A 243,793-nucleotide genomic window follows, 5' to 3' on the forward strand; every position below is an offset into this window, starting at 1 on the left:
TGGACGAATTCCCTTACATTAAAGTTTTTGAACAAAGATGGCGAAGTCTTGGTAGCCATTATATTTCATCGCATTGGCTCCATGTGCTATCAATCATGTCTTTAAACTACTAGTTTAATTAAAGCGGAAATCGCACCAAGCTACCAAAAAAAAAAACAATACCATGTCAAGATTAAATCAGTACTGCCAATTTATTCTCAAAATAATACTTATCTTTTCGAGAGCTCTCTGCAAACACTACACGCTGTGTAGCTCTCTAGCCAAAAGTTTTAGTAGATAGGGTCAGATAGCCAAAATTGTAAACACAACTCAGAGAATAATTGCAATGCTGAAACAAACCTTGATATATATAAAGATAAGGAAGTCATTTTGCCTCTTTACAAGGTCTTGATAAGATTTCACTTGGACTATTGCATACTGGTCTGGTTTCTGTAGCAATTGTGATAGAGTGGAGAGAATGCAAAGGAGTGTGTCAAAAATGATATCAGGACTGTGGAATGCTGATTATGGATTGAGAATTTGTAGGCTGCAGACACTAGCAAACAGTAGAGGGAGAATGATATGATGGAGACTTAGAAAATTCTGAAAGTGTCATACAGAATATCATTAGATGGAATTTTTCATTTTATGGAGAGAGGAAGGGTTGAGAGGGCATTCTTAGAAGCTGAGAATGAATGCTATTCAGAAGAGTGGGAACTAGATTTTTCTCTCTGAGTTGTCTGTGATTGGAATTGACTGCCATTGGATGTCATGTGTGTGCAAGTAGCATGAATAAATTCAAGAACGGTATGACAGCTGGTGTGAGTATGGCCTTCCTCGATTTCTTGACTCCTTGAAGGTCTCTCTTAATAATAATCTTCTTCTTCTTCCTAACATGGAATATAGGCCATGTGGCCTGTTCCGGTCTCATGCCATCTCTTTCTTGGTCTTCCGATTCTTCTTTTTCCACTTATTTTGTATCTGTATAATATTTTTGGTAGTCTGCTGTTGTCCATTCGATTTAAATGTTCTAGCCATTTTTGTTTATACTGTCTTATGTAGTAATTAATTGGTTTGATTTTTAGGAATTGTAAGATTTCTTCATTTGTTTTGTGGTCCCACTTGGTATATCCAGCTGTTTTTCTGAGGAACTTCATTTCTGCTGTTTGAATTCGTTTTTCATCTTTCCTTTTCATGGTCCATGTTTCGCTTCCGTATAGTAGAGTTGGTTTTGACAAGACATTATATAGTCTGATTCTAGTATGTTTTTGTACCAGGGATGGCTTAAATATACTGTTTATTATGCCATTTACTTTGACAAAGTTTGATATTTTAGTGTCTATGTCTTTTTCTTCTTCGTATGATAGATCACGTCCCAAGTATCTGAAAATGTTTACTTGTTCTAGTATTTTATTATCTATCACTATTTTACTTCTTATTGGGTTTTCTCCTTTGAATGCCATTATTTTTGTTTTTTCTTTGGATATTGTCATATTATATTGCTTTGAGATATCATTTAATGATTTTAATGATCTTTGTAAGTCATCTTCTGATGTAGCTAATACTATTTGATCATCTGCAAATAGTAGTGTATCTATCTTCATTTGCGGGGTCATTTGTATACCAAATGGGTTATGCTGTTTCCAGATTGTTAATATTTCATTTATATATATATTGAAAAGCAGAGGTGAGAGGGTACATCCTTGTCGTACTCCTCTTGATATATCTTTCCATTCTGAGGTGTGTTCTAATTTAACTGCTATTTTATTTCCTGTATATATTTCTTGAATAGATTGTAAAAGTTGGTTTGGTATGTTTAAATTGGTTAATATTTTAAACAATTTTTGTCGACTAATTTTGTCAAAAGCTTTTTCATAATCAATAAACGCCACATGTGTTTCTTTTTGAAATTCTCTTCTCTTTTCTATTAATAATTTTAAAGTAAAAATTGAATCTATGCAGGATCGGCCTTTTCGGAAGCCATTTTGTTCTTCTAGTAATTTGTTTTCTACAATGCTGCTTAGTTTCTCTTTTAATATTCCTGCATATATTTTATATCCTGTATTCAGCAGGCTAATTCCCCTATAATTATTGCAATTGTCTTTATTTCCTTTTTTATAGATTGGGATGACCAGTGCTTTTTTCCAAAAGTTAGGGGTTTTTCCGGACATCCAAACCATATTAAAAAATTTCAAAAGTCTTTCATTAAATTTTTCACCTGCATTTTTGTAGAGTTCTATATTTATATTGTCTTTTCCTGGCGTTTTCCTATTTTTCATCTTCTTTATTATATTTTTCAGTTCTAACATTGTGATATTTTCTATTAGGTCATTCTTTGTCTTATAAAATTTTAATTCATTGTTCTCATCTGTCCAGAGATTTTGGAAATAGGTCACCCATTTTTCTAAATCTATTGTTTGGATTTTTATCTTTTCTTTTATTTCTTTATTCATGTATTTTATTACTTTATAGGTTTTGGGTTGTGGCTTAAATAAATCCTTTTCTAGTTCTGTTACGAAATTGTTCCATCTTTCTCTATGTTTTTTCCTTACTTCTCGTTTTGCAATTGCACTATTTCTTTTATACTCTATTTCTGCTTCTATTGTTTTGGAATTTAGCCATTTCTGGTAACTGTCCTTTTTGGTTTTTATTATATTTTCTATTTCTTTGTTCCAGTGGAAAATTTTAGGGGGATATTCATTAGTTTTCTGATAATGCAAAATGGGGGGGGGGGAGGATAGTTGATAAAGGTGAACAGCATACAGGATGATATAAATAAATTCTTGCAACATTAAATTTATTAAATGTTGCAAAATGTGGTGTTAGGGATGAAAATATTACATATTTTATATTATTTTGATGGTACTGGATTACAGGAAATTAAATTAGGCTATAGATCTGGGGATGATGGTGGATATAGATTTAAAGTTCAGAGGATATATTGCAAGGGTACAAAATAGCTCAGAGGTTAACTTGGATGTTGAAGAGCATATTGACAAATAAAAAAAAAAGTTATTTTCCCTTTTTGTAGGCCTTTATGTTTCAGCTACGTCTTGAGTAAGTACTGTGCACAGATTTCATCACCTGGTTTTCTTGGAGATCAGGAGATGGTGATGAGGAGTGTCCAAGCTGGTGATAGGTCTGTGGAATGCTTCTTATGAGGAGAAATTGAGGATGTGTGGGTTGCAGGCTTTGGTTGGCTGGCAGAGGAGAGGGGGGACTTGATAGTCTTATAAGTTACTAAAGGGATTCTGTAAGATTGACTCAAAAATTAGTAGGATGAGCACAAGAGATCACCCCTTGAGGTTGTGTAAGTGTGTAGACAAGTGTGTGTGTGTGCTTGGAGAATGGTGAGTGGAATGGATTACCTGAGGTGAGATACTTGAGTACCCCCAACAGTGAACAAGTTTTAAGAGAGGTGTGATAAGTATTGTGTGAATAACAGTTATTATGGGTCTCCCACAATGAGTCTTTTGACTCCAAGGAGACATCTGTGTAATAATAATATAAATGATTTGATTAATTCCATTTTGCAGTTGTACAAATCAAAATTTTTGCTAATTTGAAGTCAGGCCTGTGTAGCTCAGTGGAAGTAACATTTACCTTCATGGTGCTAGGCTGCCTGAAGAAAGACTCATTTAATTCTAGTTACAGATTAAAACTTTTTTTGAAGCCTGTAAGCAGTAATAGAACCAAAAAAAAAAAATGTGCAACACCTTTTATTTTCCTATAGGGAGTAGGCGAAGCAGTTTTAGCCCTACTGAATTATGGAGACTGGAGAGAAAGTTCAGCCTCCAGAGAGAGAGCTGATCCCAGACTATCACAAACTATAAATGCTGTCCTGTGAAGAAAGGCAGCTGATAAGTGCCACCATCTTTTGTCACTAAACCTCACACTATATTGCCTGAAATAGAGTGGGTTCTATGGTCAATTTTCTTGCGTATATGGGACAAAAATCCCACTTATCTGTGCCAGAGATCAACTAATTCCATAACGGTCAATGAAAGGCTTCAAAAAAATTCCTCTACTCAGTAACTAGAATTGAACTTAGGTGTTTCTTTAGGCAGCTTAGTGCTGTCGATGCAAATGTCACTTCCACTGAGTTGCACAGTCCCGTCTAAACACTAACATGGCTCTATAAATTCACTACTTATGTCTCTTTTTATTAAGAGGAAACACAGACAGTAATCTTCCATACTTAAGGAGGGCATGTTTTTGTTAGCAACTGATTGCTTTTAGGTTGGAATCCTTGAAGACCTTTTGCTTTCAGTACACTTCTTCATCCAGTCTATGTAGACCATTGGAGCACTAGAAAGGTGACAGTCCCAACATGCTCTCTCTCTCCAAATGTTTCTGTCTTAGGATCTCTTTAACAAAGTGGAGAACAAAGAATTAGTCCACTTTCTAATATCTATCCAAGTGATTCTAGGTTGTTCCTGATGTTTTGCTAGAAGTTGAGCCTTCTAGTGCTAATTTAGGCAAGCTATCTGATATAACTATGTGACCCAGCCACCAGATTCCTGTCAGATGTATTTTAGTGATATTTTCTTGTGTTCTAGCAATGGTGTGGGTTTTCTTTCTAACATCATTTGTTATGTGTGCTGTATATGGTATCTTCAAAAGTTTTTCTGTAGCACTTCATCTTCATCTCAAAGGCCAATAATCTTTTCTCATCTTTCTTTAGCAATATCCAACTATCACATCCATATAGTAAGACAGAGTTAACAAATGCATCTATGAGGTAGAGGCTTATAACTAGCTGTATTTTATTGTCCTTGCAAAGTGACTGTAATCTCTGAAGGGCAACAGTTGCTTTAGCAATGAGTGTTTTGATGTTATGTCAGTGGAGGCTTTGGAAAGCTGTGATACTAATGATTTTGAAAGCATATGGTGTGAGGTGGAGGTGGGCAAGACAGGATACTTAGTGGGGTGTTGCTACAGACCAAGGAGCACAGAGGGTGGGGACCACTAGATGTTGAAACAGTTGAGCGTGGCAAGTGCAAGAAGAATGATTGTTATGGGAGATTTTAATTACAGCAGTATAAATTGGAGAGAGGAAGATGCATGTAGCAATAAGGGAATGGAATTTCTAGAATTCTTGAGGGACAAATGTCTTAGGTAACATTTGAACCTCTTGTAACAGAGGGAACAAGAGGTTCAAGAGTTTTGGATTTGGTTATAGTATCAGAAAAGTTGATAACTGAGATGACATCTCTCCTACCAGTTGAAGAGAGTGACCATATGGTTTTGACTTGGAAAATGAATAGACATGCAGGAATATCAAAGAGACGGGAACGTATGTGGAATTATAAAGCAGGTGATTATAATAGTCTTAGACGTCAACTTGGTGAAGTTTCGTGGAGAGAGGGATTGGAAGGCTGGGATATCATTAGTGCTTGGGAAATTGTGAAGGAATATTTGTTAGCAGCAATGGTAAGCTGTATTCCACGAGTGAAGAAGAGGACACAATTTGGAGTAAAGCGGATGACAAACAATATTAAACAGGAACTGCATGCGAAAAAAAGGCTATGGGAGAGATATAAGGAGACAGGTGAAGAGAAGATGCATGAAGAATATAAGAGACAGACCAGGAGAGTGAAGTGACTAGTATGGTAAGGAAGGCAAAACTGGAATATGAGAAAAGATTGGCTCTTAGATCCAAGGAAAATCCTAGGGAATTTTTTAGCTATGTGGCCAGTAGGAGGAGAAATGACTGTGGAAGAATGACATTGTAGGATAAAAATGGGAATAGGGTGACTGATGCAGAGGACATAGTGAATTTGTTCAATGAACATTTTATTGGAGTATTTCATCCTGGAGGAATCAATTTGAATACTAGAGGGATAGGGCAGGTTCGAGGTTTAGAGGTGCAGGAGGCAAGTGTGTTCCACATACTGAATACTCTGGATGTTGGTAAAGTGGTGGGACTGGATGGTATTTCACCACAAATTTTGAGAGAATGTGCTAAGGAACTGACAGCGCCTTTGACCTGTCTTTTCAATGAAAGTCTGGCTGCAGGAAAGGTGCCCATGGAATGGAAGGAAGGTAAGACAGTGCGATTGCATAAGGGTGGTAGCAGACTAGAAGTGTCTAATTATAGACCAGTTTGTGTGTCATTAGTAGTTAGTAAGATCTTGGAGAAAGTAGTGAGGGACCATATACAGCATTGGGCAGATGAGGGTAATGTTATCTGTGAGAGTCAACATGGATTTGTGAAGGGGCGATCTTGTTTTAGCAATATGGTAGCCTTTTATGATAAAGTCAAGAGCATTAGATGTGGGAAGGGCATATACTGCCATTTTCCTAGACTTAGCAAAGGCTTTGACAGGGTGCCACATGATAAGCTGATATTCAAGTTGCAGCACATGGGTCTGGATGTCAGATTGGTCAACTGGATTCAGGATTGGCTGTCTGATAGGTATCAGAGAGTTGTGTATGTTGGAGCAGTATCAAAGAGGCAGAGGGTTACAAGTGGTGTTCCACAGGGCTAAATGCTGGGACGTATATTGTTTAACCTTTATATCAATGACATTGTCCATGGATTGCAAGGGGATATTCAGTTCTTTGTGGATGATGTGAAGCTGGGAAGGGTTATTAGTAATAGTGCAGATGTGGTAGCCCTGCAAGAGGATTTGAATAAGCTAGACGGATGGGCAAATGAATGTGGGTGTCAGTTTAATGCAGCAAAATGGAAGGTCTTGAGGTTTGGGACACATCGATGGGACGCTGCATACTCTATGGGAGAAGTTAAACTGGAGGAAGTAGGGGGAGACAAGGAATCTGGGGTTGATGATTGATAGAGAACTGAAATTTAGGGGACATATTGCAAAGGTAGTGATGGTAACACAGAGGATTGCTGCAGTAATGTGAAGGACACTGACCTGCAGAGATAAAATGGTTATCATTTCATTGTATAAGACTCTGATCAGACCACACTTAGACTATTGTTCTCAGATCTGGTCCCCAGGATTAGAAGGGGATAAATTAACTGTGGAAAGGGTACAAAGGCAGATAACAAAGATGGTGTCAGGACTGTACAATGTTAGTTATGAGGATCGGCTGAGAGAGTGTGGACTACAGAGTTTGATGGATAGAAGAAGGAAAAGCGATATGATAGAGACTTTTAAACTGTTGAGAGGTGGTTACGAGGTTGACACTGGGGAGTTCCTTCGCTTGGTTGAACAGCGGGAAGGAGTCATGACAAGGGGCCATCCCTAGAAGTTACGAAAGGAAACTGTGAGAAAGAGGGTGAGGAGTGGTTTCTTTGCATGGAGGGTGGTTGAACCATGGAAGGCATTGCCTGATGGAGTGGTGAGATCGAGAACGGTCAATGCGTGTAAGGAGTGGTATGATAGACTTTATGTTTCGTAGGAGGGACCTCCCTCGATGAGTCTTAATAGACTTGTGTTTCTTAGAAAGGACCTCCCACGATGAGTCTTTTGACTCCATGGAGACCTGAATAATAATGTTTAGACTGGCCATCTCTGTGTTGTATGCTTCCTAAGTAGGTGAATCTTTCTTCTACTTCTAATTTTTCATCATCAACTAAAATTTTCATAGGGCTATTGTCTGAAGATGATCATTTTTGATTTGTGAATGCTGATATTTGATCATAATCACTAAGTGCTTCAGAAACTTAATTCTTGTAACTGATATTCATTCAGTACACTAGTTGCATATATAAAAAAAAGTTCCTATAATGTGTGCTCTAATTTTCTTCAGATATTTGTATCAAGTAATTTCTAATTGCTTTCATTGGGAGAGTAAAATAAACAGAGCACGGTATTGTAATTTACAGTAAAATTTCAAATTGCTCTCTTTCCACATCAGGGGATTATAATTGTTTATGGTCATGACAAAATTGCCATTATTATTTTTATTATACAGGCACCTCCATTGAGTCCAAAGACTCATTGCAGGAGACCCAATCTATCGTACCTCTCCTTGAACCCTTAACAAAGCATCGTAACTGACTCTGGCAACCCATTCCACTGATTCACCACTCTCCAAACAAAAAATCTAGTCCTCACACCTCTACCAATCACACCTTTATTTAACTTCCAGGGATGACTCCTTGCTGTGGGCCCTCTAGCCAAGTGCTGAAACATTTTTCCTGCATCTATCCTATAAAACGCTTTAAGCAACTTAAATGTTTCTATCATATCCCCTCTTTTTCTCCTATCAACCAACTTCTGCAATCCACACACCTTCAATCTATCCTCATAAGGAATATTCCATGGATCACTCACCTCTGAATCCTCTCCACCACTTCCTCACCCACAAGAAATCCAGGGGACCAGAGTTGAGCACAATAATCTAGTTGTGGGCATGTCGAGGCCTTATAAAGAGGAATGACAACTTTCGTATCTCTACTCGTTAATGTGTTCTTCAATAGCCAAGTAGTCTTATGGGCCACCTTAGCAATATTCCTCTAAATGTTAACTCTCTATCACCACCACCCTTAAATCTCTAGCTTCATCTATTTCCTGGAGTACAGTGCCATCAATGTGATAGCTTGTAATCTATTTATCCCAAAATGCATAACTTTACATTTCTCAACATTAAACTGATACCCATTAACTTTTGCCCATAATGTTCTCCACATTGCCTTGATTAACTATTACCCTAATTTTGCATCATCAGCAAACAACTGAATAATTCCTTTCAGGTTATTTCCTATATTATTGATGTACAAATTAAACTGCAATGGTCCCAGCACCGAACCTTCTGTCACACCACTAGTCACCTGTTTTTGCCTTGGTTCCACCCCTTCATATACCACTTTTTGATATCTGTTCAGCAGCCACCCTCTTATCCACTTAACCAGTATCATATCCATCCCCATTTGTTCTAATTTTCATAACAGAGTTCTATGTGGTATTCTGTCAAATGCCTTTGCAAAATCACACAGCCATTTCCTTTATCCAACTCAGCTGTTACTCTATTATAAAAAGTTAGTAAATTATTAAGGCATGACAGTCCTTCACAAAGTCATGTTTGCCCTCATACAGTATCATGGTTTTATCTACCCATCCTTGTTTTCTTTTTTTTAACAATTTTTCTAGTACTTTTACCACCACGCCTGAGATAATGATTGGTCTATAATTTTCTAATGTAGTCTTAAAACTGCCCTTATGCAAAGGAATTATTTTTGCTTTCTTTCCACACCCTTGGAACTCTACCAGGGCTGAGACTTAAAATAAACAGACTAGTCAGAAGCATTGCCAGTTCCCTTGCACATTCTCACAAAATCCTAGCTGTTATCCCATCTAATCCCACAGCTGTATTTACATTAAGACTCTGCAAAAACCTAAGAACCTCCAATTCAACCACCTCTATTCCCACATTAGTGGCTGTCACATAGGTTAAAGCAGTAACCTCACTAAGCTGATATATCCCTGCAAAGTGGTCACTTAGTAAATCAACTATTTTATCTGATTCTGTCTCCTCGTAACATCACTCATTAAGGTTAATCTTCCTCTTACTTGCCACATAACGAAAGAACGCTTTGGGATTTCCTTTGGCCTGCTTAGCTAAATTCTTCTCATAATCTGATTTTGCCTTCCTTACCATGTTGGTCGCCTTTCTCTTTATATACCCTCCATAGCATTTTCTTCTTTTGCAGCTCGTGCTTAATGATATTACTTATCCATCTAACTCCTACCCGATTAGCCCTTCTTACCCTAGGTATACAATTTCAGACTGCTTCCTGTAGATGACCCTTAACTATATCCCATGCACTACTACTACTATCCTTACCTTGCAGTGTTTTGTGCCATGGTACAGATTTAAGCTTCTTCCTAAGCATGTCATAATCACCTGCCTTGTAGTTCCACATATACCCCTTCTTCATAGATATTTCTCATGTTTTACAATCTCCCAAATCAAGACCGCATGGGCACTTTCACCAGTCAGAGGCAATGCGGTTACGTTGGTTATGGATAGCTCTTCCTATGACCAGTTCCAATACTCTTCCATCCCTAGTTCCATCCATCACATGCTGCCTTAAGTAATTATCTCTCAGCAGGTGTATACATTTTATTTCCTTCTTGCCATGTGATCTTTCTTCCCTCCAGTCTCTATCTCCATAGTTGAAGTCCCCCATAATAATCACTCAACCTGTACTCATTATACTAATTTAGTAATCTATGTCTTCCAGATCATCCATGGAACCCCCTGGTCTATAGCAACAACCAACTAACCAGCTGTATATTTTGTCTTACTGGCCTTAATCTTACACCAGATTGTTTCAAATGAACAGCCACCCTCCCACCTGTCTCCTATTCTTTTTTTTTGGTTGCAGTTCATCTGCTGCTGGTGAACAACTTTCTCCAAACACCTAACACCAAAACAATTTAGATTCAGTCCATCAGCATTGTACAAATCCTTGTTTGAAACAGAAACCACAAATTCTACATCATTCCTTTTGCATAATCTATATAGATTCATTGGCTATTAAAGCCCTTTTCCTCCTCAGTTTGCCTCTATCATAGCGTGGTAGGTGACTTACAATCTTCACCTTCTTGCTCTTCAGTTTTGTCTCTTCTAATAACTCCTTTACATCCTCATAGAATAATTCTTGCCTCTCAAATCATGAGCTGTTATTAATTTTGATAAAATTCTGATATAGAATTACTGTTTCTGTACTACTTATGTTACTTTTTTTTACATAACATTTACATTTATATATATATTTTTTTCCAACAAAATCTATACTGATTATCGCATTACATCTTGATGTGTACTCGACTGTGCCACAGTATGAATCTAAGGGATCAAATGATCTGTCTAAGATGTGTGTGTGTGTGTGTGTATATACACACTTTGAGTAGACAGTGGCTTTTCTTGATCAGTCATTTGAAGATGTCTGTTAGAAAGGGATATGTATGGAATTATACGGCTGGTAATTATGAAAAACTCAGCAATAAATTGTAAAGATGAACTGGATGGAAAGGATATCAATATTGCATTGTTCTACTCAAGAAATATTTGGTGGAGGCAATATTAGAATGTATTCCACAGGTTTGAGGATAAACAGAGGAGGTGTGAAATGGATGAATCAAGAGGTAATGTATCCAATCCTGAAGAAGAAGGTGTTATGGAAGATGCACAAGATTAGAGGCAGGGCCATCGCCAGATCGTGCCATGAGACAAACAATTAAATAGCACCCCCTGATGGATTATAAGACAAAAATATAAGAAAATCTCCAATTGCTATTTTGTTTTTATTACAAGAGAAACATTAATGCAAAACAATTACATAATAATATTAAATGTTTGCTCTATAGGGATATTGCACAATAAAACTGTTATAAGCTCTTCTAAATTTAAATTATAAGCTTTGTCTGCCTCTATCGATATAGTTGCTAGACCAGCCAATCTTTCTTGGGCCATTGCTGTTCACAAATAATTTTTAATCAGTTTAAGCTTGGGAAAAACTTCTTTCCGATATTGCGACAGGGCCTACCACAATATGGCTGAATGAGTGCCCTTATTAAGTCTCACCGTGAGGCAGGCTGCCTCTATGCTGCACCCTGTCAACGGTACTGATTAGAGGTTATAACAACCAGTTGCATGAGAAGTACAAAGAGCAGACAAGGAAGATGACTCGCTTGATAAGAGTAGCTAATGTGGCTGAAAAATATCCTAGGGAATTTTTTCGATATGTGGCCAGTAGAAGAAAGAATGATAATGGAAAGATGCTGTTGACTGCTGAAAATGGAGGAATGATAACTGCTGCAGAAGATATAGTTGAGGTATTTAATGAGCAATTTTATTTATAAAGGTATTTTATTCTTGTGAATGTGACATCATGCAGACTTTGAATATATTGGGAAAGGAGGAGGTATATGAGAAATTGAATAAACGTGATGTAAATAAGGCTGCAGGACTTGATACTAGATCACCACGTGTTTTAAGAAAATGTTCTGTGGAGTTAACAACAGCTTTAACATATCTTTTTAACATGAGTCTTGTTAAAAAGATATGTAACACTGGGCCAAGTTCCAAAGGAATGTTAAGAAAGTAAAATTATTTGAATTCATAAGGGAGATGATAAGACTAGGGTTTTGACTTATAGGCCACTGTATGTTTCTGGAGTCGTGATAAAAGTATTAGAGAAGTTAGGACCAATTGGGTTAACAACAGAAAATTATTCTTTGGTGGCCAGCATGGGTTTGTTAAAGGAAGATTGTGTTTTAGCAATCTACTTATTATAACAGGGTGGCAAATGCATTGGATACGGATGATGGATACACAGTGGTATATTTATATTTGGAAAGGCCTTTTGTTCGATTTCCACATGACAAGCTGGTAATTAAATTGGAATGGATGGGGCTGAACAGTAGATTAGTTCGCTGGATTGGAGATTAACTGTCTGATAGGTATCAGCAAGTTGTCTATGGAGCAGTATCCCAGAAGAGGAAAGTTACTAGTGGTGTACCCACAGGGTAGTACTTACACTTTTCCTGATGAGTTATATTGCTCTGCGCCCCTTAACTTTCCCCCAATTTGCCCCCCCCCCCTCCCCCAGCTAGCGCCTCGTACCTGTGCATAAGTATGCCCTATGTACCCCCAAGGGTGTGTTTTGGGTCCATTGCTGTTTCATTTGTATGTGGAAAGTGATATGCAAATAATGCAAAGTTGAGGAGAGATCAGGAGTAGAACAAATGCTGTGGTTTTGCAATACACTATTTGAATGGGTAAATGAGTGGGATGTCAATTGAATGTTGCAAAGTGTAAGGTGTTGAAATTTTGTAAGCAGAGATGAAATGTAGAGTACACAATCGAAATATCTTGTAAGAGGTAGAGCAGATGAGAGATATGGGAATGATTGTGGACAAGGTCCTAAAATTTCAGGGATATATTGCTAAAATTGTGAGGGCAGCACAGCATATAATTGGAACGATGCAGAGGGCACTGATTTGTAGAAGTAAGGATGTTATGGTTCCCTTGTATAAAGGAACATGGATTACTGTGCACAGCTTTGGCCATCTCGTTTTCAAAAAGATGAAGATGTATTGGAAAAGGTCCAGAGATGATTGACTAAGATGGTTTCTGGTCTCTGGAATGTTGAATATGAAGACAGATTGAGAAAATGCAATTTGCAGAAATTGGTGGATAGAAGGAGAAGAGGAGATATGATTGAGACTTATAAGCTGTTAAGAGTTTATTACCAGATTAATGTTGGGGAGGTTTTGCATAGGATGGGTGAAGATAGGGAGAGAACGAGCTGGAAGTTCCACACACTCCTTCATCCCTGGAAGCTGTATAAGGAGAGTGTGTGGTGCAGATTTTTTGCATGGAGAGTGGTGCATGATTAGAATGCATTACCCAAAAGTATGATAAGCACGGAGACAGTGAACATATTTAAAACGCGGTATGATAAACTGTGAGTGTAACAGTGGGACCTCCTACAATGAGTCTTTTCACTCCATGGAGGTTTTAATAATAATAACAGTTTAATGATAAAAACCTCATAATTATTATGATCTTTAAGGTTCCCTTAAAATTCCATTGAATAGAGGCTAGAAATAAAAGTCCTAGAACTGAGTCCTGAGGAACTCCAGTTTGATGAGCTAGTATTCACTCTTGGTGCCATTCATCTGAACTGCTTGCCATAAAAAAAAAAAAATCAGCTAAAGCCTTTGTATTCCCGTATATACAAGGAGTAGGCGAGGCCGTTTTTAGCCCTAGCCATCTGTTTTCTAAATAAGTTTGAAACCATAAGTGACATTGCCCTCTAATTCTGACAATATGCAATTTTTTTTTTAAAATAGTATACCAATCGAAAATGGCTACTTTTTTTTTTTAACTGTTGTTAATGCTCTTATATAAGTTCAGAAATTTTCAGGAAAGCTTGTTCAGTGTTATGTTTTTCAAATAATCCATACTGATTGTTACTGAAGAAGTTTATTGAATTGAAAAAGTAATTCTTTTTTTTCAATTGCGAGTTCAAGGATTTTAGAGAGAATTGGTCTGTAGTTTGTGTATATGTATTTGCTCTGCTTTTTTTAGGTCTGTTATGAATTCACCAGTTGAGAAGGATTTGTTTATGATATGAAGGAGAAATCTTGTGTGGTATTTAGTAAAAGTTTGTATAATTTTTACAGTCATTTCATTATATCCTACAGCCTTGTTTAGTCTGCTTAGCAGTCTTTTTTTTTTTTTTTTTTTTCAGCCGGAACGGTCCGAAACGCGTTCCGGTAAACTTTTAGGACTTTAATGGTCCCTAAACGCACATTTTATAAGTATTTCAAAACTTGGACTGCCTCCATTTTAAATTCTCAGTTATGGTCGTTGACAATAAATGAAAAGTCATCTTTGGTTCATTCAATCTAGTGTTGCCATCTTGTGTTGTTGACACTGAACTTCGAAGATCGAAGTTTTCGATTAGAATCGATAGTCAGCCGGAAGTTACGGTACTTACCGGAAGCGGAACTTCTATGTGAACAAGCATACAAGTAGGCTCGCACTTTTAGAACGTGGGTGAGGGAGGTTAACGTGTTTCATGGAAGTTTCACCAGTTTTACGCGGCAAATAGTAAAATACACAATTTTTCTCTTCCGTTCCCGCAACTAAAAAGTTAAAGCTCGAGAACAGTAAGTGTAGTGATAGCGATGGGGCAAAAACAGACCCGATGGATAGTGATATAAAAACTGAAGGGATAAAACACGTGGTTGTTACAATGACGAGTAAAGACGCACAAGAAGATCTGCCAGACTGTTGGACTTTAGACCAAAAAACTGATTTTTGCAACAAAAATGAATGGCTGTTGGTGGAGAATAAAAATATGTAAGGAAGTCGCAAGTTTGGGAGTAGAAAGGAATAAGCAAGGTATGAATATTTCAAAAGCCATGGGAAAATATTCAAATTTCTCATTATGGCAGGAATAAAAAAGAGCAAATGACTTCACTACGTAAAAAAAAATTCACGATCATAAGAACAGTTCAGCTCACATTACTGCCGCTAAAATTATAGAATCTGCAAAAGAACGAAAACTGGAGGTAGTTTATTCAAAAGCATTTGAACATGAGAAAGAAGTTACTTGTAGAATCTTCAGAACAGCATATAAAGTTGCAAAGAAAACCCAGGCTTTCAATGACTTTGAATCAGAAATTGACCTCCAAGAATTGAATGGCAGTGACATGGGTTGAATTCTGCAAATGCATGTATGAATATCTTCTATTGTGCTATCTTCTATCGAAGGTCAGCGACCATCTTGGCGAACAAACTGCGCTCTTGTGCTAATCTGAGCAGTTGTGCACTGCTCTTTCCTGTCCACGTCTTGATGTTGTCAAACCATGATATTCTTTTTCTTCCTCTAGTTCCTTTGCCATCAATTCTTCCTACCAAAATAGTTTGTAGAAGTTGGTATTTGCTGTTTCTCATGATGTGTTGTCCAAGATATGTTTTTCGTTTCTTGATTATTTGTACAAGATGTTTAGCTTTGCCAATGGATTTTAAGACATCTTCATTGGTAATTTTTTCTGTCCATGATATCTTTAGCATTCTTCTGTATAGCCACATCTCAAAGGCTTCGATTTTCTTGATGGTTGTCGCCTTCAGTGTCCATGTTTCAACTCCATAGAGCAGAATAGACCACACGTAACATTTCAGCATTCAGCATCTGACTTCCATGTTTAGGTCTTTATTGCAGAATAGTATTCTCATTTTCATGAAGGACTGCCGTGCAACTTCAATCCTTGTCTTTATATCTATTTCTGAATCCCACCGTTCATTAAGCCAGCAACCAAGATATTTATATCTTGACACTTGATCAATATTTTTCCATTGAGTGTCAGTTTCATTGATGAGGCTGGATGTTTGCTGATGATCATGTATTTTGTCTTGTTGATGTTTATATTTATTCCCATTCTTTGGCTTTCTATGTATACTCTGTCAACGAGTTTTTGGAGATCCATAATGTTATCTGCAATTAGCACGGTGTCATCTGCATATCGTAGGTTGTTAACAATCTTTCCATTTATTGTGATTCCCTCTGGACATTCTTCCAATGCTTTTTTAAAGATTACCTCTGCATATATGTTGAACAGGAGTGGTGAGAGCACACATCCTTGTCTCACTCCTCTTTTGATGTTAATATCACTGGTGGTAATGTTGTCTAATTGAACGGTAGCTGACTGATTCCAATACAGATTTGTTATTAGTCTTATGTCTTGTTCGTCTAGCCTTATTTGTTGAAGGATTTCTATTAAGTTGGTGTGTCTGACTTTGTCGAATGCTTTTTCAAAATCTATGAAACACATAAAGACAGATTTCTGTTTTTCTATGCACTTTTGTATCAATATTTGGGTACAGAAAAGGGCCTCTCTAGTACCAAAACCATTCCGAAAGCCAAATTGTGTTTCACTTAGAGTTTCTTCACTTTTTCTATAAATGCGATTCTGAATTTGTATGAATATAACAAACCATATTGGAACAGACATGAAAAAATCCTTTTTAAAAAAATAATAGTCAAACTGAGATTTCCGTGTTGATTGACAAAAGCACCACTATATTAGCCAGTTATCATTAATAATAATATATGTACGCACAATGTTACCTGATGTGGAGCAACACACAAATATTTTTATTGACATTGTCGAGTTAGAAAATGTACCCGCACAAGGTATTTTTCATGATGATTATTTGAAGAAAAATCTTGTTGCCATTGCCTGTGATGGAGCAGCTGTGATGTTGGGTATTAAAAAAGGAGTAGTGGCTTTGATTATGGAACGTTATTCTCACATTTTGGTTTGGCATTGTGCCAACCATAGACTCAAGCTCTCTGTTGGTGATGTAAAAAAAAAAAGACTTCCCAGAACAAATCAACCACTTCAAGTCATTTCCTAACAAACTTTACTGTCTCTATCACCAGTCACCCAAGAATGTCAGAGAACTAGGCAAAGTAGCTGAAGATCTTGACAAGGAAATCTTCAAAATTGAAAGAGTTTTTAAGTACACGTTGAGTTTTAGAAGTGTTTCCACGGTGTGGAAAGATTATGAAGTACTTGTGGCTCATTTTACAGCAGCAAAACAAGATGAAAACAGAGACAAGTCTGAAAGAGTAATGCATGAAGGCCTTTAGAAGAAAATAACAAATGGTGATTTTGTTTTGGATCTTGGATTGATGTGTGATGCTCTCCAAGAATTGTCAGAGCTTAGTGTTGAACTGGAAGCAAGGGATATTACACTCTACAAAGCTCATAGCAGTATATCAAGGCAGATTCAGCTCATGGCGAGCGTTTTTATCGCGAAGCTGTACAAGCAGTTGAAAATCTGAACTTTAAAAGAGTGGCTTTGGAGAAGAGGGTAGCCAGTCGATCAACAAATGTGAATCATTCTCTTGATCCTACAAAATTTTTGACTGCTTAAAATAACGAATGGAAAATCGACTATCTGCAGAAGAGATGCAAATTCCAGAACGGACAAAAGTTTGTATCCCGAATGTTGGCCAGACGGTGCTGAAAGAAATGTTACTTTCGGTGAGACTGAAGTGGAGAGTTTGTGTAAGAGGCTAAGAATTCCAGAACGACAGGTTGTCAGAGGTTTTCTTGAATTAAATTAAATCTTGAAGAAAATGCCTGCTGCATTATTGCAGTTAATAAACACTATCAGCATCGCCCATTTCTACTGCTGAATGTGAGCGTGGCTTTTCCCAGATGAATCTAATTATCACACCGACAAGAGCTTCTCTACAAATGAAGACTGTGAGTACACTGATGTTCATCAAGCTGGTTGGGCCTCTCTGCATGTTTTTCAACCTTTATCATACGCCAATTCCTGGTTCCTGAAAGGCAGGCATCTAGCAACAGACACAAAGAGTAAGAAACGAACTCTTAAAGATGGCAACACCAGTGTGATGAGCCCAATTTGGAAGCTGTTGTGAAAATAAGGTTTTTTTAAACTTCTTTCACCTTTTCTTTAATATTTAATGTTTTATTTCCATTTGATATATATAATATCCATTTTTCAAAATCAAAAGAACGAGAGCTTCAAAAGCCTGGTATTATGTTTCGATTTTCTTGTGTTATGAAATGAGATGGTAGAGTTCTGGTAAACTTATATTTAGAAAAAAGCCCTGCAGCTTACCATTAGTTGTAGTTCATGTTCCGAGATTTCTGACAGGAATATGGAAGTTACACCTTCTTTATAGCCTGCTGTCAAAGTTTGAGAGCTATTCATTTGAGTCTTCTGCAACATGCGCACCGCTATTTATAAAGAACGAGTTCTCATTTACTGTAGTATTCAGATTATTATTATTATTATTCGTGACACCTCCAAGGAGTCCGAAGACTCATCGCGGGAGGACACCTACTATACAACACTTCGTCTCCACTACTACACCGAACCTCTACTACCAATCACCTACATCAATGCCATCTACTGCCCACAACCACCACAGCTAGTATTTTTGTCCGAAAATTTCATTTTCTCTGCTTACCCAGAAATGAATTCAAACATCTCAATTTGCTTTCTTGGATCGTTAACGCATTTCGTGCATTCAGTATTGAAGAATATTTCCTTTGCCTTTTTAATTTCGTTCTTCACAAGCTTGTTAAATGATCTATATTTAATTTCAATCTCTGCATTTGCGAGATTCGTTTTATGTTTCTGTACAGTATTTCTTTTTTTTTGTTTATTAAATGTTATGTAAACCTTTAGTTAACCTTTTTTTCCCCCTTTCTGTCTATTTTTTAGCACTTTTTTTTTGGAGGGATGATCTCGGAAATCAGCTCCCTATAGAGCTCATTAACGTTCATTTGTTCATATGAGGAAAAATTGTGTATGGGAATCAACTGATTTGCTACTGCCTTCATCTTAATGCTATTGAAGCTGCCTGTTCACTCTCGTAATTTTTCTCAGACTAGTGCAGTGTTTCTCAACAGGTTCAATATCACCCTTGGATGAAAAATTAGTTTTTGGTACAAAAAATATTAGAAACCACATCAGCCAGCAAGATAACGCTGTCGGACAAAAAAATAATTGATATTTATAACACATGAGCTAATATATACACTTAATTTTAAAATCATGAATAAATAACAGAATATCCCTTTAAGGCATATAGAATGATTCACAGACAATAAATTCATTGCATTAACACGCCTCCAAAAGTGTAATTGGAAGAACAATGGACACTGTCCCCAAGATTCGATTGACGGTGAGTTAGCCGATCTCATATGGAAGCAGCAAGGTTTTTTCTCTTCATAAACTCGGATTTTTCATCCTGCTTACAAGCAAATCGGCCATGAGAACACAGGCAGTTCATAGACAAAAAGCGAAAAGTGGGCGAGTTCTGAAATGGTGTGTCCTCCCATGATGAATCCATAGAGTTTATAATATAATAATAATAAAAATCTATTTTAAAAAAAAATCTCAGTAGTTCATATAGGTCATTCAATATGAACAAGATAATTTCCACCTTTGTAAAGACTGAACTGCCCACTCAGTCTCGAAAAGCCAGATATGGTTAAAATAGGCTTTGCCTATTCCTCTATAAGAGAATAAAAGGCATTAGTGGATTTATTTTTTTAGAGTCTTCCTTTACATAGATATACAGCAATTTCCTCCTCCCTTTGAGTGCAGTAAACCTTTATGCAAATAATTTATAGGAAATTAGAGGGGATGATTAGAAAAAAAAAATTGATTAAAGTCCTTTAGAGTAGTGGGGAGATTATTAAAGAAAGAGTGAGAAACACCAGTCTAGTATTTGATCAACTGCTTTATTTCTAACCCAGCTCTCAGGTTAATAAGTAAAAACTGTTGGAACACTGTCTTGTATACTGCTAGTGCTTGCCCAATTTCTTTCTTATTCAATATAAATTTATTCATTTTAATTGTACATAAATGCTGAAATATTTTCAGTGTTCTATAGGTTCTTCATTGAAAATGTAGTTGAAGTTTAACATGTCCCTCCCTATGATCACAGTTTTGATCTTTTTTTTATTGCTGATTTTCATACCAATTTTTGTAAAAAAAAAAAAAAAATAAATAAATAAAAATCAGTTAATGCTTTTTATTTCCATGTAGGGAGTAGGCGAGGTTGTTTTAGCCCTATCTAACTCTTTGGAGACTGATTGGCAGTTCAATCTCCACTGGTAGCCAATCAGAGATATAGCTGGCCCAAGGCTATCACTAATTAATCTGTACACAGTGAAGAAGGTGGCAAGCAAGTGCCGCCATCTCATGGTCTGTAACACAATATGTATTTAATGTCTGAAACAGTGTGGGCTCCACGGTCGATTTTCTTGAGTTTAAGGGACGAAAAACTCTTGCCTGATTGACTAACTCAGGAACCGATCGAAAAAAGGCTTAGTAAATGTTCCTCTAGCCAGCGACTAGACTTCAACTCGAAGTCTACTTTCGGGAGGTTTAGCACTGAGTGCAAACACCACTTCCACTGAGCTACACGTTGTTACAACAGTTATTCAATTTAAAGAATTCTTGCATTGGATTTGTTCAGCAGAGTAGGATCTGCATAAAGTAAGGAGATAAGTTTATCTCTGATATCAGGTTTAATGGCACTTTCTTGCACGATGTCATCCATATAGATGATAAGAATGGATATAATGTGCACCCTTGTCTCAAAACTTCATCTTACTTCCTTCCTGTACCTCTCTAATTGCTGACTTACAACTAAAATATATCTGTTGATTGATTGATACAATGCCCACTTTACATCACTCAATCGTAGTCTTTTCAGAAGTATTTCTCTTGGTACCTTGTCACATGCTTTTTTAGATGTACAAAACTTACGTACAAATTCTTATATTCCCATGATTTTTCAACAATTTGTCATACTAGAACACAGTAGAAAAATTCTAAATTTCACAATCATTTTTATTTTCCTTTCTATAAATGGCAACTAAGGCCTGTGCAGCCCTGTGGAAGGGGTATTTGCATCCCCCATAGTGCTAGTTTGCCCAAAGAAAGTCATTATTAGTTCGAATCCAGTCGCCAACTAGAGGAATTTTTCTAAGCGTTTCTTCGAACCATTTCTGAGTTAGTCTAGGACATAGGCAAGATTTTTCTCGAAGAAACTCAAGAAAAGTGATTGTAAAACCCACACTATTTCAGACAAATACTGCGTTAGGGTTAGAAACCACGAGATAGCAATACTTCTCTATTTATTTCGAAACGAATCACAGAATTTGAGAATACAATCATCAGTATTGGAGTTGCCTTTCTTCATCGGATGCTGTTTATAATTAATGTCTTAGATAGCTATCTATGATTGGCTAGTGGTGGAGATTGAACTGTCCCTCTTCAGTTTCCAAAAGATAGGGTAAAATGGCCTTGCCTACTCCCTATAGAGAATAAAAAGCATTAGTAAATGCTAATGGGAACTGTAGTCAGGGCCTGTGCCTTAGAGTAATGATGAAATGGAAACTATGGCATATTTCCTCCGATCATGCAGCTAAGCTAATGTAAAACGTTTATACCACCATATTTAAGCATTTCTGATCAAATATTGTACTTGAGCTGCATTTCTTTATTTCAGGTTTCTAATAGTATGGCAAATATCTTGGCTCTAAGCATATAGAGTCAAACCCACACCCCTCAAAAGTATTTTTATTAAAATTTTATTCTAATACAATGGAACCAGAATCCCCTTACTGCAAGTCAGTATCCTCTGCATCATTGCCAGAATTCAGTGTTGTCTTCACAATTTTAGAAACTGTGTTCTCTGAATTTGGGTTTCCTATACACCATCATACCCAGATCTGTTATTTCCTCCACATCTTCAATATATCCCCACCAAGTGTATACTCTAAAATCTCATCTTCACACTTTCCAAATTTTAAAATCTTACAATTTACAATATTGAACTGGCACCTTCACTCCTGTGAACTTCACGCCACCATTCACACAGTCTATTAAGTGCTCTTGTAAAGCTACATCAGCTCTACTTTTTCATAGTTCTTCCCAACAAAACTGAATATCCTCATTTAAAGCTTCCCCGATATTATTAACATGGAGATTAAAAGCAATGGGCCGAAACAGACATGTGAGGTACACCACTAGTGACTTTCCTCTTCTGAGATATTGTTTTACCATACACAAACTGCTGATACCTATCAGACAGCCAATCTCTAATCCCCTCCATTCTAGTTTAACTATCAACTTACCATATCTATCAAAAGCCTTTGCAAAATCTATGTCCATCTTTCTTGTCCGATAAACTTATCTTATTGCAATAAGCAAGCAGATTACTTAAACATGACCTTCCTTTAGCAAATCCATGCTGTCCACCAAAGAAAATGCTACTCTTGTCAACTTAATTCTGGATCTCACTAACCTCTTCAACACTTGAACCACAACACCTGACACTCACAGACTGGCCTATGATCTGATGCTTGATTTCTGTCACTAATAAAAGGTGAACATAGCGAATCCTGCACAAAGTTTGTATCTTAAGTAATGTAATACTAAGGCAACTCTGATGCCAAAGGCTGTGTTTTCTTATAAGTTCTCATCAGCTTCAAAATATTTAACTAGAAAGGAATAAGTGATTTTGTAGCATTATTACATGATTATATTAATTTTGATTACAAACTGGATCAATATATGTCAAGATTCATTTATTATAATTAAATAAATGCATTTTGAATTAGTGCTACTCTGAATATTTTAAGAGAAAAGTCCACTTATGTGCCATTTCAGCTACCCTGCATTTTATACCAGCAAAACTCACCTGGGAATGTACTTGCATTCATTCATTATGATATTTATGTATTCCTACTCCATAATCAATGCATATACATAAACATGATTGAATCTTATTTTATTACTAAGAATTATTGCTAAATTAACATTTTCCACAACAGTAAGATTACAAAACTTGTTCTGCTATTATAACAGATCAAAATAAAAATATTGCTAGTAATAAGTAATAAGTAAATCGCAATTCTTGAAGTAAATAATTTGTTCCAGCTGATTTACTGAAGGGCACAGGCTAAAACTACCCTATTTAAATATAGAATGCCACCTTCTCCAGTTATATTGTCTCGATATTTGTTCAGTAATGTGTATAAATATAAATCCCTTTTATACATGCTTCTGATGATTAACAAATAATTTAAAAGTTGGTATTGTAAATGTTTTTAGATTATGTCATGTTTATCAAAACTCAAACATAACTGAGAACTAGGTCATTCGTCATGAAAATCCTTAACACACGACCTTAGCTATTTTAAGCAGTTATGCTCATAATTGAGGATTTTGGATGCAGTTTGTTTTTCGAATGGCGACTCATGGATGTGAGACTTGGAACCTAAAGTAGTTTGAGATGCTTTTCAGATGTGGTGTTACAGAAGGCTGTTGAGGATCTTATATACTGAAAGGCATACAAATGAATGGGTTCTAGAAAAGATCAGTAGAACTTTAAGACTCTTAAAGATAGTGACAGAAGAAAGTTAAAATATTTTGAACACACGGAAAGGATGGAAGGAAGACTTCTCAGAACAGTAATAGAAGGTAAAGTTCCTGGAAAAAGAAGAAGGGGTAGACTGTCAATGAGATGGATGGATGCATGTGTGGAGAGACTGGTCTTCAGAGAGTTGAAGCCTCCAGAAAACCATGCAACAGGACTACATAGCGAGGCCTGGTGTGGCACATCACTGAGCATTGGAGTGACCATACAGCATCTGTGGATGCCCAATGAACATATAGATGCTCATAATTAGTTAAATATATATATATATTTTTAAATGAAATTAATGAACTTGGTCACTTTTATTATCAGTTACTGACAATAAATTAGTTCACCATGATCATAATTATATCCAGTTGTCTACTACCTTTTCAGGCACAAAAGATAGACTGGAAACAAAAATGTGATCATGTCATCCATATCCAAAATTGGCAAGGGTGGAGACAAAGCAAACTGATAATAAAATGCATACAGATATAAAAAATACAAGAATCTTAGATCTGTTAAAATATTCTATTAAAAAAAAAATCATCAAAATTTAGATTTGTAGCAATTACTTATTGTGTTATAAATAATACACATATCAATGGAACGTTTAGGGAATGTATATTTGTGATGATTCTGGTGGATTCCTAAGATGACACACCAATTTATAATTAACAATAATACTGATCATCAATCCTTTTTCCTTTTTTTTTGTATTGGTTCAACTTCATACAAGAAGTTTACTTGCAAATTCAAGCTGACAATGCAGGTGAAATTAGAAACAGAAGTGACAATTCAATGACTAGATGATTCACGTATCATACTATATACAAATTGATGTCTAACATTTCTGTGATTTCGCAAATGTTCAATTTGACTTCTGGTATGGAGACCATATTTGTTAATGGGAATTAAATTTATCAAACTGAAAAAAGTTTCATGAGTCATTGAACTTACACCATCAGGGTATATGACTTGTATAAACAAAAAAAAAAAACTAAAAACTACTCAAACCAATTACACATGACAGACTGCTTAATAACCAACAGTCATACACATAACAAAAACAAGAAACGCACTGGATTAAATAATGTGCAAATATTTGGACAAGAAATTATTTTACAAGAAAATTTAAAGAAACCTCAGAAATGCTCAGTATCCCTACACAGTGCCAAGGTTTAATCCTACATTGAGGTTGGTTTGAATGAGCAGATTAAAATTAATTATACATGATTCTTAAGTTGTTGTATTTCCTTTTACAATTACAGTAATTAATCTCTACATATATTTGTTAAATTTCTAAAAACTAACCCTGAGTGTGTAAATTCACAACCTCTAAAGCATTTATTTCATGTTTTATATATATTATTATGAGTTTTTTCATTTGCAACAGCATATATATATTCGATGTAATATGCTGATTCTCTCTATAACTAATTTTCAAGAACCAAAGAAACAATTTTATTATAGTATAAAGTTTACTATTAATTTTCTTTAATACACTGGTGTCCAAAACCTAAGGACAAACACTATTTCTGAAGATTATAACCACAAATTCAGACAAATCAGCTTGTAGCAATTTATATAACTAACAATTTTGAGTAGAATGTAGGTACACCTCAAAATTTTTTTAGAAAGGCTGCACTAAACGAACTGTGTTGGAATAAAATTGCAAACTTGGATGTCTTGTAATGTCTCATCAAATCATCATCTACATGATTTCATGCAGGGAAGATTTCCTGAAGAAGGCTGCAGAATTACTGATTGCCAGAGAGTTTGGAACCTCACATAGCATTGTATCCAGGCTCTAGGCAGCATTTCAAACCAATGGGATGTATTCCAGACATTTGCTAAAGAAGTCGCTCTCGCTCTACCAAGGAACATGAAGACAGATTTTTGGTTATAACAGCAAAACATAATCGACGCACTATAGCAGATCAGCTTACAAGTCGACTCCATTCAAGAACATGTACGTAGATATTTCGACAAACTGTGGCAAGATGTCTGCAACAATTAGGCATATACACCTGAAGGCATGTAATCTGCATCCCTTTGTCCACAGCTCATCGTAGAGCATGTTTTCGGTGGTGTTGTAGCCATAAAAATTGGACAAGACACCAATGGACTAATGTACTCTTCACAGATGAGAGTCTTTTTAGTTTTTCTTCTGATTCTAGACAACACTTTATCTGGTGTGAAAGTAGTACTGCTTACCATCACGAGAATGTTTTTGAAAGGAATAGATACAGCAGTGTTGGGGTCATTGTGTGGAGAGGCATTATGCTTAATGGACGCACCAAGGTACAAGTGCTAAAAAGGGATATGACTGGTGAATGATATTGCAATGAAGTTCTTCACTGTCATGCTCCATTGTTCCATGGTGCTGTAGGAAAAGAATTCATTTTTATGGATGACAATGCCATACCACATTGTACATGAGAAGTGGAGATACTTTTGGAGACCAAGGATATTAATTGAATCAAGTGGCTTGCATGCGCCCCAGATCTCCATCCCATAGAACACATTTGGAACACAATAGGGAATGCATTATTGCTCAAAGTTCCCCTCCAGAAAACAAACAAGGCCTTATCCTTGCTCTGAAGGTGTAGGCCAGTTTGCCTAAAGAACTCCTGAATAACTTGGTGCTAAGCATGGAATGCGCAGTTGTGAGAGCTGCATTGCAGTTCAGGATGGACATATTCCATACTGAAATGTCTCTCTACATAGTTTTCTGTATACATTAATTCCTTAACTATGTCCTTAGGAAATTAATGTATACAGAAAACTGTAGCGTATTGCCAAAAAGGTATTGCAATTTAATTGGTACGAAATTTATAACACATTTTTTGTGTAATATAATTTATTAATGTAAGTTGGCAATAAATTTATATCCATGTTTGCAAGGGCATGGCAGTAGTGTCCGGCACCTGTGTGAAAAACTTTACTTGATACCCCTATACCCAGTAGCATGCCAGTAGTGTCCAGCACCTGTGTGCAAAACTTTAGTTGGCGCCCCTACATCTCCCCCCCCTCCAATAAAAAAATCACTTTAAAAAAACGTTTTTTTTTTAAGTAGTTCCTCCTCTTTGGCACCTGTGTGCATTGCACACATTGCACATATGGCCGGCACACCCCTACGTTTGGCTGGAGTCATGAAAATGTTTTCATATACAGGTAAAAATGTAGTTCATCCTTAGTTTTGGACAACAGTATATATTGGTATTGTGGTCGTCTGTGATAGTAAATGAGTTTGATATATTCACTATATGTTGTCATAAATCTTTTTCAGTGGATTTATGGCATTTATGCTATCTGATCAAAATTATCCGAACATCCCTTCATAACAGTGGATATGGCTATATACATCAGAACCATGGCTCATGCAGGTAATAAAGGAAGCACATGGTCTTGCAACATTCATAGATAAACATTAACAGTAAAATGGGCCATACTGAAGTAACTTTCAACATGTCCCTGATTAACCATAACAGATATTACTGGAGTAACAACTGTGACCTGATAGGCCACATAAAATCACATAGTAGGATCGCAAAGTGCTTAAGTGTGTGGTGTAAAAAAAAAAAAAAAAAAGATGCCTGTCCTTGCTTAAATCACTCAATGCCAACACCATAACTGTTTGTCGGTAGCTGAAAAAACATGGATTCACTGCTGCACACAAGCCTAACATCAACAAGGACAGTGCTGTCGATTGGTGTAAAGCTTGTTGCCATTAGACTCTGGAAGAGTGGAAACATGTTCTCTAGAGTGCTGAATCACGCTTCATCATCTGGTAGTTCAATGGATGAGTGTGGGGTTTGGCAGATGCCAGGAGAATGCTATGTGCCTGAATGTGTTGTGCCAACCATGAAGTCAGGTGGAGGAGGCATCATGGTTTGGAACTGTTTTTCATAGTTCGAGAGGGGCACTCTAGTTCCAGTGATGATCTTAATGCTGTGGCCTGTAATGACATCAGTGAAAGCCCTTTTCTGTATCAACACAACAATATCCCTGTCTGCAAAGTAAGGTTTGATAGCTTGATTAGATGGATGTTGAACTACTTCACTGCCCCACACAGAATCCTGATCCCAAACCCCATCAAACACCTATGGAATGAACTGGAATGCTGATTACAAGTCAGGCTAAATCACCTGAAACAATGACCAACCTCACTAATGTTTTCTGGAAAAATGGAAGGAATCACTGCTGCAACTTACCAAAATATTGTGGAAAGCCTTCCCAGGGAGATTTGGGATGAGTAGGCATCCAGATAGTTTTGATCAGATAGTGTGAAGGAATGATATACACTTAAAAAAAATACAATTATGCATATAGCTCTAAGATAATTCTAGACTCCATCCTCCTTGACCATCCAAATGAAGAATTACAGTGTGGTATTTTCGAAGACTAGAGCGATGGCCTATGCTGACTAAAGTAATTCCTAAAATTTGGCAATGCCGATAAAGCTTTTCTTCCATATCTTGTCCAATTGTACTTGTAGCTTCATCAAGAAAAGCCAGCAGTGGACGATGATAGAAAAGTCTCAAAAAAGCTAGTCTCTGTGCTTCTCCTGGAGAAAGTACATCATACCAATTCCACTCCACATGTGAATCTAATCCATGTGTTTTTTCTAAAAGATGGCTCAAATGTGCAAAATGTAGAGCACTGAAATTAAAAAAAAAAAAATTAAAAATATATAAAGTTTTGTGCAAAAAGAGTATTAATTCTTATCTCATATTAAAATAACTAGTTCACACTAGCTTGCCAGACTTGCTACTTAAAAACATGCATCCATGCTTTTTACATGGAAAAATGGTCAGGGTTGATAAGTCATCAGTGTTTATTGACAAATGGTGCACGAAAGTTTTATAAATTATGAGTGAATGATAAATACTCTATTTTAAAATTACTATATTTTGTCTATTTCTCGTCTAAATTTTAATGAAACAAAATTACTTCATTAACTATTTGAAACAGCATATGATCACCATAGTGAACGTTTTAAAGAAGTTGTAAGTCATGATCAATTTTGTTTTACACTTATACATTTTTTTAATAATAAAAATTTATAACAATAAAGGAATGTTTCTTCACTAAAAAAGAAACAATTCCATTTCCGATTGAGTCCATAAACTCTTGAGGAAAAGATAGAGCCTCATATTTCAGAGTTTCACAGCACAGTAATTACACGATAATTGGTATCTGCACATAATACATGAAATTTTGAATATATAGGTCTCAACAAAAATTTTTGTCATCTTTTTATTTTGCATCAGTGTTATTTCTGTAAACTGGGTGATCTTTATAGCAGGCATTCTCAATATTTATTATGGACTACTTGTATTGTAGAAATTTAAATAATATTGAACTTCAAATCATGAACTTACATGGGGACTGCCAATAATGTACTTTATTTATTATTATCATTTTTCCCTTTCTTCTTCTTATTATGTGATACCTCTGGGGAGTTCAAAGACTCATCAAGGGAGGGCACCTACTCTACAACTCTGTCTCCACCACTCAATTCACCAACTACAATGAACTGCAATTACACCAACAGCATCTACTGCCAACCACTACCACTAGTAGTTCACAGACAATCACAAACATTCATGCCCATGGTGGGATTCAAACCCACAGCCAAAAGGATGTGGGTTTGAATCCCGCCATGGGCATGGATGATACGCTAACCACTCGGCCAACCAGGCTTTATATATCAATGCCATACATGAGGTCCCCACAGCTATAACATAACAGTACTGTGCATGTTAAATGATTAGGAAGAAAGAAGGAACTCTGTTAATGTGATACTTGAAGAGCTGGAGGGAAAGCAGTATGGGAAAGGCTATTTTAAAGAACAGAAGTAGATGAAAGAGGAGACATTTATTCATTAAGTTTGAAGCTGAAATGTGTATGGCTGTTAATGAGCAGCTGCTTGTGTTTTTCCATTTTTAAAAGAAAGTGGATGAATGGTGATGGAGCACCACCCATGAAAATAAAAGAAGAGAGCATCTCAGAGAAAGTGAATGGGGAGAATTTGAGTGAAAGAGGATCTATAAAGCAGAATTCTCTCTTCTAAGTAACATCAAGCATTCTTAGAGAGATTTTAGTGCATCACCCCAAATATGAAAACAGTATTCTAAAATTAGATTGATCTGGGATTTATACTATAAAGTGTTGTCCAGATGAGAAGCTGTGTTTTGAATGAAAGAAGACATCAAGTTTATTTGTAGACTGAAGAGGCCATGGATGTGATGTTGCTGCTATGCCAAGAAAAGCTAGATATGAAAGTCAACTCAAAGAGAGAAAGATGATCTTCACTAAAAATTAGAATATTATCAAAAACATGAGGAAGTAAAGTCCAGTAGAGAAAGGTAAGTTTCTTCTTCTGAGATGAAAGACAGGACTGTGTTTTGGTAGCATTAAATTCACTACATCTTATTCTCATCCAACTGGAGAATGGTTAAGAGATCAGTGTTTAAGATACTGGTTATGGAAGATCTTGAAACTTAATTCGCTTGAGCAACAAAGTCTGTGGAATGAAGAACACAGCTGTATTGTCATTAACAAAATTATGGGAAAAATTTGAGATTAGTGAGAGGATGTCATTAATCAATTAATGTAGAGATGATTTGATAACCAAATTAACTTCAGAGAACTGAAGTTAATTTGGTTATCAACAGAGAAATCTAATAAGAGGAAAACTTCCACCATAACATGCAATGAACAATCAGAAAGGAAACTGGCAAAATTACAAAAGGCAGAAACAGACATACAATGATAGCCTGGAAGAAAACTATGTAAAATGTAAAAGTAAAGAGTGATCACAAGTTTCTCTAAACTTTTCTTTGACTTGTGTCCAAAGGTGAATAAAGTTGGCTAAGAGATCTGTTATGGAACAAGAATGGTGAAATCCATACTGGTGATTGTGTTATTAATTGGTGGGTCTCCAGGTAGGTGGTTGTTAATGACTTTCATTATTTTCAAGAGGGATGAACTGAAGGCAATGGGATAATGGCTAGGATAGGCTGGATAAAGAATTGCTTCCATGCTGGTAAACAACAGATGAGTAGGACAGCTTGTATAGATATAGTACAGGATGGGTGTTAATCGTGTAGCAGAAAATTTTTGCACCACTGGAGGTGTTTTATTCTTTTGTTATAATGTATTAATCTGGTCATGGATTAAGCCAGTTAACATTAATATCATCTCCTTTTAATTAAACACAGGGTTCTTTGCCCATGTCTATGTATTTGGTGCTTCACTATGACACACTTAAAACTTAATGTTAAGTTTTTAGCATCTTGTTATTATAGTGTATATATATATATTATATACACACGCACACAAATTATATATTCTTCTTCTTCAAGTGTCATCTCCTAGAAGGAGGTTGGCAACCATGTCACGGAACCTTTTTCTTTCTTTGGCTGCTCTGGAACATTTTTGGTAATTCAAGCCAGTCCAGTCCTCAATGTCTTCGAACCACATTCTTCTGGGTCTACCTCTCCTTCTTTTTCCATCCAATTTCCCTTCTAATATTAATTTCTGAATGCCTTCTTGTCTGGTTAGATGTCCAAAATATTTAAGTTTTCGCTCTTTAATTATTTTAATTAATGTTCTTTTCATTTTTGCTTTCTTTAAAACATCTTCGTTTTTCATTTTCTCTGTCCACGGTATTTTCAACATTCTTCTGATGGTCCACATTTCGAAAGCTTCTAATTTTTTCTCTGCTTCTTTATTTAGAGTCCAAGTTTCACTGTTGTAGAGAAGGCTTGACCAGATATAGCATTTTATTAATCTTTTTCTTGTGTCTATATTAATGTCTCTGGATGTTAGAACAGTTTTCATATCAGCAAAGGCTTTTCTTGCTATCTGTATTCTTTTTATTTCTTTAAGGGAATTTCCTCTGTCTGTAAACATTTGTTCCAAATATATAAAAGACTAAACCTGTTCAGTTTTCTTTTTGTTAACAGTTATGTTCAGTTTCTTATTTATTGGTTCTTTTGATATAATCATGCACTTTGTTTTCTTTAGGTTAATAATTAGTCCCATGTCTAAGCTTCTGTTGTAAATTTCTGTGATTAAGTTTTGAAGATCATCTTCAGATTCAGCTATAAGAACTGTGTCATCTGCATACCTGAAGTTGTTGAAGTTCCTACCTCCGACTTTTACACCCTTCAGTTCTGAAATATTTTTAAAAACTTGCTCACTATATATATGGTACAGTAAGGGTGATAAGACACATCTTTGCCTTACTCCTTTTGTGATTTCAAAGTTGCCAGAATATGTATTTTTATATCTTATTGAGGCCATTTGATTCCAGTATATATTTGCAATTATACGTAGATCTTTTCCTTTTAACCCATTATTCTGTAGGATATGTATTAATTTCTTGTGATCTATTGAATCAAATGCTTTGGTGTAATCAATAAAACAAAGATAATGCTTTTCTGGTTGTCAAGGCTTCTTTCACATAATGTTTTCAAATTGAAGATTCCTTCTCTTGTACCTTTGTCTTTTTGAAAACCTGATTGAGTGTCTTCTACTTCTACTGACAAAGTGCCTTTTATTCTTTCTAGGATTATTCTCAGTAGTAATTTTGTAACATGGCTTTTTAAACTTATTAGTCTACAGGGTGTTCAGGATAAATTTGACATATTTATAATTAATTATATTTTTCCGTAAGTTACATGTATTAACACACACTTCTCTTCATTTAAAAGTTTGGACCCTTCTTCATTCATATACAAGATGTCAGAAAGGATGGATAGCTGGAACCCACCTGAATCATGGAAGAGAATAACTTGTATCATGATGATTCGTGCCCGCCATCAAAATAAGGATATTACGACTGCTGCCCAATGCTCCCTGAATACAGTAAAAACAATCAGGCATGAACTAGAGACTTGCAATGGTGACTACGAGGATGTAGCAAGAAGAAAGATCCCTAGCAGACGATCTGATTGCGTTCGTACAGCAGAATTCCTCGCAAATCTGCAGGAACAGGTGTTGAAGAACCCTGGCATTGGAATTCGGGCTTTGTTCGTGGAGTTGCTAACTGTAGTCAAGCCCTGGATAACAAGGGTAGCCAATGGTAGGCCGTATGTATGGCAGCAGGATTCGGCCCCTTGCCACACCTCTGGGAAAAGTCAAAAATGGTTGTCTGAAAATTTCTACGACTTCACCAGTCCAAATGTTTGGCCTCCAAACTCCCCAGACCTTAACCCCATGGATTATTTTGTATGGGGCGCAGTTGAAAAAGACACCAATCGCACTTCCAGTAATACAAAAGCCCAGTTAATGGATAAAATTAAAACAGTTTTTGCGGCCCTTCCCAGGGAGACTGTAGCATCAGCTTGTTCGAGGTTCCGAAGCAGAATTGAAGCTGTGATCGATGCTAATGGTGGTTATTTTGAGTAAATCTTGTTGATAGTATTGTAATTAACTCTGCCTGTAATGTTTTTTTGTCAATTCATTAAATTTAATAGATACAAAGAAGATTTTCTTTTTCCTTACGAAACTGTCAAATTTATCCCGAACACCCTGTATATTCTGTACATTCAAAAGTTCTTGGAATTTTGGGAATAGTGACAAAGATGGATTTCCTTAGATCATCATAGATGTTATTAAGAATAAGCTTTAGGTCATTAAGTGTGTTTTCATTTACTTTCTTTAATAATTCAATAGGGATCTGATCAGGGCCTGGCGTTTTATCTGTTTTCATTTGGCTTAGAGCATATTCTATTTCTTCATATGTAATTGGTTCACCATCTATATTTTGTATATCTGGTGAGTCTGTGCGATCAGAGTCAAACAGTTCTTTTCCATATTCTTTCCATCTTTTTATGATATCTTGTGTCTCTAGTAGCATTTTTCCATTTTGATCTTTTATACAAGGATTATGGTTGAAATTTTTCTTTTTATTTGTCAGGGCTTGGATTGATTTATGCATTTCTTTACTATTATGTTTCTTGTCCAATTCCTCTATTTCTTTACATTTTGCATTTAGCCGCTTGTCTTTAGCCTTCCTGCATTCATTTTTTATAATTTTACTGAGTATTCTATACTGTTGTGTACTTTTCTTTTTTCGTCTTTCATTCATAAGTTCTAGTATTGATTCAGTCATCCAGAGTTTTTTCTTATTGTATTTAATTTTTGGGATAACCTCGTTAGCTGTCTTATATATTGCACTTCTAAAATTTGACCACCTGTTTTCAATTTCCTCTGTGTTACAAAATATATTGTCTTTAGATTTTATATCCTACATGATCTAATTTCTTCCTAATTTCTGAGTTAAACACCATTATGTTGTCAGGTATATTCAGAGCTGTGAAGTCAAGTCTTTCAGTATGATTGTTTTTAGAAATGTTGTTTAGTTTAATTTTTAAAGTGGACACAACAGGGTTAGGGTCTGAACCTATATCAGCACCTGGGTATGTTTTTATGTTGGTTATATTATTTTTGTATCTATTATTTATCATTATGAAATCTATTTGGTTTCTTATACAGCTTTCTTATACAAATACAGTTATCCAAGTATACAGTCTGCGCTTTGGATGTTGAAAGAAAGTATTCATTATGCGCAAGTTGTTTTGAATGCAGAATTGTATCAATCTCTCACCTCTTTCATTTCTGTCACCTAGTCCAAATTTTCCAACAACTGGAATTTCTTCCCCTTCTCCAACTTTTGCATTCAAGTCACCCATCACTATGAGTATCTCATTTGATTTTACATATTCTATAGATTTTTGTTAGTTATTATAAAAATCTTCTATTTCTTCATCATTGTGATTCATCGTAGGGGCATAAACCTGGATAATTATGATGTTAAAAAGCTTTGCGGCTAATTTAATAAGTATTATTCTTTCGTTTATGGGCCACAGCCCCATTACACATTTAAAGATGTCTTTCTTAATCATGAAACCCACTCCATATTCATGCTTCTCTCCACCAGAATATACAAATGTAAATCCATCTTTCTCTAGTTTTCCCATGTTAGGCCATCTTGTTTCACTAATTCCCATCACATTAACTTTAAGTCTTTTTATTTCCTGTATAAGGTTGTCAAAATTCCCTAGTTTATATAATGTTCTCACATTACAAGTTCCAATTTTCAAGACTCTGTTTCTTGTTTTCAAATGAGGAATATCAGATACCAACCTTCCTTTCAGATTTAAGTTGACATCATCATAGAGTGCACTTGCAGCGCTCGTTTTAAGTGCACTCTATGATGATTTATATGAAACAAAGATTCCCTTTTACTCATTCATTAATAAACATGCATTAAAATTATTGTCAGAGCTTAAAAAAGACTCATCTTTGTCTGTAATGAGTGAGAATTTCTAGTTCACATGTAAAAAAAAAAAAAAACAGAAGAGCAGTTCAGTTTAATTGTCAATTTTTTAGGAGGCATGCTGGCCCTTATGAATGCCTCTTTTATTGATTATCGCTAATTTTGTCAAAGTGGAATGAAAATAAGAGGATAGAATGTGCGCACTTCATTTTATCTTTGGAGAGCACCCAGTTTACCTAAGTAACCACCTAATCATGATATGGAAACCTACAATAAATGCATAGCAGACAGTGGTAATTGGCATATTACTCCCAATGATGAAATATGCAGAATTTGAAACATTAATAGTGGTTATTAATGGAAACATGAAATAAGTATCATGGTTTTTTATTTTTTCAAATTATATAATTTCTTTATACTGATTCTAAAAATATAACCTAAATATTATTTGATTGTTTTCTGAGCTGCTCCTGCATTATATAACATTCACTGGCAATGTCTATCTAACAATGTTTCTGAGCCAAAAAAAACCTACTAATGTAATTAATGTATGAAGACAAATTTAAGGGTTTTATTTTGAGAGTGTTTATGATTTCAAATATTTTTACCTTCAATGTTTGTTCATAATGGCAGAGAAGAAACTAGCTCTTTTTACATAAAAGTGAATTAAGACATACTGTAAATATTAGAACTGAAAATGTGTGTGAAAAATGATCATGTATTAGTAATAAATAATGATAAATGATCAAGTATCACTAATAAAATATTAGTTTTTTTTCCCTCCATGTTTCACAGACTAATAAATACACTAATACATAAGTAGTCATATTTTGCTTCCACACTATAGTTACCCAGGGTAAAAATAACTCATAGCATTAACAAAAGCTTATAAATTGATCAAGTCTATAACTGAACACACAATTATGATATACAGTAATACCTTGCATTGTGACACTTTGCTCTCATTATCCACTCATATGTCGCTTTTCAATTATGATCAATTTATATGATGCTGAATTCACTCATACGATAGTTTTAGCAACATGATGCTCTCATAAATCAACCAACGTGCAGTTCTTGTGAACTGTTTGTTTGCAATGTCGTTGCTTGCTACATCTCTTTGTATTTTGCTGTGAATTATAAGCTGCTTATTATTTTATTGTTGCTAATAATGGTAGACAAAATTCAAAGTAAGGGTACTGTTAATTCCAGTGAAAAGAAGATGCATGAACCTAGTACATTAGATACAAAGGTTTTTAGTGACGATGATGTATTACACACTGAGATAGGCACAGGCTAAACTTACCTTGCACTGCTGTTATTACAAACAAAGATAAAGTTCTCAGTGAAGTGAAAAATGCTACAGAAGTTAATGAAAATGAAATGGAAAAACTTTTAATATAAGTTATAATTTTTTAAATAAATATCTCTGCATGCTATTTTACTTTTAGTTTGGTTTGAAGTATAATCTGAGCTGTTTTCTAGAGATGGGACTGTGAGTATAAGATACCAAAATTGTGAGATAAGGGACAAAGGAAGACTCAGTGGGATCAACAGAGTTAAATTACTGGAATGATGGGATAAGTGATTGTGGGAAGGAAAGGGGAACGGGGAAAGCTACATGTTTATATACCAATGCAAGGAGTATTAGGAATAAATCATTGGTGTCAGTGAAACATATTGTAGTTAACAGAGGATGACATGCTTATGGAAATAGAATGTGATGGCTATAGCATTTTTCAAAAAGACAGAAAAGATATAAAAGGAGGCGGGGTATTACTGATGATTTCAGAATAGTTATACCTTCTCAATGTGGAACATGAAGAAAGCAATAATGATAGTGACTTTGAGGCCATTTGGTGTGAAGTTGAGGTTAGCACAAATTTTAGATATTTAGTGGGATGTTGCTACAGGCCAGGGAATGTAGAGGAAGAAGATTCTGAAATGTACAGACATTTCTAGAAGCAGAAAATATATGTGAGTAAGGAGATAGAGTTACTTGAGCTGTTCAGGGATAATTATCTTATGCAGCATGTAGTTGAGGCAACATGCAGGACTCAAGTGTTAGATTTAATGATATCTCATATGGTAATGATAGAGCAACTTCTCATATCATGTGGTTTGATGTGGGAAGTGGCGAGCCAGGTACAAGCTTCAAGGAACAAGTGAGGAATTACAAAGCAGGGGACTACAATAAAGTAAGGAAACAGACTGGTGATGTGCATTGGCTTGATCAGTTGAAAGGAAGAGAAATCAGTAGTGCCTGGGATTTGGTCTGGAATAAATTTTTGAGAACAATGTTAGATTGTACTCCTAAGGTTCAGAGGATAAATAAACTAGGAATGAAATGGATGAATCATGGAATTATGCAGTAACTTCTGAGAAAGAGGATGTTATAGAGGAGGTATAAAGAACAAGGTACTCATCACCAGCATGAGAAGTATAAGGCGCAAGCTAGAAAAGAGACAAGAGTAATAAGGAAAGAGAAATTGGCATATGAAAAGAGATTGGCTGAAGCAGCAAAGCCCTAGAGAATTTTGTTATGTTGCTAGCAGAAGAAAGAGTGAATATGGAAGGCTGACTTTAGTTGCAGTAAATGGAACAAGAGTCACATCTGCTGAAGATATGGTGGAAATGTTTAATGAGTATTTTATTATTGTATTTCATGTAGGGGGGGGACTAAGAGTAGTGTTGAACAGCAATATGAAGAGGACAGACAACTGATAGTATAAGAACGGGAAGTGTTTAGAATTTTAAGTAACACTGATGTTAATAAAGCAGTGGGATTGGATGGGAAATCACCATGTATATTAAGGGAATGCCCAAAAGAGCTGACTGTACCCTGGACTTCATTGTTCAACAGAAGTCTGGCAGCAATCCCAGAAGAGTGGAAAGAAGAAAAAATAGTGCCACTGCATAAGGGAGAATCCAAATCAGCAGCGTCAAACTATAGGCCAGTGTTAGAGAAGCTGGTTAGAGACAATACAAATGTGGATTGATGACAGCATGGGTTTTTTAGGGGAAGGTCATGCTTTAGTGACTTCGTTACATTTTATAATAGGATGACTAGTGTACTGGATGGGGGAAATGCTTATACAGTGATTTATTTAAATTTTACTAAGGCATTTGACATCTGACTAGCAAAATATTTGCTTGTCTGGTGATCTGGTGAGTCAGTACAAAATTTTTCAAACCCTGATTAAGGATCAATGCTTTTCTAATATTTTTAAATTATCTGTAGGGGAAAAAAGTTGACATATTCGATCTATGAATCAAACACACACACAAAATGTCAACTGATTAATCTGGTCCTTAAATTTTAAAATGCTTCAATGCAATTCCTGAGCAATCTAATCCCGGAGAATATTCTCAAGAGGAAGATAAAATAGCAGCAACAAATAATTCTTCCACGTAGTCATGCCTAAAAGAAAATAATGATAATCCATACCTGTATTTTATTGTAGATACATTTAGTGTCTATTTAGGCAGAAATCAAATGTATTAATAATCAACAATAACACAACTACTTTGGAACATTCCTTTTCTACTTGACAGTTATTATTTCCATAAACACATTGTATGGTTTTTCCTTTCATCTCCATAACATAACATGATTACTAAAAGTAAATTAATTTTTCAATACGAACTTAAATGATAAGAAAAACAATGACCCCTTTCACTCTTAGCGTTATTTTTATTTCAGAAGAGAATCATTAACAATGCACCTTTTTCTTTTTCACAATGCTGTTCCTTTTAATTTTCCTTAACATGTCCATCACCTGTTCTATTCATATATATACCCTGTATTCTCAATCACTGCAACTGTGTGATTGACATCATGACACCCAGGTGTCACAAACAGTAACGAGCAGTTCAATCATGGGAGACAGTAACTAATTTAATATAAACCATGATAATTAACCATGTTTTAACCTTCATATTAAGGTCAACATCCCTGGAGCAAACATATCAAGACACTAGCTATATTAACGATACACAGTTTGTTATGTCAGTTGACATCAAATTATTTATATGGAGAGTGACATCAAATCTAGAGTCCTATTTATATGGCTAAAGATCACAGACAGTTAAAAAAAAAAAAAAAAAAAAAAAACACATTAGTAGTGATCAAATGAGTATTTGAAATAAGAGTTGAAGTGATCTAGAAAAACCAAACAGGAGATTGCTGGAGAACCTGAAACGGAAGTTATGTAAATTGAATGTGTGCCATCCATTATACTTTAGATTTGTAGGCTATCATTGCTATTGAAATTAGGGTGGTTGATTAAAATTTCACAGGCTTCTTTAAATTTGCTTTCATACCAAGTTTTTGTATGATGTAAGGAAAAGGTGCTTTTCCAATCAATTTTGTATCCAGAGTGTGATCAGAAGGTCATAATTTAGCATAATTATTAAATTTGATGTGTCATTGGTGTTCTTATCCAGATTGGAATTGTGCATTCTGTTTCACCTACATATGACAAGTTATAGGTGTTTGGATTTGGTACACTCCACAGTGAGCTGGGGAAGGAAGGGGGGGGGATGCTTAGAGTAGTCAAGTTCAATTTTGCAGGGGATGTAAAGGCGGTAATTAAAGTTATATTTATGTACCATTCTGTTTATTTTCTCTGATATTCCTTTAAGAAAACTGAATATCATATTAAAAAGAAAAAATAAGGATAGAATATTAAAAAAAAAATGAGTAAGTTTCAAAAATGAATTGTAAACTCAAATATACAAATATTACTGAAAAAAAAATGAAAGAGTTTGTAAACAGAAACCAAACCTTGGAGTTTCAGTGGCAAACTCTGAAGAAAATGTTGATTGATTTGGCAAGAGAAACATATGGGAAAGTTGTTTGTAAGTTCATAAAAATCCAAACTTCATGGTGCATACAGGGTGATAGTCCTGAAAAGGAATAAAACATGACAAAAATGTCTACCAAGTTAGTCAGAAGCCATGAGAGAGTAAAGAGAAAATGTAAGACGGTTATGTGTAAAGTAGCTAAACAAGTCATGGGAAGACTTTGGTAAGAATATGGAATAAAAATACCGTGAATGTGGCAAAAATGTTCTATATGTTATCGAAAAAATTTAGAAATGGAGGAAAGATTAAAAGGAATCCAAAATGATAAAATAACATGAAAACTGAAAATAAAGATATTCTGGATGTCTGAAGTAATAACTGAAAGAATGAAATGAAATAAGAAGCAACAGAATGGTAATAGAAAATATTCAAGAGGAATACATATCAATATTTGAACTATCAGATACTTGAAATGTGAACACAACTGGATTAGATGACATATAACCATAAGTACTCAAATATGAAGGTATGAATTTCATACCAAGTCACAGCAACATTCAGATTGAATGACACAAGGTCTAATTCCCAGTGATTCAAGTAGAGATCTCAGTTCCAATCTATAAAAAGAGAAATAAAACCGAATATGAAAATTAAAGAGAAATTTCTATACTGTGTATTCCAGATAAGATTCTGACTTGCTTAAAGATAGCCCTTAGAAAAATTAAGAAAGTAGAAAATTGGATTTAGGCAAATAGAGACTTTCAGGATTAGATTTTTACTTTTACAATACAGTTGAGAAATCATAGGAATAGAACAGGGATCTGTACTTAAGTTTTGTAGATCTGGAGGGAGAAAATACATGTGGTTACATGTATATTCCTTTAGAACTTGTACAATATTTCCGATATTTAGACACAATGTGGTTTTGATATGCTCTATACTGAAGATGATTTAATACATAAACAGCAATATCTTCATTTTAACAGTTTAATTTTATTAAAACATCTTTAGTGTGGTTACATGTATATTCCTTTCTAAATTGTTTAGGCACAATTTTTAGTGAATAAGCAAATTAGGAAGAGATGGAATGATACAGAGCCATACAAATTTATATGGAATAAGCACAAAATTAGTAAAACATTAAACTAATGGTATATAATTCCCCCCCCCACTTCTCTTCCACCGTTCTCTGTTTAAAGCAAGCTCTTTCATATGTCAACAGCTTTGAAAGTCCAATGCAGTTCTAAGGACTTTATGCCATGTTAATCTTGGTCTTTCCCTAGGTCTTGTACTCCATAGTAGCCTCAAATACCAGACGAGGAAGTATGTCACAAGGTTTGGTCACAAAATTTTATATTGAAGATCATGCTAAATAGGATGGAGGCCAAAGTTGAGGCAGAGATGCCTGAGGAAAAAGAGTGGTTTTAGGAAAGCTAAGGGCACCAGAGATCAGATTCCTTGCCTTAGACAGATCATAAAAAAAATAAAGAATTTAGACTCCTTCTGGTAATGTGTTTCTTAGACTACTCTAAAGCATTTGACTGTGTTCAGCATGTGAAACTGTGGGACGTAATGAAAAGAATGGGTTTTCCTCAACACACTATCAGGTTGACAGCCAACTTGTACAGGGAGCAAGAAACTGAAGCAAGAACAGGTGTTGGATTAATTAATTGGCTTCAGGTTGAAAAAGGAGTTAGGCAAGGATGTTTACTTTCTCCTCACTTGTTTAGCATATATGCGGAGGACATCATGCGTGAAGCATTGCATAAGCTCAAGACAGGAATTAGGATAGGTGGTAGATTGGTCAGTAATCTGAGGTATACTGATGATACTGTATTCCTCTGTAATGACAAGGAAGAACTAGGACAAATTCTTGATAAAGTTAACAAGATCAGTAATAACAGAGGACTTCAACTCAATCCTAGCAAGACAAAGATCATGGTACTCAAAGGAAATACAAACAGGGAAGCTCCTGAGAAACAAGTGTACCTAATGGAGAAAGAATTGAAGTCAGCAAGTTTGAACACCTGGGATCCATTATTGATGTAAAGAATTGCTGTTCAGAAGACGTCAGAAGAAGATTAGGAATGGCTAAAGCAACAGTCAGAGACTTGTCTAAAATCGGGAAAGATGGATAGGAACAAAGTTGAGGATTTTGGATGCAGTTGTTTTTCCAACAGCTACTTATGGATGTGAGACTTGGAATCTAAAGAAGTCAGATAAGAAAAGGATAGCTGCTTTTGAGACGTGGTGTTACAGAAGGCTGTTGAGGATATCATATACTGAAAGGTGTACAAATGAATGGGGTGTTAGAAAAGATAAATAGAATTTTAAGGCTCCTTAAGGATATTGACATAAGAAAGTTAAAACATTTTGGACACATTGAAAGGACTTCTCAGAACAGTAATAGAAGGTAAAGTTCCTAGAAAAAGTTCCATCAATGAGGTATGTGTGTGTGTGTGTGTAGTGACTGATCTTCAGAGAGTTGAAGCCTCCAGATATAACAGGACTACAAGACAAGGCCAGGTGTGGCACATCGCCGAAAAAGAGAGAAATTAGTCAAACTACTAAAGCAGTAATATATGACAGTGTCTGAAGCAATTTTACTTTATGGATCCGAGAGGAAATAAAACAGATGATCAAAGAGTAGATACCACAGATATGAGAAAAATGAGTTCTGAGAAAAATTAGTGGAGGGAACAGATGGCATCAATAACACCATCATCATATATATATATATATATATATATATATATAAAAAGAACTTGATATTGTTAGCATTCAAGAATGTGTGATCAGAGCTAACCTAAGGGTGCAATCACAAAACAGAATGCAAGAGAAAATGTTAGTAAGACAGGTATTTGATGCCAAGATAGCAGGAAAAAGATTATGAGAAAGACTAAGTTCAGAGGTGATTGATGCAGTCAAGTGTTCCTAGAAGAAAGAAATACAAGATCTGATAATACTGCAGTGCTGACAAGTGATAGACAAATTTGGAGAGAAACTGTTGAGAGGAGATTAGTAATAATGTACACTTAATTGGATAGTACTGTAATAGTATCCTTATATTGTTTTATAGAAATATTTATAGAAACTTTCACAACTGTAAAAAAATAGAATTTTATTCAAAAACTGATATATATCATCCAATTTAACATGGACATCATTAGGAAGACAGACCAGTAGCTACATTCAAAACATGAATCAAAAAAATTAGTCATTAAGCAAGTGCCTCGGTCACAGTTGAGGTGATAGGATTACACTATTAGAGTTCAAAGGAAGAATTGTAAAAGTTGTGCAGATATAAAAATAAAATAAATAAAAATAAAAAACATTATGAACAATTAATAATAATAGTTTCCCAAAACTTAGAGATTGACATACAGTCAAAGTGGTTAAGGTTTGTACTAGTTCATAGCATCCCATATTTCAAGGAAAAGATCATCAATATGAACCTGCTGGAATGAAGAATTTTTGGTTCCAAAGAACTCTGTGCCTAGTGTCAACAGCATGAGCAGTAAGGCTGGACTTGTCAGATTCCATAAATGCAATATAGTCTTGCATTCTAATCACAGCAGAGTGGCCAGAATGTTCAAAATAGAAAAGATGACATGAGCAGGGTATGTGATATACACTTAGTTAGGAGAGAGAGGTAGTAATGTATCCTTTATAGATGGTAAGAAAGAAGACAGTTTCCAAGCTGGTTTGAAGGAATCATATTGATTGAATTTGTGAAGAATACATACTATTTATGCTATTTGTTCGGAGGTTCCTTTAAGGTAGGAAATTGAAATTTTTTTCACATCAGATTGTAGTCTGGTAGACGGATAATTATAAATAATTTTTTTAATGATAGTTTTGTTGTATCCATTAGACATCAGATTGCTTTTAATTTTATTTAGTTCATCTAACAAAAAGGATTCAGAAGAGCAGATCATATGAGTTCTTGATAATACCTATCTTCTATGATGAATGAGCTCTTGATAATACCTATCTTCTATGAAGTAATGTATCTGCCAATAAAGGCTGGTTTGCAATAAATTGAAAATGCAACATGACCTGTATGATTTTGAATTGTTAATTATATATCCAAGAAGGGAAGATGATTATTGGATTTACATTCAATAAGGGAGTTAACTTGATAAGGGAGTACAAAGAGTTTATTTTTTCCAGAAACTGAAGTAATTCTGACTCCGAGTGAGACCAGACTGCAAATATATCATACAAAACGTAACCACATACGGTTAAGGTTAAGGAAAAACAGGAAAGAGGTTATTTTCTAGGGATGAATACAAGAATTCTGTTATTGAGTGCCTTACGTAAGATCTATATATACATATTTGTAAAAGATGCTAAAAAAAATTGCCCAAGAGAAACCTGGGGAAAAGCAAGGCTTGGTTAAGAAAATAAAGGTTGTCACATTACCTTAAGAAAAATGATGAAAAAATACAATATAAGAATCTGAATTTAAGTTTTGAAGATCTCAAAAAGGCTTATGATAAGGTACAAAGGGGGGGGGGCTCTCAAAACCCTAAAACTGCATAATATAAAGGTCAGCTTATATAGAGTAATATACAGCTGGGCATAATTGAAGAATGGATCACATTACTATGGAAAGAGAAATTAAACCTATTATCAGAATGAGAGAGATATAAATGGTGTAGGAATTGTGGTGTGTGGCAGAATGAAGGGTGAAGTACTGGACGTGGGTAGAAGGAACGACAGGATCATGCGAATGAAATTGGGTCTTGGAGAAGAGCGGGTGGTCGTATTATGTGTATATGCCCCGCAAGTTGGTTGTACAGCAGAGGAAAAAGATGAGTTCTGGAACGTGTTAGATGAAGAAATGAGGGAATTGGAAGAAAATGAGATGGTGATTGTCGGAGGAGACTTGAACGGGCACATAGGAAGACAGAATAGAGACTGTGAAAGGGTGCATGGTGGCCACGGAGTGGGAATGATGAACCAGGAAGGAGAGAGGGTTGTGGACTTTGCAGTAGCGTTTGATCTGGCAATTGTGAACTCGTTTTTCTTCAAGAGGGAAGAACATTTGATAACATTTAGAAGTGGTAACAACAGCTCACAAATTGACTACATTTTGACTAGAAGAAAACATCTTAAGGTTGTGAAAAATTGTAAGGTAATTCCAACAGATCAGGTAGCACAACAACACCGACTGCTGTGCGCAGACTTTAAATTAAGATCGAAGATAAGAACTTCTGGTTGCCATGGGATGAAGACAATTAAGTGGTTTCGCTTAAAAGAAGAGAGTGTGAGGAATCATTTTAGGGAGAGAGTGTTAGAGAGGATTTCGGATGGACTGGAAAGTGTACAAGATTGGTGGAAACATAATTCAAAAGTAATCCTGAGCTGTGCAATCGAGGTGCTTGGTGAGACATCTGGAAAGATTAGAGAGCAGAAGGAGGGTTGGTGGTGGAATAATGATGTACAAGTGGCAGTGACAGCTAAGAGGAAGGCAAAGCAGAAGTGGGATGAGTCAAGAGTGGAAGAGGACAGAGAGGTGTACAAAGAGAGAAAGCAAGAAGCCAAGAGAGTTGTGGCACAGGCGAAGGTCATGGCATATCAAGATCTGTATGATCAATTAGAAACAAAGGAAGGACAGAGAAAAATTTACCAACTAGCAAAATGTAGAAATAAAGCAGCTAAGGACATCTTACATGTGAGGCAGATCAAAGATGCTGAAGGAAGAGTATTATAGAGGGATGTGGACATAAGAAACAGATGGAAAATATACTTTGAGGGACTTCTGAATGAGGAAAATGCAAGGACTCACAGAGTAGATGGGCAGCCTTCTGAGGGGATGGTGCAGAACATCAGTAGAATGGAAGTGACGGAGGCCATGAAGAGGATGAGGAATGGAAAAGCGGTGGGCCCCGACAAAATTCCAGTGGAGGCATGGAAGGCACTGGGGGAAGAGGGAATTGACCTGCTGTGGGACCTGTTCATGAAAGTTTGCCAACAGGAAAATATACCCGAGGAATGGAGGGAGAATATTCTTGTTCCCATCTACAAGGGTAAAGGGGATGCACAAGACTGTAAAAATTACAGAGGAATAAAGTTGATGTCCCACATAATGAAGATCCTAGAAAGGGTTCTTGATGGTAGATTGAGGGAGGAGGTGGAGATTGCAAAGGAACAATTTGGCTTCATGCCTGGAAGATCAACAACAGATGCTATCTTTGGGTTACGACAGATGATGGAAAAATATCGAGAGAAACAAAGGGAGCTACATCTGGTATTTATTGATCTGGAGAAAGCATACGATAGAGTGCCAAGGCAAGAAGTCTGGAGGTGTCTGAGGGAGAAGAAGGTGCCGGAGAAATATGTCAGGTTGGTGCAGGAAATGTACAGAAATGTGAAGACAAGTGTTCGGACCTGTTTGGGACAGACAGAAAGTTTTCAAGTAACAGTTGGCTTGCATCAAGGGTCAGCATTAAGTCCGTTTCTGTTTAATATTGTGATGGAGGTGGTAACAGAGGAGGTGAGAGAAGATGCACCTTGGACAATGTTGTATGCAGATGACATCTTGCTGTGTGTAGATTCAAGAGAAGAAGCGGAAACTAAACTGGAAAGATGGAGAAAAGTACTGGAAGAGAGAGGTATGAGACTGAGCAGAAGTAAGACAGAGTATATGTGTTGCGCAGCGGGCGGTGGCCAGGAGACAGACCTGGAGCTGGAAGGAAATGTCATCAGGAAGGTGAGAGACTTTAGATACTTAGGTTCGACAGTGGAAGAAGATGGAGGAGGTGAGAAGGAAGTGGGATGCAGGATACAAGCAGGTTGGAGGAACTGGAGGGAGATGGCTGGAGTGTTATGTGATAAGAGGGTGCCGATCAATCTGAAAGGCAAAATTTATAGGACAGTAGTGAGGCCAGCTATGACATATGCTATAGAAACTGTGGCCCTGAGGAAAAATAACATTAGCAGGATGGAAGTAGCAGAGATGAGAATGCTTAGGTGGATGTGCGGTGTGACCAGAAAGGATCATCTGAGAAATGACTATGTCAGGGGAACAGTGAAAGTTACGAACTTAGGAGCGAAAATACAGGAGGCAAGGTTGAGATGGTTTGGTCATGTGATGAGGAGGGAGGACGAATATGTGGGAAGAAGGGTCATGCAGATGGATGTGCAAGGAAGGCGGAAGCGTGGGCGGCCAAAGAAGAGATGGAGGGAGCTGGTAGAAGAGGACTTGAAGATGAAGAACTTGGATGTGGTGACAGCCCAAGACAGGAAGGTGTGGAGGAGACTCATAATAAACAGTGACCCCACTTAAGTGGGAGAAGCTGCTGAAGAAGAAGAAGAATCAGAATGAGAGATATTATGCTCAGTTCTTTATTCCACTTAAATAATGTTATCTTCTTGAATAAATCTTTCATAAAAATCCAAATTCAAGGCTCTTTAACTAAACAAAACCTGCTGTAACAAATTTTAAATGAAAATTGGCACTGAAAAGATGAATACTAATATAGCAGGAAAATATCTAATGTTTTCTTAGTAAATCATTTCACTTATTATATACGATTGCTAATGAAACTGCAGAATAAAATATTAACAGTTATCCAGGTATTATGGGAAGCCAGCTCAATGGAACAAGAGAGAGAGAGAGAGAGAGAGAGAGAGCACAAAATTAGCAGTACACAAGTTTGAGAAAATCAATTTAAAAAAATCTGAGAGTTGGGTTAGAAACTCATGTTTGCATTTCTTTTTCTTTATACAGTGGACATTCACTATGGCAAACAACACTATAACTACTAAAAAAAAAAGTTTCAATCATATTAAAATGAAGATGTTAGAAGGAATGTGATGTTAGCATTCAGGAACGTTACCAGAGATATCAACTGATAGAGGTCACAAACAGAATGAGAAAGGTTAGCAAAACAGGCATTTTATGCCAGGATGCCATGAAAAAGACACAGGGCAAGACCACAATCTAGGTGGCTTGATACAAATAGAAGTGCTTTAGACAATGAAATGTCAGATCTAATGGTACTGGTGTCCTGGTCAGATAACAGACTAACTGGGAGGAAAACTGTCAGTAGAAAGTTAGCAATAATTTAAACTCTTTATGTACTACTGTCATAGTATTCTGTATGCCACGTGAGGGTAAATATCAGGAATTTGATTATGATAAAGTCCCAAACTAAAGGAATAATGCTATGCTAATAGAAATTCATCGTTAACAAACTATCCATTATCCTCTCTATGGACTTACATTCTTCCTAACTAGAGGCTCTGTTGAGACTGTTTATAATTTTAATATCCAATTTTCCATTTTTAAATTCACCCACATCACTCTGCTTAAAACTATCTTCAAGTTTAGCTGAATACTAAAACTACCTCCCCCCCCCCCAATTCCTAGTTTCTTAATAAATCATCTTTTATTTCTTATTTAGAAGAATCTCACTTGCTTTGGTCCTCTTACTATCGGTAACACCAATTATGCATGCAGACATGATATTTCTGTAATTCCTCTATCAACTTCACCTCTTTTCCACTGATGTTTCTCATGTTAATGGCATGCATTCTGAGATTAAGATTGTTCTAGTACATGCATTTCACTGTTTGCAATGATTTATTACTAAAACCAACATGAACCTTGAATAACTGGGCTATATTCCAGCCAGCTTTATATCTGATTATGTTGTACCATTAAAATGGATAGGGAGGTGTGGTTTCAGAGCAAACTGCTATTCCGTGCTCCAAGTTCCAAATTACTAGCACATACTTGCTCATTTAGATGAAACTGGATGGCAGGTTTTTTAAACCTCACATAGTAATCAAACCTATTAATTATTATTATAATCATCATTTCAATTTTTACATTCATGTATGTTTAAAATAGCTGCAATTAATCTCTTTGCTTTTCGGTTCTTTTCACGTTTCTATTTCTGTAGAAACGTGAAATTCAATACAAATTAACAGGAGTTAATCAACTCTCTTACACCAATAGGGTTGTGTAAAATTAAAGATGATAAGAAATGATATTCTTGTTTAATTATTTATTCAAATGCATGTTAAGTATCTTCACAACTAGGCTACTTGTATGTAGAGGCTAGTGACCTCAACATTAACCGCCTCAGTATCTCATAATGCAAAGCACATGTCCTTTTAGTGAATTATGAGAAGGTCACTACTCAGACCAGTTCCAACCTTTATTAAGATATGTTAAAGTGTGGAAATACCTCTCTAAAAACTCTGAGTGATCTACAAGATTACTCTAAATTTCATCTTAAAGGATCACTACTAAACTCATCACTCCAGGACAGGAAACTCAGCAGTGGCACAACTCATGACAAGCAAAAACCTGCCACCAAGCAGAGCCTCTCTACTCCCCAGGAAGCAAGCAAACACAAAGACAAACATTATTACTTTTCAAGGGCAGGCTTTCTCCAAAAACTCAGATAATCCCTCAGATCACCCCAATCAATGAGCAACCCAAAGGATCATTTAACTCATTACTCAGCAGTGGCCCACTCGGTCGTACCACCAAGAAGAACCATGCTCACTGAGCAACCCAAAGGATCACCAAATTTATCACTTCTGACATGGGCAACTCCAGGAGTTTTTTCAGCTCCACTCAATGGGTTCCTTATCCTTATAAGGACTGGTTTAAAGGGGCGAAGCAAGAATGCTTTTCATATTCCCCGTTATCTGTAGAGGACAGCGTAGGGATAAGGTGTTATTGAGCAATTAAAGCTCTGATCATGGCAGGAGGGTAACAGCAATAGCCGAGCCTCAGTTAGAACCTCATTGGCTACAGCATTGCCATCCATTACCCTCCAAGGGTATTGGATTGAATGAATCAATCACCGCATCTCACGGTCGATTGATTCTTCTCACCACTCAATGGGTTTGAACTTGAACTTAATTGGTTGATGGACTGAGTCCTTGACTCTTTATCCCTTCATCTGGATTTTATATTGTGGGTGATGAGATTATTGTGGGTAATTTACCCGCTCATTGTGAGCATTGAGGCTGTATCAGCTTTCTCTTGCGATGGAGGATTTCGGTTTTTTATGTTTGAAACGATCTGAGGGCTTGTAGTCCGCTGCCTGTCGAACTAACTGATTTGGGTGATTATCCGTGATTGTGAAGAATTTCTCTGCAATGTTTGTCATGTAGGTCTTAATATCTGGAAGATTGGCTTCTTGATGTAACTGGATGTTTCTGATGAACCATGGGGCATTAAATGCCATTCTTAGGCATTTATTCTGTATTATCTGAAGTCTGTTGATGTTGCTTTTAGTCGTGTGACCCCAGGTTGGAGAGGCATAAGTTAGTTGCGGTCTGATTACCGATTTGAAAAGTAAGATTTTGTTGCTTATGCTTAGGAAGCTGTTCCTGTTCAAAAGTGGATATAGCTGTGCTATAGTCTGACTTGCCTTAGTGGTAACACTATCCATATGTGACTTGAAGTTTAGACGTCTATCAAGATGAATTCCCAGATATTTGGTAGAATTGCGCCAAGGGATGATTTTACCAAACATTTGTATGCTTGTATTCGGTTCTGCCTTACGTCTGGTGAAAAGTACTGCAGAGCTTTTGTTTGGATTAATTGCGATACGCCACTTGGTATACCAATCCTCCAATTCATTGACTGCTCTCTGCAGCTTGATTGTGGCCAGGTGTGGACGGAGAGATCTGGCTATAATGATTGTATCGTCGGCATACAGAGCAGTGATAGCTGGAGACAGTTTGGGGAGATCTGCCATGTATATGGAGAAGAGTAGGGGAGATAGTAGAGAGCCTTGAGGCACTCCGGCAGTGATTCTCCTCTCCGTGGATCTGATACCGTTGAGTTTTATTTTAAATTTTCTGTTGTGTAGATATGATTTGATAAGTAGCACTAGTGGCAATGGAATACCAACTTCGTGTAGTTTAAAAATTAGTCCATGATGCCATACTCTATCAAATGCTTGAGTGATGTCTAGAAAAACTGCGCCAGTGTGTTGGTGCCATTCATACCCTTGGGTTATATGTTCGATAACTCTATAAATTTGTAGCGTTGTGGAGTGATATTTCCTAAAGCCGAATTGTTCATCTTGAATTATATGGTTGATATCTGTTGCCTCTTGAAGTCGTGTGAGAATAGCACGTTCGGCTATCTTACCTATGCATGAAAGAAGGCTGATTGGTCTGTAATTTACAGGGAACTGTGTATTTTTCCCAGGTTTGGGAATTAGGAAAACGTCGGCAATTTTCCATCGTTGTGGGAAATAATTTAGCCGGAAGATGGCATTAATGATGGCTACTAGATGCATAACCCCTTTGCGAGGAAGTAACTTGAGTACCTTATTTGTTATTCCATCTGGACCTGGAGCCTTTTTGTTATTTAGTTTTCTTAAAATCTCATATACTTCTGTTGGTGATACGGATTTGTTATTGGATTGGAATGAGGCATTTTGAGTTATTTTACGCACTTGGGTGTGAATTTTACTTATGAAATTTATATCTGTATTGATATAATTGGGGCTGCATTGTTTTTCTAAACTGTCAGCAAATGCTTCAGCTTTTTCCTCGTCGTTGTAGACAACATTAGATTCACCTTGGATTGGAGGAAATGTAAAACGCTTTGAACGGAGTGATTTCATCATTTTCCATATTGATTGATCCTCTGTGTTTAATTGGAGAATTTTGTTATTCCAGAGTTGGTTACGGTGGTCCTTTAGGGCATATCGAACCTGGTTTGTTGCTCTATTGACTGCTTGTTTATCCGCTGGGTCCATTGTTCTCTGATATTGTCTTCTTAATCTGTTTTTCTCTTGGATAAGACGTTTTATATCCTGTGGAAGTTTATTTGATGGTGTACATTTGGTTATATTTGTTACCTGCGTTATAGCTGTCAGCAGTTGTTTTTCAAGAGTCTTCACTGCTTTTTCTACATCTTCAGCAGATGTTATATGCGGTATTGGACCAAGGTTTTCCTGGAAGGCTGAGGGAAGTTGTTTCCAATTTATAAATGCGGTGGTGTTTTCTGTTATATCTTGTATGGTGCCTAGTTGTAATATGATGGGGTTATGATCAGAACTTAAGTCGTTGATTGCTTGTATCTGATAGCTGTGCGCTATGTTTTTTAATATAGCTATATCTAGTACATCAGGACGACCGGTAGCTCCATAATGTGTGGGTTCAGTGGGTCCTATTACTGTTATATTTCTTGAAGTGGTGTAAGAGTTGAGTATTCTTCCATTAATATTTGAGTTTCTGCTATTCCAGACTGAGTGTTTGGCATTAAGATCTCCGGCTATAATCACTGCTCTGCCTGTATTTAGTATCACCTCTAAGTCAGATTCAAGGAGTTTTTTATTTGGGGGGTTGTAGGCTGCATATATCGTAATGCTGCTTGTATTTTCCATATGTATTTCTATTCCTGTAGTTTCCATGTGTTCTGTTTGGGGTTCTGCTATTGAATTATGTTTTATGTTACTTTTCACAAAGATGGCAGTGCCTCCACCTCTAGCAAAGCATCTGTCTGTTCGGTAAGTGCTATAACTATTGATTCTGATTTTGTCACTTGGACGAAGATGTGTTTCATTTATGAGGATGATGTCTGCTTGAGTTTCTGCTGAAAACTCCTGCAGCTCCTGTAATTTGATAGATAAACCATTTGCATTCCATGAAACAATTTGTAATGATTTCGGTTTTCTTTTAGATTTATCCATTAAGAATTTCCATAAAGAGTGATTGTGTATGCCTTAAGATGATATCTTTGGCTTCTTGAGTTGGGTTGGTTTGTTGGAGTTCAGCAAGCATTTCACCTAAGTGGCTTGTTATGTTCAGTAGGATAGGTTTGTTGGTTTGCTGTGACTGCTTTGGTTTTGGGTCTTTTTGGAAGGTTGATCTTGTAACTTCAGCATACGATCTTCCATCCGTTGTGGAGACTATGGTTTGATGGGAAGACGCTTGTTCTTGAAGAGGTTTACTGGTTTTGAGTTGTAATTTTTGGTTTTGAGGAAATGCTATACAGCCCCTATAGTTTGCAGGGTGTGGTCCTCCGCAGTTTGCACACTTTGCTGGAAGTGTACGAGGTTTATGGCATTCATTTGATGCATGTTTGCCACCACATTTAACGCAACGAAATTCAGCCTTGCAGCATCGTTGGGCATGCCCAATCTTCTGGCATCTATGGCACTGGGTTGTAGTTGATTTGTGTTTCAATGCCTCAACTTTTATGACTAGATCACAGATGGTTTGGAGATTGTATATATGATTTTGGTCTTTGCTTATTTCCACTAGAATTAGACGATAGGGTGTTTTATCAGCCCTCCGCATTCGGCTGACTTTAATTGGGCTAAATCCCTTAAGTTGGAGGTCTGCAGTGAGGTCTTCTATTTGTAATGTTTCAGTTACTCCCCTTAACACTACTTTTAAATTTTTTTCACTGTTGAGTGCAAAAGTGTGATATGGCAAGTTGTTGTCGTCTAGAAATTTGGTCATTTTTCTGTAATCTGATGATGTTTTAGGTTGTATGCGAATCCCTTCTTCTGTGTTTGTGGCTTTAATGAAGGTGATATCTGAAGATTTCAGTGTGGATGCAACGGACGTCCAGTGCTCCTTGGCCCTTAGGACGACTGGGGGTACCCTTTCTTTAATTACATTATCTGGTTCTATCTCCACTGTTTTGGGTGTATCTGCAGTAGAGGAGATTTTCCTTTTCTTTTTGACTGTTTGAAATTCTGTGTTGGTTTTCACAAACTGCGGAGTATTCTCCTGAGATGCAGCATTCTCTGTATTCGTGGAGTGACTTGATTCTGGTTCAGTCAACATACTTCCTTCATTAGAATCATCCATCCTATCTTCTGTGACTGCTGTAGGGGGGAATGTATCTAAGAGCTTTACTTTCCCTGGCCAGTTGTCGCTCAAAAGTTTTCCTAATCTTAGGAATTCTTTGTAAACTTCTTCAAATATGCCTTCATTGAGAGGTTTTGTCATGATTAACAGAAGGCAACAACTCTATTAAAATAAAGTTTGAGAAGTGGGACCTAGAGCCCAATGTAAATATCCCGTAGATCAAGTCGATCTACCAGCAAAGGTAGTAAATGTTTCACAGAATGAAGAACACTTACCTCTATATATAAATATCCCGTAGATCAAATCGATCTACCAGCATCAGTAGCAAATATTTTACAAAATAAACTTTTCTTTAGAAAATCATAACAACTATTTAAATCACTGATCACATATATAAACACTTGGCAATAACCACTCAATGGGTTGAAGCAATGCAGAATTTATATATTTCCCATATACAAGTAGTGAAAAGGTGTCACACCTTATTATTAAAATACTCTGGCTTTCAACTATTTGTTGAAAGATTTTTCACTTTGTTATAAATTAAATTAAAGATGGCAAGAAATTATATACTTGCTTAATCCTTTATTCAAGTGTAAACAAACAAAGTTTTTACACATCTAGTATATTCGTGACTAGGCTACTTGTATACAGAGCCTAGTGACTTCATTAATGAATACATTAAATGCCTTAGTACCCCATAATACAAAGCACACATCCTTTACTTTTGCATTACTTCAACCTTAGTATCTCTTCTGAATTCAGCTCCCACTGATGAGATCTCAATAAAAGGTCTGGGTAGTGGCCTCCCCACTACCAAGACCAGATCCTACACATTCTAAAGGATGTGTGCTTGTGCTTTGTGTTATGGGTATCTTTATTGTAATCTTTATTGGTATCTTTAATTTAATTTATAACCAAGTGAAAAAACTTTCAACAATAAGGTTGTGTATTGGTTGAGTCTCGATCAGAGAATGAATCTCAATAGATTGCAGTATGGTGGCTGTTCTTCTAAGCACGACACCCAAATCAGTACTTAGGTCATCTGCAGATGATTTGGTGCCACACACATCACACCTGAATGATAAGGTGTAAGAAACAGCAGCATAGTCTCAACAGCTGCCTTGATGCTTCTGTTCTAGTGGCCTCATCACCACCAGAGTGATGACACCATAACAGTACAAAAGCAACTCCAGCTAGCAATGCCTTTCAATGTGCGAGATACGAACGTATCATTACGGTGGCTAGACGGGATTCTGACTTAGAGGGATTCAGTCATCACCCCACATCAAGAACCTAATAGCATTCCATTCTCAATGGATGTGAAGTATGACTTGGTCATGCATCTTACCATCTATGGCCTCTGATGTATAATTTCAGCCATATGTATGCAGCAATGGCGTCCAACATCTTACTAACACTAAATCGGGGCTGCTACATATTTGGCCGGTTGAACCTAAACCTCTTTCTGATCATTGATTAATTTGCCAAGCACATGATTTTTTCATCCCTTCTTAACCTAGCTTATTCTAACTTACATACCACTTTACGTTATTATTATTACAGGTATCTCCATGGAGTCAGTAGACTCATTGCAGGAGACCCAAACTAACAAAACAATATCTGTCATATCTCTTCTTGAATTCCTTTACAGACAAAGAGCTCACAACTAAGTCAGGCAATGAATTCCACTCGTTCTCCACCCTCCAGACAAAAAATCCTTGTTATCACACCCTTGTTAACCACACTCTTCTTTAATTTCCAGGGATGACCTCTTGTTCTTCCATCACTATCATACAGCTGAAACATTTCCCTCGCATCAATCCAATAAAAACCTTTCAGTAATTTAAATGTTTCTATCATATCCCCTCTTTTCTGCCTATCAACCAACCTCTGCAATCCACAAGCTCTCAATCTATTAATGTAGGGAGCATTTTTTACATCACTCACCAACTTAGTCACTCTTCTCTGAACCCTCTCCACACAGTGGCGCACCCAAGGGGGGGGGGGGGGGCAAGGGCCCCGGGCATCCCCCAAAGAAAAGGAAAAAACACTAGAAAAATTTCCAAAAATCTTTTCCTAATTAAAATTCTTTTTTTTTATTTATGTTGTGTGCTACTTATGAATTAGCGATCACTGCAGATGCTCAGTTATAGGTCGTATGCGATGTGTAGTGTATTCGCAAAACGTCTACTCAACTCGGCCCCCTCCAAGATTAAATCCTGAGTGCGCCACTATCTCCACAGTCTCTTCATCTCCATGGAATCCAGGTGACCAGACCTCAGCACAGTAATCCAAATGTGGAAGTATCAACACTTTATAAAGGGGCATAATAACCTCTTTATCTCTGGATGTCAGTGTGTTCCTCAACAACCAAGTAATCCTATGTGCAATCTTGGACACCTTAGCAATGTGTCCCTTGAACTTCATCTCCCTATCTACCAACACCCCTAAGTCCCTAGCCTCATCAATCTCTTGGAGTACTGTTCCATCAATGTAGCACACAGCTGGTAAGCTTTTAATCCCAAAATGCATGACTTTACACTTTTCCACATTGAACTGACATCCATTACCTTTTGCCCATTCTACCAGCTTATTTAAATCATCCTGCAAACTTTCAACATCAGCTTGATTTTTTATTGCACTACCCAACTTTGCATCATCAGCAAACAACTGAATAACTCCCTGTAAACCATTTCCTATATCATTTATATACAAATTAAACAACAATGGCCCAAGCACAGAGCCCTGAGGCACACCACTGGTCACCTGCCTCATCCTGGACTCGGCTCCTCCATACACCACCTTCTGGTATCTCTCCACGAGCCATTCTCCTATCCATATCACCAATTTAGTATCCATTCCCATCTGCTCCAATTTGCGTAACAGTGTTCCATGGGGTATCATGTCAAAAGCCTTAGCAAAATCCAGAAGTACCACTGTGTAGCCAGTTCCTTTGTCTAACTCAGATGTCATTCTATTATGAAAAGTTAATAGATTGCTAAGGCAGGATCTATCTTTAACAAAACCATGTTGGCCTCTATAGAGTATCATATCCTGATCCACCCATTCTTGAATTTTGTCTTTAACCAACTTTTCCAATACGTTTACCACCACTCCTGAGATGGTGATTTGGTGATTCTAACTTAAACTTCCTTCCACTTATTTCCTGCTATCATTATTAAAACCAACCAATCACATTCGGCTGAAAAGTTTTAAAATATTCTTCTTGTTCTAGATAAGATTCAAATCCAAGTCTTTTCAACCAAATGGCTAATGTCATTTGCGTGTTACACAGGCACTATATCTACACTATGAGTAGATATAGGCACTATATCTAATCATAGATAACAAAATTATCTATGAGTAACAAAAAAAAAAAGCCTGTGTAACAAAATCTGAATGATCACACTGTGAATGAAGCATGTTTATAAAAATGCTGCTAGTCTAAAATAGATTTTAGAGTACAAACCACTGACCTGGAGAGCTTAAATGACATTTCTTCTAATCAGGAAACATGCTTATTCAGTTGCAATATACAAATATATGCAGGTTTCTTTATGTGAACAGAATATTCTCCAGTTAATTCATATTCAATTTAACAATGTTGTGTTTGATGATTATGAAAATTATTTCTTACTTTATTATTGCATTATCTTCCTCTTCATCAAATTCCTTGCCAGGAGAGACTTCTAATGGATAAACTATTTGCTGTCTCAGACTGCCATCAGCTAACACTGGTTTTTGGGATAAAATAAAGAAACTAGATGGAATATTTGGGAGCCCTATATGTATTTCACCAGAAAGAGAAGACCAAAGCTGTTTAATTACTCTCAAAAGAGATGTCTTGCCACTTCCACTACTTCCTGTTACTAGCAAGTTGGTACCTTTAGAAATATGAAGGCAAATCTGAGATACAAGGGGCAAGCTCTGTCCAGGAACACTATATGTTAGGTTGGTAAGTTCCAGGAGTATGTCACCATCTATAAAGAATAATAAGAGTGGAGTTAAATTCTTCATAAGTAACTTAAATATTATTATTAATGAAATACAACAAATATAGCAGTCTTGTGATAAAATACATTACAACAGAAAATCTATTTCTCTTTTGGTTGTCTGATTTCTGTGGTGATAAGGAAACTCTGAATTCATTCATTCCAGCAATGAATGACTAAAGTAATATCAGGTAATATCAAGACTCTGGATGTTAATGGTGAGGAGACGAAATGACAACTGTAGAAATTAAGTAGTATAAGTAAAAGAGAGGTGATATCATTAACACATTTAAGTTAATGAAAGAATTTTACCAGATTAGTACAGAGAGGAAGAAAGAGACTACACTATTACTTTCATCCAGTTCACTATACTATTACTATAGTGAACAAAGGAGTATGGAACAATTTTTTATTTGGAAAGTATTTGGTCAGTGGAATGCATCACAAGAAGGGACTATGAACATCAAGAACAATATGACAAATAAGATACATTAACTGTTGAATGCAAATGTCCACAATAAATAAATTCATGACATCATCAAATGATAATTCCTTTGTAATCATCAATTATGAAATAGGCTGTGTTGTTGACAGGAAGTTTCAATGGCATATCTAGATATAAAACTTTAAGACTTAAAGGTAAGTTTAAGTATATTTTTAAAAAAAGTACTTCAAGGTTCCCATCTATGAACAACCATGGCTCAAAGCCTCTCATTCATACAGCATAAATAATAACTTGCTCAGGTTAATTCTTACCAAATAAGTTCAACCAAGCAATACTTCCTGGACTGGTGTATCATTAAAGTACACTTACGTATTTCAATCTTTTACAACTTTTACAGTTACTAATCATAACCATTCCTCAGGAAATAGTTCCTCTATCATGCATTTTTATGGTAATGCTTATTAATATTATTATTTCTTCTGGACCTCCAGGGAGTCACAACACTAGTCAATACAAAGTCTACTGTATCACTCTTAAACTCATCCACCATTTGGGAGAACTGCTGCATGAAAAATCTCCTCAGTATTAATATGATAATTCTTCAATAACTTAATCTCAATCACATCCCCCCCTTTGTCTTATATCCATGAAACTCTGCAATCTGCATGTCCTCAGTCTATCCTCATAATCAACACTGTACAGTCCAGATATCATTTTTGTTTTCTGTCTTTACACCCTCTCCAAGGGTGCAAAGTTACTTTCATCTACTTCAAATCCCAGTGACTAGATCTAAGCACAGAAATCCAGATGTAGTTAGATCGGCTTTGAGACAACCACACTTTTATTGCTCATGGTCAATGTCCTCCTCAATATTGCAGCAATTCTCAGAGATGTCTTCACAAGCTTTGCAATATGTCCTCTGTATTTCAAATTGCTATTTACAATCAAACTAAGATCCCTTGCTTCTTCTGGCATAACTTTACCAAGTGAGTAGGAAGCATCCCATTTGTGGATCCCAAATTTCAAAATCAATCTTGCATTCAGTTGCATTAAACTGATATTCGCATTCATTTGTCCACCTTTCCAGCTTATTCAAATCTTCTTGAAGGGTCAAAACATCAGCACTAATACTAATAATTCTCCCAAGCTTCACATCATCTGCAAACAAATGAATATCTCCCTGTGACAATAATCATTAACATAAAGAGACTGAACAGTAATAGTCCTGGTAGCAATGCTGTGGAACTTCACTTGTAACCTTCCTACTCCCTGATACTGTTTCCTCATATAAAACTCTCCGATATCTATCAGAAAGCCAGTTACCTAAACTGCTAACCTGATATCCAAATCCATGTGTTTGTAACTTAAAAACCAACCTGTCATGTGGCACTTTGTCAAATGCCTTTGGAAAAAAAAATGAGTATATGCCTTACCCTTATCCACTGCTCTTGTCACTATTGTAAAAGGTAACCAGATTATTAAAACAAGAGTGCCCTTTAACAAACCCATTCTGGCCTGCATAAATAATACTGTCCAATTCTGTATACAAGTTCTTACCAATTTCTCAAAAATCTTAACAACTATAGAAGAAATACAAACAGGCCCATAGTTTGATACCCCATTCTACCACCACCTTTATGCAGTGGCAATATATTAATCTTCTTCCCCCTTTCCAGGAACATTTCCTGTTGCAAGACTTTCATTAAACAGCTAAGTCAATGTAACAGTCAGTTCCACAGCACATTCCCTTAAAACAAGGTGAAATTCCATCTAGTCCCCTGCCTTACTGACATTCAGTATTCAGAAATAAATCCTTCCACTATCATTTATTCTCCTACTTACCACATAGCAAAAATATTCCTTGGGATTCTCCTTGGATTGCAGTACTAGTCTCCTCTCACAATACTACTAGTCACCTTCCCAACCTGAGTCTTATATTCCTCATGAAACTGCTCTCTGCATATTTCTGTTTATGTCTTCAATAAACTCTTTTTTCATCTGCAAGTCATCTTTTATATCTCTTGTCATCCATTTGACTTCAAATTGCTTTATCTTCTTTACTCAAGGTATACAATCTGCCATTGCTGTCAACAATTTGTTCTTAAGTATTTTGCATACACTACTGATCCCTCTTCCTTCAAATTCTTTCATCCATTGGACTGCTGCAAGGTGGTTTCTCTATGATAGTTGCCCTGCCTTATAATTCCAGATCAATTCCTTCTGTGCTGATACCCCTACATGCCTGATTCATCTTCCAAGTCAGGATTACATGGTCACTCTCACCAACTGAGGGCATGTAAATGACATCTCATCTCAGTCATGATCAGATCCTCTGATACTATAACCAAATCTAAAACTCATGATCCTTGTCTTCCCTCCATCACATGCTGCCTAAGACCATTGTCCCTCAAGAAATCCAAAAATTCAGTAGTAGTGAATCTTGTTTCCACTGCCTTCATATTGCTATAGTCAAAGTCCCCCATAATGATCACTCACTTTGCCCTTGCTAAAATTGTCTATCTACACATTTCCTACTCATCACCATTCATATTCTCTGGTTTGTAGCAACATTCCACTAAATACACCATATAGCCATTAGTGTTATTTCCACTGTGATTCTCCACCGTGAGAGGGCATAATTCATCCCTTATCATTGGCAATACTCTGACATCACATTTACCTTCCTTTAGTATTCAGTAAGAAAGGAGTTTTTGGCATTCATCAGCTCAACTTGGCCAAAAATTATTGACATTGGCGAGACCTGGTTGACACACAATTATGTAGTCACAGGGATAGAATGTAATGGATATTGTATTTTCAAAGAAGATAGAAGAAATAGAGCAGGAGGATGAGTAGTATTATTAATGACAGCTGAAGAACTTCAACTAGCAAAAACAGAAGTTAAGAATGATTGTAAAGCTGAGGGAAATGGTTCATTTGAGGCTGTCTGGTGTAAGAGAGAGGCCAATAGGACAAAAAATATTGTCAGTTGCTACTGTAGACCTGAGGGTTCAGAAGAAGATGTGGATGAAATGAATTAGCAGATTAGTACAATTAGTGCAGGCCAAGCAATTATCATGGGAGACGTCAACTATGGAGATACAGATTGGAAGGAGAAAAAGGGCACATGGCCTTTTGTGTTACCAAGGGGAAACAGCATGTGATGGGAGGACCAAGGGTTTGAGAGTGTTGGATCTGGTAACAGCATCAGAAGATCTATCTGTAACTACAGTAGCAACTCTGCCTCTGATCAGGAAAAGTGACCATGCAGTCTTGTCCTGGTAGGTTGCTCAACATGTGGAATTTTCAATCAAGAAAGGGTTCATGTGGAACTAAAAAGCTGGCAATTATGGCAAACTGAGTGGCAACTTCAAACAGTGCCATGCATAAGAAGCTACATAGAATGAATGTCATTAGTGCATGGGAAGCGGTCAAGGATTGTTTGAGTGAGGCAATATTAGACTGCATACCCAGGGTCAGAAGGATAAACCAAGTTGGGATTAAGTGGAGTAACAATATAAAGAAGCAAAAAAGAAAGCACTGTGGAAGGAATACTGTATAAACAAAAAGACGATCAGCATGCTCATGAGCAATATAAAGCACAAGCAAGAAGGGCAACTAGTATGGTAAGGAATGATAAAGCAGATTTTGAGAGAAAATTAGCTAAGCAGGGTTGATTATGGAAAGATAACTTTACTCAGTGCTGATGGCAGGAAAGTGACACAGAAATACTTCAGTTACTAAGTGATCATCACTTTGCAAGGATAAATCATCCAAGTGTGACTTTGTCAGTTACTAATGTGAGAACTGAGGTAGATGAACTGAATTTGTTGAAAAATATAGGGTTCAGTACTATCCGTGGTTTCAGGTAACCATGTGGAGGGGGGGTCTTGGAATATATCCACCATGGATAAAAGGGGGGGACTGTATAATATAAATATAAATATCATTTAATACATATAATTATATAATAATATAATATAAAATAATATATAATAGAATATAAAATAATAGAATAAAATAATAATAGAATTTATATAATATAAATAAAAATTATAATATAAATTTTAAATATAAATTTAAAAATAAATATAAATACAGTATATAAAGATAAATTTTACTTACTCCAGAGCAAATGGAAGGCTGGAATGTGAATAAGTATACAAAAGACCAAATTACATGAAAACTCTAACAATATTAAAATGGATCTGACTAGATTTTGCAAAAACGAAGAATGGCAACCTGTAAGAAATACCATGGTTGCTGATTCCTAATGTAAAATGAATGGTGCACACATGATGTTTATTGTCAAAACTACTAGCTGTTTGGGAGATTTTAGTATTTCATGCAAGACCAATTGCGGCAACAATGTCATTTCCTACAAGTTACTATTCTTTCATGTGTCAACTGCTCAACATTCACCATAAACAGTATCAGACCATTCATGAGAGAAAGAATATATGATATGCAGCATTATCTAAATACTGATATTCAGTATTTAGATAATGAGATAAAATTGAAAGGTATATAAAATCTCATGAAAACTAAAAGAAAAGTACAAAACATACTTGAGCATCATAATTATAATTATTATTATTATTATTACATGACACCTTCAGGGAGTCCAAAGACTCATCAAGGGGACGCACCTATCCTACAACTCTCTGTCTCCACCAACCGCAACTACCATCATCATCTACACCAACGCCATCTACCGCACACCATCACCATCACTAGATTTTCACCAACAATCACAAACATCCATGCCCATGGCAGGATTCAAACCCACAGCCTTTTGGCTGGAGAGCGGATACGCTAACCACTCAGCCAACCAAGCCGGGCCCTAATAATTAGCAACCCTGCTGCCAGAAACTAGGAGACCCACAGGAAAAGCTAGAAAATTTCATGTTGGTACATGTTTACATATCCAGAATATGTTTTGGTCAGAAACTTATGTTCTACTTAAAAATTGGCACTGTTTGAAATTACAATTAAATCAACTAAAACTTCTCTAAGTGCTGTATTTTATGTCTGTTAATTGGATCTAATCTATAGAATATACCAAATTACAGAACACATCCAATACAATATAATTCTTTAGAATACAATCAATCATATTGTTCTCATGACTGCATAGCAATGCAACAGAAAAAAGGAATTGTAAAGATAAACTAGAATAACTATTCTAGTTATAATCTATGTTAATGATATTCTCAATTTACATATATAAACTGAGAATGATAATAAAAATTAAGCAAACAGATACTGTTTCCTTAGCTTTAGTGATGAGTACATGGATTGACTGTGGTAGCAAGAATAAATTACTAAGAGAGACGCCTACTCTTTACAAAGTCATTGGCCTGCTATAGTCATATTCCTATCTGCCCAACTTCAACAAAGGTAATGTCGATTCTTTTGCACATTCACATAGTACACAGGCTGATATGCTATCCAGTCCCACTGCTGCACTTACATAGATATTTTTCAATATGCTAAACACCTTTTCATCTATCTCAATTTTTTGACATGTATCTCTATGACATCAGCAATTGTAACTTGAATGATACACTTTTGCAAAATGATCACTGAACAACTCAACTATTTCTTTTGCTTCTGTCACCTTCCTACCATGAGCATTGCTTAAAATCATCCTACCAGAGTCATTTTTGCTCTTACTTGCTACATAACAAAAAAAACTCTTTTGGATTTACTTTGGCCTCTTGACAAATTTTCTCTCAATCTGATATAGCCATCCTCGACTTTCTGAAGGCCCCTGGCCACCTAGTTGATCACCTTGGTGGCATCTGTTTTTATGGATAACTTAAACAACAGTTAATATAACAAAATGGTTTCCATCATCTGCTGATATTAAAAAAAAAATTGATTTTATATAAGGAGAAGATTTGCATATACATTTGTATTATCAACATATTAACTATTAGAGGAATACAGGACAAAAGTTAGCATTCAGCTAAATAAAATTTACATCAATTCTTACCTGCAATATCTTTAGCTTCCTTGTTTGTTACTATGGCTACCACACCTTCAGTTTTAATTTTGTTTTCCTCTCCATTCTTTGCTGCACCAGAGGTGTTTTGCATGTATTCAAGCAATTCAACAACACGATGAGTTAGACCTGCAGCATTACTAAAAGTAGTGGATAGATCAACAAGATTACTGAAGCATGATATTAAATAAATAGAAACAAAACCATTTTTACTGATCAATGCACTTACATCTGCAGCTGACATATCAGAGTATTTTCCAGCAAACACAGGTCCAGCAATAAGAAGAAAACTTATGATACTTCCAAAATAGTCAAACATATTAACAGCTATGTTTAAAGGAAACTGCCTCAAATATAGTTTTTGCTGAATAGTTACAAGGTTGGTTAGTTTTTCTGATACCTGAGTATATTCTAAATTTGCACCATCTTGGAAAGCTATTGGTTCTGAATTAACCCTGATGTGCATATGTTTGAAGCGAAAATATCCTTCGTATTTTTCCTGAAGGAATACTAATGTAACTAACGGAGACAGTAGCACTTTATTGATAACTGCAGAAATTATAAAAAATAAAAATATACCACATGGACCAAACCAACCAGTTGTCATATAAGATGAATAGGTATAATATGATATCGTGAAGGGAGATGTTATAATTACAGGAATCACACCACTTATAGCAGTACACAACTTATCTACATCCTGTGTGATACGTTGATCAGGATTGTCAATATGTGTATTTCTAGTATTTAATTTGTAAAAGTTATTATGAAGTAAATAATTTCTCTGAAGATGTTGGGATAAAATCTTACGCCACACAACATATAACATATTAATGATATAGTCCTTGCTACTTTTAACCACAGCAACTGCTATAATAAGAACAACAGATTTGATAGTGTGTTCCCAAAATCCAATCCAATCCTTATCTGCAAGTGTTCTATAATATTCACTGGAAATAAGGCCCACAAAATAAATAACAAACTGTTCCAATAGAGCTATAGCAATGAGATAAGTAAACAACAAGGCACTAGCTTTTTCATTCATAAGAATTTTAAATATAGTCCAAAATCGTTTCAGAGAAAAGAGATCAAAGTAATAGAGTTCATGTTTGGTCTCCACCTCCTTACCAGAAAACAATGGCAATGTATCCTCCATTACAAAATTTTGTGTGCGATATTTATATATATATATATATATATATGAATACTATAAAGCACAATGTACTGCAAAATAATATTCAAAATTGCTACTTTTGACGATCCTTAACAAATGACATGTTTCTCTAGTGCACGTTGCTTTTTCGTTTAACTCCTAATACACCATCTTCACTTTAAAGAAACACAAAACGGTATTGTTTTATGATACATTGATATCCAACATACATCCTTCAGGATTTTTTTTTTTTTTAATAAATTCTATTGCAAAGTATTCTTAATTTGAAGTGTAACTAAGCTAGAACTAAATTCCAAAAAATCAAAATTCTTCACTAGTCCAGTTATGTTTATCTTTATTTCCAAGATAAATAAATGATTATGCTTTTACTTGTTACGATTCGTTTATATCACCTTCTGCCATTACTCTTTAACGAGTGTCATCACCTGTCAATTAATGATCTATGTATTTGGCATCCCATTCAAGAGGGACACAGTTTCCAGTTTGCATAGAAAAATTACGACAATATCATGTATCATACACTCGCGAACTGATCAAGGTACGAACATGTAAATATTTAAACAATGCATACAGAGGTACTCATACTCGGGACACTTATAACAATGTGATAAGTCCAAATTTTGTTCAGAAGGAAAGCTGTCTAAGAGCAAGGGAAAGAGAGGATTTTTGTTTTACTTAATAGTCAAAACGATTATGTCAAATGAATGATTTTAAAAAAATTGTGTAATAAGGAATTTTCCACAAAACAAATTACCGCACAGTGAATTTTAAATTTTCGCTGTTTTTTTTTTTTTTTAAGTTATCATCAAAAATGATAAGTGTATAGATAAACTGCTTCCTAACGATGTTTCTGAAGGCATCGTGAGTTCAATTACTTTTTTTTTAATTTTTTATTTTAAATAAACGTTATTTTAAAAAAAAAAGGAAAAGTTCTACAAACGCTCCAGTTACATTTTTAAAGTGAAAAAATGATAACAAATGTTATGGGGTGTAGTTCCGCACTAGACAGACCACAAGAAGCACGAGGGTTGTTAGTTCGGTTCTAGTTTTCCACTTTAAAAAATAAATAAATAACTTTCTCAAGCTTTATTATTATTATTATTAGCCAGTTCCTCCTGGAAACTCGTGTTTTGACGCCGCAAAACAAGAAAATCAACCGTAGCACTCAGATAATTCCCTACAATATTACTTAATGTTATGATTAGGAACCAAGAGATGGCAGCAGTTGTTTTCCGTACTCTCCGCTCTCAATTCTTAAAAAATTATTCATAACCTTCAGCCAAGTAGGAACTACCAGAGTCCTTCTTTATTTGGATTCACTGGTAAAGAGGGAATGAATGGCTCTCTGATTTGTCATTGATATCTGCCAGCGAACCGACGTTCACCCGAAGATACATTCTTAATGACTCTAAGCGCTACTCTTTACAAAAATTGGGAATTATCAAGCCTTGCCCACAGGGTACATGCCATCTATTCTTCTGAGGACATATTCAAACTACAATTAAAATCTATAAAAGACATGATTCTGAACAGATATTTTAAAAAAACCGCTAACGCCTTTGATGTCCTTAGAGTAACCATAGAGTAAAAACACCACTTCCAGTGAGAACGGATATTTTCCATTCACATTGCGGCTCATCTTAGACAATTTTTCGCCTTCTAATAGCCCAAGAGAATTTCCAATCATTACATAAATGCCATTTCTGAACGCATTTCAAAACTTTTTTTTTAATGAATTCCAGACAAACTGTAAGTCAATAAACCAGATTTATTTGGTCCTGCCATCCATTAAAGACACTTCCTCACTTCGTAACCCAGCAGTATACCAGATTGTTCTTGAAATCTCGCCTATTGTGCCCAGACTCGGCGTATATAAACAACCCACAATCAGAACATATGGATTTCTCCGTTACTCAAAGCTGAGTGTCAGAAAAGAATGCATTCTACTGCATTACCTGCGTATATCCTTCATGTGTGATCTACACATAAATAAATCCTGTAAGGCCTTTTAGTCAGCAAAGAAATTTTGTTTTATGAAATCAAAGCAACTTTCTTGGATCATATTGCTAGACCTCCAGAATTATAGAAGCAATTCTAGTAGCAGCTTATACGAACATATTTTATACACTGGTTCAGGTGTTAATTAGTCTCTGGCACACTCAAGTAATCCTGCATGGATGATATAAAGACTGGTGTATCCAAGTAACCCTGAAGTGGAGATTAAGATTTTGAAAAAGTTGATTAGTTACAAAGAATCTATACATTGCAATGAACAGCACGGGTTTACCAAGGGAAGGCCATGTTTGCTCATATTCTGTAATAATGACACCATTGAGTTAGATAAAGGGAATGGATACATCATGATATTTTTATAATTACGGCTATTTTGCCTGCTTCTGTTTAGGAGTGCCCCTATTTAAATGTCATTGGCTGTTTACTCACGGATTCTTGGGGCATTGTAGATGTAAATTTACCAAAAAGTAAGTATATGTAGCATAAGGAAGGGAAATTTACACATACCTTTTTCTGGGTGTTGCGGGTTTTCTTCTTTCTGCGATGTCCATAAACTACAGAGTGTGTGTGGGGGGGTAGGCAATTTGGAAGAATTAAAATAGAAAAACCCGGGTTTTGTTGAGTAATATATATATATATATATATATATATATATATATATATATATATATATATATATATATATATATATATATATATATATATATATATATATATATATATGTGTGTGTGTGTGTGTGTGTGTGTGTTAAACATATATATTATATTATTATATTATATAGGGTAGGAAAGGGTGAAAGGATTGATTTTTTATAGGGAGGGGGAAGGGGAAAGGGGGTTGACGGGGTGCGGTCCGTTTCGACTATTCTGGTCGTCATCTGAACACATTGGGAAAGTGGATGCTATGTCAGGTCGGGTAGGTGCTTCTGGTTTTGAAGTGTTTGTGTTGTCGCCTGTTGGTCGGGGTTGTGACCTCAATTTTATGTTGTGAAGCTTCCAAACCTCGGAGATTACGTAGGGCCTGTGTATGTTGATAGAGTTCGCGTCACATTTTATGGTTACTGTTTCCGATGTTCTAAGCATTGTTTCATTGTCTTGTCTGTCTACTATGATGGCCTTGTCGATCACTGGAAAAGCCGCAACACCCAGAAAAAGGTATGTGTAAACTTCTCTTCCTTATGCTCCATATACTTTTTGGTAAATTTACATCTACAATGCCCTAAGAATCCGTGAGTAAATAGCCAATGACATTTAAACAGGGGCACTCCTAAACAGAAGCAGGCAAAATAGCCGTAATTATAATATTTTGTTAAGAGGAGTAACATGGGAGTTTTCCCAGAAATACTATACATGATACTTTTAGTTTTTGCTAAGTATATCAATTCTTGGTTCATCGTTATTCAGTCTTTACATTAATAACATTGGCAACGATTTGAAGGAGACCTACAGCAATTTGATTATGCAAGGATAGGCATAGTAATCATGAATGGAATGTGACTGATATACAGTACATGCAAAATGATTTGAATAGGCTGGAACTGTAGGAACGTTGAAATGACTGTCAGTTCATTGCAAGCAAATCTAAAGTCATACACCGTGGTGTTTTTATTTTATTTTATTGGGTTCCTGGTCAAGAAAAGGTTATTAGTAAATATATAGGACATCTGCACAATCAGTGGGCTGAGTATGTTTTAAATCAATGATATATATTTTTTGTTTTTTTTTCTTTTTTGCATAGATTGGATGTCCTGCTTTAAAGACCAATCAAGGAACTTTTACAACCCGCTTCAGGCCTTTAATAAGCGAGTATCTTGGAGTGGGTGATGAAATTCATCTACCACCTAAAAACAATCACAAACATCTATGTCCGTGGTGGGATCTTAACCCGCAACTTATTTAATTGGAGAGCAGATAAGCTAACTACTTGGCCAAGCAGGCCAGTTTGATGAGATATCTAATATGGCATATATTATATTGTAAGATTATGCTAGAAGAAACATATTAGGCTAGAATCATGAAGGCGGATAAGAGGTTGAAGTTCAAGGGCATATAGCAAAGATTGAAACCGAACTAAGAGAATAAATGGAATGCTGAAACGAACTTTCACGTGTAAAGATGACGAAGTTATTTTATCTCTTTACAAGGTCTTAATAAAACCTCACTTGGACTGCTATGCGCAAGTCTGGTCTCATGGGTTCTCGGGTAATTCTGATACAGAGGAAAGAAGGAAAATGAGATCGTTAAAATGATATTGGGATTGTGCAATACAGACTACATAGACAGATTACGAATTTCTGAACTGCAGACACTTGTTACAAAAACGATATAGGAAATAACCTGAAAGGGAATATCCAGTTGGTTAATGATGTTGTGAAATTAGGTAGAATAACAGTTAATCAAGGCAGTGTGGAGAGCTTGCAGGACAATAAAAATATGTCAGTACGGACAAAAATTAATCAGTTTAATGTCGAGAAATGTAAAGCTATGCACTTGGGAATAAATAGATTACAAGTCGTGTATCACGTTGATGGCACCATACTCCAGGAAATAGATGAAGCTAGAGACTTAGGAGTGGAGGTAGACAGTGAGATAAAGTTTAGAGGACATATTGCCAAAGTAGCCCATAAGATTATTGGCCATTGAAGAACACATTAACAAGTAGAGATAAGTTGTTATTCCTCTCTGCAAGGCCTTGATACGCCCACACCTCGATTACTGTGTTGAAAACTGGTCCTCTGGGTTTCTTGAGGATGAAGAAACGACGGAGAGGATTCAGAGGTGAGTGACCTGAGGAATATTATCTGTGAGAATAGAGTCATGGCGTGTGGTTGGCAGAAGTTAGTGGATAGAAGAAAAAGAGAGGATATCACAGAAATATTTAAGCTGATTAAAGGGTATTAAAGGAAAGATGCAGGGAAAATATTTTAGCACTTAGCTAGAGCAACCAGCACAGACTCTTATTGCCTGGAAAGTGTGTTTCTTGCATACTACTTTACAGGGAATGAATTGACAGTAGCAAGCTTATGTGCCTAGTGATCATGAGGCATTTCTTCCATATGCTGTCTGACTGCCAGCATGTGGACTGGTGTATTGTTCTCACATCAGTGTGGTGTGAAGAAATGCAGATCAGCTTCTTCAGTATGTAGAAAATTGTTAACTATTCCTTCATGGATATTAATGGTAGAGAAACTTCAGAGGATAATGTATGGTGAAGTGGAATCAAGGCGAGTAAGATTGACTACCAAAATGCCACAGGGATCCTTTCTAGGACGACCTCTTTACTTTAACGATATAGCAGAAGATTGGGAGGTATTCAGTTGTTCGCGAAATAATTTGAGCTATTTAGCCAACATTTCAAATTCAGTGGATATATATTGCAAATTTGGCTAAATAGCTCAAAATATTACTTGGATATTCGACAAGGGGTATATATACTATTGTAGCTAGTATAAATACAGTAGTATACTATCTACAATAATTATCCGGGCACTTTAGCAATTTACAATTGATATCATCAGGCGAACCCTAATATTGGGTCTGTCCACTTTGGGCTTTCCTCACTTTCGGCACCCTTTGAGGGAGGCTTTTCACCAATGTGCAGCAGACCTCAGGTGGAATTTGCCTCCATTCCCTCCATCAAAGCCGCACTGAGTTCACAGACAGATCAAGTACGTGCTGCTCTGGACATCTAGCCTGCACAGGATAGGCAGTCATTTAATATCAATTTCTTCATACAATTTCATAACAGCTGCAGCTCTGTGGCATTGTCATTTTGATAGTAACACGGGTCAATTCCATAAAATCTCTACAATTTGTAGCACGTCGAGATTATCCAGAATATCAAGGTACTGAGCTGCCTTATGGAATGACTCCAAACCAGCTGAATGCACTTCAAACTATCACTCCTCTGCCACCAAACTTTGTAGGTACGATACAACACACTGAGGTAACGAACGTTCATCAGGCTACCTCCACATCCCGAAATCAGACTGAAATTGGTGAATCTTGATTCTTCGATCTAGAGTACCGTTTTTCACTGTCAGTTGTCCAATTTACACGCTCTTTGCCAGACGATTCACCTCGTTCGTTGTTATGTTCAGCTTGTGCGCTGCCGATCTTCCTTGGAAACCCAGTAAATGGAGTTCTTTTTGTACAGTATTCGTGCTCACCATGGTGTTACTGGTGCTCTGCAACGCATCTTGGATGATCTGTGTTGTCACGACATCTCCATTTGTTGATCACATCGCCAACCGTTGATTTTGGATGCCCCAGTTGAGCAGCAAAGGCACGTATGGAAATGCCACCAATGTGACACCTCTCTCGAAGTCGTCGATTTCACATCGTATTGCCATACCAACTATATTCAACTATTACAATGAAATACCGCTTCCTACTATCTGCACACCGGTTTTTATGTCATTAACTAACCTAGAATGTTCCATTAATTTAAATAATACGGATGTTCAATTATTGGTAGATAGCGTATATTTAGGTTTTGCAAAGGCTTTTGATAGAGTCAATATGACAAACTAGTACTTAACAGATGGGTTAGATCAGTGTGTTGGATTGGAGAAAGGCTGTCTGATAGGTATCAGCAGGTTATGTATGGAGTGATATCCCAGAAAAGGAAAGTCGCCAGCACCGAGGGATCAGTTTATTGACCATTGTTTAATTTGTATGCAAATGACATTGGAAAGGGCTTAAATTGTGTTATACAATTGTTTACAGATGATAGAAAGTTGAAGGGTATCATATGTAAACAATTGTATATCTATTCGTATCATGGGGAAAATTATCGCTAATCATATAAATTCATCAATGGTAAAATTAGGCTTTCAAGATTTTATCTAATTCGATAAAGATTCTTTATTTTGGGACATTTACGAACATTTTACAAAAACTGTTTGTGTATATTTGCTGACAAAAGAATACAGAATGTTTAGGGATGCATGGTGTCATTTCCAGACTGACACAATATCAAATGTATGGATTTGTGGTTACCATGGTATCTGCTTTAAAAACTCTTTTGCATGACCAGCTATTTCGATGTAATATAACCAAGAAATAGTGTGTGACAAACATTTTATTCATTGAACTCTTTGGAAAATGTTAAGAGTCTAAACTAAATATTGTGAAATATTTTTAGGTAATTGCATGTTTCGAATTTTTCTCAGTGAATATACTTGTAAATCGCATTTCAGCAAAATAAAATATCCATTTGTAAACTTAAATGAACAATGTTGTGTACTTTTGTTGTTGTATTTTTCCACAGTGAATTTTTTACTCAGTTATTCTGATTAGAACTAAACAAAAAAAAATCAGCTAAGGCCTATTTGTTCCCGTATAGGGAGTAGGCGGGGCCATTTACCCTATCTAACTTTTGGAGACTTGAGTGGGCAGTTCAATCTCCACTGGTAGCCAATCAGAGAGATAGCTGGCCCAAGGCAATCACTGATTCATCGGTACGCAGTGAAGAAGGCGGCAAGCTAGAACTTGATATTTAAATCCGCAACTTCATACCTTAATGCAATTCTGTTTAATTATTTTTTTAAAAAAATCACTACTGTGAAATAATACCAGTAACGGGGGAAAAAGTTTTGAAAACTGTTATCCCTGTATTGATTATTTTGGAAATTGTCTAATGCTACTTATTGACATTGAGTTATCTGAAAACAATTCGTTCACATAATCGAAAATCCGAACTGTTAGAATTTGGTTGTTTTTCAGAGAGATAGTAGATAATAAACCCAAAACGTGAACTTTAACTCTTAAAGTTTGATATAGAAAAAATGTTTGTACTCTCCAGATAACACATATACAAATTTTACCTTTCCCCAAACAAAATAAGATAAAAACAAACCAACAGTATATATCCAACTGTATGCGAAAACATGTCATTGAGTCATCTGCGCAAAATGATCATTTTTGAAGGAACGGTCAGGGTAGGGCATATAGTAAGGGTAAACAGTACTATAAGAAAAAACCATAAAGTCGAGTGACTTTGGACTTAAGGTAATCGTTCATCCACTGCATCTGCTGTTTTGTATTTGGTAATGTAAAAATAACGGGTGAGCCACAAAATTCTTTGAAAGTTTCTTTGTAAAAAGTTCTAATTGTTTAGAATTTTGTAACAGAAAGTTAACATAAAATATAAGATCAGAGCTAATAATCAGTGAAATAATAATAAATAACTGATAAAATCACCTTGTAGTTGGAAAGAATTACCCGAAAAAGTTAAAAAACAGAATTCTTGGTTAATAAAATATAACCATCAGCTGAAGTGGGAAATTGGTTCACTATCTCTGGATAAACTAAGGAATTGGATGATAGAATCAACATGCAAATATCAAGTATTACTCGCCACAGGAAGAGAAAAATCAAAAACATTAATAAGATTAATGGGGAGGCCTGTTCTTGATTTAAATGAAATTGGATGCCCAAAACGTGAAAACATAACGTGTTCTTTTAAATGCTTTTGGGAACAACGAAAGATTCTGTGCTTTTAATAATTCTCAGAAGTATATGTATTGGTTTCAAAAAAATAAATATGCAACTCTTAATTTTACTACAGTAATAACTTCCCAACGATCCCGATGAAAAGGAACTTTCAGATGAGTCACATTGTCAAAAACCACATGATGGCAATTCCATAAGCATGGGAATAACCTTCGATCAACAGCGCAAATTTAACAATAAGAAGATTAACAACAACAAAAAAATATATTGTATTTTTCACTTTATTTATTTCTGTATGTTAGATTCAGCAAATAAATTTGTAAATAACACTGGCCAACAAAAAAAAATTTTTTTCTGCTGATTATGATCTGACACTTGTTGTTTACTAATTTGGGTGCTCTGATTTTAAATATCAAACCCCTTTTTCTCTATCACGTCAGCTTTTTCCTCTATGGCATTTTCTTTTTGCTAATTTGTAAGTTTTTGATAGTTTTAAGGAGGCAGTACTATTTAGAGGATCAAAAAAATCGAATTTTAATATTATTTTCTGAAAGTGTGTACTTTTAGAAATCTGTTCCTAACTTTTTATCAAGAAATTCGAAAAATTCCCGAAGATATAGCCTATTATTCAAAGCGGTGCGCAGATCAGAATCGGAGCGCTCACCGCTCTCGCTTGTTAGTAAAGGAATAAATGCGTAAGAAGCTGTAACGGCACGTACTGGCGCTTTGAATGTGTGAGAGAGGCCGATAACCGACCTAATACATTTAGGTGATGAAAAGTAGGCGATGACAACTGCCTAAAACATATGAATGCTATATGCGTCATAGCAGACAAAGAACAATCGAAATCAGTCAATCGTTAATCGATCATGAAAGTATGATGAGCGCTTATAATGCTTCAATAAAGTCTCTGGTTTTTTTTTTGTCTGTTAATTGCATGTTAGTCGGCAGTGAAGAAAATACATCATGACTACTACTCGAAATTGTGTCAATAGTGTAGATTCCTTCTGATTCTTTCTGGCAGCTTTACTGTTCCCAGTCAAAGGACAAATATCACTGATTTCGTTAAGAAAGTGTACTTTGACGTAAAAATTGCAGATCAGGACAAGTCATGGGCTCCAAATAAAGTGTGTAAGTCAAAAAAAAAAAAAAAAAAAAAAAATCAGCTAAAAAAAAAAAGTGTGTTAGTCATGTGTAGAAAATTTACGACAGTGGAGCAAGGGAAAACGCCAAAAATTAGCTTTTGGCATTCCAATGATTTGGCGTGAATGAACCGAAAAATCACGTAGATGATTGCTATTTTTGTTTAGTTCAGACTTCTGGTTATAATAAGAATAAGAAAAAATTGTGTATCCAAATCTCGACTCAGAAATTCGGCCAGTTGCTCATTCCAATGATATAGCCATGCCAATTTATAAAGGACTTCCTTTACTTGAGAACGAGCATGATCGGGATATGCCAGATGTTCTTGAGGAGCAAGACCCGGGTGTTGATTTAGACAATGAAAATTTAATTTCTAGTTCTGGACCGCAACGTTTTACTCAAGCGGAATTGAATGACTTAGTATGAGATTTGGGCCTATCAAAGGAATCATCAGAATTGTAAGCTTCAAGATTAAATGAAAAAACTTACTGGAGCAAGATACGAAGATAACTTTTTATGATAGCAGGGAAAGTAATCTTTTACAATATTTTAAACACGATTGTAGTTTTGTTTACTGTAACAATGTGCCAGGTTTACTAACTGAAATGAGTGTTGTACAATATCATCCAAATGAGTGGCGTTTATTTATCGACAGTTCAAGCAGAAGTCTCAAGTGTGTCTTACTACACAGTGGGAATGTGTATGGTTCAATTCCTATTGGCTATTCAGTCCACTTAAAGGAAACATATGAGGACATTAAAAAGGTTCTGAAGTTATTAAAATATACAGACCATAACTGGATCATCTGTGTGGATCTTAAAATGGTGAACTTTTTACTTGGCTTTCAAAGACGATATACGAAGTTTCCATGTTTTCTATGCTTCTGGGATACTCGAGCTAGAAACCAACACTGGAGTCAGAAACATTGGCCTCTTAGAATATCCTTAAATGGTGGAGAACAGAATGTTATAAATCAACCTTTAATCGACAGGGAAAAAATCATTTTTCCACCTCTACACATCAAACTAGGTCTTATGAAGCAGTATGTTAAAGCTTTAGATTTACAAGGTGACTGTTTCCAATACATATGTGAAAAATTTCCACGACTTAGTTATGAAAAAATTAAAGCCGGTGTATTTGATGGACCGCAAATTAGAACTTTAATGAGAGACCCAAATTTCATCAACTCTATGAACGAAATTGAGAAAGAGACCTGGATTTCATTTACGATGGTTGCGAATAATTTTCTTGGAAACGAAAAAGGGTGCAATTACAAAGATCTAGTGGAAACAATGCTTGAAATTTTCCAGCGCCTAGGTTGCAACATGAGCATAAAGCTTCATTTCCTATACAGTCATCTTGATAGATTTCGCGAGAATTTAGGTGCTGTAAGCGATGAACAAGGCGAAAGATTTCATCAAGACTTAAAAACTATTGAAGATCAGTAATAAGGAAGATGGGATTCTCACATGATGGCCGACTACTGTTGGAGTATTCAAAGGGATTGCTAAAACAGAACACTCAGCAGAAATTGCTACAAACTTAAACTTTATGCGTAAGTAAAATTGTTATTTTTTTATAAATATTCTTGTAATTTTTAATGAATATTGTTAAGTAGTTATGTATCTAATTATCGGCCTCTCTCGCATTTAAAGCGCCAGTACGTGCCGTTGCAGGTTCTTACGCATTTATTCGTTTACTAACAAGCGAGAGCGGTGAGTGCTCCGATTCTGATCTGCGCACCGCTTTGAATAATAGGCTATATCTTCGGGAATTTTTCGAATTTCTTGATAAAAAGTTAGGAACAGATTTTTAAAAGTACATACTTTCAGAAAATAATATTAAAAATTGATTTTTTTTGATCCTCTAAATAGTACTAACTCCTTAATACTATGAAAAACTTACAAATTAGCAAAAATGAAAATGCCATAGAGGAAAAACCTGACGTGATAGAGAAAAGTGGGTTTGATATTTGAAATCAGCGCACCCAAATTATTAAAAAACTAATCTCATATAAAAGTCAGCAAAAATTGTGTTGGACTGTGTAATATTTCATTCAAATAAAATGTGTAAATTTCAATGAACAAATTGAGTGTCGTTGATGTGTTATACAAATTTAAGTAAGACCATAACATATTTTTTTTCCTTGTGAAATTTCATGCCACAAACTAGCCAACTTTTTTTTTGACTCAGTGAATTAAAGGTCTTATTTGTTCATGCAAGCCCTCATATATTTCAAGAAACTGTCAACTTTTGGAAGCAAAAGGACTAATCAGGTATTAAATTAATAGCCAGAATTTTAGTGGAAAAGATTTCACCTGAAAAGTTACAACACTGTTAGAATTTGACTATTTTACAGAGCCATTAGATATTTTAAACCAACACGTTACTAAAACTCTTAAAAAGATTGCTGTAGAAAAAAGGTATTGTAGTGTGCAGATAAAATCAAGTGAATCAACATGCATATATCAAATAATACTCGTCATTGGAAGAAAAAATAATAATAAAAAAAAAAACATTAATGAACTTAATAGCCATATAGTTCAACTTGCTTTGAAATGTCACACGGAGAAAAATCACATGACTTACACGTAAGCACCAGTGGCAAATCATACACTATGAACATCAGCGCAAATGTTAAAGCAGAAGAATAAGAAGAAAAAAAATACTGTCTTTTACACTTTATTTAATTTCTGTATGTATGATTCAGTAAATACAATTTGTTAATAATATTATAGTCAAATAAAATGTAAAATAGAAATTAACAAAGTATATATTACAGAGATAATATTCATTTGAAATAATAAGAAATAACTATTTATTTGTTGTGCTGGCAAAAGAAATTTCTTAAAGAAAACGCTATGGCGAGTTCAAAACATTGTTTGTCGCATATCCATCACTTAAAATTACTAATGGTAAAGAAAAAATAAATAAATAAATTTCAGTTACAGAAATAGGTTAAGAACACAAGGAATCGCAGGTAAAATTAATAGTCAATATTGGTTTAAAAAAATAAATGTAAGCGTTAATTTACAACAGCAATAATTTCCCATGGGAACAAAGAGTTCCAACCTAAACACATGATTTCTCACCTACGTACAACAAAATTTGCGATCGGATAAGAGAGATTACAGAGCTAATATTCATTTGAAATAAATTCCATCTTCCTAGCTACACGAAATGTAATAAAACAAACAAGCCATCTACTTGAAAACAATAACTGTATAAAATCCTTAATCGGGAATGAATAATTTTAGGATATGTGTCATAAGCATTTTACACTAGAAAAACAGTCGTACCTCCCCTGAACTGATAATACCGCACAAAACATCAAAAAGAGAATGCGAGTCATGAAAAAGATGACGTTTCGAATGTATCGTATTATCAAACCCTCAAGTAAGACCAGGAGAATTCCAATCCCTCCCAGTCAGAAAAGTTCACAAGTAGATACAACAATACTGATCACTGGCAGATATATTATTCAGCAAAAGACAGTTTGAAGTTACTCACCATCTTGAGAATAAAAACATGCCATGACCCAATGCTGAGGAATTAACAGTGTACCAAACGGACAGAAAATCTAAGGAAAAAAAGTCAAATAGCTCTTCAGGTTATTACAGAAATTTCATTCTTTCAAGATTGTGTTTTTGTGTGGATAAAAATTCAACTATTTTGGAATATCTATTTCCATTAAGAAGAATCATTCTGGAAAATTGTAAGTAATTTAAATTATCATTAGAATTTCTAGAATATATACAAAAGGTTTTGTAATCCATTTAGCTGTCCGTTTATTTTAATTTATTTTTTAAATGCCGTAGGGACACCAGCATATAATTAAATTATTCAGAAAAGTTCGAAACACGGCCGCCACTAGACTCCACTCTACTCTAAGAATTCCCACCCTTTAACAGGAAAGAAATACCCCAAAATGTATTGGAAAATTAGTACACCCATCTATAGAAGAAAAAAAAAGTGTATGTTTGAGTGATATCAGCATATAATTAAATTATTCAGAAAAGCTCGAAACACGACCCCTACTAGACTCTACTCTACTCTAAGAATTCCCACCCTTTAACAGGAAAGAAATATCCCAAAATGTATTGGAAAATTAGTACACCCATCTATAGATAACCAAAGACAAAACATGACGACAATAACAGATGTGTGTCACCCTGGGAAAATTCCAAGATATCTTATCTCAAAAACATCGCCCACAATTCCTTAGCCAAACCAAAACACCATGTGATATCACAAAAGGACATATGTTCCCCAGAAATTTCCAAACACATAACGTCACGATTCTTATCTCTAAATATCACCCACAGTGCATTAAGCAAACCAACCACACCACGTGATGTCCCTGACAGACGGGGGCCCCAGCGAAATTTCAAACTTTATAACAACAAACATTGACATCTCGATTCGTTATCTTATCTTAATCTGGTCACAAGTGTCCCACCAATCACGACACGATTGCTTATACACCTATAAAACTCCCTTTTCCATTCAAAACAATAATGTCACTTATTGACAACTAACAAATGACGTCACTTATCTACATCTGATAACAACACCCACCCACGTCACAATGCCTTATCTTATCTTGATCTTGTCCGAAGTGTCCCACCAATCACAACACGAATCTTTATCTCTACCATCACCCATAATTCCATATGCGAACCAAAACACAGGAACTGACGTCACCAGGGAAATTCCTAACATACCAAAATCATGTCACACAAAATGACGTCATCAAATGAACAACCAATCACGTCACGATTCCTTATCTTATCTTGATCTTGTCAGAAGTGACTACACTACTATTGCTACTGATGATTCGTTTGCCATGAATGTAACTGCATTACTAAAAAAAAGAAAGGTGTGAATTTTAGATCTAATACTCATACAACTCAATGATAGATTTACTGCTTTTCAAGTGGTCGCAAACGACTTCAGTTTTTTTAATTGGACACACTTTAACAATTATTCAGCTAGATGATCTCAAACGATGTGCAGCTGACCTGGCATTGAAATATAATAGCGACTTAAATGCTCCAGAATTTGTATGTGAAATTGAGGGTTTCAAATATCAAGCCATGGAGGTTTTTAAAAATTTAGGCGATATGGACGCTTTTCAAATCTTGCAAAAATAAATTACGAACTCTCATTACAAAACACGTATCCAAATCTAGACATGGCATTAATGATTTTCATAACAATGCCTGTAACAATAGCTTCCTGCGAACGTTCGTTTAGCAAATTGAAAATCGTACCTTCGTACTTCAATTGAACAAGAGCGATTGACAAATATGTCTATAATATCAAATGAAAAAGATATTGCAAAAACATTAAATTATGACGATATAATAGATCTGTTTACAAATGAAAAAGCTAGAAAATTTTCTTTATAAAATATGCTGAACTTATTTATGTTTTTATTATATTATTTTATATTATACCTATATCGTGTATTTCTTTAATAATTTATTTGTCATTGAATATGAATAAAAATTTGTTCTTATTTAATAGATTATTTATTTATACAAATACATAATTGGATTTACAGGCAACTAATTTTTATGGGTTTAATAGTAATTATTTAACATTTTTCCTTTAATAAAATTTAACTTGTTACATTTAAATTTTTCAAAATGTTTGTCATTTATGGGTTAGGGGGGCAAACAGTGCGACCATTCAAATATCTACGTTATCAGCTGAAATCATTAATTTGGCACGTGAAATTGGTGGTGGAGGTTTTGATACATTTAGCCAGGATGACGTAGACCATGGGTATTGAACTCGCGGCCCGCGACGAATAATTTTGCGGCCCAGCCAAACGTTTGTCAATGAAAGTGATTACTACATATAGCCATGTTGCATGCATTTCCTTTACACACAAGAGAACACTTAACATTTGTGGCTGGATGGACCTCAATCCCTTGGATTATAATCCCTTCATCTCTATGAAAAATGGCTTAAATTAATGATAATTTATCGAGCATCTGGCTCACCCATTTTATGGCAGTGTGGGAGTCAGTACCGCTTTCGGACTTGTATTTCCACCTATCGTTTTCATCGTAGTTAGATGACTCTCGATTGGGATGACTAGCTGCTTTGGTGAAATATGTAATGGCAGTATCACGGAGAAACGTGAACATCAGGAATGTCAGCGTCTCGATGGAGAGCATTCCTGACAAACCATGGAGAATTGAATATCATACAGAGACATTTGTTCTGAATGACCTGTAGCTTTTTGATGTTGCCAGGAGAGGTATGACCCCAAGCTGGTGATCCATAAGTTAATGTGGGTCTAATGATTGTTTTGTAGATCCGTAGTTTGTTTTCGGTGCTGACACGGCTTCTTCGGTTGAGGAGAGAGAGAGAGTAAAGTTGCATAATTGCGGAATTTGCCTTGCTGCAGGCATAGCTGATGTGAGAGTTAAAGTTGAGGCAGTTGTCCAGTTGAATACCTAATTACTTGGTGCTGGATTTCCATGGAATAGTTGTGTTGAAAAGTTTGACTTCTCCGTAGTGGGATGCCTTCCGTCTTGTGAAGAGAATGGCAGTACTTTTGTCGGCATTCACAGCTATTCTCCATTTCCTGATCCATTTTTCTAGGTTTCTTGCTGTGGTTAGTAAGTACTGTGTAGCTAAGTTCGGCCTGAGAGATCTACTCAAAATTGCCATGTCATCCGCATAGCAAGCTGTGGTGGTTGATGTCGTGATTGGGGCGTTAGCAACGCCCCTATTACGACATTGAAGATGTTAAAAAGCAACGGAGAGAGCAACGAGCCTTGAGGAACACCTGTAGTGATTCTTTTCAAAGAGGATTTGAGTCCTCTCAACTTGACCTGAAATTTCCGGTTTTTTAGAAAGGAGTCGATAAGTTTGATAAGGTAGAGTGGAACGTTAGCCATAAATACTTTATAGATGAAGCCTTGTGCCAAACCTTATCAAAGGCTTTTGCTACATCCAGAAAAACAGCTCCTGTATGTTGTCCCCAGTTGAATCGTGATGGATTCGACCAGTCTGTGAACTTGTGTAGTACTGTGCCCGGTTCGAAACCCAAACTGCTCTTTCGGTATCGTATCGTTTTTGTTCACCACATCTTGAAGTCGACTGAGGATGATTTTTTCTGCAATTTTTCCCAAGCATGAAAAGGAGACTGATGGGTCTGTAACTTTGCGGTAACTGAGGCACTTTTCCCGGCTTATGAATGAGGATTATATCTGCTTGTTTCCATCGGGTTGGAAAATAGTTTAGTCTGAGTATTGCATTTATGATTGCTACCAAATGCATGACAGCTTTGTGCGTAAGGGACTTGATTGTTTTGTTAATTTCATCTGGGCCAGGAGCTTTTTTATCGTTAAGCTTCCTAATAATTGAGTAGACCTCTTTAGGTGGGACAGATATTTTCACGGTTGTTAGGCTGCTGGAGCGCAGCACGGACTCGAAGATGAATTTTCTCTATGAAGATCAAACCCGTACGCATAATTAGGACTGCACTGAAGTTGAAGAGCTTTAGCGAGGGCTTCTGCCTTTTCATCGTCCCTATAAACTATACCTCTTTCTCCGTGAATGGAGTGGATATTGGAACGTTCCGTACGGATAGCCTTTGTCAACTTCCACAAGAAGTTATCTTCAGTTTTCAGGGAATAAAGTTTTCTTTCCCATTGTTGATTTCTGTAATCTTTTAGTGCATAGCGAAGTAAGTTTGATGCTCTGTTCAGCTCTTGGCGATCTCGAGGAAATAGCATGTTATGAAAGCGACGTCTGATTTTATTATTTCTGATTAGAGCAAGGATTTCTTCTGTAAGTAGGTTTACTTGAACTGGAGTGGAAATAGAAGAGGCTGCAGTTAAGCTAGTTTGAATTTTGCTTTCCAGATTGACTGCTGCGTCAATTTCTTCACAGGTGGAGATATTCGGCACTGAATCCATGTTGATTGTAGCCTTGAATTTTGTGAAATTAGTAAATGACTGACTGGGAATAAGTTCCGGATCCTCTCCCGGTTTTAGAAGTACTGGTTGTGGTCCGATCTGAGGTCGTTAACTACTTGCAGCTGGAATTGATGAGATGTGTTTTTGAATATGGCTATATCTAATACATCGGGCCTGCCATGTGTTCCATAGTGTGTTGGTTCAATCGGGCCTGCGATGATAATATTTCTCAGCTTAGCAAAATTGTGAAGGATTTTTCCGTTGTAATTCGCACACCTGCTATTCCATAAGGGATGTTTTGAGATTAGATCACCTGCTGCTATTGTTGCTTCTGTAGTGTCAAGCAGCTGAGAAAGATCAGAGGATAGCAGAGTTCTGCATGGAGGGTTATAAACGGAATATATTTTTAAGATATCAGCCGATTATATACCTACTGTCACGTGCCAGTGCCACGCCCACGTCTAGTCGTCAGTCTTGTTTGAACTGATTTGTTTGATGTGTGTAACAGGAAATATTTTGCTTTCGGTGAACAAGAAAAATAAGTTTATTTACGTTACGCTTATTAATTTGTGCAGTTATTTAGTGTCTAGTCAGTTGATGTTCAAGAAAAAATATCAGTTTTTATTAAAATATTCAGCATGTCTATCGAAACCAAGTGATAGTAATAAACGACAAATTGCTGACGAGCATCGAAATTTCCAAGAAAAGTGGGAATTGGAGTATATTTGCTGTGAAGTAAAAAATAAAATAATCTCCTTAATATGTAATAATGTTATCAGTGCACCAAAGTTATACAACATTAATCGCCACTATGAACAACATAAATCAAAATATGATAATTACGAGGGATTAATGAGACAAGAAAAGTTGAAAGAGCTCAAGTCGGGACTGAAAAAACAACGGTTCATGTTTACTAAAGTATCACCAGAAAGTGAAGCGGCGGTGCATGCAAGCTACGTCTTGTCGGAGTTGATAGCTAAACACTCGAAAACTTTTACTGAAGGTGATTTCATTAAGGAATGTCTAATTAAAGCTGCAGAAATTATTTGTCTTGAAAATATGAAGGCTTTTCAAACAATCTCTTTGTCTCGAAATACAGTTGCAGAAAGAATCACTGATTTGGGCGACAAGTTAAGTGTTCAGATCAAAGCAAAATCATTTTAGTTTCGAAGCTTCTTTTCCATTGCCTGTGACGAGAGTACTGACATTGGGGGCGTAGATCAATTAGCTGTATTTCTTCGTGCTTGCGACACGGATTTCGACATTTTTGCGAGAATTATTGGAACTAGTACCCATGCATAACATTAGTACAGGACAAGATATATTTAATTGAGTTTTTGAACTTCTGAAAAAATACAATCTACTTCTCAAAATTAACTTCTGTAGCTACAGATGGAGCTCCTATGACCGGAAAAAGCAATGGTTTCGTGACATTACTGCAAAAAAAAAAAAAAATAAAATAAAAAAAATAAATAACAGTGAAATTTATGACGGATCCAAGATTTATCATATGCATTGCATTATACATCAAGAAGTATTATGCGCGAAAGTAATAAACATGGAAAATGTGTTGACATCTATCAAAAAAATCATTAATTTCATAAAATCTCGAGGCTTAAATCAGCGACAGTTCTCTGCTTTCTTAAGTGAATTAGACAGCGAATATTCCGGTTTGTCCTACTATACCGAGGTACGTTGGCTATCCTGCTCCAAGATTCTTAAACAATTCTGGGACTTGAAAGAAAAAATATGTCAGTTCTTAATAACTAAAAATCAAGACACAAGCCTGTTTTTTGAACCAGTGTGGTTGCAAGATTTATCCTTCATGGTTGATATAACAAAACACTTATATGATTTAAATTTAAAACTGCAAGGAAAAGATCAGATCATTACGAACATGTATAACCAAGTTAAGGCATTCAAATGTAAACTATTTCTTTGGGAAAAGCAGTTGAAAAATGAAGATTTAACGCACTTTCCGACATGCAACATGAACAAATCAAGTTTAAGTGAAACTGCATCGTATCAAAAATACGCAGAAAAAATTGTAAGCCTTAGAAATGAATTTGAAACAAGGTTTGCAGATTTTAAATTTTGGAAGATGTTTTCTTCGATTTTTTCAATAAATATTGAATCAGTACCTAATCAAATGCAAACAGAGGTAATTGAGATCCAGTGCAATTCAGATTTGAAGACAAAATTCAGTTAAGTTGGCGTGCCTGGATTTTACAAATATTTACCTGCCAGGTTTAAAAATATTCCAAAATTTGCATATGAAATTATATCCATGTTTGGAAGTACTTATCGGTGTAGGCAGTTATTTACAATTATGAAGGGAAATAAGTCTCCTGTCAGAACCAGAATTACTGACATTCACCTTGGATCAGTTTTGAAAGTAATCACTGGGAACAAGATTTCCCCCGAAGTAGGAAAGACAGTAGCAGAGAAGAGATGGCAAGTGTCAGGGAGAAAACATTAATTTTATCGTTGTTCTTGTTCTTTTTTCATACTGTACTTTTCAAAATAAACTTACGTTTTTATGAAAATTGAAGTCTGTTTTTTGCGGCCGACATAAACTTAAACCTCGTTATTTGGCCCGTGTTAGCCTTTGAGTTTGACATGCTTGACGTAGACGAATTGCTTGTGGATAATGCCTTAAGTGACGATGATATTATTGGATATCGATTAACTTTAGATATCGTCGAAGATCCAGGAAACAATAGTGAAGTGGAATAAAAACCTGTCCCCCTCACTGCAAATACAATTCGTGAAGGTCTTGAACTTTGCAGTAAATTGGAAAATCATTTTCTTGTTAATGACACAAATTCTGAACTAGCCTTTAAATTCCAACGTGAGCTGAAGAATTGTATTTCTGGATATAGAGCTGTATAAAAAAAAAAATTAGTATTAGTAAAATCTCATCACAAAGTTTGATCACTGATTGCATTGTCAGAAGAAAAAAATCAGCACAGAACAAGGGTCAAGCTAATTCTGTTTGTGAAGAACCATTTCCTTTACCATATAGATCTGATGCGCTGACTCTCTCTTCTGGTAATGAAAGTGATTTTGCATCAGTTTGCAAACGTTGCCGAATATTTTCTAGTAGCGACGATAATTGTGATGAAAAAATGTAAAAAAAATTGTTACTTTTCAATAAAATTAAATGAATAAAGCTTTAAAACCAAGTTACATTATTTTCCTACATTTTTTTATAAATTTTTTATGCGATTTTAGGTTTATTTTAATTCATTGCTTCGGTTTTATGCCGTTTTAGAAAATTATGGAAGGTATCCCTAATTTTTCAACGTAAGCTAGGTCTTTTTTTTGTGCGATTTTTTATTTTTATTTTTATTTTTATATGCGGTTTTCTGTGGAACGTATCTACCGCATAAAAAGAGACCCGACTGTATTTTATTTTTAAGTAATTTTGAATTATACCAAACTGTATAATTTTATCGACAAACAATATTTTTTCATGTTTAATTTTTTTTTAATTTTTACCATAATTTTGATATTTTATTAAAACACGTATACACTGTACTTACAGTGTATATGTATATTTCGAAAGTTGCAGCACCCCGCGATTTCAAGCCAAGAGCCACTGCCTCTTACAGTTCAGAATAGAGCAACTTGGATAATTTGCGACTTCTTCTTCATGCTGCATTCATAGAGTTCAATTCAGCCCATGGAAATATCTCTTGATATTCCACGGGAAATGTTCTACAGGAATGAAATCCATGTCCTCTATTCCGCTATACCTAAAATAACACGAATAGTTGCCCGGCATCATTTAATTGCTAATTCATTAAACGTGTCATTCAAATCATTCATGCATCAAACAAGTCCATTATTTTATCTCACTATCTCGGTTCTGTGGAGAGAGCAGCCTTCCTTTTACAAAAGGCCAACTTCTAGTTGTTCAAAAAGAATACCAACAAATTGCTTTTAACTTGATCATCGCTACACATAACGTTAACTAATTTCCTATAGGCATTGTGTCCTGTAGTGTAAGGGTTATTTAAAAAAATAACAAAATACTTGCTGAGCAGTTCATATGCATATATATTATTATTGTTCCGGGAAACTCCAAGGAGTCGACAGACTCATCGAGGGAGGCCCTAACATCATGTCTGGAACAACTATTCAGCATTCACACAGTATCTGTCATATCTTGCCTTGAACTCATTCACGGTCGTAGCACCCACACCAGACTCTGGAAGCTTATTCCACTCATTCACCACTCTCCAAGTAAAAAACCTAGCTCTAACACCCTTGTCAACCACGCTCTTGCCCAGCTTCCATTCATGGCCCCTAGTCCTCCCACCACCAGTCATATTTTCAAAAATATCTTCTGGATCAATCTTATAAAAACCCTTCAGTAATTTGAATGTCTCAATCATATCACCCCTCCTTCGCCTATCGTCCAATTTCTGCAACCCACAAATCCTCAACCTATTCTCATAAGGTTCATGCCACAGACCTGCTATCATCTTGGTCACTCGTCTCTGGACCCTCTCCACTTCCTCCCCATCACGAAGAAACCCTGGTGCCCATAACTGGGCACAGAAGTCCAGATGGGGTCTTATCAAGGCTCGATACAGAGGAACAACAACTTGTTTGTCTCTGCATGTTAAAGTATTTTTCATAAGCCAAGTGATTTGGTGAGCTGTTTTAGTCACTTTTGCAATGTGCCCCCTAAACTTCAACTCCCTATCCAACAGCACTCCCAAATCCCTGGCCTCATCAATCTCCTGGAGTACGGTTCCACCAATGCGATATACTGCTGCTGTTCTTTTCACCCCAAAGTGCATAACCTTACACTTTGCCACATTAAACTGACATCCATTTTTCCTAGCCATCCTCCAAACTATCCAAATCATCCTGTAAAATTTTAACATCCTGTGCAATCACAATTGCTCTACCCAACTTTGCATCATCAGCAAACAAGTGAACACTTCCTCTCAAATCCTTTCCAATATCATTGATGAACAAATTGAAAAGCAGTGGGCCAAGAACAGAGCCCTGCGGCACTCCACTAGTCACAAGCCGTCTTTTTGACCACTCCTGAATAAACCACTCTCTGGTACCTCTCCTTCAACCACCCTCCTATCCATCTTACCAACCCTATATCTATCCCCATCTGCTCCAGTTTACTGATTAGGGTTCCATGTGGTATCCTGTCAAAGGCCTTGGCAAGGTCCAGTAGTATCACTGTAAACCCATTACCACTATCCAGTTCAGCCGTCACTGTGTTATAAAACGTGAGCAAGTTACTGAGGCATGATCTACCATTCACAAAACCATGTTGTCCCCCATACAATATCCCATTTTCATCTATCCAATCCTGTATTCTTTTCTTGACTAATTTCTCTAAGACCTTGACAATGATTCCTGATATGCTAATCGGTCGGTAATTTACAACAGCAGTCTTTGAACCACCTTTATGCAGTGGAACTATTTTTCCCTCCTTCCACCCGCTCGGGACTAACCCAGACCCGAGACTCAACTTAAACAAAATGGTCAAGGGTACTGACAATTCTTTAGTTGCTTCTCGTACTACACGAGCTGGTATACCATCCAATCCCACAGATGTATTGCCATTGAGGTTATGCAAGAGACTACTCACCTCCACTTCATTCACCACAATTCCCGTATAATCTACTGGTTTATTCGTTTCTGCAATGTCACCACCTGGATGATATATTCTTGCAAGGTGTTCACTCAGCTATCTCAACTGATTCAGTTACCTCCCTACCATCGGCATTCTTTAAAATCATTCTGCCATGTACATTTTTCCTTTTACTTGCTACATATCTAACTGTTTAGGATTTTCTTTTGCCTGCATGGCCAATGTTCTTTCGTAATCCTTCTTTGCTTTTCTTATCACACTCGTCACCCTTCTGGCCTGTGCTTTATACCGTTCATGTGCCTGCCAGTCACCTTTCTCCTTAAATTCCCTCCATAGTTGTTTCTTTTTTTGGAGCTCAAGCTTAATGGTGTTATTCATCCATTTAACCCCTACTTGATTTATTATTCGGACTCTAGGTATACAGTCAGCCATTGCTTCATGCAAGCACTTCTTAACTACCTCCCATGCACTATCAACTTCTAGTCCTTGCAGTTGTACATGCCATGGCACTGAGCCAATCAAACTCCTAAGCTTGTCATACTTTCCAGCCCGATAATTCCACACGTACCCTGTCTTAATGGAAAATTCTACACCTTTAGCCACCTCCCAAGTCAAGACCCTATGATCACTCTCACCGATTGGTGGCAATGTGGTCATATTTGTTACAGCCAAATCCTCAGATGTAATTACTAGGTCAAGCACTCTCTGACCCCTAGTATTTTCCATTACATGCTGTCGCAGATAGTTATCTCTTAATAACCGCATAAAATACAATTCCTTCCTCCCGTGTGTCCTCTCCTCACTCCAATCAATGCGACCATAGTTGAAATCTCCCATAATAATCACCCTCCTTCCACTCATTTCTTCTATTTGCTTGTGCATACCGTCACCACCATCTTTTCCATCACCTGATCTATAGAAGCACCCAATTGTATATTTAGTTCTGCTAGCCACAATCTCACACCAAATGGCCTCAAATGTGCTCTTTTCTCTATCCTGCAGTTCCACTGCTATTCTCCTTGGCTGTAGCTCATCAGCTATCATCAATAACACTCCCGCTCCCATTTTATTCTCCCTGTCACTCCTGAGCACGTCATACTCCTCACATTCTATCCCACTAGCTATATCATCTACAGTCAGCCATGTTTCACTAATACCAATAACCTGTGGGCTGGAAGTGCCAACCATGGCCAAAAACTCTTCCTTCTTGTTCCTAATACTCCTACTATTAGTGTACATGAATTTAAGACCCCCATTAGCCCCAACCCTACCTTGATGCCTTATATCAAGTATCCCACTCTGGTTTGTTTTCCTTATTTGCTCTAGCATATTATATTCATTCTTACATTCAACTGCCTCCCTAAGGACTGTATATCTACTCCCCCCCCCTTAACGAATCTGGTTTCCCTGAATTTGCACATCCACTACATTCAGCAACACTTTCTCAAGTCTTCTTACACCATAACCATTCAAATGCAAGCCATCCATCTTATATAGATCCTTTCGCCCATCAAACTCACTCCACAGTTCCGCAAATTCCACACCACTCGTCAAACATAACCCACGCATAAAGTCATTCGCAATTATGGCCCTCCTTTTCATTTCATTCCACGGTATGACAGTAAACATTTCACTGTCATACCGTGGCAAAAGACTAATCATTCTAACTCTCTCACTCTTTTCTTTTGCTACCTCAGACAATTCATTCAGGTCTTCTATCATTTCCATTTTATCTCCTTTCAAATCACTCGTACCTGCCACAACAATCATTTCTTTCACCCTTTCCTTTTGCTCTCTAATAGACTCAGTTACATCCTTTATGGTCGCACCAGGTTGGTACGATTTTGTCAAATTCTCTACTAACACCTCGTGCTAACGAGTCTCCATACAGCACTCTATCCTTCATTTTGTTCATGTTCACACGCCTATTTTTCCTGTCATACCTTTTATTATTGGTTGGTTCATTCAGTCGACTTTTGTTCATGCACTCTAGCTGTTGTTTTGCCCTTTCTATCGCACCATTGAACAACGCGATCTCATTCAATGCATCTATCTCATCTTTTTTATTCTCTGAGAAACCATTAATACTATCATTCACACTCTCATAATTCTCGTGTACAACCTTGCCGTTTCTTGTCATATCGCTATTTTCTTCATTCTGAAGGTTGACAAAAATATCACTCACGATCCGAAATACACTTCAATTCCTCATTCTCCCTACATTTTCTACACACATTCAATCCTTTATTATCATCTATCCACACTCCGACTGCACTCCGTAAAGCGTACATTTCACAGCTAGTACACTGACTCATTTCTTTTATACTACCGTTCTTTGATAAAGACGGCGAACCATCATTACTGGTCGCCATTTTCCTTCGTACAGGTGCCATAATTATTGCAACGTGTTTTATCAAATAATAAGTTATAATACACCAAAAACACACAAATAGACGCACCAAAATACGCAAGGCAAACAAAAATACGCAATATTAACTAATTTTATCAACGATAACTGAAAATAATACTTATCTTATCAGGAGCTTGCACGAACACTACACACTACGATATATATCATGTGGTGAGATGCAGTAACTCAAGTGACAGAGAAAATAAACGAACTTGAGGCACTTGGAATATTAAGAAATCCTGATGTGTATACAGCAGTACATTTGACCAGGTTGCTCATCATAGTACTGTCATGCTTCCAAGGGAGTGGAAAGAAAATGACATGGTTATTCTTTACATCAGTGATTCTTAACTGGTGGGCTAATTTATAGAACGTTTCTAGTTTTAAAAATGATTTTACTTTGTTTCAAACTTGTACCATTTTGTTAGTAATCTGAATTATGCAATTGTTTCTTTTCTGGCAAAGCCACAAGTCGACTTTTCGCTGCTGGCAAAACTGCAAGTCGTGACATCTGCCCACTGGACGTGTGATAGAAGTGATTCTCTGATGTTTTAAACAATACTAGTACGAATGCATACAACTTAACGTTATAATAAATTTAGTTTAATCCTTTATCATAGTGTGAGCAAACAAAGTTTGCGCCTGAAAGTATCTTCAGGACTAGGGTAAGGTGGTACAGCACCGAGCAACTCGTTGCAAAGGTGGAGCAAGCTAACATCACTCATATCTCAGTATCTCCCATAATGCAAAACACATCTCCTTGCAGATATGTATAATGTTATGCATTAAGGGAAGGGCCACTACCCAGACTAGTTTTGACCTTTATTGAGGTCTCTTCAGTGGGAGCCAGGCCCAGGCAGAAGCATTAGCAAGGTCATCTCTACCTATAGGAGTTGCCAAACGGTGTGCCACCTTTTTATTAAATTACTCTGGATTTAGAGAAAGATGTTGAAAGTTTATTTTTCACTTGGTTAGACTATAATAAATTTAGTTTAATCCTTTATCCAAGTGTGAGCAAACAAAGTTTGTGCCTGAAAGTATCTTCAGGACTGGGGTAAGGAGGTACAACACCGGGCAACTCGTTGCAAAGGTGGAGCAAGCTACATCACTAAAAAAAGGTGGCACACCATTTGGCAACTCCTATAGGTAGAGATGACCTTGCTAATGCTTCTGCCTGGTGTCTCCACTTGGGCCTGGCTCCCACTGAAGAGACCTCAATAAAGGTCAAAACTAGTGGCTCTTCCCTTAATGCATAACATTATACATATCCGCAAGGAGATGTGTTTTGCATTATGGGAGATACTGAGATAGGAGTGATGTTAGCTTGCTCCACCTTTGCAATGAGTTGCCCGGTGTTGTACCACCTTACCCCAGTCCTGAAGATACTTTCAGGAGCAAACTTTGTTTGCTCACACTTGGATAAAGGATTAAACTAAATTTATTATAGTCTAACCAAGTGAAAAATAAACTTTCAACAACTTAACGTTAAGTGCTACTTGAGTGCAATTACTTTTCGAAACTTTCAGTGCTGTAATAGTGATTTGTTATTTCTTAAAATTTACCTCCTTAGAAAATGAACAAACAAAAAACATTATTTGATTTCCTAAATATAAATACAGTAAAGTTTTTACATAATATTTAAGAAAAGTTAATTTCTGTTTTCTGATATTTTTTTTTTTTTTTTTTTTTTGTCATTATGATCAGAAAGTAAAACCAATGTTTAAAAAAAAAAAAATAATAATTATAATAGTCTTGATATTAGTAATATGGAGACTAAGGATTTGAACTAGGAGTAATAATTTTTCTTTTATCTGATCAGTCTTTCACCTGCTGTGATGAAGATAATGGAAAAGTTAATTAAGGCTGGAAGCAGGAATGGATAGGAATATGATCCTCTATCAGGAACAGTCCAGCTGCATGGTATTTTCTTAATTTACAATAAAATGGCCAATGACTTAGGTAAAAGGAACTGGCTATGCTATGATTTTGTAAAAGCATTTGATAAGTTACTGCATGGAAATTTATGTAAGTTGGAGCATATGATTCATAAATTGACTGAGAGGTAGAATCAAGGAGATGGAAGGTGACCAGTTGTATGGGACAACGAAGGTCTATACTTAGTCATGCTGTTTTATTTGTACAACACTTAGAATGATTTGAGGGCAAACATCCAGTTATTTGCAGTTGATTCTAAACTAGGAAGGAAAATATTCAACATATTGTCAAGATCCTACAGAATAAGACTAAGAGTCTTAAGAACAAAGAATAATGGTTGCAGTTCTTTGTTGGCAAAGTGTAAGGTTGGTGAAATGATTATCAGCTGTATGTCACACTGATGAAGATTAAGGATTTGAACTTTAGTGGATATATTGCAATAGTAGGCAAAATTATACACACTTGAATATCAGAAGTACTAATTGGCAAAGAAGCATGTTCTCTTTATGACTGATATGGCTACATCTAGACTGCTGTCCTCAGATTTGATCACCTGGGTTTCTTGAGGATAAGTAGATCCAGATGCAGATGACAGTTCTACAGAATGAATATTTGGCTACAAAATTTGGTTGTTAGGGATAAAACAGTAGATGCAAGGGAACATGAATTACTAATGAAGTTTTATAGGATAAATGTAGAAATTTTTCAATACATGAGAGTAATGGAACAATGAATAATCCTTAGAAGATGTGTTGTTGAGTGTGCTTTGTCAATGAGTGCATTTAGGAGAGCAGCAATAAGTGCTGTGCAAATAATGATTAGTAAGAATCTGCCATAATGAGTGCTAATTACTGAGAATAGAGCCAACAGGCTTCACTTCGGCGAAGTAAAATTATTTAAATTAAGTGGATATTGAAACCCACATTATTTCTTAGCCAAATAAGAAACTCAAAGATAGGAAATCTAATCTAAGAGTTGGAAGATGCAGCAGCAAAATCTGAAACTGTCCGTGAGAGGATTAAAACAATAACTTCATGGTAAGATCCAGTGCTAATTTATGGCTGGCTGGAAGAATTACTGTTATAGTAGGAAATGAACATTTTTCCCTGTGTTATTTTAATAATCAGGAGGGAGATAAATTTCAGTGCATGGTGTGATATCACTAACTGGTTTATCAGAGAACTATGGCTTGAAACTTAAGATTCTCGAGAGCAAGGCTTCCAGACTAACTAATCCAAGTCCACCCAAAGTGCAAATGTATGATAGGCTAAATCTCATTAATATTCAAATACTGTATTATAAAAAAAAAACTGAACACTTGAAAACAAGAACCAAACTTAGAAGATGCAGCAGCAAAATCTGAAACTGTCCGTGAGAGGATTGAAAAGATAACTTCTTGTAAGATCCAGAAGTTGCCAGTCTTGAAAGAGAAGAAAGTAACTAAACAGATCATAGGAAAACTTTGATAAGAATATAAGAAGATAAATATGAATGGAGGCAATTCACTACATATATACATCTAAAAATGCATAAAAAATTCTCAAACACTTTCGTTCCCTAGATGGAGTAAGCAGAGCTCTTTTATCACTAACTTTTGTGAATAAAGTTAGATGTCAGTGTCCATCCTTCATTCCCTTACTGACAGTGCACTCAAGCTATCTATCAAAGCTTTTCGGGAGAGGGTGTGAAGGCAAATGTGACCATTTGGTGGCCCTAAACCCTAATATTCAAGTTTTTTTTTTTTTTTGCGATGTGGAGTTAAAAACCCATTTCCAGGAGAAAATGCTTTCTGTTCCAAAGATAGACTAACTCGAAAGCCAGTTGAAGAAAGACTTATTGAACTTAAATGGTCCATTTGTGGGCAGCCTAGTACTATGGGAACAAATGTCATTTCCACAATGCACCAGATAACAAGAAAAAAAAACAGCATAAAAGAAATCAGACAATGATAAAGGACAAACTAACAATAAGGATATTCTTGGTAGCTGGAGTAATTACCTCGAAAGTTGTTAAGGACAGGACAATGGTAGAAAAGTTAACAGGTGTATAGCATACTCTTGACTGTCCAAATAAATAGCAAGGGGAATGATGTATGGTTAATTAAAAAAAGATAATTTAAACTTAAAATTTTATTTTTTCAAATATAACTTTTTCTAACTAGCATGAAGTCTGTACTTATTGCCAGAGGCTAACATTTCACCAAGCACTAACCATCACTTGCAACAATACCTGTTAGACTTTGCTTTGAACTTGTTCAGTGACAAAGCAATAATTCAGGCGACCCATTCAAATTATTCACCACTCTCCAAACAAAAAAATCTGGTCCTCATGCCCTTGCTAATTACACTTTTACTCAATTGTTCACATTTTGGGTGTTGCATCCAAAACTTCCATAAGAATTCTTGGCTGTATACGGATGGCAACTGTCTAATAGATAGCACTCCCTTCTCTTACACTCCTATCACTTTCTCATAGGTGTTTTTTTGTCCCTACTATTTGCATGAGTATTCCTCCACTGGTCAACATCCCTATATAGTTCTACTGCAAATATAGTGGCCCAACTTCATCTTTTTTCCTTCATCCAATCTACTGCTATACTTTAAACAACCTTCCTGATACCATTTTCCCCAATGAGCATAACCACCAGCTTTCCAAGAAGTCTGTTAATGGATTCCTTTCTTCTCAATACTAGCCCACACAGGGTCTTGTTTAGGTCTTGACTGTGTGTGTGCGCACTCAATATTTAAAAAAAATTCCAGGGATAATCCTTAGTTCTTTTCAGGATATTCATGTACTAAAAATTTTCCTTTACATTGACTCTATAAAACCCTTAAGTAACTTAATTAAGAAACTCATTTGTCAGTAAACATTCCCATTGTAAAAAAAAAAGAAATAACTTCCTAGTTGTAAGAAATGCCAATTAGACCTACTACATCAAGGTTGGCATACCTTTTTAAGGATGCATTCTGACTTAAAAAAATCAATGCATGAATACACCGTTTACTGAATGGTATGACATCACTGCATGCCTGGCAGAGAGAGAGAGAGTACAAGAGTGCAGAGATCATGATTGAAGGCAGATTCTGGAGTGATAATACTGTTTCAAAGGTCCTTGAAAATTTTTTGGGATGCTCTGATTTCTGTGTGACCAAAAAATTTGTATGCATGTCATAGGTTCATCACCCCCAATACTAGGTGATAAATTAACTTCTTCATAGGGCCTGAAGTGGCTGTTGCTGTTTGGTTGCCAGAGCAGATGTTCCAGTTTTATCCCTCAATCTCTGACAACATACAGTGCAAGTGATACCTATCATGGGCATGCTAAACATACTATACATATACAGAATTTCCTATCTTTAAAGGTACAGTTGTAAAGCAGTTCAGTATGTTGATCCCCCAGATAGTGTATGAAACTGAACAGATGGAGTTTAGGGAGCTTCCTGATCACTGGCATGTAACCTCACTATGCTTCCTTCTCTTTTCTCTCTTCATATTTGAAATACCAGCACAAGAGTAAACCTAAATAAATAGTGTAATTTGGGTTAAATTAAAAATCAAACCACAAAAATTTTTAAAAATCATACAAGAAACAATTCTTCTATATCCATTTCAGCATTCATGTATAAACACCAAACTAAACGAAGTACATCACCTACAGACATCCAAATCTGATGTTCTATTTAGGAGCCTGAACCCTAAATCTTTGCCACAACAACCACAACCCATCTTCTAAAAAGTGTGCCCAGGCAGTGTCATTGATGGCTTGAGACAAAAACTCTAGCTTCATTCACAGCCCATATGAAGCCTGCAACACTTGCAGAACCGTCAATAGCCTAAGTCTGGCCTTGATAAGGCTAAATGTTGAAAACTTCAGACCTGTGACAATGGCAGTGAAGATTTTTGACGTCATCAGTATTCTCAGGAGTAAAAACTTAAAAATAAATGAATAGAATGAAATAAGAAATAATCATTGGAATCTTTACTAAACTATATGACACTTTACTAAAATATATGAATCTTGAAATGAAAAAAAAACAAAAAAGATCACTGAAAAAAATTACTGATACATTCTTTTTATTTAATATTATAAATGGCAGGAAAATTAAAACAACACATGATGAAAACATAGGTTTTTTTTTTTTCTTTTTTTTTAACACCAATGCTTATACATTATTCAGTGTTTTGATCATCTTCAAAAGGCATTTAATACCAATTTTAAAGTGCTTCAAGTTAAACTAGAAAGATGGTGAGTTAATAAGGATACTTTTTGACAAGTTAATGAACTTGCAGGTTTCATCAATATTAATTTTTTCCCCCTTTGAACAACAGGAAGACCTCATTTGCAGAAAGAACAAAAAAGGCTAGAAAAGACTCCTGCCACTTTAAAATAATTTATATTCAAATATACAAGCCACATCAAAACAACTGAGATAATTTCCACAATTCACAAGAACAACAAAATATAATTTCTGCAAACTGACAAGATTTATACTTTACACAAATATTTAAAAATAGCTATATTATAGTATTACATGGTACTGTACATGACTATGGGACTCTCACTAAGGAGAAAAAAAAAATGGATTTGAGCAATTATATACAAGAAAATTATTGCCAACTTACAAATTGAAATCTCCCACATTTTTATTTATAATACATTAACATCTCACTTTATAATTTAAATTTTATTTAAATCTGACATGAAAATTACAGCACGAAAACACTGCTTTTTAACAGATCATTTATACAAATCCATCATATATGAAATTTTTCTGTTTAAGAAAGAGATATATAAAAATATCTTGTCATATAAAATATTAAACTTCAGACAAGAAATGGCAATATATGAGGCTTCAGGTCTTCAAGTTAGTGGAAAATAAGTAATCTGTCTTACATTAAAAATTATGTCAAGATGTTTTAAGAAACTTGTTTCTTGGCAAATAAAACACATTGCTGAACTTCAGTTACACCCAGCATACACACACATACAATATTAACATAATATAGTATCTTGTAAAAGAAATTAGAAAAATTCACATAAGGAAATAAGAAAATGGATTTTTCAATTCTACCATACATAAATTAAGGAAATTTTCAATCTTTTATTTCAGCATTTACACTAAATAGTATATATATATATATATATATATATATACATGTACATGTCAAAGTTTAGTAATAACTTGCTGAAATAATTTTTCCAATGTATTCAAAATGACAAGATCTATATTTAAAAACAACCATTATGTTGCAATTCTGGTATTAGTTATAAATATGCCTGAGTGCCCTTTAAGGAACTTCTAAAAGGTTTATTATTCCAAGACAATTCTATTTTAAAAAACTGAATGAATAAAATTTCTTGAGGAGAGGGGGTTCAAGTTATCATAATAAAAGAGTAATTAAATATATACATAACGGTATTATACATATACAACAATGGCTGACAGTTATATTTATCTGTTATTTACATAAAATACACAAATATATTTAACCAATATACAGCATGTTAAATATGTATTCTATTGAAAACAAATAAGATTAAATGTTTAAAAATTTCTTCATTTTAAGTGAATGCAATTTTCAAAAAAAAAAAAAAAAAAAAAAAAAAAAAAAAAAAAAAAAATAATAATAATAATAATAATAATATATATATATATATATATAGGTATTTCTCCCATTACACCTATTAATAAAGATTAAATAAAAAATGAAATTTTTTATGAACTCAAAAGGCAGATAACTGCCTTTTGATTTCATTAAAAACATTTTAAAACTTATCACAAATACTGTAATGTATTCTATCAGCAGAGTGTGTGTGTGTATGTGTGTATAATAACAGTTTTTCCTAACTATTCCAGTCAATGGAAAGTTCAGCAGCCCCTGTGGACCAAAAACTAGGTAGGTGGCCTATAAGAAAGAGCAGCAAGTTATGAATGCTTAAGTCATATGTGGAGTTCAAAAATTCATGAAACTTTTCACTGAATACCAGATTGATTGATCCATCTATATTAGTTGAACAAATTTTAAATTTAAAAAGATACCAAATTTATGCCCACTACCTATTATTAACTCTTAACAATTTTCTTTTTTTGAAAACAGAACCAGAATACTCCTGGCTCTATTTTCAGAATTGAAGTTTATCCAAGGGTTAAAATATGCAAGAAAATTTACAAAAGCCAAAGGTAATCAAAAACTAAAGTACGCGCCTAACTGAAAGAGCCAGTAGGTTAATGGAGTGATGTGTTGACTGAGTCATGAAGAGGATATGCAATGTATGCATAAATGTCTCATGGCCAGTGAATCATTTACTTCTCCTAAATGATGGGATGCTAGAAAGACTTGTTTTCTAATTTAGTATTTGTGTAAATAATTCAGGAAGAGCTCTGCATTACAGCACTATTGTCTTATCTAGATTCTTCACTTACATTTTGTAGACAGGGAGGAGTGTGTACATTTAAGAATGATGGCCTCTAACCTTATTTTTATAACTTTTATAACTAAGATGAAAAGCCAAACGGCTATTTTTTTCTGGCGAAGTTGATAATTTTTATCCCCTTAACTTATCATGTTTAATAAACTATAGTAATTAACACTGATGACATATCATTACAGCCATTGATTATCTACAGCCAGAGTAAGAAGTAATATGGACCCTCATTGAACATATTTCTAGGCTGAACCCATGGACAGGTGTCACAATGTCCTCATGATTTCTAATAATAATGACTCCAATAATGCCACTGTGCTAAGACAATGTATCAAATGGAAAATTGTTTCCAAATAAGGTACAATGCAAAAAGAAGAGACTGTGTAGAAGGCAATGTTCCCCCACATATTAAAAAAAGGAGACACACACATCAAGTCATAACTGTGCGCACAAAATTTCTTTCTAATTTACAGTCAATAATTTTTGAATGTGCTATAAAAATGAATTACATGATAAATCATACTTGCAACTTATTGTATTCAATAATTTCTCCAATGTTTACACTCCAATATTACTTCCATTCCAAATTAATTGACTAATTAGTTACGTTTAGTCTGTGATGCGAAGCTGATATCAGCAACTTGCAGGTTTTGTTTAGTGTCCACTGTCTAGATAGTTATTTGAACTCTTGCAAATGGTGATGGATTTTTGTAGATATGTAGATTTAAGCAAATTAATTTAGTGCTAGCATTCGTACAGGTTATAGCTAGAAAAAAAAAAAAAGACATTAATATGATAAATATTACATCAGCGGTTTTACTGTTGACCTCTAATAATGTCATTGACAAAATTAGCAGAAAAGAACTGCAAATTTGTTTGATTTTGAGTAGCTGGACAAATGTGTTGAAACGGCAATGCCAAAGAAGAGCATGTGAGTTGCATTTAATGAAATATTCAAATATGATAAAGATGGAGTTGTGTGCTTGTATTGTTGAGATGTGGAAGTGCTAGTCTAGTGAATATGGTATAAGTGCTATTTCTGTTTAAGTGACCATCTGATTCAAAAGGCAAAGTGTAGGATGATGTATGGAAGCTCGATTATTTGAAGTCCCACATGGCTTGTAATTTTTCCTATTATGAACACAGGCTACTACACACATTCAAATTTGAAAATGGAAACCTGTGCACAAAATGTTTTTCATGTGTAAATGAGCTGACAAAAATCAGAGGGAACACTGGTGGAAGGTTATCATGTTTTTAGTGCTTATGTATGAAACATTTCCATATGTATGTGTGAGAGCATAATTATATACAGAAGTGGAACAACAGAAATAGTGAGATATAGGATTATAAAAAAGTAAAATCTAACAACATCTCTTCATTTTTCCAAAGGGAGTAGGCAGAATTCATTCAGCCATAACTTTTGGGAATCAGTAAGTAGTATGTTCTCATGATCATCATCATCAGTATGCGAGTCCATTTCTAATAATATGATAATTTCTAAGGTGCAGTGTTAAAAATCCAAGCTTCCAAAAAAAAAAATCTAAAACAATTAGTTATTTACATCAAAGATAAATAAACTGAAACTTTCTAAAAATTGCCTAAAAAAGTTCCATTAGTCAGTGAGTAGAATCAAATAGCCTATCTTCTACCAATCTAGCTTTATGAAAGCTAAGATGAAACTATAATGGCATATAATTATGTCACTTCAAAGCAGAACAAAGAACATATAAAGAGAGATTAAGAGTTTAATCTTTTTATAGGTTCCTCCTCCTGTGACCTACATAAATCATTTACTATCATGATACAATTTCTGATTGAAAACACAGAAATACTTCAGAAAAACAGTAATATACCAAATGCATTCATCTTTTCATGCACAGGATCTCATTGCAGGTGACCATTTGGCCATCAACAGTCATACAATATTAAATTTCTATAAATACAAAGCAAGTGGAAGGATTATGGGGAATTGCATATGCGATATCATCAAAACTGCATAACATGAAAAGGTTAAAGCACCATAAGCTGGGGGGGGGGGATTATACAAGTTGGCAGCATGGGAGTACTTGGATTTCATCAACCTATAAGATCATCAATATTCTCATTTTCTCTTTGCTTATCTAATTCATCATGTGATTTTAATTCAACACACAGACAGTCTTTCTCTAGTGCAAATGCTTTTTCACCTCTTCAAATTTTTTTAGTCAAGCTGAATCAGATTTTTCCCTTAAGTCCATTCTACACCATGAATGAATTCAGACTATATTTTCCACTGCTGAGTACAACCTATTATATATTCATAATCAAATTCCTGACATGTATCCTTGGGATGGGGGGTATATTATGATAATGGTACATGCAAAAGTTACATCATAATTAACTTCCCATCGAATTTTCCTCTAATCTGTTATCAAATCTTATATTTCTGATAATTATATTACTGTATCAGCCTACCTAGATCTTGGTCTTGTTTTGCTAACTTTTCCTCTTCCATTCTGTTTAAGTGACCATACCACCTGAGATTAGCTCTGCTAACACATTTCTCAATGCTAATAATCTCAAGCTCCTTCCCTAATATCCTCATTTTCAATATGATAATGCCATCTGTTCCCTCCACTAATCTTTCTCAGAACTCTCATATCTGTGGTCTTGTCTTTGATCAAGTATCTTCAAAAAAAGCTAAAAATTACTTAAACAAATAAATTTAAGTAAATTATTTAACAAATAACTTTTCTTAAGTAAATTATTTACTTAAACTTATTTGTTTAAGTCTTCTAAGGCTTTAAGATTTAATACCACTTTCCTTCATAATGTGATCCATATAGATTATGAATAACAGTGGAGATAATGTACACCCTCGTCTCATGCTGATTTAACATCAAACCAGCTTCAAAAAAAAGAAGCTAAAAATTAATTTAGAAAAGCAACAAAATATAGGTGGGCAAATCAGCTAAAGGAGTAGTCTATGCTTGCAGTTAAGTACAAGATAAATAATAAGTACTATATTTTGTGCACAAAAACAGTACAAATAGCTACAATACTTCATACTTGTGATAATCCATGACTAAGAAGGACTTGTCTTGGTTCAGACTGATGAAAATGTGGAAAAAAGTTCATGTGTTCATCAACAGCGACTGTTAAATCACCACTCAGATGATTACATAAAAATTAAATACTAGAAAGGAAGTAACTTGTGAAATTTTGCTGCTGGAAAATTTACAGAAAAGAAAGATTTCTTTGTTATTCTTACTATGTTCTTTAACTTTTAGGCAGAGAGAAAGAGAGCACTGTGTTGTTTGCCATATTTTAAAACTTTTAATGAATGTGACAAAGATGGAATTTTAGAGAGAATCATGACTGGTAATGAATCATAGGTTTCCAAATATGACCTGGATACAAAGCATGGAAAGGTGGCTGCTGATATTCAAAACAGTAGAGAGTCAACGTAGAAGTCAAACAAATGTTGACTATTTTCTTCAACATTCATAGGAATTGTTCTGGAAGGCCTAATGGTTAACACAGTATTATCTTAGTGTCATTCAAAGTCTAAATCAACATGACATGAGTGAGAGGAGGAACAGTACCAAGCAAACAACTGGCTGTTGGTGCAGAACAGTGTGTCCTTGCACATTGTGTATTAAACATGAAATAGTTTCTTGCTTCCAAATCCACGAGTAATTTATTTTTGGCAGACTTTTTTTTCCTCCAAAATTGAAGATGAAATTCAAAGGATGGTGATCTGACTTAGTAGAGGTTTCCAGAAGAGTTGAGCACAACACTAAACCTTGAGATGCCTACTAGTACTGTTTCAAAACTTTCGTATGAATGATGTACAGTTAATGCTGTATTGAGTTAAGATGAGATTATACCGAAAATAAATGATTTATCTTCATATAGTTGCTCTTTATTTTTATACAAATTTTGTCTCATTAATGGGCACACTGTATGTATTATGTATGAGTGTGTTTAAAAGGTTGAGAGAGTTACTGGAAGTAGCACAAAAAAAAAAAAAAAAGAGTAAAGACTACACACTGCCACAGTATGATGGGAGCAACAGAGAAGATCTGTGATTAAAAATGAGTCAGTGTGCAGCCTATAGATATATGTGAATTTGACTGATGAAAGGGCTTACATATAACTGACAGCTTGCAGACTTGAATGGATCTGAAGTCACTGGGGAGAATGGGAGTACATGCAGGTAAGCACATACTATTGTTTTAGAACTATGGCTAAATCAACTAACACCATGAGATCAGTGGAGTTACCTGTTAATTGTATGTTCTCTGTCTGATACGACTGCTTTGTGGAATGAAAAACCCAAGTGTTCAGGAAGAAACACCTTGCCACCTACATGAGACTAGCTAACTTATTTCCAGTTGAAAAGATCATTATAAAAGTTCATTGTGTCCTAGATGAGATCCAAACCCCTGTCTTTCAAAACCAAAGGGTGCAGACATGAGTACAGGCACCTTTAAGAGAGTAAGTGTGAGGAGTGATTCAAGAATGGTGAATGTAGCTTTTCATGTCTCAATGGAACATTCAAACATTACATTACAAAGATGCAATGACCAGAAGTAGGAATAAGGATGAGGCATTTTTAGCATATGTTAGTTTGGCTTATCCCAAAATTAGAAGCCCTAGTGAGATTTGTTGACAGAGTAAAATAGAGCTACAGACTTAGAATGCAAGGAGTACTATATATTCTCAGGGGTACTGCTGATAGCAGAATAATTATAACCAACAAGAGAAGACTTTAGAAGGAAGGCAAGGTTACAGTAAGCAGAGGATTTGAGGCTATATCGTATGAAACAGAATCCAATGGGACAAAATATGTAGTCAGTGGCTGCTAAAGGATGGGGGGGGGGGATATGGAAAGGAAGATGGAGATGAGCATATTTAACATATATGGAAGTGAGCACAGGTAAACAATTATGAGGTGACTTCAACTATAGGGACATATGCTGGAAAGAGGAAAGGATATGAAAGTGAAGGGGACCTGGGTTTGGGGTGCAAGATCTAATTATAGTACCAAGGATTTGTCTGTTACTAAGGCAACGATTTTCCTATAATTTGGAGTAGATCATCAGTCTTGACCTAGGAGGTGACCAAGCAATAGCATTTTCAGTCAATAAGGGATACATGCTAAACAACAGAGTTAGTGATTAGAGCAAACTCAGTAGACAGCTTGGAGCATGGCATAAGGAACTTCGAGGGAAGGATAAGCAGTGCATGTGAAATGGGACATTTGTGGAAAGTACATCAAGTTATGTACCCAGAGTCAGGAGGATAAATTAGGGCAGAGAAAAATAGATGAGTAGAATAATTTACTCCTTTGGTATGAGGCATGAATATTGTCTGAGTAGCACAAAAGAAAACTTTAGAATTAGTGCAGAATAGATCATTCGTTTAGAAATTTCAAACTTTTCATACCAAATAACTCCTTTTCTCTAAACTAAGAAAGAACCACAATGGCCTGTTTGGTCTAAGGATATGATTCTCACTTTGGGTGCGAGAGGTCCAGAGTTCAAATCCCAGATGGGCCCAATTAATTTTTGCTGACCTGGTTGGCCAAGTGGTTAGCGTATCCGTTTTCCAGCCAAAAGGCTGCAGGTTTGAATCCTGCAGTGGGCATGGATGTTTGTGATTGTCTGTGAAAATACTAGTGGTGGTGGTCAGTAGATGGCATTGGTGTAGATGATGCGGTTCACTGTAGTTGGTAAGTGGTGGAGAGTAGGTGCCATTCCTCAATGAGTCTTCGGACTCCTTGGAGGTGTCACGTAATAATAATATTTTGAAACTCAGTGTTGTTTTGTAAAGATACCAAACTTTGAAACTGCACTCTTGAAGTGTTGATCAGCCACGAAATCCTATGTCTTATTAGTCTTATAAGGATAATGGCTGGACTGCAAGAAATTTAGGGGAATTGTAGATAAGGAGTTGAAGTTCAGAGGACAGTATGTCCTCTGAACATACTGACAATAAAAGAGATGAGGAAGTCACTATCCTTATAAGATTTTAGAATTTGACCATATGTGGACTGCTGTGCAAGAATTTGCTTGTCTGATTTCTTATGGATGCATAAATGGAGGAGATTCAGAAGTGACTAAGTGGCGATAGGTTGGAAATTTGAGGTTACAAAATGTAGTTGATAGGCAAGAAGGGATATGATTTTTTTTCCTTGATCATGCGAGCCCTTTATTAAAATTTCCATAGCTCACCACTGCCAGCATCTACTTCAAATTATCTCTACTGACTATTCAAATGATGACCACATATCATCTGCCATTATATCACTGAGTGAGCAGAGATGTAAAGTGAATACAATCACATTACATCTGAGTGACCAGATATTGTCTCAATTACTATTATCATACATATTGGTTAAATTCAAAGTGTATCTTAACTTTGACAAGAAGAATGAAAGGTACACGATGATCAAATTAACTGCCATTTTAGCAGATTCAAAATGCTGGAATATAAAGTTTAAGAATGGTTATGAAGTGTCAAATGAGATTTGGAAATATATTATTATTATCGTAAGAAAACATGGATTCAAAGAGTCATCTAGGTCCCTTGGTCATACATGCAGATCATCATACCTTACCTTAAACACATTCAAATTCTCCAGACACCACACTTTCAGGCAATGCATTCCCATCAATCACAACTCTCCATGCAAAAAAAACTTGCTTCTCATTCTCTTGCTCACATCCTCCTTATACAGCTTCCAGGGATGGAATTATTACACATATATTACAATGGAAATGAATCAAAGTAACTTAGTTTAAAACTAGTAAAAGATTGATTTGAGAGAACAATTGAGTCCCTAGGATTTTTCTCATACAGTCTATCATACCACTCCTTGAATTCATTGACTGTTCTTCCTCTCACCACTCTATCAGGCAATGCATTCCAAGGTTCAACCACCCTCTATTCAAAAAATATGTTTCCCAAAAATTATATGAATAATTTTCCAAATTATTCATATAAGAAGTCTGGGGGGGGGGGTATGTTTTAGAATATTCTGAATTGAAAATATGGAATGTTTTCTAATGGCATCTAGCAATGACACCAGAAATGCCTAGGAACAGTAAATAGCATATTAACTATCTCTAAATTCTACCACAGACATAATAATGACATTGGCATGTACTCACAAATAATATAAATACTAACGGTATTTTGAAAATCATAAATCATGTAGTTGGGTATTTCTGGAATGAGAATCAAGAATTATTTGTCATATAAATAATTAAAATATATAAACAAATAACTTAATTATATTTACAAGTACTAGAACAGTCATTTACAGAAAGAACCTCTTGCAGGTAATATAGCAAATAAAAATAGTATCAAAGGCAGGTGCACAGTATATCTATATTAAATACTGATTAGTATGATAATTATGTCAATATCTTTTCGAATGGGTAAATGTTTTAAATAGATGTATTCTTCTGTTTAGGCAAGCAAACAAAATATAAAATTTAACATGAACAAAAAATAGAACAATCCTCAGTAAAATTAGAAATAATAAAGTAATAGTATTTTACATAAGTTTCTTGATCTAAACAATATGTAGTGGGTATGATTATAGGTAGCAACAGACAAATTATTCATATAAGTCCAGTCCATATTTTCTTTTTAGTTATAGGCTGGCTACATATACAAGTGCTTCATATGTTAGTAAGTTATTATCAACTTATTACTATCATTTATCATTTATTATTGACACTTAACTAATTTGATGAAAATTAATCTTTGGTTATTTAATACAAAATTTGTATTTTTATTTAATTAATCTTTAATTGCATTACTTTAACATTTTTGAAATATTCTTTGTGTCAAAGTAACTATTAAAAACATTCCAAAATAATTAGTCTTATGAAATGTCATTTAAGAGAAGCAAGTTCAATTCCTTTCTAAAATCCTTTTGACACTTAAACTACTGTAATTTTAAAATAGTTCAAATAAAAATTTAGTTATTATATAAATAACATGAAATAAGTCTTACTACAAAGACTTATTTGTAGTAAGAATCAAGAACCACTAAAGAATCAAGTTATGAACAGTTAAACTAATGCCACTGAAATTTTTCTGAAGTCAGATTTTTTTTAATTTGGTGGAATAATATAAAAAATAAACTAAAAAAAAACCCTCCTTTACTTTTTTTTTTTTTTTTTTTTTTTCAAAACACATGCAAAGAAAATATCAAGGTAGTTATAAACAGCAGATATGGTAGACTACAGACTCATTTGTTATAAGAATTATTGTCTATCTAATTATCTATAGTTTTTCTATAGTAAATTCCATTAAGAAACCATTATTGCTATGGAGCTTGGATGTACCAAAGTACATCCAAGTAGTTTCTTATAGTGAGTTAATTTGTTATTAACTGTCTGTTGTGGTTTGAGTCAACTATTTTAACAAGACAAAACACTAAAAGGTTGTTTTCTTGGAATGGACAAAATAGAAAACTTCTGCTGTTACCATAATGAAGGATATTACATCCTGTTGTAATATATAATAATTTTAAAGCAACAAATGATTTCAAAAACTATTTTGCCAAAATGCAACTTTCTTTGCTGCCTCCATGGCTTCATTACTTCTCTGGAAAAAGAAGTATGGGTTCAAATAATATCTAGAACAGGAAAAATGTTCCTGATTCTCCCCCTCCCCCTCAAAAATATCTCCCCAGTGTACTCTTGTGAAATATGCCAACTGGTTACAAACAGATAATTTCAAAGCATATGCATAAGACAATGGACTGATTACTCATCCTATCAAAATTTCAAAAGTCAGTTAACTTAGCCAATAAGACCAAAGGCCTAATATTGACGATGATGAAATCTTCATGTTAAGCAATGCAAACTGTCAAGTTAAAATAAGACTGTAGTGTAAGTTTTTAATTAAAATATAAATACTAATATATAGACAAAGAATTTTAAAGATTATCTAACAATATTTAAATATTTTTTACAAGAACATTTTATCACACTAGTTACTAAAATAAAACTAAACTGTGTACATATTTGGAAAATTCTGAGTCAAATTATTGTTTCCACTGTTAATTTCTATTTTCAAGAGCCATTATTCCTTGATTTCATTTTTCAATTTGTGATCAAGTACTGTAAATAAAGTACTGTACTTATTTAGGGAAAAAAACAAAAAACAACAACAACAACAAATAAAAGGAATGTATTCCTACAGCTATTTCACATATTAATATATTCTGTGTCACAATTAAAAAAAAAGGCAATAGATCTCTTTTTAGATGAAGTGGTATCAACTGTACTGTTTTATTATAAAATCTAAACAAAATCTTTAATTACTATTGTTTAAGAAAACGTATTTTGCAATCATTCAAAATAATAGTTCTCAACCATTCCTTCATGAACACTTACGCTTATTAATGCTCAAGATACCCAACATCACACATACATTTTCTGTTTTTTTTTTGTTTTTTTTATGTATTTTGTTTTATCTCAGGTACTTATAAAAAATCATTTCTTCAGCTGACATCTTTATGGTTGTCAACTGAAATATGTGTGTGTGTGTGTGTGTGTGTGTGTGTGTGTGTGTGTGTGTGTGTGTGTGTGTGTGTGTGTGTGAGTGAGTGAGTGAGTGAGTGAGTGAGAGGGATACCAGGATACTATCACGTACATCCTTAAGGACGCTTACCAGAAATTTTATGAGAAAAATTTCATTATTAGAATTAATAATATTTACATACTAATGTTAATAATTTAAGGTTTATGACAAAAAAAAAAACACTAACTTCAGGTGGTGTGTGCACATGCATGCATGTGCACACACAAAAATGTTTACTTGAAAGCATCTATAGCAAAGAAAAAGTAACAGCAGTAATGTTTAATAATTTTTAGTCTTCAATACGTTTGCATGATAATTATTGAAATAATTATCAATTCTGTCATTAGTTGTTTTTTTTTTAATGAAACTATCTTATGGGAAGATTATTTTTTGCCATTTTTAAATTTTCAAAATAATACATTAAATTATCACAAAAAGCATTTATCCAAGTTTTGTACATTTCTGCAGAAAAAGCCTAGTGATTTGTACATATTGGCTATAACTTGGCTTCATTTACTATATTTAATCCATAGAAAATGGCAGTCTTGCAAAGATTACTACACACTCAATCAGCAAAAAATCAAGATATATGACAAAGATGAATGTGGAAGCTGTGAGATAAGATTTGTCCACTGGCAATTGAAGAGAGGAAGTAGTAAATAAAACAGAATACATTTTCTAGAGATTTTTTTTTGGCTAAAATTTAGGGTTTTTTACCCACCAATTTGTTTTGATATTTTTTTTCTAACTAGCAATATAAAATAACCATTCAGGAATTCTAAACTCAGGAATTCATCTCTATAGAAGCAGCAAAAAAACTCGCTATCAAAACACTGCACCTCACAAATTTACATAAAAATGGCTATTAAAAAGAGTGAACAAGTGATACCAATGTTAGAATGATTACAACTTTAGAGCATCAATGTAGACTAACTCTAACAAACGCACTTTAAATAACGAGTTCTGTAACTGTGACAGGAATTAACATTATAAAGAAAATTTTGTTCATCACAGTAAGTGAAATGAGGAAGGAAATTCATATAGTTGAGTATTGAGCGACTTCTTGGATATGAGAAATGTGATACCAACCCCATTAACCTTACCGCCTACTCTCTAAAATTTTATTATAAAAAAGCTTTTAAGGAAATTGGTGTTCTTAAAGTGATATTAACAACATTCTATAAAATTTTTGTTAATAACATTATATGACCTAAAACAATGCTACTCACATGAGTGATTGTAATAACTGTATTTTTATCATGAAAAATATGAAGGAAAAGACTTATTTAAGGAATAAAGAAAAATTAGCTAAATATATACTTCATTCAAAACAAAAATCATTTATAATGTAACTATAAATCCCATAAAATATTTAGTATTTTAAAATGACCTTAATTGTAATGAAAACAATATTATAATTTCATATTAAAGTAATCAATAATTTCAGGCACTGAGTTTGCTTAATAGTTGCACAAAGTGAGTTCCCCCTTCTAAAAAAAATATCTACTTGTAAATATGTATAATTACATATCTATCTAATTTTCCCCACCTTTATAAGAGTCACTTATTCAAATTTAAACTAAGCACCTACAAAAAAAATAATATGCAGTCACTGAAAAAAAAAAAAAAGGCCATATTTGCAACATACACCATAACTTCTTGGCAATCTATATGAGACTGATGGTAACTGGTGTAGCTCTTAACAAAAAACAAATGACTTTTTTACAATATATTGAACTGCTTTGGAAGTGGAAGGAAGATTTTTCACAGTGGAATGCAGATATTATTCTCATCACTGCTAAAATGTCAATACTGGTTCTTGCCTTGTATCTAATAAATCTGAAAAAAAAAAATAATAAAAACACAAAAAATAGAATGGAATATATAATTTTTTTTCATCCTTTTAAAAAACCTCACTATTAATAACTGATTAATCTAATTTAAGCAATAAAGTTTTTCATTTTATAAATGGCTGCATCTAGACACAAAATGTCAAGCATATAACATTTACAATACCTGCCCACAGCATTTTTATTTTGTTGTGGTTATATAAGCATCTAATTTGCTTTATTTATATATATATACTGAGGAAAAATAGGAAAGTTTAAGAAACAAAGATATTGAAAAGCAACTTGATATAATTAGCATTTAAAAGTGCATAAGCAGAACTAATCTAATGCAATATGATCCCTTTAACAGAATGGAACATGTTAGTAAAAACAGGTGTACGAGCAAAACTGGAAGAAAAAGTAAAGAGAACCCACAAAACGTCAAGGTCAAGATGAACTGACAGATTTAGACATACCTTAAAATAATGTAAGCATGCTGATCATATCTGGAGAGCTGATAAATAGCAGATCAGTTTACAAAACTACTGATAGGAAGCTAGTGATGAATACTTAATTGTGTTGGACTATCAATAGTATTCCTTTAAGGTACATAAAAAGGACAATAATTACAAAATTATATAATACATGTACACCAACAATTTGCTGGCAACAGATGGTTCAGTACCTCCTTTAGTTCAGACAAAAATACAAAAGCACACTTGAAATTCCTGCAATAATTCGACTACTTCACTGGGTTATCACAGATAGAGCGTTGCATGTGCACATACTCATTTAATTTTTTACATTTGTATACTTGATGGCGATCTCTTGATTTTGAGTGATTCTCAGCATATTTTGCTTACATTTAATCCTGGCTACAGGTTTTGAGAAACACACAATTTATAATAGTGGTGATGTCAAGAATAAGCACAAGTCCATATTCACTTACACTGTGCCATTTATACTAATGCATTTCATTTGATCCTTTACTCACATTTAATATTTAAGTTTCTAGATTGTATGATGTTTTAGAGATATGGGAAAGGTATAATTAGTAGGTCAGAGGTGTACTAATGAATTATTATGTGACCTTTGTTGGTACAGCAAAATGGGTAATCTGGAAAGGCTCTGGAACCAAGTTTGCTGGAAACTATCACTCTAAGATCTGAAAGCACAATATTTTTACAAAAATCAATGAAATCAGTATGAAAAAAAAAAAAAATGCTGTTATACAATAAAATCCAGGATTGAATTTTTATATAACAATAACACTGATATTGTTAACAATCACAGGCTCAGAGACATGATACAAAGCTCTTTGTATCATATGTCTATGTAATTATGAGGAAAAAAAAAAAAAAGGTGCAAGCCTGAGTCACAGCTAACTGAAAAAGTGCCACCAAGTTAAAAATAAGTCTTAATGAACTTTTTTTATGAGAATAGTGTCAATACATATGATGAGAATACTGATTTCTCAACATATGTATTGACTTGAACATACTGAGTGGGCCATGAAATGGCAAAAATTAGAAACCAATTTTAATTATTACTTTTTAAATTGCACTCCTTAAAAGCTTTAAAGAACAGAAAAATGCAAGAAAGCTTTGTGTAAAAGTAGCTAAACAAAATTAAAGGGATACAGAAGATAAAAATTATAAAAGTGGAGAGAGAGAGAGAGAGAGATACTAGGTGGTTAATGAAAAAGCTAAGAAACAGAGAAAAGAGTAATTTAAAATGAAGCAGAGATAAGGTGACATAAAAGCTGAGCATATTTCAACAAGTTGGGTTAAAAGATCTAATTTCAAATGACTGGAACACAGTTCTCATAGTGCCAATCTGTAAAATAAAGTGAGGAATAAAATTCAATATGAGAATTACAAAGAAATTTAAGTGTACCAGGTAATATTTAAGCTAGTATACTTGAGAAGAGACTAAGAAACATTGTGGGAAAAAATTTTTTTTTGGCCAGTGTCTGACAGGACCAGATTTTAAGATAAACAGCCGAGAACAAGGATTTGTTTGTAAACTGTGATCCTTGGCATCCTATTTCTTGCCTTTTCCAGATCACAGGATATACAATTTGTCAAAGTGCAGTTCCTCAAAAAACCAATTTGTCGATCGACAATTAGTCAAAAATAATTCATCGAAAGGCAATTAATCAGAAATCAACAATTCACCAAAAGGCAATTAATTGAAAATCAACAATTCATCGAAAGGTAATTAATCAAAAATCAACAATTCATCAAGACTACAAATTATTGAACGAACAGTTCACCAAATAATGAATTATAAGGCATGTGGAGTCTGTTAATCAAAAGTATTTATTACTATTATTATTATACAGTATTTCCATGGGGTCTCGAGACTCATCACGGGAGACCCACTAACTTTTATATACACAAAGCCTACCATTCTTATCATTCACTGTATGGGCACTCAACTAATTATAGCAAACCATTCCACTCATTCACCACTCTCCACACGAAAAACCTAGTCCGCACACCTTCACTAACCAAACTATTACGCAACTTCAGATGACCTCTAGTTCTTTAACTATGTCATATATTGAAAATTTTCCTTTGGGCAATTTTATAAATCCCCTTTAATATCTTATAGGAAAAGGAGTGCTGCTTTTGAGATGTGGTGTAACAGAAGACTGTTGAAGATATCATATACTGAAAAGCAAACAAATGGATGGGTGCTATTCCACTCCACACATCTAAGTCTTTGAATGTATGGAGAGAGTTTGAGAGAAGATTGAATTTATATAAGAATGATGGCCTTCACTTGAATGCGTTTGCTATCAGGAGTCTTGAAAAACTAATAACTGGTATGAGACCTAACATACAGTCAGGGAAATTAAATTACAATAGGAGGAATGGTGTGTAAGAGCAAAAATGTTATGCAACTATATTAATGATGGGAATGGATATTATCATGGAAATGATTAGGAGGAGAGAACAATTTTGACCTTGTTTTTGTCCAGTTCAAACCTCAAATGTGTGCAAAGATGTTTGCATTTTTAAGGCACTAGAGAAAAACAGAGATCTGTAAGTTATTCAACTGTGTCATGCAGACTACTACAGACAAGAGTATACAAAAGAACATGCAGGTAGTTTCTTATGTCTATATGTGAATGCTTGGAGTATCAGAAACAAAGGGACAGTTTGTTGCCTTGTTCAATATTGTTGGGATCTCAGATTGTAGGTATTAGTGAGACCTGGCAATCAGACATACTAACTGATATAGTGTGCAAAAGCGTACAGTATTTTCAGGAAGGATAGACAGGATAGGAGAGGGGGACATGCTGCTAATGATATCAAATAACTTGAATCCAGTTGGAGTCAAGACCTATGATTGTAATACTAGTAACAATTTTTCATGTGCAGTGAGTTTGAAGCCATTTGGTGTGAGGTGGAATCTAACAAGATCAAATACATTGTGGGGTGTTGTTACAGACCTAGTGGATCGATTACTAGTGATGAAAAAATGCATAACCAAATAAAGACGATGTGTGCAAAAAGAGTAATCATAATGGAGGACTTTAATTTTCCAAACAATGATTGGATGGTAAAATCTCATGAGAAGAATGAAACTGAAGGTTACATGCTGAACTACAAAGTAGAAAATTATGACCAACTAAGGAGTATCCTAAGTTAAATGCAATGTTATCAGTTGCTGGATGGGAAGAATATCAACAGTACATTGAAAGCATTTAAAAATACTTAAATGATGCAATATCAGAATGTGTCCTAAGAGTTTGAAGAATAAATAGGGTAGGAGTCAAATGGATGTGTAATCTTATCAAGCAAGAGATTAATAAGAATAGGATGATGTGGAAGGAATAAGGATGATATCCATTATGGAAATTATAAGCAGTAGGCCAGAAAAGTCACAGCTGTTGTACAGAAAGCTAAGTCTTGAGTATGAAAAGCAACTGGATTTGCAAGCTAAAGATAATCCCAAAGAATTCTATCGATATGCTGCAAGGAAGAATGTATATGAAAGAATAATTCTACTGAATGCAGATGGTGTGAGGGTGACAGATGAAGAGGAGGTTGTTCAACTAATGAGTGTGATTCAACTAATAATCTGGGTTCTATAGTCGATTGTTTTGAGTTTATGGAACGAAAAACCCCAAGTTTCTGGGAGAAAAAACCCACTTGCTCATGCCAGAGATTGACCAACTCAGAAACCGGTTGAAGAAAGGGTTAGAAAACAGTTTCTCTAGTTGCCGACTTGAACTGAACTCAGAACAATCTTTCTTTAGGTGGCCTAGTGCTATGGATGCATAGTTTCTCAATATTTCACAAGAAAATTACTATTTTGATGAATTATGAAGGGAATTCATCAAAAAAATAATCAGTGAATTGTTTTTCAATCAACTGCTTTTGTGACTAATTGTCGTATGGTGAATTGTTGTTTGAGAGATTGTTCATTTGATGAAATGGCATTTGTTAAACTGTTGTCCAATTAACTATTTATTTGACAAATTGTTGTTCAATTCTTTTAACTGTTTTCAATGAATTTTCATGGAACCTATTTTAGGTCACTAATGGGCTAGTGATGCAAAACATAGCTTTTACCAATTGAGCCAACCCATCTCCTCATAGAAATGACCAGTTCCATAAACAGTGCTCTGATGCCAGTCTGGTGTCAAAAATATCTCCACCCATCTCTCTTTGTGCATGCCTAGTGAGAAATTCCTTTCATAGGAATGTCCTCAAGCTAAATAACCAAGGAAACAATATCGCATCCATTCAAAAGTACAGCAGGAAAACATTTCTGCCACCAGCTATTAAGATATAGGATAAAAACTTCCTACGGCCTCCTAAAATTCAGCTTTACGAGATCATGCCAAGAAAGAGAGAGAGAAAGTGTGGCAATATGTATGGACTACAGAGACAGAGGCCTTTATATAGATCTCACATCTTTATACAGATTTGAGATAATCGAAAATTCATAGAAAAAAATTTCCCCTTACCTATTATTTTGAAATAGGTTTTTAGGGTGTTTTATTGATAACACATTTTCTTTCTTTTGCTTGTACCTGTGGAGTGATGGTAGTGTGTGTATGTTTGTGTGGAAAGATTTCATTGCATTGTAAAAATTCATCTTAGTGCATAAAAATAAATCATTTATGTTTTATAAAAATAAAGGACTGTATATCTTGGTAGACTCCAACAAAATTTTACGCATACTGATTTCTTTGCTAACAGATCAATTAACAGTCGTGTAACTGATGTCATGCCAAGACCAATTATGTGATCATATTTTATAATTTGATGAATTTGCCTTTCTGTGTAGTCATTAATAAGCTAATACATAAATTATTTATTACTGGTTAATTATTTTTTACAAAGTAAACCTCCCCCCAATTTTTTTTTTTTTGAAATGAAGCTCTTCATAAATTTGCACAGTAACTAGGGTAATGTAATTATTTACATTCACCATTCTTTCCCTCAGATGTGAATGAACCCTTTGCATATGACCAACACATCTAATTAATGCAAACTAAAATATAATTACTTACACCTTTAGAAATAGAAACAATTATAGAATTTTTTCTTAATTATCAGTGAATTATACAAATGGAAAGCAGAAAGGCCTTTGCCCTTCTAACATATGATTTATAGAGAAACCAAAGTTATGTAATGATTCATCATGTGCCCAACAGATGTACTAAAGTACAATGTATCAAGTACCAAATACAGTAAAACCCCGTTTTTACGTTCCCGCAATTTATGTTTTCCTGCCATTTACATCATTTTCCATTGGTCCCATCTTAAGACCTATTCTTATGATATATTGCAGGGGGTGTTCAACCCATCGACTGCGATTGATCGGTCGATCGCAGAGCGATTTTTGGTCGATCTCGTGTATTCCTCCTTACTTACAAATTTAATTAAAACCGAAAAAATAATATTTCATTTATCATTATTTTGTATTATTTTTAATTCGCTTTAAGTGTATTGCTATTGTTTATTTATTTCTCGTTAAAATTGTCAAATCAGTAATTTTCTTATAAGTCTGGGTAAATGAATTAATTTGGATCAGTGGAAGTCAAACAGTGAGCCGAGTGAATACGATTATAAGCAAAGTGTAAAAACTCGATTGTAGCTTAAATATTTCAAAGCACATTACATTGATTTTTTACTTAGGTTAAGTCCCATGTGAATATTGTAAAAAAATAAACTTTGTCTGTCTCAGTATAGTTTGTATTAGATGTTTTTGTAAATAACTCTTTTGAAGCTAACTGTATATACTGCTTTAATAAGAATATGTTAGAGTGTTAAAAACAAAAGCAATGATCTTGTCGCCGAAGCTGTACATGGCGGCAATAGAAAGATTGTTATTGAAACTTGTATGTATGAGAAAGGCTTGCAGGCTCTAAGTGTAAACATCTCCGAAGTCAGTCAGAAAGAGTTCAAACAACTTTCCGATGGCCGGCAACTTACAATCAAAAGAAAGCTGAGGAGAACAAAAGGCATGCCAAACTTGAAACTTAAGATGAAAGACTCATACAGATTCTTTGGGGGGGGGGAGTAGCGAAACTTAATGCAAGGTCTCAGAGGAGGCCTAATAAAAAGGGACTGAAGCAAGCAGAAGGGGATCTCGCTTCCAGAATTGCTGTCAGAGAGGCTGCCCGGATCCACGATGCTTGAGAGAGGAGTTTCCCGCTTCCAGAAAGGAGCTTCTCAGTTCGAGACGTCACTAGAGAGAGACTACTTCTAGGCCACAGACAAGGTTTCAAATTGCCAAAAGGAAGAGTTCCAATTGCCAGAGAAAAGTTTCTAGGCCAGGTTAATGTCAGACATTCACCAGTGTGCTGCGTTTTCATTACAATTTGATGAATCAAACGACTTCACTGATATTGCTCAGTTAATGGTATTTGTTCACATGGTATTTCAAGATTATTCAAGTAAAGAAGAACTTTTGAAAATTATACCATCATTGGGATGGACTAGGGGAGAAGACATTTTTTCAGCATTTGATGAATTTGCAAAACAACACAAACTTCCACTTTTTAAACTTGTGTCTATTACTACCGATGGTGCTCCTGCAATGATAGGTAATAAATCAGGCTTCATTTCATCATGTAAAAACGATGACAAATATCCAGATTTTTTAACGTACCACTGTATTATTCACCAACAAGTACTGTATAGTAAAAGATTAAACACAAAAGATGTTTTGGATATTACATTTAAAATTGTAAATTCTGTTTGAGGAAAAGCCCTGCAACGGTGGTTATTTAAATTACGGGCAGATGATGATAGGGATCTTCTCTTGTACAATAATGTTTGCTGGCTCAGCAGAAGTCAATTTTTAGAAAGATTTCTTGTATTAATTAATGATATAAAAATTTTCTTGATGAAAAAGGAGATATTTATCCACAATTGAGAAATAAAAGATGGTTGCTGCACTTATCATTTTTAGTAGATTTCAGTACAAAATTAAGCAATTTAAATTTAGAGTTACAAGGTAGAGATAAAAATTTAATTGACATGTTAAGTTCAATAAAAACTTTCCAACAATACTTACTTTTATTAAAGAAGAATATAAATGACCGCAAATTTAGACATATCCCATAATCATTAAAATTTTTTTAATAAATATGGGATAACAAAATCAAGAAATGCTTCGCTATGATTTAAAAGAATTTATTCGTGAAATAGAATTAGCTGAGGAAGAAATAAATTCAAGATTTAAAAATTTTAATAAAACTGAAATGATTGTATCTTTTATCGTTAATTCATTTCAAGAAAACTTGAGCATCACAGAAATTTCAAATAAAATTAGTTGGCTGTTTTGATATGAACCAAGCTGAAGTAGAACTTGAGATAATAAACATTCAGAATAGTTTACATTTAAAATCAATAAACAATGAAGTCATTTGGAAGTATGCACATGAAAAATTCCCAATATTAACTGATATTGCGCGAAAAATTGTGTCGTGTTTCGGTTCGACATACAGTAAAACCTTGAAGTTACGCGGTAGGTGGGACCAACAAAAAGCGGGTAAGTCGAATTTGCGTAACTCAGGGTATAATTTTGCATGTAATTTATATATAGAAACATACAATTGGGACCAAAGGTTTACAAAACATCTAGATTTTTTAAGAAATATAATCATAATCGTAGTTTTCCGTACATAAAAAAAAGAAAGTTATTTCGATGTCGATGGTTTCATAAAATCTATTAGATTCGTCTGACAGCATAATGTCTTTTTCTTGTCACGCAAAATTTCTTTATAGCAAGCTAATGATTTTTCTATTCCTTGCCTTTTGCCTTGTGGCTACAGTTCATTCCTCGTTAGAATCTCTATGTCCTCCAAAATCGGTAAACCTTTCTTTTATGATTGTTCTTACTGTGGATTCCTGTAGATCGAACTTCTTTGCTAGCTCACAAATTTTCATTCCTCCTTCAAAATCCTTAATAATGTTGAGTTTTGTTTCCAAAGTCAATGTTTTTCTTTTCTTGCTCGCTATAGAAGAATCAGACTTGCTTCTTTTGGATGACATTATTATTTTTTATGTGATAAAATTTTTATGAAGAACATAACATTAAACAATCGCAAGGTTTGTAGACTATAAAAATTGTGTATGAATGGAGACCGTGTGAAACACGTCAATGCTTGTTCACAGCATGTGCGACAGTGGAGAATGCAGCTGGCGCCTGAAAGATACGACTAGTGGTGAAGCGTGAAGCTGGACGGGAATACGTACATATAAGAAACCGCGTAACTCTGGATGCACGCAAGTTGTGGTAGCATAAGTCAGGGTATGACTGTACTTGTCAGAATCCGCTTTTTCAAATATGACCATCATAAAAAATCAATTAAGAAACCAAATTGCAAATGATCATTTGGATGATTGTCAGCGATTGGCCACTTCTTCATATCAATTTGACTATGAATATATTGCAAGGTCCAAAACAATGCCAAATTTCACATTAACTTTTTTTTTTTTTTTTTTTTTTTTTTTTTAATCAACCAGTATTTCCTGTAACTTGTGAGTTTGTAATCAATCTTTTTTTTTCTTTCTAATTTTGGATTTTTTTTGTTGTATTAAAATAATTAAAAGTGATAAATAAATTTTTAAATACACAAATAAAGTTTTTAGTTGTGTATTTTTTTTAGTTGTTTATTTGTGCATAATCAGATATCAGGTTGGGGGAACGTGATCTATATAAGAGAGTAGAGCGTCGAATAACTTATTATAGAAAAGTAGCTCGCATAGTAAAAAAAGGTTGAACACCACTGATATATTGTTTTCCCACCATTAACAATTGATGTGGAAGTGATTTCCCGTTATTTGCAGTTTTTTCTCGGGTGGCAACACTGATTTTCAAATCGATTTCCTTTCATTCAAATCGATTTCTGCAGAAATATTTGCATTTCTGTTCCCAGATGGCGTTGCTTTCGGCTGTAGTTTTGTTTCCGCCATCATGGTGACTTACACACTTGCAGCAGTGATGTAGTGATGAGCGATGCCGTGATTTTTCAATCACAGTATGAATTGATACCGTGAAGTTTTCATATCAGTAATTTTAAACTGTCAGTAACTCGTGGCCCATAAATGTGTTGTGATGTGATTTCACATTCACACTTCTAACAAGTAACAGTTGTTAGTCATGAATATTAGATATCAGTGAATAAACCACAGTTCATGAAATACTGCTTCACTAGCTTGTAGTGTTGGTGTTCGTAGTTGCAATTCAGAAGCATGTTGTATATTGCAGAATTTCTGCTATGTAATTTAGCGTGTGTGTGTGATAGTTGCTTTCAAGTTGCAGTGGTGATCCATGTTACTAACATGGAGAAAAAAGACAGAAAATGTATTTTGGTAGAAGAAAAGATGGCAATTCTGTGACGTGTAGATTGGCATCCCAGAACACATGTGCAATTAGCAAAAGATCTTGGACTCTCCATGTCCACCTTGAACACGATAGTAAAAAACAGGTCAAGCATTGAACTCAAAGCAAAGCAATCTGGCACTACATCAAAAAAATGGATTGATCGTTTCAGGACTCGTCACAATATTGTGTATAATCCAGTGCGTGGAGAAAGTAATAGTGTTGCACGGGAAACTGTAAACCAGTGGAAACATGAACTAAAGACTATTATTCGGGACTATGAACCGAAAAATATTTTCAATGTTGATGAAATTGGGCTCTTTTATAATATTCTGCCAAGTAAAACATTGTGTTTTAAAGGAGAGAAGTGTCATGGAAGAAAATTCAACAAGCAGAGGGTAATTGTTTGGCTCATCGTCAATGCTGATGGATCAGAAAAATTACCTCCACTGGTAATTGGTAAATTTAAAAAGCCAAGGGGTTTTAAGAACGTGAAAAATCTGCCTACTAAGTATGATGTCAACAGCACAGCATGGATGACCAGCAGCATCTTCACATCCACCATGCATGCTCTGGATGCTAAAATGGGGGCAAATCACTGCAAAATACCACTACTGCTAGACAAATGTTCTACACACCCTGAAACTCTGCAGCTCAGAAACATTAGATTAGTGTTCATTCTCCCTAATTGTACAAGTGAGCTTCAGTCATTAGATTTGGGCATCATCCATGCATTTAAATGGAAATATAGAAAAAATGCTTGTTGAAAAAGCTGTGTTTATGCATGATGATAATGGTATGGACCCAAAACAATTGACCATATTAATTCTTGATGCCATGCATTATGTGGCCAAAGCATAGTTGCATGTCACTCCTGAAACCATATCCAACTGTTTCCGGAAGGCAGAAGTTACGTTTGTGGAAGAGGAGGAACAACTACAGGAGGAAGAAGAAGATATGTCAGAGTCCAACAACTGGTATGTGATGGATGAGTCGTCCTCATTTCAAAACTATGTTGATGCTGATGTGATCACATCAATGGTACCAAGTGTAGAAGACATCCCTTCCAACCATCTTGGTGAAGAAGAAGAAGGGGAAGAAGTGGTTGAAGAAGACTGTGATCAAGAACCTACTGTCCCTACTAGAAGCAATGGAAGCTATCTCTGTTTTGAGGCGGTATATTGCAAGTGCATCAGAAGACGATGGGGCATTTAATGCCTTATACACTGTGGAGAGGCAAGTGGAACTTATAATAGTACAGAAAAAGCAAAAACAATCAACAATTAAAGATTTTTTTAAATATATAAATGTAAGTAATTGTAAATTCGTTTATTTTCAGTTATTAAATTTTGTAATCTAGTATGTAGTCACATACTAGCAGTAAGTCATCTTTTAGTCTTTTTTTAATGTTTTTTACATTTCTTGCTATTTACACTTTTACCCTGGAAAGTGTAAAAAAGGGGTTTTACTGTAATACAATTTGTATGGTGTTTAGTGTAAATGTGTTAACCAAGCAGCAAGGTCATCTTTCTTGAAAACTTCAATATTCACAACTCAAACTGGTTTCTTTTCTCTAATTCCAGTAATCAAGCTAGAAGATGTACCATATTTGCTGTTAACAATGATCAAACACAAACTATCCACCTACTCAACAGAATGCTGTTGAGTAGGTGGATAGTTTGCATAATCCTTGCCATTCATTCATTAACCTTGATCTTCTCCTACCTATCTGATTACATTATATGTCCACCCTTCCCTTTTCCTGACCTACAGATCAAAATGTTACCACACAGTACCTGCAGTCCCCCAAGCTCAAAGTCGTCTCTATGGCTACCTCTTTCCCACCAGCCCTCACCCATGGAATTCTTATTTAGACCATCTCCTACCATCTACTTATAAGTGAAGAGTGAGCTGTCCATTACTGAAAAATATTTACTGGACACTCAGTACCTCTCTTTCGAAATGACATCACAAGAAGAGATTTGCGAGGAACATACAGAACCTTCATCTCATGTGTTTCATTCCAACCACTGATACCGGTAAGCTTAGTATCGAGAAATGTAATCCCATAAGGTACAAGGAACAGGCAAGAATGGTGACCAGCACGAGAAGGAAGGCAAAAGCACATGTAAAAAAATTAGCTGAGCTGGTAAGACTAATTTTCAAGTTCATAATCAGGAAATTTCAAGTTCTTTTGCTATGTGATGAGTTAAAGGAAAAATGATTATGGAAATATAAGTTTTAACAAATGCTGATGGAAGAATAGTTACAGAAGCAGACAAAAGTTATTGAGTGATCAGTTTTATCAATGTGTATTTTCAATTTGCATATGGATGGGAAATGCAGTGATAGATATGACTGGAATAGAGATAGATGAACAGGAGGTGCTTAGGAAATTTCAATGCAAATACAGCCATGGGATCAGACGTGCTATTGGTTGGCATATTATAAGAATGTGCAAAGAAGTAGGCATTGCCACTGACTAGGTTTAACTTAAGTCTTCTCAGCTCTGGTAACATCCCAAGGAATGGAAGGAGTACAAAATAGTACCACAACATAAAGGGGGCTCCAAGACATAGGAAGTGAATTATAGACCAATCAGTATCTGAAGAGTGAGTAGTAAAGGTATTTCCCCTCCCCCTCAGTATTATAATTATTTAATTATTAAGAAAAAATAAATTAAGTTTCTCCTTAAGTCTTAACTAAACTATTCATTACATTCATTTATCTCAGTCTTAGAAATAGGACAAGAAAAAAGATCAGTCAGACCTTATCTGTTTCTATCTTTGCTGCTTTGTAACAGACTCAAACTTTTTACACATTTTCATCTTTGACTCTCTCTCAAATTAGATATTTCTTTTTTTCTTAATTAGGACAGATGAAGAATAATTCATATTTTCTAGTTTTCCTTGAAGGTTTAGAATCATTCAAAGATTTAACTCTTTCAAATGGACGAAGGCAAGTTCCTCATCAAATTCTATTCAGCAAATGCAATGATAAAAGCTTGTTTTACTGTATCAGCACCCATTTTTATTGCCACTCTTTTTTAATTCAAGTTTTAGGCTATTTTGCAATTGAAAAAAAAAGGGGGGGAGTTACATCATTTTCAGATGCCTTTATATCAAATTCATCAGTGAGCCTATCAAAACTGAGTTTCCTTGGTTCCTTGAAAACACATGGATTTTTAGAAAGGTTACAACCTATATGCAATATATGCAATAATCCTGGAAAATTTTGCATCAGGGATTTAATTCATAATCAACAATCTCCCTCATCCCTCTAGAACTGAATAAATTTCTTAATTTTAGCTTCTAATTCTTCCTTTAGAACAAGTAATAACTGGGTATCTAACCATTTAGCAACAAACCTGATTGAGCTGTTTCAAAAAATACCTTAATGTTTCCTTGGAGTTCACTATTTAAAGTATGGGATTAATCTTTCTAGATGCTTTTCTTTTAATGTTACCCTGTGAACAGCATTCATTTTGCTAAAACTATGAAGATTATTACAGTGTTAAGAATAATTACTTTAATTTTCCAATGTTTTGACTTTCATTATTATTATTATTATTTCGGGCGACTCCAGAAGTCCTTAGACTCATCGAGGGAGGCCCTAAACATCATGTCCACACAACTATTGCGATTACATTCTCACAGTATCTATCATACCTTGCCTTGAACTCGTTCACCGTCATAGCACCCACAACAGACTCTGGCAGCTTATTCCACTCATTTACCACTCTAAAAGTAAAGAACCCAGCTCTAACACCCCTGTTAACCACACTCTTGCCCAGCTTCCATAGGTGTCCCCTAGTTCTCCCACCACCAGTCCTGATCTCAAAAATATCCTCTGAATTAATCCTATAGAATCCCTTTAGCAATTTGAATGTCTCAATCATATCTTCCCTCCTCCGCCTATCAACTAGTTTCTGCAACCCACAAATCTTCAACCTGTTCTCGTATGGTTCATTCCATAGACCTGTTATCATCTTAGTCACTCGCCTCTGGATCCTCTCCACCTCCTCCCCATCAAGAAGGAACCGAGGTGACCAAATCTGGGCACAGTAGTCGAGATGAGGTCTTATCAAGGCTCGGTACAGAGGTACAATAACTTGCTTGTCTCTGCTCGTCAAGGTATTTTTCAACAACCAAGTGAGTTGATGAGCTGATTTAGCTACTTTTGCAATGTGCCCCCTAAACTTCATCTCCCTATCCACCAACACTCCCAAGTCCCTGGCCTCATCAATCTCTTGGAGTACAGTTCCACCAATGTAGTATGCTGCTGCTAATCTTTTCACCCCAAAATGCATAACCTTACATTTTGTCACATTAAATTGACATCCATTCTCCTTAGCCCAGAACTCCAATCTATCTAAGTCATCCTGCAAGACTTTGACATCTTCTGCATTCACTATTGCCCTACCCAACTTTGCATCATCAGCGAACAAATGAATTGTTCCACTTAGATCCTTCCCATATTAACATAATCCTCTGAAGTATACAGATATATATACAAAGAGACAAATTACAATACAATTTGAACAGTAAGTACAAGAAAGTTGACCTGACCTCTAATGAAAAAACATACATCAAAGCTATACCCTATATTTAGATGCTAGAGAACAAATTCAACTTATCTTTTATAAGTTTAATAACAGCAAAAGTGCTGGTCTAATCAATAATTCTCTCTTCAAAATAAATTATACTTTTAACCTACCTGAAATAATATGATGCCAAGGTAAAGTAACATAAGTAAGGTAGGCATGAAGTGCAGGTGAACTGGCACGACGAGACTCCTTCCAAAAGTGGAATGCTTGGCTAAAACCTCTCATCATCCATAGGCGATTGTATGTTGTATCATCTAACTCTAAAATAATACTTTAATTTGTAGAACTCAGAAATATGTTATTAAACAAGGCTCATTGAAAACTTTAGCAAGCAACTTATAAAAATTAAAATAAACTAGATAAATGCAAAATGAGAACTCTGATTTAATCATAATTAAAGAAATTGTGAACTGTAATATATCATGAGAAATTTAAATGAAAAAAAATTACAATAATAAATTTGAATAAATATTAACCCCTTAACGTACCAATTAAAAATCAGAAAGTGGTCGTTTTTCTGCCAATTTTTTTGGGTGAGGGTGATTTGCTGGCTCAAATTCATCCTTATTTGAAAAATAATGATGAATTTGTGCAAAAATGCAAACAAAATAGCCGATACACGCCGTTGCCAACTTTTCACGGCTGAAAGGAAATAGGCACAAGATTGTCTAGCGTCTATATTCGGTTGTATTTATATGTGAAACCAAAATTCAAAATCAATTTTGGTGCAATAAACAAAAGAAGTGCCATAGATGTCTCTTTGTATGTTAAGGGTGGATGGCTTATGTGTTGGAAGTATATGTTAATTTATTTTCACAGTACTGATAACAATACAGAATGATAAGAAAATAATTACTATTTATTAACTTATCTGCTGATATTTCACTGGTATATCCTGGTATTTCGCTGATATATCCAGCATCTTCAGAGCACAAAAACAATACACAGAAGTCATAAGTCAGAGAGATTGTTTTTGGAATCAACAGAAGCTTAAAACATACTCCAAACCTCAACAAGTATGGCTGTAGAAATTTATCAAAAATCTGGCAGACAGTCATTTTAAGATCTAATTAATACTTATTTTCTCTCTTTTTCCAAAATAGATGACACCTAATTAGGACTTTAGTTCCTTGTGTTGTCTGTTACAATTTTTTAAACTAGTCCCACCGTTATACTATATGTGTAAGCAGAGTAATCTTAGGTGGTATGGCCACTTAAACAGAATGGGAGAACAGTTAGTAAAACAGGTGTTTGATACTAAGATGGGAGGAAAGAGATCTAGGTGAGTTAATTCAGTCAGAAGTGCATTATAAGAACAAATTTTAAATACTACAATATTGGAGTACTGACAAGAAATAGACTAATTTGGAGGAAAATTGTTGATAAGAGATTAATAATAATTAAACTTCATCATGTAGTGCTGTCATAGTAGCCTGACCACCCATTGAGGATAAATATCAGGAAATCGATGATGATAAAGGGTGAATATAAAAATTGAAGATAAGGATATTTTGGACAATTACTTTAAATTCTGAAGATTACAACTGCAAATTCAGACAAATCAGCTTGTGGCAATTTGTAAACTGATGATTTTTAGTAGAAAGCAGGTACATTCAAATTTTTGAAGCTATTTTTTGTGAAGGAATAAAGTTGCAAACTTGGATGTCTTGTAATGTCTCAAAGACATCATCTAGATCAAAGGTAACTAATTTGTGTGTGGAACCCTAGGATTCTGCCAATAAAATTTGGGGTTCCGCAATAAAATTAGTTTTTCAGCTCTAATTAATAGTTTAAAATACGTATGAAAAATTTATTTAAATAAAGTTTAAAAATTTGAATAAAATCCATTGAGTCAAGTGGTGGATGAAGAATCGAGAACATGCATTCGATCCCCCCCCCCCACTAGTTGAGTCAAATCATCTGTAGTGAGTTGGGGTGCAGCGTATGAGCAGGTGTATCAGTCACAGATTGGTGGTGCTTTGCACTGCAATCATTTTGTGATGTCTTATGTACTTTTCATATAAAAATAAAGTGGGCATTGTATAAAATACAGCAAAGATGAGATGTTGTTCAGTGTATGGTTCGATAAGAAATCCTGTCAACAAATTGACAAAATTTCTTTCTCAAACAATACAGTTTCACGCAGAATTCATGATATGGCTGAGGATATTGAGCAGGAACTTATTTTAAGACTTCAGTCACATGATGAATACTCTTTATACTTAGATGAGACAACGGCCGTTGAAAGCCTAAAAATCTTATTAGTTTTTGCTCATTATTACTACAATAATTCTATTGAAAAAGACATGTTACTCTGTGAAAATTTACTAACCAATACAACAGGAGAAATGATATTTAAATGTATTGACGATTTTTTGAAGACTCGTGGAATAAGTTGGGAGAAATGTGTCAAAGTATGTAGCAATGGCAAAGTCAATGATAAGACCTGTGAAAGTGACAGTAACACGAATTAAAAATGTTGCTAAAACGTGTACGAGTGGTTACTCTGCTCTTCATAGACCAGCCAAATAAAAGTTAAATTTAATGAAGTTCCATTAAACGAGTTTTGGTGCATCTTAAAAAAAGAATATGCAGATTTATTCAAAAGAGCAATTTGTTGTTTGCTGCCGTTTAGTACCACATATTTGTGTGGAAGTGCATTTTCACTCTACACTGACAAAAACAAAATACAGAAGTTGGATGCCACTCCTGATATCAGAATTCACATGTCCACAATTAAACCAAATTTTGAAAAATATCGAAAGAAAAGAAGTTTAATTCTTCACATTAATTACCAGTTTGAATTGATAATATTTGCTTTTCCATTATTAATCTTTCTTTTTTTCAATAAATTATTTTTGATTTGTTGTTTTATTTATAATCAGCAAAAACTGTCAGGGTTCCATAAATTTTTTTTTTTTTTTTATCAAAGTGAAAAGTTCTGTGATTAAAATAAGTTGGGAACTACTGATCTAGATGATCTTGTCTGCGCTGTTATCCAGGTGGCTATGCACCTCACAACCATATGCCTAGGAAAGGATTGTCCTGGGTTCGATTCCCGTCGCTGACGTGAGGAGCTTAGGATCTTTCTCAGACAAAGCCAAGTTAGTCGGTCTTGGGCGTGGACTGTAGGGTTTTCTCCCCAATTTATCTGGGGTTTTTCATCCTGTAAGCAGACAAACCGGCCTTGAGAACTCAATGCTTCTACACATGTAGGATGCAATGGGAGGCATAGGGCTGACCACCTTGAGTAAGGTTGCCATTAAATGAAGAGAAAACCCTCGGCACCGCAAGGTAAAAGAGAGAAGAAGAAGAAGATCTAGAGGATTTCATGGGGGAGGAGATTATCGGAAAGCTTAAAGAAGGCCACAGAATTACAGATATTGTCAGAGAGTTTGGAATCTCACATAGCATTGCATCCAGGCTCTGGGCAGCATTTCAAACCAATGGAATGTCAGGTTAGATGACAACTAACCTGACGTGAAAGTGTTACTGCTTATCACTGTGAGGAATGTTCTTGAAAGAGATAGATATGGCAGTGCTAGAGTCATGGTGTGGGAAAGCATTATGCTTAATTACTATTATTATGTGACACCTCCAGGGAGTCCAAGGACTCATCATGGGAGGACACTCTACTTTGCTAAATACATCTCACCCTCCCCAATGCTACTTAATTCTCCTACTACTACACTACTACCATGAATGCCATCTACCGTCCAACATCAACAATGTAAACAGTATTTTTTGTCTGTAAATTGCATGTATGCTGAAGGCCGATTTGTCTGTACACAGGATGTAAACACATCACATCAATAACTTCCTCAGCATCCTCTTTCATTCAAGATGTTTTTTTACACCTAATCAATCTTTCCATTATTAGAATACTGCTCACAAGTTTAGGGTGGTGCACCTAAAACCTTTCTAAAATTCTAAACTTGTCTATTCAACTCATAGACAATCCTTCTCTTACAGATTCTCTTCGGTCTCTATCTCACAGATGCAATGCTTCAGCACTGTGTCTATTCTACAAGTATTTTCATGGTCATTGCTCTGCTGAAAAATCAACCATCATTCCTCCACTTTCTGTTGCACCTGTTAATATAAGATCAGCAGTTAACTAGCATCCCTTCATTGTGTAACTGTAACTGCAAACAAACTGGACCAAACAAACAATCTATCTCCATCATCAAGGTGCTTAAGAGTCAAAGCTGTATAACTGAGAGGAGACCTCCAAATAGCCTTTAAAGGAAAGCAGAGAACCAACCAGGGCTTCTGATTTAATGTTCAATCCTCAAAGGGTTTAGATGAGGTTGTTGTCCTCACCCCATTCAAGAATAATATAGTTTGCCACATTAGGAAATTTTCCACAGGGAACCAAAGCAAACAGCAAAAAATCAGCTACTGGAACAAATCATGAAACACACTCCAACTCAACATCACAAGAGGTCAAGATCGGTAGTATCAACATAAGAGTGGCAAAGAAATGGAGCTGGCTGAGGAATTGGATAAGTACCAGATCAACATAATAGGGGCGACTGAAACAAAAAAAAGTCAAAAAGAGACTTTTCTAGGCAATAAATACAAAATGTTATATTCACACAATAACAATCAGGGAAAAGAAGGAGTAGCTACAGTACTGAACACTTAATACAAGGCTAATCTTCTTGAATGGGGAACTGGACAATGAGACTTATTTGTGCTTATGATCATTATTAGAAGAAGGTTCTACTAAGGTAGAAGTGGAGGAATTTTTTGAGGCTTTAGAGAAAGCAACTGATACAATGAAAAAGAAAAAGTTGGTCTTTGTTTGGGAATCTAAATAGCAGAGGAGGAAATGACCGTCAGGTATGCAGAAATATTTTGGGAAAATTTGGAGAAAAGAGCAAGCTAATAATAATGGCAAACATTTGTTGGATTTCTGCTCAGGACGTGGACTGGTTATTACTAGCACAATGGTCCAACATAAAAATGTGCATAAATCCATATGGAGAGATGAAGCTGACTATGTTATTGTTGATAGTGATGTTTTCTTATTGGTGAAGGACACTAGAGTGTACAGAGGATTTCAAATTAAAAGTGATCATCATTTAGTCTTGAGCAGGATAAAATTGAATTTCATATTGAAAAGAAGAACATGTAAGAAATTTTTAAAACAAATAAAAGTTAAGCATCTCTCAGATGTGAACTGTAGACTAAAATACACAAACATTACTGAAGAAAAAAATCAAAGAGTTTGGGACCAAGAACCAAACCTTGGAGATTCCGTAAGCCCTAAAGAAAAAATTGATTGATTCAGCCAGAGAGGCATATGGTGAGGCTGTCTGCAAGGATAGAAAAATCAGAACTCCATGATAGATACAGGAAGTTAAAGAAGAAAGTTCCTGGCAACTAAGTCAACTTCAACTTGCGCTCTTAGAGAATATAGAGGAAAAACGTAAGAAAATTAAACACTCTGTAAAACTAGCTAAACAAAATTCATGGAAAGACTTTGGCAAGAACATTGAAAATAAATAACAAGAAGGTGGCAAGATATCCTGGAGGCTGTTGAAAAAGCTCAGAAATGGAGGAAAGAGTGCTGTAAAAGGAACTACAGATGATATAGGTGACATGAAAATAGAGAAAAAAAAAGATATCCTTGATGTATAGAGTAAATACTTTGAAAAATTGCTAAATGAAACAATCAGTGACAGCACAGTGGTTAAAAACACTCAACAGGCATGCAATCATGAACACATATCCATAATTGAAGTAGAAAAAGCCATCAAAAGCCCGAAATGGGAAAGGCATCAGAAGTAGATGATATTTGACCAGAAATGCTCAAGTATGGAGGTATAAAAATCTTGCAGTGGCTGCACTGCATAGTTCAGAAGGTCTGGACAGAGGGACAAATTCCAGATGATTGGAGTAGAGATCTCATAGTACCCATATACAAAAAGAGAAATAACACGGAATGAGAGAATTACAGAGGTATTTCTGTAGTGTGTATTCCTGGTAAGATTTATGCAAGTATACTTGAGAAAAGGTTGAGAAGTATTGTGGAAGGGAAGCCTGGATGAAGAATAAGCTGGATTCAGGCTAAATAGAGGATATCAGAATTTCACTTCACAACAAATACTTGAGAAATTGTGGGAATATAACAAAGATCTGTTTTGTTTTGTTTTGTAGATCTGCAAAAGGCATATGACAAGGTGCCAAGAGAAAAGCTATTCAAAACACTACAGTTATATGGTGTCAATGGGGCATTATATCAAGCAATGTGTAGTCTCTATTTAAGCTGTAAGTCAGCAGTTAGAATTGAAGGAGGTACAGGAAGATGATTTGATGTAAAATCAGGTGTCAGACAAGGATGTACATTATCCCCTCTGTTATTCATTATCTATACTGATCACATTATGAAGGAAAGCAGTATTAAACCTGATATCAAAATTGGAGATGTTCATCTCAGCTCTTTACTTTATGCAGAGTTTATACTTTTAAATAAATTCAGTACAAGTCTGCAAGATTCCCTTATTAATTTGAATTAACTGTTGTAATAAATTAATAAATTTGGTATGAAAATCAGCAATAACAAGACAAAGACAATGAAAATAAGCAGAAACATTGAAAATATCAACTGCATCATGAATGGAGAAACTACAGAACAATGTAAAACATTTCAGCTATTTATTCTTATTATTACAGGTATCTCCATGGAGTCAGTAGACTCATCGAGGGAGACCCAAACTATCAAAACAATATCTATCATATCTTTTCTTGAATTCATTTACAGATGAAGAACTCACAACTGAGTCAGACAATGCATTCTACTCATTCACCACCCTCCAAGGCAAAAAACTTTTCTCACACCCTTGTTAACCACACTTTTCCTTAATTTCCAGGGATGACTTCTTGTTCTTCCATCACTATCACACAGCTGAAACATTTCCCCTGCATCAATCTTATAAAAACCTTTTAGTAATTTAAATGTTTCTATCAATATCCCCTCTTCTCTGCCTATCAACCAACCTCTGCAATTCATAAGTTCTCAGTCTATCAATGTAGGGATGATTTTTTACATCACTCACCAACTTAGTCACTCTCCTCTGAACCCTCTCCACAATCTCCTCATCTCCAAGGAATCCAGGTGACCAGACCTGAGCACAGTAATCCAAATGTGGAAGTATCAACACTTTATAAAGGAGAATAATAATAACCTCTTTATCTCTGGATGTTAGTGTGTTCTTCAATAACCAAGTAATCATATGTATAATCTTGGACAACTTAGCAATGTGTCCCCTGAACTTCATCTCCCTATCCACCAACAATTAAGGAAGTCAAATGAATAAATTTATATGGAATAAGAGAGAAATTAGTCAAAACAGTAAATTAGCTGTATACAAGACAGTGTTCAAACCAATTTTAACTTATGGATCTGAGAGCTGGGTTAGAAATAAAACACTTGACCAAAGACTAGAGACCACAGATATGAGAGTCCTGAGGAAGATTAGAGGCGTGAACAGATGACATCAATGGCAATATCATATTAAAAACAAGGATATCAGGAAAGAACTTGACATTGTTAAAATCCAGGAATGTGTTAGAGCTGATCTCAGGCGGTATGATCACTTAAACAGAATGAGAGGGGAAAGATTAGTAAAAGAAGTGTTCGTTGCAAGGTTGGCAGGAAAAATACCCAGAGGAAGACCAAGATATAGGTGGATTGATACAATAAACAGTGCCTTAGAAGACAGAAATATAAGATGTGATAATGTTTTGGTCTTGACAGATAACATATTGATTTGGAAGAAAATTGTTGATACGAAATTAGTAATGGTGTTAGTTCTTCGAGTAATACTATCATAATATCCTGTACACCCTTTGAGGATACATGTCAAGAATTTGATGATGATTGCCGTCCTCTGGAACAGCCTTTTGAAGGAAGGCTTCCCAAACAACTATAACCTATAATTCTTCAACACATTACATTGATATGCTTATAGATTCTTCAACCTCTCATGGTACGGGATTGATATTATATATGTATAAAATCCAGGCAGACAGATAACAATGAAAAGATGTTCTATAAGGTGAGAACTGGATATACAATCAAAAGCCCTGATTGATTCTCCACATTCTTTTTTAAAAATATGTGGATGTGTTCTCTCATTTATCTGGCTGCAACCCCAAAGTATCCCCTATGCACAACACATTGAAATATTTATTCAATATTTTATTTCAGTAGGAATTAAGGTAAGCCAGAAGATAGATGGTGAAATACCAATACATACATACATACATACAATACATACAATATATATATATATATATATATATATATATATATATATATTATAACCTCAAGACCTCATGGAGTCAAAGACTCATCTAGGAGGTCCTTTTATCACACACACAGCTCATCATACCGTGTCTTAAACACACTCAAACTCCTTGCAGATACCACACACTCCGATCATTTATAACTCTGCATGAAAAAACCTGCCTCTCACTCTCCTACTCCACCCTCTTTATACAGTTTCCAGGGATGACCTCTGGTTCTCCCCTGATCTCCCACTATTTTCTGTAGAACTTCTCCAGCATTGATCCTATAATAACCCTTTACCAACTTGTAGGTCTCTATCATATCTCCTCCCTTCCTCCTGTCCACCACACTCTGCAAATTACATCTTCTCAATCTTTCCTCATACTCGATATTCCAGAGTTCGGAAACTACCTTAGTCAGTCGCCTTTCCACCAGACCCTTTCCAACATCTCTTCATCCTTCTGAAAACCAGGTGACCAAATCTGGGCACAATAGTCCATGTGTGACTTAATCAAAGCCTTATACAATGGAACAAGAATCTCCCTACTTCTACACATCAGTGTCCTCTGTATCATTCCCAGAAGTCTTTGTGTTGTCTTCACAATTTTGGCTATGTGTCTACTAAATTTCAGATCCTTATCCACTATCACTCCCAGATCTCTTATTTCCTCCACCTCCAACAATATATCCTCACCAAGCATAAATTCTGCATCCCATCTTTGATTTCCAAATTTTAAAACCTTACATTTTGCAACATTGAACTTGCATCCCCATTATATATACAGTAAAACCCCGAAGTTACACAGTAGGTGGGACCAACAAAAAGTGCGTAAGTCGAATTCGCGTCACTTGGGGTATAATTTTGCATGTAATTTATATATACAAACACAATTGGGTCCAAAGGTTTACAAAAACACCTATATTTTTTAAGAAATATAATCATAATTGTAGTTTTTCGTACATAAAAAAAAGAAAGTTATTTCGATGTCGATGGTTTCATAAAATCTAATAGATTCGTCTGACGGCATAATGTCTTTTTCTTGTCACGCAAAATTTCTTCATAGCAAGCTAATGATTTTTCTATTCCTTGCCTTTTGCCTACAGTTCGTTCCTCGTTAGAATCTATGTCCTCCAAAATCAGTAAACCTTTCTTTTATGATTGTTCTTACTGTGGATTCCTGTAGATCGAACTTCTTTGCTAGCACACAAATTTTCATTCCCCCTTCAAAATCCTTAATAATGTTGAGTTTTGTTTCCAAAGTCAATGTTTTTCTTTTCTTGCTAGCTGTAGAAGAATCGGACTTGCTTCTTTTGGATGACATTATTATTTTTTATGTAATAAAATTTTTATCAAGAACATAACATTAAACAATTGGAAGGTTTGTAGACTATAAAAATCGTGTATGAATGGAGACCGCGCGAAACACGTCAGTGCTTGTTCACAGCATGTGCGACACTGGCAAATGCGGCCGGTGCCTGAAAGATACGACTAGTGGTGAGACGTGAAGCGGGATGGGAATACGTATATAATAAGAAACCGCATAACTCCGGATTCGCGTAAGTCGGGGTATGACTGTATATAGTATTATGTGGTTGTGTTTCTGCTTATTAAGGTTTTGAACAAAAAAAGTACTGTTAAGATATTTAAGCAATATCTTAAATTGCTACAGTTAAGAGTTGGTTTGAAATTTTACCAGTACATCAACTCTCATATGCAGGAGTTAATATTTGAATACCTGCCACTAAGATGTCACAATAAATTAGACTAAACGAAAGACTACTTCTAATTTTTTAGGAAATGACTATGCAAACTAAATTAATTATAAAATCTTTAATTAATAGCTACCTATATTTCAGAATTCTTACACTGCCATCGTCAGGGATAACAAAACAATGATAATGTGCGTGCAGGCACTCACACTAAGCAAATGAGACTAAAGAAAGGCAACTGAAGTCAGTCCTAGAGTCCTAAAAGGTGCCTCCACAAGCAGGCTAAATTGGGATGTTTTCACCGTTGGGCTGAAGATCTTAGAATGCATGCTTACCAAATTTGGTGTGAAGTCTCATGCACCCAAATTTGTTAAGGTTTGAGAAGGTTTTCAGAGCTGAGGCTGATTTGAGGAATAATCTTTCATACTTGTACTTGCTGCAGCGTAATAAAGTGGCGTTCTTCCACCATATCCTGTGGTGGGTGTTCAACACATGGTCAGCAAGTCCTGAGTGGCTGTATTGGTGGAACCTGATATAGTCCTTGTGTTTGGATATCCTGATATTGGCCATAGTAGGACAGTTTGAAACTGAAAGAGACTTGGTATGCTCCAGGTAGGTCTAGGGAAAGTGGCTGGTACGGGTAGATACATTCACTAGCAGTCACCTCCCCCAACAATATGGGATTATAAAAATCCCATATATTAATCAGTTCAGATAACATGTCCTAACTACTAAACTTAATTATATCCTTAACACCTTCTTAGCTAATGGCTACAACTTCCAAAAAAAAATCCAAAAAATATTAAAGCCAGTTAACCACAACCTCCCTCCCCCTTCATAGCAGAGATTACTCTAAATCTATCACCATTCCATATATATCCAAAAAACTAACAAAAATCCTAAGAAAATATGACCTTAACTAGTTAAAAACTACATAAGAAATTGGCATCTCTTATCTGCCCCACCAAAGACCAGCCACTTCCCCTAGACCTACCTGGAGTATACCAGTTCCCTTGCAGTTGCAAACTGTCCTACTATGGCCAAACAGGCAGGATGGCCATAGTAGGATATCAGGATATCCAAAGAAGGACTACATCTGGTTCCATCAATACAGCCACTCGGGACTTGCTGACCATGCATTAGACACCAACACAGAATACACTGGAAAGAAGGCCGCTTTATTACACCACAGCAAGTACAAGTACGAACAAAAGATTATTCCTTGAATCAGCCTCAGCTCTGAAAAACTTACCAAACCTCAACAATTCGGGTGCATGAGACTGCCCCAAATTTGGGAAGCATACATTCTAAGATCGTCAGCCCAACAGCCAAGACAACCCAATTTAACCCAATTGGGAGGGAGGGAGGGGGCACCTTTTAGTACTCTAGAACCAACTTCAGCCTCATTTGGTTATTATTAATACTTGCATGCACATATCATTGTTTTGTGATCCCTGAAGATAGCAATGTAACATTGCTGAAATATAGGTAGTTATTAAAGTTTTTATAATTAATAATTTTACGTTATCATTTCCTAAAAAATTAGATGTCTAATGCATAAGCTTATCTACAAGAAGAACAAAAGACTAGCTGTGTTGAACAGTATAATTTCAGTCAATATATAAATTATTATTTATAACTTCAATTTGAATTTTATGTTAACTTTATGACATTTATACTTAGAATATTATTCAATAATATTGCTGCTTACCATTTATATCAGATTTTGATGAACTAGAAAGTGTATCATAAGGTGTAATACTACTTTTTGTCATCATTTTAGTAGAATCTAATAATATTTTGTTTTTCTTTGGAGTTAATAAGTGCTGCTTTTTTGATGTACCTAAAAGCAAAACAAAAAACACACACAAAGCAAATAAAACTAAAATATATAAAATAGAAAATAAATGCAAAAACAAAAGGGAAAGAAAAAAAAGTGTGAAGCAACATAGAGTGCAAGAGATTTAAAATTGATTGAAATCTATGTATTATATTATCCACTATAACAAGTACTGAAACCAGTATAAGAATGTAAAGCCTAAATGTGGAGGAAGCAGCTTTTTAACAACTCATTCCTAAAATGGTCAGCTAACGACCTTTCCAATCATTAGCTGAATTAAGTATACTTTCAAATCATCAAACTAAGATATGTGTTATGATCCATCGATTCGTTTCCAACTCCTGGCGACTCCACAAACATGCACTCTCCATTCCGATCTGTCCCTGACCATGTCTTTCAGAACCTCCAAGCGCACTCCAGTCGCTTCTTTAATTCCATCCACCCATCTAATTCTTGGTCTTCCTCTTCTCCTGCTTCCATCAACTTTAGCAAGCATCATCATCTTCTCCAGACTGTCATTTGCTCACATAATATTCTGAAGTATGACAATTTTTGCTTGATGATCATAGCTTCGAGGGAACAATCTGACTTTATTCTGTCTATCACTGATTTATTGGTTTGCTTTGCAGTCCATGGTATTCCTAGTAAGCATCTCCAAACCCATAATTCAAATGCATCTATCTTCCCTCTTTCACTCTTTCTCAGGGTCCAACTTTCACATCCATACAGCACCACAGGGAAGATATATACTATATATATATAGTATATATAACTATATATATATATATATCTAAGATATATATATAAAGATATATACTATATCTTTATATATATCCTAAAAACATGTTTTCTAGTTATGAGTTTTTATTTTTCTGTCTGATGAAAGAAAAATCTTTTCACTGTGACCTGAAGCAACTTAACACTGAGCAGAAAATAATTCCTGTCAAAGTAAGTCACACAATTTCTCTAGCATTTTGCCCCATCTGAACTTCATAATTCCCAAACACTGGAGATGTAAATGTTTGTGGAGAGATGGATTAAAATCATACAACATAACAGCTTATATTTTGTTAGATTATGCTTTTACGTTTATTTTCACCAAAAATATTTTAACACTTCATAAATGAATTTTAAGTGTTAAAATAAAACTTCTAAAATTTCTTAAATCAAATTTCTAAAAGTTTTGTATTATCCTTGTATTAATAACTATGGTACAAATGCAGTGCCGGTTTTATCATTAGGCGAACCTAGGGGCGCCACATTTTGCTATATAGTTTGGGGGGAAATTACAACCTTCGAAAAAAAAATTGGTAAAACCTTGATTAATAATAAAAAACTGAAATAAGTCACGTCGTCCTGGTGCTCGCTGATGATCTTACATTATTTTTGCCTTTCTTTATTTCTTCTACTCCTCTGCTCTTTGTATACTTAACCTCAAGTGCAGAGATTTTTCCTCCTTCTGGCATCTGTCCCAAGATGAGCGGGGAATGATATTATTTTTATGAATATCCACATGTGTAGGTGTACATGTGCTTGTGTGAGTATGACAAAATATATATAGAGAGACAATGTACAGGAGTGCCTAAATTTTCTTTGCCTAGGGGCATCAGATACTCTCGGACCAGCCCAGTACAAATGATTAACCAATATCACTAATATTAAGTGCAATAATCAGCTGCAATAACTGCAGTTTATTATAGTTTCCTGAACAACTGAACTTCCATAGTTAAGTCAGTTTCAAATGCTCACTGGCTAGAAACACTTGTGTTTGAATTCCAATGATTAGTGTGAAGGATATGAAAGGATATGAATAAAAAGGATATGAAGAACCTTTATTAGTGCCTTTTTGTCAGAGGCAAGTTAGCCAGTCTCCTAAGGAGGTCACAAGATTGTTCCAAGCATTTATCCAATTTTTTCATAAAGGGCTTATTCACTCAAAAACAAGTTCAGGTTTCAGTACTTGGGAAGGGCAAAATATAATACAAATAGATCTCTTTTTAATTCTTACTCAAAATCAACAAAGCACACTTTCTTCATGCTACAATTCAAAAATTAAAGAAAAATCAAATGCTAAAAACAAAATGCAAAGTATTCATTAAATAAAATTAAACTCTGAACAAAATTAAAAATGAAAAGCTGTGATTTAAGAAAAAATTAAATTATCTGATAATTCTGACTTCCTAACTGGACATGATGTAAAATCTCTCATGATAAGTGATTCCATAACTTATGTTAGGTTTTAAAATGGTTTTAAATCAGGATATGTACTGAATAGATATGCAAAATATTTAATGACAAATTATTCCCTACAAGTTATTGTGTTCAGGAAAAAGGAATTTCCTTTGTTTCCATAATGTGTACATGAATCAGCAAGTTTACAGTGAGATTAACAACAGAACAAAGAGGATTATCATGAGAGAAAAAAGTTATAAAGAGATACGACAGATGACATCATTGCATCAAAGGGGCAGCAAGTACAAAAGACAAAGGAGTCAAAAAGCAAGCGAAGATGATGTCAGCCTGCCCAGAGGTACACATGTGATGAGTTCGAAAGGCATGCGAAAGTAAAGATAAAGGAAACTAGACATATATAAGGCACTCCAGCAGTAAGCAAAATTAAGCAGTAAGCAAAAGTTTTGTCTTAGAATAAAGTCTTACACTCTCATTCTCAAATTATAGTCTAGCTGGAGCAGTTGATAAATAAATGTGCTAGATCATACAGCGTGAGAGATAAGACACAGAGTAAGCATATACATGGCAGCAGTAAGAAGGTAAGACAGCCAACCATAATAAGAAAGTTAAAGACAAGGCAGGATAGATAGATACGGATAGAAAATAGAGATTAAGGTGTTTTACAATGGTGCAGTTGATACGTAAATAAAATTTTAAAAATGCTGCAGCCGACACAGATATAAAATATAATAATTTTTACAATGACAATCTAATATCAAAATAATTCATTCTTACAAAACAGAGAAATACTTTTTTAAAAATAAAAATCCTTAATATAGTGATTGTCTGATAAAAATATCTTTTCATTGACATAAAATTCTCAAACTATGTTTTGTTATAAAAGAAAATTATCAAACTATGTTTTGTATATATGTATCTGGAATGACAGTAAATTGTCATTCCAGATACATATATTTACAAGAAAAATCAAAATAACTTACCATCTCTAAGATCACCTGCCTCAATTTCATTTATACCATTGACATAGCCATCTACTCCTTCATTTTCTGAATGAGATTTTTTCATCTCTTGCCTTGTTCGCCACCCACGTACATAATTATTTAAATTAGAACTAGGATCTGACATTCTCCGCTGAAGATAAGGGTTATCCTAAAACATTTCATGCAAATTATTTGTTTACTAAATTTCCTATAAGTTTATATATATTCATTTAAACTCTGAAATTTTCAACCTAAATAATTTAATTTTAGCCACATATGAGAAGTCAAATTAAACTGAATATCCCAAGTAAGTGAATGATATTCCTCACTATAAAACTAGATCTCAGTCAATTCTGTGATTTCTTATGTAAATTTATTACTTTCAGTAATAAAAATATAATTGATATGCTAAAAATGAACATTTGGAATGAAATATTGAGAGTAAAATTTCTCTCTTTAATGATAAAAAACTTGGCAGAATAGTCAAGTGTTCAGATGAAGTTTTTTTTTCGAATGATCTTAAAAGATAAGAAGAGCAGACAGGTGAATCTAAAAATTGATTCTATGTCGATGAAAAAAATTTTGTTATCCACCACTATTCTGCTTTGGAGAGCTTTTGTTGTTGCAGCTGGAACAAATGGATGGAAGTATATGCAATTTAGTAAGATAAATAGACAGGTTTTAAAAAGAATTAATGAATACAAGGAATTGGATATCATGAATGATAACGAATTAAGTTCAGTAATCACCCTGGTCAGGAGAAGTGTATATGCGACCACAGCAAAGATGCTATTACAACAACAAAAACGGCCCCGAGTCCTGCACGACCCACACTCACCTTTCTACAGCGGCAGTAAGGCACTGAGTGAGGCCAGGGGTGCTAAGAATCTTGCAGATGAAAACAGGCTGCCTCTTAAATCTATGAAAATGGTAATCTGTACCGTCAATACTCGAACTTTGGCAAGAGACTACAGAATAGATTTATTACTCAAAGAACTAACCAATATCAACTTGGATATCCTGCTTAAGGGTCAAAGCTGTATAACTAAGAGGAGACCTCCACATAGCCTTTAAAGGAATGTGGAGAACCGACCAGGGACTCTGACCTAATGACCAATCCTCACCTTCTCGTGGTGCACCCTGTTGGGTATCTATTTTGATACTGAACGAACGAGGATGGGCTGGAAATTTGGGATTTAGCCGACCAAATTGTATTATTATTGGTTAAACCAAAATAAAAAATGATGGTACAACATGACAAAATTTCATGCCGGCTGGGGCGTCGCCCAGTTAAACAAGGCCCCCGTTGTTTTCGCCAGGGAACCAGGGTGGACAGCGAAAAGTCAGCTACTGGAACAAATCTGAAAACAAACCCCAACTCAACATCACCAGAGTTAAAGTTCAGTACTATCAATGTAAGAAGCCGGAATGGCAAAGAAATGGAGCTAGCTGAGGAATTAGATAAGTACCAGATCGACATAATCGGGGTGACTGAAACAAAAAAGACCAAAACTGGTGAGATCTTTCTGAGCAATAAATACAAAATGTTATATTCAGGCAATGACAATCAAGGAAAAGAAGAAGTAGCCATAGTATTCAACACAAAATACGAGGCTAATCTTCTTGAATGGCAGTCAGTCTCAAGTAGAGTAATGTGGGCAAATATGAGAATGGGGAACTGGACAATGAGACTTATTTGTGCCTATGGTCCCACAGAAAGTTCTACTAAGATAGAAGTGGAGGAATTTTTTGACGCTTTAAAAAAAGCAACTGACACAATGAAAAAGGAAAAGTTGGTCCTTTTTGGGGATCTAAATAGCAGAGTAGGAAATGATTGTGAGACATACAAAAATATTTCGGGAAAATTTGGAGAAAAGAGCAAAGCTAATAATAATGGCAAATATCTGTTGGATTTCTGCTCAGGACATGGACTGGTTATTACTAACACCATGTTCCAACATAAAAATGTGCACAAATTCACATGGAGAGAAGAGGCTAGGAATAAGAAAAGTCTCATTGACTATGTTATTGTTGATAGTGATGTTTTCTCCCTGGTGCAGGACACCAGAGTGTACAGAGGATTTGAAATTGGAAGCGATCATTATTTAGTCTTGAGCAGCATAAAATTGAATTTCATATTGAAAAGAATAACATATAAGAAAGTTTTAAAGTGAATAAAAGTTGAGAAGCTCTCAGATGTGAATTGTAGACTAAAATACACAAAGATTATCAAAGAAAAAATGAAAGAGTTTGAGAACAGGAATCAAACCTTGGAGATTCAGTGGCAAACTCTGAAGAAAACATCGATTGATTCTGCCAGAGAGGCGTGTGGTTGTCTGCAAGGATAAAAAAATCAGAACTCCATAGTGGACACAGGAAGTTAAAGAGGCAGTGAAGGAAAAGAAGAAAGCATATAAAACGTTTCTGGCAAATAAGTCAGCTTTTACTCTTACAGAATACAGAGACAAATGTAAGAAAGCTAAACAGTGTGTAAAACTAGCTAAACAAAAGTCATGGGAGGACTTTGACAAGAATATAGAAAATAAATATCAAGAAGGTGGCAAAATATTCTGGAGGTTGTTGAAGAAGCTTAGGAATGGACGAAAGAGTGCTGTAAAAGGAGTTAGAGATGATAAAGGTGACATGAAAACAGAAGAAAAAGATATCCTTCAAGTATGGAGTAATTACTTTGAAAAACTGCTAAATGAAACATGCAGTGATGACAGCATATTGATAAAAAACACTGACCAGGCATGCAGTCAGGAATACATATCCATACTTGAAGTACAAAAAGCCATCAAAGGCTTGAAATGTGGAAAGGCAGCAGGAGTAGATGATATTCGACAGGAAATGCTGAAGTATGGTGGTATAAAAGTCTTACAGTGGCTGCACTGCATAGTTCAGAAAGCCTGGACAGAGGGACGAATTCCCGATGATTGGAGTAGAGCTCTCATAGTACCCATATATAAAAAGGGAAATAAAACTGCATGTGAGAATTACAGAGGTATTTCACTACTGAGTGTTCCTGGCAAGATCTATGCAAGTATACTTGAGAAACGGTTGAGAAGAATTGTGGAAGAAAAGCGTCGTGAAGAACAAGCTGGATTCAGGCCAAATAGAGGCTGTCAGGATCAGATCTTCACTTTACGACAAATAGTCGAGAAAGCATGGGAATATAACAAAGATCTGTATTTAAGTTTTGTCGATCTGGAAAAGGCATATGACAAGGTGCCAAGAGAGAAGCTATTCAATACGCTGCAGTTATATGGTGTCAATGGGGCATTATATCAAGCAATACTTAGTCTTTATTTGAGTTGTAAGTCAGCAGTTAGAATTGAAGGAAGTACAGGAAGATGGTTTAATGTTAAATCTGGTGTGAGGCAAGGATGTACATTATCCCCTCTGTTATTCATTATCTATATGGATCACATTATGAAGGAAAGTGGTATTAAACCTGATATCAAAATTGGAGATGTTAATGTCAGCTCTTTGCTTTATGCGGATGATGTTATACTTCTAAATAAATCCGCTATAAGTCTGCAAGATTCTCTGACTAAATTGAATAGCTGTTGTAATAGATATGGTATGAAGGTCAGCAATAAAAAGACAAAGACAATGAAAATAGGCAGAATCATTGAAAATGTCAACTGTGTTGTGAATGGAGAACCTGTGGAACAAGTAAAACATTTCAGCTACTTAGGCACGATTTTTACTGAAGATGGTAAATTAAATAAAGAAATAGACAACAGAATCAGCAAAGCTGGTATGGTGGGAAGTCAATTGAATAAATTCATATGGAATAAGAGAGAAATTAGTCGGAACACTAAATTAGCTGTATACAAGACAGTGTTCAAACCAGTTTTAACTTATGGATCTGAGAGTTGGGTCAGAAGTAAAACACTTGACCAAAGACTAGAGACTGCAGATATGAGAGTCCTGAGAAAGATTAGAGGCGTGAACAGATGGCATCAATGGCAATATCATATTAAAAATGAGGATATTAGGAAAGAACTTGACATTGTCAGCATCCAGGAATGCGTTAGCAGATCTAATCTCAGGTGGTATGGTCACTTAAATAGAATGGGAGAGGAAAGATTAGCAAAACAAGTGTTCTCTGCCAGGTTGGCAGGAAAACGACCCAGAGGAAGACCAAGATATAGGTGGATTGATACGGTACAAAGTGCCTTAGACGATAGAAATATAAGATCTGATAATGTTGGAGTCTTGACAAGTAACAGACTGATTTGGAGGAAAATTGTAGATAGGAAGTTAATAATGATGTAATTTTTTCATGTAGTACTGTCATATCCTGTACACCCCTTGAGGGTACATGGCAGGAATTTGATGATGATGATATCTTGCTAGTGAATGAAACATAAAGATTGAAAGAACTAACAGCAACATGGTAGAATGGCTTACAGATACTCCTCGGAGCATCCTCAAACAATGGCAAACAAGGCGGAGTGGGCATCATTGTTAAATCTAAGCTCAACAAGTCGATCATTTCTTGTAACATCATATCTAAAAGAATAGGTGTACTCTTAATTGGAATAGAGAACAATATAACAATAAAATTAATATCCTGCTATGCTCCAACATCTATAGCTGATAATCAAGAAATAGAAAATTTTTATATGAATCTTGAACAGGCATTAAATTACAAGTTAATATACACATTCGTTGGTGGTGACTTTAATGCCAAAATAGGATGTGGAAAAGCAAACGAATAGTTTATAGGACCACAATGCCTGGGAGAAAGAAATAGAAGAGGAGAGAGATTAGCTGAATTTGCTGCAGCTGAACAACTCTTTATCATGAACACTTTTTTCAACAAATGCCCAGGAAGAAGATGGACTTGACAATCACCGAATGGAGACACAAAAAAATGAAATTGACTAAATTTTAACAGACTGTAAAAGGCTGGTACAAAATGTTGGTACAATAGGCGAAACACACTTCAACATAGATTCTGACCACAGATTCCTCAGAGCCATTATAAGAATAGACCACAAAAAAGAACACCATATCAGGGAAATGTCAAACCACAAAAGACAACCCAAACAAATAGACTACCACACGTTCAGGTAGTACATAGAAGTGACTGAATGGACTATTAAGAACTGTTACATAAATGACTATATTGACTTTATTAATAAATTCAACGAATGCAAGAAAAAAATCAGAAACTCCTGTGAGACAAAAGAAAAGAGAACGATTCTCACTCAAACTATAGAACTACTGAAAAAGAGAAAAGAACTGAAGAAAATTTTCTAGAATACAAAATTATCTGTAAGTTACTAAGGAAAAGAATTCCAGAAGACTACAAAGCTTTCAGGATACAAAAACTAAGAGAAGGAGTGCAGGCAAAAACCAGCCTGAAAAAAATAGAGAGAGACTTAAATTTTAAACAGTCAATTCCATCTGCTTTACAGGATCAAAATGGAGAAAAACATACTCATAGAAAAAGGATAGAAGAAATTGTGCAGAATTTTTATAATGATCTCTATGCAACTAAGTGCCAAGTTTCAGAACCTATTATTCGAAAACCAAGCAATATATCAGATGTACTTCCAGAAGAAATAGAACATGCCCTTAAGAAAATAAGTAAAGGTAAAGCCTCAGGACTTGATCATGTTAAGGCTGAAGAAATCCAACAAGGTGGACCAATTATTTTCAAAGCGTTGGCTGCCAGATTCACGTGGCTTCAAAAAAAGAAAGATTCCAGAGGAATGGAAGACCTCAAAACCCATACTTATATTCAAAAAAAAAGGGAACAAGGAAGACATAAAAAACTATCGTCCAATCTGTCTACTCTCTCACATATATAAAATCATGAACAGAGTAATGCTGAACAGAATCCAAAACACGCTCGAAGACAACTCCAGTAGAGAGTAGGCAGGATTCAGAAGAAGCTTCCCCACGATAGATCATATCCAGGTCATTTCACAACTAACAGAAAAATGCAGAGAATACCGAATCCCTCTATGTTTCCTCTTTATTGATTTTAAAAAAGCATTTGATACCATAGAACACAATGCAGTCATCAGTGCCTTACTGGAAATAAATGTGGATCCTACTTATATCCACATGATAAAAGAAATTAACAAAAATCAGACCACACAAATAACATTATTTGATCAACCTATAAATATAGATATAAAGAGAGGGATCCGTCAAGGCGATGTGATCTCCGCAAATCTATTTACCAGCGCTTTAGAATATATTCTGAAAAAAAAAATAGACCTAAACAGAGGAATAAGCATAGATGGTGAAAAACTACAAATCCTTATGTTTGCCGATGATCTGGTACTGATATCCCACAACCCAAAAGACCTAGAAGAAATGGTGAAAAAACATACACAAACAGCAGTAAGATAGGCTTAGAAATGAATCTAGAAAAAACAAAATGGATCAAAAACATCTACACAAGTGACAGTCACCTATGTATTGATAACATCCCTATAGAACAAGTTGACTCCTAAAATTACTTAGGACAAACAATAAAAATGAATAATTGTTTATCTGAAGAACTAGCAAAAAGAAAGAAAGCTGCATGGCTATCATTCAACAGACTAAAAGAAACACTTACTGATCCAAATCTTGACATCTCTGTGAAGGCAAAACTATTTAATAGTGACATACTTCCATCACTCACATATGAATCAGAAACATGGAACACGACAAGAAAAGAAGAAGAAACTCTCTGAATAACTCAGCATGCAATAGAACGCAGGATTTGTAACATCAGCAAAATGGAACATGTTAGGAACACAGAACTAAGAAAGAGATCAGGCATAAAAGATGTGGTAACTGCAGTATATGAAAGCAAGGTGAGATGGGCAGGTCACATAGCCAGACTTAGGGATAACAGATGGACATATAGAATACTCAACTAGCAACCAAGAATAAAGAGAAAAGCAGGAAAACCACCTACAAGAAGGGAAGATCCACTAGTGAAATCTATGGGTATAACATGGAAGAGAGAGGCTCAAGATCGAGATCGTTGGAGGCATCTTTGTGACCTGCATTTATGGAGAAATCCTGAATGAAACACAGATCCATCAAGGTAATCACATTGGTAAGCCAACTAGTCACTAGCTGGCTTACCAACATACACTTAGTACTATTGTAGCCTAGAAGAATGAATGCTTAATTAAATGAAGCTTCACTTCAGGGTACCAGAGTGAACAGTGAAGTCAGCTACTACTGGAACAAGCACCATCTATAAGAAGAACAACCCAATGTTATAAGATCTGAAGATAGGAACCATCAATATAAGGAGTATTAATGGAAAGGAAATTGAACATGATGAAGATTTTTTTTTTTTTTATGTTGAACCCATACACAAGAGGTTGGTTGATCAAACTATAGTACATTAATACTGTGTATGGGTAGTGGGGTGGGTAAGAAGGAACTTGTTTACATTTGATTTAATTACTTACCATTATTAGCCTTGTCCTTTTCTCCTAATTTTTCTAAACCATTTGGGAAAGTTTGGTGGGATTTATTTCCTACTCTGCTGTTTATATCCCCAACAAGGACCACTTCTTCCATTTTCATTGTCAGCTGCCTGTTCTAATGACTCAAAAGATATGGAAAAGTACCAAGTCAACATAATTGGCATTACTGAGAGAAAGAAACTAAAAACAGGTGAGATCTTACTAAACAATAAGTATAGGATGTTATACTCAGACAATAACAAGCAAAGGAAGCAGCAGCAATAGCATTCGACACCAAACATGAAGATAACTTCTTGATGGGAAGGTAGTTTCAAGCAGAATTTGTAGGCAAACTTCAAAATGGGAAAATGGACAAGAAAACTTATCTGTGCCTAAGATCCCACAGAAGGTTCTCCTATGGAAGAAGTGGAAGAATTTTTTTTAACTTATTCTAATAACTCAAAAAAATTCAGGCAGATGACAATGAAAATGGAAAAAGTGGTCCTTGTTGGAGATCTAAATAGCAGAGTAGGAAATAAATCCCACCAAACTTTCCTAAACGGTTTGGAAAAATTAGGAAAAAAGGACAAGACTAATACTGGTAAGTGCCCACTAGACTGCAGGCACTTACCATTATTAGCACCATGTTCCAACATAAAGATGTGCATGAGTTCAAGTGGAAAGAACATACAAGAATTAAGAAAAGTCATCACTGATAATGTTATTGTTGGTAGTATTTAGCAAAATTTTTCACCACATATCTCCACAGTTGAATCAATCGATTGATTGATTCAACTAGGGAGATATGTGATGAAGTTGTCTGCAAGTAAGAAAAATAAGAACATAACAATGGACACAAGATGTTAAAGAAGCAGTCCTGGAAAAGAAGAAATCAAAACAGAAATTACTAGTAATAAGTTACCAGGAGCCTCTGTAGCTCAGTCAGTATAGACACAGCCCTTTGATTGGAAAGACCCGGGTTCGATTCCCACAGGGAAGAACCTTTATCTGGTCTCTTTCAACGAAAGGTGAGTTAGCTGGTTTCATACAGTGTACAAAAGAGTACAGAGGTAGGGGGTTTTTCCACCCAGAACAGGCAAACCGTCTCTGTGGACACATGCATCTACAGACATAGGACGCTCCTGGAATAGGATTGACTGACCTATTCAGTAGGATTTCTGGTTTCAAATTGTAACAGACCATGAAGCCTAATACGTAACTGTAACAGACCACAAGGCCTAATATGTAAAAGGAAGAAGAAGATAAGTTAGCAGACAGCCTAAAAGAATGCAATGAAACATGTAAGAGAGCTAAGCTATGTGTAAAAGTAACTAAACAAGTCATGGGAAAACTTCAGTAAGAATATAGAAAATAAATATCAGATATCAGAAGGTGGTAAAATGTTCAGGAAGTTATAGAAAGCTTAGAAATGGAGGAAAGAGTAATGTAAAAGAAATCAAAAATGATAAAATGTACCATGAAAACTGATGATAAGGATATTCTAGATGTATGGAGTAATTACTTTGAAAGAATGTTTAATAAAATGAGCAATTACAGAACGGTAGTAAAAAATTTTCAAGAACAATGTAAACAGGAGTATATATTAATACTGAGGTAGAAAAAGAAATCAAAAACCTGAAATGCAGAAAGAGACAGCTGGAGTAGATGATATTCAACCAGAAATGCTCAAATATGGAGGTATAAAAGTTTTGCAGTGCATAATTCAGAGAGCCTGATCAGAAGGTCAAATCCAGATAGTTGGAGTAGAGCTCTCATAGTCCCATCTCTAAAAAAGAGAATAAAAATGAATGTGAGAATTACAGAGGAATTTCTCTACAATTGTTCAAGGTAAGATTTATGTAAGCAATTTTAAACATAGGCTGAGAAAAATTGTGGAAAAGAAACATGCAGAAGAACAAGCTCAGTTCAGGCCAAATAGAGGTTGTAAAGTGAAAATCTTAGATTTTCACTTTACGAGAAATAGTTGAGAAATCATGGGAATATGATGGATCTGTACTTCAGTTTTGTAGATCTGGAAAAGGCATACAAGATCCCAAGAGAAAATATTTTTAAAACAATTATATGGGTAAATGAAACATTATAGAAACAAATGCATAGGCTATATATAAGTTGTAAGTCAGCAATTAGAAGTGAAATATATGAAGACGGTTTGATGTAAAATTAGGGGTAAGACAGGGATGTACGTCATCTCCACTCTTATTCATAATTGCCTCAGTAGCGCAAAAATGAAAGAACGACAGTATATTGCACCCTTTGATTGGAAAAGACCCAAGTTCAATTCTTGTCGTTATGAGAAGAATCTTTATATCAGCATTATCGTTTGAAGGTGAGTTAGCCGATCTATGCAGAGGTAGCAGGGGGAAATCCAAGTTTCCCCCCCTGGAAACTTGGGGTTTTCATCCCACATATAGGCAAATCAGCCTTTAGAACACATGCAATTTACAGACAAATAACACTATTGGTGGTGGTGGTGATAGGTGATAAATGCCATGATGGTAGTTGTGTGTAGTAGGAGAGACAGTTAGATGTGTGTAGTAGGAGAGACAGTTACATGTGTGTAGCAGAGTAAAATAGAGTGTCCTCCCATGAGGAGTCCTTGGAGGTGTCACATAATAATCTACATGGATCACATTATGAAAGAAAGTTTCTGGGCTCCCTTGATGAGCCTTTTGACTCCACAGAAGGACTAAAGACTAAAAAAAAATCCCAATTTTTAACTCAAACTATGGATACAAAAGCAAGATCGTTATCTTTCCGAAAATTCTTTCTAATGATCACTGAGGAATAATTAAAAGTAATTTAATAGTTTCTCTTCCTTACCTCAACTTCTTCCCAGTCATAATCTGTAATAGAAATACCAGGTTCAGAGGTAGGTGTTTCAACTCCAGATCCCTTCTGTTTAGTTACTGCCATTTCAGCATGTCCTTTACCCTGAGGTCCTTTCATACGAACAAATTCCAGCCTTTGCTGACCTTGATACCAACCCATTGACATTCGTTGTGCCATTCTTGTTGTTAGACTTGCCTTAAGTATAAATGGATATTCTCAAAATGCATAGTAAACAATATCTAAATTGAATTAGTCATTAAAATTTTTTTTTTTAAATGTCAAAAACATACAGAACTTCAGTGAGCTATTATCTAATTTCTGGTAATATTCTATCAAAAGTATAGATACAAAACTAGTTATATATAATGACTATTTAATCCTTCAATCAGGTTTCTATTTTGCTGTTATATATTAATACCTGTCAGCCACCTGAAAACATCAATCCACCACAAATCCCTTGAAAGAATAATATACGGGTAATTTAGTTATAGATAAGTGACTTACAAAGATAAGATACACAAAAATAACATACAATAAAATCCTAAGAAATAACAAATATAAAAGCAAAAACATAAAATTATATAGAACATAATTTCACTGAGAACAAAGAAACTAGAATAATCATTACACGAACTGAGAAAAATGAGAAAGAAAGAAAATCATTTATTTGAAGTGCACTTCACACAAGGGTTAGAAAATGTTGATTACTCACCATTATGTAACTGGCTTTCAGAACAAAGATGATCATCAAACTACAAGATGGAAATCACTAACTGGGAGATAGCACTGAAAACTCACCAATATTCTTAATTATTTACATAAACTAGCAATTATTTAAGTTTTAATTCCTGCCAATCCCTTTATGAAGGGAGGGGATTACATCGGTAATACAACATGTGGTGCACATAACATGACCAGACCATAATATAGAAACTATGTTTTTATTCTGACTAGTTTAATGAAATACTTTGTTTCACTTCATCAGGAAATAACATGCATAAACTGCTGATGAAGTGTAACAAAGTATTCCATTATTTAAATGTTTTCAAATATTTTTCACTAGAAAGCAAGTAATAACAGTCGGCATTTCTAGTGGAAAAAGATTTGAAAACACTTAAATAATGGAAAGCACATATTTGCTATGCTGGCTGCTAGTTCATGGGTTGCTGTAACATGCTACTTGTAGCTACAAGTGTGTCGTGATGGATTAAGAAGACCAGACTTGATGGATAATCATCCCATCTCTTTTGTTATGCTGTAGAGCAGAGGTCAGGAACCTTTTTGAACCAAAGAGCCATTCCACCAAAAAAATTAATTAAACCAAAATTTTGGGAGCCGCAACTTCAATTCGATTTTTCCTGGTGACTCAAAGGTGCCGTTAGTTCAAACTTAGGTAAATTTGTTTTTAATTGAGTACTTCCAGATATCAAATACCACTTTTATGTTTGCACATAAATTTTTTATATGTTCAATAAATAAAACAACATTAAGTTTGATTAAGTTTTTAATCACAAAACATTTTTAAGTAAGTAAAATATTGCAAAAAAGTCAGAATTTGCATTGCAAAAAGAATCAATCCGAACAAAAATGCAATATTATATTACTTAAATATAAAGAGCCAATAGGTTTCATTTCTGCGATATAAACATCATTTAAATTAAGGGGATATTAAATCCCACATTGTTTTAAAACCGAATAAGAAACTCAAAGATTGGAATCAGAGAGTTTCATGCCGAATATAGTATAGTAAACTATAAAAGTATCGGCGACTACTAGCGTGAGCAAATGCACGTAGCACAAAATCGGGCAACTCGTAGCAAAGGTGGTAATTTGTTCTAGCTACTCACTGATGAATTCTCAATAAAGGCTAAAACTGGTCTGCATAGTGACCGCCCGCCATAATGTAATAACAGCATACATTTCCTAGGAAATGTGTGTTTTACATTATGGAAAATACCAAGAATAGCGATCAGAACTTTACCACCTTTGCTATGAGATGCCCAAGTTTGTACTATGTACTTGGACTACGTGCATTAGCTCACGCTAGTAGTCACCGATACTTTTATAGTTTATTATACTATATTCGGCATGAAACTCTCTGATTCCAATCTTTGAGTTTCTTATTCAGTTTTAAAACAATGTGGGATTTAATATCCCCTTAATTTAAATAATGTTTATATTGCCGAAATGAAGCCCATTGGCTCTTTATATTTAAGTAACTTAATGGGTGCACCTTTTTGACAACTCGTATAGCAGAGTATATAAGTTCTTTTCGCTATACCCTTTGGTATTAATTTGGTCTAGCTACTCACTGATCAAGCCTCAATAAAGACTGAAACTGGCCTGGGTAGTGACCTCCCACCATAATGTAATAACAGCATACATTTCCTAGGAAATGTGTGTTTTACATTATGGAAAATACCAAGAATAGCGATCAGAACTTTACCACCTTTGCTACGAGTTGCCCGAGTTTGTACTACGTACTTGAAATACATGTATTAGCTCACGCTAGTAGTCGCCGATACTTTTATAGCTCACTATACTATATTCGGCATGAAACTCTTTGATTCTAATCTTTGAGTTTCTTATTCGGTTTTAAAACAATGTGGGATTTAATATCCCCTTAATTTAAGCAATATTATACATTTTAATAGATGTTTGATTGCTTTAATTTAAAATTCACTAATGAGACTTTTGATTTTGCATCTTCTCAGCCAATGTCCTTAAATCTGAAATGTATGTTGTACACTTTAATAGTAATAGTAATTCGGCTTTCAAACTTTCATCAGTCAATTTGTTCCTATACTTATCATCATCATCAAATTCCTGCTATGTACCCTCATGGGGTGTACAGGATATGATAGTACTACATGAAAAAATTACATCATTATTAACTTCCTATCTACAATTTTCCTCCAAATCAGTCTGTTACTTGTCAAGACTCCAACATTATCAGATCTTATATTTCTATCGTCTAAGGCACTTTGTACCGTATCAATCCACCTATATCTTGGTCTTCCTCTGGGTCATTTTCCTGTCAACCTGGCAGAGAAATCTCGTTTTGCTAATCTTTCCTCGCCCATTCTGTTTAAGTGACCATACCAACTGAGATTAGCTGTGCTAACGCATTCCTGGATGCTGACAATGTCAAGTTCTTTCCTAATATCCTCGTTTTTAATATGATATTGCCATTGATGCCATCTGTTCACGCCTATAATCTTTCTCAGGACGCTCATATCTGTGTTCTCTAGTCTTTGGTCAATTGTTTTACTTCTGACCCAGCACTCAGATCCATAAGTTAAAACTGGTTTGAACACTGTCTTGTATACAGCTAATTTAGTGTTCCGACTAATTTCTCTCTTATTCCATACGAATTTATTCAATTGACTTCCCACCATACCAGCTTTGCTGATTCTGTTGTCTATTTCTATATTCAATTTACCATCTTCAGTAAAAATCGTGCCTAAATAGCTGAAATGTTTTACTTGTTCCACAGGTTCTCCATTCACAACACAGTTGATATTTTCAATGATTCTGCCTATTTTCATTGTCTTTGTCTTTTTATTGCTGACCTTCATACCATATCTATTACAACAGCTATTCAATTTAGTCAGAGAATCTTGCAGACTTGTAGGGGATTTATTTAGAAGTATAACATCATCCGCATAAAGCAAAGAGCTGACATTAACATCTCCAATTTTGATATCATGTTTAATACCACTTTCATTCATAATGTGATCCATATAGATAATGAATAACAGAGGGGATAATGTACATCCTTGTCTCACACCAGATTTAACATTAAACCATCTTCCTGTACTTCCTTCAATTCTAACTGTTGACTTACAACTCAAATACAGACTAAGTATTGCTTGATATAATGCCCCATTGACACCATATAACTGCAGCGTATTGAATAGCTCCTCTCTTAGCACCTTGTCATATGCCTTTTCCAAATCGACAAAACTTAAATACAGATCTTTGTTATATTCCCATGCTTTCTCGACTATTTGTCGTAAAGTGAAGATCTGATCCTGACAGCCTCTATTTGGCCTGAATCCAGCTTGTTCTTCACCAAGCTTTTCTTCCACAATTCTTCTCAACCATTTCTCAAGTATACTTGCATAGATCTTGCCAGGAACACTCAGTAGGGAAATACCTCTGTAATTCTCACATTCAGTTTTATTTCCCTTTTTATATATGGGTACTATGAGAGCTCTACTCCAATCATCGGGAATTCGTCCCTCTGTCCAGGCCTTCTGAACTATGCAGTGCAGCCACTGTAAGACTCTCACACCACCATACTTCAGCATTTCTGGTTGAATATCATCTACTCCTGCTGCCTTTCCACATTTCAAGCCTTTGATGGCATTTTCTACTTCAAGTATGGATATGTATTCCTGATTGCATGCCTGGTCAGTGTTTTTTACCACCGTGCTGTCATCACTGCTTGTTTCATTTAGAAGTTTTTCAAGGTAATTACACCATACTTCAAGGATATCTTTTTCTCCCGTTTTCATGTCACCTTTATCATCTCTAACTCCTTTTACAGCACACTTTTCTCCATTCCTAATCTACTTCTTCTTCAACAACCTCCAGAATATTTTGCCACCTTCTTGATATTTATTTTCTATATTCTTGCCAAAGTCCTCCCATGACTTTTGTTTAGCTAGTTTTACACAATGTTTAGCATTCTTGCATTTGTCTCTATATTCTGTAAGAGCACAAGCTGACTTATTTGACAGGAACTTTTGATATTCTTTCTTCTTTTCCTTCACTGCCTCTTTAACTTCCTGTGTCCACCAGGGAGTTCTGATTTTTTTTATTCTTGCACACAACCTCACCACATGCCTCTCTGGCAGAATCAATGAATGTTTTCTTCAGAGTTTGCCACTGAATCTCCAAGGTTTGATTCCTGTTCTCAAACTCTTTCATTTTTTCTTCAATAATCTTTGTGTATTTTAGCCTACAGTTCACATCTGAGAGCTGGCCAACTTTTATTCGCTTTAAAACTTTCTTACATGTTATTCTTTTCAATATGAAATTCAATTTTATCCTGCTCAAGACTAAATAGTGATCACTTCCAATTTCAAATCCTCTGTACACTCTTGTGTCCTGCACCAGGGAGAAAACATCACTATCAACAATAACATAGTCAATGAGACTTTTCTTATTCCTAGCCTCTTCTCTCCATGTGAATTTGTGCACATTTTTATGTTGGAACATGGTGTTAGTAATAACCAGTCCATGTCCTGAGCAGAAATCCAACAGATATTTGCCATTATTATTAGCTTTGCTCTTTTCTCCAAATTTTCCCAAAATATTTTTGTATGTCTCACAATCATTTCCTACTCTGCTATTTAGATCCCCAACAAGGACCAGCTTTTCATTTTTCATTGTGTCAGTGGCTTTTTCTAAAGCCTCAAAAAATTCCTCCACTTCTACCTTAGTAGAACCTTCTGTGGGACCATAGGCACAAATAAGTCTCATTGTCCAGTTCCCCATTCTCATATTGCCCACATTACTGTACTTGAGACTGACTGCCATTCAAGAAGATTAGCCTCGTATTTTGTGTTGAAGACTATGGCTACTCCTTCTTTTCCTTGATTGTCGTTGCCTGAATATAACATTTTGTATTTATTGCTCAGAAAGATCACCACCAGTTTTGGTCTTTTTTGTTTCAGTCACCCCAATTATGTCGATCTGGTACTTATCTAGTTCCTCAGCTAGCTCCATTTCTTTACCATTCAGGCTTCTTACGTTGATAGTACCGATCTTTAACTCTGGTGATGTTGAGTTGGGGTTTGTTTTCAGATTTGTTCCAGTAGCTGACTTTTCGCTGTTCGCCCTGGTTCCCTGGCGAAAACAACGGGGGGGGGGCTTGTTTAACCGGGCGACGCCCCAGCTAGCATGAAATTTTGTCATGTTGTACCATCATTTTTAATTTTGGTTTAACCAATAAGAATACAATTTGGTCGGCTAAATCCCAAATTGCCAGCCCATCCTCGTTCGTTCAGTATCCAAGTAGATACCCAACAGGGTGCACCACGAGAAGGTGAGGATTGAATATTAGGTCAGAAGCCCTGGTTGGTTCTCCACATTCCTTTAAAGGCTATGTGGAGGTCTCCTCTCAGTTATACAGCTTTGACCCTTAAGCATCCCTCCTATACTTATTTTTAATATAATTCATTGAAGAGAAAAATTATTCGCAATTATACGGAAAAGAGTCAAAACCTCAAAAGCAAGTTGCCTGGCATTTGAATAATTAGTTGGGAAAGAATTCCAACATTTAAATATAATTTCCTGTGCTGTTTCTTCCATAGTTTTTTCATTTTCTTCAATTTGTGCTACCATATCCTGAAGTTTTTGTACCCAGATGCTTTTATTCTGAATTTCCAGAAGCTCCATTTGTAGTTCTGCCATTAATATTCTGGAAAAAGCTTCAATATCTATTAATTTTAAATTGCAATTTAACGGATGTAATATAAATTTCATCATCTCCTGATGTTTTTTAAAATCCTGAAATCTGCTTGTAAATGAATCTAAAATTACAGTAATCATTTCAGCGAATATTTTGCAATCAACTTTTTCTTGATTTAAATTCAATCTATAATTTTTTAGATTTTCAAAATATATAAATTTTTCTTCAGTAAGACTTCGAAAAACACTCTTAGTTTCTGTTCAAAGGTAAGAACTTCCTCTAGTAATTGTAAGGCTGTGTTTCCCTTCCGTTGTAACTTCAAATTTAGCTTATTAAAATGTTCTGTCATATCAAGCAAAAAATAAAAATTTTGTATGCATTCGGGATTACTGAGAAGTTCTACATGATTTATGTTATAATTTTTAGTGGTTAAGAAAACTGTTACTTCTTTTAAGCACTGAAAAAACCGTTTTAATGCTTTTCAAGATGTCACTAAATCATTAAAAAACGTTTTAATGATTTAGTGACATTTTGAATATCAAGATGTCACTAAATCTTTATGTTGACTACCTAGTTCTTCTAAAAATGTGTCAAAAGGTCTGTGATTCAAAGCCTGAAATCGAATGAAATTGATCATTGGCACAACAACATCCATCACTCTTTTAGTTGTGGTAATAATCCCAAAAAATTTGCAACTAAAGCTTCTTGATGCAAAATGCAATGAAATGAAATAACTCCATGTGGAATATGAGTGGAGAATAATTTAACAAACCCCTTATTTTTCTCAGTCATAAAAGGCACGCCATCGGTCGCAATGCATACTGTATTATTAATATTTATATTTTTATTCTGTAAACTGGTTAGAAGGTTTTCTGAAATATCTTGACCTGTAGCGTGTCCTTTAAGTGTTAGCAAGTTCTTCTCGAATACTGGAAGATGTGATATATTTAGCCATCATGCAGCATTGCGCCATATCAGAAATATCATTTGATATGGTTCATCAACCACAATAGATATAAAATCGGCAGAATTAATATCCATAATTTGCATATTTGAAACTTCTGCAGAAATTGTTACAATCCGTTCCTTGACAGTTCTAGCCGAAAGAGCATGCAATTTTTTAGAAATTCACCATCGGAAAAAGGTTTTCTCGCTTTTGCTATTTCAAGGGATAACAAAAAAACTTGCTTCAGTAGCATTCAACAAAGATTTCGTCCAAGTTGACAAATTTCTTTGCTGAAGCAATGTTTTCTTTTGTAATTCTTCAATAGCTTTCTTTCTATTATCCCCCTCAGGATATTTTTTACTGAAGTCTAAATGTTTTCCTCGAAAATGTCGTTCGACATTACTTGATTTGTTATTTTGAAGTCGTAGATGGCAAATGAAACATTGCGGATTTCCATTTACTTCTATAAATGCAAATTTCTCTATCCACATTTTATTGAATCCTCTGTTTTCTTTGATTATTTTTCTTTTTCTTGAACTCATATTAGGAAGGTTATTATCACAAATTTACCTGCAAGTAAAAACACAAATTCAACATAATAACATAATAAAAATTAATTTGTGCATAACATTACCTGACACTAAATTAAACACCAGTTTATTACCACAATAAATACGTTAACTAACCAAATATTTATTTTGACAGTTAAAATCCATATGTATCTAAAAACTGTGGTGTTTGACAGGACAGCTGATCAATTAGTTCAAATTTTTGCCGTGGCACTAGTTACCTTAGGCATGCGTAACATGTGTCACATGCATAGTATCTAGTGCTACAAACATGCCATATCAAAAAACAATATTTAGTTGTTTGAATTAATTATGTATCTTTTAATTCAATATAAAAGAGCCATACTTTTTTCAGCCAAGAGCCGATGGTTCTCGACCCCTGCTGTAGAGAATGAGTCATTGTTTCAGCTGATTCTTTGAATGCACTTGAGTAAAAATGGTAATCAATGTGGAGCATTTCAGTTTGTTGCCATTCTACTTGTTTTGTTTCCATTATATGTGCTGCCAGTCCTGATTTGTGCTTTCTTTCATTCTCAACATGCTTGAAGTGTTCTTATCAACATATCTCATCAGATCTGCCAGGCTGTCCTATGTAGTAGACCACAATTGCAACTGATCTTATAGGCAACTGGTTTTTTAAGTGGCATATGTAGATGCTTAGGAGGTTTCAGATGTTCAAAGATTTTGTTGATCTGGTAGATGGCAACTTGTTGGCAAAACAATCTTGCTATTTTATGCGATTGATTGTATATATGGAAGAATCATTTCCTTTGTATTTTTTTTTTTTTTTTAATCTATGTTGGTGGAAATTCTATAAGCTCCATCATGTAATGAACGAATAATGCTCATTTTTTGTGCTGGGTAGTGATGAAAAGTTGCATGTAGGTAATGTCCTGTGTTAGTTGGTTTTCTGTAGACTGAAGTTGAGTGTGTTTTGTTCTGATATCTCAATTAGTGTATCAAAAATTAGTAAAGGCCTATTGCTTTCTAATTCAACTGTGAATTTAATCCAAGGATGAATGTTGTTTAGGAAGGGGACTAAATCTTCTAATTGTGTAACGGTACCAGACCCGATTATAAAAACATTGTTAACATAAGTTTCTCAGATCTATGTAGCAAAGATGTAGCTTCTTCCATAATCCTGTGTAAAAGAATGAATACTCAGAACCGTCTCTGATAAGACCTACCATACAGATGATTACAGATATATTTTTGTATTCTTCAAGGCAGAACTATCATTATATCGAAAGTAAGCTAAACCACAGGCAGATGGAAATTTATACACTCCATAATATGCAAGAGGATAAAGTTGATCCTTTGAAACTGCTCATCTAAGTAGCCAACTTCATTCATTCTCCTAAGGAACCACTTCATCCTCTATGTTCTGGAGTGTATGAAGTTCCTTGTGCTTGCAGTTTAGCCTTTTTTGGACAGACTGGTAGATCTGTTACAAAACTAAACATCACATGTAAGCCACAGTAATTAACCTTTTAATATGTAAATATTCCATCTTAAGTATCATAAGACATAATCAGTACAGTTATTAAACAATAGGAATTATATTCAAAAAAACACTGTGCATGCTTACATTGGAATCCCTCTATGTACACAGTAGCATGTTTAAAGATTAAAAACTACTGTAATTAAATTAAATTAAAATATAACTGATAAATTTATTTTATGCAATTGAGGATAACAATTTACCTGACTTCTGGAATAGTGAGACAGTCATTCCAGTTAAGATTGGGTCTATGACATAAGGCTTCAGCACTTTCTTTACATAAACACTCATGTTTATATATGGATCTATGTAGTAGCTTGGTGTTTTGCTGCTGGATCCTGTGGTTAACATTTTCATCTCCATGTTTTGTGAGGCCAGCTTTGTGAGGTTTGATAAGACAGTGTGGTCTTGATGTTCAGAGATGAATTTATTTATAGATCTTCCTGTTTGTCCATAGACAAGTTACAAGAACACAACACTTCGTATATTCCGGGTAGCATCATTAGTGAGTGTTTGTCTTTTGGAGAAGACAACATCTGCATTGAAGAACACAAATAGTACATCAGTGATCATCTGCATCACATGTCGGGATTGACAGACCATGCTCTGGGTATTCCTTCAACAGGATTAAATGGAAGCAAACATCTTTGCTACAAAGTCACTTTAGGTCTGAAAAACTTTTTTTAGAATTAGCATCAGCTATGAAGCACTCACTCCAACCTCCACAGGTATGGCTGCATTAATTTGTCAAAGATCTCAGACATTCTGAAACTAAATAGAGCCTGACTTCTCCAAATTAACTTTATGGTTAATTTGGAGAAGTCAGGCTCTATTTAGTAGAGCCTGACTGAAAAAGGACTAATATCCTAACCAGCTCCTACTTAGGGAGCCTAGTTAGGATATTAGTCCTTTTTCAGTTGCAATTTGAACTGCTTCTACAACTATGTAGTTGAGTGCAATGTACCTGCCACAGATGTAATTATGCTCTGATGACAATGGGTAGAAAGCCAGCAACATATTAGTGTGTTCAATAAATCAATTAAATATTTTTTCTACTTGATGTCATTTATACTGTGAGGTACCATTATGACTTACTAATAATTATAAGCTCTACTTTATTTTTTTTCCTCCAAATTTTTCCACAACATTTCTATATGCCTGGTATTCAATTCCTGCTACACTGTTTAGATTTCAACAAGGAACATCTTTTCTTTTGTCAGTTGCCTTCGCGAATGATTCAAATAAAAAATCAAATAATTTTTAGTGTCCAATTCCTATCTTGAAATATACCACATGTCCCATATCCAATGCCTTAAATATTGATCTAACTACTCTTCAGTAAGGTAAGGACCACCTTACCTTCTGAGAACTTTAAGGTTACAAAAAACATAGTCCAGTCTTATTTCTAACAAGAAAAATTTCATTTCACTTCCTCTTACATTTGATAATACTCAAATCTCCAAGCAAGACAATCTCTTTTCTTATGCTTAATTGCTCCTCAATCATTCTTTGTACAAACACATCAACCAATCTTCTCGGCCTCCAAAATCCCTATGCCTAGAATACTGTACTAACATTTGAGGGGGAAAAAATGTTATGACTGTCAACCAATGTTCCCTCTAAGCTGTGCGCATGTGCGCGCGTGCACACGTTTTACAACTAGCGCACAAAGCAAAAAATATGCGCACACTAGATTTTCAAGATGAAATTAAAATTTATTAATTAAAGAAGTTCCATCTAAACATTAACCTATAAATTTTTTAAAAAATACAGTAACTCAGCAACACTCAAGCCTATAGCCTCGCATTTTTTATTACATTCTCGAAGTTCCACAAAACTTATAAATTATTAACAGTAACCCTATTTGAGGCTAGCGATTTGATGCCAAAGTGAAAGGGGTGTGGCTTAAATGTGTAATTTTTAAGTAGAATATAGAATGGTGCGCGGTTTGTTTACATCTCAAGCCTGACTCATGGAAAATTCCCAAACATGATTGGCTGATCAAATTAGTTCAACATCATGACGAATTAAAACAATGGTTTCATAATTTTAATAAAAATAATTAAATACTTTTAAAAATTTAAATTAGAGTACAATTAAAAATATTGTAGCGTTTCAAAATTCTTTGATTTTTAAAAGGAATTTTAAAATAGTACACTAAATAATAACATTCATGTACACGCATTGAGATACGACCAAGCTAATTAAATCTAGCCTCAAGGCATATCTTTTAGCTCTTGTGTTGCCCTCGGCAATGTTTAGTGTTGGTTCAGCTTTTGCCTTGCCAAGTTATTCAGTGAATAGTGTACATTTGTAAATTTATAAAAACAATAAAAAAATTATTCAAATAACAAAATTGCAAAAAACTGATGCACCATGTCAAATTCAAAGGAAGCAAAAGGTGTGAAGCAAAAACGAACTGCTAGCTGCTTTAAAAGTGAATGGCTGGATGAAATAGTGAAAACTGCTACGCCAAAAGCTCATGAGTTGATAAACATTCAGCTGCATGAAATATTTATGTATGATGCTACAATTGGTGTTGTTTGTATTTATTGTCGTGATGCAAAAGTTGCTGGAGATTTTGCTAATGGGAAGAAGTTTGATGTTACTTGGAAGTTGGACTTTTTGAAACGGCATTTGACAAGTAAAATACATCTGGATGGTGTACACAAACTTAGGCAACAAAATTATTCATTGCCAGCTACAGGAGTACTGCATACGGTACGTGAAAGTTCAGATGACCGAGAGAGAAAACGATCAAACCCAGAGCAGATTAAAGTTCTTATTGACAGTGTCTTATTAGTTGTTAAGATGAATAACTCTTTACTTTCAGTTCAACATATTAATGAACATATGGAAAAGTATGTTCAACTCCCAGACAGCTGGCAAAGCAAAAATTATGCATTTGAATTTCTGGAAACAATCAATTTCATTGTTGAAAATGACATGTTTGAGCAAATTGTATCTGCAAATTTCCACACCTTAACCACTGATGAAAGCACTGATATAACTGTTAACAAATGTCTCATTCTCTATTTAAATGATCAGTATGGTGACTCGTATGGGTGCGCACATACTTTTCAAAAGAAGGCAAATTTTGTACACATGCAAATTTCTGTGCACACTCACAGCAAAAAATTAGAGGGAACATTGCTGCCACCCCCCCCACACACAACACATTTAAAGTGAAGCAGTCACTTTCTCAGACATTCTGCTTCTACCTAAAGTCTCTTCTATAAATATTTTTATAGAAGAGACTTTAGGTAGAAATGTTCCTCTGAACTGGACATCACTCCTCTTCTTTTCTTTAAGCTTATAAGAATATAAGCATCATTCAGTGTCCAGTTTTATACCTATCAAATCAACTTCTTGTCATTCACTTTCCTTTTAATCAACTTTGTTATTTGGAACAAAGGTGGTGCTTAAAAAAAAAAAAGCAGAGAAGTGCATTTCTGGCAGTTCAAGGAACATCAATTTACATTTTCTCCTCAAAATTTACTATGCACAGCAGTGTTGCACAAGTGGTTTTCCAACTTATAACAAATGCAGCTGAGATTTAAAAAAAAAAGTTATTATAGCAAAATCTCTAATACATTAAGGATGATAAATGTTAACAAAAATTACAGCTATTACTCACCCTTGCATCATATACCCGTTTTAAAGCTTCATAATGTATAGAACCAAGAAAGATAACTCCTTGTAAGCTTCCTCCTCGATCAGTAGCTAATAATTCTACACACACCATTTCACCATCCCTGACTAGTATATCCTCAAATATCTATAAAATAAAAACTGATACATTTGAGTTTTCAAAAAATTTTATTATAAAAGTGAAATAGGTAAATAAATAAAGTTCAGTAGAATATATACACAGTGGTTACTAAAATAAGAAGGAATATAATTGACCCTTGAACAACATGGGTTTGAATTGTGAAGGTGTACTTATATGTGGATTTTTTTTCAATAAATATACTGGAAAATTTTTTGGAGATTTGCGACAACTTGAAAAAACTTGCAGATGAACCGTGTAGCTTAGAAATATCGAAAAAATTAAGAAAAAGTTAGGTATGTCATGAATGCATAAAATATAGATATTTTATATATTTTTTATATATTTGTATATATTTATCAATATACACAAATCTATTATAAAAATTAAAATTTATCAAAACTTACGCACACAGACACTTACTGGCATTCACAGTCGAGAGAAATGTAAAGAAATGTAAAGATGCAGTATTAAATCATAACTGCATAAAATTAACTTTTATTAATTAGTAAATGTAATTAGCATAAAATAAAAAATCTTAACTATTCATTACTGTATAGACTAGGCCACGATAAAGCAATCATATTGCTGCTTCTTCGTTATCAAGACATGAATCATTATACCTGTAAATAAATATGAATTTCTTTTTCACGTTATCTTTTCATTTCTGATATCTAGTGTTAGTAATACGTATAACATGTATAGTGTTTTGTATCATATAAGACAATATATTGATGTAGGTACTGACAGATGATTCATTCTTGTAAATAGATGATGTAAACTTACAGTACTGATAAATACTGTACAGTACTGTAAAAGTATTTTCGCTTCCTTATGATTTTTTTAATATTTTTTTTTCTCTAGTGTACATTGTCAGAATACAATATATAATACAAATAACATACAAAATATGTGTTAACAGACTATTTGTGTAAGGCATCCAGTCAGCAGTAGGCTATTAATAATTAATTTTTGGGGAGTCAAAAGTTATATGCAGATTTTTGACTGCAAGGGGAGTCGGTTCCCCCCCCCCCCCCCATTGTCACATTATTCAAAAGGGTCAATTGTAGATATATGAATTTCAATTCTTATTTTAAAAACAGACAAAAAGTATTTTACAAATGCAAAACAGCCTTTATAAGGGCCATACGCACTACACTTGTTTCCTGTCCAAATGGCAGTCAAGCCTTCCTGTCTCTAACCAAGGCTATGGTGTACCACTTTTGTTCTTCAACATTTCAACTTTTTCAACACACATAGCATCAGTTTTTTTGTTCTGACTCTTGTACAGACGATCAAGGTAGATTTCTCACTACTCCATAAATTGTCTACAGTATGCCTCCTCTGAAATTTTGCCAGAAGGACATCAAAAAAATGCTCACTAGTCTCAATACCAATGTCTCTTCATCTCATACTAGTCTGATGTCCTTCCAAGCAGCTCGGAAGCAGCTTTTATCCAGCCTGTCCCCCCCAAAAAGAAGAAAATGAATAAAATAATGCCTCAATACTTTTAAAAATAATGGAAAGGATCATCAACAGCATCACTACTTGGAAACTCACCAGTTACTCCAATATGGATTCTGCTTTTCACATTGCACAGCAGATCTATTAGACAAAAGTATAGATCTGCTGTGGAAAAGTATCAAGTAGTCACTCTTGATATTTCCAAGGCATTTGATCAAGTCTGGCTCAGTGACCTTCTTACCAAGCTACTGTGCTATGCTATTCCTCCTTCTCTTTTGTGAATGAATTGCTAACTTCCTCTCTGGTTGTTCATTACAAGTGTCATTATGAATGGCTTTTGCTGGTGAACGCACAGAATCCTAGGGTTCTGTCTTTCACCTACTATCTGACCACAGATCAGAGACCCTAGTCTGGCAACCTGCCAAGAAGAGTCAATTCACACTGAAGGAGAGAAAGAAATAAAGGATGTATGAATTGGTCACCAGCACATGAATGTTTTATACTTTCACACTTTATACGTGAAATTTTCCAACTGTCATACAAACAAAATAGTTAGCACTTTAAAAACTACAATGTTCATAAAAGAAAAGTTAATTATCCACTGAGTAATAATAATATACATCAATGATTTGCTCTCGCTATCATGCAGTCCTAGTCATAGCTTTGCTGATGACAGCATGATCCACTCCTCGTTTTCATTTCCAAAACCTTATAGTGCTCAGGTAATTAAAATTTCAAGATCTTTAACCAATGCTATTAACAATGATCTCCTCACCATTCTCCAATGGGCTGAGGATAATCTACACACACTTTTGACAATACTCTGCTTGCCAACCAGGATCAGTTTTCTCTTCTTGGGTTAAATTTCACATCTAACCTATCCTGGCAATAAGCATATCAGGCCCATAGCCTCTGATATTGGAATACTGTTTCAAGATTTGAGGTGGTGGTGCTCCAAAGATTTCCCTCAGAATGCTTTGCTGTGTTCAGAAGTGAGCAATTTACTTTACTGACCCCTCCCCTCAATGGCTCCTTCTATTCACTTCCCCCAAAATGCTCTATTGCTGCATTATATCTTTCTTTAGGTATATTCATGGGTACGGCTCCACTGAACTGGCCACTACCATCCCTCCACTTTTTTCTAATCATGTAGAAACATGAGCAGCTGCTGGTCAACACCTATACACAGTTCAACTTCAAACTCATTGAAACAATTTTTCATCTCTGCCTAACTCTGTTTTATGGAACAGTCTTCCACATGCTGTTTTCCCCATTAAATTCAATCCTCAGACCTTCAAGAAATGCATCAACAAATTTCTTTCTACTTTCTCCATACTACTTGCCCACACACAGTACTGCTGTGTTGTAGGTCTGGAGACCTCGTGTGTGGGTTGATATAAAAATGTATGTCCAACATATTAGCCAGTAAAAACCAAAAGCTTTTCCAATAGCACTTGCATACAGTCTTCCTATGTAGTTAGACAATTCTATCATTGAACCTAAAACCAGTGAGCGTTTGAGGTACAAATTGGAGTTACAAGATTGTAGGGTACTTAAGTGATGCATGGAAACCAGTATAACTACACAAGTTTCTCATGCCATGAAGCTATAAATTCTGAACACATTCTCTTCAACAGTGCTTAGAAACCAGTTCTACAATATACAGGATCATCAAATGCTAAAACTGAATCACTGGGAAATAATACCTGTTATATAGTGTTAATTTTATAAATAAAACATATTTAATTTTAAGTTATACTTACTTGAATAGAATTGCAAATACAGTATTGTTTCAAAAGTGAATGTGATCTGGCTTCTTTATTTAAGGATAAAGAGAAGGCATCAAGGCCTTCTCACTCAACAAGTTACTATCATATGGTCTCTCTCCTATTCTTTGTGACTGGATTGTCGGCTTCCTTTCTGGTCATTTGCTGCATGTCATGATGGAGATAGTTTCTTCTCATTCAAATTTCAATTTGATTCTCCTGTATATGATCAAGTTAAAAAGATGGTGCCACTACCTATACCAGTTTCACCTTTTAATAAGGTATGTTTCAGTGCAGGGATACCACTCCAAAAACTTTGAGTTTTCTACAAGATCACTACTAAATTCATTACTCCTGACTTGAATCACTCCATGACAGAAAACTCTGCAGTGGTTGGTTCTACAGGCAAAAATTTATCACCGAGTGGGGCTTCTCTCTACTCCCCAGGAAGTAGGCAAACCCAATGACAAGCATTAATAAATGTCATCAGTGGGATCGACCCAGAAGGTTATTAAGGTTGTAAGAAAGCGAAACAGTCTGTGAAACTAGCTAAACAAAAGTCATGGGAGGACTTTGGCAAGAACATAGAAAATAAATATCAAGAAGGTGGTAAGATATTCTGGAGGTTGTTGAAGAAGTTTAGAAATGGAGAAAAGAGTGCAGTAAAAGGAGTTAGAGATGATAAAGGTGACATGAAAAGGGGAGAAAAAGATATCCTTGAAGTATGGAGTAATTACTTCAAAAAATTGCTAAATGAAACAAGCAGTGATAGCACAGTGGTAAAAAACACTCAACAGGCATATATATATATATATATACACACACACACACACATATATATATATATATATATACACACACACACACATATATATACAGTCAGGAATACATACATATATACAGTCAGGAATATATATCCATACTTGAAGTACAAAAAGCCATGAAAGGCTTGAAACGTGGAAAGGCAGCAGGAGTAGATGATATTCGACCAGAAATGCTTAAGTATGGTGGTATAAAAGTCTTACAGTGGCTGCACTGCATAGTTCAGAAAGCCTGGACAGAGGGACGAATTCCCGATGATTGGAGTAGAACTCTAATAGTACCATATACAAAAAGGGAAATAACACGGAATGTGAGAATTACAGAGGTATTTCCTAACTGAGTGTTTCTGGCAAGATCTATGCAAGTATACTTGAGAAATGGTTGAGAAGAATTGTGGAAGAAAAGCTTGGTGAAGAACAAGCTGGATCCAGGCCAAATAGAGACTGTCAGGATCAGATCTTCACTTTACGAGATATAGTTGAGAAATCATCGGAATATAACAAAGAACTGTATTTAACTTATGTCGATCTGGAAAAGGCATATGACAAGGTGCCAAGAGAGAGAGAGAGAGAAGCTATTCAATACGTTACAGTTATATGGTGTCAATGGGGCATTATATCAAGCAATACTTAGTCTTTATTTGAATTGTAAGTCAGCAGTGAAAATTGAAGGAAGTACAGGAAGATGGTTTAATGTTAAATCTGGTGTGAGACAAGGATGTACATTATCCCCTCTGTTATTCATTATCTATATGAATCACATTATGAGGGAAAGTGGTATTAAACATGATATCAGAATTGGAGATGTTAATGTCAGCTCTTTGCTTTATGCAGACGATGTTATATTTCTAAATAAATCTGCTACAAGTTTGGAAGATTCCCTGACTAAATTGAATAACTGTTGTAATATATATGGTATGAAGGTCAGCATTAAAAAGAGAAAGACAATGAAAATAGGTAGAATTGTTGAAAATGCCAACTGTGTTGTGAATGGGAAACCTGTGGAACAAGTAAAACATTTCAACTACTTAGGCACGATTTTTAGTGAAACCGGTAAATTAAATATAGAAATAGACAACAGAATCAACAAAGCTGGTATGGTAGGAAGTTAATTGAATAAATTCATATAGAATAAGAGAGAAATTAGTTGGAACACTAAATTAGCTGTATACAAGACAGTGTTCAAACCAGTTTTAACTTATGGATCTGAGAGCTGGGTCAGAAGTAAAACACTTGACCGAAGACTTGACTAGAGACCACAGATATGAGAGTCCTGAGAAAGATTATAGCGTGAACAGATGGCATCAATGACAATATCATATTAAAAATGAGAATATTAGGAAAGAACTTGACATTGTTGTCAGCATCCAGGAATGCATTAGCAGAGCTAATCTCAGGTGGTATGGCCACTTAAACAGAATTGGCGAGGAAAGATTAGCAAAACAAGTGTTCTCTGCCAGGTTGGCAGGAACACGACCCAGAGGAAGAGATATAGGTGGATTGATACAGTACAAAGTGCCTTAGACAATAGAAATATAAGATCTGATAATGTTGGAGTCTTGACAAGTAACAGACTGATTTGGAGGAAAATTGTAGATAGGAAGTTAGTAACGATGTAAATTTTTCATGTAGTACTATCATAACCTGTACACCCCTTGAGGGTACTTGGTGTTTGATGATGAAATTGAAAAAAAGTGTAGCACATTATTAAATTACTCTGCATCAGAGATAGATGCTGAAAGTTTTTTCACTTGATTATACTATGAATTAAAGATGCCAAGAAATTATATTCTTGGTTTAATGCTTTATCCAAATGTAAGAAAACAAAGTTTGTATGTGAAGTATCTTTGTGATTGGGCTACTTGTATACAGAGGCTAATGACTTCAAATCAACTGCCTCAGTATCCCATAATGCAAAATACCTCCTTTTGGGTGTATAATACTATGTATTATAGGTAAATACTATGCATTGTGTGCACTTGGATAAAGGACTAAACCAAGAATATAATTTCTTTGCATCTTTCAATTTATAGTATAACCAAGTGAAAAAAACTTGCAACATTTATGCAAACATCCTGTGCACATTAAGTCCAAACCAAATGAATATATAATTGCTGTTTCCTCAATCATTTTCTGTAATGCACATTTTTACAATTAACGCCATTACATAATACAGTTGTTTGTACACAGTCTCAACTATTCTTCAGTTTCAGGGCAGTTTGTCCAATCAAAATCTTATCCATTCTCTTGATTTTGTCTATACTTTTCATAGTATAGACATTTTGTCCAATCTTATTCATCCAATGCTATTTGTCCAAATGAAAATAATTGGATGAAATGCCCTGCAAGCACCTGGGTTTGAGGTTTTTTGTCCAATCCTATTTTGATATGAAAATAATTGGACGAAATGCCCTGAAAGCACCTGGGTTTGAGATTAGTCCAAGGAGTTATAAGTAACTTGTGATCATTAATAATAGTCAGTCGCCATTAAAATTTTTTTGTAATTTATCCTTAAAATTTGGCAGTGCTGAATATAGTGGAAATTGTGATGAGTGACAGGGGTAAACCAATGCTTTATCTACAAAATTATTGTTATCATTTTCACTCTTATAACAAGAATAAGACTAGACGGTATTAGCGATGCGAAGTTCGTGCTAGGTGCATCACAACTACCAGTTTAGACATCGTTATGTACAAAGATGGCAGGGACATCTTTGTACAATAAATGTAATATTCAATAAAAAATTGGCTGAATATTACATTTAGAAAAATGTACTGCATCCATATGTCACACATCACCGTTAACAAAGGTGTCAGTATACTATACACCCACACATCATAGAACCTGGTCTGGCAGATTGCCAAGAATAGTCAAATTCATGCTGAAGGGGAGAAAGAAATAAAGGATTACGAAATGGTCACCAACATGCAAAATCACGTGCTTTATATGTAAAATTTTCCAATTGTTATACAAGCAAAATAGTTACCACTTTAAAAACTACAATGTTCATAAAAGAAAAGTTAATTATCTAATGTCAAAGGGTCTCGCATCTGTGGGCGTACAGTACATAATGTTAAAAAAAAAAAAAACAGTGGGTGTAACATTTACTGATAATATCACTAATATTACACAAATATTATATAATAAACTGATAATATCATTACTTATTTTTTTCTTTGAATAATTAGAAAACAATGTTCAGAGCAAAACAAATGCAACAGATAACAGGTTTACTACTTATCTAACTCTTAGTACATGTGTAGTATGTGATTTATTTATTTATTGCCTTATGTGATTTCCATGAAAAAATAAACAACACTGAATACACAAATAGAATTTATTATAAAAATCATATTAATTTTAATAATTTAATAAATATTAAGTTGTAAAGTTGATTCTTAATAATCTCACCTCATCATAATTATCAACCATAAAAAAAATATTTGGATAACTAATTTCTTCCATCTCTCCTTTGCAGTCCATACTTCGTCTACTCGGACTGGCATACACTCTCTAAAAATAAAGCAAAATAATATCAAGTATTACAGTAATAGCATACAGTTATATTTTATTTATTCACAAATTATTAAGTCCTTATGAGTCTATATCAATCTTTTGTGAATTTCTTCATTAATAAATAAGGGAAGCACCATAATCAACCCAGCAGTAAATCTAGTCCCTGCTATTCAAGGTAAACCAAATAGAACTCATGAATAAAGTGCAATTTTTCCTCTTTAATAATATATTTGAATACCCAGTAACAAGAGGAATGACTCTTTTAGTGCCAAATACAAGGTTAGTTTATCAAAGTAACTGACATGGTATATATATTCAAATTTAAAATAAAATGACATGCTGACAACACACCAAAGAAAACTACAGTGAAGACATAGCCTCTGCTAAATCAACAAAAATGTTCTGCAATAGATGCAATAAGCCATTTTGTCCCAAAAGGGAAAGTCCTTATTGCTCACAATAGGCTATCATAACAAAAGTTTATTTTGCACTTGGTTAGACTATAATAAATTTAGTTTAATCATTTATCCAAGTGTAAGCAAACAAAGTTTGCGCCTGAAAATATCTTCAGGACTGAGGTATGGTGGTACATCCCTTGGCAGCTCGTAGCAAAGGTGGACCAAGCTCTGATCACTCCTTGTCTCAGTATCTCCCATAATGCAAAGCACATCTTGCGGATATGCTATGCATTAAGGTAAGGGCCACTACCCATACTGGTTTCGACCTTTATTGAGGTCTTGTCAGTGGGAGGCAGACTCAGAAGTGGTGATTCTAAGGCAGAAGCAATAGGAGAGGTCATATTTACCTATATGAGTTGCCAACAGGTGTACCACCTTTTTATTAAATTACTCTGGATTTAGAGAAAGATGTTTTGCACTTGGTTAGACTATAATAAATTTAGTTTAATCGTTTACCCAAGTGTAAGCAAACAAAGTTTGCACCTGAAAATATCTTCAGGACTGAGGTAAATATGACCTCTCCTATTGCTTCTGCCTTAGTATCACCACTTCTGGGTCTGCCTCCCACTGACGAGACCTCAATAAAGGTCGAAACCGGTAGGGGTAGTGGCCCTTACCTTAATGCATAGCATTATACATGTCCGGAAGGAGATGTGCTTTTAATTATGGGAGATACTGAGACAAGAAGTGATGAGAGCTTGGTCCACGTTTGCTGCGAGTTGCCAAAGTGTTGTACCACCTTACCTCAGTCCTGAAGATATTTTCAGGTGCAAACTTTGTTTGCTTACACTTGGATAGAGGATTAAACTAAATTTATTAAAGCTATGATGTTCTTCTTCTCTTCAAGGACTAGGCATTTCTCTCTCTCTCTCTCTCTCTGGTCTATATCTATCCACCTCTTTTTGGTAGCCAATATCTCTCCATTAAATAGATGTTCTTTCCATTTCTCTCTATATTCCTTGATCTTTTCATTTACATTGTAAATATCTAGTTTTTTTCTGATGTCTCCATTTCTTATATGGTCCAATTTTGTGTATCCTTTAATTGGTCTTAAAAATCTCATCTCTGCAGCTTGTATTGTACTTCCATCTTTTTTTAAACAGTCCATGTTTCTGAACTACATAATAGATTGGGAGTGGCCATTACTTTATAAACTTTTAGTTGAGTTTCTCATGTTGTTTTTTATTCAGTGTCCTTTTAATTATTCCACAGATTTTCTAAAATTTCTTCTTTTTTTTTCTTCTTCTATATTTTTTATCTTTTAGATATGATATTATGCAGTCTAAATAAACTGTCACCTGTTCTATTTAATTTTTAGATGCCATGCCTTTTGTTTTCTTTTGTGAAATTGTATTCTTGGCTTATTTTATTTAATTCATAAACTGATTTTTGAAAGTCATCTTCATTGTCTTGTAATATAATCTGATCATCTGCACACAGCATTGTATTGATAACAGTTCTTCTGGTTAACTGGATATCTTGTTGTTTTCAATATTTTAATAATCTATAAATTTAATAATATATATTCTGATGAATATATATATATCTATATATCGAAGAGTTGGAAACAAGGTACATCTCTGTCTGAAATCCTGATTTATTTCAATCTTGTGTTAATTTAATACCTAACTGCATTTTTGTATTGTTATATAAACTTTGTATAGCTTATACCAAATATAATGGATATCCTTGTTCTTTTCATTATATTCTATAGTTTTTCTCTGTGTATTTTATCAAAAGCTTTCTCATACTCTATAAAGGCCATATGAGTCTCTAAATTAAATTCACCTTTTTTTCAATGATTTGTTTTAACACATAAATATTGTCTATACACACACACACACACACACACATAAATATTATTATTATTATAAAAAACCCTCCATGGAGTCAAAGACTCATCATGGGAGGTCCACCGTCAATTATAGTTAATTTGAGAGCTAATACATGCAGCAGAGCTTCGACCTTCGGAGACGAGTGCTTTTTTGACTACTTAGATAACTGTGTTAATACATATAAATATTGTTTATACATCTTCCATGTCTGGAAGCTATGATATTAATGCTCCAAAATGGAAAGCAGCAAAGCAATAAAAGCAAAAAAAAAAAAAAAAAAAAAAAAAAAAAAAAAAAAAAAAAAAAAACTGCTTACCTCAACTTTATAGCAAGGTAAGCAGTGTTTTATTATTATTAAGAGAGAGATCTCCAGGGAGCTAGGGACTCAGTGAGGGAGGCCACACATCACCTACAACAGCTGTCATACCTTTTCTTGAATTCATTTGCTCACGACCTTCAAAGTCAATCCATTCCAATCATACATCTCTCCATGGGTAAAAAATCTAGCTTTCACCTTCTTCACTGCATTCATTCTCAACTTCCATGGATGCCCTCTTGTAATCTTTCTCTCTCCAGCCTCCATAAAATAAAAAGTTCCATCTATTGATATCCTATATTTTCGTTTGACAAGGAAAATTCTATAAACAAATAGAAGGAACAGCTATGGGTTCTCCTCCCCTGGCAACTTCTTCATGGAGATCTTTGAATTAAAGTGTCAAGAAATTATATTCTTCATTTCATCCTTTATCCAAGTGTAAGCAAACAAAGTTTGCACATGAAGTTTCACAACTAGGCAACTTGAATATAGCATTATACTTGTCTGTAAGGATGTGTACCTTGCATTATGGGATACTAAGACAACTGATGTGGTCATCAGCCTCTATATACAAACAGCCCAATCGTGAAGTTACTTCACATGCAAACTTTGCTTGCTTACATTTGGATAAAGGATGAAACCAAGAATATAATTTCTTGGCATCTTTAATTTATAGTATAACCAAGTGAAAAAACTTTCAACAGGAGATCTTTGAAGAAAAAGCCTTAAACTCCACCCCACATAAACCTGTTATCTAGCTATGCTACATAGATATGTTCTCCATTTGGCCACATGGCATGAATACGCTCAACAGTTTTTTTGATACAGCTGAACAATCAACACTCCAAGATCCAGTTTACCTTAGAAAAGGAAAACAACAGTCTGCTATTCCTAGACACTGATTACACAATGGTCTGATGGATCCCTGATATTCTCCATCTACAGAAGACCCATGCATACAAGGAGATACATTCACCAGCACCCCAGCAATATAGGATTATTAAAACCCTAACTAACAAGACAAAATTAATCAGATCTGATAGCAGTGCCCTAACCACTGAACTTCACCATATTTTCAACACTTTCTAAGTCAATGGCTATACCCCCCCCCAAAAAATATTAAAACCCTGTAACTGCACCCCCCCCATTCATAGCGAAGATTACTCAAAATCTATCACCATTCTATATCTGATGCACATCCGAAAAATTCACAAATATCCTAAGGAATACAACCTTACAACACTTACTAACCACATAAAAAACTGGTATCAAAGACCAGTCACATTTCCTAGATCTACCTCTCTTGCAGTTGCAAATTATCCTACTACAGTTCAAAACACACACAGGACAGCCAAATCAGAATTTCTGAACACAAGAACTACATCCAGTTCAGCCATTACAGCCACTCAGGACTTGCTGACCATGCTTTGGACACCCCATAGGATACACTGGCAGGCGGCCACTCTATTACACTGCAGCAAATACAAATATGAAAGGGTGTTCCACGAAATCTGCCTCACCTGAGAAACTTTTCAAACCTCAACAAATTTGGGTGCATATGATTGCACCAAATTTGGGAAGCACTCAACCTCAGATCTTCAGCCCAATGGCCAACACCACCCAATCTAGCCCACCAGGGAGCACTATTTAGGATCAAGGCACTACTTGGGTTGCTTTTTTTTTCAGCCTCATTTGCCCAGTGTTAGTGCTTGCATGCACACATAATCTTTTGTGATCCCTGATGATGGCAATATAACTTTGTCAAAATATAGGAAAGTATTAATTAAAATTATAATGAATATTTTAGTATAAGTTATTTCCAGAAAAATAATAGTTATGAGTAACCAGTTTATAAGCCTAATCTTTATTATTTATAGTGTATAAGCCTGTCTGTCAGAATTACCTATATGACCCTTTGAGAAGTTTCTAAGTCTCAATCATATCTCTTTTTTCTGTTTGAAGTCTATAAATTCTCAATGTCATAACATGTATTCCACAATCCTGATATCATCTTTAACACTCTCCTTTGTACTTTCCCTACTGTATCAACATCACCACAGAAAACAAGAGATGAGATCTGCACAATAATTTAAGTGTGGTTCTTATCAGTCTTGTAAAAAAGCAAAATGGCTTCCTTATCCTTACACGTTAGAGTTCATTTCAGCATTGCAATTATCTTCTGAGTTGTATTTGCAATTTTTGCTATGGCTCTGAATCGATGGTCTCTGAACTTCAACTTTCTTACTATGGCACTAAGATCCCTAACCTGATCAGTTTCTTCTAGCATAATCTCTCTGGAAGGAGCTATACTGGAGGAAGTAGGGGGAGACAAGAGATCTGGGGATGATGATTGATAGAAACCTGAAATTTAGGGGACATATTGCAAAGATGGCGAAGGTAACACAGAGGATTGCTGCAATAATGAGAAGGACACTGACCTGCAGAGATAAAAGGGTTATCATTCCATTGTATAAGACTCTGATCAGACCACACTTAGACTATTGTTCTCAGATTTGGTCCCAAGGATTTGAAGGGGATAAATTAACTGCGGAAAAGGTACAAAGGCGGATAACAAAGATGGTTTCTGGACTTTACAATGTTAGTTATGAGGATCGGCTGAGGGAATGTGGACTGAAGAGTTTGATGGATAGAAGAAGGAGAGGTGATACGATTGAGACTTTTAAACTGTTGAGAGGTGGTTGCAGGGTTGACACTGGGGAGTTCTTTCACTTGGTTGAACAGTGGGAAGGAGTGATGACAAGGGACCATCCCTGGAAGTTGCGAAAGGAAACTGTGAGCAAAAGGGTGAGGAGTGGTTTCTTTGCATGGAGGATAGTTGAACCATGGAATGCATTGCCTGATAGAGTGGTAAGAGAGAGAATGGTCAATGAGTTTAAGGAGTGGTATGATGGACTTTGTGTTTCCTAGGAGGGATCTCCCTCGATGAGTCTTGATAAGACTGTGTTTCTTAGGAAGGACCTCCCACGATGAGTCTTTTGACTCCATGGAGGCCTGAAAAATAATAATAATCTCACCAATATAATATGACATTGGATATCTCATTCACGTTACACCAGACTACATAGCTTTACATTTATTAACAATGAAATGATCACCATTTTCACATACCCACAATACCTTTTTTGCAAGCATATCACCTGCATTCCTGATTATGCAAGCTGTGTCACTGAAATCTTCTCTGATGTCATTAATGTAAAGATGCATAACAATGGACCAAGGGACGATCTCTGCGATATAACACTGGTCACTTTAAATCTTGCAGACTAACATTCCCACATACTACTTTTAGATAATAGTTTATAATCTAGTAGTTTATAACCCAATCCCATATTCTCTAATTTATGCAAGTTTTTCATGTACCCTGTCAAAAGCTTTAGCAATTCCACAAGTATCAGTGTATCCATTCCCTTTTTCCAACTCAACAGCAACTTTGTTATAGAATGCAAGCAAGTTGCTTAAACATGACCTCCCCTTGTAAATAATTCATGCTGTTCATTGCAAAGTATAGATTCTCTGTCAACCCATTTTTACATAGGAGTTCTAATGTTTCCAAAATCTTCACTAGTTCAGAGATATTGATAATGTCAATAGTTGGAATCAGTCTTTGCACTGCCCTTACGTAATGGGATTATCATATCTTCTTTCCACTCCTTTGAATCTTTCCTGCTCTGAGGCTCAAATTATAAGCCTGGTCAGTGGAACAGCCAGTTAAGCTGAATACTCTTTTAGCATCTGAGTTGATATTCCAAGCTCTAGTACCTCCGTACCTCCTCCTCCTTATACACCTGAGTTTCTTCAAGAAAAGAAGTAGCACTGAGCTCGATGTTGATAAGCTTGATAGTTGGCATCAGTCATTTTGCTAAAAGCTACCCAATTGGTGGGTAACTTTTAGCAAAATGAGCACTCAGTTGCATAATCTCTTCTGCATCTGCTACATGGATAACATCGACCCTGATTTCCATAAATTAAGGGGGCAAACAGAACTGCAACTCATTTGAGGGGGGGGGGATCTAAAAATCATCTAAAAAAATTCAGTGTAAAAATTGACACTGAATCTGGTTATTGTATACAAATCATGGCATTGTCAGCAACATACGCAAATAAGCCATGGCATAGCATAAAAGCAAGCATTTTGAAATGGTTTTCCATTTGGCGTCTTGAGAGATGGAGAGAGAGAGAGAGAGAGAGAGATGACATTTCATGATAGCAAAATTCTTGGACATTCAAGACATCGTTTAACTGATGAATTCAGTGAGCCAACATAAGACTAAAGGCCAGGCAGAGGTAACCAGATGGCTGCACATGCGAGTTATTCTGTGGTTTACAGACTGTGGAACCAATTCCAACACAAAGATACAGTGAAGGAAGGTCACGGGCTACAACCACAATAGGTGACCCATATCTCCAATTATCTTCTTGTCGAAACAGGAGTGCTACATCTACCCTGAATCAGCTCCATTTTTAGCTGATTTAAGGAGTCTAAGGATAGTTGTGATCTGCATGTTAGTCACATCTGGTTGGTCATAGTAGTACTAAATTGCCCATTTGTAGATAGTACAGATTCGTCCACCTACGAACTAGCCAAAGTGATCTCTCATATTACTGGCAACACCACCTCACATAAAAAACTCAACCTACTTCAAGTCCAGTATGTAGACCACTTCAACACAGACCTAATGGTCAATTTTAATGTCTCCTCCTTATCCACAAATGTCCCACTTAAAGACACCTCATGAACTCAGTTATTTTATTTAACAAGGGAAATTCTACAAATAAATAGAGGGCACAGCTATGGGCTCCTCTCTTTCTCTCCCCCCCCCCAGCAAATTTTTTTATAAATATATTAAAATAACTCCATAAATTATGACCCCCCCCCAACATACTATTTGTCCACATGGCCTGAACATTTTAAACACTTTCCTTTTCCATTTGAACAGACAATATCCAAAGGATCCAACTCACAATAGAAAGTAATAACAGCCAACCCTTCCCAGACACCTTAGTTACAAGACAACTAGATGGATCTTTGGCCTTCACCATAGAAAACCTTCATATGCAGGTAAACATATTGAGGAGGAGAGAACGATTTCAGCTTTGTGTTCGCCCGGTTCGGATCCGTCAAACGTGTGCAAAGATGTATATGTAGACCAGAGTCTACATGTATAAGGCATTAGAGAAGAATAGAGATCTGCAAGTTGTCCAACTGTGTCAGGCAAACTGCAGACAAGCCTATACAAAAGAACAAGAAGGTAGATTATGTCTGTACATGAATGCTATGAGTATCAGAAACAAAGGGGTAGAGTTTGTTGCCTTAGTCAATATGTTGCAACCTCAGATTGTAAGTATTGGTGACCTGGCTATCAGAATCAGACCTACTAACTGGTATCGAGTGTCAAGGGTACAGTATTTTTAGGAAGGAGAGAGAGAGAGAGGATAAGAGAGGAGGAAGTGTGCTGCTAACGATATCGGATGACTCGAATCCAGTTAGAGTTGAGACCTATGATTGTAGTTCTACTACTAACAACATTTCATGTGGCAATGAGTGAGTTTGAAACCATCTGGTGCAAGGTGGAACCTAACAAGATCAATTACATAGTAGGGTGTTGTTAGAGACCTAGTGGATTGGTTGCTAGTGATGAAGAAATGCAACACCAAATAGAAAAGATTGCCACTATTTATTTATTTGTACTGGATCCTATATTCTCATGCTCTATAGCTTAATAAACTTATTTGTTTAACGACTGCACCAGTTAGACTATGTACTTGAGTACATGAGTACAAGATAAGATTTTTAACTCAAGACAAAGCAGATATTGTTAGCATTCCTTACTTATGTTAATCTTCACCTTTAATTAGTCGTGGCTTAAGTATTGATCACTTAAACTTTATCTTATACGGGTTCGAAATTTTTAGGATAGTGCATTGACAGAATCAGTCCAATGTGTTGTTCACAAACCATTTAATTAAATCAAAAGGCATTATTTACACAGTTTGACTCACATTAACATATACATGCAATTACATTACAAATTTTTCTTTGTTATTTTCAATTCTTCCTAATTTAAACTTAGTTCTAATTTTCTTCCTTTAAAGCTAATTCACAACCTATAATATCCTGCCAGCCATATATACACAAACTAACAATAAAGTGATATATAGATAATGTAAACTGACATTGAATTAAGCTTATCTTGAGTAAGCTTAATTCAATATCAGTTTACATTATCTTATTGTACTCACAGACACTTGATGTACATTTCTTGTTTGGAATTATCACATACATAAGTACTTACAATTCTTGTTCAGTGTGCCTTTTACATGAATCTTTTGTTCACACGTACATACATACTCTCTCTATTTCCCACCAAATTTCTTCTTTGTCTGAGCTGATTTTATTCCATGCCCTATAGGACTCTTAATATGGTGGCAATGTGCAGCTCTTTCCTTTTGATTACCGACAATGGACCTCATGTGGCAGTGGACCCAGGTAAAAGATTCAGACACACTAAGTCTTAAGATGCTTCTCTTTCGATTACTGACAATGGACCTCACATGGCAGCAGACCAAGTAAGAGAAGGTGAAAAACCTTAAGACAAAATTCTTCTTGACAATTTGGCTTATAAAGGCCTGGACTTCTGTTATACACATGCGGGCGTCTCTCAAAACTTCCATACATGGTCACGTATTGACTTCTGATCATAATGACATAGTACTTAGTGCGTCTTTTGAGATTGCCATATATGGACACGAGTTAATAGCATTATGTAATGACGTCATACACTACATTATTTTAACAAAGCTCACAGTTAAGTTATTACAAATAAAAGATTATTATAGACAAAATTAACATTTCAAGTGCAATGCGTGAAGAATAATTGTTGTTAATTTAATATTGCAAATTGTAAGGTTATGCACTTCTAGATGAAAAGATTACATACATACTCTATATCACAGTGATGTACCAGACTTGGAGTTAATGTTGGATAAAGAGTTGAAGTTCAGGAGCATATTACAAAAGTTGACAAAATGGCTCGAAGGATTACTTTGATAATAAAAAACATGTTAACAAATAAAGATAGGAGTTATTATCTCTCTTTATAAAGCTATGATTTGGCCCATTCTTGACTACTTGCACAAATTTGGTCACCAGTACATGTGCTATGAGATATGCCGTTCGACTGCATGCACATTAATAGAAAAGCATGTGTAGAGTTTTGGGTTACAAAGTTTAGCTGATAGGTAAAAAAGAGGGGACGTGAAATCTTATAAGTTAAAGGATTCTATAAGATTCCATCACATCCCCTCTTTTCTATCTATCTATGACAAATAGAGAGAGAACTAGGGGGTCACCCTTGAAGCTGTGTAAGCACGTATTTAGTGAGGGTGTGTAGACTAGATTTTCTTGGAAAATGGTGGGTGAGTGGAATGGATTGCTAGAAGTAGCTGTAAATGCCATAACAATGAATAAGTTTAAAGAGGGATTGTGATAGGTATTATGCATATAAAGGCTAGTGTGGGTCTCCATGAAGATACTCATATAATAATAATGTTATGAAGTTGAATTAAAGAGAAGGCAGATGACCAGTAGCATGCCAGAAGGCTCTGTACCTGGGTCACAGCTGTTTAATTTGCTTATTAATGATCTTAGGACTGCTTTGGGAGAGGGGATATCCAATTTGCTGATCAGTATATATTGGAAGAGATATCGTTAATAGATTATGTAGAGATCCTGCAGGATGATCTAAACAGACTGATAGGTTGGTCAAAGGATAATGGCTATCAATAAATGGAATTGCACTGCAAGAAACTGATGAGACAAAGGATTTTGTTTTCTTTTTTTAATGGGACTTCCACTTGAAAACATATACCTATAGTACTGTGGTTGAGCTAAGGATTTTTTTTTGCTCTGTTTTTATTATTATATTTTTTGTATTTTTATATATTTATTATTATTATTGTTATTTTTATATTTAATGGTTTGGTGGACAGAACTGAAGTTCAGAGAACATACTGCAAAAGTAACCAAAATATCTTAAATATTACTTGGATGTTAAATACACAAACGTGGATAAGGAAATTATTTCTCTTTATAAAGCCTTATAAGACTTTGATTATAACCACATCTGTACCTGGGCCAGGTGCAGTTTAATTTACATATTAATGGCCTAAGGAATGATTGGGAGGGGCATCCAATTTGCATCCAAGAAACTGATGAGAAAAGGATTTTTTTTTTAATGTGACTTCCACCTAAAAACATAAAATCTACAGTACCTTAGTACTGTGGGTGAGCTAAGGATTTTCTGTTTTATTTTTCCCCACATTTAGGGAGTTTGGCAGAAAGCTGAAGTTCAGAAAACATATTGCAAACATAACCAAAATATCTCAAATATTACTCAGATGTTAAACATATAAACATGGATAGGGAAGTTATTTCTCTTTATAAAGACTTATAAGGCTTTGATATCACCACATCTGAACCACTGTACCCAGATTTGGTTGCCTAAATTTCATGGAGATGGGGAAGTAGTGGAGAGGATTCACTGAGTGGATAAAATGATGAATGGTTTATGTGATTCTCTTCATGAGAACAGACAAAGGTTTGTAGGTTTGTGGGTTACAAAGTTTAGGTGATAAAGAGAAAAGGGGGGGGGTAAACATTTACAAAAGGAGTTTTACAGTGTAGACGTTAAAGAAAGTATCTAATACATGACTGGATGGGAGAGAACAAGCCAAACCTGGAAGTTGTGTAAGAATGTGGTTAGCAAGGGTTTAAAGACTAAATTTTTTGCTTAAAGAGTGGTAATTTCGAGTGGAATAGATTGCCAAAGGCAGCCATGAATGCTTTGTCAGTGAAGAAATTTAGAGACAGGTGATAGGCACTGAATCAATAATCGTTAGTGTAGCCTTCCCATGATGAGTTCTTGGACTCCATGGAGAATTATCCAAATTATCAATTCCAAGTGAAAAAACAAGCGACTGTGTGATGTGAAAAAAAGATACAATATACAGAATATATGAAAATATATATATCAGCAGAAATCATCATAAAGTAGTCTTCAATTATTACTCAAATGTTAAAGATGGGTGTCCAGCTAAAGACCATCAATAATATTCACTTGAGACTCACTAATAGAAAAAAACAAAAGCTTTTGGCAATGCAGTAACAGTCAGTTCTACTTCAGAATTCCACAAGGTAAAATAATTTACTGTTAGGTATAATGAAGTAAAAATTCAAAAGGAATGAGTCAAAAATTATTTATTTATTTTTTATTTTTGCATTAAATGAACATATACACTATGAAATATCTTCAAAATGCAAAAGCAACTATAGCAATCTAAAGGTCTCTGGTTTGATTCCAGAACTTTTTTTTCCCCATGAACAGTTTTTATTTGCATAGATCTGGTCCTAGTTCTTCGTGGATGAAGTGAAGAAGATCCAGTAGCAAGTGACCAAGATAACGAAGTCTATGGAATGCTCCTTATGAAGAGTAGAATGAAGATTTGCGAGTGCAAAGATGAAGAGGAACAATGAAAAAGAAACAAGTTATTAATGGGATTTTATAGGATTGCAAAGAAGAAACTTTGTAGTACATGACAAGAAAGGAGAAAATACAAGAGGTCAACCCTGGAAATTGTGTAAGAATGTGGTTAACAAGAATTCAGGAACACTAAATTCTGTTGATTGGAGAGTGGTCAGCAGCAGACTGAGATGCTAAAGTAAGTCATGAGTGTTATGTCAGTGAATGAGTTTAAGAAGTATGATAAATGCATGAATAATGGTTAGAGAGCGAGTCTTTCCACCCAGGAGATGTCTAAGAAATATTAAAAATAACAGATCAGTCCTAAAAAATAAAGTGAATCTTCCAACAACAAAGCAAGGCAGCACTCAAATGCTGTATGCACTTAAAAAAATGACCATTTTGTCTATTTGAGAGAACTACAACACTGGTTGTAAAAAATACTTAGGAACCTTGATAATAGCAGATAATGCAAGTCATGAAGACTTCTATTTTAATATTTTCATATGGGCCATACATTATTAATACCCAAATAGATAATGCCCATATATTATGCAGTAAGAATTTCAACTCTTGCTTACTGATTAATTTTGAAATACTTCCACTACATGGAAATTAGTACACGTAAATGTCAACTGCTCACATGCGCATCCCCACTTGTTCTAGGCAACTATTTAAGAAAGCTGCTGGTCAGTAATTGTCAATAGTGTTGATCACAATAGGAAAAAAAAAGGATCTTTCGGAGTTCGATAAAGGGCTTATTGTGGGTACCTACGATTTTGAAAACATCATAGCTGACCAGTTTCTCAAAAGATGAGATATCAGTGGAAATATAATCCACATTGCTTGTCTAAGAGGTATAACTGTGGTCCTAAGACAGTCTGTCAGGGACGAGATTACTGTCATCGGAAAAGGCCTGTATAGGCAAACAGGCAATCATACTTATTGATGACTCATCTCTTACCAACTCACTCCCCCCACTTTCGTAGACAATCGGTCTCTGCACTATGTGTATTCTACAAATATTTCCATGGAAAATGTTCATCTGAAATAGCATCAATAATTCCCCCACTTAGTACTAAGCACGTTGGAACACATGCAGCTGCTGCTCAACATCCATTCACAGTGCACCTTGAAACCCACAGAACAAATTTCTCCTCCTCCTCCATCCCTGCAATATGGAGCAGTCCCCCCCCATGATGCATTTCCCAAGGAATACAATATACAGACCTTTAAATCAAATGTTAACAAGTACTTTCTTACCCAACCCACCACCTATACACGGCACAAATGTGCTATAGGTTGATTAACCAACTTCTCGTGTATGGGCTCAACATTAAAAAAACTTCCTATGTGCAGCAAAGGACTGAAATATTTAATGAAGTTTGTTCCTGACCCATATCTGACTGAATTATGCACAAGGAATTGATCAGTACTGGCAGTCGCATGCCAATACTGGAAAAGTCGGAAAGACTGTCTGGTGTCAGGAACACCATGATTGGAGACCGAAAAACTGGAAAAAAGTCATATGGTCCAGTGAGTCAGGATACACTCTGTTCTGTACCAATGGGAAGCAGAGAGTTTGGTGGGTGCGCCATTAAATAATAAACCCAGCTTGCCTTGTAAACACAACTCAAGGTACTAGAGGTTGTGTCATGATGTGGGGTATGGTCTGTTGATATAGAGCCAGTCCTCTGATACTGCTTGAAGGTCAGATGTCCTCCAAGGAATATCCAAACATTGTTGCTGATCAAGTCCATCCTGCAATGTTAATTTTTTATCCAGCAGGTGATAGTTGTTTCACAGACAACAATGCTACTGTTCATCAAGAATTGTTCAACAGTGGCTTGGTGAGCATGACAGCAACTTCCACCATTTTCTCTGACCACCACAATGCCTGGATCTGAATCCCATTGAGAATGTAGATCTGAGAGCAAACTCCTCTTTCATCAAACCTGAGCCAGTAAAAAGGTCTCTCAGTGTCATGTTTCACTTTTCTCTTGACAAAGAAACAACTTCGGTAATGAATCTAAGATTAACAAAAAAAGTTATTTAAAAGTTGAAGATATTTATTCTATAACTGAGTGAGTTCAGAAAAACAGCACTTACTAGAATGGTACAAATCACCTATACCATCTACTACTATTAATAATAATAATATTATTATTATTATTATTATACCCTCCATGGAGTCGACAGACTCATCGTGAGAGGTTCATTCAACTGACAACATATTTATCATATAATGGTAAATATCATAGCCAGCATTCCAAACTCCTGATATTGTCTTAGTCACTCATCTCTGGACTCTCTCCAATGTCTCCACATCACATTGAAAACCAGGTGACCAGATCTGAGCACATTAGTCTACGTGTGGTCTGACCAGTTCATTATACAGTGGCACAACCACTTCCTTATCCTTGCATGTTAGAGTACTTCTTATCATAGCAGCACTACAATGAGCAATCTTTGCAACACTAGCAATATGCCCTCTAAACTTCAGTCTACTTTCAACCATCACTCCCAAATATCTGATCTCATCCATTTCCTGCAGTATGGCACCATTGATATAGTACACAGCCTTATACTTCTGCGCTCCAAAATGCAACACCTTGCACTTATTGATATTAAAACTACAACCCCACTCTTTTGTCCAAGTAAAAAGTCTATTCAAATCTTCCTGAAGAGATTCAGCATCAGAAGTGCTACTTATAATTCTTCCCAACTTTGCATCATCAGCAAATAACTGAAGATACCCAGTCATGATATCCACATGATATATCGTTTGCAAACAAGTTAAAAGGGGCCCAAGAACAAAACCCTGGGGGTCATGCCACTGGTTACCTTTTTTGAGACCCTGCTCCATCATACACAACCTACTCGTATCATGCAGAGAGCCAATCTCTGATCCATCTAACCAATATACTATCTATTCCCATCCTCTGCAGCTTGTACATCAACTTATCATGTGGTAATCTATCAAATGCTTTTGCAAAGTCTAAGAATATCACTGTATATGATTCTCCCTTATCTAACACACCTGTCACCCTATCATAAAATGCAAGTAAATTACTAAAACAGGACCTACCTTTTACAAATCCATGCTGACCATCATAAAGAATGCCATGCCCATTAACCCAATTCTGTATTCTATTCCTTACCAATCTCTCCAACACCTTGACCACAACTACAGTTATACAGACTGGCCTATAGTTGTAGACTTCTGTCTTAGAACCATGCTTGTGGAGTGGTACTATTTTGCCTTCTTTCCACTCCCTTAGGAACCCAAGACTTTCATTAAATAACAAGGTCAAGGACATAACCAACTGTGGTGCATATTCCTTAAGAATACGTGGTGATATGTCATCCGTTCCCACAGCCTTATTCACATCTAGCGCAACCAATATCTGATACACCTCTGTTTCTTTCACTTGCAATTCTCCTAATACTTGCCTCTCATCTATATATTGTACCAGATCATTTATACCAGTATGATATACACTGATAAAGTGCTCGTTCAATAATTCCAATATATATTCAAAATGTTTTATTAAAGATGAATATACAATTCAAGAATGATTGCCACAGACAACTACAATATATGGCTCCAATGCAAATGATTAAAAGTCCCTCAAAATAATCTTGGGCTGAAACCCAAAAGCAATGCCTTGCTAATCATTAAGCTCATTGATGATTAGCAAAACATTAGCAAATCACCCTTAGCATGATTTAAATAGATGTTATCAGAAGCACAAAAATTTAGTCCTTTTCATATGCAAAATGAGAAGAAAATGATTATTGAATAACCACCCAAAAAAAATTAAAAATTTTGATAGGTGCATGCCAGTGAGCAAAGCCAAGTAAAACCATTACAGATGATACAAAATGATAAAGAACTTATAGAGCCCAAAAGAATAGCCTAGACAGCTGTATAAAACAAACTACTTGATAGAATGACTTGCAATTTCATATGGATGCTCATGACAGATGTCCGTGCGGTTAGCCTAGTGGCTCTGCGCTTCCCAACCATATGCCTGGGGAAGGAGTGTCCTAGGTTCGATTCCCGTCAGAGACATGAGGAGCTGAAGGATCTTTCTCAGCCATAGCCAAGTTAGCAAGTCTTGGGTATGGACAGTAGGTTTTTTTTTCGCCACTTTATCTGGGGTTTTTCATTCCGCAAGCAGGCAAACCGGCCCCGTGAACACACAGGGATACAGCCAAGAATACTTCGAGGCATAGGAGTGACCATTCTATCCTTGTATTTCGATTACGAAATCCAAGCATGCTTGGATTAAAGCCACTGGGATAGGATAGCTTATGACAGATGTACCAACTTAGAAGAAAAAAAAATCTTGCCGATCGTGTTGCCATCTCTGATCGAGGCCGAGAACTTTTCAGACCACCCTCGTAGGTGTTACCAAAACAAAGACAAAAACAGATGAGATCTTTTTTAAGCAACAAATACAAGAAGTTATATTCAGGAAATAACAATCAGAGAAAAGGAGCAGCTGTAGTATTCAACACTAAATAAGAGTATAATCTTCTTGAGTGGCAGGTAATATCAAGTAGAGTGATGTGGCCAAATATCAGAATGGGGAACTGGAAAATGAGACTTATCTGTGTCTATGATCTCACAGAAGGTTCTAATAAAAAAAAGAAATGGAGGAATTTTTTTAGACATTAGAGAAGTCAATTGAAACAATGAAAAAGGAAAAGTTGGTCCTTGTAGTAAATCTAAACAGCAGAGCAGGAAATGATTACCAGACCTATAGAAATATTTTAGGAAAATCTGGAAAAAAGAACAAAGCTAATAATAATGGTAAGTGCCTGCTGGATTTCTGTTCAGGACATGGATTAATTATTACTGACACTATGTTCCAACATAAAAATGTGCACAAATTCATATGGAGAGAAAAAGCAAGAAATAAGAAGTCTCACTGACTATGTTATAGTTGATAACAATGTTTTCCTGCACGTTCAGGACAGAGAAATATACAGAGAATTTGAAATAAGTGATCACTATTTAGTTTTGAGCAGGATAAAATTGAATTTCATACTGAAAAGAAGAGTGCAAGAAATTTTTAAATAAATCACAGTTGAGCAGAGGCGAACCGTAGACTCAAATATAAGCACATTCAAGAAAAAATGAGTTTGAAAATAACAACCACACCTTGGAGATTCAATGGTAAACTCTAAAGTAAATATTGATTGATGCAGCCAAAGAAGAATATGGTGAGGTTGTAAGGATAGAAAAATCAAAACTCCATGGTGGACTCAGGAAGTTAAAAAGGCAGTCAAGGAAATGAAGAAAGTATATGAAAGGTTCCTGGCAAGTCAGCTTGTGCTCTTAGAGAATGCAGATAAAAATGAAAGCAAAACACCGTGTAAAACAAAAGTAGTGAGGGAAAATTTGGGTAAGAACAAAGAAAAGAAATATCAGGAAGATGGCAAAATATTCTAAAGGCTATTGAAAAAGCTTAGAAATAGAATTTAGAGATGATAAAGGTGCCATAAAATCTGAAAATAAAGATATTATAGATATCTGGAGTAATTACTTCAAAAGACTGCTGATGAAAGATGAAACAAGCAGTGTCAACACAGTGGTAGAAAACACCCAGGAGGAATGTACTCAGGAATACATATACATACTAGAAGTAGAAAGTCATCAAAAGCCTGAAATACTCAAATGTCGAGTTATAAAAATTTTACATTGGCTGCACTGCAAAATTCAGAAGGCTTGGTCAGATGGTTAAATTCCAGCTGATTGGAGTAGAGCTCTAATATTATCCATTTATAAAAAGGAAAATAAAACAATGTGATAATTAGAGGTATTTCCCCACTGAGTGTTCCTGGTAAGATTTATGCAAGTATACTCGGGAAATTACTAAGAAAATTTGTGGAAAGTAAGCTTGGTGAGGAACTCGAATACAAAGATTTCTATTTAAGTTTCGTAGATGAATCTTGAAAAGGTATATAACAAGGTGTCAAGAGGAAGGAAAGCTCTTGAAAATGCCCAAGTTATATGGTGTAAATGGGACACTATAACAAGCAGTACATAGTCTCTATTTAAACTGCAAGTCAGCAGTTAGAATTGTAGGAGGTGCATCACGATGTATAATAAAGCTCTCAACAAAACCAACAGTTTGGTTGTGCTATGTTGATGATGTGTTTGCTATTTGGTCACAATAATCCCTTTTTAGATACACAAGTGACATGACTTCCTAATGGCTCGTTATTCTTCTCTATCTACAGAAAACCCACTCATAATGGTAGGTATTTACACAAACAATCACACCAACCTTTCCAACAGTATGGCATCCCCCAAACTCTTACACACTGAGACAGAGCTACTTGTTCAAATGACAGTCCTTGAAACCAAGCTTAGGATGCTTTGCAACACCTTTTTTAGCCAATGGCTAAATAGATAAAATGTTATATGCACCCCCCTCCAATCCCTCCTACAACCAACACACAGGATCACAGCAAAACTATTCCCATTACATATGTTAAGAGTCCATCAGAAAAAAATAGCCAAAATTCTCTACAAATACAATCTCCATGCCACTTTCAAACTTCTCATTCAACTACAGATTGACTACATCCTCTTGAACATCTGGGAGTGCATAAAGTTCTTTGTACCTACAAGTCAGTCTACTTTGGACAGACTTGTAGATCAGTTAACATATGGCCTTGAAGAACATAAAAAAATCACATCCAAGATCATCTGTATGGCAAGATGCTCTGGATACTTCTTCACATAGGATCAGATGAAGAAAAACAGCTTTATTACACAGAATTAGTTACAGGTTTCAGAGGCTATTCATAAAATCATGAAGCACTCTTCCAACCTCAACAAGTATGGTTGCACTAATTTACCAAAGATCTGGGAGACAATCATTTTAAGACCTAACAGCCAGAATTCTTAGTTATCTGACCCATAAGGATATTAGGTGTCAGTTACTATTTAAATTGTTTCAACAATTACTTGGTTTAATTCTGTGTGCCTGTCACAGTTTCATTGTGCTGTGATGATGCAGGGGAAAAAACCAGTGAAATATTTAGTGAGTTTAATGAATGAATTCTTTTCCTCTTGATGTTAGTTATACTGTTAAGCTTTATTATGGATAAAACAACACCTTAACTCTTTCTGTATGAATACAAGAAGATGGTTTGATGTTAAATCAGATGTATGACAGGGGGGCACATTATCAATATGGATTACTTACGAAAGAAATTGGTATTAAATCTGATATCGAAATTGGCAATGTTAATCTTAGCACTTTACTTTATGCAAATGATGCTACACTTCTGAATAAATCCAGTACAAGTATGCAACATTCCCTGACTAAACTGAATAACTGTTGTAATAAATTTGGTATGAAAATCAGCAATAAAAGATAAAAACAATGAAAGTAGCAGAAATATTGAAAAATATGAACTGTATCTTGAATGGAACCTATAGAAGTAAAACATTTCAGCTATTTAGACACAAATTTTAATGAAGATGGCAAATATGGAAATAGACAGCAGAATTATAAAAGCTGGTATGGTAGGAAGTCAACTGAATAATATGGAATAAGAAAGAAATTAGTCAAAACACTAAATTAGCTGTATACAAGACAGTGTTTAAACCAATTTTAACTTATGGATTTGAGAGCTGGGTTAGAAATAATACACTTGATCAAAGATTAGAGACCACAAATATGAGAGTTCTGAGATAGATTAGTGGAATGAACAGGTGGCATAAATGGCAGGTATTAAAAATGAAGATATTAGGCAAGAACTTGCCATTGTTAGCATTCAAGAATGTGTTCTTCTTTGAGTGCCATCTCCTATCGGAGGTCGGCGACCACCTTGGCAAATTTTGAGCGATTCTCAGCTATTCTGAGCAGTCTCTCAGAGTTCATACCAGTCCACTGTCTGATATCTGCCAGCCAAGATTTTCTTCGTCTTCCTTGTCCTCTTCTTCCATTTATCTTCCCTTTTATAATCAATTGAAGTATCTTATATTTTTCATTACAAAGTAGGTGACCGAGATATGCAGTTTTCGTTCTTTTTATGGTATCTAAAAGTTCACGTGATTTCCCCATTTGTTCCAGTACTTCCTGATTGGACGTTTTTGCTGTCCATGGGATTTTTAACATTCGTCTGTATAACCACATCTCAAAGGCTTCAAGTCTTTTTATTGATGTTGTCTTCAAGGGCCAAGTTTCTGCACCGTACAGCAGTACAGACCGTACATAGCATTTAACCATGCGTACTCTAAGTTCTAAGTTTAAACTGCAGTTACACAGTGTTGATTTCATCAAGAGAAAATTTTTTCTTGCCATTTCAATTCTAACTTTTATTTCCATTTCTGGATTGCAATCTTCATTTAACATCCGAGATATTTAAACTTTGCCACTCTTTCTATTTGTTTCCTATTTAAAGAAAGTGCTAAATTAAGAATTGGTTTCTTACTTATGACCATGAATTTAGTTTTGGTGATATTTATTTTTAATCCCATTTTTTCACTCTCTGCATTTATTAGTTCCAAAAGATTATGAAGATCCTGAATATTGTCAGCCAGAAGAGCTGTATCATCGGCATATCGGATGTTACTGATGATTTCACCATTTACACTAATCCCTTCCTTTCTTCCTTCCAAGACTTTTTGAAATATGGCTTCTGAGTAGATGTTAAAAAGAAGAGGTGATAGCACACATCCTTGCCTTACTCCTCGTTTGATGTTAATTGAGTCTGTAATAATGTCATCAACTTGAACAGATGCCTTTTGGTTCCAATATAAGTTTTCAATGATCCTGATGTCTTTACCATCTAATCCAATTCTTTTTAATAGTACAATCATTTTAGCATGTTGGACTTTGTCAAATGCTTTCTCGAAGTTGATGAAGCAAATGAATATTACCTTGTTTTGGTCAATACATTTTTGAAATAAGATCTGAGAACAGAAAATGGCCTCTCTTGTTCCCAAGCCGTTTCTAAAGCCAAATTGGGTATCACTGATGGTGTCTTCACATTTTCTGTATATTCTTTTTTGAATTATTTTCAGAAACATTTTGAGAACGTGACTCATTAGGCTGATCATTCTATAGTCATGACAAGTTTTCGCATTTACTAGGAATGTGTTAACAGAGCTAATCTCAGATGGTATGGCACTTAAACCAAATGGGAGAGGAAAGATTAGCAAAACAAGTGCTCTTTGGCAGGTTGGCAAGAAAAGACCCAGAGGAAGACCAAGATATAGGTGGATTGATACAGTAAAAAGTGCTTTAGAAGACAGAAATATAAAATCTCATTATATTAGAATCTTGACAGATAACAGATTTGGAGGAAAATTGCTGATCAGAAGTTAGTAAGAGTGCAACTTTTTCATGTAGTACTCTCATTATATTCTGTACATCCTCTGAGGGTATATATCATGAATTAGATAATGATGCTACAGGACTTTATCTAGAAATTTTAACTCATTTTTTATAGTAAGTGAATTCTATAATGTCTACAATCAAGGGTTGACTGTATATCAGTAAAAATAGATAAACAGATTCAAACACTTTTCCAGCACTGAAAGAAAGAAAAAACAAATCTTTTAAAGTGTAAATCATAAAATCCCTGAAAGAAAATTCAAGTCTGCCTGCACGATGTAGTTGATCATGCCGCATAACTGCATTACCACAAATCATCACCACACAGGTCTGCTGGTTAGCGTATCCACTCTCCAGCCAAAAGGCTGTGGGTTCAAATCCTGCCATGGGCACGGATGTTTGTGATTGTCTGTGGAAATACTAGTGGAGGTGGTGGGAGGTAGATGATGTTCGTGGAGACACTGTTGTAGAGTAGGTGACCTCCCTCGATGAGTCTATGGACTCCCTGGAGGTGTCACATAATAATACTCTTGCTTTCTCTCTCTTTATCCAACAATAGACGGCACCAATTAGGACTTTAGTCCCTGTGTTGTCTGCTACAATTTTCCCACTGTTACAGAAAACTGCTGCTGTTCATGTACTGTGACAAACTGTTTTTGTGCTCTGAAGATGGATATAATCTCACCTCATTTCCCCCCCACCTTTTACCTTGCGGTGTCGAGGGTTTATTAATCATCAGACCTCAACCATTCACAGGATAAGGTGATCAGCCCTATGCCTCGGTGTATCCTATGTCCGCAGTGGTGTTGAGTTCTCAAGGTCAGTTTGCCTGCTTTGCTGGATGACCCCCCCCCCCAGATAAACTGGGAGAAAAACCCTACTGTCCATGGCCAAGACCGGCTAACTTGGCTATGGCTGAGGAAGATCCTTCAGTTCCTCACATCTCCGAAGGGAATCAAACCTAGGACGCTCCTTCCCCAGGCATATGGTTGGAAAGCACATGGCCAATAGGCTAGCCATGCAGGCTGGATATAATACCAGTGAAATATCAGCAAATAAGTTAAATATTAACTATCCACTATTTCACTAAAACAAATTATGTTCCCTACAAGTTACTTAGATGTAGTTGCAGTAACTACATCTAAGATGAAACAAATTTTTTTTTTCTCCACTCGTAAATATAAATTTTTTTATCATGTACAATTTCAATCTCTCACAAATATAAAATTTCACTGAAACTGCTCAATTTTAAATCAGCAAATGAAATATCCTAATCACAAGCAAGATCAGACTTTTTCATCTTGGGCCGACTTACACCTCTGGCCTTTCCTGGTACAAACACATCACATACATAGCAGCCCCCCACCCCAGCTTCCTTTTCTACTCCAAACCCTACTTTTATACAGCTGTTAATTCTATATAAATCCGAAATCTTCTAGACTTCTTGATCGACAAAAGTTGACTTTTCTCCGAGACTCACTCCACAGATAGTCAATGATAATTATCAAAAAAAAAAAAAAAAAACTAAAAATCATAATAGAATAAAATAAAAATCATAATAGAATAAAATTTACATAATTTCAAAAATACTACATTGAAATGATTTTCAGATTAAAAAAACTACTTATGTGAAACCCTAAAGAATTAGTTTTCTAATGAATGCTTTACATAATAGAGAATTCAAAGAATTTACTACAGTTTTTTGTTTTATTAAAAAAACAATTCTGAATTTAAAAATGAGCAGACTTAACTGAAATTTACCTGTGAGTGCCTTTTTAAAATTTGCAGTTCTTTTGGACTAGTTCTTGTACAAACAGCACAAGTTAAAGTATATTCAAACTGCAACATATTAAATCAAGATTAAACATTTAATGTTTATGCAGAATCATTTGAAAATGGCAGTAATTAATAAATTGTTTATAATACTTTCTGAGACAAAGGTAAAGAATTTACTACAAGCAATTCATGAAAAACTTTGAAATGCAATTACTGTATAAGAAATATAATAGTTTACATATCAACAAATAATTAAATGGATTGTTATAAAAAACTTGGAAAATATACAGAACTTATGCAATGCAAATATCACTGTAGATACCATAACAGTAGGAGATTTCTTCCCCACTGTCTAACATTAGCACATTAAATTAATCAATTTTGTAGTTTGCCCTCTTGAAATACTTCTTACATTCTAGGTTAAGAAGTATTTTAAGTTGATGGTAGCGCTATAGTCGCTGAAGAACGGGGCAGTGGATTTGAGCTAAAAAAAAAAGTGTTTTTAATCAGTGTATAGTATGACTTCTGTCGTGAATTGTGCTACATTTTTTTTCCGTAATACAAGTGTCCTTCAGTGGTGCTGCTTCTGAAGTTTAGTTGTTGTTTATATTGTGTTATTTTCTTCCACCACTTCCCTTCCACAACAGATGCATCTGTGGTAGAAGAGAAGATAAGTTTTCGTTATTCAGTTATTTAATATAGTTAAATATAGTTTATACTTATAGTATTGAGCAAGTAAATTAGCTTACAGTAGAGTGTTTAGTTGTAGTAGTTCATTCCTTGGCACTATTTGAATGATGGTAGCAGCTGCGGTTCCAATTACAAATGACATGTCACCAAGTCCTCCCCCATTTAAGGACTATATTTTGTGTAACATACTACAGGAATTTGTGGCATGTGGTACTTGTGGCACGTATGCATCCCGGCAGTTGGATATGTAGTGGGTGAGAGAAGGGGAGTACATATGCTCAAAATGTAAGCAATGGGAAGAACTTAGTGAGTTAGATATTATCATAACAGACCTAGTTGCATCAGGAACAGGAGAATCTCAACCTAAAGAGATGAGTAGTGTGACAGAGGGTGAGAATAATGAGCAAAATATGAATGAAAAAATAAGAGTGGGGAGTGTGGAAAGTTTGAATGATTGTGAAATTTTCGGAGATGGTCTCAATTGAAAGGACGAATAGCGAGCAAGAGTGGCTAACTTGCAGAGAGAGAGATGAGCTGAAAGAGGAGGTGGAATGTCTCAGGAATGAGATGATAAGTGTGAAAGATGAGATTAGGTGAATGGAAGAGATGAATGCAAGGCGAATCAGAGCAGGAGTGAGAGAGATATGGGAATGATAGAAGAGGAGAGAATAGAAAGAGTAGAAAAGAGGGAATGAGAAGAATACAAGGGAGTACTGGAACCAGGTAGAGAGTGATGCCAGGTAAGTAGGAGAACACAGAGAGAAAGGATTAGAGGAGAGAGAGTGAGGGATACAGGTAAGCAATCAAGGAATAGAGTGGTAAGAGGTGTGATGTATGGAGAGTCGATGACTCAGGGTGTGCAAGATAGGATGCCAGAGGAGTGTTTGCCTGGAGGAACGATAGAAAGGCAATTAGTGGCTAGGGCAATTAAGCAGGGTGAAAGGGTGGATGAGATGATTGTGATGGTGGGCACGAATGACTTGAGAGGCAGTGTAAATTGGGTGGTGAGAGATCTGAGATTCATGCTTGAGGTGGAACCAAAGAAAATGCAGAGAGGAAAGATTTTGTGTGTGTGTGTTACCCAGTTATGATAATGACGAGCTGAGCAGAAGAGCAGTAATAATGAATAGCATAACAGCCAGAATGTGTCAGAGGATTTGAATATGTAGATGCTTGGAGGGCATTTGAGGAAGAAAGGAACTGTATGCGAGAGACCACTTACATTTGAATGAGGAAGGACATAGGCATCTGGAGAGATCTCTGTTTTCTGAACGAGTCAGTGTGTCAATGCAGGGAAACTAGAATTCCCAGGGTGGATGGTAGCAGGGGGGTGTGTGTGGCCTCTTGTGGGAATGGGTGATTGGGGGAAGGGGGGGGAAATGACATCAGGTAATGCTGAGTCCAGTGGAGTCTGGAGGGGATAACAATAGATATAGAAGCAGTGACATTTTTATGCTTTATACTAATGCCAGGAATATCCAGAATAAAGGAGATGAATTGGTGGGCACTGATAGCATCAGCCTGGCCAAAGATTATTGAGATCTCCGAGACATGGTTGACAGAAGATGATATAATAACAGGAACAGAGGTAGCAGGATACAGCATTTTTCGGCAAGATAACAAGGGAAAACGTGGAGGAGGAGTACTGCTTATGATAAGTGATGACTTATGTCTTCTAAGAGTGGAGGCTTTTGAAGGCAGTGACACTAATGGTTTTGAAAGCATATGGTGAGAGGTAGAGGCGGGCAAGACAGGATATTTAGTGGGGTGTTGCTACAATCCAAGGAGCACAGAGAGTGGGGAGCAGGAGATATTTAAGCAGTTGAGCTTGGCAGGTGCAAGAAGAATGACTGTTATGGGAGATTATAACATTTTAACTACAGCGGTATAAGTTGGAAAGAGGGAAATGCATGTAGTAATAGGGTAATGGAATTTCTAGAATTCTTGAGAGAAAAATGAATTATTCAACATTTAATAGAGAGAACAAGCGGTTCAAGAGTTTTGGATTTGGTCTTAGCATCAAAAGAGCTGACAATAAGTGAGATGACATCCCCCCCCCCCGCATCCCCAGTTGGAGAGAGAGGAGAGAGTGACCATATGGCTTTGACTTGGAAGATGAATAGACATGCAGGAGTATTAAAGGGAATGTATATGGAATTATAAGGCAGGTGATTATAATAGTCTTAGATATCAACTTGGGGAGTTCCATGGAATGCAGAATTGGAAGGCGAGGATATCATTAGTGCTTAGGAAATTGTGAAGGAATGTTTGTCAGCAGCAATAGTAAGCTGTATTGCGAGTGAAGAAGAGGACATAATTTGGTGTAAAGCAGATGACAAACAATATCAAACAGAAACTGCAAGTGAAAAAGAGGTTATGGAACAGAGATATAAAGAGAGGAGTGGAGAGCAGATGCATGAGGAATATAAGACTCAGGCCAAGAGAGTGACTAGTATGGTGAGAAATGCAAAACAGGAATATGAGAAGAGATTGGCACCAAGATCCAAAGAAAATCCTAAGGAATTTTTTAGCTATGTGACCAGTAGGAGGAGAAATGATTATGGAAGAATGATATTGTGGGATAAAAATGGGAATAGAGTGAGTGAGTGATGCAGAGGACAATGGACTTCAATCTCATCATTCTTGTGACTTTTGTTTATGGAAATAATCCTAACCTTTTTTCTGTTGTTTTAAAACAGATGAAGCACAGAAGCATAATCCAATCTATCTTGCTTTACCTTTAAGTATACCACCATGATTGCTATAGGAATAATGTGTGGTGGGTTTCTGTGTCCTATTAGAGGATGGACATATATATGTGAATAACATTTATATCTAATGTAACTATGAGAGAATCCTCATCCCTTGTCACAAACATCACCTTTATTGTTATTTTATTCTTTCTTCTGAGGAACCTCTCTGCCATGAAGACACACCATATTTGAATAATAGTAAGTCGTCATCATCATCAAATTTCTGATATCTACCTTCAAGGAATGTCTAGGCTATTATGATAGTGCTATAGGATAATTTTACATTATTACAAATGTCTCATCAACAATCTTTTCTCCAAATTAGTCTGTTATCTGCCAGTACTCCAATCTTATCAAATCTTACATTTCAATCTTCTAAGGAACTTCTAACTACATCAACCAATCCAGACATAAAATTTCTAGCATCAAACATTTGTTTTGCTATCTTTTTTTTTAATTCTGCTTACGTGACTATATCATCTGAGATCAGCTATGCTCACACACTCATGAATGCTAACAATATCAAATTCTTTTATATCTTCATTTTTTATATGATTCTGCCATTAATGCCAGATTCTGCCAGCCTGGTTGGCTGAGTGGTTAGTGTATCTGCTTTCCAGTCAAAAGGCGGGTTCGAATCCCAGCATGGGCTTGGATGTTTGCGATTGTCTGTGAAAATACTAGTGGTGGTGGGCAGTAGATGATGTTGGTGTAGTCGTGGTTCATTGTAGTTGGATTGTGGAGATAGAGAGTTGAGTATATGCCCTCCCTCAATGAGTCTTTTGACTCCCTGGAGGTGTCAAGTAATAATAATTAATGATATCTGTTCACTTTCCTAATATTTCTCAGAACTCTCAAATCTGTGGTAGCTCGTCTGATCAAGTATTTTATTTCTAACATAGTTCTAAAATCCAAAGTTAAAACTGGTTTAAGCACTGTCCATATAACTTCTTTCCATAATTCAATCTGGCCTTCCCCAGTATGGCTGTCACTCTCCTGACTTACTCTTTATACTACTCCAGAGCTCTGACTTCACTCTTTTTCATGATATCAGCAACTTGTGTTTCGACTACAGTTTCTCTTAACTGGTAATTAATTTACGGAATTAACAACGCATATGAAGTATTTTAATTAAAGATAACTTTAATGAATCACTTCTATATTTCGGCAATGTCACATTGCCATCTTCAGGAACATAAAGATATGGTATGTGCACTAAGGAACTAACAAAGCAAATGAGGAAGAAAGTAAGAAACTACTTTTGTTCCTAAAGTCCTAATGGTGCCCTCTTGCGGGCTAATTTGGTAGTCTTGGCAGTTGGGCTGAAGTTCTCATAATGAAAGTCTCCCAAATTTGGGGCAGTTTCATGCACCCAAATTTGTTGAGGTTAGGAACGTTTTTTAGAGCTGCTGAAGATTCTTTGAATAATCTTTCGTATTTAAACTTGCTGCGATGGATTATTTTTGTTTTCTTCCAACGAATTTTATGATGGGTATCTAAGGCATGGTCTGCCAACCCAGAGCGGCTGTACTGGTGAAAACGGATGTAGTCTTGGTGTTCTGAAATCCTGATATTTGTTGTTCTGCCTGTTCGACCAAAGTAGGACAATTTGCAGCTGCAAGGGACCTGGTATACACCAGGTAGGTCTAGGGGAAGTGGTTGGTCTTTGGTAGAGCAGATAAGAGATGCCAACTTTTTATATGGTCTGTAACAGGAAGTAAGGTCATATTTTTTGAGGATATTAGTTATTTTTTCAGAGGTGCCCTGGATGTAGGGGATAGTGATAGACTTGGTGTAGTCTTTATTGTGGAGGGGGGGAGGGGAGTTGTGGTTTATAGGTTTTAGTATTTTTTGGATTTTTTTGGGGTTATAGCCATTGGCTAAGAAAGTGTTGAGGATGTGGTTTAGCTAAATTCTTTAATACGAGACCGTACTACTTACCTCCCCATTGAATATAATCCGACCAACCCTCAGATTAGAACTATCCACAGACTCCTTAAGAAGGTCACTTCTTGGCCTGTGGAAGTCACCAACAAACTTAAACCTTATAACTCTAGACCCCCCCGATTATATGGACTCCCAAAAATACATAAACAAAATGTGCCATTGCGTCCCATAGTGGATGGCATTGATTCCCCCACATATAAATTAGCCAAACATTTAGCCAAAACGCTCACACACTACACTGGCAACACACCATCACACATAAAAAACTCAGCCCACTTTAAAGCCAGTATAGAAAACCTCACACTCCAACACACTGACATAATGGTCAGTTTTGACGTCTCCTCCCTATTCACTAATGTCCCACTCAAAGAAACCCTTGAGCTCATCCAAGCCAAGTTTCCTCCCGATATCTCAGCCCTATTTCAGTTCACAATGAACTCAGGCTATTTCGTTTGGCAAGGAAAGTTCTACAAACAGATAGAGGGGACAGCCATGGGTTCACCACTTTCCCCACCCTTGGCCAATTTCTTTATGGAGACATTTGAAGAGAAAGCCTTAAACTCCGCCCCACAAAAACCCACTATTTGGCTTCGTTACGTGGATGATGTGTTTGCTATTTGGCCACATGGCTCAGACACACTCCACTCCTTCCTAACACACTTAAACAACCAACATCCCAGAATCCAGTTCACCTTAGAAAAAGAGGAAAACAACACCCTCCCCTTCCTAGACACTTTAATCACCTGCCAGCTTGATGGATCTTTGGTTTTCTCTGTTTACAGAAAACCCACCCACACTGGCAGATAACCCCCCCCTCACAACAATATGGGGTGATAAAAACACTATATTACAGGGCAAAATTAATCTGCTCAGATGACAAGGCCCTGACTATGGAACTAAACCACATCCTCAACACTTTCTTAGCCAATGGCTATAACCCCAAAAAAATCCAAAAAATACTAAAACCTATAAACCACAACTCCCCTCCCCCCCCTCCACAATAAAGACTACACCAAGTCTATCACTATCCCCTACATCCAGGGCACCTCTGAAAAAATAACTAATATCCTCAAAAAATATGACCTTACTTCCTGTTACAGACCATATAAAAAGTTGGCATCCCTTATCCGCTCTACCAAAGACCAACCACTTCCCCTAGACCTACCTGGTGTATACCAGGTCCCTTGCAGCTGCAAATTGTCCTACTTTGGCCGAACAGGCAGAACAACAAATATCAGGATTTCAGAACACCAAGACTACATCCGTTTTCACCAGTACAGCCGCTCTGGGTTGGCAGACCATGCCTTAGATACCCATCATAAAATTCGTTGGAAGAAAACAAAAATAATCCATCGCAGCAAGTTTAAATACGAAAGATTATTCAAAGAATCTTCAGCAGCTCTAAAAAACGTTCCTAACCTCAACAAATTTGGGTGCATGAAACTGCCCCAAATTTGGGAGACTTTCATTATGAGAACTTCAGCCCAACTGCCAAGACTATCAAATTAGCCCGCAAGAGGGCACCATTAGGACTTTAGGAACAAAAGTAGTTTCTTACTTTCTTCCTCATTTGCTTTGTTAGTTCCTTAGTGCACATACCATATCTTTATGTTCCTGAAGATGGCAATGTGACATTGCCGAAATATAGAAGTGATTCATTAAAGTTATCTTTAATTAAAATACTTCATATGCGTTGTTAATTCCGTAAATTAATTACCAGTTATGTCTAACCAACGTATAAGTCTTACTACTAGTACAGTTTCTCTTATATCATATATGTTTAATTATTCTGTTATTTATTTCCAGATTTAATATACTATCTTCATAAAAACTGTACACAAATAGCAGAAATGTTTTACTTGTTTTGTAGGTTTTCCTTCAAGATGCTGATTTTTTCAGTATTCCTAACAATTTTCATAGTCTTTTTATTGATTTTCAGAGCAAATTTGTTAGAGCAGTTCAATTTAGTTAAGGAATCATACAGACATGCACTGAATTTATTTCACAGCTTATTATTTGCTTAATGCAGGTGATATTAGTGTAATATCACCTGCATTAAGCAAAAAGCTGAGTCAATTTTGATATTTAATGTGATCCGTACAGATGATGAATAATAGCAGGAATAGTGTGCAACATTATTTTATATCTGATTTCACATCAAATCATCTTCCTATACAGCCTTCAACTTAAATACATACTATGCATTGCTCTGTATATTGCTCACTTTGCAGATACAATAATGGTAGGAGATTTCTTCCAATACATTCTCTAACATTTACACATCAAATGAATCAATTTTGTAGTTTGCCTCTTATATTTTATAACTAGAAAATAACACTGGGTGTTTTTTGATACTTATGAAGCATCAGTACAATTATTGAACAACAATAGGAAATGAATTAGAAAACAGTAGACTGCATGCTTAAATTGGAATCCCTCTAAGTACGTGCATTAATGAATTAAAGCTCTGGGCTGAAATTAAAATTAAATTAAAATATATAAGAGATAAATTTATTTAATACAATTGAGGATGACAATTTCCCAAAATTTTGGAATAAAATTTAAAATTTATTTTACTGTGACATACGTGTTATTCTCTAGTATGACTAATGACTCTGCAGGTGTCATTATACAAGAAAGATATACATGTATTTCAGATTTCCTCATTTATACACTGATGTCCAAAAGCTAAAGATGATCTACATTTTTACCTGTACATGAAAAAATTTCATGCCTATACTCAAATGTGGACTTGCCAGCATACTAATAAATTATATTACACAAAAAATGTGTTATAAATTTCATATAAATTATATTGCAATAGGTTTTTGGCAAAAGTTATAAATTTCCTAAGGACATAGTTTACTTACAGAAATGCTGCTTACAGAAAACTATGTGGAGAGACGTTTCAGTACAGAATATGTCCACCCTGAACTGTGATGCATCTCTCACAACAACATACCATGCTTAGTACCAAGTGATTCAGCAGAATAAAAGGAGATTTTCCTGTTTGTCCAAAATGAGAAAACTCACAAGAGCAAAGAATCTGGTAGATGCCTGGATAATTGAGAGGTGGAGGCTTGTCCTTAGAAGTGAGATTTTAAAACATTCACTATGCGTTCACTAATGTCATGCACATAAGGGATAGCGATGTGATTTATTTCTTCTGTATTTGAAGAAATAGAGATGCCTTAACTGTTAAAAGCTCTTTTGATTTAAGAATCTTTAATTACATAAAAAGGTGGAATTAATATGTTGTAATTCTTTGCACTACTGGTACTGCAACTTAGTATCAACTCTTACACAAGAGTAGATCCCTTATGAAACATTTATATAAAAATGTCATGAGACCCTTTTACAATGTCCAAATTTGAATAGATCTGATGGCCTTCAGTTCCCTCCTCCCACTTTGGGAAATATCACATTAACTCCTCTATAAACATTAATTATTATATATATATATATATATATATATATATACACACACACCTTCTTTTTATTGATTAATAGGAATTTTATTCTGTCTTTCTTGAGCTATGATGGTGCTTTTTAAAATTCTTGTTACTCGTATTTAAGGTTCTATTACTCATTGTACTGAAAATGACTTTAATACTAAGGCAAAAATTTTACATCCATTAAGTAATTTTTCATGTAAATCCTCTCTCTAATTTTTTGTAGTTATTATTTCTATATCACACACAAAAGAGAGAGATCCTTAGGAAAACAACAGAGAAAAAGTGTTAGCATAATGGCAGATGAAGGCATACAAGTTGACATTTTTTCCTCTTCAAAAGGAGATTTGGTATAGCTCAAAAAATTCACACATATCATGACAGCATATGCCATGCAATGCAGAGAATATCCTTTGGGAGAGACGAGGCTCACTGTTGTTAACAGGAATGTGAATGCAAGTGTCACTTAGGCATTGAAAATTCCACTCACTACCCCCCCCCTCCAAAAAAAAAAAAAAAAAAAAAAAAAAAAAAACTGCAACTTCACTGAGTTTCTTTCCTCATTTGATCTTTTTCTTTGAAGATTGTTTAACCAAGAGGGTGGATTACCTCCTACATTACTGGCCTGAAAAATCAGAACATGGAAACCATCACTGTAATGGTACAAATGTCTGGAATCAATGAAGTTAATGAAAGATGGAGAACCACCATCTCACAGGACCTATTACAAAGGCATTTCACCAAATATGATTATTTGATTCTGACCAACAATATAATAACCTCATTAACGCAACTTCATTCCTTGATTTCTCACTACTGCGAGCAGGTTAAAGATTACTGTGTCCTGTAAAATTATCTGAGGGCTTCTTAATCTGAAGAATAGCATTGCATGACTTCCATCACTCTAGACATGATACAGGTGGCCACTGAATAAGCACTGAAACTTATGATGCAATATCATATTTACTAAGAGAAAAAATACTGCACATCACTAAGTGACAATTTAACAATTCATTTTCTTTTTACTATAATGGTAGCACTATTTCACCCCAGTGATGAAAATTAATTTTTTTGTGTTCTGGACTACCCATACACATTTCTTCTTCCTCTAAGCGTTTATCTCACTTCCAATGCAGGGTCCACGTGTTACATTTTGATGCGACTTTTTGTTAGTGCAACCCCCAACTGGCCTGGGAGGTATGTATTTTTTTAACTGTAGCAGCATGTGTTCATGGGGCCAGTTTGCCTGCTTGCGGGATGAAAAACCCTGCTGTCCACGCCCAAGACCGACTAACTTGGCTATGGCTGAGAAAGATCCTTAAGCTCCTCACTTCACCGATGGGAATTGAACTTAGGACACTCCTTCCCCAGGCATATGGTTGCAAAGCGCATAGCCACTACGTTAACTGTGCAAATACTACCCATACACATTAAATATTTATTAATTATTATTTATCTAGTATATATAAGTTTATAAGTTAACATATAAGATTATTTGTTGAATTTATATATGTACATACATCCATATATATATATATATAAATAACCTGACCAGTGAAAGGTGTTTCAAACAGAGACACTTTAATCATAAAAAGTCTACATGTATTATCATATATTATTCATATATATATATATATATTGGGTTGTTGCAAATGAAATGGCCGATTTTAAGGATGATTGAAAAAGAAGAGAATAAAAAGAAGAAGAATACCTGTTTAATCAAAGTAATCTCCAGCAGCATCAATGCATTGTTGCCAGTGTGTGGCAAGGTCATTTATACCACATTTGTAAAAATCAGTATCTCTGGAAGTGATGAAGTCCTCCACTGCCCGATAAATTGATGCGTCGTTGGCAAAGCATTTCTTGGACAAAAAATGGCTCAAGTGCCGGAAAAAAACAGTAATCTGTTGGGGAAATGTCAGGAGAGTATGGAGGATGAGGCACAATTTCGTATCCCAAATTGCTGATTTGCTGTATGGTTGACACTGCCGTATGTGGTTGGGCATTATCCTGAAGCAATAGGACTCCATGTCTATTCACAAGTGCTGATTGCTTAAGGCACAATTTGTCATGCATTTGCTGCATATCTGTACAATATCGAGCTACATTTATCGTTTCACCTCGTGGAAGGAACGAGTAGTGAATAACACCAGCAGAAGACCACCATACAGTAAACAACATCTTCAATAGCTGCAGAGGTGCCTTTGGAGTCCTTCCTGGAGCGTCTTTCACTTGAACCCACTGTGACGAACATGTATGATTGTCGTAGAATATCCACTTCTCATCCACAGTCACAATTCGTTAAAGGAACCTTTCTTCTTTACTTCTTAAGAGAGAAGAGCACACTTCCAAACGTCGTGCTTTGTTTTCATCAGTGAGAAGTGTACATCTAGTGTCTGGGCGATCTCTCGTACAGTTTGTCGTGGATCTGATTCGATTAAATCCTTTAATTCATTCGAATCAGTGGAAGAAGGACGATGGCCACGGGGTTCGTTTTGTAGCCTCAAATCTCCTGAGCGAAATTTTGCAAACCAACACCGAGTGGATTTCTCATTAGTTGTTCCTCCACCGAATGCTTTATTGATGTTTTTTACTGCAGCCGCTGCAGAATTTCCCAATTTGAACTCGTAAAGGTATAGCAACCTTAATTGACTGGGTTCCGTGATTGATTTGATGTCGGCAGTATTCAATGTTTAATGCTCATTGAAGGAAACAAATACTACAATTGCATCACCCACGTGTGATGCTATCACGACATAAAAAATTTGCATATACCTCAGTGCTTGCTTTCTTCAGCGGCCATTTCATTTGCAACAACCCAATACATACATACATACATACATACACACACACCTTTTGATAAGTTCTGGTCTCATTTGTTATTCTAATAATTATTTCTGAAGCCTGCAATGTATTCTTGTTTCCTTCCAGTTTATAATTTAATACTCATTTAGGATATCATAATACATTAACCAAACAGTCAAAATGTAAGATGAGTTTTGTAGAATGAAATTTAACCAATCTATCACTAATCTGTGCCTTGTATCCCAGTTATTTCAATAGTATCTGAATGTAATTTCAACAGACACTTCACATCCAAGTTTCGATTGACATGTGAACACACTGCAGCCAGTAGAGTGGTTAAATAGACTTTCTTTCCAATCAATATACAGACAAAAAAAATAAATAATAATAATAATAATAAAAATACAAGATTACCTGTTGTAGTATAAGATTTAAATAGACTGTTTCCTCCCAGTCAACATCAGTGTCACCAATAGGAAGCTTTCTTGAATCCCTACGGAAAACCTCCACCACTGTCTAATTAAACAAAGAAAAAATTCTCGTACAACTAAATCCTCAAGCAAACATATTAAGAAATAAACAATTTTCATTAATAAAACATGAAGATAAAAAAAAATTCGAAAAAATCATTAACATAATGTTATCAGAGTAAAAACAGGTCATGTAATGATCTCAGAAATATTTCTGAGCTAAGATGACTCAACATTATTAAAAATCAATCAAACAATAGTTAAATAAGGTTCCCAATTGTGTTTTATTGGAATAACATCTCAAAAGGAAATAGTCAGCAAAGTAACTATAAAACAAAAATTGCTAAGATGAAGGAGACAACCAAAACAGTAAGTTCTTTCTAAATAATAACTACACTAAACTTTCTTATAGCAGTGTTAGCTGTTATAACTCATTATAACAAATTACTGAAAAATCCTACCAAAAGATCTAAAGGTATCATACTATCCCAAGTGTCCAAGTTGTTCAAGATTCTTCTGTCTTTTTTTGTAGAAAGCTACAGGAGGCATAAAACTGCTATGTCTCAGGTAGAGGAGGTGAATTGTCTTAATCATCTATGTAGGAATTGAATGAGAAGAATGCTGTGAGCAAGTTGCCTTATCTTTGTGTGATGCTATCATTTGGATGAGAAAGAGGTGGAAGCACAGAGGACAAAAGTTACATCCAATGGCTTTTGCAAGCGACCAGAGTAAGCATGACTCCCACTGGCATGTGATGAATTTTTTTTTTTTTGTTGTTACATTTAAACTCATCAAAATCAGATTTAGCCTTTGTAACGATGCTTTTGCAAGTATTGTGAGTTTCACTGCAGATTGCGAACAATGTTGGAATACTTGGCTCATGTTACTCCCAATAAGCTTTTTTTTTAGACTGCCCTGGCATACTTTTTGGAAAACCACAGTTGAGAAATAGAGTGGAACTTTTAAGAGGTTTTGAAGAGGATAAGGAATTAAAAATTTAAAATGTCCATTCCAACATGGACTATTTGTTCAAATGATACAGTCCTTAACACTGAGCTCAGATACCTTTGCTACACCTTTTTTGGTCAATGGCTACAGCCCATATAAAATAGATAAAAATATACTGCATGAACCCCCAATCCTTCCTATACCCAACACACAGGATCACAGCAAAACCATCCCCATTCCACATGTTAAGGGTACATCAGAAAAAAATAGCCAAAGTTCTCTGCAAATATGATTTCCATGCCACTTTCAAACCTTTCATTCAGTTAGCTACCTTCATGTGTTCTCCTAAAGATCAACTGCATCCTCTTGAACATCCTGGCGTGTATAAAGTTTCCTGTGTTTGCAGTTTAGCCTACTTTGGACAGACTAGTAGATCATCTGCAATCATCTATATGGCAAGTCAGAATTGGCAGACCATGCTCTGGATATTCTTCACATAGGATCAGGTGGAGGAATATTCTATATTATACAGAAGTTGTTATATGTCTGAGATACTATTTTTAGAATTAGCATCAGCTATGATGAACTCTCCCAACCTCAATAAGTATGATTCCATTAATTTACCAAAGATCTGGGAGAATGATAGCATGACTTCTCTAAATTAACTTTATGGTTATCAGACACACAAAGGGTATTATGCAAGGACATTAGTTCTGCTGTCAGTTACAGTTTAAATTCTTTTCCACAATTACTTAGTTTAGTGTTTGTGTGCCTGTCAGTTATAACTGTGCTCTCATAATGTTAGGTAAAAAATCAGTGAAATATTTGTGAGTTTAATAAATGCATTTTATCCTCTCTTGGTGTTGCTTATACCATAAAGAATTATTATGAAGGATCACAGATAAGAAGTTAGAGAGATCAGAATGATTACTGGAATTGAGGTGGAACGGTAGAGCAGATGAATGAGACATGGAAATCTTAATCAACGAAGGTCAGAAAGGAAAGATTCAAGATTAGACATCCTCTAACATGGGTGGTATTTATGCTTTTATGTAATCTGACATTACTTAAGATGGGTTGCAGTTGTTATGGAAGAGATTACTGCAGATGATGATGCACATCATTTAGACTGGTGTTGACATCACAAAGGCTGGTAAAGTGGATGGAGAAGAAATATTTTTTTCTACATATTTAAATTTTTTAAATATTTTGGGGGAATTTTTTGGTTTAATTTAACTTAAGCAGTGCTACAAGGACATTAGTTCCCCTGCTCATTTGGTGAGCAGAAAATGAGCAGGGGAACATACAGTGGGGGGATATAAGATTCTGGACATGCTGACTCCATGTCATAATGTAGCCTCGACAGCACTCCCCCCCCCCCTCAAAGCCTCTATTCAGGCACAATCTGGCAGCGTAGATGGCAGCAATGCTATGTGCCAGCTGATCAGGAAGCCATCAAAATGCATTGCTGTCTGATTTGGTTGCATACACCATTTAGCAGCCAGCAGAACTGCTTTATTGTTATATCCTCAAAAATGGGGAGAGTAGTGGATCTCTACAATATGTTTGGCATACCCTTAAAGGGTATCACTCACTCTGCATGCTGGAAGACTGGAGGAGAGCAAGGACAAAAAAATCAGAAGCCCTGCTCTGGGAACCAAACATAACAACAGCCAATTCAGACCTCCACCACCACCATACACACCAACAGTCCTTTCAGGCTAGTATCAACCTTTGGGAGCTAGATCCGTGGAATACTGAGAGCAAAATCAATACCAAAGTCATATTTTTCATACAATTAGAAGTCTGTGTGTCACTGTATTATTAAAATATTCTAGAATACCAACCTATTGCCACCTTCAAACACATTACCCAAATTCATGTGTTATCCTCTCCAAACGACAAACTCTAAACATTGATGCTGCTACCTGGGGTATACTAAGTACAGTCATCCCTCGACTTACATCTGGGTTCTGTTCCATCCAGCAGAATGTAAGTCGAATCGGACATAAGTCGATACATTAAATCAATAGAGTTATAGGGGGTTAGGGACTTAACCCTAATAAGTATATTGCCATTTTAATTTTTAAACCTTATTATAAAACTGTGCTGTGTGTTACTGCCACTATAAAACAGGAGAATAATCATCCAAATCTTCCTCCACAATCACATCTTCATTACCTTCCCTGTGTGAAGGACCAGGCTGTCGCTCTTCTGGTGTAACCTTTGTTTTTATGATGAAAATGTCCAATGTGCTTTGCTTATTCCTCTTCTTCTTTTCATCATAAATTTGTTCATAGCAAGCGAATGCATCATGTACTTTCGTTTCTATTATTAAGTAGCATCCGACATTGGGGTCCATATTTTCAGTCATTTTGAGAACATCGCTAATGCAAAGAACATTTCTGCAAGAACCGTCACCGAACATTGTTTAACTGCCTCTTTTCCCTCTTCCTTTTCACATTTTCCCTCTCCTACACTGTTGTTCCTCCAGTTCGACCAATCCTTCGTTGGTCAACTCTTCGGGGGGGGGGGGACTTTCTATGAGTTGAATTATGTCATCATCATTCACTTCGAGATTCAGATTGTTTGCTAGGCTCACTATTACAAACTTCCAAAATCATGCACGAACCTTTTTAAAAATGTCTTTTTCCATATGCCACTCATACATTGAGAGGTCACTTCATCCCAAGCCAGTAATATTTTTAATAGCATGATGAATATTGAATGCGTTCCAGAATTACATGAGAGTCTAGTCATTTCCTTAAGTAGCAGAAATGGCTGGTGAAAATGTTCTCTGTAGATAATAAGCCTTAAACACTGCAAGAACTCCCTGATCCATCGGGTGGAGTAATGAAGCAGTGTTTGGAAGGAGAAACATGACCTTGAAGTTGGTGAAGATCACCGCTTTAAGACGTATAAGACGGATGACCTGAAGCATTATCTAGAATTAATGAAATTTTAAATTCTACACTTTCTTTCATACAATAACTTTCCATTTCACTCACATAACAGTTGATTAAGGTATTCTCAAACAATTTTTGCGTCATCCATGACTTCTTATTGCTCCGATAATGAACTGGGAGTATGCTTCCTAATGTTTTTGAAGATTCGTGGATTCTCACTGTGCCATATCACAAATAGTTTCAGTTTATATCCAGGCACATTATTCATAACAGAATCATAATATTGGCATTAAGAGCTTTAAAATTAGGTATAGATTTTAGCTTTTTGTGGATGAATGTCTGCTGGGGCATTTTTTTTTTCCAAAACAAGGACGTCTCATCCATATTAAATATTTGCTGGGGCAAATAATTTTCCTCTGTAATAATTTTATCCAATTTTTCTACAAACTCCTTGGCAGCCTTCTAAGCACTTGCAGATTCCCATACATTTTCACATTATGAGCACAAAATGCTGCTTGAATCTCATGAACCAACCGGAAGAAGCATTGAATTCGTAGTCATAATCGGGCCCTGCTTTCTCCTTCAACATGTTGAAGAGACTTAGTGCCTTAGCAGTTATGGTCACAGTGCTAAGGGGCATCGCTTTTGGTTCAGGTCCTCTGTGCATGTAGCTTCTCTATATCACCGATAGAACCTTGTCTTTGCCTTGTCACTCTCGTCGATTTAATGGAAGCAGATCCTTTCCCAGTCTCGACGATTTTATTCTTATTTTTCAAAATGGTCGTCACTGTAGAATAAGACCATCCGAAGTCATGTGCGATCGCAATGACAGGCTTACTAGCTTCATGTTGCTTTATAACTTGAAACTTCGTTTCAAGATCAATTGCTCACCTCTTTTTCTGTGATTCTTCACTAAGCTTTTTAATTGGGAGTGCAGGGGCGATGTTGCACAAAATATCATGAAATATTTAACGATAAATACACAAACAACCCATTTCTCAAACACAAAATCAACAGAGGAATGGTTGAAGACCAGTGCCGACTGTCGAGAGAGGTTGCCGCTGAAAATGCTTTACCTTACGCTCGCTCGCATCCTGTTCGAAAGTATAGCCGAAAATGTTATTTATTCCCTTATGGGATCACAGACGTAACTCAAAACGAAAGGACGTTTTGAGTTACGTCTTCGTAACTCAAAACGTCGTTTTGAGTTACGAAGGACGTAACTCAAACAGACGCAAGTCGAGAGATGACTGTACCATGTTCATGCAAATCTGTCAATACTATAGTCAAACAGGAAGATCAGTCAAACATATTTCTAAACATTGAGACCACATTCTGGCTCATCAAATTGCACAATCTGGCTTGACAACATAGAATTGAAAATGCAAACATACAATCCAATGGAAAAACACCTAACTACTACATAGATCTATGAATGGCTACTCAAAGAAAGTACTACAGCCCTATTTCATCAACCAAACCTTAACTGTAACAACTGCCTTATAATCCCAAAAGTTTGGGAAACTATTATACTCAATTGTATTAAATAGTTTGTATTATGAATAATTTAACTTAATTATCATTTCCGGCCCAATCATTTTTAACTTAACACACAACCATATTATTATTATTATGTAACACCCCCAGGGAGTTCAAAGATTCATCGAGGGAGTGCATCTACTCTACAAGTTTCCGTCTCCACCAACTACAACTACCTTCATCATCATCTATACCAATGCCATCTATCACAGACCACCATCACTAGTATTTTCACAGACAATCACAAACATCCATGCCCACAACAGGATTCGAACCCGCGGCCTTTTGGCTGGAGAGCAGATACGCTAACCACTCGGCCAAGCAGGCCGGCATATGTATAGGATTCAAATTCGGTGCATATACTCTATGGTTCACTTTCACTGATGATGTCTTACGATATGCAAGATGAAACACTTGTAAAATAAATAAAAATATCTACTGTAGTACATGTGATTGTATAATTATGGAAACTTCATGGGTCCTGCTATACAAGAAAACAGATTAGAGATAGTTGTTGAAAATATGTTTTAAGGATAATAGAACAATTTGATGTGACATCTGTCTCCATAATACATATAGTCTAGTCATAAAGATACTTCATGCACAAACTGTTTACTCATGGTTTGAATCAAAGGATTAAAACAAAGAATATATTATTTCTTTTCTGGCGACTATCTCTAATCCACTTTATTTTAATAATATGGTAATATACCATTTGGCTACTTGTATATGTTAAATATGACCTACACTGATTTAGTTCTTAGTAACTCCACTGCTCTAGCTCACATATACAAACTGTATTCACATTAAACTGCTATAGTATTCTATAATACACAGCATTATGGATACTATAGCAAATATGATGAAGTAATCTGCTCCATGCACAAATTCTGCTTGTTCACACATATGTAAAGGATTAAAATAAGAATTTAATTTCTTGTTTAGTATAATTTACTTTATTGATTAATTTCATATAGATATATATATTTTTTTCCCTTTACATTTTTGATTTTAAAAAAAAAGGCAGGTGATTGTGGCAAACACAGGAGGCAGCTTGCAGCAATATCATGGAATGAGGAATTGCACAGAAAGGAAATCAATGCTGCTTGGCCTCTACTCAGAAATTATCTGGCAGAGGCAACGACCAAGTGTATTCCAAAGGTCAGGAGATTAAATAAGGTAGATATAAAATTGATAAAATTATTTCAATGCTGTATTCATAATATATATATATATGAAGCTTGATTTACTCGATTGTCGTACATTTTTATAAAAAGATTGAATGACTAGAACCGAGAGAAATGAAAACAAAGTTCATTAGTACTACACAACTAGTTTCAGCTTGTATCAGCCTTCATCAGGTGCACATTAAAAAAGAAGAAATAACCAGTAAAAACACATGGAGGAAATAACTGTAAACAACACGGAAAATTAGTGTATATATATTTCAATGTTGAAACATTGAAGTCTGAGCATTCAAAATTGTTCCCTTGTTGGCTTCATTGCATATGCATGTGTATAGCACCTCATGAATGCCAGTATTTGACCACAGTACAGTGACAGTCTGAAAGGTTGTAACTGAGGTTGTTGAGATGTAGGGGGGTTGAGAATGATTTTCCTTTGATTCTATTATCTTCCTTTCTACTTCATCATGGCAACGGTAAATGTTATTAGACTTGTCCCATAGGACTGTATGGCTAGGGTTTTCTTCATTAGAACTGGCCGAGAATAGAACATGACTAGACAAAGCACTGGCTCGCGTTCTCTTGTAAGTGACATCCCTCTTGTGTTCCTCAATGCATAACTATATACAGAGGATGATCGGTTAATGAACATAATCCATTCAAAAATGATGTTCGCTACCCGAATTGTTCGTTAACCGATCATCGATTTACCATAGATTTTTATGGGAATTTGATTAATTAGTTCTGGAGACCCAAAAAAATAAATAAAAAATTATATAATTTCTTACTACGTTTATTTATAATAACAATAATACATACATACACAGTCTTGCATTTTTCGGTCATGTTTTTTTTCCCGTTTGTGGGGCGTTAAAGAATCTGTCCGGTGTCAATTGCTTTTCTCTCTTCTTCAGGATTTTACGGAAGTGATTAAGAGCATTGTCGTTGTAGAGATCCCCAAGCCTATTGACCTCAACCTAGTTTGGGTGCCATTCTAAGACCGTTGTTCTGACAACCTCCCACTTCTTCAAAAGATCTTTAATAGCAGATGTCGGCATTGGTCCTCTTTCGTCTTCCTCTTTTTCAGAAGAAAACACATCTCGCTGAGTTTCTTGGTGTTCTTCATTCAAAAGTTCTTGGAGTTCTTCTGTCGTCAGATCATTTTCATGTTCCATTATGAGCTCTTCAATGTCATCTTCATTCACCTCCAATTCCAGATCTCTAGCAGTTGTCACAATTTCATCCATAATTTCAGGGACATCATCTCCGTCTCCCTGAATGCAGGATGGACACAGCTTTCGCCAAGCAGAATTCAACTGTCGCTGAGTGACTTCTGACCACGCCTTTTGAATGAACCGGATAGCTTCAAGAATATCAAATTTTTCTTTCCTAAACGTTTTTATTTTCATCATTGAGGAGAACTGGCATGCTTCAAAACACTGACAAAACAGCGTGCGGGTGTACAATTTCTTGAAACCCGCAATAACCTCCTGATCGGTTGGCTGAATCAACGAAGTGGTATTTGGAGGCAGAAACTGAACTGTCAGCCAAGGAAAGTCTTCCAGCAAATTATCTTCAAGGTCTTTTGGGTGTCCTGGTGCATTGTTCAATAGCAACAGTGCTTTCAATGGAAATTCATTGGTCTGAAGGTAATCCTTGATACTTTAAACAGCCATTCTTTGAAAAGAACCTGCATGACCCATGCCCTTTCATTCGATCTCCACATCACTGGCAGTCTTTCTTTAATTATGGAATTTTTGTTGAATGCTCTAGAGTTCTCAGAGTGATAGACAAGAAGCGGTTTAAGCTTCTTATCACCTCTAGCATTAGCTCCCAAAAGTAACGTCAATCGGTCTTTCATGGGTTTATTGCCCAAGAATTTTCTCATCTTTCGTAATGTAGGTACGGTTCGGCATGTGCTTCCAAAATAAACCAGTTTCATCAAATTGAAAATTTGTTGTGGACAATATCCTTCTTTTTTAATGAATTCTTGAAATTTGAGACAGAACTTCTCAGCTTCTTTATCTGCACTAGCAGACTCACCATGCATTACCACATGTTTAATGCCAGATCTCCTTCTAAACTTTGCAAACCATCCAGCAGTAGCCTTGAATTCTATCTCCTCATGTGACGAATGTGGAGTTTGTTTCTTCAGTTCTTCAAAAATTTCTCTAGCCTTCTCTTGAATGATAGTCATACTAGTTACATCTCTTTTCATTTCCCTTTCTTTTATCCAAACTAAAAGCAATCTCTCCATTTTTTCATGGATGGCACATCTTTATTTCTCAGATGTGATTTTCGTTACTCCTTTAGCTGCTTGAGTCTTCTTGATTATATCTTTCTTAGCTAAGATTGTGCCTACTGTGAGAAAAAATAATAATAATAAAATAAAATAATAATAATAAAATAAAATAATAAAAATAAAAAAAAAAATAAAAATTATTTAACACAATTTTGTATGACAATTTCCCATACTTTAGGAATAATAAGAACGTCATTGCGGTTTAAGTTTGGTCTGTGTGTAGGACTTCAGAACTTTCTTTGTATAAACATTCACGTTTATATAAAGATCTATGTAAAAGTTTAGACTTTTCCCAATGGTTTGGATTTTCATTTCTGTGTTGAGAGAGGTCAGATTTCTGTGGTTTAAAAAGACGAATGTGGTCTTGATGTTCCGAGATGCATTTCTGAACAGACCTACCTGTCTGTCCAAAGTAACCTGATGCAATAACAACTTCGACATTGTCTCCCTCTTCACAAACATTCCCCATAAAGAAACAATAGAATTACTAACTCAAAAATTTCCGTCTGATATAGTTGAATTGTTCAAGTTTGTTATTGCATCAGGTTACTTCACCTGGAAAGGTCAAATTTACAAGCAAGAAGAAGGAACAGCAATGGGATCTCCTTTATCACCAAACCTAGCAAACTTGTTTCTAGAACACCTTGAGGAAAAAATATTCACTTTTGAACCCAAACCAAAAATTTGGTTACGATATGTCTACGACGTATTTGCAGTCTGGGATCATCCCGAACATGAATTACAACTGTTTCTAGATAAAATTAACCTTCTTCATCATCGCATCGACTTTACGTTAGAAAAAGAATCTCCACAGTGTATCTCCTTTTTGGATTTACACATCCAAAGAAAAGAAGACGGTTCCATCGCCACGTCTGTCTTTCGCAGGCCTACATTCTCAGGTCGCTATATTCACAATTCTTCCGCTCATCATCCATCTCAGAAATCTGGCATTATTAAATCGCTAGTTTCCAGAGCACACAAATTCTGCTCCTCTAAAGAATCTTTAAACCAGGAATTAGAAGTAATCAAAAATACAGCCATCCTAAATGGATATAATCCTAAATCAACTCAAAAAATCATCAGTCACTTCTCCACGCATCAAACCAGACAGGAAGAAGTCCATAGGATTCCTATACCTTACATCAAAGGCATTTGCGAACATCTTTCTAAAATTATGAAGAAATACAATTTTGCCACTTCTGTAACACGTTACGCACGTTTAATGAGATTCTATTGTAATCATGCACCCTAACTGTATGTTATTCCTATTATTGTTTTAAACTACTGTACTGATCATGTCCTAAGATACTTAGGATGAAATATTTACAATTAAATAATTTTCACTGTGGTTAATACGTGTGTTTCTTTTAATTATGATCGCATCACAGGTTTCGTTATTTAAAAAAGTGTGTGTATGTTTACAAATGCTAGAAGTATTCGAAACAAGGGAAATGAAATTATAACGTTGATAGAATTCATTTGCTCAAAATCTGTTGGTATAAGTGAGACATGGATAACATTCTGATAGGAATAGAGAGGAAGGAATATGCAGTCTTTTATGAGATAGACAAAGCAAAAAAAGGAAGGAGTAATGTTATTGATGATGGCAGTTATGCCCATCTAGGGCAGAGATGCCAGAAGCAAATACCGACAGTGGTTCTGAAGCAGTAAGGTGTGAAGTGGAGGCAGACATTATGAAATGTTTAAACAAATTGATTTGGCTAATAAGAAGAGGATGATCATTATGGGCAATTTCAATTATGGTAATATAGACTGGAATGAAGAGACAGTATCAGGAACCAAAAAGAATGAATTTCTTGAGTTTTTAAGGAATAACTACCTAAAGCAGTGCATAACAGAGGCCATACGTGGATTGAGGGTCTTGGATTTGATTATCTCATCAGAAGATATTGTTGTAAATGAAATGTCACATCATCCTCCAGTTGGTGAAAGTGATCACTTGGGTGGTGGCCAGCCATATCAGGACTTTTGTGTGAAAGAGTTATATGTGGAACTATAAGACAGGTGATTATGGCAAACACAAGAGGCAGCTTGCAGCAATATCATGGAATGAGGAATTGCACAGGGAGGAAATCAATGCTGCTTGGCCTCTATGCAGGAATTATCTGGCAGAGGCAAAACCCAAGTGTATTCCAAAGGTCAGGAGATTAAATAAGGTAGGTGTAAAATGGATGACCGAAGAGGTGAAGAATGCAATCAGAAAGAAAAAGGCACTGTGGAGGTAGCACAAGATGACTGGAGATAATCAGTTGCATGAGGAGTACAAAGAGCAAGCAAAGAAGGTGACTCAACTTAGTAAGGGTAGCAAAAGTGCAGCATGAGCAGCAGTTAGCAAATGACGCTAAAAGAAATTCAAGGGAGTTTCTTCGATATGTGGCCAATAGAAGGAAGAATGATTATGGGAAGATGCTGCTGCTCATGAGCAGTTCATTAAAGTATTCCATCCTTGTGATTGTAACATAATGCAGAACTTGAGACCAGTGGGAATGGCAGAGTAACCAGTGATGGTGAGTGAGTAGGAGGTATATGAGGAATTGAGTAAACTTGATGTCAACAAGGCCATGGGACTTGATGGTATATCACTGCTTGTTTTGAGGGAATGTTCCAAGGAGCTAACACCTTTAACGTACATTTTCAACACAAGTCTTAGGTTAGCCCAGGTTCCAAATGAATGGAAAGATGGCAAAACTGTTCCACTTCATAAAGAAGTTGATAAAGACTAAGGGTTTCGAATTATAGGCCAATTTGCTTGTCTGGAGTTGTGGTCAAGGTGTTGGAGAAGATAGTGAGGTCAAGGATTCAGAACTGAGTGGATAGCAGTAGAATTCTTTTTAGTGGACAGTGTGGGTTTGCTAAAAGGAAGATCTAATAATAAAGGAATTGACAGCGTACACTAGAAATATAAATTAAATAAACTTTAATATATATTTTCCGATATTTCGGAAAATGTCACGTTGCCATCTTCTTGGGAACTTAATACAAAGACAAGTGCACACAAGTACTACATAACAGAACATGAGAACTAAAGCTAGGAAGCTAACGTTTTCCTAAAGTCCTGATGGTGCCCCCTGGCGGGCTATATCGGTAGTTCTTGGCCTTTGGGCTGAAGTTCTTCTGATAAATGTTTTCCAAATTTGGGGCAGTCTCATGCATCCAAATTTGTTGAGGTTTGGCATGTTCCTAAGGGCTGAGGCTGATTCCATGAATAGTCTTTCATATTTGAACTTGCTGTGGTGTACTACTGTGGCTTTCTTCCATCTTATTCTGTGGCGAGTATCCAGAGCGTGGTCTGCAAGCCCAGAGTGGCTGTACTGGTGAAATCGGATGTAATCCTCGTGTTCTGAGATCCTGCCTGTTTGGCCAAAGTAGGACAATTTATAGCTGCAAGGGACCTGGTATACACCAGGTAGGTCTAGAGGAAGTGGTTGGTCTTTAGTGGAGCGGATAAGGGATGCCAATTTTCTATATGGTCTGTAACAAGTGGTCAAGTCATGTTTTTATAAGACTTTGTTGATTTTTTCCGAGGTGCCTCGGATGTAGGGAATGGTGATGGATTTAGAGTAATCTTTTTTGTGAAGGAGGGAAAAGGTGGGTTTAAGCATTTTTTGGATTCTTTTTTTGGGGGGGGGAGGGTAGCCATTGGCTGAGAAAGTGTCACAGATGTGATTTAGTTCAGTGGTTAGGGCTTGATCATTTGAACAGATTATTTTTGCCCTGTTGAATAGTGTCTTAATAGCTCCATATTGTTGTGAGGGGGGTGATGGGATTGTTGGTGAATGTATCTGGTTGTATGGGTGGGTTTTCTATAAACTGAGAAAACCAAGGTTCCATCAGGTTGGCAGGTGACTAGTGTGTCTAGGAAGGGGAGGTTATTGTTTTCCTCTTTTTCCAGGGTGAACTTCATTCTAGGGTGTTGGTTGTTTAAGCATGTTAGGAAGGAGAGGAATGAATCCGGGCCATGTGGCCAAATAAGCGAACACATCATCAACGTAGCGAAGCCATATGGTAGGTTTTTGTGGGGCTGAGTTTAAGGCTTTCTCTTCAAAAGTCTCCATAAAGAAGTTGGACAAGGGTGGGGAAAGTGGTGAACCCATGGCTGTTCCCCCACTCTATCTGTTTGTAGAATTTTTCCTGCCATACGAAATAGCCTTAGTTCATTGTAAACTGAAATAGGGCTGAGATATCGGGAGGAAATTTAGCTTGGATTAGCTCTAAGGTTTCTTTGAGAGGGACATTCGTGAATAAGGAGGAGACATCAAAACTGACCATTATGTCATTATGTTGGAGTGTAAGGTTTTCTATACTGGCTTTGAAGTGGGCTGAGTTTTTTATGTGTGATGGTGTGTTGCCAGTATAGTGTGAGAGTGCTTTGGCTAAATGCTTGGCTAGTTTGTAAGTGAGGGAATCAATGCCATCCACTATGGGACGTAATGGCACATTTTCTTTATGTATTTTTGGGAGCCCATATATGCGGGGGGGGGGGGGTCTAGAGTTATATGGTTTTAGTCTGTTGGTAATCTCCACAGGCTTCTTAAGAAGTGACCTTCTTAAGAAGCCTATGGAGTTTTCTAATTTGAGAGTTGGTGGGATTGTATTCAATAGGGAGGTAAGTGGCTCGATCTAATAGTAAAGCCTTAAGCTTACCTGTGTAGTCATTAAGATTGAGTACCACAGTGGCATTCCCCTTATCCACCTTGGTGATCACTATTTCTTTGTTTTTCTTCAATTCTTGTAGTGACTTGTATTCACTAACGGATATGTTGGATTTTGGAGGTTTTGCTTTTGTGAGAACATCCAATCTAATATCGTTGGCGATGTGGTTTGGAAGGTGGCGAATCCCGCATTCAATTTGGATCATTAATTCCTTGGCCGGTAATTTCTTAGGAGCAATGGCTCCTAAGAAATTAGGAGCCATTGCTCCTAATTTCTTAGGAGCAATGTTCCACAAAAACCTACCATATTGCTTCGCTACATTGATAATGTGTTCGCTATTTGGCCACATGGCCCGGATTCATTCCTCTCCTTCCTAACACGCTTAAACAACCAACACCCTAGAATGAAGTTCACCCTGGAAAAAGAGGAAAACAATAACCTCCCCTTCCTAGACACACTAGTCACCCGCCAACCTGTGGAACCTTGGTTTTCTCAGTTTATAGAAAACCCACCCATACAAGCAGATACATTCACCAACAATCCCATCACCCCCCTCACAACAATATGGAGCTATTAAGACACTATTCAACAGGGCAAAAATAATCTGTTCAAATGATCAAGCCCTAACCACTGAACTAAATCACATCCGTGACACTTTCTCAGCCAATGGCTACCCCACCCCCCAAAAAAAAGAATCCAAAAAATACTTAAACCCACCTTCCCCCTCCTTCACAAAAAAGATTACTCTAAATTCATCACCATTCCCTACATCCGAGGCACCTCGGGAAAAAATCAACAAAATCTTAAAAAAACATGACTTGACCACTTGTTACAGACCATATAGAAAATTGGCATCCTTTATCCGTTCCACTAAAGACCAACCACTTCCCCTAGACCTACCTGGTGTATACCAGGTCCCTTGCAGCTATAAATTGACCTACTTTGGCCAAACAGGCAGGACAGCAAATATCAGAATCTCAGAACACAAGGATTACATCCGATTTCACCAGTACAGCCACTCTGGGCTTGCAGACCACGCTCTAGATACTCGCCACAGAATAAGATGGAAAAAAGCCACAGTAATACACCACAGCAAGTTCAAATATGAAGGACTATTCATGGAATCAGCCTCAGCTCTTAGGAACACGCCAAACCTCAACAAATTTGGATGCACGAGACTGCCCCAAATTTGGAAAACATTTATCAGAAGAACTTCAGCCCAAAGGCCAAGAACTACCAATATAGCCTGCCAGGGGGCACCATCAGGACTTTAGGAAAACGTTAGCTTCCTAGCTTCAGTTCTCATGTGCTGTTATGTAGTACTTGTGTGCACTTGTCTTTGTATTAAGTTCCCAAGAAGATGGCAACGTGACGTTTGCCGAAATATCGGAAAGTATATATTAAAGTTTATTTAATTTATATTTCTAGTGTACGCTGTCAATTCCTTAATTATTAGTTATGTTTAACCAGCGTATAAGCCTCTTTATAAGAAAAAGGAAGATCATGTTTTAACAATTCACTTACTTATTATAACACGGTAACGAATACACTGGACAAGGGAGGATGAATATACAATAGTATATGTAGATTTTGCAAAGGTGTTCAATAGATTACCTCATAACAAACTAGTAGTCAAATTGAAACAGATGGAGTCAGATAGCAGATTAGTACGTTGAATTGGAGATTGATCGTCTGATAAGTATCAACTTATCAGACAACGAATTTGCTTGTCTGGTTATGTATTGGATGGGGGGGGGGTGATATCCCAGAAGAGGAGTCACTAGTGGTGTGCCTCAGGAGTTTATTTTGGGGCCACTGTTGTTTAATTTGCATGTAAATGGCATTGGAAAGGACTTAAATGGTTATACAGTTGTTTGCAGATGAATGCAAAGTTGGGAAGAGTTATGACTGTCAAAATGGGCGAGTGTGTGGGGATGTCATTTGAATGTTATAAAGTGTAAGGTTTTAAAATTTGGGAAGCAAAGATGGAATGCAATGTATAGGATTGGTGGGGATATTTTGAAGGAGATAGAGGATTTGGGTGTTGTAGTGGATAGAGAGATTTGAAATTTCATACACATTTAGCTAAAATTGTGAGGATTACACAATGGATTATGATGGAATAATGCAGGGAACAATAACATGTAGAAGTAAGGATGTTTTGATTCCACTGTAGAAGACTGATCAGGCCACATAAACAATTTACTGTCTATAGATATGATCGTCAGGTTTTCAAAAGGATGACGAGATGTTGGAGAGGGTCCAGAGATGATTGACTAAGTTGGCTCCTGATCTCTGGAATATGAAGACAGATTAAGAAATTGCAAATTACAGAGCCTAGTAAATAGAAGGAAGACGGGAGACGTGATCAAGACATATAAGTTGGTGAGGTATAATTACCAGATTAACATGGATGAAATTTTTCAGAGAATATCTGGAGATTGGGGGGGGGGGGGAATGAAAAGCCATCCCTGGGTATGAGGTGGTTGTAAGCAAGGGGATTTAGATTTTTTGCATGGAGATTGGTGGGTGATTGAAATGCATTGCCTGAGAGTGTGGTGAGTGCAGGGACAGCAAATGCATTTAAGTCAATTTATGATGAGCTGTGCATGTGAGAGTGAGACCTTGACTCCATAGAGGTCTGTTAATAATAATAATTTTATAATATATCACAGAAAAACTTGAAATGCCATTCTCCATAAATTAAATTATTTTGAAATAAAAGAGTAAAAATAAGTTATCTATAAATACCTCTACCCATACATTTTTCAGCCCATTAAGAATAAAAAGTGCTTACCTCAAATTGAGGAATATACCTAGCAGCAGTTTTCTTTTGATGCTTGCGTACAAAAAAAAGAAGATCATCACGTGCTTGGTCTTCTGAATAGTATAAAAAATGTCTGATAAATAAGTCTGTCCAAAATGTAGTTGGGTTTAACAACACAAATCCTGATTCTGAAAGAAAAGTTGAGATTTTGAAGAGATATACTCATATCAAGTAAAATTATTATTAACAGTGAGTTATGTGATATCTGATCTCCTCAGTTCTAATAAGAAATAATCAGATATCATGAAAGAGGGGAAGTGAAGTTAACAGGGACAGTAAGCAACATCAGCAAAACTACAAATAACAGATAATGTATTGCCTGATTTTCAGACTTTTGTCAATGTTAAGTATTCAGTGTTCAGATAATTAGTAAAAGTGCAAAGACATCAAAACAATGCATTTTCATATTTTGTTAAAGTTTTAAAAGGTTGGATATCATGTAATTCACTGTATTAAAAATACCTTCTTTGGAAATGAAGTTAAATGTTAATAATACAATGGAGATATTAAATATAAGAAACCATAATGGTATAATTTATTATTATTATTACATGACACCTCCAGGGGGGTCCAAAGACTCATCGAGGGAGGATACCTACTCTACAACTCTGTCTCCACCAACTACACCAACACCATCTACCACTATAATATTTTGACAGACAATCACAAACATCCTTGCCCACAGTGGGATTCAAACCCACAGCCTTTTGGCTGGAGAGAGGATACACTAACAACTTGGCCATAGAGGCTGACATTTATGGTAATTAAAAATCAAAACAGATAATAAATTATGAGTTTTTTTTTTGTTGTTGTTGAAAAACCCATCCTTGTATTAAAAATGTAAATTAAAAAATGTGGTAATGAAATTTTATTATAAAGCTTATTAAAACAAACGAAGATTCTAGAGCATTTGCATCCTCGTTCAATCCATTTTAATTTGCTGGATAATTGAAATGGCATTAAGAAATAAAACATTTCTAATTCAAGTGCATAAAATATGAGTTATGAGTTAAAAATATGTCATCATCATCATCATCAAATTCCTGCCATGTACCCTGAAGGGGGGGGGGGTACAGGATATGATAGTGTACTACATTAAAAAAATTACATCATTACTAACTTATCTACAATTTTCCTCCAAATCAGTCTATTACTTGTCAAGACCACAACATTATCATATCTTATATTTCTATTGTCTAAGGCACTTTGCACCGTATCAATCCACCTATATCTTGGTCTCCCTCTGGGTCGTTTTCCTGCCAACCTGGCAGAGAACACTTGTTTTGCTAATTTCTTCGCCCATTCTGTTTAAGTGACCATACCAACTGAGATTAGCTGTGCTAACGCATTCCTGGATGCTGACAATGTCAAGTTCTTTCCTAATATCCTCGTTTTTAATATGATATTGCCATTGATGCCATCAGTTCACGCCTATAATCTTTCTCAGAACTCTCATATCTGCGGTCTATAGTCTTTGGTCAAGTGTTTTACTTCTGACCCAGCTCTCAGATCCATAAGTTAAAACTGGTTTGAACACTGTCTTGTATACAGCTAATTTAGTGTTCCGACTAATTTCTCTCTTATTCCATATGAATTTATCCAATTGACTTCCCACCATCCCAGCTTTGCTGATTCTGTTGTCTATTTCTATATTTAATTTACCAGTTTCAGTAAAAATTGTGCCTAAGTAGCTGAAATCTTTTACTTGTTCCACAGGTTCTCCATTCACAACACAGTTGACATTTTCAATGATTCTGCCTATTTTCATTGTCTTTGTCTTTTTATTGCTGACCTTCATACCATATCTATTACAACAGCTATTCAATTTAGTCAGAGAATCCTGAAGACTTGTAGCGGATTTATTTATTAGAAGTATAACATCATCTGCATAAAGCAAAGAGCTGACATTAACATCTCCAATTTTGATATCATGTTTAATACCACTTTCCTTCATAATGTGATCCATATAGATAATGAATAACAGAGGGGATAATGTACATCCTTGTCTCACACCAGATTTAACATTAAACCATCTTTCTGTACTTCCTTCAATTCTACCTGCTGACTTATAACTCAAATAAAGACTAGGTATTGCTTGATATAATGCCCCATTGACACCATATAACTGCAGCGTATTGAATTGCTTCTCACTTGGCTCCTTGTCATATGCCTTTTCCAAATCGACAAAACTTAAATACAGATCTTTGTTATATTCCCATGCTTTCTTGACTATTTGTCGTAAAGTGAAGATCTGATCCTGACAGCCTCTATTTGGCCTGAATCCAGCTTGTTCTTCACCAAACTTTTTTCCACAATTCTTCTCAACCGTTTCTCAAGTATACTTGCATAGATCTTGCCAGGAACACTCAGTAGGGAAATACCTCTGTAATTCTCACATTCAGTTTTATTTCCCTTTTTATATATGGGTACTATGAGAGCTCTACTCCAATCATTGGGAATTTGTCCCTCTGTCCAGGCTTTCTGAACTATGCAGTGCAGTCACTGTAAGACTCTTACAGCACCATGCTTCAGCATTTCTGGTCAAATATCATCTACTCCTACTGCCTTTCCACATTTCAAGCCTTTGATGGCTTTTTCTACTTCAAGTATGGATATGTATTCCTGACTGCATGCCTGGTCAGTGCTTTTTTACCACTGTGCTGTCATCACTGCTTGTTTCATTTAGCAGTTTTTCAAAGTAATTTCTCCATACTTCAAGGATATCTTTTTCTACCGTTTTCATGTCACCTTTATCATCTCTAACTGCTTTTACAGCACTCTTTCCTCCATTCCTAAGCTTCTTCAACAAACCTCCAGAATATTTTGCACCTTCTTGATATTTATTTTCTATGTTCTTGCCAAAGTCCTCCCATGACTTTTGTTTAGCTAGTTTTACACAGTGTTTAGCATTCTTGCATTTGTCTCTATATTCTCTAAGAGCACAAGCTGATTTATTTGACAGGAACTTTTGATATGCTTTCTTCTTTTCCTTCACTGCCTCTTTAACTTCCTGTGTCCACCAAGGAGTTCTGATTTTTTTATCCTTGCAGACAACCTCACCACATGCCTCTCAGGCAGAATCAATCAATGTTTTCTTCATAGTTTGCCACTGAATCTCCAAGGTCTGGTTCCTGTTCTCAAACTCTTATTTTTTCTTCAATAATCTATGTGTATTTTAGTTTACAGTTCACATCTGAGAGCTGCTCAACTTTTATTCGCTTTAAAACTTTCTTACATGTTATTCTTTTCAATATGAAATTCAATTTTATCCTGCTCAAGACTAAATAGTGATCACTTCCAATTTCAAATCCTCTGTACACTCTGGTGTCCTGCACCAGGGAGAAAACATCACTATCAACAATAACATAGTCAATGAGACTTTTCTTATTCCTAGCCTCTTCTCTCCATGTGAATTTGTGCACATTTTTATGCTGGAACATGGTGTTAGTAATAACGAGTCCGTGTCCTGAGTAAAAATCCAACAGATATTTGACATTGTTATTAGCTTTGCTCTTTTCTCCAAATTTTCCCAAAATATTTTTGTATGTCTCACAATCATTTCCTATTCTGTTATTTAGATCCCCAACAAGGACCAACTTTTCCTTTTTCATTGTGTCAGTTGCTTTTTCTAACGCCTTAAAAAATTCCTCCACTTCTACCTTAGTAGGACTTTCTGTGGGACCATAGGCACAAATAAGTCTCATTGTCCAGTTCCCCATTCTCATATTTGCCCACATTACTCTACTTGAGACTGACTGCCATTCAAGAAGATTAGCCTCATATTTTGTGTTGAATACTATGGCTACTCCTTCTTTTCCTTGATTGTCATTGCCTGAATATAACATTTTGTATTTATTGCTAAGAAAGATCTCACCAGTTTTTGTCTTTTTTTGTTTCAGTCACCCCTATTATGTCGATCTGGTACTTATCTGCTTCTTCAGCTATCTCCATTTCTTTGCCATTCAGGCATCTTACGTTGATAGTACTGATCAACGGAGCAGGCATGAAATTTTGTCATGTTGTACCATCATTTTTTATTTTAGTTTAGCCAATAAGAATACAATTTGGTCGGCTAAATCCCAAATTGCCAGCCCATCCTCGTTCGTTCAGTATCGAAGTAGATACGCAACAGGGTGCATCACGAGAAGGTGAGGATTGGACATTAGGTCAGAAGCGCCCTGGTTGGTTCTCCGTATTCCTTTAGAGGCTATGTGCAGGTCTCCTCTCAGTTATACAGCTTTGACCCTTAAGCACCCCGTTAAAAATATGTAAAATTAATAAGTAATATTAGTATAACTTAACCAACAAACTGGTTTATTATTATGAGGTTGTGCTGAAAAGTTGTAATAATCACCATGATGGAATTGTGGTAGAACACTAACTTACACATTATTCTGCATATTCCCATGAAGAACTGATGAAACGGGGGCATTAGAGAGTTTTAAGATGTTCTTCCTTGTGGTTATATCAGTTGATTTAATATAATTTTTGTTCCAGCTGTTTATCAGAACTTTTCAGCATGCCCCCTCATACATTATGCTATCAAAAATATTGATATGAATTCAGGTCTAGTGACATCGTTTGCCTTGCTGCTAATAGAATGGAGGAGCATTAAAATCCTTTAGAGATTCACACCCATGGAATGCTGTAAACCTATAGTACATTAGTACAATGGGTGGAATAAAGTTTTAATTTTTATAATTATTGATTTTTAATTAATTTTCTGACAATAATCCAGAAACCCCATTCTTGAACACCAAAGAACTTTTTCAAGCAAATTAAAACCTTCCAAATAAACAAAGCAATGGTCTCAAATCAGATGACAAAATTCATCTCCCACCTGAGTTTGCAGGTTGGATATGTTAACTACAAGGCTAACCCATCTAGCAAAAAATGGTTGTAAATCCCCACTTTTAGAAATGTATTAAGGTTGTCCAAAAACACTAGGTCATAACATGAACTGCTTAATGGAAGCTGGAATTGGGTTAAATCTAACCCCTGTGGCCAAACTGAACTACTTTATATAGCTTTTAATACAGTAGCGAACAAATTAATCAGAACAAGGCAAATTTTCATCAAGTTTTTGATTTTGTTTTTGTTTCAGTTCACAGTAATTTGGTTATGGTTTTGGTTTACAATTTTCAGTATGGTTTTACTTCACTATTTTGGTTGCATGCTGTGTGCTTTAACCGTCTTTAATAATGCTTATTAATAGTGCTGTGCATTTTTAATAGTGTAAAGAAGTTAATATTTGTAGTGTTTTATTAATTTTGTGTAGCTATAAAATGGATACATCTGAAAGAAAGCATTTAAAAATATGTACTCTTTCTCAGCACACATTCATGACTCAAAGAGAAATTGCCAATGAATTTAGTATTGGTTTGGGTACTGCTGATGTGATTTTACAGAGGTTTAGAGAGAAGGGTATCTTTTCTCCTGACAGAAAAGGAAAACGTGGACAAAAAAGGAAAACTGCACTTAAGATCATTTACTAGTTTGGAAAAGCAAAATGAATCCAAGATTGTCTGCTGTAGACTTTAAATAGATTTAGAAGCTAATGTGTTTAATGTTTCTGACATGAGTCTGTCAAAGATTGTTGGGAAGCAGAGAGGACTGTCCACGATCCAAAAAAGAAATAAATGTTGACAATGGATATGCAGAAAAGAGGTTAAGTGGGCAAACGTATACAAAGATTGGACTGCTGAGAAGTGAAAGAAGGTCATATTCTCAGACGAGAGCAATTTATTTGTCCAAGGAGAGTGAGCAATCTACATTTGCAAATCGGCTGCTGAGAAGACCTCTCCCACCCACATTCAACAAGCTCCTAAACATCCAGCTAAAAATATGTTCTGGAGTTGTTTTACACATGACAGTCTAGGATCACTTGTTGTGCCTGTTGATGGAATGGAGAAAAGAGTGGTCTCACAGATCCAAAAGACAAAGAACTCATCTTCCAGCAGGATCTTGCTCCGTGACACAATTCAAAAAAAAAAAAAAAAGGGTTCCTCAAAAATCACAACATTGAACTGCTTCAGTGGCCAAGTAACTCTCCTGACAATCCAACAGATGGGCTATAATGAAAAACACTTGGAAAATTATATTTGATACAAAGGATAACTTAATACAATCCATTATAAAAGTATGGTTTCAATATGAAGAAATAAGAAAAATATGTTCTATGTTGATAGAGTCCATGCCTAAGCGAATTAATGAACTTATTAAGAACAGAGAGCATATAAATTACGAGGGTGGTCTGAAAAGTTCTTGGCCTTGACCACAGATGGCAATGCTATTGGCAATATTTTTTTTTTCTAAGTTGGTACATTTGTCATAAGCATTGAAGTGAAATTGCAAGTTATTCTATCAAGTAGTTTGTTTTATACAGCTGTCTGAAGCAAAAGTGTGGTCTGTATCCCTTGAAATATATAAAACTGAGTCGTGCAGTTATAAAATTCTTTGTAAAAAGTTTAATGCTAAAAAAAATTCCTTTGAAGTTCATAAAAGTGTATGGGCACTCTTCTCTTCATTTTCGACAATTAAGAAATGGGCTGCCGAGTTTAAACGTAGCCATACCAGCCTTGAAGATGATCCATGTGAAGGATGCCCAAGAAGTGTAACAACACCAGAAATCATTGATCGAGTGCACGATATTGGATGACTGGTGAATCAAGTGCATGAAATTGCTCAGACTATAGGCATTTCAAAAGAACATGTAGGATATATTTTGCATGAAGAATTGCAAGTGAAAAAGCTTTGCACAAGAGGGGTACCGTGCTTGCAAACAGCAGATCAAAAACTCACTCGCATTAAAATCTCTGAATAGTGCTTGGAGTGTTTAACAAGAATAAAACTGATTTTGGGCATTGATTTATTACTATGGATGAGATTTCGATTCACCATTACACACCAGAATCCAAACAACAGTCAAAACAGTGGACAGAAGCCAGTTGTTCAGCGCCAAAGAAGAAAAAAATCGGTTCCATCAGCAGGAAAGGTCATGGCATTGGTGTTTTGGGATGCTAAAGGCATTTTGTTTATTAATTATCTTGAAAAAGGTAAAACAATAACCGGGGAATATTATTCTGATCTTTTAACCAGACTAGACGAAAAAATTCATGAGAAAAATTCCTGGTTTGCAAAAGAAAAAAATCATCTTTCATTAGGACAATGCACCTGCCCACAAAGGTGTTTTGGCAATGGAAAAATTAAGGGAATCTGCACTATGATTTTGTTGGAACATCCACCATATTCCCCAGATTTGGCTTCCTCTGACTTCTATCTCTTCCCAAAACTTAACCTCATCCTCGCTGGTCAGCGTTTTTCTTCGAATCAAGAGGAGATTGCAGCTATAGAGGGGTATTTTGTAGATCTTACTGAGAACCACTACACAGGATAATGGCGCTGGAGCATCGCTGGAATAAATGTATTAGTCTTAAGGATGATTATGTTGAAAAATAAAAATAATTTTGAAATTATAAATTTGTTTTTTCATTGTTAGGCTGAGAACTTTTCAAACCACCCTCCTATAAGATGAAATTGGAGCTTAATTTTTGTACTTATTTTCTTGCGAAATTAAATTTTTTCTTTAAAATGTGAGTGTTTGGATTAATTTGTTTGCTACTGTACATTAATTTACTTAACATTTTCCTTTTAAATGTTTATCATCCTAATGATTTTAGCAGAGTATCGTGTGGAAATTTTAAGATTATAAGTCAAAAATATACAGATGTGGGTTTGATTCCCGTCCATGACTTGAGGAACCTTTATCTGGTCTCTTTCAACTAAAGGTGAGTTAGCCAGTCTCATACAGAGGGAGAGGGTTATTTTCACCCAGAAACTCTGGTTTTTCATCCCTCAGAACAGCAAACCAGCTCCATGAACACACACACACACAAGATTTACATCAGTCATGAATGTGGAAGAGATAAGGTCCTCACAACATGTCATTATGCCGGTAGTCAACCATGAGTTACATCATGGTAGCCAACCTCCTTAATAGGAGATGACACACAAATGGATGGATGATGAATTAGCCAGTCTGGTTGGCCAAGTAGATAGCGTATCCACTCTTCAGCTAAAAGGCTACGGGTTCGAATCCTGCCGTGGCCATGGATGTTTGTGATTGTCTGTGGAAATACCAGTGGTGGTCGGCAGTAGACGGCATTGATGTAGTTGCAGTCAGTTGGTGATTGAATGGTGGAGACGGAGTTGTAGAGCAGGTTCCCTCCCTTGATGAGTCCTTGAACTCCCTGGAGGTGTCAAATAATAATAATGATACTTAGAATTCATCATTACAGAGACTCAAATTTACCTCACTTATTAAATGTTACTTTCTATTAACTGAAAAAAACAGATGTGTAAATTTGCAAAAAGCCTGCCACCTTCATTTCATAGAGGAATACATTCATTAAATATGAATGGGAAATGCGAGGTGGTATCAAAAAGTTTCGAGACTATCTCTGTTTATGAGAAATTACTTTATTTATCTATGTTTACACACTATCACCTTCAAAATAGTCCCCTTGCATATCAATACAGCGCTCCCAGCGTTCTTCTCACTTCTGGAATGTGTCCTGGAAGTCTTCTTTTCAAAGCATGTCAAGTATCTTCTGCGATTCACGCTGGATCTCCGCAATGGTGTCAAAACGGTGACCTTTTGAGCTGGATCTTCAACTTCGGGAAGAGGTTGAAGTCTGCAGGAGCCAAATCTGGCGAGTAGGGTGGGTGCGGAAGTGAGATCATGTTGTTTCTGGCGAGAAACTCACGTGTGAGGAGAGCTCGGTGACAGGGTGCATTTTCATCGTGGAGCATCCAGTTTTTCGTGCCCCACAGATCTGGTCACTTTCGCCGAATGTCCTCCCTCAGATACCTTAAAACCTGGCAGTAAAACTGAGGTCCCTGAGGACGAATTCTCGATGCACAATGCCACGAATGTCGAAAAAAAAGATGAGCATGCTCTTATTCAAGCTGCGGACCTGTCCCGCCTTTTTCAGTCATGGAGATGATGGGTTCTTCCACTGTGAAGACTGTTGCTTCGTCTCAGGGTCGTACCCATACACCCAAGTTTCGTCACTGGTAATGATCCTCGACATGAAGGATGGGTCATCCACAGCACGCTAACGGAGTTCTTGGCAGACTTCGATGCGGTGTTCCTTCTGCTCCTGGGTCAGCAGCCTGGGGACGAACTTGGCAGCAACATGGTGCATGTTCAAATCACATGTGAGGATTGCCTGGACTTTTCCGTATGACACACCGACAATGGCAGCAATGTTGTGGAATGTTCTCCGACGATCCTCATGCACAAGTTGCTGAATGGTTTCGCCTTAATTAAAGTTGTGCCTTTAATTAAAACTGTCTGTGATACTATAATCAGCTCCAATACTCTTTAACCTCGAGTTTCTTCTGTCACATGTTGCTTGAGAAATGAAGTTGAAAATTTTTTCATCGTTGTATGATAAATCAAAGATGCCAAGAATTTATATTCTTGGTTTCATCATTTATCCAGCATAAGCAAAGTTTGTGCTGAAGTAATTTCACGACTGGGCTATTTGTATATAAAGGCTCATGCAAGTTTTAGTGATCTGTCAATCTGTCTAGTGCAGGGTTTGTGAAATGAGAAAGTGAAATGCAGTAGTATACTATCATCAGACCAACAGCAGACCGGATTTGTAGTCAAAGAAGATTACTGATATACAAAATAAAGAGAAGAGTATAGGTGAAAGAACAGGACATTCTTAGCATTGATTGCAAAGTTTGAAAACAAAAGTTAGAGAAGGCTGGCAATCCAGTTATAGAAGTTACAAACCGTGATGGCTGCTTACTTAACCCGTTGTTCCAAACATTAATTCCAAACTGCATTTGGAATAACGATGGTACATTGCACCCTTTGATTGGAATAGGCCTAAGTTCGATTCTCGTTGCAACGGGAGGAATCTTTATCTGTACGATTTTTGATCGAAGGTGAGTTAGCTGATCTCATACGGAGGTAGCAGGGGTTATTCTCCCTGAAACTCGGGTTTTTCATCCCGCATACAGACAAATCGGCCCTTCAGAACACACGCAATTTACAGACAAAAAATACTGGTGGTGGGGTGGAGACAGTTGTATAGTAGGTGTCCTCCCACGATGAGTCTTCGGACTCCTTGGAGGTGTCATGAATAATAATAATTACCAAATGCTTCAGGGATATCAAGAACACTTCAGATTACTAAATTTTTCACAAGGCATTTGTCCAAAGAATAACAGTTGCAGAATTGTATCAGCAATTGTTTATTAGACGAGAGATTTTAAAGTAGCCTGGAAGATGAGTGTTAAGTTTCCTCCATTACTTTAAAAAGTGAGAGAATTGGACAGTAACTTGATGGTTAAGATTTGCTGTCCTTCTTAGGAAGAGACTGAATATGGGATAATTTCAGGTTGTATGATTAGATATATACAACTGGAGAAAATAAAAATAGAAACAAACATGGATAAACTCTGAAGTACAAAACCATCAGAAAAATCAAAAATTGCCTAATGTCCAGGAGACTCTTGTTATCCAATATTGAAGTAAAAAATAAAAAGACAAGAGACTTTTTCCACAATATAAGCAGGGTTGAGACAAAAGTTATTATCAATAGTTTTAAAAGGAGAACAATGACTGCCATCTGACATGATGCAATTTTCCTATTTGTAGTCCTTTCAAAATCTATAGATATTTTGATAAATTTCATACAATTATTTTAGACTTTAGTATAACCAGAAATGGAAGACAGATTTATTTTGATGAAGGTCAACTGTGATATGCTTGAGTAGTCTTCTCTTGTACAGCTTTTGCACACTTCTCAGAAAACCAAGGATTAAATAAGAGACAAGGATTGAAAGTGAAATAGTGAATGAATGTTACCATCAGGGGCAAATATTCCGGGTGTGCTAGGTGCGCGGTGCTCATCCATGAAATAACAGTATCACCGATATTGTATTTTTGCATTTATTCCTGTTAAAGACTCCCCTAATTGTTTGCAGACTTTGCGTGATTCCTAAAACCAAACATAATATGCTAATGCTTCATTGCCCTCTTCACGAGGATAATGAAGCATTAGTGCTTCATGAAGAGGGCACTTTTTGACGCATAAACATTGCATCATATTCGGGTTAATAGCCCGGGTGTGCTTTCAAAATGTATACACCTTTGCGCCCTTTGAAAAAATGGAAAGAGGGCACAGAGGGACAAATTCTTAGCATTCTAGTATTTTTAAACAGCTGTGAAGGCAAGGCTTGGTGAGCTCACATTGAGAGCTTATCCAGCACTAGTGGCTGTGATTGGTTATTGTGTCAAACAATCCAATTGAATGTCATCACTTGTCATGAGTTGAGTGCTTTCTATATCTGTATTACAAACAGCTGTTACACATTTTCTGGAATTGAAAATTGGAAAGTGGATGTTAGGAGGAAAAAACCTAAATGTTTCTCTTGCTTGTGCAGTATAGCATCTGTTGAGGTCTCAAAGTTTTTTTTAACTGCATAGAGACATTTTTATTCGTCTTTGGAAACAACAGACAGTTAAAAAAAAAAAAAATCTATTCCTGAATAAAAATGAATATTCTGTGTATTATACAACGTTGTTGATCTACAAAAAAATACCAGCATATGCAAGATTGATAAGACAGACGAACCACTGATACTAAAAAAAAAAAAAAAAACTAATGAATGTAGGATTCCCGAAAGTCTGGATAATTCCAATAATGATTGGATGTTATGTACCCTGAGTCTCAGTAAAAAGAAAATTCTTGGAAAACAGAGCAAAATGTACACAAACCAGAGAAATACACATAACATGGGCAACAAATTTTACGAAATGATTGGCTGCTCCATCAAACAATATTTATTCCTGCCATACTCTCTGTCTCCTCGTAAGTTTTTTTTTTATTTTAATTATGCCATCATAAATTCACTTATTCATGTCTAGACTTTATAGGCTCGTGCTATTCACTCTACCTGATAGGATGCACATATCAGAGTTATAGCAACTTATAGGACACACATATCACAGTTACTTATTAATAATTTGTTTAGCATTAATGAAACTATTTCTACTCACACTTATTCTTTCTTTTCATTTCCTATTCTCACGTCTTATAAATGATGGTTCACATATTTTCATCTTTGAGTATTTTAAATATAGCATTCTCCTTCATTGTTGTTTTCTAATAAATCCTACAACAACCTGATTGTTTTAGGATTTATCCTGCAATTAATTGCATTGGACCAATTAAGATGAGCGCTGATGCACTATGCACTCTTTCAAAACTTTCATACATCGATAAAAATGCAATCATACGGCCATGTGCATCTGAGGGCTCGAGTAAAAAATTCCACAAATTATAATCGTAAAAGTGATTGAGATATGTAACCTTACACACTCAACCATAAGACGAAGGTCCATCTTAAAATTTTATTATGGGATGGTCTGTTTTGGCCCACAGCGGGGTAGCCATAGAACATGTGTTTTATTGCAGCAAATAAAGCACATGTTCCTGTTTTTGGTTCATCTTTTCCTGATTTGTGAAAAAAATGTTCACTACTGTTGTGAACAGCGACCAGTGTTTGTTTGCCCTCTGTGTCTAGTGCATCACTGAGTGAAGTGTGAATTGTAAATTTATAGTGAAAGAAATTTAAACAGAAAAATACATTTTTAAAAGGTAAGTGTATGTAATTTAATATAGTCATACCCTGATTTACACGAATCCAGAGTTATGCGGTTTCATATATGTACGTATTCCTGTCCCGCTTCACGTCTCACCACTAGTCGTATCTTTCAGACGCCGGCTGCATTCGCCAGTGTTGCACATGCTGTGAACAAGCACTGACGTGTTTTGCATGGTCTCCATTCATACACGATTTTTATAGTCTACAAACCTTGCGATTGTTTATTGTTATGTTCTTGATAAAAATTTTATCACATAAAAAATAATAATGTCATCCAAAAGAAGCAAGTCTGATTCTTCTATAGCTAGCAAGAAAAGAAAAACATTGACTTTGGAAACAAAACTCAACATTATTAAGGATTTTGAAGGAGGAATGAAAATTTGTGAGCTAGCAAAGAAGTTCGATCTACAGGAATCCACAGTAAGAACAATCATAAAAGAAAGGTTTACAGATTTTGCAGGACATCGATTCTAACAAGGAACGAACTGTAGCCACAAAGCAAAAGGCAAGGAATAGAAAAATCATTAGCTTGCTATGAAGAAATTTTGCGTGACAAAAAAAAAGACATTATGCCGTCTGACAAATTTATTAGATTTTATGAAACCATTGACATCGAAATAACTTTCTTTTTTTTTTATGTACGAAAAATTACAATTATGATTATATTTCTTAAAAAATATAGGTGTTTTTGTGAACCTTTGGTCCCAATTAACTAATATTTTGTATGTTTGTATGCAAAATTATACCAGAGTTACATGAATTCGACTTACGTGCTTTTTGTTGGTCCCACCTACCGCGTAACTTCGGGGTATGACTGTATTATTTTACTTGTTTTATGATTTTTTTGCTTTTAAACTGAAATAATTTGATTTAGGATTTTGGGATTAATTAATTAGTTGATTTTTAATAAAATATGCCGGTCAATTTTTTTATATATGAAATTGTGCTAAAAACTATATTAATTCCGAATACTTTTTTTTCTAAGAATTAAAGATCATTAAAATCGATGTAAAATGAAAACAACGTATTTGTAGTTTACATTGACAAATAATTACATCAAAAAAATACTAAATTAAATTAAGACTAATTAAATTAAAGAAAGATGTTGGAAGTTTTTCCACTTGGTTAGACTATAATAAATTTAGTTGAGGAACCTATATCTGGTCACTTTCAACTAAAGGTGAGTTAGCTGGTCTCATATGGAGGGTAGAGGATTTTTTTCACCCAGAAACTCCAGTTTTTCTTCTGCCCAGAACAGGCAAACCAGCCCTGTGAACATGCACTTCTACAAACATAGGACACCTCCAGGAATAAGGGGTAACCAACCTATTCCATTGGATTTCAGTTCTGAATACCTACATGGTAAAATGTGTAGGTCTACGTGTGGACATATATTAAGATAGGATAGCTACTTCTCTTGGAAGGATACCATATATAAATAGAGGACAGTCATGAGCTCCCCCACCCCTAGCCAATTTCTATATGGAACATTTTGAAAAATGTTCCATACAGAAATTGGCCCTTCATACTGCTATTCCCAAATTATCTATCTTCTTAAGATATACTGATGATATGTCCTCTATTTGACCACATAGCTTAGACATACCAGACTCTTCCCTCCTCTACTTCAACAACCAGCACCCCAGAATCGTTCACTATAACAAAAAGAAAATAATAGCCTGCCTTTTCTAGATACCCTAATTGCACATCTTCCTAATGGCACTCTTTCTTTCTCAATCTGAAGTAAACCCATCCAACAAAAGCAGATACATAAACTCCCTCCCAACACACACACACTCAACAATACGGTGTTTTCAAAACACTTGTTAACAGAGCCTCCAATCTCAGTTCCACCCAGGCTTCCCTTTCAGCTGAATTCTCCTTTATTCACGGGTTGAATATTCTTCCAGATCTTCCTATCCAATGGCTATTACAATGCCAAAAGCATGAAGAAATCAGTTGTTCCTCCTATCCCTCTTGACATACAGACTACAGTAATGATATTGCTATTCGCCAGAGCATCTCAGAAAAAATAGTAAGAACTCTAAAGAAATATCTCTCCACTGCTTTCAGATTCATTTGAAGCTGCTGCCCTTATCTGCTCTCCTAACGACCAACTCCCTTCCATCTCGGTTTCCAGGTGTTTACAAGAATCCTTGTTCTTGCAATTATCTTTTGTTTCAATAATGAAATACCGTGAGTTAGCATAATCAAAAGAATATAAAATGTAGAAAAACTCATGTAAAAAAACTTTATTCACGAAGAATTTTCTTAAGAGAATTAATTCATTTATCAATGTTTCTAAATGGGATGATGAACAACAGAAAAAAAGCTCAAAACCTTCCTTGGTCATCCACCTAGTTCATATGGTCTTCCAAAAGTTCATAAAACAGGAATTCCATTAAGACCAATTGTTGGCAGTATACGATGGTCCACTTACAAGATGTCTAAATTCTTATCCAATTTACTTGCCACTTCAATTAGAAGAACCACTACTTAAAAACACATTTTGGATTTTAAAAATAAAATTTCTGACCTGGACACTTCTGATATTATGATCAGTTTAAATGTTGTATCCTTCTTTACTGATTCCTTTATCTTCCTTTTTCAGACACCATTGAACTGAATCTAAAGGAAATTCTTCAAGTTCCTTCAGATATTTTTAAACTAAATGGTTTTGTAATACTGTGGTTATATCTTCTTTAAAAACAAATTATATCAACAAGTCAAAAGAACAGCAATGGGCAATCATATTTCTCCGACTATTGCTAACTGCTTCACGAAACACTTTGAACAACAATCTTTGATAATATTTCAAATAGACCAACACTGGATGATATTTTTGTAATTTGGAAAATTGTTCTTCCTCTGAGTTACAATACTTTCATTCTAAATTAAATGCACTTTATTCCAGGAGCCAATTTACCTTAGAAGAAGAAATAAATAACCAATTAGCTTTTTTTTTAGATCTTCTAATTCTACATCAACCAGATGGAAGCTTACATTTTTCAGTTTTATGGAAGAAGACTCATACAGGCCGTTATATTGACACTGAATCTCACCACTATTCTAGTGGTGAGATTCAGTGCTCATTCTTTATATTCTTTGGAAGAACTTTTACAGAAAGAATTGTGTAAAAGTTCTTCGAGGGAGGCGACATAATATACACACCAGCTATCATACTTATTCTTGAATTCATTCACAATGCTTGCACACAAAACATCCAATAGCAATCCATTCCAATTATGCACCACGCTATGAGAGAAAATTCTAGCCTTAACCCCCCCACTTCTTAGTGGCATTCATTCTCCGCATCTTGTCCTTTCCCCACCCACCATAAAATGAAAAGTTCCGTCACCTGAAATCCTGAATGACCCTTTCAGAAGTTTGTAAGTCTCAATCATATCACTCCTCTTCTCCTGTTTGTTAGTGCCTGCAGTCTACAAATTCTCAATCTGTCTTTATAAATCAGTATTCCAAATCCTGATATTTATAACACTCTCCTTTGCACTCTCTCTCTCTACTATATGAAAATCACAACAGAAACCAGGAGACCAGACCTGTGCACAAGAGTCCAAGTGAGGTATTATCAAAGCCTTGTAAAATGTTAACATAAGGATGTCATAAGCAAAATGACATCCTTAAGTTAACATGTGAAAGTTCATTTCAGCATTGCAATTATCTTTTGAGTTATATTTGCAGTCTTTGCTACATAGTCCCTGAACTTCAACTTGCTATCTACTAAAACAACAACATCCCTACCCTCATCAGTTTCTTCTAGCATAATCCCACGAATAAATATGACATTGAATATCTAATCACACCAAAGTGCATTACTTTGCTTTTACTGACATTGAACTGACATCTATTTTCCCATGTCCACAATTCCAGCCTATTTAAATCATTCTGCAAATACTGTATATCAAAAGCATTCCGGATTACCCTACATATCTTTGCATCATCAGCAAACAGCTATATGTTGCTTGTCATATTCTTCCCAATATCATTAATGTACAGATTGAATAACAATGGACAGATCCATGAGGCACACCACTGGTTACCTTGAATCTTGCAGATTCATACACCACTTTTTTGACATCTGCCAGTCAGCCATCCTCTTATCCATGCTAATATTTCATAATCCAAATCCCATATTCTCCAATTTATGCAAAAGTCTTCAAAAGTCTTAACAAAATCCAAAAGTATCACGGTGTATCCATTGCCCTTGCCTAGTTCAAGGGTAATATTATAGAATGTGAGCAAGCTGGTAAAAGACAACCTTCCCTTAGTAAACCCATGCTGTCAACACATTTATGAATGTGAGCCCCCTAGCCAATTTTTCCAAAATCTTCACCACGACTCCTGAGATACCGATTGGTTGATAGTTGGATACATCAGTCTTTATACCACTTTTGTGCAATGGGATTACCATACTTTCTTTCCATTCCTGCAGAATGTTGCATTCTGAGACTCAAATTACATAGCCTGGTAAAAGGAATAGCTAGTTCAACTGAACACTTTTTTAGCACACATGCTGATATCCCATCAATTCCTATTGCTGAAATGTTATTCAGTTTGTGCAACAGCTTTAATAACTCCTCTTCATACACCTGCGTTTCTTCATTCAGTGAACTCAAAGTTGCATACATGGGCACTCATTAGTTGAACAACCTCAATCTGCATCTGTCACCCTCACACCATCTGCATTCCGAAGAGCTATTCTTTCATTTTTTCTCTTACTTGCAGCATATCAATAGAATTCTTGTGGTTGTCTTAAGCTTGCAGAGCCAGTTTCTTTTCATACCACCTGATTCCTTGCTGTTGTGGGATGAAGGTTGAGCCATGAGCTTTGAACAGTCTGGCTTCCGGAGCATGCTATTGACAGTAAACAGAGTTTACTGGAACATGACAAGAGTCCTTCATTAAAGTCATTTCCTCACACTATGTCTTTCTAAAAAAAAGTTGTGAAACTGTACTTTAATGTTCTAACGTAAACTAAACTGTGGTTATTCGAATGGTTCTTGGTAACTCGGTCCACAACCTCAAACAAGTCTCATTTGGCACAGGTGCAGAACAACCTTCACCCACCAGTTCACAGTCTCGTATCCTTTGGCAGTACAAGGGTGCCAACTAGGAAGACCTCCATGATTTTTATTCCTCCTTCCTATAGTCCGATTACTTTCAGTTCTTCTGATCTAAACACCTGCTCAGTGAATAACGGAATAACTGAAATAATGGAAATCATCCTCACAGGAATGAAGTCTTTTATCCCTTTATTCCACTCCAAATTCTCAGTCACCATCCAAGCCTTTGTTCTCAAAAAATTGTGCTACTGCTGTTAAAAAAAAAAAAGAAAAAGAAAAACTCTGCTTACTACGAATGGCTCAAGACCAAAACTCCAGCTGCCCACTGCGGTTCTCAACAGTTGCAAAAGAATTATCACCAAGTCCAATGGAGACTTTGAAAGGGCCAAATGCTGCAATTTCACCTCCTGCCCAAATGGCAATCGCTCCTTCTGGTCTCTTGCCAAAGCCAATGGACGAAACTTCTATCCACCCAGGTTTCCACCACTCTCACATCAGGATGATACTGTAGATCTCTCACCTAAAGATGAGGTCAACTTCTCTTCCAATTCCTGCATTGATAAACCTGGGCAAAGTTCTCTTTGCTTCACAAAGAACAGCTTCATTCATGTCTTCCATCAAAAAGAAATCCAAAAAATCCTTATAGCACGAACACAAGGCATTTGGTCCTGATGGTATCTCACCTATTGTGTTAAAAAAATTGTGCCCCAGAACCAACACCTATCCTGTATCGCCTCTTCAATCTATCCTATTCAACTGGTATCTATCTACAATATGGAAACAGTGTCACATCCAGCCCATCTCAAAGAAAGGTGATAAAAGTCAACCAAAGAACTACTGCCTAGTTGCTCCCACTTCTGTTCTCTCTAAAATTATGGACAAGGTCATCAACAGCCAACTCTTGAACCACCTAGAGTAATACCAACTAATTAGTGACAAGCAGCATGCATTCCACCACCGAGCTACAGCTCATCTTCTTGATTTCGCCACCCACTTCTGGACTCAAGCCATGGAGAAATTTGGAGAAACTCACATGTTTTCCCTTGACATTTCAAAGGCATTTGATCAAGGTTTGGTAGCCTATTTAAACTGTCATCCTATGGTCTACCTTCCTCATTCTGTAACTGAATCAACTTTCTCACTGGTTGCTCACTACGTGACCTGGTGGATGGATTACTCTCCTCAGATTTTCCCATTAATGCAGGATACCCGAGGGTTCTGTTCTTTCATCCACTCTCTTCCTCTTGTATATAAATGACCTGCGCTCACAAACTTGAAATCCTATCCAGTTTTGCCGATGACAGTACACTCCATTCCTCCTTTTTATTTGACAAACCTTGCAGAACTCAAGCATAAGAATCCTCGAGATCTACCATGACCAAGGACCTGAACTCAGACCAGCTGCATCCTAGTAGGGCAAGGACAATCTTGTAAACTTCAATGCCACAAAACTCAGTTCTGTGATCTCTTACAAGAAAGAGCTCGCATCCCTTCCCTTCAGTAATACTGAGATATCCAAACACGATCCAGATTTCTCTTCTGGGACTGACTTGCACCTCCGATGTTTCTTTATATCTCCATTCCAACCTTCTGATTTTTTTTTTTTTTCCAATTTTACAACTTTGGGGTTAATGTATGAATGCAAGGCAATTTAAAACTATGAGAAATTACTGCTCCCCCAAGCTCAATGTTTAACTAGAATCATTTCTGAAACATCTTCCATCAATTATGGCTGAGATCATATTTAAATAAAATGTGTCACTTATTTCCAAACTGAAGTGTTAACTGCCAAATCATTCATCAACCATGACTAAATTTCTAAGAGCTTAATTCAAAATTCCCAGATCCTCCTGCCATTTTCGTTCTGCATTCATAATAATAAAAAAAAATAAATAAAACAAATAAAAAGGATTAATTATCTCTATATTCTCGTTCATTAATTTATATATATATATATATATATATGAAGATTGATTTACTCGGTTATACATTTTTATAAAAATATTGAATGACTAGAAAAGAGAGAAATGAAAAAATCTTCGATGTTTTCTGGAAATCCCTTATATTATTATGAGAAGCCTTGTCATAAGGGCTATAGATGTATGAAGATGGATTTACTCGGTTGTTATACATTTTTATAAAAATATAGAATGACTAGAACCGAGAGAAATGAAAACAAAGTTTTCAGTGTTTTCTGGAAATCCCTTATATTATTATGAGAAGAGTCGTCATAAGGGCTATAGATGTATGAAGATTGATTTACTCGGTGTGTATGTGTGTGTGTGTGTATATATATATAGCGAGCGCTATAGTCACATTTCCTTTATTAATTTGTTTAAGCTTTTTTATGTGTTACTTAACACTTATTACGTATGAAAACAGAAAAGCATGATTTAAAAAAAAAGTGACGGGATATTGTTGATAAATAAGCATATGGATTATCCAGTGTTTTCATTCATTAGTTTCTCCCCCGAGAGTAAGGAAAATAAGTTTCACGTTTTCTCACTGCACATTCACAGTAAGTTAGTAATGAGAACCAGTTGTGTGTTAGAAACATACCTTCTCTAGAATACTGTCGTATTTCTCTTGTTCTGTGATATGATATTTCAGTCAAAAGCTGTTCTAACACACTAGGTATTCCCCCAATTGAACATGCACCACCAAACGCCATGTTGAACATAAAATATGATGTCATACCACCTTTCCCAATGAGAATAATCCTAAATGAATGTCGGGATTGCAAACGTAATGTCGTTGATATGACGTCATCTAAAGAGTTGAATATGGGGATTTATAAAATTAGAAAAAAACGTAGAGCCTGTGTAGCTCAGTGGATGTGGCGTTTGCATACCACGGCGCTTGGCCGCACGAAGTAGGACTTGGTTTCGAGTCTAGTCGGCGACTAGAGGAAATTTATCTAAGCCTTTTTTCGACCGGTTCCCGAGTTAGTCGATCTCTGGCACGGGCAAGCAGGTTTTTCCTCCCGGAAACTCGGGTTTTTCGTCCTGTAAACTCAAGAAAATCGACCGTAGAATCCACATTATTTCAGACATTAAATATATTGTGTTAGGGTTAGGGACCACGAGATGACGGCATATTTGAGCCTTCTCTCTTCACTGTGTACAGCTTAATTAGTGATAGCCTTGTGCCATCTATCTCTGATTGGTACCAGTGGAGATTGAACTGTCCCCTCAGTCTCCAAAGTTAGGTAGGGCTAAATGGCCTCGCCTACACCCCGTATACGGGAATAAAAAGGCGTTAGCTGATGTTTTTTTTTTTGAAAAAAATCGTTCTTAATACATCTTCATAGAGTTCAGAAACTCAGTTCAGTACATCATCAAATTCCTGACATGTATCCTCAAGGGATAGTACAGGATACGG

General features: G+C 35.6%; 2 protein-coding genes across 2 annotated transcripts; both read right to left on the minus strand.

Moving 5' to 3' along the window:
- Positions 1-22,749: 22,749 nt before the first annotated feature.
- LOC150105846 (lysosomal cobalamin transporter ABCD4-like) lies at positions 22,750-65,454 on the minus strand. The gene is made up of 3 exons (XM_090394376.1): positions 63,751-65,454; positions 56,953-57,295; positions 22,750-28,063 (listed from the first exon to the last, which is right to left on the minus strand). Exons 1-3 carry the CDS (start codon positions 64,913-64,915, stop codon positions 27,736-27,738), a joined length of 1,836 nt encoding a protein of 611 aa, XP_090250502.1. The 5' UTR covers positions 64,916-65,454; the 3' UTR covers positions 22,750-27,735.
- A 44,655-nt stretch (positions 65,455-110,109) lies between these two features.
- LOC150105847 (uncharacterized protein KIAA0930 homolog) lies at positions 110,110-243,083 on the minus strand. Its single transcript, XM_090394577.1, has 12 exons — positions 242,972-243,083; positions 224,672-224,713; positions 222,612-222,769; positions 206,206-206,307; positions 194,130-194,207; positions 170,751-170,852; positions 163,156-163,296; positions 157,687-157,689; positions 150,079-150,276; positions 139,793-139,961; positions 124,881-125,030; positions 110,110-110,316 (listed from the first exon to the last, which is right to left on the minus strand). Exons 1-12 carry the CDS (start codon positions 243,081-243,083, stop codon positions 110,276-110,278), a joined length of 1,296 nt encoding a protein of 431 aa, XP_090250703.1. The 3' UTR covers positions 110,110-110,275.
- Positions 243,084-243,793: the final 710 nt, after the last annotated feature.

This window comes from Typopeltis vanoorti, chromosome 6, assembly GCF_054136105.1.
Source record: "Typopeltis vanoorti isolate ZY-2024b chromosome 6, IOZ_Tvanoo_1.0, whole genome shotgun sequence".
Classification (NCBI taxonomy): Eukaryota; Metazoa; Arthropoda; class Arachnida; order Uropygi; family Thelyphonidae; genus Typopeltis; species Typopeltis vanoorti.

Excerpts from the sequence above, each read along its gene's own strand:
- LOC150105846 (XM_090394376.1), bottom strand. The coding sequence starts at position 64,915 with ATGGAGGATACATTGCCATTGTTTTCTGGTAAGGAGGTGGAGACCAAA. Across the intron at positions 57,296-63,750 it reads GGAAGCTAAAGATATTGCAG|ATGGTGACATACTCCTGGAA; the intron begins GTAAGAATTGAT and ends TATTCTTTATAG. Across the intron at positions 28,064-56,952 it reads GAAGATAATGCAATAATAAA|TGCTCTACATTTTGCACATT; the intron begins GTAAGAAATAAT and ends TTTTAATTTCAG.
- LOC150105847 (XM_090394577.1), bottom strand. The coding sequence starts at position 243,083 with ATGGCGTTTGGTGGTGCATGTTCAATTGGGGGAATACCTAGTGTGTTA. Across the intron at positions 206,308-222,611 it reads GGTATATTCCTCAATTTGAG|ACAGTGGTGGAGGTTTTCCG; the intron begins GTAAGCACTTTT and ends TTGTTTAATTAG. Across the intron at positions 194,208-206,205 it reads TAAATCTTATACTACAACAG|TTTGAATATACTTTAACTTG; the intron begins GTAATCTTGTAT and ends AATATGTTGCAG.